The sequence below is a fragment of the Balaenoptera musculus genome, chromosome 8 (assembly GCF_009873245.2).
Source record: "Balaenoptera musculus isolate JJ_BM4_2016_0621 chromosome 8, mBalMus1.pri.v3, whole genome shotgun sequence".
Classification (NCBI taxonomy): domain Eukaryota; kingdom Metazoa; phylum Chordata; class Mammalia; order Artiodactyla; family Balaenopteridae; genus Balaenoptera; species Balaenoptera musculus.
Genome location: NC_045792.1, coordinates 95,989,775 through 96,222,508, shown reverse-complemented (window position 1 = coordinate 96,222,508; position 232,734 = coordinate 95,989,775). Strand labels below are relative to the sequence as shown.

General features: G+C 42.0%; 3 protein-coding genes and 1 pseudogene across 15 annotated transcripts; 3 read left to right on the top strand and 1 right to left on the bottom strand.

The window, feature by feature from the left end:
- The first annotated feature begins 12,183 nt into the window (after positions 1–12,183).
- PACSIN3 (protein kinase C and casein kinase substrate in neurons 3) lies at positions 12,184–20,457 on the top strand. Of its 7 annotated transcripts, none has more exons than XM_036859606.1 (11): positions 12,650–12,736; positions 15,691–15,765; positions 16,014–16,102; positions 16,256–16,412; positions 17,170–17,405; positions 17,519–17,674; positions 18,253–18,428; positions 18,569–18,689; positions 18,863–18,999; positions 19,412–19,533; positions 19,930–20,457. In XM_036859606.1, the coding sequence occupies exons 3-11, from the start codon at positions 16,049–16,051 to the stop codon at positions 20,043–20,045; spliced, it is 1,275 nt and encodes a 424-aa protein (XP_036715501.1). In that variant the 5' UTR covers positions 12,650–12,736; positions 15,691–15,765; positions 16,014–16,048; the 3' UTR covers positions 20,046–20,457. The 7 variants fall into 7 exon arrangements, with proteins under 7 accessions (XP_036715508.1, XP_036715507.1, XP_036715504.1 ...); XM_036859607.1 differs by lacking the exon at positions 12,650–12,736 and adding an exon at positions 14,564–14,670; XM_036859613.1 differs by lacking the exons at positions 12,650–12,736; positions 15,691–15,765 and adding an exon at positions 12,184–12,206.
- Positions 20,458–21,118: 661 nt separating this feature from the next.
- ARFGAP2 (ADP ribosylation factor GTPase activating protein 2) lies at positions 21,119–31,882 on the top strand. Of its 6 annotated transcripts, XM_036859600.1 has the most exons (17): positions 21,119–21,266; positions 21,437–21,555; positions 22,079–22,151; positions 22,673–22,804; positions 22,889–22,969; positions 23,786–23,867; positions 24,158–24,214; positions 24,855–24,896; positions 25,258–25,310; positions 25,762–25,898; positions 25,998–26,129; positions 28,546–28,674; positions 28,754–28,888; positions 29,554–29,680; positions 29,840–29,933; positions 30,034–30,152; positions 30,626–31,882. In XM_036859600.1, exons 1-17 carry the CDS (start codon positions 21,195–21,197, stop codon positions 30,644–30,646), a joined length of 1,605 nt encoding a protein of 534 aa, XP_036715495.1. In that variant the 5' UTR covers positions 21,119–21,194; the 3' UTR covers positions 30,647–31,882. The 6 variants fall into 6 exon arrangements, with proteins under 6 accessions (XP_036715495.1, XP_036715497.1, XP_036715496.1 ...); XM_036859602.1 differs by lacking the exon at positions 22,889–22,969; XM_036859601.1 differs by lacking the exon at positions 24,855–24,896.
- Positions 28,907–228,810, bottom strand: C8H11orf49 (chromosome 8 C11orf49 homolog). Of its 2 annotated transcripts, none has more exons than XM_036859615.1 (9): positions 228,689–228,805; positions 191,271–191,373; positions 147,384–147,514; positions 55,849–55,933; positions 39,819–39,904; positions 37,540–37,735; positions 36,759–36,868; positions 34,336–34,399; positions 28,907–28,995 (listed from the first exon to the last, which is right to left on the bottom strand). In XM_036859615.1, exons 1-9 carry the CDS (start codon positions 228,732–228,734, stop codon positions 28,986–28,988), a joined length of 831 nt encoding a protein of 276 aa, XP_036715510.1. In that variant the 5' UTR covers positions 228,735–228,805; the 3' UTR covers positions 28,907–28,985. The 2 variants fall into 2 exon arrangements, with proteins under 2 accessions (XP_036715510.1, XP_036715509.1); XM_036859614.1 differs by lacking the exon at positions 28,907–28,995 and adding an exon at positions 33,297–34,072 and having other exon boundaries at positions 228,689–228,810.
- Positions 103,721–103,820, top strand: LOC118900338 (annotated as a pseudogene).
- Positions 228,811–232,734: the final 3,924 nt, after the last annotated feature.

Below are 232,734 nucleotides of genomic sequence, written 5' to 3'. Positions count from 1 at the left end.
TCTGCGTCGAGCCAGGCAGGAGATGGGGTTGGTAGGGAACTGCTGGTCTTTCCTTCCACCGGCTAAGTCAGGTGCCAGGTGCTTTGGGAGTGTGACAGGAGACAAAAATGCATTAATGGTAGATCCTGCATTCAAGGAGCTTTCAGACAGGTAGGGACGGAAGAGAGTGCCAAAAAAAATAACTCTTGGAAAGAAATGATTGCTCCAAAAGAAAAATCGGAAAAAGCTTTCTTGATGGGAAGATCAGCTCAGGGTGTAAGAAATGGCAGCCAGCGGGGGAAAGGGCAAGCTAATGGCTTCTCCCCTGCAGGCCTGTAGCTGTGTTTTCAGAGCTGTGATACAGAAGCAAGCTGCCCCCTCCCCCTTACTCAGACCAGCCATTCGTTTCACCTCAGCAGGCGCTCATTTCTGGGGGATCCTGAAGTATGAGAAACGGCCCTGCCCCTAGATGAGGTTTACAATCTACTAAGAAGAAAAATACATGTGAGGGCTTCCCTGGTGGTGCAGTGGTTAAGAATCTGACTGCCAATGCAAAGGACACGGGTTCGAGCCCTGGCCCGGGAGGATCCCACATGCCATGGAGCAACTAAGCCTGTGCGCCACAACTACTGAGCCTGTGCTCAGGAGCCCGTAAGCCACAACTACTGAGCCCACGTGCCACAGCTACTGAAGCCCGTGCACCTACAGCCTGTGCTCCACAACAAGAGAAGCCACTGCAATGAGAAACCCGCGGACTGCAACAAAGAGTAGCCCCCGCTCACCGCAACTAGAGAAAGCCCACGCACAGCAAGGACGACCCAACACAGCCAAAAATAAAAACAAATAAATAAATTTATTAAAAAAAATACATGTGAAACAAGTCAAACAATTCAAGATAGAACACAGTTGAGTACTAAATTGTGGTATGCCAACCAAGACTTTTAGATGCATTCAGAAAAGATAATCTAATGGAGAAAGTAGTATTTAGGAAAGCCTCATGGGGAAGATGGGGTTTTGTGGAGTTTGCTGGGGGACGGAGAATAGCATCCTAAGAGGAGAAACAGATTGATGAAAGTTAGGAATGGGTGGGGGTTATGAGAAAGAGAAAAGCAGCTCCTGGCATCTGGGTGCTGGCCTGCTATTATTAGCTAGACCTTAGTGTTGTGTAGAAATAATTTTGCAAAACATCAGCACAGACAAGGCCATTCTGTGACCATGATAGGTCAACACAAAAACATAATCGCTGATGTTTGAACACAGGCAAAAGTATGAACATTGTCCAAACCACAGAAATGGCCAAACATTCCCCTGTTATTTTGGCTAATATGAATGCCTGCAGATTCTTTGTTAATCACAGCTTTAGCTTTGCTTCATTCTTATTGATACCCAATCATAGAATCACCCCTGTTTCCTGACAGCCTCCAATACAGAGCAAAGCCCCACTTCTCTGATCCGTTATCCAAACCATCCAACACAAGCCAATCCTATTTTGTTTTTTGGGTTGTTTTGTTTTGTTTTTCTGGCTGCAACGCACAGCATGTGGGATCCTAGTTCCCCGACCAGGGAATTCAGGCCCCTGGCAGTGAGACCACGGAGTCCCAACCACTGGACTGCCAGGGAATTCCCTCCTATTTCTTTCTAATATCTTCTTCCAGAGATGTCCCACCCTTCTCCATGGTATGCATCCTCTGTTGCAATGAGCAATAGACCCAGAGTTCAACTACAGGAGTGTCCCTGATAGTATTTGGCTTGGGGGCATTTATAAGTAGGATAGGAGACAGCTTGAAGAGGAGAAAATTGACCACGTTAAGGATCTGGGCAAAATAAGAGAGGACAGATAAAGGGGGAGGTTGAATGGCAAGCAGAAGAATTCATTCTACTGACATTTATCAAAAACCTACACTGTTCCTGGCATTATTCCAGTCAAAAAGAATGCTGACTTTGCTGTACAGTAGAAATTAACACAACATTGTAAATCAACTATACTTCAATAAAATTAAAAAAAAAAAAGAATGCTGATATGAAAAATGTTCTTTTCCCCCATGGAGTGTGCCTTTTAACAGACAAGTAAACCTATAGCTACAGTATTGTGTGACAAGCTGGGTGAGAGAGGAAGCATTGGATTCATGTGGGGTGGGGGGGGTACAGAAAAGAGGACACTTTGAACTCAGCTTGGAGTGGGGTAAAGAAGGGGCAGTGTTGGGACTTCCCTGGCAGTCCAGCGGTTAAGACTCCTCACTCCCAATGTAGGGGACGCGGGTTTGATCCCTGGTTGGGGAACTAAGATTCCACATGCCATACGGGTGCAGCCAAAAAATTAAAAAAAAAAAAAAAACAACAGTCAAGGAAATGTTCCCAGAGAAGGTGACACTTAAGCTGAATCTTGAGAGAAGACTGAGGGAGGGGAGAGTGGAAGAACATTCCAGGCAAAAGGAGTAGAAAATGGAAAGGCAGGAGGGTTATAGCCGTTCATGAGCAAAGGAAATGTCCTGCTTAATGCCAGACTTTCCCACGATCCCTTTTTAGGATTGTGGAGTCTTCCATGGTGGATTAAAAAAAAACAAACAAACCACGTGTGAGCAGTGAAAACCTGCCTTGCACATACGAGTAAAGCGCTTTGCCTCAGGTTGTGTGTTGGGCCATTCTTACCCTGAGTTTTGCTGTTTCACTGCAAAGCAGCTGCTGAGGGACTTGACGTCATCCATTCCCATCTGATGAACCGTCGGGTGCAGGGTGGATAAAAGTACTTAATACATTTTTTTTGACACAGCTAATCTGATAATGAGGTGAATGGTGCAGTATTGCTCTGGTCTCATGCCACGGAGAGGCTGTGCCATGAAACCACGTTTATAGATGTTTTGGTTCTAACTGTGACACTACTTTTGACATAAGGCATCACAAGGCAATTCATTCAAAAGCTGCTGGTGATAACAAATCAAGGTCTCGTGTTTGCACTGGAAGCTGGGCAGACCATGAGCATGACCCTAAATAATGCCAGTTTCTTTGATCTGCAAAACAATATGTGGCTTAGGTGTTTTCTGGAACAAATACTATGGCACGGTGGAAAGAGCATTGTACTTAGACTGTGTATGTGATCTTGGAGTCATCATTTCACTTCTCTATGCCTTCGTTTCCTCATCATAAAATAAAGGGGAGGGAAGATGTGGTCTCTCAGATCCTTTCCAGTTTTAAAATCTGTGGTCCTGTGACTTGCTCTTAAAGCAGCAGAAACCAGTGACTGCTTTCAACTCTGGCCTCCCTGTGGGAAGTTTCCATCTAGTAGGAATTATTTTCCTGTTGCAGGCTGATACATGACTCTGATTCTGATCAAGCTGTCAATGGATCCAAACACTCCGCTGAGTCTGCAAAACCAACCATAATCCACACGGATGGTGTGTGCAGGCTTCCCACACACAGTTACTGCATGAAGTGGTTTGCAAATGACAGCCTCAAGGTTTCTGCAGCATTTGCAGGGAACTGAAGTTTAAATTCCTCCTAAAGGATTGGAAACAGACTGAATACAGCATCCAGAGTCCTTGTTGCTTGGCATCTCCAATACATATTTAACCGCCCCAATATGAATAGATTTGTAATAAAGCGAAATGAAAGCGTGCTTCCCACCCTCTGGGAACAGCATCAGTTTTCAAAAATATAATTTTGGGTAGCTTTGGAAGGGTCAAACAGCTGTGTAAATACCCCAAAACCCCACCTTCTGTCTCTGCTGTGTGGGATGAGGCACCATCCACACACTAAATCAATATCCTGTCATGAAATACCACTGGTGCAGGATGCCAGGAAACTTCTCTAGGAAGCCAGAGTTGCAGGGCAGTTGCCAGAGTGCTGAAATAATATACGAAAGTGCTTTGCAAACTGTAAAGTGTTCTACAAATAGAAGTTGTTATATAATCTCCTGGCAGCATGTTATTTACTGATAAGGTTTGATAAAGGTGGTGAAGAAGCTGTTCTCAAAGAGTTCTCACCAGTCACTAAGCCATCATGGAAAGAGTGGGGACCAGAGAATCAGAAACCAGGGGTTTGAGTTCTGGCAATGCCTTCTACTCACTCTTTTCATGCCAAAGGTCTCAAGGACTGTAAACATCCAAGTGGCAGAAATAAAAATGATTCTCTCTGTGGTACGGCCAAGCCAGTTCTCTATGAGCAGATGAGTCACAGGCTGGTGGGACCGGGAGAACTACATTTACATCACTTTACATTCCGCTCTTCCCACTCCCCTCTCCACTGCCCTGCTTTGGCTTCTGTCCCTAGGAGCCAATGTCCTGTTATTAGATCATTGTAACTTCAGCAGCATGTGACAAGAAGCTCGCCCAAGGAACCTCGGCTAACATTCTCCTTGTGGAGGAAGGTGGTGAGCCGCCCAGGTAGCTGTGGTTCTTATAGGTGAAGCCGATAGCCTCGGGAAGGGGGTGTTTCTTGGTACAGATTCACACTCAGTCTCCCCAACACTCCACACTCTGAGTGGGCATCATTGCCGGCGCGTTTACTGCAATTCCCCTTTGTGCTCAAATATCCCTGTGTCTAAAGGCCCCAGAGTCTGAGCATTTTGTCATAATTACAGGCAGTCGGGAAGAGCAAGGCACATTTGTGTTGGCAGCATTTAGGACGCTGATCCATTCCACAAAGAGGCACATTTGTGAAACCGGATGAAGAAAGACTCTGAAAGGCAGCCTGTTTTTTAAGCTCAAGAAGCATTTTACTAGATTTCCAAGGCCAGCAGCTGTGGCCTCCTCTAGCCTCTTGTGGTGGGTTGAATGATGGCCCCTGAAAAGATATATCCATATCCTAATCTCCAGAACCTGTGAATGATACCTTATTTAGAAAAACAGTCTTTGCAGATGTAGTTAAGGATTTTAAAATAAGGAGATCATCTTGGATTATCCAATTAGACCGTAAATCCAGTGGCAAGTGTCCTTAGAAGAGTGAGGCAGAGGGAGGTAAGTAAGACACAGAGACAGACACACAGAGAAGATGATGTGAAGAAAGAGGCAGAGACTGGAGTAATATGGCTGTCAACCAAGGGATGCCAAAGAAGCTACCAGATTGCCAGCAGCCAACAGCAGTCAGCAGAAGGGCAAGGAAAGATTCTCCCCCAGAGCCTCGGGAGGGAGTGTGGCCCTACCGACACTTTGGTTTTGGATCTTTGACCTCCAGAACCGTAAGAGAAGAAATTTCTGCTGTTTTAAGTCACCAGCTTGCTGTATTTGTTATGGCAGCTCTAGGATGCTAACACACTCAGTCTCTGCCATGGGTGCTCAGTATCACCAAGAGGGAAAAATCGTTGGCGAGCCCTCACATTCCCACTTCCTAGCTGTGTCCTAAAGCAGATCTGCACCTCTCTAAGTCTCTTTCCTCGTTTGTAAACTGGGAAGAATAAGTCCAACTGGACAGGGTTGTTACGAGGCTGAGGTGACCAAGTGCTGAGCAGCATGCCTGTGATTCCACAGATACGCCACAAACTTCCCCCGACCCCCTTTGTCCAGCCTCACCTCCGGCACAGAGCTCCCATTCTGAGGTTGAGCGGCACAGCTTCTACACCTTCTCCCAGGTCTCAGACTCATCAGTGAGATTCAGGATAGTGCCTGGCCCTGCCTTCTTGACACATTCTCAGATCAACATCTCAAACCTAAGCTGTCCAAAGTGAAGTCTGGGGACTTCCCTGTCGGTCCAGTGGTTAGGACTCTGTCCTTTCACTGCTGAGGGCCCAGGTTCAATCCCTGGTCGGGGAACTAAGATCCCACAAGCCCTGTGGTACGGCAAAAAAAAAAAAAAAAAAAAAAAGACAAAGTGAAGTCTGATCCTCCCCTCTTCTCCTGCCTCTTTCCCATTTCCCCCATCCCGGTAAACGACCTGTCTATGTAGGTACTCAAGCTGAAAACCAGGGAGTCATTTTTACTTTGTTTTAATCTATTTTTATTTTTCAACTTCTCATTTTGAAATAGTTTCAGACTTACAAAGAGTTGCAAAAAGGTTACATAGAATTTTTGTTTTAATGTTTATTTATTTATTTTGGCTGCGCTGGGTCTTAGTGGCGGCACGCAGGATCTTTAGTGGCAATATGTGGACTTCTTAGCTGTGGCATGCATACAGGATCTAGTTCCCCGACCAGGGGTTGAACCCCGAGCCCCCTGCATTGGGAACGCGGAGTCTTACCCACTGGACCACCAGGGAAGTCCGAACAAAGAATTTAAACATACTCTTCCCTAATTCCCCAAATGTTACATCATACAGAACCACAATACAATGATCAAGGTGAGGAAATGAACAGGAATGACACTATTACCTAAAGAACAAACTTTATTCAAATTTTGTCAAGTGCCCCACTAATGTCCTACTCTGAGTCCTCCAAACTCATGGGAGGGAGTCTTTTTTTTTTAATATTTATTTTATTTATCTATTTATTTATTTAGGCTGCACCAGGTGTTAGTGGTGGCACACGGGATCTTTGTCACGGCACACAGGATCTTTAGTTGCGGCATGCGGGATCTTTTAGTTGTGGCATGCAGGCTTCTTAGTTGCGGCATGCATGTGGGATCTAGTTCCCCGACCAGGGATCGAACCCCGGCCCCCGGCATTGGGAGCTTGGAGTCTTATCCACTGGACAACCAGCGAAGTCCCTAGAGGGTGTCATTTTGAAATGTCTCTCCCCCCTAACATCCACACTTGAGTAAATTGTACCGATTCTCTCCCCCGGATACTTCAGTCCATGCACTGAGCACCTCCACGGCTACCACCTAGAACAGGTCCCTATCATCTTGCACCTGATGACTACAGCAATCTCCTAATTGGTCTTCCTCTAATCCAGGAGTCGGCATAGTTTTTGTGTAAAGGGCTTGATAGTAGATATTTTAGGCTTTGCAGGCATGCAATCACCATTGCAACTACTCAGCTCTGCCACTGCAGTGCCAAAGCAGCCGTAGACAATTTGTAAGCAAGTGAGCGTGGCTGTGTGCTAATAAAACTTTATTGAAAATTTTAATTTCAATAAATAATTGAAATTATTGACACTGAAATTTGAATTCCTTAAAACCTTCACATAACACGTAGAGTATTCTTCTTCCTTTGATTCTTTTCAACCATTTAATGATGTAAAAACCATTCTTAGGGCTTCCCTGGTGGCACAGTGGTTAAGAATCCGCCTGCCAATGCAGGGGACACGGGTTCGAGCACTGGTCTGGGAAGATCCCACATGCTGTGGAGCAACTAAGCCCGTGCGCCACAACTGCTGAGCCTGCGAACCACAACTACTGAAGCCCGCACATCTAGATCCCGTGCTCCACAGCAAGAGAAGACACAGCAATGAGAAGCCCGTGCACCGCAACAAAGAGTAACCCCCGCTCGCCGCAACTAGAGAAAGCCCGCACGTAGCAACGAAGACCCAATGTGGCCAAAAATAAATAAATAAAGTAAATAAATTAAAAAAAAAAAGGATGACTTGTATCCTTCTTTAAAAAAAAATAAATAAATAAAAACCATTCTTAGCCTGTGGGTCATCCAGGCTACAGTTTGCTGATCCCCTGCTCTAATCCATTCCTCATACAACATCCAGAAAGACATTCAGGTCTCTCTTCTGCTTAAATTCTGCACTGAGAATAAAACAAAGCCTGCAGTGTCTGGGTGCTGCCTGCCCCTCTTTACCTCACCCTGGCCCTCTCACCCTCTCACTCACCACGCCCTATCCACTCTACCCTTCTTTCCCAGGTCAAGTTCCCATTTCAGAGACTTTGCACACATCAGTCCTACTGCCTGGAATCCTGCTTTCTAGGTTCCCTCTTTACTTAGCTAACTTCCATTTGTCTTTTGGGTCTTTTGGGCCCTTACGGGGTAGAGAAGCTTAAACTTCCTGAGAGAGATCTTCTCTGACCCTCTGCCAATTGAAATTATGTTCCCCTTGTTATTATTCTCTCGTAGCACTTATCTTTTTTATTACACTTTAAAACACATATCACAATTTGTAATTATGTACTCAGGCCTTTGACTTTAGTGGGAAACCCCACGGAGTCAGGGACCATGTCTGCTTTGTTTGCACTGGACCAAGCACCCAGCATCGTGTCTTGCATAGTGGGTGTTCCCTGAAAGTCAGCTAAATTAATGGATCCCCCACTAGAACTCCTCTTTCACCAAAAAGGAGGTCCCCAGTGGACTTCAGGGAAGGGCCCCAATGAACCAGGGCAGGCCTCCTGAGCAGAACCCTTGCCTGTGGAGCTGAAACATGGACTATGCAACCGTACCTTCCAAAGAATCTGCCCCGGGCAAATTCCTGACCCTGGAGAAACTTTCTCTACGGTCCCCGCTCTGAAACCTGCTACACATTTTCACTCTAATGCCATCCGTCTGCTGTTCTTCCTGTGTTCCAACCCAGAGACAGCCTCCCCCATTGAGGTTAACCCTTCTCAATAACTCGGACAAGTTTTCCCACCTGGGGTTGCCTGAGATCTGAAAAATATAGCTGTGGAATCAGAGTACTTTACTCAGCTGCCCATCTGGAATGCTGGGGCAATGTCCAGAGGCCACAGAGACAAACAGCAGCCTTCGGAGGAGATAAACCTTGCCTGCCGCCCTCTGCCTGCTCTAATCTACACTCTGAAGGGCTGCCAGAGTTATCTTTTAAAAGGATAAATCTGATCTAGTCACTTCCATTCATACTCCTCACTGTCTATAGGATAAAACCCAAACTCCTTAGCCCATCTTGCAAATCACCATTCAATCCCAACCCATCTTTCCAGCCACACCTTCCATCTGCCTCTACCCCATCCTGAACTCAATGTTCTAGATATTCTAGCCGGGAACTGTCCAATACAGTTGCCACTGGCCACACGTAGCGGATACATTTTTAATTAATTAAAATTAAATTTAATTTAAAATTCAGGGACTTCCCTGGTGGTCCAGTGGGTAAGACTCCACGCTCTCAATGCAGGGGGCCCGGGTTCGATCCCTGGTTGGGGAACTAGATCCCACATGCATGCCGCAGCTAAGAGTCTGCGTGCCACAACTAAGAAGTCCGCATGCTACAACTAAAGATCACGTATGCCGCAACGATGGTTCCGCGTGCCGGAAGTAAGACCTGGTGCAGCCAAAATAAATAAATAAATAAATAAAATAAATAAAAATAAATTAATAAAATTCAGTTCCTCAGTCACACTAGCCACATTTCAAGTGCTCAATAGCCACACGTGGCTAGTGGCTACCATATTGGATAGCACAGCTATAGAACGTTTTCATTAATGCAGAAAATTCTATTTGGACAGCACTGTTTCAGACAATAAGACCCATCACTATCTCCTAAAACAAAACTCTTTATTTTAATGATATATTTTACACAAAAGTACATACTCATTGTTAATTTTCAAACATTACAAAACTCTCCCTCACCAATTCTCTCTAGAGAGAATCACCAAAATCAGTTTGGTGTATAGTCTCTGGATATTTTGAGTGTTCTGCTTTTTCTTCAACAGTGTCTCAGAGGTTTTCATATAAGAGCACATCTCTACCTCCCCTGTGCTTTAGTTATATCCAAGAGCATGAATGGACTTTAGGTTATTCAACCATTGCCTTCCTTTTTAAAAAAATTAATTAATTAATTTTATTTTATTCATTTACTTTTTGGCTGTGTTGGGTCTTCGTTGTTTCACTCGGGCTTTCTCTAGTTGCCGCGAGCGGGGGCTACTCTTCGTTGGGGTGCGTGGGCTTCTCATTGCAGTGGCTTCTCTTGCTGTGGAGCACGGGCTCTAGGTGCACAGGCTTCAGTAGTTGCGGCTCGTGGGCTCTAGAGCACAGGCTCAGTAGTTGTGGTGCACGGGCTTAAGTTGCTCCAAGGCATGTGGGATCTTCCCGGACCAGGGATTGAACCTGTGTCCCCTGCACTGGCAGGCGGATTCTTAACCACTGCGCTACCCAGGAAGTCCCTCAACCATTGCCCTCTTGATGGACATTTGTTTCCAGTTTTTCCCTTATTGCAAACAATACTATATGCAAACATCCTTGTACCCTTTTCTGGACTTGTACATGTTTGTCTACGGTAGATACCGAAAAGTGGAATTGCTGGGTCACCAAGTCATATGCGAACACCTCTGGGGCTTGGCACACCCAGGTGCTCCCGCCTAGAATGCCTCTCCACATGACTAACTCCTGCTTATCAAGACCAGTCAAGTGTCATCACCTGGTGAAGAGTGGTCTCTTCTGCTTCTGTTTTCCCAGAGTACTTCCTGTCCATATTGTATCATTGTCATACCCTTAGGACTCTGCCTTATTTATCTTTGTATTCAACATCCAGCATAGGGCTTAGCATAAAGCAAAAATTTAAATGTTTTCTTAACTGGATGAATGAATGAATAAATAAACACATGAAGGTACAGTGGTTAGGACATTCCAGAAACTCAAGGTGAGCGAGTCTGTGAATGTTGTGAACTTGGGCTTTGGACCAACCTGCCACCTGGTGCCCCGGGCCAAGCTACTTCTGGGTTTCTGTCTATCCAGTTCTCTGACCTTGGGCATCTCATCTTGAACTCTGTTCAAGTTGGGTACCTCACTGATGGAGCCGTGTGAGTGTGTAGGGGCTCTGGCCGCAGAGCACAGAAATCTGAGCACCGGGGCAGCACTAGCATGGGGTTGGCTTTCCAAGGTCAGCTCTGTCTCCTTTCACCCTTGAAACAGCTCAGTATGCTCGGGTTTTTTTTTTTGTTTGTTTGTTTTTTCTCTCTCCCTACAGTACCTTAGGGGCAATTAAGATCAGCGGCAACATTTGTGCTCTCTGCCTCCAGATCTGAACCCAAGGGAAGCCAGATGTTTTCCACTCCACATTCCCTTCTCCTTGTGGTCTGATGAATAGCCCTGTTTTTTGAGTCTCTCTGTGGCCTGGCTTCCCTAGATCCCAGAGCCTGGCTTGCAGTCTTTATTTTTAATAGGGTTTTAATAGGTGGCTCCTGTAATTAATTTCATTCTTGTGTTTTCACACTTTCTCACCAGGTGCCTAAAGCCCCCAGGCACTTGGTGGGATGTTAACTGATTTTGAATAATACAAAACAGTATGGCTGTCATTAGATATTACCTCAGCTCCTCTCATTTGCAGTCGTTTTATAATCATTAATTGGCTGGGGCACATGCCCGTTTGGGAGGTCAGCCCAGTCACCTGTCATGTTTCATAGAGGTAGAAACAGAGATATGGAGAAAAGGGACTTGTCCAAGCCCCAACAGAGAGTGGGTGTTGAAACTTGTTTCAGAAGCTGCACCCTGAGAGCGCCAAGGCCAGGATCCACTACTCTGTTACGATTGGCCAAACGCGGCTTGTCTCGGGTGCCCCACAGGCGGTTTCACCCTCCCACAAGGACTGCGGAGCGAGTCAGCCCTCAGCGGCTAAAATTACCACCTGAAATTACCCGCCATTCTCTTCAGGGCCCCTTTCCATTTTACGAGCGGATTTATCTGCACAAAGAACGCGTCCGTGATTACTCCCGGATTTAGAAACTACATAGTTTTGCTATTTTTAAAGCCGCCGCTTACAAATCCGTGCACACGTACTCGCACTCCTCGGGGAGTGGGGGTGGGATGGGCTTGCGGGGAGTGAGGACGAAGAGTACGTGCTGGAAAGAGAACAGCGTGGCTCTTGGCTTCCCAGAGCGCCGCGCGGTCCCCTGGGGGCGCACTCCTCGGAGCGCGCGGCGGGGTTCGCAACCGCCAGCTATGTGCGCGGTCTAGACCCTCTGAGTGCCCCCGGCGTCGGACCGCGCAGACCTGCGCTCCCTCCCGCCTGCCAGGCGGAGGGCAAGACCGCCTGGTCACCGGGCCCAGGAGGGAGAGGGAGGGGCGGGGAGACCGAGCAGGTGGCGATTAGGTCAGCCTCAGAACATTCTTGGACCGCTCCAGTGGATATAAATAACCGATGGACAGGCTCCGAAAAATCCCGGGGTGGGGGGCAAGGGGGTGAGGAAGAGGGATTTATTAAGGGGCAGGGGAGTGGCATCGTGGCGATCTGCAAAGATCTACTAACAAAGGGGGTGGAGGGGCGAAGGGATTTAAGAATGAATCGTGGTACAAAATCTGGGAATAAGAACACGGAGGGGGAGGAGCTCGTGCCGTTCTGCCCCACCTCCACTACTTGTCTGCCCAGTCCTCAGAATGGGCCCTTGGATTGGAAAGGAGGGCTGTGCAAGGAAAGGGCACGGCTTTGGAGTCCCGACCCTGCCCGACTACAGATCCTGTGCAAGCTACTAAAGGTCACTGAGCCTCAGTTTTTGCATCTATACAATGGGACTCCTAATGCTTACAAGGGGATGGTTGTGAGCCTCGTGGGAGTTAAGAAAGGTGTGCTTAGCAAAAAGAGTAAGGCAGGGTAGCCCCCCAGGCCTCCCTCCAAAGGGATCCAGTGCAGGCCCGATCCCTTCGCGTTTCCACCGGTCTCCCAGGCTCTGCGGAGGCCGCGGAGGGGCAAAGCCGAAATCTGACTCCCTATAGCCACGCGGTGCCACCCTGGGGAGTCGGCCCTGGCGCTTCTCAGGCGGGAGCCGAGACCCCACGGCCCGAGCCCAGGGAAGCGCCGGTCGCTGCTATGCCGGCAGCCCCTGCCCCGGCCGCTGGCCGGTGGGGTTGCGGCCGCAGCAGCGAGGAGAGGGCGGGGCCGGGGGCTGGGCTTCCCGGGGGAGGGCCCGGCGCGCACCGGGAGGCGGCGGACCCGGCCCGGGAGCGGCAGGACTTGGGCCGGAGCGTGGCCGGACCCCCACCCGCCGAGGCTCCCAGGGAGGACGCGGTGAGTGCTGCCCGGGCGGGGCGGGGAGGCGGCGGCGGGAGCCGCGGCTCGAGCACGCCCTCTCCTCCTCCCGCTCCTGAAGTTTGCAATGGCAGTGACTCCCTCCCCGGGAGCCCCCGGCCACCGCGCTCTGCGGGAGGACAGCAAGAGCTGCCGCCGAGCCGAAGGGGTGTATTATCTGCGGCGCCGCGCACCGGGCGGGGACCTGCCGGGGAGAGGGAGGCGTCGGGGCTGGCGGGCCACACCATCTCCTGGGGCCCCTAAAAGGCCCCAATCCGCCCTGGGACCCCAGTAGGGGCCTTACTCCCCAGCGACCCCTCGCCCTTAGCAAAGGGCCCCAATTCCTGGGGCCGCAACCCCGGGCAACCGTCTGGAATTCAAGGCCGCACCGGCCAAGGCTGGGTGCGCCCCCTCCCCTCAGCGATGACCGGCTGGCCCCACCCCCGCCGAGACCAAGTTCAACAAGTTTGCCCAAGAAGTCCTAGCTAGAGCCTCCATGGCTAGGCCTGGCCCGGCCGCTCCGCGTGGGCTCCATGGGCTCCGGGTCGTGCAGCGCCGGGCCCGCAAGAGGGCCAGGTCGAAGGGAGCCGTCCTTAAGTGTTGAGGTTAGAGACGGCAGACCCCGGCCTCCGAGGTTTGGTGTGAGCGCTCCGGCTTTGGAGCGCGTCATCAGGGAGCAGGCACCTCAGGCAGCAGGTCGGGTTTCCAAAAGCGCCCCTTTGTTATGCCCCTCCCTGGCCCTGCCTCCTCTTCTTTCCCCGCGCCACCTCCTCCCCCAGCCTCCCGGGCCTCTCTGGCTGCTGGTTCCAGTCGCTCTTGCCCAAGTACCCCTCTCTGGACCAGTCGACCGGCCCCTTCTGTGCCTTCAAATCCTCGGGCTGCGGACAGATCGGGAGGGGCAGCTGGGAGAAGAGGTCCTGAGGCCAAGCCTGTGCCTCAGGACAGAGGATGGGCAGGGCAGGGCAGCAGTGCTCCCTCCCAGGGGCATGTCCCCGGCTCCTGGAAAGGGTGGGGGCTGGTCTAGTTGGGGGTACATACCAGCCTCAGGTAAGGGAGTGGGTTCTTCCCTGAACTCCAAGACTCCCTACCTTGGCTTAGAAAGCTGTGAGAAGACCCTGCCAAGCCCCAGAAGACTTGTCCCAGCCCAGTAGGTGCTGGCTCCCTGGGCTGGGAAGGTTCATTATCTGCTTTCTGAGCGCTTGCCTGTGGCGGAGCATGTTCTGGGGACCAATCTGGGTCTCTGCTGGGGTCAGGAGGCACAGGGTGCTGGCCCTTCTCCGCAGGGGCCAAGGCACAAGGCCCACCCCTGCTGCTAGGTCCCGTGGGGCAGTGGGGCCTGGCTGTGCCTGGGGCTTGGGCTTGTGTTTGCTCTGGGAGGCCGAAGGGAGCAGTGCCAGCCCTGCACACACAGCTTGCTCTGTTCTGGGGCCAGAGAGAGGGAACGGGTGGGGGGCAGCTCTCCCGGGAGCCAGGAGCACAGAGGCTGGAGCAGGCAGGGGGCCCAGGCCCCTGGATGCCTGACTGGGACAGCTCTGAGGCCCTGGGATTTACAGCTGCAGCTCGGTTTCTCTCCATCTGGTTGGCAAGTCCTTTCTGGGTAAGTGGGACAGCCTCAAGAGAAAGCAAGGGGAAGTGCTGAGGACCCTGGTGGGGCCAGCTGCCCTGCTCCTCTCCTGCTCCAGGCCCAGGCACCTCCACTGTAGGCCTGAGCTCTCCCTCCTGTTAGCTGAGTGGTGGAAGCCCACTCAGGCCATGCTTTCTCAAAGCTGCTCTAGCCAGTGGGTTTCCTGGTCTTCAGGTGGATGTCATTTGTTTTTTCATTCAGCTACTAACTCCAGTGCCTGCAGAAACACAAACTGGACCCTCAGGAAGTCTCTGCCAGTGACTGGGGACAGATCCTGTCCTGTAGTCACGACCCAGTGGGATATAAAGGGGTGAGAGAGGAGTGGGAGCTGGGGATGGAGGAATGGGCAGGGGGCTGGAGAAGGCGCCTCACTCTGAGTTTTGAAGGAAGGGGAGGGATTTATCAGTTTGGGGGGTGCTGTGATAGAGCCCTGCTTTGGGAGCAACAAGCACACCATCCTCCTGGGTCTGGCGGTGTCCCTTGGGCTTGCTCAGAAGAGGAAGTGATTTCCTTCTAGGGGCTTGAATTGATGCTGGGGACAGCTGAGACCCTGCCCAGAGACAGGAGGGGAGTGGCTGCATGCCACTGTGTCCTCTAGCCCCTGGGGGTGGTGGCTCTGGGGTTGGAATCTGCCTTGTCCTCCTCCGCAGTTCTGGAGCGCACTGTCATAAGTGGCTGGTCACCTGTCTGACACCCCGTGCTGCCCCATACTCTGGGCTTTTTGAGGGTGGGGCTGAGTTACTCATTATCCACGGAGCCCTTTGGGACCTCATAGTGGGTGCTGTGGAGCAGGATGAGTGTCCCTTGTGACTGCCGGGCCCCTCACATTTCTTGTTCATTGCCTGGTTTGAGTCTTGTACCAGCCCTGGCACAGAAGCAGACCAGGAGGCGGAATTTCCATCTTAGGAGGGAGCTGAAGCCCCTTAAGAGAGGACAGTATAATGCACTTGCTCAAGCTTCATGGCCAAGATAAGACTCGGGCCTCTTGGCTCCCAGTCTGCTCTTCCCAGCACGGGGAGCTACTGCAGTGTGGCTGGGCACCCTCTGACCTGGCCTGGTCTGGTAAAGGGTCGCCTTGTTCAAGGAGAGGCCACAGAGCCCTGGCTTGGGCAGGCGTCCTCTTGTCTCATCTGCGGTTGGGGCAGTGAGAGGCTCTCTGCCCACTACCCACCCCCGTCGGCCATGTAATCCCCAGCTGGACCATGTGACCCGACTAGCATTCTCCTGGTTGGAATCTGGCGCTTCTGACAGCAGTTGCTATATCGGGGGAGCTGGGCACCGCCCTGGACACTGTCAGCTCCACCCTCACCCCCTGCTTTGCTCTTGTTAGCTCCAAGGCAGAATCACAGTGGCAGCTTTGAGAGTTGGATACACCCAGGTCCCTGAAGTGAGCTCTAGGCCCCAGGTACATGGAGTGAGGTGGTGGGGAGGGCAGACCAGGGTGAGAGGAGAAGCTTTGAAACTTCCATCTTTGCCCCCACCCTGGGCCCTCCTGGGGACTTCCAGACCCCTGCCTGCTAAGTCCTGGCTTTTAACAGTTCCTTGGGTAGTGGGGATGGCAGTGGGGGGCAAAAGCCAGGGATAGGAGAGGGTCTTTTCCTATCCCCAAAAGTGTGTGTCTGGCTTCCCTGCTTACCCCTCTGCCCTCTACAGCTCTAACCGCCACCATTCCGTGCTGCGGGGACACCATGGCTCCAGAGGAAGATGCTGGAGGGGAGGCCCTAGAGGGCAGTTTCTGGGAGGTGAGCAGCTGGGTCCCAGGTTTGGGGGTGGCACGGAAATGCTCACCCCTCTCTGGGCCCAGTCATCTGTCCAAGGGAGGAGCCTAGCTGTCAGCCCCGGCCCTTGACGGGGGCTTCTCCCTGGTGACACCATCCTTCTCGTATCCTCCCCAGGCCGGCAACTACAGGCGGACGGTGCAGCGGGTGGAGGATGGGCATCGGCTGTGTGGGGACCTGGTCAGCTGCTTCCAGGAGCGCGCCCGCATCGAGAAGGCCTATGCCCAGCAGCTGGCCGAATGGGCCCGCAAGTGGAGGGGCTCCGTGGAGAAGGGTGAGCCTGTGCTTGGGCCTCACTGCGAGAAGAGGGCTGCCGAGGGTGGGGTGACCAGGCAAGGCAGCTTCTTTTTGCACCTCTCGTGGAAAAGTTCGAGGCCTCCACGTCTGCCTTCCCTTTAAAGCGAGACGATCCTCCTGGTTATTCTCACAGCTGTGCTGTTAGAGTTCCCAAAGTACCGTCATGAGTCATTTTGATATTTCTAACAACCCTATAATGGAGATGGTCTTCTTCTACCCATTTTTCAGAGGAGAATGTGGCAGTTCAGAGAGGCTAAGTGACTTGCCTGAAGTCACACAGCTAAGAAGAACTAAAGCTTGAGCCCAGGCCTTCTGACTCAGGAGCTTGAGATCTTTCCATCCAAACAAGCTGCCTTCCTTGGGGACGGACACTAGTTCTTCCCTCTGAGGCAATAGAGTATAGTGGATTATACCACAGACCTGGGTTTGAATTTCAGCTCCAATTGCAGCCGTAACGCTTTGGGCAATTAATTTCACTTCTCTGGGCTGCCTTTTTGCTTGTTCCATGTTGTTTGTGACACTGTCTTCACAATGGTGGATGAGACAAGGATCCAGTGAGATCTCGTCTGTCCAGGTACAGATTAGGTATTCAGTGAGCAGCAGCTGACATTATGTGTGGTTCATCTTTGCACTTCTGCTCCATGTCTGGCACCCAGAGCAGCACCCGACGAGAGGGGGTGGGCTCGCTGCAAGGGGCATCCCTGGCCCAGCCCAAGCCCCTTCCCTCCCCGCAGGCCCTCAGTACGGCACGCTGGAGAAGGCCTGGCATGCCTTCTTCACTGCGGCCGAGCGGCTGAGCGCCCTGCACCTGGAGGTGCGGGAGAAGCTGCAGGGCCAGGACAGCGAGCGGGTGCGCGCCTGGCAGCGGGGGGCCTTCCACCGGCCTGTGCTGGGCGGCTTCCGCGAGAGCCGGGCTGCCGAGGACGGCTTCCGCAAGGCCCAGAAGCCCTGGCTGAAGAGGCTGAAGGAGGTGAGCCTGGGCGGATGGGCAGCAGAGGCACACGCCTTCCTGGGTCGGCCTGGGGCTAGAGGGGGCCAGAGCGTGGCATGCAGGGTCCAGAGTGGTCCCTGTGTGTGTGCCAGGTCGAGGCTTCCAAGAAGAGCTACCACGCGGCCCGGAAGGAGGAGAAGACAGCCCAGACTCGGGAGAGCCACGCGAAGGCAGACAGCGCCGTCTCCCAGGAGCAGCTGCGGAAGCTGCAGGAGCGGGTGGAACGCTGCTCCAAGGAGTCCGAGAAGGTACTGGCTGAGGGACTGGGCCGGCCCAGGTCAGGGCTTCCTGAGTGCCTTTTCCCGTCCCCAGCAGTTGTATTGCTCTCATCCTCACCTGCCACCTTCTCTCCAGATTATCAGTTAAGGGAGGAACCTGAGAAAGATGATGCTTTACTCAGGAGAGAAATGGTGTGGTTTTGGGCACTGGGATAATCTTCGCAGTTGCGGAGAACTTCCCAGCTCCTTTCCTTTCACAGTGTCCCACCTGGGACAAGTTCTCACGTTGTCTACCCTGCAGAGCGCCCTTCCTCCAGCTCTGCACATCGACATCCTCCCTGTCCTCTGAGGTGCTGCTCAGTTTCCACCTCTTCCGGGAAGCCTCTTCTGATTTCTCCCACTGCTCCCCATAGGTTGACCTCATCTCACTCTCCACCAGACTCTTAAAGCTGCCGTGCCTGAATGTCACCCCCCTTGTTAGGCTCCTGGGGTTCCTCGAGGGCAGGAGCCAGGTTTTGGGACCCTGGTGCCTAGCCCACAGCAGGTGCTCAGTAAATACTAGCAGTACAAGGTCTTGTCCTCACCAGACCCCCTCCTCTCCCACCCAGATGAAAACCCAGTACGAGCAGACACTGGTGGAGCTGCATCGTTACACCCCACGCTACATGGAGGACATGGAGCAGGCCTTCGAGACCTGCCAGGCTGCCGAGCGCCAGCGGCTTCTCTTCTTCAAGGATATGCTGCTCACCTTACACCAGCACCTTGACCTCTCCAGCAGTGAGAGGTACGGCCTGCAGGGTGGGCATGGAGATCTGGGTGATGCTGGGTCTCCTCCATCTCCCCTGGGCTCTGGCTGGGCCGAATGAGATTGGTGTGTGCAGGGGCCCAGGGCTTCCCAGCCTGAGGGTTGTGCCTGGGGCACAGGTTCCACGAACTCCACCGAGACCTGCATCAGGGCATCGAGGCAGCCAGCGACAGGGAGGATCTGCGGTGGTGGCGCAGCACCCACGGGCCGGGCATGGCCATGAACTGGCCCCAGTTTGAGGTACGTGTTCCAGGCAGGCTGGGGCTGGGAGGTGGGGTGGGCTCCCACTGGGCTCAGCCTGGACCTCAGGAGGGAGGCTGGGGCTTGGGATGAAGGAGGTCAAGGTGGTCTGGGTGGTCCTGGCGGCCACCAGAGCCTGCAGCCCCGCCTGACCCTGAACGCTGTCCCCACAGGAGTGGTCCTTGGACACACAGAGGACAATCAGCCGGAAGGAGAAGGGTGGCCGGAGCCCTGACGAGGTTACTCTGACCAGCATCGTACCCACAAGAGATGGCGCTGCATCCCCACCCCAGTCCCTGGGGTCCCCAGGGTGAGAGCCAGGATTCGGGCTGTGGGAAGGAAGCAGCTCTGCCCCCTGCTCTGCCCTCCTTCCTCTGTCCCTTCCCTTCATTCCCGTCATACCTGAAGTGGGTTGAAAATCGGTTCCAGGTACCTTAGGACATGCTTATGAGTTGTAATGATGCCAGTTTTTATGGTGGTTTAGATTTGCCTGGCGTTTCCCACATTCCCTCTCATCTACTGCTCATGTCAGCTCTGTGTGGCAGGAAGTGTGCCTGAGCTTGCAGGCATTCATGGCAGAGGTCAGGCTAGAATCTTGCAGCTTTTCCCCACCTGCCTCTCCCTGGGTTCCTCCAGGAAGTGAGCCCTTGGCCCTGAGTCCTAGGCTCTCTCGCTCATGTTCCTTGTGCCCTGAGACTGCCCCTTTGTCCTTCCCTCTCTAGCAGCGGGCAGGATGAGGAGTGGTCAGATGAGGAGAACCCCCGGAAGGTTGCTACTGGGGTCCGGGTGCGGGCACTCTATGACTACGCGGGCCAGGAAGCTGATGAGCTGAGCTTCCGAGCAGGTACCCTGGAACTCCTTTCTTGATCCTTTCCAGACTTCAGCCCCTCCACCCCTTTCCCCTGCCCCTTTACTAGCCTGAGCAGGATTGTGGAAAAGGGAAGCCAGACATCCACTTATCAAGGGCCAGTTCTCTGACTCTTAAGGCTGCTCTGGGTCCAGCCCCCAGGAGTCAGAGTGTCCGCTTGGAGTCCTCATCTGCCTCTCAAAGTCATCAGCTGGGGCCTGACTGCTGCACTCAGGGTGGGGGGTGGAGTGGCTGACTTTGACCTCCCTCTGCCTGAGCCAGGTCTCTTCTAGCTGGGTTCTCCGACTACCCCCTCCCCCTCAGTCCTTGACCCAATTGCAGGAATGGGGCTGGGCCAGGACAATTGCCAGTGACCAATCCCCCTTCTCGCAGGGGAGGAGCTGCTGAAGATGAGCGAGGAGGATGAGCAGGGCTGGTGTCAGGGCCAGCTGCAGAGTGGCAGGATTGGCCTGTACCCTGCCAACTACGTGGAGTGTGTGGGGGCCTGACCTGCCCTGGCAGCCCTTCTGCAACGTTTCTCCACCCTGGGTCAGAGGCCAGCTTGTCTGGACAGCCGGACCTGAGGGCCCTGAACCATCCTGCCCCTGCTGCCCCTCTGTCCCTTGAGGAGGGAGGAAGTCCTGGGACCCAGGGAACGGGAGGGGCCTGTGTCTAAGAAGGGACTGGTAGGGAAGGGCCAACTGAGTCTAGGCTGAGGGGAAGATGGGGAGGTCAGGAGGTGACAGAAGGGCCCAGGGGTGCCTGGGCCTCCCCAAGAGTCCTCCAGTCTCCCCAGGAGCTGTGGACGCAGTTCCTGATCTCTGTGTTTTGGGGTTCCTGGGGTTGGCTTGGGGTGAGTGTAGTTCTGGGCTAGCAGCACTCTTTTGTGGCTTGTTCTAGTGTGTATTAAACTTGGAAGAAGAACCAAAACAAAACAGGCTTGTGTGCATCTGTTTCGCTATTCCACCCTTGCCAGGCTGCCGAGGGCATCTGGAGAGAGGCACTGAGGGGAGGTCGTGGGCCTGGACTATATTGGGGGGGCGGGGGTTGGGCGAAGGTCTGCCAGCGTGGTACCTGTTCTGGGACTTCGGGGTGGAAGTCCACCGAAGTAACCTGGGGTGGAAGGGACTCGAGATCAGAGTTGGTGTGAGCCATCCAGGCTTGGTGGAGACTGGGGGCTGAGTTCTGAGCCGGGCGGGAGCCCAGCCCGTTTATCTTCCAGTCCAGGCCGGCGGGACTACGACTGCTTGGTAGGACTGTTAATCATTACTCACCATTCGGGAACTGGCCTGAGCTAGGGCCGTGCGCGGGTCCTCGCAACCCACGCTTCTGTGAGGTGGCTCCACCTTCTGGGGATGGCGGGGCCTGCGGGCGGCTCTGCGGCGAGGTTTGGGTCTGTGGGCCGGCCGTCGCCCCGCCACGGCTGCGGATTGGCCCCGGCGCGGCGCGGCGTGGATTCGGGCGACCTCGTGGGGCCCGGGACGCTGACGTCTCGGCGCCAGCTCCGCCCGCCGCCCATTGGTCCAGATCGGGACAAATCACTCCACCCCTCGGCGGGCCGGCCCCCGCTAAGGCCCACCCACTGTGCCGCCTTCGCGGACGCGGATTGGCCCGTGACGGGACCCGTCGATCGCGCTGGTGTCTGGGAAGGAGAGAAAATGGCGGCCGAGCCGAGCAAGACAGAGATCCAGACCCTTTTTAAGAGGCTTCGCGCAATTCCGACCAACAAGGTGCGTGAGAGGGAGGCGCGCGGCGCCCGGCGTCGGCCGAGAGGGACTCTCCCGGCTCCCCTGGTTTCTGAGGGAGGGAGAGGGCCCGGCGCGGGCTGTTTTCCTGGGGTGTCAGCGCCCGGCCTCGACTCGGGGCCCCTGACCATTCGCTCATCTCCTTCTCCACCCAGGCCTGCTTTGACTGTGGCGCCAAGAATCCGAGTTGGGCCAGCATCACGTACGGTGTGTTCTTGTGCATTGACTGTTCCGGGGTGCATCGCTCCCTGGGCGTCCATCTCAGCTTTATCAGGTGGGGTCTCCTCGCGGTCGGCCGGGACTGGGTGCTCAGCAGGGGAGAGCGGCTGCCTGGACTTGGACCGCCCTGAGTTTGGTGTTCGCCAGCTTCTCACGGGAGGCAGCCGCCGGCGTGGGCCCCTTGTTACACAGGCGGTTCGTCTCCGCGTCTGGGTCAAAACTCCGTTATTTCCTGGTGGTCAAACTCGACACTCCAAGCGTTAGTTTCAGGGAAAAGTTATCTGCGTTGTTCTTGTTGCTGATGCACTGGAGCGAGACTGTGGCTGTCTGTCCTTAAGGGAAAGGCCGAGTCCAAGCTTCGACCTCCTTTCGCATCTGGAAAATAATTAGTACCTTTTGGGTTAGATGAATGAAGAGCAAAGCTTTCCTGGACAGGGTAGAGTGGAGGAAACAGGGAGGTGGCTGATGGCTATTTCCAGGGTGCCTACTGCAGCCCGAGGCCAAATGACAGGTGTGGGTCTGCCAGGGAAGCGTCTCCTGGAACCTGCTGGTAGGTGACACACAGCCCTTGCACACAGGTCCACAGAGTTGGATTCCAACTGGAACTGGTTCCAGCTGAGGTGTATGCAGGTCGGCGGGAATGCCAATGCGGTAAAGCTCCTCCTTACCATCCTCCTGCCCCCGTTCTCCTGCCTGGGTACTGACTTTACAGTGACTTCTTGGAGGCCCTCTCAGTTTCTCTGTTCAGAGGATTCTCTGGTCTATGGCAACACTGTACACTATTCTCTAAACTTGGAGATTGGTCGTTGTTCTTTTCAAAGGAGCTTTGGATTCAAACTAAACTGGACAGACGTTCTTGGGGGGAGAGGCCAAGGGAGTTGGGGCCTCCACAGTTGTCTGGGTCTCGTGGGCCTGGATGAAGGATGGGCAGAGTGGGTACAGCATGCTGTCCTCAGGCAGAGTTGAGTGAGGTCTGGGCTTCAGTCATTCATTGTAGAGGATGGGAGGCTGTGTTTTTTGTAGGAGTTTCTGAGGAACTTTATGAAAAACTGCTGGTGTCAATAGAGCGTATTGTCCTGTATAAGTAATAACCAGACTGTTAGAAGGAAGTGCCTCTTTTGCTCTGGGGAGAATCACCTGTAGCACGTTCTCCTCTCTTCTTTGCTCACCAGACAGCCTTCTTCCGCCAACATGGATGCATAGCCAGTGATGCCAACACCAAATATAATAGCCGAGCTGCCCAGATGTACCGGGAAAAGATCCGGCAGCTGGGGAGTGCGGCCCTGGCTAGACATGGCACTGATGTAAGTGCCTGTTCTCCCGGGCCGGGGTCGTGGGGTAACGGGGAGTATTCAGAGTCCTGTGTTTCAGTTGTGTCTTCTTTCCAGCTTTGGATAGACAGTATGAGTAGTGCTCCCAGTCACTCCCCAGAGAAGAAGGACTCTGATTTCTTCTCGGAACACACTCAAGTGAGTGCCCGCAAGGAACGTTTCCCACAGTTGTTCCTGACAGGTGGTTTACTTACTGAGGCCAAGGCCCACGGTCATGGGCATGGATTCCATTCGCCTTGGTGTGATACCTCATACAGGGAATGTTTGGGGCCCACTGCTGGATAGACTCAGGTGTTTCCTCTTCCCATGAGTAGGGGTGCAATGTGGCCCTCCTTAGGAACACACCCCTGTAAGCTGGGGTGGTAGGGAGTACGAGAAGCTTCTTAAAGGCTTGAGGTATCAGGAACCCCAGATAACTTTTCCTGGATTCTTCCCCTATGAGAAAGGCACTGTGCTTGGGCACAATGAAGGGATTCCCTCTCAAGCAACCTACCCCTGGGAGGAGGTTTCCCCTCTTCCCACCCCCTGGGTGCTGAAGTCAGACTCTGTTTGAATCCCTGCTCCTCTACTTAGTCTTTCTAGTGTGGTGGCTAAGACACCTAACGTCAGTCTCTAAGATGGAGAACGTATCTACCTCATAGGCTTGTTGTGATAATTAAACATATTTACATGTAAAAATCGTTTAGACTTGTACCTGGCACATGGTGAGTGCCCGATGTGATTATTAAATTAGGGGAATGGGTTTTGGCTCTAAGTAAATAGTGAAGGGGTGGAGGTGGCTGCTAGTTTTGTGCTGCTTTCTTCCATAGTGAATAGCAACTATAATTTTGATTGCTGACCTCCAGTATTCTTTCCTCATGGGCTTGGAGTAGGGCCTTGTACCCACAAGGTATTTGGCGCTCTTTGCCAGCAGGAATGGTGGCTCATCAAGGGTTCTGTCATCTGGCTTTTCAGCCCCCTGCCTGGAATGCACCAGCCACGGACCCATCAGAGACCCAGCAGCCAACCCCATCTGCAGAGAGCAGTGGCCTGGCACGTGAGTTTAGCCCAGATTCCAACTATGTGCCTTGGTCCTGGCAAAGGACTTGGGGCTAGGAATGGGACACCTGGCCAAGGTAATGGGAGTGAGGGGTCTCCTACTATCTCTGGGTGGGCTGGGATTCACTTAAGTCCCTCGGAGGAGGTGGTGGGCATTCTTTCTCTATTTTGGTGGCCTCAGAAAGCTGAGGAAAGCCGGTGCTCCTACTTTTACCCCATCACTTCCCTTAAGGGGAGGTCATAGGAAGTTTTGAGTCTCCCACCTGATTCCCATCATTGCGTCCACAGAGCCGGAGCACGGCCCCAACATGGAGCTGCTTGGCACCTCACCCAAAGCTGCTCTGGGTCAGTATGCCAGCTGGCAGGTGTGGGGTGCCTGGGAGAGGGTGGGCCTCGGGGGTTCTTTTCAGATCTGCTGCTGCCTGATCACGTGGACTGAGGTCCCAGGAGACTGAGCATCTGATCTCTCTGGAGTGGGGCTTGGGATTGAAGTTGTGGCTGCAACATCGACCACAAGGACTTGAGGGCAGGCCCTTGGCGGCTGGTGTCCCAGGCCTGGGGTCTGCCTCTGGGGCTGGGGCTGGGGCTGGCCAGCGTGAGGCCGGACACCTAACCCTGGGGGCTGAGGCAGGATTGGCCTGTCTGGTCCACTTCATGAGAAGGGGGACAACTCTGAGCTGTTAATGGCTGGAGGCAACATTGTCCTTTCTCGGCCAGTCCCTGGCCTTTCAGCTCTTTTCTACTCTTTTCTTGATGTCCTTCAGACTTAGTTCAGGGTGAACAGTCCCTTTGCTGCCCTGGTTTGTTTGGTCGGCCTTTGGGGATTGGGGCAGGAAGCCAGCAGCATGAGCGTCAGTCTGGCCCCACGGGAAGGCTGGGCATGGCCTGGTCTGGAGTGAGGCTCTGTAGAGGCCTTCGGGCTTGGGAGCTATATGGAGGCTCTGAGGTGGGACCCCCTGTTAGCCACAAGTCTGTTTTTCTCCAGAGTCCATGTATCTGTCACCTAAAGGGGCTCTTCCTGCCAGAGGTAACCAACAGCTGCTTGGGGAGCCCCTTGCACGCCCGCTCCCTGCTCTAGGAGCCAAGGCTGGTGTTTGGTGCTGCCCCTGCCTGGCAGTCTTCGTGTTGGGTCGGGGACTTTGTCTCTGGTGCTTCAGGTCTAGGTTCTTAGGTCCATCGGCTGGGAATCAGTAACCTCCTCTAACCTCGTCTGTCTTGGCTTGGACGTCCTGACACCATTGGTTGGAGCTGGTGGTGGCAGCTTTGCCTTCCCCTGCCTGAAGCTGTTCTTTGTAGAAGCTCTTGCCAGGAAGCTGCATGATGTGGACTGAGCTGCTGCCTTTGACCCCCTTTGTCTCTGCTCACGCCCCACCCTCTTCCTCACACAGAACTGAAAACCTCCCTCATTGGCAAGAAGAAACCGGCAGCAGCTAAGAAAGGGGTAGGTGGGGATTGGCAGTATGGCAGAGTGGTGAGGAGCTGGAGTCAGGCGCCTGGGTTCCCCCTTTGACCTGACCAGTTACTGGCTGTATGACTGGTAAAGGTGCTTAGCTTCTCTGCACCTGATCTGTGAGGGACTGTCAAGATGCTTGTCTCTAAGGGGCTCCTGGGAGGAGTCAGTGAGATTGTGCACATAAGTGCTTGGCACATCCCGGGCCTGGTAGCGTTAGCCGTTGTCCTCTGGCCCCCAGGCCTCTGCTGGGGTTGTGTGGGCCACCTGAGGCTCAGCTCCAGCAGAACCACTGTTCTCCCTCTCCACCATGCTGACGGGGCTCCTGTTTTTTTTTACAGTAAACTTTAAGAAGGAACCCTTTCCTTGTGGGTGTTTCCATGCCAGGGAGGGGATAGAAGGCACTGTGGTTGGCAAAGCTCTCATCACATAATTCTGCCAGCTGGGTGCCAAGAAAGGCCTAGGGGCCCAGAAGGTGAGCAGCCAGAGTTTCAGCGAGATTGAGCGGCAGGCCCGGGTGGCGGAGAAGCTCCGTGAGCAGCAGGCGGCTGATGCCGAGCAGCAGGCCGAGGAGTCCGTGTGAGTGTTTGCCGCAGGGGCCCAGCGCTTACGGGGCTGGGTGGGCGGGTAGGACAGGTCGGGATGCTGCCGGCCTCTGACACGTTTGTTCCCTCTAAGGGTTGCCTCCATGCGTCTGGCCTACCAGGAGCTTCAGATTGACCGTAAGAAGGAGGAGAAGAAGCTACAGAATCTGGAAGGGACGAAGCGAGAGCAGGCAGAGAGGTTGGGCATGGGACTCGTGTCCCGAAGGTGAGGCTCAGCTTTGGGGTGTGGCAGGGAAATGCCACTGTTCCCCTGGGAACCATTGGAGGTTCTTCCCAGCAATTTGGGGTTCTAGGCTTAGTCTTCCTCCAAGGCTGAATAGATGACTTTGCTTATTGTCTTCAAGCCCCTAGTGTAGTGCTTGGCACATAGTAGGTACATGCTCGCTAAGTATTTGTTGAACGAATGAAACACAGGACCAGGTGCTCTTTTGATATGTCCAAGAAACTAGGGTGGTATTTCTTTTTCTTTTGTTTTAAAAAAAAATATTTATTTATTTATTTATTTATTTGGCCGCACCGGGTCTTAGTTGCGGCATGCGGGATCTTTAGTTGTGGCGTGTGGGCTCTAAGTTGCGGCATGCGGGATCTAGTTTCCTGACCAGGGATTAAACCTGGGCCCCCTGCATTGGGAGCATGGAGTCTTAACCACTGGACCACCAGGGAAGTCTCTAGGGTGGTGTTTCTTAAAAAGGGTGCTAACGGCACTTTGAATGGCAGGACAGTTTTCTCAGGAGCTTCCCAAGAATCGCAGGGCTTTCAGCATTCCTAATACCTGTCCCCTAAATGCCATTAGTGTTACCAGATACCGTAACACCCAGAAATACCCTCAGACATTCAAATGCCCTTTGGTTGGGTGGTACCCTTCCTGTTTTAGGACCACTGGGTTTATGTTGCTGTGGTTTTCTTAAAAAAAAAAAAAAAAAGAACAAGGGCTGCTAACCAGTTCTCTTATGCATTTTGTTTGCCTTACAATAAGAGTTAGCGTCTAGAGATTTCAGTAATACTAGATTTTTTATCTCTCTTAAAAATTGGAATATCTGGCAGCACCAGGGTGAGCAATCCTGGCTACAGTGAGCTTGTGCTAAGCGGTGTCTGCTCCTTTCCAGGGGGCGTGAGCTTCGCCAATGGCCTTATTTACTTAAACACAGCAGTCCTATACAGGACTGTTTTCCCTTTTTACAAATGAGAAAATTGAGACTCAGAGCAGTTAAGCAATTTGCCTAAAGCCCAAAAATCTAGTAATTGATACAACTAGATTTTGAACATAGAACTGTTTGATTTCATATTTAGTATTTGTAGCCATTATGCTCTACTTCTCTGGAAGAAGATACAGCTGGGTATTTCTACTTAATCTTTCAGGACATGGCCAGTTGGATTTAAGTTATTCCCTTTTAGTCTGTGTGCTACTAGTGTAACCCACAGCTAATCAGGGAGACAAAATTTTATCCCAAAAGGACTTTCCTCTTCCCTGTTTGGTCACAGGAATGACTGGATTAAAGGGTATATTTAAAATTTTTTTTTCTTTTTTGTACTGCAGTAGAATCATTTAAACCCAGCCCACCTTATTTAAAACCCTATTGCAAAATATTCACTCCTTGGAGTACCACCAACCAAAAGTGGTAGATATTTTTTAATGAATTTATTTAAATGAAATTAATCATTAAAAGCTTCTGTGGAGCTTAACACAGGAGGAAAGAGAGGCATCACGAGTTGGTACTGGCTGCCAAATTCAATGCCTCTTCTCATTGGGAAACCAAATAGCAGATCCAGGTTTTAGTGCGTAAGGCCAGACTCTCTACTTTGAAATGCTTTCTTCTTTAAAAAAAAAAAAAAAAAAGGATGGGATAATTAAGAACTCATCCTTTGATGCCATTAGACTCATTTCCCTGGTTCTGGGGCATTTTTCATCTTTTTTGTTTTATGCGTCTATCTTGGTGAAGGATGTGGCTTATGGTGCAGCAAGTTGAGGCCAGAAAGCACTATTATTTGGTGCACATTATCATTAAAATTAAAACAGGCCAAACAGTCATTTGTCAGGGAAACCCTACTTTGAGAAAACAAAGCTGATGTATTGACAGGTGAGGAGTGCTCTCCAGTTTAGCACAGTTGCTGGCACTCCCTGCTGGGTCTTGCCCAGCCCTGGGCACAGTCAGGGGAAGAAGGTTCTGGGTGGTGCTCAGTGAAGGAGAACCCAGGTTTCTGCCGGCAGCTGGGCATCTTCTCTTGTCTTTTTTTTTTTTAAATAAATGTATTTATTTTATTTATTTTTGGCTGCGTTGTGTCTTCGTTGCTGCGCTCGGGCTTTCTGTAGTTGCAGCGAGCAGGGGCTGCTCTTCGTTGTGGTGTGGGCTTCTCATCGCGGTGGCTTCTCTTGTTGCGGAGCACGGGCTCTAGTCGCACAGGCTTCGGTAGTTGTGGCTCGTGAGCTCTAGAGCGCAGGCTCAGTAGTTGCGGCGCATGGGCTTAGTCGCTCCACGGCATGTGGGATCTTCCCGGACCAGGGCTTGAACCTGTGTCCCCTGCATTGGCAGGCAGATTCTTAACCACTGCGCCACCAGGGAAGCCCTGGGCATCTTCTCTTGTGCAGTGACACTGATGCTCACTCCTGCTTTTCTCCACAGTTCTGTCTCCCACTCGGTGCTGTCTGAGATGCAGGTGATCGAGCAGGAAACCCCAGTGAGTGCAAAATCCTCCCGCTCACAGCTGGACTTGTTTGACGATGTTGGTACTTTCGCCTCTGGACCCCCAAAGTAAGGCTATTGTTGGGGTGCAGACTTGGCTACCATGTTCCTCATCAAGCTTCTCTGAGCCACTGTACTGTCTCCCCAGGTACAAGGACAACCCCTTTTCCTTGGGGGAGAGTTTTGGTTCCCGCTGGGATACAGATGCTGCCTGGGGTATGGACAGGATGGAGGAGAAGGAGCCGGAAGTGACTGTCTCAAGCATCCGGCCCATTTCAGACAGGTGGAGTGCTCTAGGGCAGCTGTCCAGTAGGATGCTCTGTGACGGTGGCAGTGTCCTGTATCTGCACCGTTTGCTGTGGTAGCCACCAAGTATGTGGCTAGTGAGTCCTGAAAAAGTGTCTAGGGTTAATTGAGGAACTGGGTTTTTGATTTAATTTGAATAAATTTGAATAGCCACATGTGGCTAGTGGCTACCAGATTAGAGAGTGCAGGAATCAGGCTTTGGTTTGAGCTGTGCTCTACCATCGCAGGAAGCCTAGTAGCCTCTTGTGCTTGAGGTCCATTTCTCTGGCAGGAGGAGCCTGATTTTATGCTTCAGTTCTGACCTCCCAAGGATTATGTGTCTCTGGCCTTCATCTAGTAATTTTTTAAAAGCATATTCCATGTTAATCGGGGTAGTCCTTAACTGATAAATTATCTGCAAATAATCCGTTTGTAAAATGGGGACATAACTAATGACTTCAGAGCTGACATAAGGATTAAATGTAATGAAACTTATAAGACACCTAGCTCAGTGTCTGTGTCAGTGCTAGGTGGGAGTGACCGTACACCTTTTCAGCCACACTGGGATGCTTTTGAGAGTAAAAGGGGGGTAATGCTATAGTGAAGCTATTGCCTGGTAGCAATGGGAGGAGTCAGAGCTGTTGTCCCACGTCCACCCCTCAGAGTCACAAACCGGAGGGAAGTGGAAAGCAGGAGCTCAGGCCTTGAGTCGAGTGAAGCACGACAGAAATTTGCAGGAGCCAAAGCCATCTCATCTGACATGTTCTTTGGGCGGGAGGTGGATACTGAGGTAAGTAGAGTTGTCCGCTTACCTGAGCCTGGAGGCAGCAGGTAGAAGCAGAGTTTCTTCCCTACTGTTTTGGGCTTTGGCACCAGGGTGGCTGGGCCTGGATGAGTTCTTGGGTCATTGGCCCAGAGGCCCCGAGGCCCTGCCTTTCCTTCACCGCAGCATGAAGCCAGGTCCCGGCTACAGCGGCTCTCAGGCAGCAGTGCCATCAGCTCTTCGGACCTCTTTGGGGACATGGATGGCGCTCATGGAGCAGGTAGGCGCCAAGCGAAGCCTGCGAGCAGAGATGGAGGGCCCCCTGGACTGGGACGGGCTTCCTGCCGGGCTCTGGGTCACCCTTTCCCTTGCTTTGACAGGTAGTGTGTCTCTGGGGAACGTGCTGCCCACCGCTGACATTGCCCAGTTTAAGCAGGGTGTCAGGTCTGTGGCCGGGAAGATGGCCGTGCTGGCCAATGGTGTGATGAATTCTTTGCAGGTGAGGCTGGGGCTGCTTGACCTGGGGTGGGAGGAGACCGAAGGGTGATGCTTGGAAGTTGGCCTTCTCCACCAGATGCAGACGTAGCTGCACGGTAGCCCTCAGCCCGAGAGAGCATTTTCTTTTCCTGAAGGGCAGCTTCCTTCCTTTGAGCTTGGTACCAGGGCTGGGCCTCTCCCTAAGACGATGCCATGTCTGCAGTGATTTTCCCCCACTCTTGTCATCTGTACTGTTTCTCCTCCCTCTCCAGCTTCTGTGAGATCAGGCAGGGCTTCCCCCTTGGGATCTGGCCACAACCCCTTTCCTGGGTCACAGTAAAATAGAAAACAATCTCTGCCAGGGTGAGATTGGTGCCTGATTCCCCCGCCTGCCAGTACCCCAGTCCTGTGGGGTGTGTTGGGGGAGGGTGTGCATGCTGGAAAGCTGATGCAGGTTAGAGACTCTGACTTTGTTTTTTCTTTCCCCATCCCCAGGATCGCTATGGTTCCTACTGATCCAGGCTCCATGGCTCAGACATATGGTGGTGACAGCAGCAAAAACCTCATGATTCCTAGGCCTGGGATGCTTGCCTTGTGGAAGCTGGGGAGGAATTGTTATTTTATACCTGTGGTGTGTGAGTGGGTGGCCTTTGAGGATCTCGGGTGAGGGATGGGCAGTATCAGCCCCAGACCTCTGCCTGGAGATTGAGCCCTGTATTCTCTTCTTCTCACACTCCCACCCCTGTGTGCTAGATTATTGTTAATCCAGTCCTGCCCCTAAAGCTGCTGCTCACTTGTCCTGCCACACTGGGAGTGAGGGGAGGGAGTTCCCTCAGGATGGCTTATCCTGGGTCCAGGCCTTCCCCGAGTAGGGAAAGTAAAAAGTATAAGGCTTTGTGGCTGGCTCTAGGATCCTTCCAGCTTGTCTGGGGTTTTGGCCCCTGTCCTCTGGAGCCAGCAGGGAGGTCTAGAAAGAGTTCTGCTGTAGATCGGCCCCCAGGGGAGGGAGGCTCTGGACTTGGCTGCTGCTGTTGCTGCTCCAGGGGTCTCTTCCGGGCACCAGGAGAGGGCAGGGGAGGGGAAGGACCTTCGTCTGGGCCTTACTGAGGACTAGAGACTTTACCTGGTACCGAAAGGTTTCATTTGGGATCAGACTGGAGGCCCGAGTGATCTTCTCCTGTCTCACTGCCCCTTTTTACAGTGATCACTTGGAGGATTACTTCTCCTCCTGGGTGTCTTGGAGTCCTCCCATACCATCCATTGTGGACCACAGGACCCTCTGTCCCCTCCTGAGACTCTGTCCCTTCTTCTCTTGCTTGGTGGCCATGGTGGGTCTCATCTGCCCTGTGCTCTGCTCTGGATGCTGTGAGTGTAAAGCTGGCAAAGAAAGCAGAGGACGTGAGGGACAGAAGGCAGGCTCCTGGGGCTCAGCTTTCTTCCTCTGCATCATCTGGGTCTTGGGGCCTGGACAGCACCCCACCACTGAGAGCTTGAGGCACCTACAGAGCTGCAGGTCTCACCCCTCTGGGCCACACACTGTCATCCTTGGTGCCGTCGTCCCCTGCCGTGCCAGCATCCTGGGCCCGCCCCACCCCGTGGTTGAGGGTTGAGGTCCCAAGCAACACAGACCACTGTTCCCACCACCCCCTCACCCAAAGGGATGTGACTTTCTTTCTGGACTGTTTGTATTGAAACTAAGTGGTGTCAAATAAAGCCCCGACGGGGCCCTAGGCCTCTGTTGGTCTGAGTGAAGTAGTGTCCTCTCTGGATCCTGCCTCCCTGCCCAGTGCAAGCCCCTCGCCTCATTCTCTGGGCTCCCACCAACATGGGTAGGGCGTCGGTGCCGAAGCTGAGGGCACTCTCACCGGGGCCTCCAGCTTGTCCCTTCTCTGAAAGCCAAAGGCCCCCAGCTCCTCGGCCCTGTGCTGCTGTGAGGTCCGGTGCAGCCTCGACCTCACCACCCTGTGGCACGTGGAGGACAGAGCTGGTATTAGTTGGCCCTTTAACTCACCCACTGAGCCATGTGGCTGCAGGCAGGCGAGCGACTTCAGCAGCGTACACCTCATCCCAACGGTAGGCTTGGTTGGGGATGTGTGTGTCAGTGGAGTTAAAAAAAAACACAGACCTTAATGGAACCCTTTTCAATCTTTTAAATCTAGGAAGAAAGGATGTGTGTGTGTGTGTAAACCCCTGGCTTGGCAACCGTTTTCCCCTATAAGGGCTTTTGGAACATCTCTGTGTCACCTTAGGGGTCTTCGGGGTACAATTGTAAACCACTGGTCTGGGAGATGGGTGATTTGAAAGGATGGGTGGAGGGAGCCATGGGGGCTCTAAGCCAGTGATTTCCAAAGTGTGGATCTTGGAGCTTTGGAATCATCTGGAGTGTTCATGATGGAGATTTCTGTGCCCCACCCCAAGCTGGAGCGTGGTCATTTGCATTGTAAGCAAGCTCCCCAGGTGACTGATGCATGTCAGGATTTTCTAACTGCTCTCAATCAGCTGGAGGCTGGAGATGACTGGTCCTGAGTCCTCACCACATGGCTTGGAACTCCCAGTCCTGGCCCGGTGCTGCAGAGCTTTGGGAGCCAGTCCCTGTAACTATCCAGGGGTGCTGGTCTGCGCAGGGAGGAGCCCAGGAAAATGTGTGTGCTCAGTGGCTTCAGAGGAAGCGGCCCTGTTTGGGTCCCTAGGTGGGTGTTACTGCCCAATTCAAGGACCCCTGCCCAATTCAGGGAAGTTGAAGACCACCTGCCTTACCTTCCAGCCTTGGCTGGAAGCTGGTACTCCTCGGCCTGTCTTGTTCACAGCTGCATCCCCACTGGCCTAACCCCGAGCAGGTACTTAGAAAATGCTTAATGAAACTCTGGTTGAGAGGCTCTGCAACGCTAACCCTTCGTGGCCAGAGTCTCTAAAATTATGGGAACCTGGTCTTGAACCGTGTGAGCTTGTTCCCTGAAGGTCCATTCCAGCTGTGAGGCACCTTTCCCATGAAAGGCCGAGGTCTTATGCAGGAGGTAAGCCCCTCTTTGCCATTATCTGAGGCAGTTCTCCAGGCTTGAGTGGCCCTCTGGCCCCCACTTCCCAGTCCTGCCAGAAAAAAGCTGGAACTTGGCACCAAAAAAACTTGCCCCTTCCCTTCACCCCTCAGTCTAGTGGCTTTAGACTCACCACTTACCAGACACAAGGGACTTTATTCATTTCACATATTTAACTATTAGACACAGAGGAGACGAAGCAGTGTTTGTTTGAAAGTGAAATTTGTCTTTTCACCCACCCTTCTCCATCTTACGGCTAGTGGCTATTCCTCCAGCAGAAGGCCACCATGGCTATATCCTCCTAATACTTGCATCACTGGGTGTCACCCTTTACCATGAAAGGTCCTGCATGGTTATGCACGGTCTCCCCCTTCCTGGAGTTGCTGTGAGGAGATGGGGACTGTCAGCAAAAGGCTAAAGCCAAGTCACCTTTCTGGTGGCCTCAGCTCAATCTGCTGTCAGCTTGGGGGCCTGATGAAAGGCTGACAGCCAGGAGAGTAGGCTGTTAACTTGCTAGGTTCACTGCTTAGCTTGGCTGATCATTAGAAGCCCTCTGGCGGGTCTCTGGGCTGGGGCCGTTATTTGGCCTTTTCACCAGCAGAGGGCAGCATGGCACGGGTGGGAGAGGAGGTGGCCTGGAGTCCCAAGGGCTGGAGGGGCGGGGGTGAAGGGGGGGCGCTGGGGGCGGGGGAGCTGGGTACTGGGCGTGGTAGACAGGACCCTTCAGACTCCTCAAGTCTCGGACTCATCTGTTTCTTCAGTGGAGCCATCGCTCTCTGCATCCACTTTGCGGGCGTGATGCAGGGGTCTCCAGGGGGAGCCAACCCGGGGAGGGGTCCGGGCAGGCAGGCAGCTGGCCTCTGGACCGGCAGTGACCGAGTTGACCAGGCCTGGGATCTGCGCCAGCCTGAAGAAGGGAAGAAGCCCAGAGGGCAGCGAGGTGCCTCCTGTCCAGAGACCAGGACCTTCACACTCACTCTTGCATGTGGATGAACCCATGGGCTGTATTCCCAAAGGACTCAGAGAGGATCCCTCAGGCCTCTGCTGGCCCCCAAACCCCTCCCCGACCGATGGACAAGTGCTGTGTGTGTGACCCGTGACGGGGCACTACCGTGTCTGACTGAGGTTTTGTCCCCACAAGGGGGCAGCATCTTCCCACCCAACACTTACAGCCGTTCTAGTTCCTCATCCAGAGCTGGGTCGTGCATCAGGTCCCCTTTGTCAGGCAAAGCTCCTAGGAAATAATTGGGGGCACAAAACTTAATCTGAGGATCCTTCACCCGGGCTGCAGTCACACAGCCCCATGCCCAGCAGATGCCTCTGTGCCCCTCACCTTCATGTCTGCCTATTCTGCCAACCCTGGGAGAGCTGATCTAAAAGCTTTGGGGAACAGAAGTTTAAGAGGTCTGCTAGGGGGGCAGTAAGTCCTAGGTACCGCTGGAAAAATTTAGTGAAGCCCACTGCCTACCCTCCCCAGTCATAGCTACAAGACATCCCCAAACCTCAAGGTCATTGCACAAACAGGATGATCTCCTTCCAAGACTAGATGCTGGGTTGTGAGCTGGTACTGAGGGTTTGGTCCTTTCTTGAGGCCCCAGTTACTGAACTGAAAAGGAGCCAGAGACACAGGATATAGCCCAGGCTCCAAAGACCATAAGTTATCTAGTTTTGTGCCTCTAAATCAGGGTGACCCCACTTTGGAGACAGAATGGTCAAAAACGCTGCCTCAGCCTCTCCAGGGAGGGTCCCAGGGTGAGAAGAGAAGGCTGGGTCAGGATCAGACCAAACTCTCCTCTGCGTGTCCAGAAGCCGCCGGGAGGGGAGCCGTCCCTTCTCTGCCACAAATCTCTTTGAGCTGGTTTCCTCAGCTATAAACCAAGGGCAGTAATTTTTGGATACTGGGGAAAGGTGAGAGGAGAGGGTCTAGGATGCTCTTTGGAGCAGTTAACAGTGGGAGGGAATGTAAAGCTGAAGTTTGCAGATGGAAAGATTTTCTTAACAGCAAATGGTTCGAGAAAAGAGCTTTACTGGTGGTCAGAAGCAAGATGCGGCTGCTGACCGCGCTAGTCTCTAGAAAGCCTCAATCTTACAATTATCCATCTGGCTCTAGTTCAGTTCCTGATGTTTTCAGATGATGCCTCCTGGCCCCTTTTGTTCTAAGTGGTGTTTAAACTATGGTCCGATGGAACCCTCTTGTTGTTTTGTGTCTGTGAGTGGGTGGGGTGCCTTGAGGGGGACGAAGGGAACAGGACAACCCCTCCACAACTGGCTGCACCTGGGGTACCTCAGGTCTCTATTTCATACACTGGAGATGCAGGTGAGGGTAGAGACCATACGCTTCTTTCCATCTCCCACTTGCCCAATATTAGTGCTCTGTGAAAGAACTTAAATGAATGACTGTCCTTCGTAAAGGCCCCAGAAAACGTGCAGGCATGACGTTAGTCTACGCTGTGACCCAGATGCTACTTAGCTTTTCCTTTTTCTTCCTAGTGGCTGACTTGTGGACAGGAAGGGAGGGTCAGTTACCTAGGAGTGTAAAAGAAAACCTAAGCCAATTCCCCACTCCCTGCCCCCTTACTCTTGACTCCTATTTGCCACATTTGTATTCCTCCTCCAGTTGGTGACCTTGGCTACCAACCTCATTCAGCTGAGGGGTCCCCAGACCCGTGCACTGTGCCTGAGTGGACCCTCAGTCAGTCCTGTTGAGGTTTGTGCTCCTGTGCACCCAGGCCACCCCTAGCAGGCTCTCTGTCCTGTAAGACCTAAAGCATCTAGCCCAGCACTTGGGCTGCTGTGGCTGGCATTTAACGAATGTTCAGTTTCCTTCTCTCGACCCCATTCCCTCAACTGGCAAAAGTCTTCTTTTGAGACTCAGGAACCTGAGATCTCAAGCACACCTGGATATCTCTTGAAGAGAGAGACTAATAATAAGAACCCCTCTCAAGCTCTGTGGCGATGACAGCCTGGTGGCCCCTCCCCTGGGAGGGCAGCAGGTGTGGGAGGGGGAAGAGGAGGGTGGGTGGGAAGGCCAACCAGTGAGAGTAAAACGATGGACAGGAAAAACTGGGCCAGTGCGGGCCTCTCTCCGCCCCCCGCCCCCCTTTTTTTCCACTCCCTTTCAGACTAATAAGATTTTTTTTCCAGATGGAAAAAAAGGTCTCCCCAGACACACCTTTGCCCTGTTTACAAATGGGATTCAGGTGTCTCTGATACATAAGCTCCAGAGCCACTGATTAAATAGCCCTGTGTCTGCCCAACCTGCAGGCGGCTCCCCAAAGCAGAAATGATGATTCCATGGGAGGGGCTGGGCACGCCTCTGCCACGGAGAGGCTGCTTCATGTTGGGGCAGGGCCTCGGGCGGGGAAGGCTATGCCTTGCCACGGGAGGGTGGGAGGCCTCAGAGGGCACATCTTGTGTTATGCACGTTCTGGCTCCCTAGGCCTCAGAGTCTGGCCCTGAGAAGTCAAGGCAGACATGGTGAAGCTGCCTCCCCCTTGGGAGGGAGGCAACACGGGCCACCAACACGGGCCAGCTCCTATGTGGCTTTACACTGTAGGGGCAGGAGAGGCTGGCCACAGCTAGCTCTGGCTTACCTAGGGCTTGGTTGATCCCATGATGCTTTGAGAGGGCCACAAGGAATCCATAGAAGGTCAGTCTCTGAACGTTGCTTAGGACCTCTTTGACGAGTGCTGGGGGTGGGCAGCTAGAAGGGAGAATACAGATGCCAAATTCAAAGATTAGTGAGTCTGAGTGCCATCTTTTCATCCAAACCTTCAGGCTTAGGGGATGCCCAAAGCCAAGACCGAGGGATCTGCCTACCCTGGGAGCCCTAAGACCCTGGGGAGCATGGCAGATCTCCAGGAGCAAGGCCTTGATTGTGAACAGAAAGGCTGGCATGTTCACTAACTGGTGCTTCACTGGCAGGGGTGGGAGTGGGGGAATGGGGAAATGGCGCTGGGCAAGGCCTCCTCCTGGAGGAGACCAAAACTGGCTGCTCTGTCCCCAAGGGGACTTTGTGCTACACAGGACAGCTTAACCCTCCCTTTCTGTAGGGTGAATTCCTCGCACAGTGAATATCTTTTTCCTTCTCTCTAAAAAGTCAAGACCAATCTATCTCCCGGCAAGGAGAAGGGACCCAAGTTGGTCATCTACAGCTGCTCTTGCCCAGGTGAAAGCAATCCTTCCTGTGAGCCACCTGGGAAGACTTTCAGTCAACATCCTGGACTGGGGGCAAATGGCACTGTTCTAATTTATACTATGACCATCAAGGGCCTAAAAGCCCTGGGCCAGTCAGAACAGCCTGCTGGAGATCTGTTCTGGGCCAGGAGCCTGCAATCCTGGGGCTGAGGTGGGGTCTGCGTGCCCATTTCTCACCTGTACTTGTGCCGGTCACACAAGTTCTCCAGGCACTGGCAGAACAGGGACGCCTCCACGCCCTCCAGCATGCTGGCCTCGCCCAAGGTAGGCCGCGGGCGGTGCTGCCCACTGGACGACGTCGGCACAATCACCGTATTGGGGTTCTTGCCTGACAGCAGGTCCTGATAGATGGCAGCCACGCTCTCCAGGAATTCTGGGTACAGGGGTAGAGGGGCATAGGTCAGGCGGGGACGACACACTTGGTCCCCACACAGTGCCCTCCCTTCTCTGTGTGTTAGCTCAGCTCCACACCAGCCTCAGTCCTCAGCGCACAGTGTCCTGGGAGCAGGGGCCCTCGGCCTCATGTGACCACTACACTCATGAGAGATGACACTAATAGGTGTTTCAGCTCAAATGTCCCCTCCTCTGGCAGTTGTTCCTGGACCAGGTGAGACCCCCTGTTACATACTTTCATGCACCCTGTACTCCTCTGTAGTGCTTATCCAGTGACGGGTTTTCTGTGTAACTACTTGTTCACTCTGTCTCCTTGCTGGAATGGAAGATCTTGCATAAAGGCCTGGATCATGCCTTGTCAGCCTTCCTGTCCCAGCACCTAGCACTGTGCCCAGCACATAGAAAATGCTATAAATATTTTTAAAAAATTTTAAAGGGTGAACGTGTGCACGCTCCTGCTGGTAAGCCCCATCTTGTGAGCCACCTGCCTCTCGGACTCAAGAAAGCAGGCTGGGGCTTCCCTGGTGGCGCAATGGTTGAGAATCTGCCTGCTAATGCAGGGGACACGGGTTCGAGCCCTGGTCTGGGAAGATCCCACATGCCACGGAGCAACTGGGCCCGTGAGCCACAATTACTGAGCCTGCGCGTCTGGAGCCTGTTCTCCGCAACAAGAGAGGCCGCGATAGTGAGAGGCCCGTGCACCGCGATGAAGAGTGGCCCCCGCTTGCCACAACTAGAGAAAGCCCTCGCACAGAAACGAAGACCCAACACAGCCAAAAATAAATAAATAAATAAATAAAAGATAGCTTACACTTATTAAAAAAAAAAAAAAAAGAAAGCAGGTTGGAATACCAGTGTGGGAGAGAAAGCTTGCAAGCTGCTAATTTATTAAACATTTGAATTCGTTTTCAAATGTTAGTAGCTGAGCCCTCGTAGATAAGCAGAGACTTATGGCCCATCTCCCAGCTGCTGCCCCATCCTGGGAGCGCTGTGAGAAGAGAGCCCCGACAGACAGCGAGGGGAAGCGGGTCTCCACACGTGGCTGCTCCTTCTCTAGGGCCCAAGAAACTTCAGAGAAATGGGAAATAGACGCCTGGAGCTGCTAAGAGCAGGTGGCGAGACCCCAGCCTCCAGCCCCTGCCTGACCAGGCCCTTGGGCCGCCATCAGGAAAACAGAATGTGGGGCCTGAGTGAGGCCAGGGCTGGCTGGGGCCACCCGTTGGCAGGAAGGCCATGTCCAGGCTCCAAGGACAGCCTTCTGTTTACTGGAAGGGCCTGTTTTAAACAAGTTTGTTTATGGACATAGCCAGCAATTTCTAAATCCAACATTCCATTTGATGCGGCTGTGTGTGAGCTGGTGTGCACTGGCATTCATTCATCTATTTTTATTCCACCTGAGCCCAGAAGGTATTTAAGGGCACAGCTGGTGAGCACTGGGGAGCAGGGCGGGAGAGTGAGAGAGGACTGGCGTGCGCTTATTAAAAGCTGTGTGGGTGGAAAATGTGTGCTCACACATCTGAGTCAGGGCCCAGGGAGAGACCCCCGATCGCAGTGACACAGCAGAGTGGCTGAGCGCGCTGGCTGTGGCGTGGGCCCTCTGCAGGTCTGGGCTCCACCCCCATAAGCGCTGTGTCTTTGGCAGCTTTGCCTCTGTCAGCTTCTCTCTTAAAGGACCTACCTCTCAGGGCTGTTGTAAGGATTAAGGTGCTCAGTGCTATGCCTGGCACACGGTAAGTTTTCGATAGTGAATTTATCGGGTGTTGATCCAGTGGTGTGTATTGTTGTTACTGTCATTATCACTTAAACCGATTCGTTGCGCTGCTGGCTGGAAGCACTGTAGTTTTCTATGTCTTGAGGAGGCTGAGGGAGTCGGCTCTGCAGACTGAATCTTGTGACCACCAGTGAGAACTAGACATCCTGCTGGTGGGTGACCGGCTGTGAAGCACACGACGGAGGGAGGAGGGGAGAAATGCATGCGCTAGGCACACAGATGGAAAGGGCAACAGGGTAGGAGAGGGCACGTGGTCCTGGCAGGAGCCACAGGGGTCCTGGGAGACTCTCACCTGAGTAGTAAAACTGGATCTGGAAGGCAAAAAGGAAATCTGAAAAAGACATCAAGCAGTCCATGGCGTCGTCCATGAGCACAATCCTGAGGGGGAAAGAGAGAGAAAATATGAGAGAGTGCATGTACATGTGTGTTTGGGGGAGCATTCGAGTGAGCTGCTCCTGCGGATCCAGTCTCCCTTGGGACAGCAAGACACTGGGGATGGGGCTCCCCATACAAGCTCCTCCCGGTCACGTCACTTCTCCATCGTTTGGACTCTGTCACCAAACTGAACTGAAGCGGGAGGCAGGCTCCCACTTCAGCGTCTGTGGCACCAGCTAGAGGATGGGACATGGGTGGGGTGCTGACAAGGACAGGGTGCAGCTACAACGCAGCCAAGACCCCTTTTCATACCCTGAAGCAGTAAACACTTTCATCCTGCAGTGAGGACCATTTAGTTCAGAATAAATACAGCTGATCAGAAAAGGCAAAAAGAAAGCCAAGAGGTTTAAAGGGGTCTTGGCAAGTGGCACTGAGATTTAATAAGCTACCAAGGGCCTTCAGAATGGCTACGGGCACTTCCGTGCTGGGACACAGCTGGCACAGAGAGCAGAGGGTACCGCTTGGGGTCTGCACTTGAGAGGGTCCGAGAACACACCCCATCCCGCGACGCCGCGGTGGCCGGTGCTCCTCCACGCACGCTGTCCGCTCTCACAAGCTGACCGCCTCCTGGTGTCTGCTCTCTCTAACCCCTCCGCCTGCGCACCCACCTCGCAGGAAGGAAACCATGTGACCACTAAAGGACTCAGACCAAGGCCACGTTCGTGCTCTGCTCAGGGCCTCACTGGAGAGGACAGGAAGAGAAGAAAGTTAGCACTCGCTGGACTCCATCCATGTGCCAGGCAGGGTGCCAAACTCATCTACTGATGGGAAGCTGGGCCCCCCCATCTGTTTCTTTTCTTTGTTGTTGTTTTTTTTTCGGCTGTGCTGCGTGGCATGTGGGATCTTAGTTCCCCGACCAGGGATCAAACCTGCACCCCCAGCAGTGGAAGCACTGGGTCCTAACCACTGGACCACCAGGGAAGTAACCCCCCCCACCACCTCCCCATCTGTTTTTGACTGGGCCCTATCTTTCCTTTTAAAAAAAAAAACCTTTTATTTTGCTCTCTCGTGCATTTTTCTAATTCTCTCTCCACCTCCCTGGGTCAGAGAGTCCCCAGACTGGCCACTGGATCAGCTCCAGAGAGAGCAGGCATTGCTCACCTCTGGGGAAGGGGCTTTAGAGAGAATATAATGTGAGCGGTGCCCCTGGAATTGTGCCAGGCAGCTGCCCTGGTTTCAGGTCTCCCCGAAGAGAGAAATGGTTCCTACCTCTAGTCTTCAGTTGTAATAATGGTAACGATAGAAACAGGCAATATTAACTGAGTACTTACTTCATGGCAGGCACTGTATAAGGTATTTAACTTATATTAATTAAAATTTATCCCACAACAATCCTATGACGTAGGTCTTGTTGATTATTCCCATTTTACAGGTGAAGAGATTAAGTCTCAGAGCAGTCAGCTTGCTGAGGTCGCACAGCTGGTGAATTTGCTCTACACGTCATGTACTTACTTTCTACTAGGCCTCACTGCCTCTTTTAAAATAAAGATACAGAATATGAACACTTGCATTTTACTTCTCAGTTTATTAGCTGCCTAACTTATCTTTTTTCTTCTCACCTATATCTTAGGGCCTTAACTGTTTCTCATGTATCTCTTGGGGAAGAAAAAAGCTGCCTCAACTACCAGAATTCAACATTAAAATTCCAGCTGGAAAAAAATTCAAGGCCAGAGAGTGGGAGGAAGCAATGCTGCCAACGGCCACAGGAGGGCGTCCTGGTCTCTCCGGCAGAGGCTCCTGGGCCCAAGCGTTGAGCCGTTGGCCAAGTAGTTACCCCGTTTCTCATAACCTCAGGCAGGCGAAAGGGAAGAGAGAGGGCACAAAGCCCAGATTCTGATATCTGGATGGGAAGAGAGAGGCGAGAGAGGTAGAGAGAGGGCAGGTAGTAGGGACTGGGTGACAGAGACACCCAAACTACAGAGGAAGAGTGAGCTCTCCCAGAGCCCCAGGGAGGAGGAGCCAACAGCACCTCCAAGTCGTGCCTTCCCAGGCTCACAGGGAAGGAAAAGGCCCCAGAGGAGAGAAGGCAGTGACCTCTCCTTCCTGCCCCACTCCCGGGACAGCTAAGAACCCGAATGGCCTGAAGTTAATTGCTAGGGAAGAGTGCTGGGCTGAGAACACCCCCAAGCAGGAAACCACGAAGGGGAACCAAAGCCTTTGAAGATGTTACTTGGCTCCTCTTGGTTTATCATCAACCTGGGACCTGGTGCTCCTGTTTATAGCAGTTACCGCCATTTACTATTTCTCTCTTTACCTATTTATTCATTCATTTCATACAGATGGTCCCCGACTGACGATGGTTCAACTTAGGTTTTTTGACTTTACAGTGGTGTGAAAGCAAGAAATATTTGGTAGAAACCATGTTTTGAAATTTGAATCTTGATCTTTCCCTGGCCTAGCGATGCGCAGCACATGCTCCCTCATGATGCTGGGCAGTGGCAGCTCCCGGTCAGCTACACGGTCACCAGGGTGGACGCAGACAGCCATTCTGTACCAGACTACCGTTCTGTTTCTCACTTTCAGTACAGTGTTCAATCAATTACATAATAGATTCAACACTTTATTATAAAATAGGCTTTGTGTTAGATGATTTTGTTCAACTGTAGGCTGATGTAAGTGTTCTGAGCACATTTCAGGTAGGCTGGGCTAAGCTATGATCTTTGGTAGGTTAGGCATAAAAACGCATTTTTGACTTCTGATATTTTCAACTTACAACAGGTTTATCAGGACGTAACCCCACTGAAAGTCGAGGAAGATCTGTATTGCAATATAATTCAAATACCATAAAATTCACCCTTTAAACGTGTACAGTGTGGGACTTCCCTGGTGGCGCAGTGGTTAAGAATCTGCCTGCCAATGCAGGGGACACGGGTTTGAGCCCTGGTCCGGAAGGATCCCACATGCCACGGAGCAACTAAGCCCGTGCGCCACAACTACTGAGCCCACGTGCCACAACTACTGAAGCCCACGCGCCTAGAGCCTGAGCTCCGCAACAAGAGAAGCCACCGCAATGAGAAGGCCGCGCACTGCAACGAGGAGTAGCCCCCACTCGCCGCAACTAGAGAGAGCCTGTGTGCAGCAACGAAGACCCAATGCAGCCAAAAATAAATAACTAAATTAATAAAAATTTAAAAAAAAGTGTACAGTGTTTTTTAGTATATTCACAAACTTGCACAATCATCACCATTGTTTAATTCCAGAAGTTGTAATTCTTGCTGATCATCATGCTCCTGAGACAGGCCCTGCCACGCCAGGGCTTCCAGCCAACTGCCATAAGCATCTTCCTCTCCCAGCCGCAGCCAGGACTGTCAGCTGCAAGCAGGGCCCGCCCTTCCAGCCCCAGACCCGGCTGCAGCTTTCTGTCCGCAGCCATTCTTGACTATGAATGTTAGCTCCCTCTTTTGAGAGGGTGGCAGCCTCCGTGGGAGCAGGGCGACCCTGCGCGTGCTCTGGTTTTGGCCCCTGCTCCTCGGTGGGCTGAGACTCAGATTGGTCAGGAGGGACCAGCAGGGTAGTTGGGGGAGGCAGACAGGCAGCAGGGGCTTTCTTTCTGCGGGACAGGTGGCTGGATCCCAGCAGCGCCCGTGCCTAGGACTGAGGGGTTTTCTTGATCGCAAGCAGTGAGACTGGCTGCCAGAGAAGCCAGTTGGATCTCAGCTGTCATTAACAGCAACACTCCTCTGTTCAGCCAGAAACCTGGAGTCCTCCTGGCATCCTGGACACTCCCTCCCTTGCCTGCCCCACATCAGTCAATCACCAAGTCCTACCAGTCCTCTTCCGGACATTTCTCTTGCATCTGTCTGCCTCTTTCTACTTCCACAGCCCCCATCCAATGCCCACCTCCACCTCTTCTTCCTGGATAACGGAGCGACCTCCTACCCAGTTTTCTGCAACACTCTTGCCTCCTTCTAATTGAGTATCCATACTGTGGTCAGAAGGATCTTCAAAATGCGAATTTGACCATTTTACAACTCTGTTTGAAACCCTTCATGGGCTTCCCACTGCCCTTAGAGCAAAGTCTCCCATCCTTATCCTGGCTTATGAGCCTGCATGACCTGCCCTCTGCCTCCGCTCACCTTTCTATTCTCATCGGAGGCCCCAGGCAGGGTCCCTCACGATGTTCCAGCCACACAGATCCTTCAGTTCTTCCTTCCTCCTGCCCTCCATGCCCTTCTCCTCACCGACCTGACTGATGCCTCCTCACTCTTCGGGGTGCAGCCACAGAGCACCCCTTTGGGAAGGCGAGGGCAGGCCTCCCTGCTCTGGCTTCCACAGTTCTCTGTGACCCCCTCACACTGTTCGTGTCTGTCTTTGCCCCAGGACTATAAGATCCACCACGTTACACCTCTGTCTCTCTGTTTGCTGCCTGACTCAAGCGCCAGCGTGGTGCAGGGCACACAGTAGGCACTCGGTAAACATTTGTTGAATGAAGGAAAGCATGAACAAATGACTAAGAGAGGCTGCAGTACCCTTTTCTTTTTCCCTGGCAAGGTGACATCTGGATACTACATTCAGCTCTGGACAGTCCATTTAAGAGGAATAAACTAGAGTCACGGAATAGGTAGGTCAGAGTGGTGGAGTCTGCAAACCAGGATATCAGACAAATGACTGCCTTTAGATCCTTTAGCCTGGAAGAGAAGATGAAGGAGGAAGTGAGGCCCCCGACTCTTGAAGGGCTGCCTCTGAGGGAGATGTCACAGGGATCTAGAGTTTGGCTCTAGAAGACTTGAAGATGCCCATCTCTGGGATTATGGCTGCTTTGTGAGGGAGTGAGCTGCTTGTTGCTGGAGATATTCAAGCAGAATACTTCCCAAAAGTATGAAAGAGCTCCTTCTAGCCCTGAGAGAGTGTCATCCCAAGGGTGGACAGAAGTAACAGCTTCTCCTGTTAATGAGGGTTCTGCTGGGGGGAAAGTTTGCTGTTCAGAGGACCGTCGCTGCAGAAAAGTCTGAAAGACTTACAAAAAGGTGCTTTTAGAAACATCATATGCTGCATTGTCCATCTCCAGACTAATGCTCTGACCCATAAAAGTTCTGGGCATCTGGCATTGGAGTCTTGGCAGAACTGTGGGAAAAGGCAGGCAGGAGGCTACAGGTCTGTCTTTGCCTTTGGTGACAGGGACAACCCCAGGCTGTAGGCCCTACAAGCCACCGACAGCTGCTTCACCCTGAACTCAAACTTGTCACCAGCCCCCAGAGGGCTCAAGAGGAGTTTCCTGAAGACAGGTCATCCACGTGTGCTGTTTTCCAGTTGATGGCAGTTGGCTCAAAATCCCTTCCTGCCAGAGGCCTCCTGCTAGCGTGCCAGCTGCGTCTGACACCTGGAGGAGACTGGCCGCCCCTGCTTTGAAGTGGAGCCAGCAGGAAGCTGCTGCCAACGAGAGTCTGTGCAAATCCATTGGATTGTGGAGAGATCCCTGCCGGCCAGGCCTCGAGGCTAGAGGGGGGAACTCTGGGGGAGAAGTAAAGGCACTCCAGTTCAGGCTGGCTCTGAGCAGAACCATGTGAAGGGTGGAGTCCAGGGCAGCGACTGGAATGGAGAAAGAGCACTTGGCAGCGTCTGAGCTACTCCCAAGGGGGCTGGCCGTGCTCTCACTCCCATGCTGACTTCCAACAGCTGGGATGGGCTGGCTGGCTGGGAGTTAAGTGGGTGCCAAGGAAGCAACAGCTTTCAGTCCGAACCTACTGACTTGCCAGCTTCCTATTCCCCCTTAAGGGTCAGTATCCCTGGTCTAGTGGCATGAGCTGTACCTGGTTTTTTGTTTTGTTTTGTTTTGTTTTGTTTTTTGTTTTTGTGCAGTTCTGGGTTAGCAGCCCTGGGATCAAATCCCAGCTCTAGAACTGACTGGCCAAGTTACCTTTTCTTGGGCGAGTTACGTTTTCTCTTGGAGTTTCAGTTTCCTCATCTGTAAAGAGGGGATAATTATAGTTCCTCTTTCATGGGATTCTTGTGAAGACTCAATATGGTGATATACTGTGCCTATTCTATTATTATATACGAGTAATCACTCAAAATAAGTGTTAGCTGCTATCAATAAGTGTTCTAGCTGGTTTCAGGTGATGGAAGAGCTCAAAATAGCAAATAAAAATATAGCTCAGAGGAAGTAAGTGCTGCCAGCACCCGGCCGGGCAGAGGCTCTCAGGCGGAAGCTAGCTATCCTGTTTCAAGTCCACTTTTGGGGGAAGCCAGGCCTAAGCCAGGGCCAGGAAGAACGCTTCCATGACTGAACTTCCTTTGGGAGGTCACATGAGCAGCGTCTTTCATGGGTGCAGCTGAAGCATGTCTCCGAGTCTGTCTGGGATCCTGGGACACCTCTGTGGACTATGTCTTAAAGTCAGGGCCATGAGTGAGGATGAAACTACACCCTGGCCACCTTCTCCAGGTGTTGGCAAGGTTTCCTGTGACACTTCCTCAGGGTTGCCCCTCTTCTGGACTGTGTCGGAGGCACCCTTGTGCCTCACAAGCTGCCTCCAAGTCCAGGCCCTCAAAGCAGCATGGGGTGTCCAGGTCATGGCTCTCCCTGGGCTCTGGCCTGCACCTGCAGGGGGTCCCAATCCCACCTGCCCTGTGGTGCCTGAGAAGCTGGATCCAGAGAGTGTGGGAAGTAGCAACAACTACAGCAACACGGTATTTGTTAAGGGCTTACTTGGTCAGTGCCATACATCTGTCATTGCATTTTCTTCTCACGTTAATCCTATGAGGTGAGATCAGTGGATATCTTTACCGAGAACACGGGGGTTCAGAAACCTGACCAGGGTCTCAAGGAAGAAGCAAAAGAGCTGTAATTCAAACACAGGCCCCTCTGACTCTAACCACAGTTCCCAGGCCACTGCAGCTGCTTCCAGTAAGAAGTGGCAATAACACCTCCTGCTGGTGGCGCTGTCCCTCCTCCCACCCTTGGTGTAGAGCCATGGCCCCCAGGAAGGCTGGAGGCTTAGGCCCGGATACTGCTTCTTCCCTGCAGACACCGTGAAGGCCCCGCTTGGCCACTTCAGCTCCATTATCCTGGTCTCTCCCAAGAAGCTTTACAGCTGGTGGGGGTGGGGGAATGTTCCATGATCTTAGGATAAAAACCCAAATCCAGTGCATGGCCTGTGAGGCCCTCTCTTCTCCCAGTCCCCAAACTCCTCAAACTCCAGGCCCACTGACTCCTCCCAGTTCCCCTAGGTCCTCACTGGAGAAAGAGGGGATTCTTTCCAGGCTGCTTACTTTCCCTAGACGGCCTTCCCCTCTCCCTGCTCCCTCCCTAAATCCTACCCACCCTTTTCACTTTATTTTTTACTTTTTTGGCTGCATTGGGTCTTTGTTGCTGTGCCCGGGCTTTCTCTAGTTGCGGTGAGCGGGGGCTACTCTTCGTTGCAGTGCGCGGGCTTCTCACTGCAGTGGCTTCTCTTGTTGCGGAGCACAGCCTCTAGGCACGTGGGCTCAGTAGCTGTGGTGCACGGGCTTAGTTGCTCCGTGGCATGTGGGATCTTCCTGGACCAGGGCTCGAACCTGTGTCCCCTGCATTGGCAGGAGGATTCTTAACCACTGCGCCACTAGGGAAGTCCCCTTTTCACTTTAAATAAAATATTTAAAACGTCAGAAAAATTACACAGACTAACATAACAAACATTCGTATACCCACTAGCTAACTTCATCAAAACTTCACATTTTGCCATCCTTGCTTCAATGTTTAAAAGCTTTGTAAAATATTACACATATTGATTAAAACACCTGGACACCTGGACACCCTTCCTCATCCCCTTCCTCTACCTTCCTCCTCAGAGATCGTCACTGGGGCTTGAGGGCTTAGCATTCATTCATTTAAACTTGGGCTTGGCATCCCTCCGCATGTTTCCATACTATATTAACTCACACAAATGTCTACATTGTTAAAATATTATGTAACTTTGTTTTGCTTGTTTCCAAACTCTATGCATCATTTGGTAACTTGACATTTTGAGATTCATCAGTGCTGATGCATATATATCTCCCTGCATTCATTTTAGCTGCTGTATAGATTTCCACAGAATGCAGATAACACACTTTGTCCTTTCTACTGCATAGGGACGGGCAGAGGGTTCCACTGGTAGTTATTACAAATAATGCTGCCTGTCTCCTTATAACCAGGCACACTTCTTGAACTTTTAAAGATTTGCCCAAATTGCTTCAAAGTGACTATACCAATTTACACTACCACTAGCAGTTTATGAGCGTTCCCACTGTTCCACATTCTCACCAATACTTGTACTATCTCACTTTAAAATTTTTGCCAATTTGATGACTGTGAAGTGGTATCTCAATTTAATTGGCATTTCCCTGATACTATTGAGCTTGGCCATGAAAATATGCCCAAATGTTTATTAGCTGTTAGGGTTTTCTCTTCTGTATATTATCTGTTTGTATCTTTGGACTGTTTTTCTACTGAGGGTCTTCATCTTTTTCTTATTGATTTGTAGGAGTTCTTCATAAGCAATTCTTTTTTTTTTTTATAGCTTTTAACTCTTTTTTTAAAAAATATTTATTTAATTAATTTACTTATTTGGCTGCACCAGGTCTTGGTTCCTGCACGCAGGATCTTCATTGCCGTGTGCAGGATCTTCGTTGCGGCATGCGGGATCTTTTTAGTTGTGGTGTGCAGGATCTTTAGTTGTGGCATGTGGGATCTAGTTCTCTGACCAGGGATCAAACCCAGGCCCCCTGCATTGGGAGCACGGAGTCTTAGCCACTGGACCACCAGGGAAGTCCCCCATAAACCATTCTTGAGACTAAAAAATTCTGCAGACTAATCTGTTGTTAGTTACATATGTAATAAATATCTTCCAGTCACTGGCTTGTCTTTCAACTTTGTTTACAGCATCTTTTGTTGAATAGAAAAATTTAATCTTAATTCTCCGGTAGTCCTGCAGGTTAGGGTTCAGCACTTGCATCGCTGTGGGGAGGGTTCACTTTGCCATCAGGGAATTCGTACTTCCTAGCAGAGACTTCCCCTTTCTCTAGAATGTCAGCTCCACGAGAGCAGGGGCTTGGTTTTGTTCACTGCTCTGTCCTCAGCACCTGGAAGAGTGCCTGGCACAGAACAGGCACTCTCCATGGACACTGGCTGAATGACTGAATAAGTGAATGCAATTTTGCTTGTGGTCAGTTTATCGACCTTGTCCACTGGGCTTGGGCTTTAAGAATTTTTGTCTTGTTTAAGAATTTTTTAACTACCTGGTGGCCATAAAAATATTTTCTCCTAATCTCTTTTAAGAGTATTACAGTTTTGCATTTTACACTTAGGTCTGTAATCTGTGTGAAATTGACTTCTGAATATGGTCTGAAGTAGGGATCTAATTTTATTTTATCCTATGTGGATAAATTGTCGACTGAAAAAAAAAAGCACAACGTGAGAGTTTTGAGTTAAGCTTTATTTGGGGCAAAATGAGGACTACGGCCCGGGAAATAGCATATCAGATAGATAGCTCTGAGAAACTGCTCTGGAGAGGTAGCGGGGAAGGTCGGTATATACGTGATTTTGGTGAAGGGGATGTACATTCAATCCAGCACACATTTTTGCAGAAGGCTGTCGCTAGTCTTGTGAAGTTTACTGCTAGTCACAAGGAGCAGGTGTCTCCATTAATGACTTTAATGCCTTTTTAGGTATGAGGAGATGCAAGAATTGGGCTCGTAAAATCTTCCCTTGAAAATATCTAACTATTTGGGACTTCCCTGGCGGTCCAGTAGTTAAGACTCTGCGCTTCCACTGCAGGGGGCATGGGTTTGATCCCTGGTTGGGGAAGATCCCGTATGCAGCATGGCCAAAAAAAAAAAAAAAAAAAAAAAAAAAATCTAACTATCTGAAGGCCTGTTCTGCCATTTTTCCCCAGAGCACAGAGTGCTTCATTCCTGATTTCCACTCTGAATCCCACTCAGGGTGTGCTGAAGGTCAGCGGCTGTAGTGGCTTAATCCTTGTAAAGGCAGATGGCAAGTCCCAAATTTTTAGTTGGCATTATGATGGCCTTATAATCAGTCCTAGTAGTTGACAGGGCAAATTCATCTCTTATTAATCCTTCAGGTCTCAGATTCAACATCTCTGTTTTATGGACAAGTTTTTCATGATTCCCCAGGTTAGGCTGGGTATCCTGTTTATATGTTCCTATAGCACTTAGCTCTTCGTTTACTTAATGTCTGCTGCTCTGTCAGTTTGTAAGTTCTTCCAGGGCTGGAGCAACATTGTCATAGCCCCTCCACAAGCACGACCGGCAATATAACAGGCACTCGATAAAAATCTGGTAAATGAAAGAATGGGGAGGGAAAGGATAGTCTGTTTAGGTGAAAGACCTTTGGGGCAACAGTGACACTGTCAGATGGCAGGTCAGATCTGGGGAGGAGATCTATGCAGGATGATACTGCAGGGGAGAGGCATAAAGAAAGAAAGACATCAAGAGAGCATAAAGCTGTACCTTCCGGGCATGGCATGAGGTCTGGCAGAGAGTAGATGCTCAGTAAACATTTGAAAAATGAATATAGGAATGAAGTATCACTCCCCACTTACTAATTATAATTATGTTCTTTAAAAATAGGTAAGGGAGGGATTTTCCTGGTGGTCCACTGGTTAAGAATCCATCTTGTAATGCAGGGCACGCTGGTTTGATCCCTGGTCGGGGAACGAAGATCCCACATGCCATGGGGCAGCTGAGCCCATGGGCCACAACTAGCAAGCCCACGCACCACAACTAGAGAAAAGCCTGAGTACCGCAACGAAGAGCTCGCATGCCAGAACGAAAGATCCTGCGTGCCGCAACTAAGGCCCGATGCAGCCAAAACAAACAAACAAATAAATAAATAAGAGGTAAGGGAATTCCCTGGCGGTCCAGTGGTTAGGACTCTGTGCTCTCACTGCCAAGGGTGCGGGTTCAATCCCTGTTCGGGGAACTAAGATCCCACAAGCCACGCGGTGCAGCCAGAAAAAAAAAAAAAAAGGTTTTGTGACAGGTATTTTACATGCATTATCTCATTAAATCCTAAAAACACTCTATGAGGCAGGTGCTATTATATTTCCATTTTAAAGATGAAGAAATTGAGGCTCAGAGGAGTTGCTCAAGGTCACAAGCCTATGAGTGAAGGAAGTGAGATTTGAACCCAGGGCTGTCTGGCTCCAGCACCTGAGTCCTACACCATTAGGCCATTCAACCTTTGTGATACAGGGACCAGCTGAAAAATGACTCTTAAATGGAGGTGACTTGTTAGGTCTAAAATTAGATTCCTTAGAGGAGTTTATGTGCTTTTGAAGCACTATATGTATTCAGCATATAACCATGATAAAAGAGCTTTTCCTGTTAAACATATATTACTCACTGGGAAATCTGGCTTTAAGGGAGGGAGAAGTGAGTTAAACAGTGTTTCAGATGACAAGAGTGAGAAGGAAAAGCAATTCCTTTTAATGCAATCAATTCTAAAATGCCAGAAAGAGATTGGCGTGCAATGCTCTAAAGTGGTTCTCAAAGTGTAGTCCCAGACCATGAGCATCACATGAGAACCAATAAGGAATATGGATTCTTGAGCCGCACCTCAGACCCACTGAACTCTGAGGATGGGGCTGGGCCATCGCGGTTTAATAAGTCCTGCAGGCGATTCTGATGCACACTCAAGTTGGAGAACCACTGCTTTAAATCTTCACCCTTGGCGGGAAGCTTCCCACCCCTGTGTCATTTGGGCCTTGAATGGGTTACAGGTGTGATGGTCTCCCTGGCCCAGGAGGGAGGAGACGAGAGCCTACAGGCTAATCACAGGCAGTCCTGTCTTTACCCTACTTTTTGTTATATATTATTTTCTGAACTTTGTGAAGGGAAAAAAGGCCAGAAACCACTGCCTTAGGGAACCCAGGAACTTCTCACTTATTTAATTTTTTTAATTGAAGTATAGTTCATTTACAATGTTGTGCTAATTTCTGTTGTACAGCAAAGTGACTGTTATACACATATACACATTCTTTTTAAATATTTTTTTCCACTATGGTTTATCCCAGGAGGTTGGATACAGTTCCCTGAACTATACAGTAGGACCTCGTTGTTCATCCATTCTAAATGTAATAGTTTGGAACTTCCCTGGTGGCTCAGTGGTTAAGAATCTGCCTGCCAATGCAGGGGACACGGGTTCGATCCCTGGTCTGGGAAGATCCCACATGCCACGGAGCGACTAAGCCCATGTGCCGCAACTACTGAGCCCACATGCTGCAACTACTGAAGCCTGTGCACTCTAGGGCCCGCATGCCACAACTACTGAGCCCGTGTGCTGCAACTACTGAAGCCTGTGCGCCTAGAGCCCGTGTTCCACAACAAGAGAAGCCACCGGAATGAGAAGCCCATGCACCACAATGAAGAGTAGCCCTGGCTCACCGCAACTAGAGAAAGCCCAATGCAGAAAGCCCAAAGCCAATGAAGACCCAATGCAGCCAAAAAAAAAAATAAATAAATAAAACCAACCAAACAAATAAATAAATGTGATAGTTTGCATCTACTAACCCCAATCTCCCAGTCCATCCCTCTCCCTCCCCCGCTCCCTCTTGGCAACCACAAGTCTGCTCTCTATGTCTGACTTCTCACTTACTTAAAAAAATCTGGTAATAATAATAATAGTAACATTATTTTAACAGCAGAAATAATTATTTATTGAATGTATATAATGTGCTAAGCAATTTACATATAATTTTTTGTTGAAATCTTACAACCACGCTATGAGTTAGTTATTATTATTAGCCCCATTTTACAGATACAGGAACAGGGCTTGTAGAAGTTGAGATCCTCAAGGTCATCCAGTTAATAGAGCACAGGTGGTGTGTACACCCAGGTCTTTCTAACCCTATGATGCCTGTGCTCTTAAAGGTCAAGGTTAATACCACTGCTTCTAACATTGCTCTGTGCCAGGCATTATTTTCAGCACATTATATGCTTCTTCAATTATTACAACTATGATTACTCCCACTTTACAAATGAGGAAACTGAGGCTCAAAGAAATTAAATAACTTTCCCAAGGGCACAAGCTGGTAAATTGTGGAACCAGGATTTGAACTCAAGAAGTTTGGCTCTAGTTGAATGTTCTTAACCATCAGGAAAGCCTCCCAGTCCTTGGAGGATGGAGACAGAGATGCTATGGTGACCATTTAGGGATAAAATTACTTAGCGACTCCACTGCTGCAGGAGTGTGTGCGGTGGAGGGGATTTCTGGCTGGGCGCTGTCATGGAGTCTGATTGTTCTTTGCTCTCCTGTTTCCGGCTCACACCTGCCGCTCCAGGGCCTGGCCACGGTGCTGGCCGCACACGAGTCAGGCACACGTGGAGCTGCTCTGCCGCTGAACAGGCTCTCGCGTACAGCTGCCTGTGGATTACATGCTTTCACGCACACAGCATCAGAGACTGGAGCCTCCTCCTGCGGCCCATCCCCAGACCTCAGGGCCATGAATACAGTGAGACCAGCAGTGAGACAGGAGAGGGCAGTGCCTCTTCCAGTTAGAGTAACTGCCTTGGAGGCTTAACCACCCCCATCTGCAGTTCTGGTCAGAAGCCTGGGTTTGTGTGTGAGGAAGTTGGGATCCTGACCTTCAGGACAAGATGAGAATAGCTTAAACAATCAGAGGACACTTTCTGGGATGTATGCAATTTTTCCACACACACACCAGCTGGAGTGGAGTGAGGAAAGCAGGGCACTGGGGAGGCGGGGTTGACACAAAAGCCTGAGTCCTGAGTTCATCTCTAACTTTGTAGCCGGTATCCTGAGGCTCACCTGGGGCCCTTCTGTTGTTGATACTGGCATCCCCATCATCCCCTCACATTCCCTGCTATTGACATGGACTGGTTACCTTGCTTCCTCTTCCTCAGATGGAAAGGTCTGAAGTTTCTATTGAACTCTTGAGGAGGAGGAGGTAAGCTTCTGACACAGCTAGGGGAATGCCACTCCAGAAGCCCCTTGGTATCAATAATTGTACGAATCTGTGGATCTTAGAGGGTTCTATTCCTTCTAGTCTAATCTTGCCATGCTTACACACATCAGATTGTTTGGAAGGGTCTGGGAGATGGGTGGGGCAAATGCAAAAACGGGGTTGGTGGGGTTGAAAATCATACAGAAGGCTCACCCTCAGACTCGCCCGCTACCTTTCAGGAGTGGGACAGGAGGACGGAGGCTGCTGTGCAGTGACAGAAACCAAGGTGATGTGACACAAAGTGGTGGCAGGCCGTGATCGGTACCCAAGGGATCCACTTCTAAATCAAATGGCAAGCTCCTTGAGGGGCAGGAACTATATCTTATTCATCACTGTAGCCCTAATATGCAGAATAGATCCTGGCACAAAATTGGCACTCAAGAAATATTTGATGAAAGGAAGTACTGAGACCTGCTACAACGTGGATGGACCTTGAAAACATAAGGCTAAATGAAAAGAAACCAGTCAAAAAGGACCACCATATATCATATGATTCCATTTATTTTAAATGTCTAGAACAGGCAAATTTATAGAGACATAGTGTGGTTGTCCAGGGCTAGGGAGGATGGGGGGATTGGGAAGTAATGGCTAAGGGGTGCTGGATTTCTTGGTGGGCTAGTTAAAATGCTCTAAAATTGATTGTGGTGATGGATGTGAATATACAGTTGACGCTTGAACAACCTGGGTTTCAACTGCACAGGTCCACTTACATGTGGATTTTTTTCAATAGCAAATACGCAATCTGCGGTTGGTTAAACCCGCAGATGCTGAACCCACGGATGCAGAGCCATGTATATGGAGGTGCTTTTTATATGGAGAGCTGACTGTAAGTTATACTTGGGTTTTCCACTGCACAGAGGGTCGGTGCCCCTAAGCCCCTCCCTGTTCACTAGTCAACTCTCCCCTGTAAATATACTTGACTAATTGATTTAGGGAAGCTGGGCATTTAAAAAATTATTATTTAGATTTTACTTTTTTAGAGCAGTTTTAGGTTCACAGTGAAATTGAGGGGAAGGTGCAGGGATTTCCCATATACCTCCTGCCTCCACACGTGCTCAGCCTCCCCCAGATCAACATCCCCCACCAATGGTACCTTTGTTACAATCGTTGAACCTACATTGACACATCATCACCCAAAGTCCACAGTTTAGATTTATGATTCACTCTTGGTGTTGTACATTCTATGGGTCTGGACAAATGTCTAATGACACGTATCTATCATGTATGATATAATACAGAGTATTTTCCTAAAAATCCTCTGTTCTGGCATTTTTCAGAAAACAAGATTTTTGCTATACTTCCATTTGCTGCCTTAGCTCAGGTTTTCAGTTAAATAAGTAAAAGTTAACTGAGGCATAGCCCAACTACCTCATTTGGTTAAAAAATGTGAATGACAGTGAAACCAAACACAGAAATTAGAGGGTTCTAACTATTTCTACCAAGTCTTCCTGGTTCTGGACTAATCGTGAAAACCTTCTTTTAGCATAAGTAATACAATTTATCCCTCCCTCAATTGGGCTTTATCACCTTCATGTTTTCCAGTCTCGAACTTCAACCCCCTTTATCACAAGTTGCTGCCAAACTTGCCCCATATTTTCTCAGAATGTCCTCTAGGGATATTTCTTTGTGTGCGTGCCTGTGTGTGTGTGTGTGTGTGTGTGTGTGTGTGTGTTTGCCTCTTCCTCTCACCACCTCCCAACTCTATCTGCAGACCCTAAAACTCCCCGCAGAAACCACCAAAGATCATTTGGCTTCTTTTTGGAAATGCAGAAAGTATTATGTTTTTGGGCAAATCCCAAATAGAGCCCTCTCCAAATGCCAGTTTCTTCCCTATCAGTTTTATTCTCCCCTAATGGTGTGTTTGTTTGTATACATTTCAGGTTTCTCTCAGAAGCCCGGGCCAAAGAGGGGGCTGAGTTGACTTCAAAAGCCCAGGAGACATACCTGGCTGCTTTCTGAGTGAGCTCCAGCGGGAAATCTGGGCACAGTAATTGCAGCAAGCAGTGATATTCCCTCATGGTCAGCAAATCTGGAGTGGAAATGAATAGGAACACATTAGGTCTCTGCATGTGAAGTCACTGCTGTCTTTTTGGTCATTTCATGGGTTTCAGACCTACTCTCAGTACAGCTGCTCTTTTAAAGGTGAGTCAGTGTTAAGGCTGCATTAGCCACTAACCCTCCAAGGGTGAAATTTTAAGATCAATATTTCTACAAAGTTTTTCCTGGATGGGAGGCACCCAGCTACAATACTTTGGCCTAAGGAGCTTCACTGGTTTGAAAGATGGTCGGGTAAGAAGGGGGAATTAGAGGGGTAACTTTATTAGCCTTCTTATGTATGAAAATCCACAAGAGTGAGTCATTTCAGAGCTGGCTAAGTTTGCTGAAATTCTCTGGCATGGTAACATTCACCACAACATGCCCAAAGACCATCCACAGAATATCTGCAAGCAGTACTAAGGCAAATGCAGTCTTGCAATGTATGGAGGAGAAGAATACAGCATAGCAACCCACAGACCTTCTTACTCTGTCATCCAGTATTGTGCAGGCTGGCTCCTTTTGGATGCCTGCACACAACTCTGGTCATCCTATTATAGGAAGCCAAGACAAAGATCCAAGATATACAATCAAGGCAACCAAATGACTCCTGATATACAGAAGCAGTGCTTTGGGAGAGATGAGCCAGGATGAGGCTCTGTGGCCCAGTAGAAAACCCAGAGAGGTAAATCTCAGGGGGGTTTATAGAATGCCAAGGGAGAGGAAATACACTGATGCTTAAAAGTTGTTTTGTTACTGCATGTCCCAAAGCCAAGAGATTTTAGATCAGTCAGGCAGCTGCGATCCACAAGTATTCCATATAGCAAAGCATTTCAAATATGGAACAACGTGCTGATGGTAAAGCAAGATCAAGCAACCCAGAAGCCCTCCTAACTGGGAGCATGAGTGAGAGAAGGGAATCCAGAGGGCATGGCCACATTTGGGGAATGAACATGATGATCACAGGCACTTGGTTTCTTTGGACCTAAGTTAGCTCAAGCCACAGGAATCCAGATCTCCTGTCCCTGATAGTTTGGTTGATGCTTTTCCAAGATAAAAACCCCAAATCCCCAGGGACAGGCCTGGGTTCCTACTACTTTTTCATCAAGGCTCAATTCAAGGTGGGGGCATAGAGTTAGACTAACCACACTGCCAAAGTCAGGGACACCAAAGCGACAGACTCAGGGTCAATGTAGGTCAAAGGATCAAGATGGCTTTTGCGGCCTTCATCTTAGCCACAGTGGGGTGTGCACTTTCCTCTCCTCACTCGCCTGACCTAGGGCACAGCCTAGTAGGAGGTTTTGTTCTTCAAGGGAAGGAGTAATAGCCACTTGTGGGCTCGCAGACTTGGGGTGAGGGACAGGAAAGACGAAAGGGAGAAAAGCCACTGAATCTAATATGTTCCCACTTTATTCTCACTTCAAAACCCCCTGTATAGACAGAAGTGAGTTCTGGCAGGAACTAAATAAAGGAAAGTTCTATATTTGAATCATTAATGCTTTTTTTCCTTTCTTTCTTAAAATTAATTAATTAATTAATCTATTTATTTTGGCTGCGCCCAGTCTTAGCTGCGGCACGCGGGATCTTCGTTGCGGCATGTGGGATCTTTAGTTGCAGCACGTGGTACCTTTAGTTGCGTCATGAGGGCTTCTTAGTTGCGGCATGCATGCGGGATCTTAGTTCCCTGACCAGGGATTGAACCCAGGCCCCCTGCATTGGGAGCTTGGAGTCTTACCTACTGGACCACCAGGGAGTCCCCATTAACGCTTTTCTAGGCTAAGATTTGGTGGATGGATCTGATACCATTCTTGGGGGGGGTCAATGTATTTCACAGTTATTCATATTTATCCCCCAAATTATCTACAAGATATCCTTGGGAAGATAAACAGGGTAAAGGAAAATGAGAAGCCGAGAGAGAGTTGTATGACCCCCTTGTTCAATCAAGAAAGACAATGCTGGGAATCGATTTCAGCCTCCTGGTTTCCAGACCCTCAGCTCTCTCTAGGTTCTTGATGATATTCTAACCCATGTGCTTCAAATACTTGCTTCCTAAGGGTAGAAGAACGATTTACAAAAATAATTTTGTACTTCTCCAATGCAACAACAGTTCTTGGAAATACTAAATACATCAGAAAAACAGAATACATCCTGTTCACCACTTCTGGAACTTGACTATCCCAAACATAAAGTGAGGAAGATAGTCAGATAAAGAGATGAACGGGAAGTGCAGGCAAATAAACAACTTTGGCCAGTTTAATTGTGGAAGACAGCAGTTCTATTAAAGTAGAAGTGGGATAATATCAAGGCCAGATAATTTCAAGGGAGAGGCACCTGCCACTTGGAGACACTCCTGGGTTGTACAGTGGGTATTTGGGAGAATGGTGAGCAGTAAGTGTTGTTCCAAAATCAGAACACGGATGAACAAATGGGAGCTGTCCTCCTCCTGTCCCCCTGGCTTGGGTTCAAATCTTGGCTCTGCAGTTTCCCAGGTATGGAACCTTGGGCAAATTGCTCAATCTCTCTAAATCTCAGTTTCTCATCCGTAAAATGGGAATGATGACACCTACCTTTAAGGGTTGAAGTCAAGATCAAAAAAGATGATGTCTATAAAGTACTCAGCAGAATGTCTAGAACATAGTAACACCAAACAACAGGAGCTATTTGGTTTTGTTTTTAAATCCTGGGGGCAAAGGCAGGAGAGGAGGAAGGTGCTTCCTGCTGAGTGTAAATGCTTAAACCCCTTTAAAATTTTTCTGCCTTGAAAATTCAGTCGGATTGCTTGAGCCGAACCTGTTTTTGAATACTCTTCTGCAGTCTGCATTCACTTAATGCCTCCTCCGTTCCCAACAAGCCAGCGGTCTCCCCAGCTCCTGAGGCTCACACTCAGGCATTGGTTAACCCTAAATGCTCCTGCCTGTTTTGGGTCCTTTGGCTCTAAGAGCTCTCCAAGATCTCAAAGATCTGCCTTCCAGGCAGCCCTTTGTGCTTCAGGAATAACAGTAGTGAGACTGACTGGTCACTGAGCTCTGTGCTCAGGCTTTGAATTAGCTCACTTAACCTTCACAACAACCTCACAAAGTAGACGCTAGTATTCCCAGCCGCATTTCACAGATAAGGACGTGGAGGCTTAGAGAGATGAAATCATCTGGTAAGTGAGGAGAGAAGGCTCCAGAGCCTGGGGGACAGGAAGGGGACTTGGCTTCCCAGAGCAAGATCCTAGGCTGGGGTCTAAGGGCTGGATGGGCTTAATAATGATAATAATACTAACAGTTAACATTTATTGAGCACTTACTATGGGCCAGACACTGATCTTCCAAGGGTTTTACCTGTGCCATCTCATCTTATCTAATCTTCACTATGGTTATCCCCATTTCACAGACACAAAAACTCAGATCATGCTTAATTGCTGGAACTGGAATTCAAACTCTGGCAGTCTGGCTCCAAAGTTTACCCAACTAACATTTTCAGCACCTTGATCTTATCAACCGTAATGTGTGAAGGCTTAATAGCTTGTTCTCCTCCCCAAACAAACTGCAGGAACTAAATAGCTCCAGGTGAACTGGATCAAGGAGACAATTCAAGTGAATTGGGATTTTTTCATGTAAGAAATCAAGTCTGAAAGGTTCTAATTACTGTCAACAGGAAAGACTGCAGCTCCAGCACCACAGCCTTTGCTGAGCCGGAGGCCATGGGAAGGTGGGGGATGAGTACACCTGTGCTGGTGGCTACACCGCCATTTCTCATCCCCTCCCACCTGCCGGTGCTCTCCATCCTGGCAGGTGCAGGGAAGGTAAGTGGTGTGTACCAACAGATGCCTTCTCTAAAGGAATCCCCCCACAATTAGGAAAGCTTCAGCCAGCAGGTCCTGAAAGTTCAAAGGCAAAGACATAAGAAGACTCTGGTATAAGATCAAAATCAGAACACTCCCCACAAATTGGTGCTTCTCTTTTTGTGGGTGGTCAGAGCTGTTAAATTTTCTTATTCTAAACCTTGTAATAGTTCCATTGACTGTGTGGCTCTGGACCAGAGGTTTCTACACCCTCAATCCTATCATCTCAGGAGGCAGCACAGTACAGCATTGTGGCTCATAGCACGGACTTTAGAGTTAGACTGCCTGAGTCCAAATCCAAGCTTTGCCACTGATTTCAAATTACTGACCTTTAAGTGCTCTATGCCTCAGTTTCCCCATCTATAAAGTGGGTATAATGATGGTACCAACATCATTCAGTTGTTGTGAGCTAATGTTAAGAACTAAGAATAATAGCCCATCATAAGTGCTCTGTTAGTATTTGCTACTATTATTTTAAGAAATAAAGGAACTAGGGTTTCTTTAAGGTTAATTACTTTTTCAAGGAGACAGAACTAGTAAGAGGAGGGAGGACTGAGATTCAGACATACGCCTGTCTAGCTCCAAAGGTCCTGCAAGTTCTACTCTAGCAGGTGTGATCTGGCTGGTTAGTGGGGGACTTGACTTCTGATGATAGGATTGTTTATGCCAGGTGATTGACAAACTTTACATCTAAGTTAAAGACTTATTGGGTTGACCAGAAAGTTCGTTTGGGTTTTTCTGTAACATTTACAGAAAAACCCGAACGAACTTTTGGGCCAACCCAATATCTAAGTTAAACATACAGATACCCTCCAGGTGGGCAGGGCAGTTGTGTTAGTGCAGAGCCCAGACTATGTAATCAGATGACCTGGCTTCAAAACCCGGCCTCCACTCCTTACCACCAGTATGACTTGGACAAGTTAGACAATTTTTCTGAACCTTGGTTTCCTCTTAGAAATGTGACTTATCACAGTACCTACCTAATGTGATTGTTGTAAAAATCAAATGAGGTAATTTGTATATAAGGAACTTTTCTGAAAAATTAGCAAAATGCTCAATAAATGGGAGAATTGTTTAATAATTATTAACTGATTAAAACTTGAAGTCCTGAAATTAAGGCATCTTTGGCCTTAACTAAAGCCCTCAGCACAATGCCTGGCATATAGTAGTAAATATCTGTTGAAGGAATGATTGAATAAAAACATACACCGCACAGTGACCCAGATGACAATTTGGAGGGACGAGTTTCTGGTCACTGTGTGAACACAGAGATGGGGGATCTCCAGGCACAGGAGGCATGACTCTAAGTTTAGGGCAGTGTGAGGAGGTGCCAGGAGCTGTAAAGTGCTGAAAATGGAAAACATCCTGGTTGGTAGGTACTACAGCTCTCAGTGAACTCAATACATTATGGAAGGTGTAACTACATTCCATGGCCTTGCTGACTCCTAGCACTTTATTATCAAGTGCTCAATCCAATCAACTCGAATATTTATTTTCATTGGAATAGATCACCAATTTTACCGTGAAAATCAGAAGCCGCCTAGGGTTTACTTCTTAGTGATTCATTTTACTACTGTTACAACTCTAGCATGAATACTGGAGTTTTCAAGATAACCAACTCCTGACTCAAAATATTCTTTTCTTGGCTAGCCCTACTCTAATCCTAGAGAGTGATGGATGAGGTTATTTTGGCTAAGAAAACTAATCTTGTCACAAATTACTGAGGCCCAATATATTCAAGGGCTAACTCGTTCTCACTTCCTCCTTTCTTGGAAAAGAAGGATTGAAGACCTTCTCTTATCTTTTCTACATCTGGTCTGCCTTCTTGCTGTGGAAATTCTGGTCTCTGAAGCTCTGCGGGGGCAGCTTAGTCATCTCTACATCCTCCTCTCAGACCACCACGTGTGTCCACACGTTTGCTCAGAAGAACTGCGGCAGTGTGTGGTTGAAGATTCAGAGGCGTCCTGCTCTTCCTAGGAAACGGTGCCTTTTCCAGGGTCAGAATGGTGTCACTAAAAGAGACCAGTGGAGGAGTGCCAGATGGAAGGAATGAGGGCCATACCTTTGTTCCTTACTCAGAGAAGCCTTCCCCAAAGCCTGAATCAAGGGTTTTTACCTCCAAAACTCTGGAGGATGAACTGGGGTTTAGTCTGAGTTCATTTGCATGACTGCCTTTATGCTGAGGGCTGAGTGAGCTAGTGCTGAGACTGGAGCCAGAGATAATGAAATGCTACCAAGCCACGGAGAATCCCAGAGGACTCAACAACCTCTAGTTGGTTGGCTGCATGATCTCAATAGGAACTACCACAGAGGCCAGAGAACACCACAGCCCATGAGTGGACTCTCCAATTTTCAGCTGCAATTGTTTTTATATTCTTTTATGCAGGGGTTGTGAAGGCTCATTCCAAATGACACTCACCCCCAGCCAGGCTGCTCTGCCAAGAGATGCTCGGAAGGACATGGGTAATTCAGGGCATGACCATACCACCCCTTCCTTTCCCCAGGGCACTGAGGCTTTGGTACCAGTCCACAGCTGAGTAAATATCTCAGTGTTACTCTGCAAGGAGGGGAAGGGAGACGGGGAGAGTTGGGGGAGGGGAAAGGAAGGGGGCAGACATCTGACAGCTTCACTCCCCATGTGGCACTTGGTACCAAAAGTCACAGGAAGATTGCTCACATCCTAGGGCCATGTTCCTGTCGAGCAAAACCCCAGAAGAAGAGCAGACTGTGTTCTTAAATTTTATCTTCTTTGACAGCACTGTTGTTTTATATTGTAAATGGAGGAAAATGATAATTAGTTTACTGAAAGGGAAATGATTTTACAAAAGGAATGAGAAGCAATGGCTTCCAATGACACCTGTGGGGCCATTATTAACACTATCCTTTGCCAACTCATTACTCCCCAGAGTATGTGTAGTGTGTTCAAACAGGGGCAGAAAGCCAGACTCTTTAGTTTTTATATTTGATTATGACTAAGCCCAACATCAAGTGACTATTACTTTTTGGCCAGTATATATGTTCTAGGCAAAGTACTAAATCAGATATAAGAACAATTTCATGGCAATTTTTAGAATGAATAAAAGAAACTCCCCAGGAACTGTTTATATTATACACAGGTTTAAAGAAATGTGAGCATTTCTGATCAGGGTCTGAAAATTCTTCCCCAGGCATTGTGTGTGGCACATAATGGCAATCTGATCAGGTTTTGGGGCTAACCATGGCCATCTCCAGCCACCGCTGTGGGACTGAACCAGTGGGCTGGGCTGATATGTAAGAACCCTCTGTACTGTGTATACACCTTGGGGTGTTACCCTCTCTTCTGTACATCCTGATAGGCTCCTGAGAGTTGGAGGACCAAGGCAAGGCTTGGTTCTGGGGGGAGGCACTGTCTTAGACAGCTTTGATAACATGAAACACAACAGGCTGCACATGCCCAGGGTGGGAAGCCACGTGGCATTATGGAAGGAGGCCCCAGCCAGCAGGAAAGAAAGTCTCTCTCCAGTAGCGACAGGGCTAGCTACTCTGGCACAGGCACAGTCTCCTGACAGTTTACAGAGGGATGGAGGCAGCTTTGGACACTAAAATGTAGAGCAGGATCTTGGCACCATAAGCTCCCAAAGGGCCCAGCAGCCCATCGAGGAAGTTCTTTCAAGCCTAGCATTGCACTACCATTCGCACTCTAATCCAGAGGCCAACTAGTCCAGCCCTCTCAGGTGTTGCTCCTTCACATTTTTGTTTGGAAATGGGAGGACAGGGTGTGCCCTTGGAAGCAGAGATTTCAGAGCTAAGGTGTAATTTTTATCCAGGAAGAAGCAGGTGCTGCCGTAACCTCCTGTGACCTGCTCCTGTTCTTAACTGAACAGAAACGGTCAAACAGGCACAAGAGCTGGACAATGAACTTAATTCCCCCCTCACGGGAAGTAAAGGTGAGAGGAAAATCCTGCCCCCTCAATGGTGGTGTATCTGGAATACCTCACTCAATTTTTGAAACAGAGGTAGCATTTTAAAAAGAACTTGGTCTGAGTTCTGCAAAGAACTAATTACCTGATACCGGCCACAGGTTTTCTGGACCTCCAGTTTCTCACCTATAAAATAAGGATGTCATGGTATGTGAGGGCTGAACAAAATTTTTGAACATGTATACTTTTTGGAAGGTTTTTTTTTTTTTTTTTTTTTTGCTGTACTGCATGGCATGCAGGATCTTAGTTCCCCGACCGTGGATAGAACCCGGGCCCCCTGCAGTGGAAGCAAGGATTCTTAACCACTGGACCACCAGGGAAGTCCCTAAACAGATATACTTTTTAAAAATGGAAATTTTATGGGCTTCCCTGGTGGCGCAGTGGTTGAGAGTCTGCCTGCCAATGCAGGGGACACGGGTTTGAGCCCTGGTCTGGGAAGATCCCACATGCCGCGGAGCAACTGGGCCTGTGAGCCACAATTACTGAGCCTGCGCGTCTGGAGCCTGTGCTCCGCAACAAGAGAGGCCGCGATAGTGAGAGGCCCGGGCACCGCGATGAGGAGTGGCCCCCGCCTGCCGCAACTAGGGAAAGCCCTCGCACAGAAACGAAGACCCAACACAGTCAAAAATAAATAAATTTAAAAAAAAAATGGAAATTTTATAAGGAACCTTAATGTATAACATAGATAAAAACAAACCTCTTCTTACCCAACTTTGTCCTCAATAGCCTTCACCGAGGCTAGAGGTGTGGGGATGAGGAGGCTGCGGGAGAAGGCCTGAGGCACTGCTTTAAACTCTGGGCTCTAGAGAGGACTGTTTAAAAACCACTGGCCCGGGACTTCCCTGGTGGTGCAGTGGTTAAGAATCCGCCTGCCAATGCAGGGGACATGGGTTCGATCCCTGTTCCGGGAAGATTCCACATGCCGCGGAGCAACTAAGCCCGTGCGCCACAACTACTGAGCCTGCGCTCTAGAGCCGTGAGCCACAACTACTTAAGTCCGCGTGCCTAGAGCCCGTGCTCTGCAACAACAGAAGCCACTGCAATGAGAAGCCTGCGCACCGCAACAAACAGTAGCCCCTGCTTGCCGCAACTAGAGGAAGCCCGTGCACAGCAACGAAGACCCAACGCAGCCAAAAATAAATAAATAACAAATAAATTTATAAAAAAAACAAACAAACAATCCGCCTGCCAATGAAGGGGACACGGGTTTGATCCCTGGTCTGGGAAGATCCCACATGCCGCGGAGCAACTAAGCCCGTGCGCCACAACTACTGAGCCTGTGCTCTAGAGACCGCGAACCACAACTACTGAGTCTGAGCGTGCTGCAACTACTGAAGTCCGCGTGCCTGGAGCCCGTGCACCACAACGAAGGGCAGCCCCCAGTTGCCGCAACTAAAGTCCGCGCACAGCAACGAAGACCCAACGTGGCCAAAAAAAAAAAAAAAGAAAACCCCACTGGCCCTGACCCCTAAGTGGGTCTTATATAGTGCCTCACTAAGAGTGCAGGCTCCTGAATCAGCCGACGAGGATCTAAATCCTGGTTCTTAAACTAGCCATGTGGCATTGAGCAAGCCAATTAGAAATGAAAGTGAATAATAATAATCATCACATGAATATGAATAAAGATGATACTAATACTAATCATGAAGAGTTTTTGAGAGGATTAAAAGAGACGATTAAAAAAACGAGAGAGGTAGTAAACTTAAAGTGCTAGAATATGGCACAGGGCAAGCATTCAATAAAGAGTACCTACTCTTGCTATTACTCTCCTGTGTTTGAGGCACACAGGTGGGATGGCACCTGCATAACAAAAGGCACAGTTCATGGAAGTTCTCCAGCTCCAGCCAGTGGGTGGCTAGAATAATCTTATTCCTTATCTCATAATTATTTTATCTTGCTTCCTTTGTTCTTATTGACAAGTGAATAACAGACTTCCTGCCTGAAGGCAGGTGTACACCACCTTCCTTGATAGTCAGTGCACTGCCAATCCTCTCTCTTCTCACTATTAAAAGTAATGCTGAGTCACATTTATAAAGACACTGTATAATTATGCAAACTGTTTTCATATGCATTGTCACTTTTGATCTCCATAAGAAGTTTGTGGGGCAGAGAGAGGAAAATGCGAATAAAAATATTCCCATTTTTATAGACAAGGAAAATGAACCTCAGTAAGGGATAAAATCACCAAGTAAATGTTAGAGCCAGGATCAGATCAAGCCTTCCCATTCCAGGGCAAGGCCTCTTTCTATTACATAGGCCAGTTCCCTGTGATGTCTTTTTCTTTCTTGCCATATGGTCCCTGGGACCCTGGGAACTCAGCCTGCTTTTATTTCTTCTATGGATGAAAAACACCTAGCATAGCGAATTCCATAGTGAGAATGCAGTAAATGTTAGCTGCAAATGCTATTATTATCATTACTGTCACTATTGAAATCTGCCACCAGCTATTCCACCTCTTTCTATCATCTTTCTCCTAGGCTGACTCCAGGGTCAGATGTAGTCTATCTGGCTCCCAGCTTCCTTGTTGCCCTCCAAACAAACTGACAGAGGCTTTCTATTTTTGGTGACTTGCTGCTAATCTCTATAAGAAAATAGAGAAGGGATAACAAAAACAATAAACATTTAAAGTCATTATTAGCCTGTATCTGCAATGTTAACAGGACCAGACACAGATTAGCAAGAGAAATGTATATTTAATGTACATAAAAAATACTTCCAACTACCTTTTTCCTTTCCAATTTAAAATGAGGCTGATAGTTGGCATGGAGTTTTATAAGCTATCAGCAAAACTGTCTGATGAGGACTTGTCTGAGAAAGCAAGCCACAGAAAACAAAAACCAATAAAAGTTATTATTTCTCTGGGCTTTCCACTGTCCAAAGTAGCCATAGAATAAATAAGAAGTGGAACAGATTATGCATTTGTTTTGCTTCAAATGCATTTTCCTTCTTTTCTAAATAAACATAATAAGAAGCAGTGGCTAACAGAGTTACTCACTGAGGGTGAGCTGAACCAAGACAGACTAAAAATAAAAAACAATCTAAGTTCCCTGGTCCTCAGTGATTGTGCGAGTATGGGAAGGCTGTTGCCAGCATGTAGGCGTATTTATAAAGACCACAGCCTGTTCTCTTGTCAGAATCCACTAACTTCCACCAATGATGATGGATTTATGGCTACCCATCAACTAAAAAAATAGACTTCAGGAACAAAAAACAGCAGGAACCAGATAGAGGGTTGGATGTAGACAACACATACATTTCTTCAGATGAATCCACCTTTGTCTTTCCTGCTGTCTTCTGTCGTTTGTGGGCGTATATAATGTAACATATCTATAATTATATGTATATGTGTGGGTAAGAGAAAGAGGCAGCTAGACACAGAGAGTGTCTGACTTTTTTGGGACTGGATGGGAAAGGAAATTGATGTTAGCAGTTTCTGTTCCTTAAAGCCATCGGCTTTGTTTTTCAAAGTATGGTTTTCCTGGTAAAAGATTCTTTGCCTGTAATGTGAGTGAATCACTCATCTTACTTTAATAAAAATGTGAACCAAATGCTAGCAGCTCTCCATCCTGGGAAATGATACAATGGTTAGGCTTTCTCAACTCGGATGCTTATCTTTCAGTGGGACTGGCAGGTATACAAAAGGAAACGAAAAAGGTGAAAAATACCCCAGTGACATCAAAGGATAAACCTACCCAATTTCTTTTAGGCATAAGTATTCTAGAAGACAAAGTCTGGTCTTACTCACCGGAGTTTGGATCAGGTACTTGGTTTGCCCATTGATGGGTGGCCTTCAACTGGGCACCAGCTCTTTACGCCTCAGTTTCTTCCTCTGTCATGCCTCACATGCAAATGATCGGGGTCGATTAGACTAAGTTAAATATATTTTAAAGTATGTAAGATTTATACCTTTTGAATTTTGTCATGTTCATGTATAACCCATTTAAAAAATTAAGAAGACAAAAGTATGAGCAGTGGGAAGACATCAACAGGTCTTAAAAAAGCAAGACCGTTCAGAACTATAAAAAATTGCAAATTTTTTGTCTCAATAATCCTCAGGGTTCTATTTGGGTCTAATATTCTAGAATTCTTTAATTGTAATTCTCTGTGGTTAAGGCAGTAGCCTAAAGAACAGGTAGGACATAATTTGCATCTAGGGAGCACATAACTTGCTAGAAGAGTGGGGATGCTATGAAACCCATGTTATTGTCTGCTAGTGCAGTACACATAATAACTAAGGACATGAGATTTGGAATTAAGACAGGCCTGGGTTCAAAATGCCTCTGTTGGGACTTCCCTGGTGGTGCAGTGGTTAAGAATCCGCCTGCCAATGCAGGGGACACGGGTTCGAGCCCTGGTCCGGGAAGATCCCACATGCCGTGGAACAACTAAGCCCGTGAGCCACAGCTACTGAGCCTGTGCTCTAGAGCCCGCGAGCCACAACTACTGAAGCCTGCGCGCTCTAGGGCCTGCATGCTGCAACTACTGAAGCCCAAGCACCTAGAGCCCATGCTCCACAACAAGAGAAGCCACCACAATGAGAAGTCCGCATACCGCAACAAAGAGTAGCCCCTGCTCGCCGCAACTAGAGAAAGCCCGCACGAAGCCACGCAACTAGAGAAAAGACTCAATGCAGCCAAAAAAAAAAAAAAAGCAAGCAAGCAGGCCAGCCAACCACCCAGCCAGCAAGCAAGAAGATGCAGCCAGTCAACTCTGCATCTTCCTTCAGAAACCTGTTTCCACGTCCCTCATTCTCAGTGGCTCTATCTGCCCCCTCTAAATCACATTGTTTTGTCCATAATGAAAAGAGTTTGAAAAGCTGATAATCATCTTTTAAAATCCTTTACAGCCTTCTGGATCTTATTATAATGCCCCTTGGCCCTTCCTTATATATCAATACCTGCTCACAGTTCGGGCCCAATGGGGGCACAATAAGATTATACATCCCTTCAAATGAGGGCAGGGGTGGGGGGAAAAACACCTATCAAAGTCAGGGCTAAAACTGATTAGTTACAATGCTAATCAGACTTCATTTTTCTTCAGTCATAGTTATTGATGGTTTTCCTTCCTTTCTACAACCTAAGGTGATTCTCTGTCTCCTCCTGGGAACAGTGTGCCTGAGCAGAAGGGAAGGCTCAGAGACTTGGAACCCTGCCTTGGCTCTGCTGGACTACCTCACTTGAGCAGGCTACTTACTCGTTAGGCCTCAGTTTCTTTATCTGTAAAATGGAGATAACAATCAGTTACCTACTTGACAGCAAAAGGCCAGATCTATGATCCTGTGATTCCCAAGGCTCTTTCAAGTTATGGAGCTACAAAATGGACTAACTTCCAATGCTGAGAACAATGAAAATGGATTTTCCAGGTGTCTGTACCCTACACAATAATACCTAACGTATTTAAAACTTAACTAATAGGCAATCTCAAATATCTAAATGCCAATAAGCCTCTAAGTAGGCAAGACAGGTGTCACCAAGTTCGCACACTAAAGCTTAGGTGGTTAACTTACAGGCTTCTGAGAAATGTCCCGATTATGCTCGCAGTTGTAATAAGCTTGGCCATCTAGTTTCTAAACCCAATACAGACTAGACAAAGTAACCTGGGAGAGGAAAAGGAACTATAACAGGCAGGTGCAAGGACAGCAATGAGAAATTAGGCATTAACAGCATGATAGAAACATGACAGAGAAGCAGGAAAAAATATTTAAAATACAATCAATGCTTTTAGGGTACACTTCAATAAGCTCTGACGGCAGCAGTGTTTTCCAGCATAATTTATAAGTATATACTTAGATGCCAAGATAAGCAGTGTTTTCCAGCACAATTTATAAGTATATACTTAGATGCCAAGATAAGTTCTATTTAAGAATGCAGGGAACAGTATTTTATACCTATATCTATATCTCTATATAGATACATACAAATATATTTTGAAAAGATTTCCATGTACATTACAAACAACAAAAATTTTTGGTACTCTAAGTATAAAACAGTAGGCTGTAAAACTTTAAAACTCTTCTTCTGAGTTTTTCTATATTTACTGTTTCTGAGCCATTTATTTATCCTGGTGTTGGTTATTTGTTTTTAAGCTACCTTCCTGAGTCCTATACACCCATTACCTCATTTAATCCCTCATAACGGTCCTATTAGGTAAATATTGTTGTTTTCATTTTACTTGCAGATGCAGGGAGGTTAAGTCATTTGCCATTCAGGCTTTGAACCATGGGTCTGCCTGAATCTAAAGCATGTGCTTTTAAGTATTCCATGATTTATTAATGATATATGTGTCTGTTTGCCCCATTACCACCAAAAGATTGAATCTTGAGAGTGAGGATTTTATGTGCCACAGGGACTGGTACATAGTGGGCACTTAGAAAATGTTCCATGGACTTTATCTCTATGCCTCCTTACATAGATCCCAAGCCCTTAAAGGTAACATAGTATATCCCAATGTACCTCCAAGGATGGTTCATGGATCATCTATATCCCAGACCTACAGAATCTGAATCAGAATCCTCAGGGTTAGGATGTGTGAATGTGCATTTAAACAAATAGCTCAGGTGAATTTATGTATATCAAAGTTTGATGGGACTTCCCTGGTGGTCCAGTGGTTAGGACTCCACGCTTCCAATGCAGGGAGTGTGGGTTCCATCCCTGTTCTGGGAACTAAGATTCCACATGCTGCTTGGCATGGCCAAAAAATTAAAAGAAAAATTTTTTGAGAACTATTGACCTAGTGCTTGAAAGCACATTCTTTGGAGTTAGTCAATCCTGGCTTCAGATCCCAGCTCCACTACTTAATAGCTGAGTGATGTGGGGGCAAATTAGTTACTTAAATTCTCTGAGCTTCAATTCCATCATCTTTAAAATGGAAATAGGGCTTCCCTGGTGGCGCAGTGGTTGAGAATCTGCCTGCCGATGCAGGGGACACGGGTTCGAGCCCTGGTCTGGGAAGATCCCACATGCCACGGAGCGACTAGGCCCGTGAGCCACAACTGCTGAGCCTGCGCGTCCGGAGCCTGTGCTCCGCAACAAGAGAGGCCGCGACAGTGAGAGGCCCGCGCACCGCGATGAAGAGTGGCCCCCACTCGCCGCAACTGGAGAAAGCCCTCGCACAGAAACGAAGACCCAACGCAGCCATAAATAAATAAAAAAAAAAAAAAAAAAAATGGAAGTAACAGAAACACCTACCTCACATGGTTCTTGAAGGGACGAAGTTCACCAGGAATTATAGAGCATCTATTGTGTGCCAGATACTGCTCTATTAGGTGCTTAGGATATATTAGGGAACAAATAGACAAGTTCTTTGCCCTCCTGAAGCTTACCTTATATTGGAGAAGACAGATAAACAAAATAATTAACTATATAGTAAGTTATTGATAAGTTTAATGGAAAAAATAGAATAGAGCAAGTCGAATAGGGAGTGTGAGGTAGTAGTGGTGGCATCGTTTTATAGAAAGGAGTCTAGTTCAGTTTCATGAAGAAGGTAATGCCTAAGCAAAGACTTGAAGAAAGTTAAAAAGTAACCTAGGCAGACATCTGAGGGAAAAGCAGTCCAGGTAGAGGGAATAGCTAATGCAAAGGCTATATGGAGGGAACATACCTACTGGGTAAGAAGTACAGCATAGAAGCCAGTGTAGCTACGGCCAAGAAAACAAGAGGGAAAGGACTAAGGAATATGGTTGGAGAAATAACTGGGACCAGTTCATGTGTGGCCTTTTAGGCCTACACGTAAGGATTAAATAAGATAGTCATGTTAGGTGCTTAGAACAGTACATGGTACATAGTAAACACTTAATGGACGGTATCTACATCTGTATTTACATTAACATCTTCTGGTCCCTAAGCAGAGCTAGTCTGGAAGGTCAGGCTACAGGGACTATAGCAGGTTTTATGTACTTTGGTGGGGTTACAGAATCCTTCAACATTTCCAAAAGTACAGAAATCAAACAGATCAAAGGCCTGGGTGATCCCCAGCAGCAAGTAGAGATGGTTAATTCTCTGCAGGTGCTCAGAAAACTGAACTAACAGAGACACACAAAGTCAACATAGCTTCAATAAAAGACAGGGAAAGAGTGGGGTGTGGATGGGGTGGGCTTGGCTAAAGGCTGAAATCAACAGAAGAGTCGTTAGTAAGGTAAGAGAAAAAGCAGTGGAGCGTGGAAGCATCACAGCAGATGAAAAACATTCTAATATCAATGAGACCACAAAGTCAGGAGAATAATGACTACAAACGGCTGGGGAGTAAGCCAGGGAGCCCAGCAACATGAATGCACTTGTATGGGGGGAAAAGCAAATTAAGAGATTCAGGCAAAACTATCCCGTTTCCTGGTGGAGGAGGCTCTTTAATCTTTAATATCTCTCTCCTGACACTAGGCACTGATCTTGCCCCAACAAGAAAAAGGATAGCGTCTGAGAAGCTATTACTTCTCGATTCGGCAAAGGACTTCTGAGGAGATGAGTGCCATGTGGCTGCCAGGCTAAAAGGATGTGTTCTCTCAGCCCTCCTGTTTCACAGCTGGGGAGGTCAGCGCTAAGACACACCCACCCACCCTCCAGGGCTCTCCCAGTGGGAAGAGCTGCCTGCAGGGCCCCGGAGCTCTGGAGAGGGGTGTGGTCTTTTTGGAAACTGGAGGCAGGCAAGAGTGTAATAAAGGCCGGATAAAGATACCCAGGCTGGGCTTTAAACTGCTTTACATTTCTGTGCCAGTTTCTTCTGGCACCTGCCCTCGGGAAAGCTAAGCCAGGTACTATCCAGTGGAAATCTGGAAGTGGGCATCCTTTGTGGCCTCAGTTATGCCAGCTTGCCAAGGAAGGGTGAAGTGCTTGGTCTCCATGACCCTGACCTAACCTACTCAATAGGTAACTTAGGTGTTACTTTCAGTTTAGTCTGAGTCAGAAGAAGTGAAGAGCAACTCACTTTATGTGATGTTCAACTCAACACATTCAGTTTGGAATCGAAACCATTATGAAAACCAGTATGAGAAACCTTGTATTTTTATTCCATTCCTCAAACTATTTGTCAGTCTGCTTTCACCATCTCCTGATAGTAACCATATATTTGCTTTGGGGGTTCTTAATTGCTACATTCCTACCTATTTATTCAGTTAATAAATATTCAGTGCCAACTGTGTTCCAGGAGCTATGCTAGGCTCTGCAGAAACAGCAATGCATACGACAAAAATCCCTATTTTCATGGAACTTACATTCCAGTATGTGTGTGTGGGTGAAGAGATAAATAAAATACTTGTAGAAAGTGATAAGGGCGATGACATAAGTAAAACAGGGTGGTGTGATGTGGAGTGACTGAAAGTGAGATACTAGATGGGGTGGTCAAGGATAAGCTCTTTGAGAAGGTGTCATTTGAGCTGGGGCCTAACCGGATGAGAAGAAGCCAGGCATGCAATCTGGGGAAAGAAGAAACAGCACATGCACAGGCCGGGAGATGGGAACCAGCAGCAAGAGTGTTTTGCTTCCCATTTCCCTACTCTGCACACACATACTACTTCTCTGTCTCTGGCACGTTACAATCTGTTAAAGAAATTGCCCTGTGAGGCCTGGGAAAGGAATGATATTGAACGAAACGTAATTCCAAGGCTCACTGATTACTGGAGACACATATTGGCACTGGCGGAGGATTGGGAGCATAAGTAGGTACTCTGATCCCAGAGGAAAGATAAGGCAAGGACTCTAGAAACGGCTCCTTCCCCCTTTGTTGCTGCATTTCCCTACTATGGTTAATTGGCAAAGCAGTCCGTGTGAAATAGTGCAGGATGTCCAAATTGCAGCACTGTTTCACACATCATCATTTCAAGTCACCAACTGACAGGATTTAGCACTCTGTGTCTGGCAGCAACCAGCAGTGAAGCAGAGAGAATTCCACTAGATTATCCAAAGCATCTGACCCGCAATTGAGGAGTGAGGAGAGCATTAAAAAACAACAACAACAACAACTCCTGAATGGTATAGTGAGCCAATTCAACGTCAAACAGACACACACAAATATCCAGCCGCCTCTGAGGCAAAAGGTCAATTTCTTGTGCTTGTCCCTGATCTTCAGAATCCGTTCTTCATCTAAGTTCAGTCCCTCATTTCCAAGCAGAGTCAGGCCAGATGGGCTGCTCTAGGGCAATACTCCCTTGTCTGACTCCAGAGGAGCGTTAGAGCTGAAGTGGATGATAGCAGGGTCAGTGGGAGAGGAAGAGGGTACAGTCAGAAGGCAGGACACGTCCTCTAAAGATAAAGTTTTGATAGATTGGTTTTTCAGCTGAAGAAGCTGATATTTGGAGCCAGATCTTTATCTTCGGCAAGCCCACCACAGATCCCAGGTTTGGGATGAGGGCATAGAATAAAGAAGCAAATTTCCATCTAACAAGAAGTAGACAGTACTGAACTGCCCTGCTTTGTGGATTTCTGAACTTTCTAATTCTCTTAATCAAGTCCGAGATTTCCCATGCCTCATCCTTCTCCCCTCTAAGCCCTTCTCACACAGCTGTTAGGTAAGATTTACCAGATAGAATGTGTTTGCAAAATCTGTTTTGTTCATTGGAACATGTTTATCTAGAAGGAAAGAAAAAAAAAAACCTGTCCCTTCTCACTATTTACTTTTTGGTGACTGTCTTCTGGGATTTGGAACTGGATAAACAGATGGCCTTCACAGAAGGAATCAGGCGGAACGCCAGGGTGTGTATATATATCTTGATCTCAGTGTATATATCACAAATAGTCCTCATCCACACAGCTGTGCTGGTTTTGGAGGGAAGTGAGGGGACAGCACCCTCTGGACGAGAGGACTCCCACTGCCCCAAGGTGGAGTGCTCCAAGGGCTCCCTCCAAGGAGCACCTCCCTGGTGGAATCTTGGGCTACAGGATGCCAGATGGTTTCTAGAGTTCCAGCCCCAGATATATGACCCCAATTTCATTTTCTATGGTAATTAAGGTTGTGCCAGATTCAAAACTGTTGCTTGTGATTTGTACTGGGTTTGTTTGATATATATGGGTGCCCGCAATGTGCTGAGCGTTTGCATCGTCTATAGTGATTAGTGAGCTTCGAGCACCTCTGCAATACACTGGATGCATCTGTGTTAAGGGCATGCCTGTGAGGGTTGTGGTTGTGTGTATGTGTGTGCACGCACAAAAGTCGTGGAAGGCCTGAAATACAATTATTTTCCAGGCCACGGGAAAAGTATAACTGCTAGAGGGAACAGGGTACAGCGATCCCTCACGTGACAGCAGGCTGCTACTGACAAGAGGTTGGGAGGGGGAGTGGAGAAGCAGTTTCCTCCTAATTTTTGGACCTTCTCCGACATAAATGTCTACTGTGCGGGTTGGTGGTGGAGGAAGTAACTCCATAATCGATATGTTTCAATTCCAAGGTTTGAAGAAACCTCATTACATTTCAGGGGACTCTTCTAATAGCCAAAAAAAAAAAAAAAAAAAAATTCTTCATTTACTTCACAGAATAGGGTTCAGGTGTATGTTTTCTTCACCCCTGGCAAAATTCCTTTAAATAACCATGAAAATAAAAGATGACTGTAATGCCCAGACAGAGAACTGGTGCCAAACAGAGCCAACCCAAAACCCCCAGAAATCCCAAACAAAAAAACCTCCCTGAGATAAAGTGGTTGCATTCATCAGGTTCAGGTAGCTCAAAGACAAGAACATGAAATGATTAGACTCTAACAGACCAAGGTGCTGGAGGTAATGGGACCTCATAGAGACCGAACAAAAGATTCTGTTTCTAACAAAGGTTCTGCAGACCTTTATACTACAGCGAGCAGTGAGCGTGAGGGATGCTGCCCAGGAAATGAAAGGACTCAGTCGTTCCTCTTCAGTGAGCGGAGGCCAGGAGGAGTGTTCCAGGGCACTCTCACAAACACTCTTTAATAATACCATCCAGAGCCTTTGATTCACGGAACATGCTGAAGAATAAACAGCCTATTAATCTGAGTTTTCTGGTGCGCCTGAGTATACAAAGCAGCAATGAACTAACCCCTTGGCTCTCGCCAATGTCCCAACGGCGCCCCATCCGTGGCTCCACTGCGCTGCTCCGCTCCCCCTCTCCACTGCTGCATGCAATTTGTCCCTGGAAAAGCTTCAGGTTTGGGGGCGCTGATGGTTTCGACTAAGGACGCCCAGGCCAAACCCAGGGTTCAAAGAACTGGAAACAGCGCATCCTTGTCTGGCCATAAGTGACATAACCATGTGACTTCAGGCTCAAATGAGAACTGTGTGGTAATGTGACTGGGTGAGGAGACAGAGTCATCAGTCTGCCTCTTTCTGAGCCAAGTTGACGGCCACAGGCCTGGGAAAGGAAGGCCCAGTTTCAATTGCTTCCCAGTCTTGGTTACCTTGGTGGCGGGAAGGGCTCCTGCATGGGTGGGCTTTGGGTGCTATTCTGTGGAAACATTCCTGGGCATTTTGCCTAAGTAAAAATTACCAAGTAAGGTCCCTGAGTTTTCAAGGAGGAAAGGAGAAGAAAGATAAGTGGCTGTTTCACTCTCAGACTCTTTCACTGTGAGTTGTTCTTTAAAAACAATCAGGTATAGCTTTTGTGATAACAACCATTTGATGAAGGACCAGGGTCTCCTTTCCGCCCTCGAGGAAATCATAGATAAAGAAGCTGATAGTATGAACATTGAGAAATAAACCAGGGTTCAGTTGTTGAAACAGTGTAATTGAGGCTAGGATCATAGGCTCAAATCAGCCCTGAGAGTCAGGCGGCTCCTTTGTGTCCCATAGTCACCGATCTCACACAAGGTGTGTGCTTAATCATAAAAGGAACTGGCCTGGTGAGCTGGATAAATCAGTATCAGTGCTACCCAACACACACACACACACAAAACCTCAAAGTACACATCCCACTGACCTCAAATTCATATACACAGGAAAACACATCTACTGAAAGTTTCCATTCTAAAAATAATTTCAAAGAGGTGCTCTGATTAAAAAAATTAATTCTAAAGTCCTCTGATTCTACTTTCAGAGAACTACTTTGTGTTTGGTCTGTTGAACTAGAGAAAAAAGGGCACGCATCATAAATTTATTTATTTTTGGCTGCACTGGGTCTTCATTGCTGCGCGCGGGCTTTCTCTAGTTGTGGTGAGCAGGGGCTACTCTTCGTTGCGGTGCGCAGGCTTCTCATTGTGGTGGCTTCTCTTGTTGCAGAGCACGGGCTCTAGGCGCTCAGGCTTCAGTAGTCGTGGCATGCGGGCTCAGTAGTTGTGGCACGCAGGTTCTAGAGCACAGGCTCAGTAGTTGCAGCGCACAGGCTTAGTTGCACCACAGCATGTGGGATCTTCCCGGACCAGCGCTCGAACCCGTGTCCCCTGCATTGGCAGGCGGATTCTTTACCGCTGCGCCACCAGGGAAGCCCAAGGGCACGCATCTTGCAAAAGAGAAGGAACAGCACAGAAGCTCACATACTTTCCGTGATTGACTTTGAGACGCCATAGAATGCAGTGATTAGACTGGCATTTGCAGGAAGCATGGACCTTGCAGTCAGATCTACTGTAGATCTGTCACTTGCTGCGTGTCATCTTAGACATGTCACATAAGATCAGTGAGCTTCAACTTCCTCACCTGTGAAATGGGAATCACCCTCATGGGATTAGTATGTGGATTATATAACATACGAAAAATGTTTAGTGCAGTGCCTGGGTGGGACACAGTAAGTGCTCAATACATTACAGCTGTACTTATTACTCTTTGAATCTTCTAAATACAGGCACAGGAATCAAACATGGCTCTGGGGAGGGACCTAACTGGTAGTCGGCACATGAGCTACATGAAACAGAAGTTTCTTCATCTCTTTATTGGACTGGGCTTAGAAGGTCTCCAGATCTTCCCTCAGTACATTGGAAACAAGAGTTTGAGTTTCATGGGGTTACTGATGAAAGGACCATGAGAGATTAAATCCTAGTATTCTGGGGACCTCCATTTTGGCTTGCAGATGGACCTGGCATTTTCCCATCCCAGAGTCTGGCTGAGCAGATACAGCTTTCTTCCTCTAGGCTTCCACCTGTTGATACAAACAGATGTATTCTGAACACAAGAGGGGCCCTGCAAGCACAGATCTGGTATCAGACAGCCTTTCTCTGCAGCATTCCTGGGGTTGTAAAATGACAAACATTCCAGCAGGCTGAATCTAACCCTTCCTGCCCTGTAGCTGGGGGCGGGGCCTTATGAAGCTGCTTCTTGTGATTAGAGCCATCAGTACCTCACTCCAAGACTGTGAGGTGGACTTCATTAATATTGATGAGTTGCAGCTCGTTAACCTCATTTGATGTTTATTTACAACCATTCTTCTCATATGCTAATGAGTGACACTGGGCTCTTCAGATAGAAAGGAGAGAACTGGACCCTCTCTGCCAGCATCTCCTTGGCAAACTCCTGTCCCTTGAAAGAGAAGTTTGCACAGAGGGAATGATGCCAAATGGAGGGAATGCAGCAGAGAGGACAAAATGATGTGAAAAGAATGTCTGCAATGTGATGCGGGAGAGAGAAGCCCAGCTGCTGGGGCCATGGTGTGACTGAGGTTTGGTTACACCCACCTAGTGGGTAACAAAAAGAAGCTGAAGGGTGGGGATCTGAGGAACTATGAAAGGGACAATATGTTAGGTTTTGGAACTGGGGTGGGAAGTGGAGATGAGTGGGCCCCCTGTGGATCAGGGGGCTTGAAGGCCTCTCTCCAATTCATTTCACTTTCTTCTAAGATCTTAAGGAAATCGACAAACGGGGGATTGGGGTAATTTCTGTAAGACAGTTAAATGCCCACAGCAACTAATGCTTAGCAAATGCTTGGCTTGGAGAAAGAGTACTCATTGTCCAGAACATCACTGTGAAATGGGTAAGCAGGGAGGAAAAAAAAAAAATCACTGTTTCTCTTTCCTCCAAGTTATGGTTATGTTATGTATATCAAAGAATAGTATAATCAAACAAGGAAGAGTCAGAGACTGGGGGAAAATATTTTTGGAAAATATGGCCATTCTATTGTTTCAGGGATGCTGAGCCTACAGAACACAGGGCCTCTTCCAAATTTCATAGTACGGAGCAAGTCAATTTTGAGACGTCCCATCCATTAAAAAGGTATGAAAGACTATATAAGACATATGAGAGGGATGGAAGGATATATAAATGTTTATTAATATCAGCAGCAACATCAAACTTCAAATTTCTTAAACACTTAAACATCAATTCCCACTATATTTCTTGTCTTCACTCCTTTGCACTTTACATTGCTATTTAGACAATTATTCCCTTCCTGCCTGCGGGGTCCATACCCTCCCTTTTCTCTCAATCTGATGTTTTCTGTGCAGCACTTTGAAGATTGTTCCTATCCTTGACGTGCCTTTCTGTGAGGCTAAAGAGGCAGGAGAAAAAAGGAATCTCTTACCTTAAGGATTTAACCACATTTAAGTACAAAGTATTGGTTCTAAAAGGGTAGATTTTATGTTTGAGTTGTTTGTGTGAGATCATTATCCCTTAGGGTACAAATTTAATCTCTTTCAAGTTTCCTATGAACTCAGTTTCTGTTGGAGTGAAGGAATCAATAGCAGTCTGCATTCAGCCTGACAATGTGCAGCTCACCTATACTTAGGGACAGACATGTCCAGAAGAGTAATCGACAGCTGTATGCTTGTTCTAGACTACAGCAGTGTTTCCCAACCTTTTAAAATCCTGCCCCCCCAGCATTTTCATACATTTTTTTCCAAGTGCCCCCCCCCACCGCCGAGAAATTTTAACATCATAGATACACTGTATGTCTATTTTTTTAAGTGGAGGGCCACAAACCACTGTAATATTTAATTTTTTTGCCTCTCAAAGAACCAGTATTTTCCCCCTTCAGAGAAATATTGCTCCCACTGAGAATGCATGTTCCAGAGACTTTTTAAAAAGTATATCATCTGATTTCCAGGGTTGAACCCAACGTTCTCCCAAAGTGAACCACCAGACACAATTACACCACTGTTTTTTTTTTTTTTTTTTTTAAAGGGACTTTGCACATATAGTTAAGGGTGTGGACCTTTATTTTTTTTATTTTTTATTTTTAAACTTTGGGTTTATTTATTTATTTATTTATTTATGGCTGTGTTGGGTCTTCGTTTCTGTGCGAGGGCTTTCTCTAGTTGCGGCAAGTGGGGGCCACTCTTCATCGCGGTGCGCGGGCCTCATTATTGCGGCCTCTCTTGTTGCAGAGCACAGGCTCCAGACGCGCAGGCTCAGTAATTGTGGCTCACGGGCCTAGCCGCTCCGCGGCATGTGGGATCTTCCCAGACTAGGGCGTGAACCCGTGTCCCCTGCATTGGCAGGCAGACTCCCAACCACTGCGCCACCAGGGAAGCCCTACACCACTGTTCTGATTTCAGAAAAAGAAAGAAAGAAAAAAGGATATCTTTGTGCCTATCTGGTGATAGTTCTTCCAAAGAAGAGAGCAAAATACTTTTTTTCACACTGGACCTGATCTATCCACTGAATAATGGCTTACTTTTTGGCTGTGGGTTAACTTTTTACAATACTTCTTTCTGAGTGCTGGAAGAGGTAGTAGATTGTCAAGTCCCTTAGGGACCCCCAAATAGTTCACTCTCCTAAACGTCAACAATATATTCCCTTGTAAGAGTAGAATTAAGTTCATTATGTCATTAAACTTCTCCCAAACTCCAGAGGAAGACAGTGATCGGTATTGCTATTCCCCTTTTACCATCAGAGAAATGATATCATCGAGAGATTAGGTAGCTTAATTTAGGTCACAGGGACTGATATTTCTTCATATAACTGTCTTATCTGTCATATAAGGTCACTCTGAGGTTTCTAGACCTCATGTCTTCTGGTTCCTACTTTAATCTAGGATCATGGTACTCTGCTAGAGAAAAGTTTAAGAAGGTTGTTCTGCCTCTGACAACCCCTTTTCTCCATCTGATGACAGAAAAGCAAAAGAAGGTGCTAACCGATAAGAATTGACCGATGGGGAGAGAGGAAGAGAACTCAGGCTATTGTCCTAAAGGTTTCTATTTCACAAGCAAATGGCTTAGGTAGCATAGTACACTGTATAGGGAGGTTCAAAAGTTTTTTCTTTTCTAAGATGCATACCATCATCTTTGTAGGGTTCAGATGAGACAGAGTAAACCATGATATGTTCCTCAGAAGATACAAAGACTCAAATCAAGAACTCCCACAGAGGACTTCCCTGGCAGTCCGGTGGTTAAGACTCTGCGCCTCCACAGTAGGGGGCGCTGGTTCGATCCCTGGTCTAATCAAGATCCCGCGTGCCATGAGGCGCAGCCAAAAAATAAAAAGAAAAGAAAAAAACAACTCCCACAGGCAGTCTTCAAATAACATGAGAAATTCATATTTTATTTAGTAGTCATGGAAACTGACCACATCGTAGAACTATCCATACTTGAAACTCACCATAAGTGAGTGAGAGTTGGCAAATCAAATAAAAAGTACTATCTAAAAGGGCTCTTCTCTGTAAACTAGGCTTAGGCTCATTTTAATTTTCCCAATTAAATCAGTGTTAAAATTCCCTCAAAATAATATACAACTTATTCGTTCTAAAGAATAAGTGACTTCAAGAGATAAAGTCCATCTCATGCCTTCAAGTAGATCTGTATGTAATTAATTCCTCACTACCAGAGTCTACTCTATTAAAACAAAACAAAGACTTCAGGGAAGGTTATTCTGCAATATTGCTTAGGAACCTAACATGACATTGAATAACATTATCTCTAATAAATTTGCCCTCATATGTGACCTCTGTCCCTCACATTGCAATAGTTTATTCCTTTTTGTCTGAAGAGGTGGAGATGAGCTAATGGTGGGTTAAATGCTTTAACTTTTATTCAGAATGCCCAGAGCCAAAAGATACACCCTAGATCAACGCAAACACATTAAGGAGAATTTCAAAGTAGTATACACATTTAGCTCAACTAGCTTCTGATATAGAAATGTTATGCTAGCCATTTCTTTTGCTATAAACCAGGAACAAATTTGAGAGAGGGCCAAAAAAAACCCAAAAACGAAAACAAAAGAACTTCACACTTTGCCTCAAAAAATGAAACTATAACTATTTTGGACTAAAATAAAAACTAGAGGACACAAGGTATGGAAATCTAAAAAGTGATTCTGGGACTTCCCTGGTGGCACAGTGGTTAAGAATCCTCCTGCCAATGCAGGGGACATGGGTTCGAGCCCTAGTCCGGGAAGATCCCACATGCTGCAGAGCAACTAAGCCCGTGCACCACAACTACTGAGCCTGCGCTCTAGAACCCACGTGCCGCAACTACTGAAGCCCGCGCGCCTAGAGCCCGTGCTCTGCAACAAGAGATGCCACCTAAGTGAGAAGCCCGCGCACCGCAGCGAAGAGTAGCCCCTGCTCACCGCAACTAGAGAAAAGCCCGCGCACAGCAACGAAGACCCAACTCAACACCCCCTGCAAAAAAAAAAAAAAAAAAAAAAAAGTGATTCTTTTGTTACAGAAGAGGGATTTAAGTGAAAAATCAGTTCCTACCGGGTACCATAAAACAGGAATGAAGAGGGGGAGGGGCAGGTCCTTTAAAGTCTTGGACATCAGAACAAAGGAACCAACTGAAAACACTCCGACTTGGAGTAGGTGAGGAGAGAAAGAGAGCCCCACCGAAATCCCGCTCCTGTTGGTTGCAGCAGCTGTCAGTGAGCTGGAAAGGGCAGTGAGCACGAACGAGCACCACTGTGCTCCAGTCTTGATTTGCTAATTTCAGAAGCATTTGTCTATCTTGTTCTACCTACACAACTAGTTAAAGAAATAATCCTAGTTTCAGGAAAAGGCTAATAATTTTCACTGGCAGGTGACCAGAGAAAACACATTCTTCAACGAGCAGTATAATAAGGCAATAAAAACAAGACAGTACTCATCAAACGTTTTTATCTGAAGCGCTCAAAACATATGCCAATGTTATACCCAGTTCCCACTTCCCCTTCACCATCTTCCCACAGCTGTGGGGGAAAAGCAGACCTTCTGTAGGAAGGGTGTCTCCTCTGCCTATCGATGTAAGTCTGAATACAACTTTAGGAAAAGGACCTCCCAAAGAGGTTGTGGATGGGGGCTTGTAGGATTCCTCAGGGCGCCAGATCCTCCAAGCCCTTGGTAAAGACTTTGCTCTACCACTTCATCGGCAGTGCGGGTAAACTCCCTCTTGGTAGCCACAGATGCTGCCAAGAAGAACAATTCTTCATTTGGGCCAGGTACCAAAAGGGAGAATTCAGAAAGAAGAGTAAGAAGGCATTTTCCCATCCAGAGATAAGTAAGGAAACTGACCCACTGACTCACTAATCTCTTTTTCTAGAGGTGGTATTGTTAACCTGGTTTTATGCTCAATGAACAGTGGTGTGGAAAGTTAAGTGTTCAAGAAGTAATTCGCTCAAAGTTGCAAAGTAGGTCTGTAACAAAGAGCATTATAGAATCCAAGGGTCAACTTCAGTGATAGATGTAGGTTATCAGAAGGGCCCTTACAGGTTTGAGAATTAGAAGTTGGAATACTTTTTTTTTTTTTTTTTTTTAATGGAGAACAGGAATGTGTAGGAAGACCTTAGGCCAATGATTTATCACGATACAGTGGTCCAACCCCATGGGGACTGAGATCAAAAGCAATTTTATAATGCAAGGTTTAAGTAATTAACAGGTAGTTCCATAGTTTTGCACAAAACACATAATTAGGTTACTATGGATCAGACTTATACTGTCAGACAGTGAAGGTGGTGAGTATGTCACAGACACTTGGTCTTAAAAGTTTGAGGAATATGGTTAAAATAAACATTCCAAGTAGTGGCTCTTTCCTGGGCCTCTGGCACAGATGTCTGAAGTCCTGCTCTGGACAAGATGAAGAGACTTTCTCCCCAGAGTAGTATGCTGAGCACATAAGATGTTCTTTGCTTCATTGGGATATCTAGAAGAAGCCAGTAGGGCTGCACTCAAGTACTAAATCTTGTGGACCAGATGACTTGAAATTTCAAATTTTTGATGGTTTGAAGTAGATGCCTTTTATAAAAAGAGTTTAAAAAGTCCTAATTCCTCTGTTTTTGAACTTTGGAACAATTTTAATAGTAATATTCTCCTTATTTTTTTCTGCTAGGCCTTGATATTACAGAAAAATCTTAGAACAATGTAATTGAAAGATGCTTATTAATTTTGAGAGAAAATCAGATAAATATCACCAACTAATCAGTAACCATCTTGAATGAATAGATTTTATAATGAACACATAAGTCACGATAAAAATAATTAGGATAAAAGGAATCTACATGATTTCATGAAACCAAAGTTTATAAATATAATTTTCTATTGCTTGAGATAAATCCAATAAATCTGAATGCAACCTTGGCTTGTCATGTCAAGGCACCCACTTAATGTTTGCTTCCCCTCACCCATACTCATGCCTCCAGGCAAGAAAGCAATTAAACTTAGGTTAAAAATCAGTTATCTGTCCACTTTTATGAGGTACCTAGAAGAGGCAAATTTACAGAAAAAGAAAGTAGACTACAGGTTACTAGGGGCTGGGGGTGGGGTAGGGAGAAGCAGGGAGTTACTGGTTGATGGGTACAGAGTCTCAGTTTGGGATGATGAAAAAGTTTTGGAAATGGATATTGGTGATAGTTGCACAATACTGTGAATGTACTTAATGGCACTGAATTGTACACTTATCAATGGTTAAAATGGTGAATTTATTATGTATATTTTACCACAATAAAAAATGATGTCTTTTTTAAAAAAAATATCCAGATAAAGGGTTCTTCAATCATTCTTTTATAATAATGTGGCTTAGGCAGTTCCCCAAATTTGTCTGTTCATCAGAATCATCTGAAGTGCTTGCTAAAGTTACAGGTTCTCTAGCCACACCCCAGAGTGGCTATTTGGGAACTACTGGACCCTAAGGATCATGAAGAGATAATTGGATGCTGTCTGTATTGGGGCACCATGGTGCCAATTCAAGAAGCTTATTGGGCTTCCCTGGTGGCGCAGTGGTTGAGAATCTGCCTGCCAATGCAGGGGACACGGGTTCGAGCCCTGGTCTGGGAAGATCCCACATGCCGCGGAGCAACTAGGCCCGTGAGCCACAATTGCTGAGCCTGCGCGTCTGGAGCCTGTGCTCCGCAACAAGAGAGGCCGTGAGAGTGAGAGGCCCGCGCACCGCGATGAAGAGTGGCCCCCACTTGCCGCAACTAGAGAAAGCCCTCGCACAGAAACGAAGACCCAACACAGCCATAAATAAATAAATAAATAAAATTAATAATAATAATAATAAATTTAATTTAAAAAAAAAAGAAGCTTATTAACACTTAGACCTATTCCTCTGTCCTGTGTTTTCTTTTGTTTTTGCTTTTTACAAATTTTTTTATTGTGGTAAAATACACATAACAAAAAATTCATTGTAACCATTTTTAAGCGTACAGTTCACTGATATTAAGTACATTCACACTGTTATGCAACCATCACCACCATCCAACTCCAGCGCTCTTTTTATCTTGCAAAACTGAAACTCTATACCCATTAAACAATACCCTCCCATTCCTCCAGCCCCTGGCAGCCACTATTCTATTTTCTGTCTTTATGGTTTTGACTACTCTAAGTACGTCACATAAGTGGAATCATACAGTATTTGTGTTTTTGTGACTGGCTTATTTCACTCAGCGTGGTGTCCTCAAGGTTCATCCATGTTGTACCATGTGTCAGAATTTCCTTCCTTTTAAGGCAAGTGATATTCTATTATATGTATATACCACTGTTTGCTTATCCATTGATTCACTGATAGTCATTTTGGTTACTTCCACGTTTTAGCTATTGTAAATAATGCTGCTATGGGCATGGGAGTACAAATATCTCTTTGAGACTCTGCTTTGGATATGTACACAGAGGTGGTAATTCTATTTTTAATTTTCTGAGGAACCACTATACTGTTTTCCATAGCAGCTGTTCCGTTGTACATTCGCACCAACAGTGCATGCACAATGGTTCCAGTTCCAGTTTCTCCACATCCTCGCCAACACCTGTTCTTTTCTTTTTCTAATAGTAGCCCTCCTAATGGGTGTGAGGTAGTATCTCACTGTAGTTTTGATTTTCATTTCCCTAATGATTAGTGATGTTGAGCATCTTTTCATGGCATCTTTTCATTTCATTCATGGCTTATTGATCATTTGCATATCTTCTTTGGAGAAATGTCTATCGAGTCCTTTGCCAATTTTTAAATCAGGTTTTTTTTTTTTTATGGTTGATGTCCTTGTGTTTTAACAGTTGTCAGATTTATTACATAGAGAAGGATATGGTTTGAGCTGCCAATACAGAAGTCATTTTTGAGAGATAGTATGCTGTTGTTTAACTAAGGTTAAACAGTCATTAAGAGCCCTCTCTGTGCCAGGCTAGGCACTAGGATTAAAAAATTCAATAAGTTATGGTCTTTGTGCCCAAAGAACTTAAAGTCTAATGGAGAAGACAAAAACTGATTTCAAAACAATGTTGATGAAGTAATGACAGGGAGGACAGGGTTTAGCCTCCTTGGTGGGTTGAGGTAGAGGGCTGCTGAGGGCAGGTGTTCTAGAGGAGGTGCTACCTGAGATGAGTACTGAAGCGGGAGTTTATCTAGGCGGAAGGACGGGGGTGGCAGGGCTACAGGCAGAGCCTCAACAAAGGCATCCCCATGGCAAGCAACATGTGAGATGAGAGGAACTACCAGTACTTGAGTTCAGTATAATTGGAGAGTAGCTTTTCAGGCACGGAGTTGCTGGAAACGAGGCTGAAGAGGGAGGCAGAGATCAGGTCACAGAAAGTCTTGTGTGCTTCATTCTATAGATGGTGCGGGCACCTTTAAATGGTTTCAAGTAAAAGAATAATAATAGCAGCACAGTCAGATTTTCTTCGTATATAGATAACTTGACTGTAAAGGGAGCAGAATTTCAAAGGTTCAAGCAAGAACCGGAGCAATGATAAGGGGAATCAAGAACTATTTTGAAGGGGAGAACAGTGGGACTTTTTAGCTGACTGAATGTGAGAGGAGTCTAGAATGATAGCGTATAATTTTGGGGAACCCACGAGGAGAGGCAGATTCAAGGGTGAGGGTGAGGAGTTCTGTTTCTGACATACTGAAAATTCGGTGACTGTCAGACATACCAGTAGTGATGTCTGAGGCTGATGGCACACTGCATGTGTGGGTCTGGTGCTCAGGGAGAGTTCAGGGCTAGAAAGTCATTTGCCTAAGGTAGTAGGAAAAGTCAAAGGAGACAAGACTGCTCAGTAACCATGTGTAGTGAGAAAAGTAATGAGCCAAGAATGAAACCCTGGGATAGACCAACATTTAAGACGAATACAGGAGAGTAACTTTTTTTTTTTCTCGCCCACCTCCCCTCCCCCTGCCGAGAGTAACTTTTTAAAAGACACTGAGGGGCTTCCCTGGTGGCGCAGTGGTTGAGAATCTGCCTGCCAATGCAGGGGACACGAGTTCGAGCCCTGGTCTGGGAAGATCCCACATGCCGCGGAGCAACTAAGCCCGTGTGCCACAACTACTGAGCCTGCGCGTCTGGAGCCTGTGCTCCGCAACAAGAGAGGCCGCGATAGTGAGAGGCCCGCGCGCCACGATGAAGAGTGGCCCCCGCTTGACGCAACTAGAGAAAGCCCTTGCACAGAAACGAAGACCCAACACAGCCAAAAAATAAATTAGTTAATTAAAAAAAATAAAAGACACTGAGGAGGACTGGTCAGAGAAGTAGGAAGAAAGAGGTAGTGGAAAGGGCATAACTTTGAAGCCAAACAGACTGTTTCGAATCTTTTCTCCACTACTTATTGTATGGTCTTGAACAAATTAGTTTGTGAGCCTCAGTTTTCTTGTCTATAATATAGAGACAATACCATGTAGATTGTGATGAGGATTAAATGTGATACTGCAGGAATTATAACTTTAAAAAGTGCCTGTCACAATGCCTACCTCATTGTAGGCATTCAACAAATGTTATCTCCTTTTTTTGTTAGTCTGGCCCTTTTATGTTTCTTTCTCTGTAAGTAACAGGAAGTAGGGTATCCTTAGTTTTTATATTTTTTATATAGCTTTTAGGTTAACTAAGGGTCAAATTGGAGACAGCTTGACCTCTGTCCATCTACATTTACTCTAAACTGAAGCCACAAAGATGCAAGAAATTCAGGTTTGCAATGGTACTCTCAATGTTCACATAACTACTGCTAATCTACTATGTTATTTCTATTTTTCCAGGACACTAGTCCTTGGGAGTTACTTTGCAATGAATAGAATGGGTAAATAATAACATATTTGAAAAAGACTAGGAATTCTAACAATTGTTAGAGGTGACACCAGTTTCATTTTTGGCTCAAGGAAGCTATAGGAGTTTTATGTATGGCAGTTAGTGAAAAGGTGCTGGAATGCTCCAAAACATTAACATTAGAAAAGGAAAAATTCTACATGACTAAAGATTAGTTTGATAGAGATTTTTTTCTACTGGAAGCTAAAACACTCTGTCAGGCCTGCTTTTAATAATCTGTAAGCTTCAATGAAGCAAGTGTCATTTAAAGCTTTGAAGGGAGAGAAAAAAGGGTGTTTCAAGTCCCGCAAACAATTTACTGCTCCAGTATTCCTAATAATTACGTGAGTATTTTTCCTTTTGACTGGAGAGCAAAGGAAAATGGAAACCTGTGGAAACTGGAGTTGGACAAGAAACAAAGTTCATAGATGAAATCCTGTCTAATACTGGCAACTGAAACAAGACTCACCTGTTACGTCCTTTGCAAAACTGACCCAGCTCAGTCCCTTTTTTTTCCCCTCAGTGATTTTTAAGTGTCACAAAAGGCTCTTCAGGCCGAATTAAACAATCATGGGAAAGTTCTTTCAGGAAAAAGATGCAATGATTGTTGCACTTTGTCTTGACTATGCCCTCGGTAGGCCATTTCCCGGTCAGGAATTTATTTCTCTAATTAGAGTGATGAGCTCAAAAGAAGCAATTTTAAATCAATCAGTAAAACAAAAATATCTCCAAATAACACAATAGTTTTATTTCTGTGATAATTACCTTCCTTTATTCCAAACTGAAACTGTGACTATCTCTATTTTTTACTGCACGGTTAAAAAAGATGACCTTCAAGAATCTATAAACTAGTTCCTGGGATACAGTAGGCACTCAATAAATACTTGTTGAATGAAAGAATGAATAAATAGAGCAAAACAATCATCTTCTCCTTACAGCCTCTGTTATTTTTGTATTAATCTAAGGCTAATTTAGGTTCATGACAGTCACATCGTCCTGTTGCCCAATACTCAATTTAAGTCTCTTGTAGTCTTACTGTTAAGTTGCTTGTCATTATGCCTCTTTTTTTTTTGGGTGCACCTTGCAGCTTGCGGGATCTTAGTCCCCCCCTCACCGACCAGGGATCAAACCTGCGCCCCCTGCAGTGGAAGCGCAGAGTCCTAACCACTGGACTGCCAGGGAATTCCCATGCCTCTTGTTCTTTTCTTTCTTTTTTAAAATATTTATTTATTTATTTATTTGGTTGTACCAGGTCTTAGTTGCAGCAGGCAGGCTCCTTAGTTGCAGCTCACCAGCTCCTTAGTTGTGGCATGTGAACTCTTAGTTGTGGCATGCATGTGGGATCTAGTTCCCTGACCAGGGATCGAACCTGGGCCCCCTGCATCGGGAGCTCGGGATCCTATCCACTGCGCCACCAGGAAAGTCCCCCATGCCTCTTTTTCCTGACCAGCTTTTTCAATCGGGTATTTTTCAAATTCAATTTTTATTTATATTTATTATACTTATATTTTCCTATTTGATTTGTAAAATGAGCCTGTTGCTGGAACACGTATCCCTGGAACACAGAGGTAACAGTTAACACACAAACAACAACAGATTAGATTCTCAGCCTCTTTGGCATCCTCTAAATCACCTATCATGACACTCATTATACTTGTATTACTTATGCATTCACTCATCTATTTATTCAACAAATATTTACTAAGTCTTAATAAGTGCCAGGCCCCATTCTCAATGCTGAGGATACAGCAATGAACAAAAGGGACTCAAATCCCTGCCCCTATAGAGTTTACATGAGAGTGCAGGCAGGGTCAGGCAAAACACAAGAAAAACACGTCATGAAAAACAAAATAGTACAGTGTTTGTTCCAGATTAAAAGAAACTAAAGAGACATTACCAAGTACAATGTGTAAACCTTGATTTGACCCTGGGTCAGAAAACAAACAGCTATTAAATATATTTGAGAACAACTGGGGAAATTGTAATTTGCACTGGAAGTTAGATTATGTTATGGAATTATTATTCATTTTCTTAAATGTGATAATGAGACTGGGGTTATGCAGGAGAAGAGGGGAATGTTCTTACTTTTAGGAGATTAAGTATGTAGGGGTTAAGTGTCATGATTCTTGTAAGTTAGTTTCAAATTATCTATCCATCCATCCATCCATCCATCCATCCATCCATCCATCCATCCATCCATCCATCTATCCATCTGCCTACCTACCTACCTATTGTGCACAAATGTAACAAATGTTAGCATTTGGTGAATCCAAGTTACTCCCATAACTTTCTTGTAGGTTTGAAAATTTTTTAAATGAAGAGTGGTGGGTGTAGGGGAAATCTATTGTATTTCTAGTCAGAGATGTGGGACGATTAATTGATTTGACTTTTGTTTCTCAATATTTTTCCATAAATGTGTTACTCCCTCATCTTGAAAAGATTTCCTTTCATTATACATATAGCAACACTGGTCCTGTCACTTTCCCTTTTCTATTGCAGCCATAGGAAAAGCTGGGATATGGGATAGCCATAGGATAGGATATTCTCTCAAAATAAAATACCTCTTTGTTATGACTTTGTTAAATCAACATTTCTTAAGTGGAGCATAGGGTACCAGATATTATCTTGTTCGGCAACAGACCACAAGAGAAACTGAAATAGAGATGTTTATTACAGACAGGTCCTGGAGGAAGCACAAAGCATACCTCAAGGGGCCACAGGGGGAGGTCAAGGCAGAGAGAAGACAGAGAGTGACAGGACCTGGGGCAACAAGGCTTTATTAGGGTCTGTGGGTGGAGAACTTTGGGGTTCCTGGGCTAAGGCCGGATTGGTCAATTCAAACCAAAAGAGTGGGCTTTTGGTAAGCTCCCATGGGGGTCTTATCTAAGGGGCAAGGTGAAAGCCCTGGGAGGCAGGGGAGACTGCTAGTGGTAAAGTCACATCAGGAACTTATATTTGTTTGTGACTTTGCAGGCTGTTATCTAAGGCATGCACTTGCTGAGGAAGCTGGTATCATTTTAAGGTCTCTGCAGGCCAAACAAAATGGATTGCAAGGCAGCAAAAGCATGGAGTAGCTTAGCTAAACTCTCAACACTCCTCAAACTTGATCTGAAATAATGCTTTTATAACTGAATTTAGAAAAGTAATATAATAATTGCAAAGTGTAGGAAAAATATAAGGACAAAGTACGAAGGAAATAAACCGTGAAGCCAGTAATATGGGGTGTGTATTAGAATCTTATGGTTGCTTTAACAAATTATCACAAACTTGGTGGCTTGAAATTACTGAAATTTATTCTCCTATAGTTCTGGAGGCCGTAAATCCAAATTGAGTCTTAACAGGGCTAACATCAAGGTGTCAGCGGCTTGATTCCTTCTGCAGATCCGGGGAGAATCTATTTCTTTGGCTTCACCATCGACTAGAGGCTGTCCTCACTACTTGGCTTGTGGCCCCACATCACATCACCTTCCCCTGTTCACTGCTTCCAGCTTTCACATTGTCTTCTTCCTCTTCTGTCATAAAGTCTCCCACAGTCTGCCTCTTATCAGGATACCTGTGATTACATTCAGGTCCACCTGGATAATCCAGGAAAATCTCCCCGATCTCAAGATCCTTAACTTAATCATATCTGCAAAGTTCTTCTTGTCATATAAGATAACATTCACAGGTTCCAGGGATTAGGACCTGGGTATCTTTGGGTGCCATTATTCAGCCTACCACAGAGTGAGAGAAAATAAAGGGTCACATGAATAAGTAAGAAATAAAGGAGGCTGGGACTTAAATGGTGGTGCAGTGGTTAAGAATCCGCCTGCCAATGCAGGGGACACAGGTTCAAGCCCTGGTCCAGGAAGATCCCACATGCCGCGGAGCAACTAAGACCATGCACCACAACTACTGAGCCTGTGCTCTAGAGCCTGTGAACCACAACTACTGAGCCCGAGTGCTACAACTACTGAAGCCCGCGCGCCTAGAGCCCATGCACTGCAACAAGAGAAGCACGGCAATGAGAAGCCCGCGCACCACAATGAAGAGCAGCCCCCGCTCGCCACAACTAGAGAAAGCCCGCGCGCAGCAACGAAGATCCAACGCAGCCAAAAATAAATACATGAATAAAATTTTATTAAAAAAGAAATAAAGGAGGGAATCTTCACTCATTCTTTGAAAATAAATTAGAAGGCACAATGTCATTCCTCCTCAGAAAGGGTATTTCTCATCACCGTAAAACACTTAGACTGAGCTGGGAAACCCGAATGGATGTATTCAGACCTTGGTTTGATTCTGTTGCACTAATTATTTAACTGCTATACCTCAATTTCCTCATCTTTAAAATGGAGATAATAATAATACTTAAATGGTGGTTGAGAAGATTCAATATTATAATGCATGTAAAGATTTAACACAGTTCTTGACACATGGTGAGTGCTCATTAAATGATGGCTACTATTATAATTATTTTATTATTCACAGAACAGGCTGTGCAACCCTCATGATGCTAAATCAGTACACAGTTTTTCCAGAGGCCTCTAGTGACCCCTTCTTCTATGTGCATTCTATATAAGTCAATAAGTAAAGCTTACTCAAGTGTCAAAACTTAAAAAAAAAATTTTTTAAGCGTATCTTATCTCTAACTGTATCACAAACTTCCTTGGCTTACTAAAAAGATGATAATAAACACAAGTAACCTTTTGTTTATCAACTCTGGTTCAACATTATGACTATTGCTTACTGCCCTGGCCATAATAGAAAGATACCCTCGATGAACAAAAAGATTAATAAAGCCTTTACATGTCCCCTATATGGTAAATGACCTTAAAATACTGTTTGCTTGTTTTAAATATGGATTTTCTCTTGTTTGTCTTTAATATGGATTTTCTCTTCACTGGTTCTCTAGTGACTTTCTTTTCTGATAACATTTATCACCACTGTCAGTGTGTGGCTAAGGCAACACTTTAGACCCTCCTCACTACTTTTTTATCTGCTGCTGCTGACCTGATCAGTACTTGAAGGTTATGCATTTATAAGTAAACGGATTCTCTGTCAAACTCTTGGGAGACTTTCTGCCTCTCCTACAAAGACACATATAAACTCTGTAAACACTGGCTCCTCAGGGGCCATTTTTACTTACTTTCAAATCAGTGACCATGTTCTGAACATGTTAGAAGTTTGATTGCTATGTTGGTGAGTTGCTAAGTAGCGTTCTACCACATCAGACATTAGCCTGAGGATCTGTCTAATGATTAATACAAATCAAAACACTAGTAAATGAACCAGTTTAGGGTATGACAATATCTTCAATTTAATGATCTTATCTTACAAAAGTGGCCCAGTGAATTACTCTGTCCACCTGGGGTTCAAGAGTTCTTATGCTTTTGTTTACAAAGAACTTTACACAATCCTTGAGGCTAGTATGGATACTATGTATCCATATGTATATATAAACAGAGGAACTCTAGGTTACCCAGTGATTTAGCCATATTTATTCTTGTTTCTAAATTTTTACTGTCAACATCAACTCTCTGGCTTAATTGAGCCCTTTGTTGATACACTTTTTGTTTGTTGGTTTAATTCCCCCCTAAATTACTCCTTGCCCTCATGGAAGGTGTGTGAACTAACAAGTCTTCTTATCTTTGCTGCAGACTGGGGCCCCTCAGTCTTAGCTTAGTGGCCCATTTCTAGATGGAAAGGAGAGCAGGACTCATACAAGTTGATGTACTACACAGTTAAAATTTTAAGAATTCTCATATCTGTTAAATATAAATATAGATGTTTATATTTTATCTTAACAAAACCAAACAAAATCAATTTTTGGATTAACTGTCATTCAAACTATCTGTGTCACTGGTATTTGCAGGCTGACTATACATTTTAAGTATGCCTATTAAGTGTTAAATATTTTTTTATGTTATGTTCTTTTTTTATTTTTAGTTTTTATTTTTATTTATTTTTGGCTGCATTGGGTCTTCGTTGCTGTGTGTGGGCTTTCTCTAGTTGCGGCGAGCGGGGGCTACTCTTCGTTGCGGAGCACGGGCTCTAGGCACACGGGCTTCAGTAGTTGCAGCACGTGGGCTTCAGTAGTTGTGGCTCGCAGGCTCTAGAGCGCAGGCTCAGTAGTTGTGGCACACGGGCTTAGTTGCTCCACGGCATGTGGGATCTTCCCGGACCAACACGCTTGAACCCGTGTTCCCTGCATTGGCAGGCGGATTCTTAACCACTGCCCCACCAGGGAAGTCCCTATCAGTTATGTTCTTAATGCAATATATGCAGTACAAAAATAGTTCATTCATTTTAGTTTACAAAACAGATATAATGAATATTGTGATATATGGTGCTTCCTTCTCTGTATTTTCCAGGAATCTAAAAAACCATGAGTTTTTCTTGTCCTGCTCACAATAGCTTTATAGTAAGGACCACGTGTATTAGGTGTATATTAGCAACAGTATAAAAGCAACTGCCATCTATGGAGTGCCTGCTGTGTGCTAAGCACTATACGGAGTACTTTTTATAATGTGGTGGTTTTAAGGTCCACAGAATTCTATGATATTCCCCTCCCTTCCCCTTGAGTATGGGTTAAACTTACTGATTCACTTCTAAAGAATAGACTAAAATAAAAGTGACAGTATGTGACTTCAGAGACTCGGTCATAAAAGGTACTGATGCTTCCTGTTTGCTCTCTCTCTGAGATCACTTTTTCTGGGGAAGCCACTACCATATCATGAGGAACTTATGATGAAGAACTGAGGCCTCCTGCCAACAGTGATATGAGTGAGTTTAGGAGCAGACCTCCCAGTCCCATTCAAGCCTTCAGGTGGCTGCAGCCCCAACCCAAATCTTGATTTCTACCTTATGAGGGACCTTGAGCCAGAACCACCTAAGTGAGCCGCTCCTGGATTCCTGACCCTCCGGACCTGTGTGACATACGCATTTATTGTTTTAAGCCTCCACGTTTTGGGGTAATTTATTATATACTGATAGATAACTAATACATATATATTTAACTAGTACACATATATTATCTTTTTTATTCCCACAACCACCATGGAATAGATGGTGTTATCTTCATGCAAATTAGAAAACAAAGGCTCAGGTGGTTAAGTAATTTATTCAAGGTCATAAGCAAGTAATGGTAGACCCATGACACCAAGCCCATATTTTTTGTACTATATTATACTATGACTTTTCAGGTCCTGTTTCTTTCAGGCAGCTTATTAGCTATCTCTCCCACCTTTGATTAGCCTGCTATCAATGCTTTCATGCAAATAATGGATTAAAAAAAAAAAGATAGGCTTAAGAATAGTCCGGAATCATACTTCTGGACTATTCCCCCCTCCAGCATGACATGAACTCATTAATTAGCACAATTTGATACGACTGTTCAACCAGTTATATGTTGTTCAACCAGCCTGTATTCTTTCTGCTTCTTCACAAGGATATCATGGAGATGTTGTCAAGGTCTTGTTGAAACCCAATTAAACTATACAAATACAATAAATATAGCTAAATATTAGAATAATCTTATGATAAGTATAGCTAAAACTAAGTACAGCTTTCTCCCAATTTGTCTGGTAATGCCTTCAAAAACGGAATAAGTTTGCATTAACTATTTCACTTGCTCCTCCTTCAGGATTATTGCCATTACAATCATTCATCTTTTATCACTCCCGTCACAATCATCACTGATTTTGATAAAAAAGTACGTTACACACATTATTTGATTTACAACTCAGGACTACCCTATGAAGTAGGTTCTCTTATTATTTCTGTTTTACCAATAAGGAAATTTGGCTTATAGAGATAAATAATTTGCCTAATGTCATTTTACTAAGAAGTGAAACATGGGGTTGAAATCAGGCCTTCTTTACCCACCAAGCCTGCGCTCTTTTTCTTTTCCTTTTCTTCTCTACTCTACTCATCTCTTCTCTCCTCCCCTTCCTCCTTCCCTCATCCCCTCCCACCCCCTTCTTTTTCAGTAAACTCTGATAGGCTTACAGTGACTACAACTTCCTTTTCTAAATACCTACAATTTATTCTTTTTAATAAATAGTTGAAGAATATCACCCAAGATGGATGGCAAGGTCGTCAGCCTTCAGCCTGCTGAAATGACCTTCTGACTCCAATCTGCTGGAACTTCTCCTCTCCACCTGCCATGCCACCCTCCCCCTGCCCATCCCCCATCCCCTCCACACAACGTGCACACTTTCTGCTTTCTCAAAGACTGCCAGCAGTGGTTCAGCCAGTTTATCTACTGGGCCTCAGCACCTCAGAATGTAAATTAGGCCCAGAAACTTGAGCTCATTTAAAGCAGTTAGGTGATCTCTTATAATCTCAGCTATATTTGATTACATTCTCTGGAACCAGTGTTTATTTTATCTTTTCCAGTCCAAAGAGCATCCTCTTTGACTGAGAAGACTATATCAAAATAAGAGGTTTTGCTTTCTCGCTTTCATTCATTAATATTATACCACCCACCTAGTCTTCATTGCTCTTTTTTGCTCTGGTGTAATTTTTTTAAAAGGAAGACTTTTTATATTGTCTTCAGTATTTTGTCACGATTCTCAGTTTTCCTAGTCTCTTATTTTCCCTTTAATTTAATACAATATAAATATAAACATTCATTTGTATATATAGTTGATCTTTGAACAATGCAGGGGTTAGGGGCACCAGCCCCCCATGCAGTTGAAAATCTGCCTATAACTTCTAACTCCCCCAAAACTTAACTACTAATAGCCTACTATTGACCTGAAGCCTTACTGATAACATAAACAGTCAATTAACACATATTTTGTATGTTATATTATTATATACTGTATTCTTACAATAAAGTAAGCTAGAGAAAAGAAAACATTATTGGGCTTACCTGGTAGTGCAGTGGTTAAGAATCTGCCTGCCAATGCAGGGGACACAGGTTCGAGCCCTGGTCTGGGAAAATCCCATGTGCTGCAGAGCAACTAAGCCCGTGTGCCACAACTACTGAGCCTGCAAGCCACAACTACTGAAGCCCGAGTGCCACAACTACTGAAGCCCACACGCCTGGAGCCTGTGCTCCGCAACAAGAGAAGCCACCACAATGAGAAGCCTGCACACTACAATGAAGGGTAGCCCCCGCTCATCGCAACTAGAGAAAGCCCGTGCACAGCAACGAAGACCCAACGCAGTTAAAAATATATAAATAAAACAAACAAAAAAAGACATTATTAAGAAAATCACAAGGAAGAGAAAACACATTTACAGTACTGTACTGTTTTTATACCGTTAAGTTTACATAGTCTGTTTACAAGTGAATCATCTGTCAGTATCTACAACAATATTGTCTTATACGATATAAAACACTGTAGATGTTACATGTATTACTAACACTAGACATCAAAAATGAAAAGATAATGTGAAAAAGAAATTCATATTTATTTCCAGGTATAATGATTCATGTATTGATAACGAAGCAGCAATACGATTACTGTACAGTAGGCTAGCCTATACACAAGTGAATAAATCATTATAAAATTTGTATGGCATACAGTATTATGGTCATATTCATAATGCAGTACTGGAAATATTGCTACATTTAAAAAAAAACACTTACCTGTGATGACACGATGATACAAAGTTTCTCCAATTACAAGAAAGGGAGGCATACTGTATGGTAATGTAATTCTTTGGAAGCAAAGTTATAAAACAGGAAGAAAACTAACAGATTGTTAACTTTGTATTAAATATCACTCACCTTATGCTTGTGTACGGATAGACTAACTACCTCATTACCAGTCTTGCACACAGTGTTCTACATGATGAATACTTAGGTGATAATGATGGTGATGACACACAAACATCTCATACAGTTCTTGCTGTTCAGTTATTACATTTTCACATGAAGATACCCACACATACATACACAACAGATAAGTTTATGACATGATTATTTACTCTTCATTAAGTGGAAGTCTTCACGTTGAGTAGGCTGAGGAGGAGGAGGAAGAGGAGGGGTCGGTCTTGCTGTCCTAGGGGTGGCCGAGGTGAAAGGGGAGGCAGCAGAGGCAGGCACACTCGGTGTAACTTTACAGAAATATATCATAATTTGTCTGACATTTTTGCCTTTTCATTTCTCTAAAAATATTTCTATATAGTACTGATCCTTCTTTTACTGTTTGCTTTAGTTTCAGAGCCTGTATCATAGAAGAATAACTGGAACCCTTCTGCCAGACTGTCTAATGTCAGTATGTTTTCTGGAGCTACTTCTACGTCTTCTTCCTCATTGCCTGGCACTGGTTCAAAAGCACTCAACTCCACCAGGTTATCTTCTGGTAATTCCTCTGGTGTGGTGTCTATTAGCTCTTTTTTTTTTTTTTTTTTTAAATAAATTTATTTATTTATTTATTTATTTGCTGTGTTGGGTCTTCGTTTCTGTGCGAGGGCTTTCTCTAGTTGCGGCGAGTGGGGGCCACTCTTCATCGCGGTGCGCGGGCCTCTCACTATCGCGGCCTCTCTTGTTGCGGAGCACAGGCTCCAGACGCGCAGGCTCAGTAGTTGTGGCTCACGGGCCCAGTTGCTCCGCGGCATGTGGGATCTTCCCAGCCAGGGCTTGAACCCATGTCCCCTGCATTGGCAGGCAGATTCTCAAGCACTGCGCCACCAGGGAAGCCCTATTAGCTCTTGAATTTCTCCAAGATCCATATCTTGAAACCTCTCAAACCAACCCCCCCAACTTTTTTTTTTTTTTTTGCCATATCCACAATCTCTTTCATGATTTCCTTGATTGGCTCTGTTGTAAATCCTGTGAAGTCATGTACAACATCTGGACACAGTTTTTGCCAGCAGGAATTTATTGTTTTGGGCTTGATGGCTTTCACGGCTTTTTCTATAACAAAAATGTCATCTTCAATGGTGTAATCCTTACAGACTTTCATGATGTTCTCTCTATTGGGGTTCTCTTTCATAGTGCTGACAATCCTTTCCATAGAGTACATGTGTAATGAGCCTTAAAGGTCCTAATTATCCCCTGATCTAGAGGCTGAATTAGAGACATTGTGTCTGGGGGCAAGTAGACCACTTCAGTGCCTTCAGTGTTGAACTCATGGGGTTCTGGGTGGTCAGGGGCATTGTCCAATATCAAAAGAACTTTAAAAGGCATTCCCTTACCGGCAAGGTACTTCCTGACTTCAGGAACAAAGTGTCGATGAAACCAGTCCAGAAAAAGGGCTCTCGTTGTCCAGGCCTTCTTGTTGTACAACCAAAAGACTGGCAGCTGGTGTTTATCTTTTTCCCTCAAGGTTTGAGAATTAGCAGCTTTACAGATGAGGGTAGTCCTGACCATGCACTTGACTGCATTTGCAAAAAACAGTAGAGTTAGTCTGTTTCTTTCTGCCTTAAATTCTGGTGCTCACTTCTCTTCCTTACTAATAAATGTCCTTTATGGCAATTTTTCTAGGATAGGGCACTTTCATCTGCATTAAAAACCTGTCCAGGCAGATATCCTTTCTCCTCAATGATTTTCTCAATGGCTTCTGGGAACTCACCTGTTGCCTCCTGGTCAGCAGAAGCCCCTTCTCCTATTATCTTGACATTTTTTTAAGCCAAACCTCTTTCTAAAATTATCAAACCATCCTTTGCTGACATTAAATTCTCCAGCTTTAGATCTTTTACCTTCCTTTTGCTTTAAGTTGTCATATAACAACTTCACTTTTTCTCAAGTCGTATTAAAGTCTATAAGCATGCCTTTCTTACAGCAATCCTGCACCCAGATAAAAGCTGCATTTTCAATGAGATAAAAAGTGCAATATTCCAGGGAGATCAGCTAGGTGCTTTGTGACCACCTAGAGGGGTGGGGTAGGGAGGGTGGGAGGGAGATGCAAGAGAGAGGAGATATGGGGATATATGTACATGTATAGCTGATTCACTTTGATATAAAGCAGAAACTAACACACCATTGTAAAGCAATTATACTCCAATAAAGATGTTAAAAAAAAATTGCAATATTCAATATTTCTCAAAAAGAGCAAGGTTTTTGCGACTGCTGACCTAGCTGCAACGATGACTTTATGAATTTCCCTTTCTTCTTCTTTTTTCCTTTTTTCGTTTTTCTTTTTTATAATAGTCCTTATATTGGATTCATTTATCTTGCAATGGTGGGCAATCACAGCTGCAGACCTCAATCTATGGTACATATCAAGCAGTTCAACTCTTTCTTGTCATGTCATGACTTTTCTCTGCTTCTGGGGAGCATTTCCAGCATCACTAGTGGCACTTCGTATGGGTCCACTGGTGTTGTTCAAGGTTTACAGTATTGTGCTAAACATGATGAAAAATACGTGTGATCTGCAAGAGGTCACCTTTTACTGTGATAAGCAGTACTGGAGATATGAACTGCCCAGGTGGAGATGATTAGTGTCACATTTTAAGTGGATACTCATGATGCTTGAGCTCACTGCAAGAGCAACAGGCGGTGGCTACAAAATTATTACAGTTGTACAGTATGCACTAGAGTTAATTTTATGCAGTTATGATTTAATACTGCATCTTTATGTTTGTTTTCATTTTTCTAGAAAGTGAATGATGCCATATATGGTCTGTAAGTATGTGCATAAGTTTTTATAAATTTTAGCTTTTTATAATATATTTGACTATTTTTATGGTAGTAAATGATAAAATAGACCACCATCTACATTTATTTTAGGCATTCATAACATACTTAATTTTAAAAGAATTTTTTTTAGATACTTCTAGGATACATGGTTCATCTGTGAGTTTTTTCAAATTGTTGCAAATCTTTGAAAAAATTTCCAATATATTCATTGAAAAAAAATCAGTGTGTAAGTGGATCCATGCAGTTGAAACCCATGTTATTCAAGGGTCAACTGTACTCTGAATGAGGCACTTTGCTAGATGCTAGGAACACAGGGGTAAGCAAGACAGAGAAATGTTCTCATGAAGCTTACAGTCTAATGAAGAAGACAGAATTTAAGCCAACAGTTATATGTACGAAAAGTGTTAGGAAACAGAGCTTATAAGAAGCATATTAAACCTTATTTAAAAGTTCAGAAAAGTCTGCCTAGAAAAAGAGACATTTAAAAAAGATACATTACCAATATTACATAAATGCCTTCAAAAAAGACAGGAGGAAATACTTTCAAACTCATTGTATGAGGCCAGCATCATCCTGACACTCCAGACAGATATTACAAGAAAAGAAAACAGCAGCCTAAAATACATTATGCAGATAGATGCAAAAATCATTAACAAAATATTAGTAAAAGGAATCCAATGATAGATATATAAAAATGATAATAAATCACAACTAAGGTGGATTTATTCACATCATAGCATAAAGGGGAAAATAATATGTTATCTCAATAGATGCAGAAAACCAATTAAAAACTGAATATCAATTCACAATAAAAATTCTCAGCAAACTAAGAATAAAAGTAAACTTCCTCAACCTAATAAAGGACATCCATGAAAAACCTCATATTTAATATGAAAGGTTGAAAACTCTTCTGCCATAATTGGGAACAAAGCAAAGATATCTGCTCTCACCACTTCTATTTAACATTGTAATGAGGTCCTACTCTGTGCAATAAAGAAAGAAAAAGGAAAAGAACCCACAGAGACTGGAAAGGAAGAAGTAAAACTGCCTCTGATTTGCATATGACATGATATTGCATGTAGAAGATTCTCAGGAATCTACAAAAAAACTACGAGGAATAATAAGTGAATTTAGCAAAGTCTCAGGATATAAGAGGAATATACAAAAAGCAATTATATTTCTATGTTCTTGCAATGAAAAGTTGGTAAAGAAAATAAATTTTAAAAATAACGCTATTTAGGGCTTCCCTGGTGGCGCAGTGGTTAGGAACCCGCCTGCCAATGCAGGGGACACAGGTTCAAGCCCTGGTCCGGGAAGATCCCACATGCCACGGAGCAACTAAGCCCACGTGCCACAACTACTGAGCCCGCGTGCCACAACTACTGAAGCCCGTGCTCCTAGAGCCCATGCTCCACAACGAGAGAAGCCACCGCAATGAGAAGCCTGCGCACCACAACGAAGAGTAGCCCCCGCTTGCCGCAACTAGAGAAAGCCCTCGCGCAGCAATGAAGACCCAATGCAGCCAAAAATAAAATAAAATAAAATAAAATAAAATAAAATAAAATAAAATAAAATAAAATTAAATAAAATTAAATTAAATTAAAAAACTTTGAAAAAAACCGCTATTTAAAATAGTAGCACAAAACATGAAATATATAGATAAATTTAATAAAATGTGTAAGATCTGTATATTAAACACTTTATGCTGAGAGACATTAAAGAAGACCTAAGAAAAAATTTACTATGTTCATGGATTGGAAGAGTCAATATTGCAAAGATAATAATTCTCCCCAAAACTGATCTACAGATTCTTCATATCTCAATCAAATTCTTTTTTTTTTTTTTTGTAGTGAATTAATAACTTTTAGGTAGAATTAATTCTTCACAGTTTTGAATCTGAACCTGGAACACAATACAGTATGCCTCTTCTTTCATTCAGGTCTCCTAATACTTCCTTCCTTAGGTTATTTCTAGAGAAAAATCCCCAAACAAAATCTGACCAAACTGAAATTGAAAAAAAAAAATCAATCGTAATATCACAATAAGCCACAGTCGAAAATCAACCACAAACTTAGATATGCTTTTCAATGGATATGTCAATCAAATTCTTGTTAGGCTTTTTTTTGTGTGTAGAAATTGACATTTATTCTAAAAGTTATATGGAAATTCAAGGGACCTCCAATGACCAAAACAATCTTGAAAATGCAAAAGTTGAAGGGCATACACTACCTTTCTATAAAGATAAAGTAATCAAGACTAAAGTTCAACAAATAGATCAATGGAACAAAATAAGAGAATCCAGAAATACACCCACACTTATATAATCAACTGATTTATTTTACAAAGGAACCAAAACAATTAAGTGGGAAAGGTGAAGTCTTTCAAAGAGTGGTGCTGGAACAAACAGCTAGCTATCCATATGGAAAAAAACAAAACAAAACCCTGACCTCAACTTCAAACCACACACAAAAATTAATTCAAGATGGATTATATACCTAAGCATAAAAGCTAAATTTCTAATGCTTTTAGAAGAAAATGTAGAGTAATACTGTTATGAACTTAGTGTAGGCAAAGATTTTTTTAGAGCAGACCCAGAAGGCCTAACCATAAAAGAAAAAGTCGATTTTTAAAACTTCTGCTCAATAAAAGACTCCACTAAGGAAATAAATAAACAAGCCAAAGAATGGGAGAGAGATCTGCAATACACATACCTCACTTGCATCCAGAGTATATAAAGAATTGCTGCTCAATGATTAAAATAAACAACCCACTAAAAATTGGGCAAGGGACATCCCTGGTGGTCCAGTGGTTAGGACTTCACTTTACAATGCAGGGGATACGGGTTCGATCCCTGGTCAGGGAGCTAAGATCCCACATGCCTCGTGGCCAAAAAACCAAAACATAAAACAGAAGTAATATTGTAATAAATTCAATAAAGACTTTAAAAATTGTCCACATCAAAAAATAATTTTAAAAAAATTAAAAATGGGCAAAAGATTTGAAGAGGCATTTCACAGAGGAAATGGTCAATAAGCAATAAAAAAGTGTTCAACATCATTAGTCATCAGGAAAATGCAAATTAAAACCACGAGATACTAGAAAGGTTACTTCATACCCATTAGAAAAGCTAAACTTAAAAAGACTATGCTTGCTTCAGAAGCACATGTATTAAAATTGGCACAATACAGAGATTAGCATGGCCCCTGTGCAAGGATGACACACAAATTTGTGAAGCAGTCCATATTCTAAAAAATAACATTATTGTGGTAATTATTTCACAACATACACATATATCAAATCATCACATAGTACACCTTAAACCTACACAATGTTATATGTCAATTTTATCTCAAAGCTGGAGGAAAAAAGAAGATTGACAACATCAAATGTTAGCAAGGATGTGTAACAACTGGAATTTTCAGATATTGCTGATAGAAGTGTAAAACAGTACAACCAATTTGGAAAACAATTTGTCAGCAATTTCACCGTTAGATATTTATCCAAGAGAAATAAAAACATATATCCACAAAACTCAGCCTCCTTTTTTGTTTTTTAAATTTATTTACTTACTTTACTTATTTTTGGCTGTGTTGGGTCTTCCTTGCTGCTCGCGGGCTTTCTCTACTTGTGGTGAGCGGGGGCTACTCTTCGTTGCGGTGCACGGGCTTATTATGGTGGCTTCTCTTGTTGCAGAGCTCAGGCTCCAGGTGTGTGGGCTTCAGTGGTTGTGGCGGGCAAGCTCAGTAGTTGTGGCTCACGGGCTCAGAGCGCGGGCTCAGTGGTTGTGGCGCACGGGCTTAGTTGCTCAGGGGCATGTGGGATCTTCCCGGACCAGGGCTCGAACCCATGTCCCCTGCACTGGCAGGTGGATTCTTAACCACTGTGCCACCAAGGAAGCCCCAGCCTCCTTTCATGATTAAAAACTCTGAACAATTTGGATACAGAAGGAATGCACCTCAACAAAATAAAAGCTGTATATTACAAGTTCACTGTTAACAAGATATTCAGTGGTGAAAGGGTGAAAGCTCTCCCTCTAAGATCAGGAACAAGACAAGGGTGCCGATTGTCACCACCTCTATTCAACACAGTACTGGAAGTTTTAGCCAGAGCACTTAGCCAAGAAAAAGAAATAAAAAGCATCAAAATCAGAAAGGAAGAAGTAAAACTGTCTCTGTTTGCAGATGATATGATCTTACATATAGAAAATCCTAAAAACTACAATCTAATCCAAAAAACTGTTAGAACTAATAAATTAATCCAGTAAGGTTACAGGACACAAAATCAACATACAAAAATCAGTTGCATTTTTATACACTAACAACAAACTATCTGAAAAAGAAATAAAGAAAATAATCCCATTCACAATAGCATCAAAAACAATAAAGTACTTAGGAATAAACTTATTCAAGAAGGTGAAAGATCTGTACATTGAAAACTGCAAGACTTTGATGAAAGAAATTGAAGACACAAACAAAGGCAAAGATATGTGTTCACCAACTGCAAGAATCAATAATGTTAAAATGTTCATACTACCCAAAGCCAACATAGATTCAATGTAATCCCTTTAAAAATTCCAATGGCATTTTTCACAGAAATAGAAAAAAAAAGATCTTAAAATTCATATGAAACCACAATAGACCCTGAAGAGCTAAGGCAATCCTGAAAAGAAAGAACAAAGCAGGAGGCATCACACGTCCTGATTTCAAACTATATTACAAAGCTAAAGTAATCAAAACAGTATGGTACTGGCATAAAAACAGACAGAGAAATGGTACAAACTTGAGAGCCCAGAAATAACCCCATACATATATGATCAACTAATATTTGACAAGATAGTCAAGAAAGAATAGCCTCTTCAATAAATGATGCTGGGAAAACTGGATACTCACATGCAAAATAATGAAATTGGACCTCTATCTTACACCATGCACAAAAAATAACTTGAAATGGGTTAAAGACTAATGTAAGACTGAAATTATAAAACTCCTAAAAGAAAGCATAAGGGAAAAGCTCCTTGACACTGGTCTTGTCAACAAGTTTTTGTATATATGACACCAAAAGCACAAGCAACAAAAGCAAAAAATAAACAGGAGGGACTACATCAAACTAAAAAGCTTCTCCACAGCAAAGGAAACAATTAATAAAATGAAAAGGCAACCTACAGAATGGGAGAAAATATTTGCAAACCATGTATCTGATAAAGGGTTAATATTCAATATATATGGCGAACTCATACAGCTCAATAGCAGAAACCCAAATAATCCAATTAAAAAACAGGCAAAGGACCCAGATAGACATTTTTCCAAAGAAGACACACAGATGGCCAACAGACAGATGAAAAGATGTGCAACATCACTAATCATTTGAGAAATGCAAGTAAAAACCACAATGAGATATCACCTCACACCTGTCAGAATTGCTGTCATCAAAAAGACAACAAAAATGTGGAGAAAAGGGAAACCTTGTGCACTATTGGTGGTTTTGTATATTGGTGCAGCCACTGTGGAAAACAGTATGGAGGTTCCTCAAAAAAATAAAAATAGAACTACCATATGATTCATCAATTTCACTTCTGGGTATTTACCCAAAGAAAACAAAAACACTATTTCAAAAACATATATGCACACCAATGTTCACTGCAGCATTATTTACAATATCCAAGATATGGAAGCAACCTAAGTGTCTATTGATAGATGAATGCATAAAGAAGATGTGGTATAGATATATAATGGAATATTAGCCACAAAAAAGAAATCTTGCCATTTGCAACAACATTGATAATCTAGGGCGTATTACGCTAAGTGAAATGTCAGACAAAGACAAAGTGAGATCTACATGATCTCACTTATATGTGGAATCTACAAAAAAAACACAAAACAACAAACAAGCAAACAAAACAAAATGAAAACAGTCTCAATAGACACAGAGAACAAATGGGTCATTGCCAGGAAGGTGGGGGCACAAAATAGGTGAAGTGGATTAAGAGGTACAAACCTCCAGTTATAAAATAAACAAGCCACAAGGATGTAACATACAGCATAAGGAATATGGCCAATAATACTGTAACAACTTTGTATGGGATCAGATGGATATTAGACTTATAATGGTGATTACTTCATAATGTATGCAAATGTCAAATCACTATGTAGTACTCCTGAAACTAACATAACATTGTATGTCAACTATATTAAAAAAAAAAAAAAGACAAGTGGTGGCAAGAATCTGGAGAAATGGTAACCCTCATACATTACTGGTGGGAATGTAAAATGGTGCAGCCATTTCGGCAGGCAGGCAGGTAGGCAGGCAGTTCCTCAAAAAGTTGAACATAGAATTACCATATGATCCAGCATCCCACTTCTAGGTATATACCCAAGAGAAGTGAAAGCATATGTTCACACAAAAACTTCTACACAAATGTTTGTATCAGTATTACTCACAATAGCCAAAAAAGTAGAAACAACCCAAATGTCTGTCAATGGATGAGTAGATAAATATCCATTGAATATCCATACAATGAAATATTATTTGGCCATAAAAAAGAAATATGGTATGGAAATGATACATTCTACAACATGGATAAACCTTCAAAACATTATTCTAAGTGAAAGAAACCAGACAAAGAAGCCCACATATTGTATGGCTCCATCTACATGAAATGTCCAGAATAGGCAAATCCATAGAGACAGAAAGTAGACTAGTGGTTGCCTAGGGCTGGAAGTGGGTGGGTGAGTAGTGGAAAGAGTAGGGGTAAGTATTTAGTAATTAGAGTTACTGCTGAGTATTTTGTGTGGGGGGGGGCGGAGAGTGGGTGACAAAAATGTTCTAAAAATGATTGTGGTGGGAATTCCCTGGTGGTCCAGGGGTTAGGGCTCCGCGCTTCCACTGCATGGGGCACGGGTTCGATCCCAGGTGGGGGAACTAAGATCCTGCATGCCACGTGGTGCGGCCATAAATAAACAAATACAAATTATTTTTAAAAATCTAATCCTTTAAAAAAATAAAATAAAGTGAAGTAAGTCAGAAAGAGAAAAACAAATATCGTATATTAATGCATATGTGTGGAACCTAGAAAAATGGTACAGATGAATCAGTTTGCAGGGCAGAAATAGACACACAGACGTAGAGAACAAACATGGACACCAAGGGGGAAAGTGGCGGGGGGTGGGGGTGGTGGTGGGATGAATTGAGCGATTGGGATTGACATATATACACTAATATGTATAAAATGGATAACTAATAAGAACCTGCTGTATAAAAAAATAAATAAAATTAAAAAATTAAAAAAATAAAAAATAAAATAAAATTGATTGTGGTAATAGTTGCACAACTCTGTGAATATACTAAAAACCACTGAATTGCATGCTTTAAGTAAGTGAACTGTATGTCATGTGAATTATATCTCAATCAAGCTACTGTTAAAAAAGTATTTTTAAGAACGGTTTATACAATCTTTTGCTTGAATTTTCTGTTCGTTTCTTTCATTCAATTTTCTACTGAGCTTTTATTATTTTTATTATTGATTTTTAGGAACTCCATATGTAAGGAAATTAGCCCTTCACCTGTGATATATGTTGCAAATATTTCTCCTTGTTTGTTGTTAATCTTTTATCCTTATTTATAGGATTTTTTTTGTCAAGCAGATTTTTCATCCTTTTTATCTAATGAAATATATCAATCTTTTCTTTTATGGCTTTGATGTTCTCAGTCATATTAAGAAAGGCTTTGCTTTCTGTTAAACTATAAAAACACTTTTCTGTGGTTTCTTTGAGTATGTTTATGGTTTCATTTTTTTTACACTGAAATTTTTTTTTTTTTTTTTTTAAATAATTTCCTCCTCCTTTTAGCTACTTTTTTATTTTTTATTTTTTATTTATTTATTTATTTTTGGTTGTGCTGGGTCTTCGGTTCGTGCGAGGGCTTTCTCTAGTTGCGGCAAGTGGGGGCCACTCTTCATCGCGGTGCGGGGACCGCTCTTCATCGCGGTGCGCGGGCCTTTCACTATCGCGGCCCCCCCATTGCGGGGCACAGGCTCCAGATGCGCAGGCTCAGTAGTTGTGGCTCACGGGCCCAGCCGCTCCGTGGCATGTGGGATCTTCCCAGACCAGGGCTCGAACCCGTGTCCCCTGCATTAGCAGGCAGATTCTCAACCACTGCGCCACCAGGGAAGCCCAACACTGAAATTTTTGATCCATCTGGAATTTATTTTCATGTAAGGTGTGAGGAAGGAATCCCTTTATTTTTAAAAGATGGCTACCAGTTATGCTCATTGATTTAAAAGGTCCTCCCTCCCCCAATGCAGGTTAACTCTATTTTCATATTTGGGTCAATTTCTAGGCTTCTCATTCTGGTCCATTGATTTTTACTTATCTATTCATGTTCCAGTAATGAATGTTTGTATAGCATGGTGATGAAGAGCATGTACACTGGAGCCAGAGTATCTGAGTTTAAATCCAACCGCTGCCACTTATTAACTCTGTGAGCTTGAGCAAGTTAATCTCAATGAGCTGTTGTGAGGATTAAATGAATTATTATAGTGAAAGTGCTTAAAACAGTACCTGGCACAGAGTAAGTGTTTGTTTTAGTAATTATTAGTAGAATTATTATAGCCTTATAATAATTTCTAACATCTGGAAGAGCTACTACTCTATTATTTCTTTTCTTTTTTTTTGAATTTTTGAATTTTATTTTATTTATTTTTTTATACAGCAGGTTCTTGTCATCAATTTTATACACATCAGTGTATACGTGTCAATCCCAATCGCCCAATTCATCACACCCCTCCCCCCCACCTAGCCCCCCGCCACTTTCCCCCCTTGGTGCCCATACGTTTGTTCTCTACATCTCTGTCTCAATTTCTGCCCTGCAAACCTGTTCATCTGTACCATTTTTCTAGGTTCCACATATATGCGGTAATATACGATATTTGTTTTTCTCTTTCTGACTTACTTCACTTTGTATGACAGTCTCTAGATCCATCCATGTCTCAACAAATGACCCAATTTCGTTCCTTTTTATGGCTGAGTAATATTCCATTGTATATATGTCCCACATCTTCTTTATCCATTCGTCTGTCGATGGGTATTTAGGATACTTCCATGACCTGGTTATTGTAAACAGTGCTTCAATGAACACTGGGGTGCATGTGTCCTTTTTTTTTTTTTTAACATCTTTATTGGAGCAAAATTGCTTAACAATGGTGTGTTAGTTTCTGCTTTATAACAAAGTGAATCAGTTATATATATACATATGTTCCCATATCTCTTCCCTCTTGCATCTCCCTCCCTCCCACACTCCCTATCCCACCCCTCTAAGTGGTCACATAGCACCGAGCTGATCTCCCTGTGCTATGCGGCTGCTTCCCACTAGCTATCTATTTTATGTTTGGTAGTGTATATATGTCCATGCCACTCTCTCACTTTGTCACAGCTTACCCTTCCCCCTCCCCATATCCTCAAGTCCATTCTCTAGTAGTTCTGTGTCATTCTTCCCATCTTGCCCCTAGGTTCTCCATGACCCTTTTTTTTCCCCCTTAGATTCCATATATATGTGTTAGCATATGGTATTTGTTTTTCTCTTTCTGATTTACTTCACTCTGTATGACAGACTCTAGGTCCATCCATCTCACTACAAATAACTCAATTTCATTTCTTTTTATGGCTGAGTAATATTCCATTGTATATATGTGCCACATCTTCTTTATCCATTCATCTGATGATGGACACTTAGGTTGCTTCCATGTCTTGGCTATTGTAAATAGAGCTGCAATGAACATTGTGGTACATGACTCTTTTTCAATTACGGTTTTCTCAGGGTATATGCCCAGTAGTGGGATTGCCGGGTCATATGGTAGTTCCCTTTTTAGTTTTTTAAGGAACCTCCATACTGTTCTCCATAGTGGCTGTATCAATTTACATTCCCACCAACAGTGCAAGAGGGTTCCCTTTTCTCCACACCCTCTCCAGCATTTATTGTTTCTAGATTTTTTGATGATGGCCATTCTGACCGGTGTGAGATGATATCTCATTGTAGTTGTGATTTGCATTTCTCTAATGATTAATGATGTTGAGCATTCTTTCATGTGTTTGTTGGCAATCTGTATATCTTCTCTGGAGAAATGTCTATTTAGGTCTTCTGCCCATTTTTGGATTGGGTGGTTTGTTTTTTTGATATTGAGCTGCATGAGCTGCTTGTAAATTTTGGAGATTAATCCTTTGTCAGTTGCTTCATTTGCAAATATTTTCTCCCATTCTGAGGGTTGTCTTTTGGTCTTGTTTATGGTTTCCTTTGCTGTGCAAAAGTTTTTAAGTTTCATTAGGTCCCATTTGTTTATTTTTGCTTTTATTTCCATTTCTCTAGGAGGTGAGTCAAAAAGGATCTTGCTGTGATTTATATCATAGAGTGTTCTGCCTATGTTTTCCTCTAAGAGTTTTATAGTGTCTGGCCTTACGTTTAGGTCTTTAATCCATTTTGAGTTTATTTTTGTGTATGGTGTTAGGGAGTGTTCTAATTTCATACTTTTACATGTACCTGTCCAGTTTTCCCAGCACCACTTATTGAAGAGGCTGTCTTTTCTCCACTGTATATTCTTGCCTCCTTTATCAAAGATAAGGTGACAATATGTGCGTGTGTTTATCTCTGGGCTTTCTATCTTGTTCCATTGATCTATGTTTCTGTTTTTGTGCCACTACCATATTGTCTTGATTACTGTAGCTTTGTAGTATAGTCTGAAGTCAGGGAGTCTGATTCCTCCAGCTCCGTTTTTTTCCCTCATGACTACTTTGGCTATTCAGGGTCTTTTGTGTCTCCATACAAATTTTAAGATTTTTTGTTCTAGTTCCATAAAAAATGCCATTGGTAATTTGATAGGGATTGCATTGAATCTGTAGATTGCTTTGGGTAGTATAGTCATTTTTCACAATGTTGATTCTTCCAATCTAAGAACATGGTATATCTCTCCATCTGTTGGTATCATCTTTAATTTCTTTCATCAGTGTCTTATAGTTTTCTGCATACAGGTCTTTTGTCTCCCTAGGTAGGTTTATTCCTAGGTATTTTATTCTTTTTGTTGCAGTGGTAAATGGGAGTGTTTCCTTAATTTCTCTTTCAGATTTTTCATCATTAGTGTATAGGAATGCAAGAGATTTCTGTGCATTAATTTTGTATCTTGCAAATTTACCAAATTCATTGATTAGCTCTAGTAGTTTTCTGGTGGCATCTTTAGGATTCTCTATGTATAGTATCATGTCATCTGCAAACAGTGACAGTTTTACTTCTTTTCTGATTTGTATTCCTTTTATTTCTTTTTCTTCTCTGATTGCCGTGGCTAGGATTTCCAAAAGTATGTTGAATAATAGTGGTGAGAGTGGACATCCTTGTTTGTTCCTGATCTTAGAGGAAATGCTTTCAGTTTTTCAACATTGAGAATGATGTTTGCTGTGGGTTTGTTGTATATGGCCTTTATTATGTTGAGGTAGGTTCCCTCTATGCCCACTTTCTGGAGAGTTTTTTATCATAAATGGGTGTTGAATTTTGTCAAAAGCTTTTACTGCATCTATTGAGATGATCATATGGTTTTTATTCTTCAATTTGTTAATATGGTGTATCACATGGATTGATTTGCGTATATTGAAGAATCTTTGCATCCCTGGGATAAATCCCACTTGATCATGGTGTATGATCCTTTTAATGTGTTGTTGGATTCTGTTTGCTAGTATGTTGTTGAGGATTTTTGCATCTATATTCATCAGTGATATTGGTCTGTAATTTTCTTTTTTTGTAGTATCTTTGCCTGGTTTTGGTATCAGGGTGATGGTGGAGTTTGGGAGTGTTTCTCCCTCTGCAATTTTTTGGAAGAGTTTGAGAAGGATGGGTGTTAGCTCTTCTCTAAATATTTGATAGAACTCACCTGTGAAGCCATCTGGTCCTGGACTTTTGTTTGTTGGAAGATTTTTAATCACAGTTTCAATTTCATTACTTGTGATTGGTCTGTTCATATTTTCTATTTCTTCCTGGTTCACTTTTGGAAGGTCATACCTTTCTAAGAATTTGTCCGTTTCTTCCAGGTTGTCCATTTTATTGGCATAGAGTTGCTTGTAGTAGTCTCTTAGAAGGCTTTGTATTTCTGCAGTGTCTGTTGTAACTTCTCCTTTTTCATTTCTAATTTTATTGATTTGAGTCCTCTCCCTCTTTTTCTTGATGAGTCTGGCTAATGGTTTATTAATTTTGTTTATCTTCTCAAAGAACCAGATCTTAGTTTTATTGATCTTTGCTATTGTTTTCTTTGTTTCTATTTCATTTATTTCTGCTCTGATCTTTAATATTTCTTTCCTTCTGCTAACTTTGGGTTTTGTTTGTTCTTCTTTCTCTAGTTCCTTTAGGTGTAAGGTTAGATAGTTTATTTGAGATTTTTCTTGTTTCTCAAGGTAGGCTTGTATAGCTATAAACTTCCGTCTTAGAACTGCTTTTGCTGCATCCCATAGGTTTTGGATCATCGTGTTTTCATTGCCATTTGTCTCTAGGCATTTTTTGATTTCCTCTCTGATTTCTTCAGTGATCTCTTGGTTATTTAGTAACATATTGTTTAGCCTGCATGTGTTTGTGTTTTTTACGTTTTTTCCCCTGTAATTCTTTTCTAATCTCATAGTGTTGTGGTCAGAAAAGATGCTTGATATTATTTCATTTTCTTACATTTACTGAGGCTTGATTTGTGACCCAAGATGTGATCTATCCTGGAGAATGTTCCGTGAGCACTTGAGAAGAAAGTGTAATCTGTTTTTGGTTGGAATATCCTATAAATATCAATTAAATCTATCTGGTCTATTGTGTCATTTAAAGCTTCTGTTTCCTTATTTATTTTCATTTTGGATGATCTGTCCATTGGTGTAAGTGAGGTGTTAAAGTTACTCACTATTATTGTGTTACTGTCGATTTCCTCTTTTACAGCTGTTAGCAGTTGCCTCATGTATTGAGGTGCTCCTATGTTGGGTGAATATATATTTATAATTGTTATATCTTCTTCTTGGATTGATCCCTTGATCATTACGTAGTATCCTTCCTTGTCTCTTGTAACATTCTTTATTTTAAAGTCTATTTTATCTGATATGAGTATTGCTACTCCAGCCTTCTTTTGATTTCCATTTGCATGGAATATTTTTTTCCATTCCCTCACTTTCAGTCTGTATGTGTCCCTAGGTCTGAAGTGGGTCTCTTGTAGACAGCATATATATGGGTCTTGTTTTTGTATCCATTCAGCAGCCTGTGTCTTTTGGTTGGAGCATTTAATCCATTCACGTTTAAGGTAATTTTTTTTTTTTTTTTTTTTTTAAGGTAATTATTGATATGTGTGTTCCTATGACCATTTTCTGAATTGTTTTGTGTTTGTTTTTGTAGGTCCTTTTCTTCTCCTGTGTTTCCCACTTACAGAAGTTCCTTTAGCATTTGTTGTAGAGCTGGTTTGGTGGTGCTGAATTCTCTTAGCTTTTGCTTGTCTGTAAAACTTTTGATTTGTCCATCGAATCTGAATGAGATCCTTGCCGGGTAGAGTAATCTTGGTTGTAGGTTCTTCCCTTTCAGTACTTTAAGTATATTATGCCACTCCATTCTGGCTTGTAGAGTTTCTGCTGAGAAATCAGCTGTTAACCTTATGGGAGTTCCCTTGTATGTTATTTGTTGTTTTTCCCTTGCTGCTTTCAATAATTTTTCTTTGTCTTTAATTTTTGCCAATTTGATTACTATGTGTCTTGGTGTGTTTCTCCTTGGGTTTATCCTGTATGGGACTCTCTGCGCTTCCTGGACTTGGGTGGCTATTTCCTTTCCCATGTTAGGGATGTTTTTGACTATAATCTCTTCAAATATTTTCTCGGGTCCTTTCTCTCTCTCTTCTCCTTCTGGGACCCCTATAATGCGAACGTTATTGTGTTTAATGTTGTCCCAGAGGTCTCTTAGGCTGTCTTCATTTCTTTTCATTCTTTTTTCTTTATTCTGTTCCACAGCAGTGAATTCCACCATTCTGTCTTCCAGGTCACTTATCCATTCTTCTACCTTAGTTATTCTGCTATTGATTCCTTCTAGTGTAGTTTTCATTTCCGTTATTGTAGTGTTCATGTCTGTTTGTTTGTTCTTTAATTCTTCTAGGTCTTTGTTAAACATTTCTTGCATCTTCTCGATCTTTGCCTCCATTCTTTTTCTGAGGTCCTGGATCGTCTTCACTATCATTATTCTGAATTCTTTTTCTGGAAGGTTGCCTATCTCCACTTCATTTAGTTGTTTTTCTGGGGTTTTATCTTGTTCCTTCATCTGGTACATAGCCCTCTGCCTTTTCATCTTGTCTATCTTTCTGTGAATGTGTTTTTTGTTCCATAGGCTGCAGGATTGTCATTCTTCTTTCTTCTGCTGTCTGCCCTCTGGTGCATGAGTCTATCAAAGAGGCTTGTGCAAGTTTCCTGATGGGAGGAACTGGTAGTGGGTAGAGCTGGCTGTTGTTCTGGTGGGCAGAGCTCAGTAAAACTTTAATCTGCTTGTCTGCTGATAGGTGGGGCTGGGTTCCCTCCCTGTTGGTTGTTTGGCCTGAGGCAACCCAGCATTGGAGCCTACCTGGGCTCTTTGGTGTGGCTAATGGCAGACTCTGGGAGGGCTCACACCAAGGAGTACTTCCCAAAACTTCTGCTGCCAGTGTCCTTGTCCCCACGGTGAGCCACAGCCACCCCCAGCCTCTGCAGGAGACCCTACAACACTAGCAGGTACGTCTGGTTCAGTCTCTAGTGGGGTCACTGCTCCTTCCCCTGGGTCCCGATGTGCACACTACTTTGTGTGTGCCCTCCAAGAGTGGAGTCTCTGTTTCTCCCAGTCCTGTCAGAGTCCTGTAATCAAATCCTGCTACCCTTCAAAGTCTGCTTCTCTAGGAATTCCTCCTTCCATTGCCGGACCCCCAGGTTTGGAAGCCTGACGTGGGGCTCAGAACCTTCACTCCAGTGGGTGGACTTCTGTGGTATAAGTGTTCTCCAGTTTGTGAGTCACTCACCCAGCAGTTATGGGATTTGATTTTATTGTGATTGTGCCCCTCCTACCATCTCACTGTGGGTCTCCTTTGTCTTTGGATTTGGGGTATCTTTTTTGGTGAGTTCCAGTGTCTTCCTGTCGATGACTGTTCAGCAGTTAGTTGTGATTCTGGTGTTCTCGCAAGAGGGAGTGAGAGCACGTCCTTCTACTCTGCCATCTTGGTTCAGGGCCTCCCTATTATTTCTTTTCTTTCTCAGAATATTCCTGCTTATTCTAGTCTATTTAGTTTTTCTGCATAAGCTTTAGAATCAGCATGTCTCACAAAACATAAGCAAGCAGGGCTTCCCTGGTGGTGCAGTGGTTGAGAATCTGCCTGCCAATGCAGGGGACACGGGTTCGAGCCCTGGCCTGGGAAGACCCCACATGCCGCGGAACAACTAGGCCCATGAGCCACAACTACTGAGCCTGCCCGTCTGGAGCCTGTGCCCTGCAACAAGAGAGGCCGCAACAGTGAAAGGCCCGTGCACCGCGATGAAGAGTGGCCCCCGCTTGCCGCAACTAGAGAAAGCCCTCGCACAGAAATGAAGACTCAACACAGCCAAAAATAAAAAGAAATAAAGAAATAAAATTTAAAAAAAAACATAAGCAAACAAAATTAAATCCTCTTGGTATTTTTTCTGAGAGCGTGGTAATTATAAATTAAATTAGGGAGCACTGACAGCTTTATGATTTTTAAGTCTTCCTTTCTAAGAACAGACTATGCTTTTCCACATGTCCAAGCCTTCTTTTGAGTTCTTCAGTAGTGTTTTAAGGCTTTCTGCATACATTTCTTACATATTCTTGTTAGGTTTATTCCTACGTATTTTATCTTCTTTTGCTATAAAAAGGGACTTTTCTTTTTGTTTGAATAAATAAAGGCTATTATTTTTTTTAAGATTTTTTTTTGATGTGGACCATTTTAAAAATACATAAATTTATTTATTTATTTATTTATTTATTTATTTATTTATTTATTTATTTATTTATTTATTGGCTGTGTTGGGTCTTTGTTGTGGCATGCGGGATCTTTAGTTGTGGTTTAGTTGCTGGCTTGTGGGACCTAGTTCCCTGACCAGGGATCGAACCCAGGCCCCCTGCATCGGGGGCATGGAGTCTTAGCCACTGGACCACCAGGGAAGTTCCAGCAAATGTTTCTTTAATGATTAGAAAATCATAAGCAGGAAAAAAAAAGAACTAATCAAGTATACTGCTTTTTGGCTGAATGTGACTTGGAACTTATATCCTGACGTTTGAAATCCCTGTTGCCGTGCTGTCCTGACTCAGGCGAGTTTTATGATCTACATCAAGAATGCTTTATCTATTTCTTCCATCTGGCTAGGTAGCCTACAGTGTAATCCCACAATGATGTCACTTCTCTTCTGCTCTTCTTTTATCTGAATCCAGATGTTCTCGAACATGCTCCCACCCTCAGATTTGTGTCTAGATATCCGTGCAGCTATAGATCTTTTTGATACCAAACTGCTTTGCTTCTCTTAAGTCTCTTAAGTATATTTCTGTTTTTTTGCCCATGATTCTCCCCACAAGACTTCTGAATGACCCATAGAAGGAAGTATCCCACAAGCAAACATGCTCTTTGGTATTCCTAAGCATTAACTCTCCTTGAGCAAGCATTTTTCCAAAGTTTTTGAACCCTGGGATGTCTCCTAAGACACTCCAAGGAAACCCTTCTCTAGCCAAGATGATGACTTACACAACTTTTGGAGTCATAGCGCTCTTGGAGGAAGTCCAGAAACCATACTGATTGGCTTTATTACAAATTCATACAATCTAACCTCAACTGGATGCTCTTGGCTACCGGGTAATCCTTTCAGTCATCTCCTCTTAACTTTGTATTGCATTCCTTACAGCAGCTGCCCCAGACATTTTCCATTCTCAAATTTTCAAACTAACCCTTTGCCCCAACCCCCAACTCTAAGCAGATAACTTATTTTATTAAGAAGATCAAAGCCATCTGATTTTTTAATCCTTCAAATTTCCTTCCTCTATACCTTAATATTTCTCAGTGTCTTCACTTATCCTCACCTCTTCCATCCCTCTCTTAAAGAAAGAAATCTTTCCCTTCTCTTACTAAGATTAATCTCTCCATCTGTGCTCTTGAGTCCATGTTCTCTCAGTTTCTCTGGGATCTTGCTCTGTCAATTATCCCCCTTACACTTGCATCTTTCATCTTACCTTCTCCATTAACTTCTTGCTATCTACTCACATATGTTTAAGTGGTCCCTTAATCTAAAAAAACTTTCATAGTCTACTTACCAAAGCCAAATTTCTCAGAAGAGTGTGCTATATTCACTATCTCCTCTTTCTTACCACTCATTCATTCACTCAGTAGCCCCTTCAGTGTTGCTTCCATCACATCAAAACTGTTCTCTTGAAAGTTACAATCTCCAATCACCATAGATTCAAAGGACATTTTCTTAGTTCTCCACCTGTGACAACTGATACTGTTGCCCATCCTATCCTTGAAACTCTCCTCCTTTGGCTTATGTAATGGTATATTATTCTATTTCTCTTCCTACATTCTGTTTCTTCCCTGACTCTTTTTCCTTCTCTCACTCTTTAAATATAAGCATTCCCCAAAGTTCTGCCCTTATCTCTCTCTCTCACTAAACTTTCATTCCTCGGTGATCTCATCCATTCGCATGATTTAAATTCTGACTATATCTCCACTTCCAATCTCTTTATCAGACTTGAATCCCTGCTGGACAAGTTCATTTGAAAGGTTCACTGGTTTTTCAAACTCAGTTGGTTCCAACCAAACTATGGTAGCAACTTTCTTAACCAACTCCACTTGTCTTCTGTTTTTCATTTTTTAATAATATGCTTATGCTGCTATTTCTTGATTTTAAAATTTTACATTATCTTTGGACTCAGTTGAAAATGACAGATTATCTTTTTCACCACCTACACACATTTCCCATCCCTCCATCTTTCTAATATACATATAGTAACAATTTTAGCTTAAAATATTCAGTATTTATATTTTTATACCACATAAATATTATTCACAGCCAAGTCACAAGGTATATTATTATTACATTTTCTTTCTTATACAACATTTTGTTTCTCTTGGAATTACCTCTTTCTTGGTTTGCTTGGAGTTTCTAAGTATTAATCACTATTTCTTCAACTGAAGTATTAATCTCTAATTCTCCAACTGAATGTAATCTAACACAACACTTTTATCAGTTCTATTTTAAAAATTTTCTTGCAGACATTCCTCCGGATGTTTCTGCTGCTGCAATCTGAACTGCTTGCTATCTAACTCTCCTGCATAAATGACTGTCCTGGGACTATCCTTCACTATCATCCTAAGAATTCCTTTTACTTCTCTCCTGTGTTGGATCCCTTTTTCTAGATCCCATAATTTCATCTTTTTAGACTTATTCCCATTTTTGGGTGAAACACATCCTCCAGTAGTTTCATGAGAAAAGTTGCATGGGAATTAAAATTTATAAGCTCTTGCCTATCTAAAAATCTATATTCTATTCTCATCGTTGATTATTAATTTGGTTTGGTACAGAATTCTAGGTTGGAAATAATTTTACTTTTGTATTCTGAAAGCATTGCTCTATTGCTCTACTGATTTTTAGCTTCCAGCATTGCTGTTGAGAAGCCCAGTGGCATTCTAATTCCTTTCTCTCTTTCTGGAAGTCCAATTTTTTAGACGTTATACTTCTGGACTAGGCCTCTAATTTTTTTGTATTTTTCTCTTATTTTCTATTTCTTTGCCTCTTCTGGGCAATTTCCTCAACTTTACCTTTAGCCCTTCTATTGAATTTTTAATTTATGCTATTATATTTTTAAATTCCAAGAACTCTTTCTTGTTCTTTAAAAAAATACACACACACACACACACACACACACACACACACACACACACGGCCATATATGGCAGGCTAGTCTTTTTTTTTTTCTTTTTAATTTTTGGCTGCATTGGGTCTTCGTTGCTGCACGCGGGCTTTCTCTAGTTGTGGCAAGCAGGGGCTACTCTTCGTTGCAGTGTGCGGGCTTCTCATTGGGGTGGCTTGTCTTGTTACAGAGCACAGGCTCTAGGCGTGTGGGCTTCAGTAGTTGTGGCACGTGGGCTCAGTAATTGTGGCTCGTGGGCTTTAGAGGGCAGCCTCAGTAGTTGTGGCGTACGGGTTTAGTTGCTCGAACCCATGTCCCCTGCATTGGCAGGAGGATTCTTAACCACTGTGCCACCAGGGAAGCCTGGCAGGCTAGTCTTATTTAATGGATCCAATACCTTCTCTGTTTTCCCTGAGGCTATTAATGACAGCTTTCTTGAAGTTTTCTTCTGCTCCTTGTATTGTTACTGCTTCTTCCGAGTTCCCCCCTCCTCTACCTTGTTTATTTGGTCTTCGTTTCTGGCTATCATGTTAGAGACTTCTCCAAATGCCTGGTGATCCTTGAATATGTCCATTCATATTTAGAGTGAGATATAAAAAAGCTGGTTTTCGGGCTTCCCTGGTGGCGCAGTGGTTGAGAATCCGCCTGCCAATGCAGGGGACACAGGTTCGAGCCCTGGTCTGGGAAGATCCCACATGCCGTGGAGCGACTGGGCCCATGAGCCACAACTACTGAGCCTGCGCGTCTGGAGCCTGTGCTCCGCAACAAGAGAGGCCGCGATAGTGAGAGGCCCATGCACCGCGATGAAGAGTGGCCCCCACTTGCCACAACTAGAGAAAGCCCTCGCACAGAAGCGAAGACCCAACACAGCCAAAAATAAATTAAAAAAAAAAAAAAAAAAAAAGCTGGTTTTCTAAATGGATGGACCTTGCTGACATTGAGCTCCACTGCAGAATGGAGACCTGGTCATTTTACTGTGGAACTCCTAAATGTCAGATCTGTAGGGACTTTTCCTGGGGCTATTTCAGTTTCTCCAGGAAATATTCTAGACTTGTGCTTGGGGAGTATCCATTTGGCAGCCAGCATTCTGAGAGCTAAGCAAGGGAAGGGGGGAATGAGGTATCAACATACAGCATGTAGACGTTGGCTTATTTCCTTGTCTTCATGAGGCCATCTCACCTCTGCTCTGAACCTGGTATTCTTGAGTTGAGACTTCCTTCAGTTTAGTTGCTCCAACCTTCTACTGGATGGAGAAGGGAGTGACCTTGATGCTTAATGTGGGGAAGAGGATCTGGGGATCTAACCATTCCTTATAAGGACTTGCAGCAAATCCTGTTTTCAGCTCTCCTCACACTCCCAATTTCAGAGTACCCGACAGTTCCAATTCTTGAACCCTTCTAGACCTCTGTGGCATAAAGAGATACCTTTCTCTTTTGTAAGTTAGTCATCAGCTTTCTTTGCTAAATCACTTCCTACTTATCCATCTGCAGTCCACCTTGTAAAATTTAGTTGATACCTACTACTTACTGTCATCTCTTGTTCTCTTTTGGCTTTATACCTTTTTCCCCCCTTTATTATAAATTTAGTGTGTTTTATAGAGAGCGTGCAAATAAATATGTGTATTTGACCTTACACTGTCTACCAGTGGTCTATAACTTTATTTACATGTCAATTTTCTCTCCAACTAGACTATGAGTTCCTTAAGAATAGAACTATTTCCTCCTTATCCTTTTAGTTCCAGCACCTAGAATAATACCTGGCACAGAGGACACACTCAACAAATACTGTTGAATGAATGAATAGATGAATGAATGAGTTCTCTGCTTACTTTTCATCACCTAGCAGCACAGTGCTTTGAACACTGAAAGTACTTTAAAATACATGAATTCAAAAAGGAAAGCTTTATAGTTCACATTTTGTATTTAAAATTTCAAACATATGGTTCTCTGAAAGACTTGTTTGCATGGTAAGTATAGTTTACTTGGCCACAGTATTTAGAGTGTATAGCACACATTTCATGTAGTCATATTAACCAAGTAACTAGTAAAAGCAAATCCTGACTCCATTGTTTGAAAAGCCTCAATCTTAATGTCTTTTTTAAAAATAAACTTCCGTTTATTTTTAAATAAACTTTTGGCCTACATCCTTCATACCCTACTTTTTGACTTTTAATACAAGAAAGTGTAGGAATATATTAATCACAAATTAAAAGCCTATAGAAAAAGCCACTGACTGAATTGAGACATGGATAGAAATGACAGGATTATAGAGCACATGGACTGAAGTCTTCCATTCTCAATACACTAAAATAATGAAATGTTGACGGCAGTCATAGTTTTTACGTCACTTTAGAGTCAGTATTCAGAATAATTATATTTATTTTTCTAAGATCTGATTTTTAAAATCCTCAAGTATACCAAAATACAATTTGCAATGTATCAAAATAAAGATATGGAATAAACTTGGCAATAAAGCAAACTTCTCTATCACAAATCATATTTGCTTATTACTCTATATAAGTTGGTTTCCTCACTGTCTTTTCAAACACCATTATTATTGCTTCAGTGCTCAAGCTGCCTAAAATGTCCTCCTTCCCTCCTCCTAGTCAAATTCTGTCCATCTTTCAAGGTCCAACTCGAGCTTCCTCTTTCCAATGAAAACTTCCACATGACCTCTCCTCTTCCTGGTAGCCTCCAGCAGTTCTTTGAACCATGTATCCTGACACCTGATTACACTCTACACTCTACCACACTTTAGATACCTTCCCAACTAGAATGTAAACATACTGGTGGCCAGGTCGCAGCCTTCTTTTCTAATCCTTGTAACTCCTAGTACCATTTTGGGCCCATAGAAGATGGTCAAACAAAATTTTCTTTTTTCAAAATAAAAATAGCTTTATTTTTATTGTGATTATAAAAATATTACACAGTCATTATAAAAAACTCAAACCATATAAAAAAGTGCAAAAAAAAAGTAAAATCCTAGCACTGAAAGAAAACCACTAATAACATTTTGGTAAACCTCTTTCCAAACATTTTTGTATGCACATAAATACATACAGACATAAAAATTTATAATTTTACATAAATGGTATTATACCATCCTGCTGTTCTGCCACTTGACACAATAAATGCAGATTTTCAGTGTCTTCCTAAAATTGTATTACTTCCTTGTTCATCATTGCTTCCTGAAGTTAACTTTATTTTAAAAGTAGAAATGCAGGACTTCCCTGGTGGTCCAAAGGCTAAGACTCCGCACTCCCAATGCAGGGGCCCAGGTTCAATCCCTGGTCAGGGAACTAGATCCCACATGCTGCAGCTAAAGATCCCGCATGCCTCAACTAAGACCAGGCACAGCCAAATAAATAAATATTTTAAAAAATAATAAATAAAAGAAATGTGCTTCCAAGGAATTATTGGCCAATTTGCATGACAAATAAGGTTTCGAACACTGGAATTATATATTTTTCAGACTACTAATTCTTTTGTCATCAGACCCATTTTGATTATAACATGGTTAAATTCATTTATTTGCTCATGTTTTAAAAGATATTAGTTACCTGGTAAACATTTTCGTGGACTACCCATTAATCTTCATATATTTTGTTACATACCTTTAATAAGGTTTCAATTAGCTAAATATATTCTTATATTCCTCCTGCAAGTGACATAGGTGGTGATAAATACTCTCTGGTATCAGTTTTATCTCACTTGTACAGCCTCTTAGCACTAAAATACCTTTAAATGACAGTGGTGATGGCAGAGCCTACTTTGTATAATTTGTTCATGTACAATCAATCAATACTGGGTTTTTGAGAAATGATAATCTAAAGCTCTAAAGGTCCTTCTTGGTCCTATGTATCTAGAAAAACAGCATCTCCATGCCAGATGAGAACTTCTCGAACTGTTTTTAAAATCAGGGCAAGGGGAAAAGAACAGGGCAGGGAATCCTTGGCGGCAACAGCCGGATTCAAAGAATTCAGTGTGCTGGGAACAACAGCCAACTGGGTGCGACTGCCTGCACCCTTGCACCAAAGCCAGAGAACAAAGATGAAGGGTGAGGAAATTAAGGAGATTCTTAAAGTGACTTCCCAGGAGGAATCTCAGACCAGCCACACCCAGTCCCTTCATCTTAGTAAATAACTCAGCAAAGCTGCAAATGGGTTTAGCTGAGTCCCTGCAGGAACCTCTCCCACAGAGTGGGGGATTTCTTCTTCATTGCTCCTACTTGCAACTTCCCAGACCCAAGCTTGCCTGCGGGGGAAGTGTGTGCTCTCCCCAAGTCATGGCATGTTTACCTGAAGATGAACAAACAAACAGCAAATAGCTCTTGGAGAGTTTTCCCTATTTCCTGGCAGCAGAAGGAGAGCAGCTGTTGTATGGTTAAACTGGGGATTTGGGCTTTTTAATGTAGTTTTTAAAGTTTTTAGTAGAAACCCTACTTTCTGTCTATCTCTGATGGTTAAACTGAAATTTGACTGCTCCTTCCAAGATAGGCCAAACTTACTGGCAATGGAATATGAATAAGCCTGGCCCATCCAATCATCCAGCAGACATTCATTAATTTATTCTTCCAGCATTTACTGAGCACCCACAACAAGCAAAGGTACTGAATGGGGCTTCAGAGATAAACTATGCTATCTCCCCCCTCAAGGGAACTAACAATGATACCTATCACAAGACACAAACAACTGGCATTGATGAAGCAGTTATTATGTGCCAAGATTAATAGGTGCTTTAGTCCATTATCTCATTTAGTTTTCACAATGCTGAAGTAGTATACTCTCCATTTTACAGATGAGAAAACTAAGGTCCGGAAAAAGTAACTTAACCATGGTTACACAGCTATACCCAGTTTAAAGTCTTCTCTTTAGTGCTTCACATGGAGCTTGATATTACACATTTACAAGCTGAATGGAGAGGTAGGAAAGACAAAATCGATTTATTCTTAACCCCGTGTGATATCTTAGGAAAGAGATTATATGTTTGCCAATAACTAATATAAATATGATAGAATAAGTGCCATAAGACAGATCACTTATGGAGGTAAGGGAGGGCAAGGAGGGGAGGAAGTGGGAATTACGAGGACTTTTAGAACTGGGTTTACTTGAAGATGGGCAGGAATGTGACAGACATGCAAGAAAGTGCTACACAAATAGAAAAGCAAAAACAAAGGTGTGCTAGGGGAAAAGCATAAGGAGTGTTTGGGGGAAAGTGAATGTCTGTGTGTGGTGAGAGTGTAGGCTGTGAGTACGAAAGTAGTGGTTGGAAGGGCTGAGGTTAGATCATGAGTGGCCTAAATGTAAGGTAATGGAACTCATATTTCTAAGCAGACAATACCAATAAAACCTTTGATGTTCTAAGCAGGGGCGACAAGCCCAGGGCTATGCTTTAGAGAATTATATTTATAGAAGGTCTTGCAGTAGTTCTCAAGCTTCAATGTGCATCACAATCACCTGCAGAGCTTTTAAAATGCATGGGCCCCACAAAAAGTTCTAGAGCAACAGGAACTCTCATAAACTGCAGTTAAATGTGGAAAATGGTACAATCATTTTGGGAACATATGCTAAAGCTGAACGTACGCATTCCCAACAATTCCACTCCTAAGTACATACCTAACAGAAATCTATCCACCAAGAGACATATAAAAGTATGTTTATAGTAACATTGTTTGTACTAGCTTGAAACTGAAAACAACCCAAACACCACCTACTGTAGAATGGATAAACTGTGGTTTATACATAAAATGGAATTCTGTACAACAATAAAAAAGAACAAACTGTAGCTAAACCCAACAACAAATCAGAAATATAATGTTAAGCAAAAGAAGCCAGCCCCTGAAGAGTGCATGCTCTATGATTCTAGCTACATAAAGTTCAAGATCAGGCACATCTAGTTTATGGTGATAAAAGTTAGACTAGTGGTGACCCTAGAGGGGATTCATGACTGGAAGGGGACCTGGGAGAGGCATCTGGGGCGCTGGTAATGTTCTCTATCTGGATGGACATTACATGAGTATGTTTATTTTGTAGAAATCCATTAAGCTGTACATTTATTATTTTGCACTTTTCTCTAAATGTTGTACTGCAATAAAACCTTTTTACTTAAAACACTAAAAAAAAAAAAAGCATAGGTCCCAACCCATAAGATTCTGATTAAATTGATCTGAGATGGGGCATGGGCATCGGTAGTTTTTAAAAGCTCCCTAAATGAACTTGACATGCAACCAGGGTTGAAAACTGCTGATGTAGAGTAAGGACTGGAGCAAAAGAAAAAATTTAAGAAGTTATTCAATACTTCCCACACGAGTGATTTTAAGCATCACCTGAAATGCTTGTTAAAAAATAAATTTCGGGCTTCCCTGGTGGTGCAGTGGTTGAGAGTCTGCCTGCCGATGCAGGGGACACGGGTTCGAGCCCTGGTCTGGGAGGATCCCACATGCCGCGGAGCAACTGGGCCTGTGAGCCACAATTACTGAGCCTCCGCGTCTGGAGCCTATGCTCCGCAACAAGAGAGGCCGCGATAGTGAGAGGCCCGTGCACCGCGATGAAGAGTGGCCCCCGCTTGCCGCAACTAGAGAAAGCCCTCGCACAGAAACAAAGACCCAACACAGCCATAAATAAATAAATTTTTTTAAAAAAGTTCAGCTTTAAAAAAAAAATAAATAAATTTCCGGGGGGTGGAGTCAAGATGGCGTACTAGGAGGACGCGGAATTCGCGGCTTCTCACAACCAGGGCACCTCCCAGGTACCGGTGGGGGACCACGGACACCTAAGGGGACGGGAGGAACCCCCAGAAACCAGGGACATGGGGAGTGGGGGGAGTGAGGGGGGAGGAGAAGTGGAGGCAGGATGGGACTGGCGCCCCTGAGGGGTGGCTGGGGGAGGGGAAGGGATTCCATGCCTGAAGGGGGAAATTGGGGGACCATTGGGAGGGCAGAGGATCAGAAGGGAGTGTGGCCAGGTTTCCCTGCCCACTTGGGCCCCCAGGAACCTGTTGAGATCCGGGCCTGATCCTCTGCCCACCGAGGCCCCCTCCATCCGTGGGGTCCTGAGGGAGTGGGAGGGAGGGAAGGGGTAGCAAAAGTAAAGGCTGGACCTATGGGACCAGCCTCCCTGAGGGGCGGCTGGGGGAGTGGAGGAGTTCTACACCCAGCAGAACCCACCCATGGTTAGGGGTCTGGCAGTGACGGGGGAGACCCTGGGGGGAGATGGTGGGGGAGGGACATGAAGGAACAGAAGGGAACAGGACCGGGGCTTTCCCTGTCCACTTAGGCACTGAGAAGCCTTTTGGGCTCCCTGGCCTAATCCTCTGCCCTCAGAGCCTCCCTCCTGCCATACAGAGCCCAAGCCCCACCCCACACCCTCACTCAGGGCCCTACTTCCAGACTCCACAACCCCACACTCCAGAGGCCCTCCTTTCCACATGCTGCCGCTCCCCTTCTGCACAGGTCCTAAGCAGAGGCTCCGCCCCACGCTCGAACGTCGCCCTGCCTAGGCCCCACTCCACGCTCAAACGTCACCTCCCCACCAGCCTAGGTCCCGCCCCACTGTAAACACCCCGCCCCTGCTTAAGTTCCACTCTGCCCCCATAGCCAAGACTTTTTTTTTTCTTTTCTTTTTTCCTCTTTTAGATTGCGGTTCTGTTTTACCTTGTTGATTCATTGTTGTTTCTTTTATATTTTTATTTCTCCTAATAAATCTTCTATTTTTCTAATTTTATTTTATTCTTTATACTTTGTTAGTGATCTCTCCTTTTGGCTTTTCCCCCCGCCTTTTTTTTTCTTTTTTCTGTTGTTGTTTTATTGTACCTTGTTGCAGTTATTTCAATTATAGTTTTAGTTTTCCTAACATTTTTTCTCTTTCTAATTTTATTTTGTTTTTTATTATTTGATATTGTACTGCTCCGTTTTTTCTTTCTTCCTTTTTTTTTTTTAACCGCGCCACAAAGCTTGCAGGATCTTGCTTCCCAGGCCAGAGGTTGGGCCTGAGCTCCTGTGGTGGGAGCTCCGAGTCCAAACTGCTGGACTAACAGAGAACCTCAGACCCCAGGGAATATCAACTGGAGAGAGGCCTCCTGGAGGTCCTCATCTCAGCACCAAGACCCAGCTCTATCCAACTGCCTGCAAACTCCAGTGCTGGACGTCTCAGGCCAAACAACCAGTAAGACAGGAATACAGCACCACCCATCAAAAAAAAAAAAGAAACGACAAAAAAAATTGTTACAGACGAAGGAGCAAGGTAAAAACCTACAAGACCAAATAAATGAAGACAAAATAGGCAACCTACCTGAAAAAGAATTCGGAGTAATGATAGTAAAGATGAATCAAAATCTCAGAAACAAAATGGGGAAAATACAAGAAACATTTAACAAGGATCTAGAAGAACTAAAGAGCATACAAACAGTGATGAACAACACAATTACTGAAATTAAAAATACTCTAGAAGGAATCAATAGCAGAATAACTGAGGCAGAAGAACGGATAAGTGAGCTGGAAGATAAAATGATGGAATTAACTGTCAGGGAGTAGAACAAAGAAAAAAAAATGAAAATAATTGAGGAAAGTCTCAGAGACCTCTGGGACAACATTAAACGCACCAACATTCGAATTACAGGGGTCCCAGAAGAAGAAGAGAAAAACAAAGGGTCTGAGAAAATATTTGAAGAGATTATAGTCGAAAACTTTCCTAACATGGGAAAGGAAATAGTCAATCAAGTCCAGGAAGCACAAAGAGTACGATACAGGATAAACCCAAAGAGAAACACACCGAGACACATGTTAATCAAACTATCAAAAATTAAAAACAAAGAAAAAGTATTGAAAGCAGCAAGGGAAAAGCAACAAATAACATACAAGGGAATCCACATAAGGTTAACAGCTGATCTCTCAGCAGAAACTCTGCAAGCCAGAAGGGAGTGGCAGGACATATTTAAAGTGATGAAAGGGAAAAACCTACAACCAAGATTACTCTACCAAGCAAGGATCTCATTCAGATTCGATGGAGAAATTAAAACCTTTACAGATAAGCAAAAGTTAAGAGAATTCAGCACCACCAAATCAGCTTTACAACAAATGCTAAAGGAACTTCTCTAGGCAGGAAACACAAGAGAACTAAAAGACCTAGAATAACAAACCCAAAACAATTAAGAAAACGGTAATAGGAACATTACATATTGATTATTACCTTGAGTGTAAATGGATTAAATGCTTCAACCAAAAGACATAGACTGGCTGAATGGATACAAAAACAAGACCCATACATATGCTGTCTATAAGAGACCCACTTCAGACCTAGGGACACATACAGACTGAAAGTGAGGGGATGGAAAAAGATATTCCATGCAAATGGAAATTAAAAGAAAGCTGGAGTAGCAATTCTCATATCAGACAAAGTAGACTTTAGAATAAAGACTATTACAACAGACAAAGAAGGACACTACATAATGATCAAGGGATCAATCCAAGAAGAAGATATAACAATTGTAAATATTTATGCACCTGACATAGGAGCACCTCAATACATAAGGCAAATGCTAACAGCCATAAAAGGGGAAATCGACAGTAACACAATAATAGTAGGGGACTTTAACACCCCACTTTCACCAATGGACAGATCATCCAAACTGAAAATAAATAAAGAAACACAAGCTTTAAATGACACATTAAACAAGATGGACTTAATTGATATATATAGGAGATTCATCCCAAAACAACAGAATACACTTTCTTCTCAAGTGCTCATGGAACATTCTTCAGGACAGACCATATCTTGGGTCACAAATCAAGCCTTGGTAAGTTTAAGAAAATTGAAATTGTAACAAGTATCTTTTCTGACCACAACACTATGAGACAAGATATCAATTACAGGAAAAAAACTGTAAAAAAATACAAATGCATGGAGGCTAAACAATATGCTACTAAATAACCAAGAGATCACTGAAGAAATCAAAGAGGAAATCAAAAAATACCTAGAAATAAATGACAATGAAAACATGATGACCCAAAACCTATGGGATGCAGCAAAAGCAGTTCTAAGAGGGAAGATTATAGCAATACAATCCTACCTCAAGAAACAAGAAAATCTCAAATAAACAACCTAACCATAAACCTAAAGCAATTAGAGAAAGAAGAACAAAAAAGCCCCGAAGTTAGCAGAAGGAAAGAAATTATAAAGATCAGATCAGAAATAAATGAAAAAGAAATGAAAGAAACGGTAGCAAAGATCAATAAAACTAAAAGCTGGTTCTTTGAGAAGATAAACAAAAGTGATAAACCCTTAGCCAGACTCATCAAGAAAAAAAGAGAGAAGACTCACATCAACAGAATTAGCAATGAAAAAGGAGAAGGAACAACTGACACTGCAGAAATGCAAAGGATCATGAGAGATTACTACAAGCAACTATATGCCAATAAAATGGACAACCTGGAAGAAATGGACAGATTCTTAGAAAAACACAGCCTTCCGAGACTGAATCAGGAAGATAGAAAACATCAACAGACCAATCACAGCACTGAAATTGAAACTGTGATTAAAAATCTTGTAACAAACAAAGCCCAGGACCAGATGGCTTCACAGGCGAATTCTATCAAACATTTAGAGAAGAACTAACCCTATCCTTCTCAAACTCTTCCAAAATATAGCAGAGGGAGGAACATTCCCAAACTCATTGTATGAGGCCACCATCACCGTGATACCGAAACCAGACAAAGATGTCACAGAAAAAAGAAAACGATAGGCCAATATCTCTGATGAACATAGATGCAAAAATCCTCAACAAAATACCAGCAAACAGAATCCAACAGCACATTAAAAAGATCATACCCCACGATCAAGTGGGGTTTATCTCAGGAAATCAAGGATTCTTCAATATACACAAATCAATCAATGTGATACACCATATTAACAAATTGAAGGATAAAAACCATATGATAATCTCAATAGATGCAGGAAAAGCTTTTGACAAAATTCAACACCCATTTATGATAAAAACTCTCCAGGAAACAGGCATAGAGGGAACCTACCTCAACATAATAAAGGCCATATATGACAAACCCACAGCCAACATCATTCTCAATGGTGAGAAACTGAAACCATTTCCAGTAAGATCAGGAACAAGAAAAGGTTGCCCACTCTCACCACTATTATTCAACATAGTTTTGGAAGTTTTAGCCACAGCAATCAGAGAAGAAAAAGAAATAAAAGAAATCCAAATCAGAAAAGAAGAAGTAAAACTGTCACTGTTTGCAGATGATGTGATACTATACATAGAGAATCCTAAAGATGTTACCAGAAAACTACTAGAGCTAATCAATGAACTTGGTAGAGTAGCAGGATATAAAATTAATGCACAGAAATCTCTTGCAATCCTATACACTAATGATGAAAAATCTGAAAGAGAAATTAAGGAAACACTCCCATTTACCATTGCAACAAAAAGAATAAAATACCTAGGAATAAACCTACCTAAGGAGACAAAAGACCTGTATGCAGAAAACTATAAGACACTGATGAAAGAAATTAAAGATGATACCAACAGATGGAGGATATACTATGTTCTTGGACTGGAAGAATCAACATTGTGAAAATAACTATACTACCCAAAGCAATGTACAGATTCAGTGCAATCCCTATCAAACTACCAATGGCATTTTTCACAGAACTAGAACAAAAAATTGCACAATTTGTATGGAAACACAAAAGACCCTAAATAGCCAAAACAATCTTGAGAAAGAAAAATAGAGCTGGAGGAATCAGGCTCCCGGACTTCAGACTATACTATAAAGCTACAGTAATCAAGACAGTATGGTACTGGCACAAAAACAGAAATATAGATCAATGGAACAGGATAGAAAGCCCAGAGATAAACCTCCTTTGATAAAGGAGGCAAGAGTATACCATGGAGAAAAGACAGCCTCTTCAATAAGTGGCGCTGGGAAAACTGGACAGCTACATGTAAAAGAATGAAATTAGAACACTTCCTAATACAATACACAAAAATAAACTCAGAATGGATTAAAGACCTAAATGTAAGGCCAGACACTATAAAACTCTCAGAGGAAAACATAGGCAGAACACTCTATGACATAAATCACAGCAAGATCCTTTTTGACTCACCTCCTAGAGTGAAAACAAAAATAAACAAATGGGACCTAATGAAACTTAAAAGCTTTTGCACAGCAAAGGAAACCATAAACAAGACGAAAAGACAACCCTCAGAATGGGAGAAAATATTTGCCAATGAAGCAACTGACAAAGGAAGAATCTCCAAAATATACAAGCAGCTTATGCAGCTCAATATCAAAAAAACAAAAAACCCAATCCAAAAATGGGCAGAAGACCTAAATAGACATTTCTCCAGAGAAGATATACAGATTGCCAACAAACACATGAAAGAATGCTCAACATCACCACTCATTAGAGAAATGCAAATCAAAACTACAATGAGGAAAACAAAAAACAAAAAAAAAACTACAATGAGGTATCACGTCACACCAGTCAGAATGGCCATCACCAAAAAATCTACAAACAATAAATGCTGGAGAGGGTGTGGAGAAAAGGGAACCCTCTTGCACTGTTGGTGGGGAATGTAAATTAATACAGCCACTATGGAGAACAGTATGGAGGTTTCTTAAAAAACTAGAATTACCATATGATCTAGCAATCCCACTACTGGGCATATACCCTGAGAAAATCATAATTCAAAAAGAGTCATGCACCACAATGTTCATTGCAGCACTATTTACAATAGCCAGGACATGGAAGCAACCTAAGTGTCCATAGACAGATGAATGGATAAAGAAGATGTGGCACATATATACAATGGAATATTACTCAGCCATAAAAAGAAATGAAATTGAGTTATTTGCAGTGAGGTGGATGGACCTAGAGACTGTCATACAGAGTGAAGTAAGTCAGAAAGAGAAAAACAAATACCATATGCTAACACATATATATGGAATTAAAAAAAAAATGGTTCTGAAGAACCTAGGGGCAGGACAGGAATAAAGACACAGACATAGAGAATGGACTTGAGGACACAGGGAGGGGGAAGGGTAAGCTGGGAGGAAGTAAGAGAGTAGCCCTGACATATATACACTACCAAATGTAAAATAGATAGCTAGTGGGAAGCAGCTGCACAGCACAGGGAGATCAGCTCAGTGCTTTGTGACCACCTAGAGGGGTGGGATAAGGAGGGTGGGAGGGAGACGCAAGAGGTAGGGGATATGGGGATATACGTATGCATATAGCTGATTCACTTTGTTATACAGCAGAAACTAACACAACACTGTAAAGCAATTATACTCCAATAAAGATGTTAAAATAAATAAATTCATTCATTCCCAGGTCCCTCCCCTGCTGACTCTGATTCAGTTGGTTGGAGATGGGATCAAGGAATCTGTCTTTTTGACAACCTCTCCGATGTGGTTAGTTAGGGTTCTAAATTAGGGTCCAGTGGCAGCAGTGGGAACAAAGAGCAGGTTATGCCAAGCAAAATAAAACTGGAAAAGATTAAATTTTCAACACTACTTATACTTGCTTTTATACACTTCCAGCTTAAAACCCACCAAAACAACCAAATTTGAGTATGGTTTATTAAACTGACATTTTTAACCTAAGGTGGCTTTATTGTGACTCACAGTGTATACACTTTAATTTAGTCTTTTACTTTTGTTTCTAACTGAATCATGAGAGCAAGAGATTTCAGAAGCCTAAGAGGTACCATTCTGTTTTTGGGTACATCTGCTTTAGAGAATGGGTTTAATAACATCTCATGGTAAAGTCTCACTTTAGCCTAATTTTTTAAAAACCCTTGGTTGTATTTTCAAAGAACTTCCAAATTCTGCTTGTTATGTCCTTCAAAGCATGAAATATGCAGTAAAGCAAGTACTATACTTCCCTCAGTAATAAGAATCATGATTTTTTATTTTAAATAAAAGATGGAATAACATAAGTTTTTCTCTTGAAGACAGGTAGAGTGGAACTTAAACTTTCCTCCATCTGTTAAGGCAATCAAAGAAGATAGAAAATCACACACAATTGCAATACATTCTTAAACCTTAACTAATCTGATCACATTCTGGGCTAGAAAATTATACATTGATCTCAGAGGCTGAATGACACAAAACATATTGATGTGCATTAAGCACCAGGGCAAGAGCACTTGATGCTAATAGCAAGAGCACTTGGTGAGAGTCAGAAGACTCTCTGGGAGACCTCAGGCTTTAATTTTATACCTGTGTGATGGGAAATGGGTAGAGAAACAGCAGTAGTTTTCAAACCAGAAGGCTTGAGTTTTTCAGAGGCATTGGTAAGTTTCCACAAATGTTTAATATTAACAGTTTTCTTATTAAAAATATACCTTTGTTTAAAATTTATAAGAAAAACAAAATGCACGCTAAATAGGTTACATAGTAAATTTGAATATATAGACACTACCAACCTGTGCTCTCAAGTTAACTCATCATGGAGCTTCTCCTGCTCACAAATATATGTATTTGAACTTGTAAATGTGTCACTGACTAGGAAGCTTTTTATCTGCTCTAGTCTTTTTCTTTTCTTTTTAATCCAGGACTATATTGGCATAAAGGCTGTGATTACATAAAATCTTTAAATTCTACTGGATGAGAGTACAGATGTTATCAACCCCTCCTTGTACTTGTTCCTATACGATGTGGTTATGGAACAAAACAAAGTAGATTTATTACCCTATAAAATAGCTTGATAATTACAAAATAGAAGTATTTAAGTGTTAAGATACTAACAAATAAAGTGGTAAAAATGTAATCATTTTTGTACTGGGACTGGAAAAGCAATGGCAGAAAAAATTGATGGAATAGTGGATCACAGAAAACACAGGCCTTAAAATGTCATTAGACGTTGTGTAGATAAACACTAGCAGTTAAAATTATGTAAGCATTTTTCAAAACACTATTGGATAATGTTATACAAATTGATACATACTGCTAATTTTATTAGGATGAGGCTTTTAAATTGTAGACCTTCCAGAGTCATTTGCAGACGTATCAGTAGTGATACCAGAATTTATTCTTTTACACTAAAGTTTTCTGACTGATATAAGGCAGTTGTCAAAACAATAGTTAAATAAAATAAGAAATTACTACTATTTCTACCTTAAGTACATCCATTAAATGTAAGTTTATCAACTTGGAAATCTTACTGATATTTAAATAAACTGAATAGCTCAATTTAGGCTTATAACACTGCCATACTTACCACCTCAGATAAAATATTAGTGATGAGTCAAAACAGGATTTGGATTCAAAATGCAAAATAAAATTAATTTTTCTGTGCGAAAATTATGAGTAAAAATCTGGCCTCTGTATTAGTCTGCTCAGGCTGCCATAACAAAATACCATAGACTGGGTGGCTTAAACAACAGAAATTTTTTTTCTCACAGTTTGGGAGACTAGAAGTCCAAGATGGAGGAGCCAGCAGGGTCAGTGTCTGGTGAGGAATCTTTCCTTTGGTAAAAGGCTGCCTTCTCACTGTGCTGTGTCTTTACATGGCGGACAGAGGGAGAAGGCTCTCTGATGTCTCCTCTTTTTTTTTTTTTAATTTATTTATTTATTTTTGGCTGCGCTGGGTCTTTGTTGCTGTGCGTGGGCTTTCTCTAGTTGCGGCGAGCAGGGACTACACTTCGTTGCAGTTCACGGGCTTCTCATTGCGGTGGCTTCTCTTGTTGCAGAGCACAGGCTCTAGGCACGTGGGCTTCAGTAGTTGTGGCATGTGGGCTTCAGTAGTTGTGGCATGTGGGCTCAGTAGTTGTGGCACACGGGCTTACCTGCTCCGTGGCATGTGGGATCTTCCTGGACCAGGGCTCAAACCTGTGTCCCCTGCATTGGCAGGCGGATTGTTAACCACTGCACCACCAGGGAAGTCCTTGATATCTCTTCTTATAAGCACACTAATCCTATTGGAGAAGAGCCCTACCCTAATGTCCTCATTGAATCTTAATTACATCCTTATAGGCCCTACCTCCAAACGCAGTCACATTGGGGGTTAGGGCTTCAATATATGAATGTAGGGGGGACACAATTCAATCCATAGCAGCCCCTGAGGTACCTGATCTTTTAAGAAATAACACTACTGGGGCTTCCCTGGTGGCGCAGTGGTTGGGAGTCTGCCTGCCAATGCAGGGGACACGAGTTCGAGCCCTGGTCTGGGAAGATCCCACATGCCGCGGAGCAACTAGGCCCGTGAGCCACACTTACTGAGCCTGCGTGTCTGGAGCCTGTGCTCCGCAACAAGAGAGGCCGCGATAGTGAGAGGCCCACACACCGCGATGAAGAGTGGCCCCCACTTGCCGCAACTAGAGAAAGCCCTTGCACAGAAACGAAGACCCAACACAGCCATAAATAAATGAATAAATAAATAAATAAACCCAAAAGAAAAAAAAAAAAGAAATAACATTATTGAACAACTCATATGAGATATTATAAGATACATTTATTTTTCTCCAAACAATACAGTTTTTAAACTAGCTGAGAAAACTGTTCATTGATTTCTCCAAAGTGATTACACATCAATTAGGAAAGTAACTCAGCTGTGGCACAAAAATTTACTATCACTACTTTTTTTTTTTTTTGGCCTCACTGTGTGGCTTGTAGGATCTTAGTTCCCAGACCAGGGATCAAACCCGGGGCCCTGGCAGTGAGATTGCTGAGTCCTAACCACTGGACTGCCAGGGAATTCCCTATCACTACTTTTTTGAATATGTGGATCAGTATAACTAAAAAACTTTTTTTGACCAAATGTCAAGATGTTAAAAATAAATCTATTAGTATTTGCAGCTACTTATCCATGTGAATCACAATTTTCCTGACATACTTTTATCTTAAAACCTAATACTAGAAAACTTTCCCCCCAAATCAGGAACAAGACAAGGATACCTGCTTTTGCCACTTCTCAACATAGCACAGGAAGTTCTAACCAAAGCAATTAGGCAAGAAAAAGATATAAAAGGTATCCAAATTGGAAAGGAAAAGGTAAAACTATCTCTATTTAAAGATGACATGATCTTCTATGCAGAAAACCATAAAGATTATACACATACACAAATATACAAACTATTACAGCTAATACATGAATTCTGCAAAGATGCAGGATACAAAACCAACATACAAAAACCAATTATATTTCTATAAACTAGCAATGAAAAATGTAAAAAGGAAACTAAGAAAAACAGTTCCATTTACAATAGCATGAAAAGAATAAAATACTTAGGGATAAATCTAACCAAGGAGGTGAAAGACTTGCACACTGAAAGCTATAAAACACTGCTGAATGAAATTAAAGAAGACCTAAATAAATGGAAAGACTTCCCATGTTCATAGATAGGAAGACTTATCATTGTTAAGATGTCAATACTACCCAAAGCAATCTACAGATACAACACAATTCCTACCAGAATTCCAACAGTTTTTTTTCCACAGAAATAGAGAGTTGATCCTCGAATTCATATGGAATTGCAAGGGGGCCCAAATGGCCAGGACAATCTTGGAAAAGAATAAAGTTGGAGGGCTCAAACTTCCCAACTTTGAAACTCAATACAAAACCACAGTAATTAGAACAGTATGGAACTGGCATAAGGACAGACATATAGACCACTGGAACAGAAGAGAGGGCCCAGAAGTAAACCCTCACAGTAAGATCAATTGATTTTCAAGAAGAGCCCAAGGGTACCATTCATTGGGGAAAGGACTGCTCAAAAAGTCTTTCAGTAGTGGTACTGGGAAAACTAGATATCCTTCTGCAAACAAAAGAAGTTCGGGGACTTCCCTGGTGGTCCAGTGGCTAGGACTCCATGCTTCCACTGCACTTCCACTGCGCATGCCATGCAGTGGGGAAAAAAAGAAAAGAAAAGAAAGAAGTTGGATCCTTACCTCACACCTTATCTAAAAATTAACTCGAAATGGATCAAAGACCTAAACTTAAAAGCTAAAACTATAAAACTCTTAGAAGAAAACAATCCAATGTCTTCTTATTTATTTATTTATTTATTTATTTATTTATTTATTTATTTATTTATGGCTGTGTTGGGTCTTCGTTTCTGTGCGAGGTCTTTCTCTAGTTGCGGCGAGCGGCGGCCACTGTTCATCGCGGTGCGCGGGCCTCTCACTATCGCGGCCTCTCCTGCGGGGAGAGCACAGGCTCCAGATGCGCAGGCTCAGCAATTGTGGCTCACGGGCCTAGTTGCTTCGCGGCATGTGGGATCCTCCCAGACCAGGGCTCGAACCCGTGTCTCCTGCATTGGCAGGCAGACTCTCAACCACTGCACCACCAGGGAAGCCCCTCCAATGTCTTCTTGACATTGGATTTGGCAATGATTTCATGGATATGACACCAAAAGCACAGGGAACAAAAGAAAAAATAGATAAATTGGACTTCATCAAAACTAAGAACTTTGGTGTATCAAAGGATACTATCAAGAAAGTGAGTAGACAACCTACAGAATAAGAGAACATATTTGCAAATCACATATCTAACAAGGGATTCATATCCAGATTATGTAAAGATCTCCTACAACTCAGCAACAACAACAACAATAAACAACACAATTCAAAAAAGTGCAAAGGGCTTAAATAGACATTTCTCCAAAGAAGATATACAAATGGCCAATAAGCACATGAAAAGATATTCAACATCATTAGTCATTAGGGAGATGCAAATCAAAACCACAATGAGAATCCACGTCACACCAATTTGAATGCTTATTATCAAAACAACAAGAAATATCACGTGTCGGTGAGGATTGGGAGAAATTGTGCATTGCTGGTGAGAATGTAAAATGGTGTAGCCACTGTGGAAAACAGTATGGCAATTCCTTAAAAAGTTATACATAGAATTATCATATGATCCAGCAATTTCACTCCTAAGTACATATCCAAGAATCAAAGACAGGGACTCAAACAGATAGTTGTACACCCACGCTTATAGCTGCATTATTCACAACAGCCAAAAGGTGGAAACAACCCACGTGTCCATTGACAGATGAATGGATAAACTAAATATGATATACACACAGTGGCATATTATTCAACTATAGAAAGGAATGAAATTCTGATACACACTACAACATGGATGAACTATGAAAACATCATGCTTAGTGGAATAAGTCAGACACAAAAAGACAAATATTGTATGATTCCACTTATATGTGGTACCTAGAATAGTCAAACGCATAGAGACAGAAAGTAAAACAGTGGTTATTAGGGGCTGGAAGAGGGGGGAATGGGGAGTTGTTTTTTTAGTGGGTAAAATGCTTAAATGTGGGAAGATGAAAAAAGGGAGATAGATACTGGTAATGGTTTTAAAACAATGTGCATATAGTTAATACCACTAAACTGTACATTTAAAATGGTAAATTTTATGTTATTTATATTTTACCACCAAAAAAAGATTTCTCAATTTAAAAAGTGGTTAGAATAGCAAATTTTATGTAATGTATATTTTACTGTAAAAAAGAGAATATTAAACAAAAACCTAGATTTAGTTTCAAGATGAGAGGACTTTAAGGTCCCTTCTAATTATAAAAAATTTTGAGACATCACGATAACAAGGAGAAGAGAGAAAGAGCATCTAGTTGAGGAATAAGATCCTGATTCCTTGTTCTGAATTATGAGTGTAACCTTACCTTTCAAGTGGTTATAAATGGACCAAGAAGTTCTAGCAATGATAGCAAACTCAAATGCCTATAGAGGCCAGGCAGGAAACGTAAGCAGGTGAAGCAAGGCAGCTGGGGATGGTGGTAAATCTGAGTCTACATGCCCTGTCTAAGGAGAGCAGCTGTACCTCTGTCCTGGCAGTAAATCTGAGTCTACATACCCTGTCTAAAGAGAGCAGCTGTACCTCCGTCCTGGCAAACTGTCTTCTTGTTAGAACATGGTCATGGTATTGGGAGGACTTTCCATTTTTAAGTGAAATTGAATTGAGATTTTTATGTTAAATGTTGGCATCTAATTAAAAATATGTATTTTTAACACCGCAAACCAAGAAAACATATCTGCAGGCCAAGGCACGTGCAGTCAGCTGACCACTAGTTTGTGACCTCTTTCATAGCATAAAGGCTGGACCGGAATACAAAAGAAGGAAAGGAAGTACTACTAATCAGATCCTCACCAATGTTTAAAGTTTGCGGGACTTCCCCGGTGGTCCAGTGGTTAAGAATCCGCCTTCCAACACAAGGGACGCAGGTTTGATCCCTGGTCAGGGAACTAAGATCCCACATGCCGTGGGGCAACTAAGCCCGCGTGCCACAACTACTGAGCCCGCACCTCAAAGAAGGACCCCGCATGCCTCAACAAAGATCTCATGTGCTGCAACTAAGACCCAACGAAGCCAAATAAATAAATATTTTAAAAAATTAAGTTTGCATACAGATCATGATCTAAATCTTTCTAATCCTTGTTTAGAAGCACCAGTGGGTATTGAATATTGTTTTAATTAGGTGTTATTTAAAATAGTATAGCTTCGAATGGGTCAGTTTTTAGTTGGGCACTTAGAACATGAAGTTTAGTGCCTTGCATATAGTAGGTGGTCAGTAAGTGGTAGCTACTATTATTTTAAAAGAAGGCGCCTACACAATATTGAAAAGTTAGTGTAAAACAGATTTTCAAAACCAACCCTACACCCAATAAAAGAAATGATAATATAACCCATTCAAAAATCTATCCTCTATGTAGTGATTGGGAAATGGTGAGCCTTCATATTAAATAACAAATAATTTACATATGTTGGGTGCTAGGAATAGTTATTGGCAAAACAAGGTTCTTGCCCTCATAAAGGCTACAATTTAATAAGGGAGATGGACATTACGTAAAGAGTCATCCCAAAAATATTTAGTCAGAAACTGTAATAAATGATGACTGAAAATTACAGCATGCTTTGAAAAGAGTAATGAAAGGATTTAATTCAGATGAGGAAGGGTCATAGGGAAGCCCCCTTTAAGGAGCTGACCTTTAAACTAAGACCTAAAAGGATAAAGAGAGGTCAGCAGCCTAAGGGTATTATGTATGGAGGGTGAGGAGGGTTGGGTGGGAGAGGAGGTTGTGACAAAAGCATTCCAGGAATGCTTGTGTGACATGTGTGACACCTCCAAATAACCAAAATAGAAAAAAGGAAAAATTAAATAGACGGGGGACTTCCCTTGTGGCGCAGTGGTTAAGAATCCACCTGCCAATGAAGGGGACATCAGTTTGAGCCCTGGTCCGGGAAGATCCCAAACATGCCGCGGAGCAACTAAGCCCATGCGCCACAACTACTGAGCCTGCGCTCTAGAGCCTGCGAGCCACAACTACTGAGGCTGAGAGCCGCAACTACTGAAGTCCACGTGCCTAGAGCCCGTGCTCCACAACAAGAGAAGCCACCACAATGAGAAGCCCGCGCACCACAACAAAAGAGTAGCCCCTGCTCACGGCAACTAGAGAAAGCCCGCGTGCAGCAACGAAGACCCAACACAGCCACACACACACAAAAAGATTAAATAGAGGGAAAGATTAAAGTTATTGGAGGTAGAGAGGGGACAGATTTGAGGGGACATCAATTGTCAATGTTCTCCCTGGAGAAAAGATTCTGAAGAAAGAAGTAAAAATGAAAAAATAAGAGAAAATTAGGAATAGAGAAGAAATAAGTAAAATGGGAGCTAGGAAACAGGAACTTGAGGTTGAAGAAAGTATTTGTTTCTTTATTTAACCTGACCACATCAGGTTTCTGGGGAAAATGATGACAGGTGAAGCACTGGTGGGAACAAGTGGAGAGAACCAGCTGCTAGGGGAGACCTCAGGAGTGACGAGATCACACCGAAGGATTTTTGTTTGTTTGTTTAAAAAATTACAAAGGAAACAAATGCTCTTTAATATTTCGGACAAGACAGCCACCCCACTCCTGCAGTAAGCACCGTTAATCCTCACAGAATGGCTTTTAGTGGTGAGGATGAGGATTAGTGACAAGCAAAATCAAGCGGAAGTTTGAGGCAATTACATAGAGAAGTCAGACCAGAAGCTTTATTTCAGCCTAAAATGTCTGCATTTTCCTTTGAGATCACTTCACCCACTATAACGTTCGATATTTTAAGTAATGGGTTTTTATTCTATGGCCATAAAGACCCACTGCAATTCCCTGATTCCCGGAATGTGAACTCCTTTTATAAAAGCAGGGATTTTTTTCCCCCAATCTCTGATTATCAGACCACACACTCCATGAGAGCAAGAATTTCTGTCTAACCCACTCACTGCTTTATCACTAACAACGAATACATAACTGTTTATTGAATGAATAAATACACCTAGACTATGAAGACAAAACCACAGCAAATTCAGAGTAAAACATCAAAGGTGAAAGGGAAAAACAAAAAAAGGAAAGGAAAAAAGGAGGGGAGGGATGAAATTGGAAATATTTTAGCTTCTGGCATTCATTTTTTATTCTTTCTCTCCCACACCCTATACCCAATAAATCTGTAAGTCCTGTAAAACCATCTCCTTAAATAACTTTTCATCTCCATGGCCACTACCTGTGTGATTACAATTGTCTCCTACCTGGTCTCTGGCTTCAGTCTTACTACCTACCTTCCATTCTGGTTTCCATGCTTGTGCCAACGTCATATGTGAAAACACCACACAAATTGATAGGGTTCTACTGTCTTTGGGAGAAAGCATAAACTTTAGAGCACACAAAGCCTTTCGTTACCTGGGGTAGCATGTGTTCAGTCAGTCTAACAGAGTTGTTAAGACTGTGGCCTTTGTGAATGAAATAATGCCATTTGCAGCAATATGGATGGACCTAGAGATTATCATATTAAGAGAAGTAAGTCAGGGTTTCCCTGGTGGCGCAGTGGTTGAGAATCTGCCTGCCAATGCAGGGGACACGGGTTTGAGCCCTGGTCTGGGAAGATCCCACATGCCGCGGAGCCACTAGGCCCGTGAGCCACAATTACTGAGCCTGCGCGTCTGGAGCCTGTGCTCCGCAACAAGAGAGGCCGCGATAGTGAGAGGCCCGCGCACCGCAATGAAGAGTGGCCCCCACTTGCCACAACTAGAGAAAGCCCTCGCACAGAAACAAAGACCCAACACAGCCATAAATAAATAAATAAATAAATAAATAATTTAAAAAAAAAAAAGAGAGAAGTAAGTCAGAAAGAGAAAGACAAATGCCACATGATAGCACTTATATGTGGAATCTAAAATCTGACACAAATGAACTTATTTACGAAACAGACTCATAGACACAGAAAACAAACTTATGGTTACCAAAGGGGAAAGGGGGTTGGGGAGGGATAAATTAGAAGTTTGGGATTAGCAGATACACTACTACATATAAAATAAACAACAAGGTCCTACTGTATAGCACAGGGAACTATATTCAATACCCTGTAATAAACGTAACAGAAAAGAATATGTATATATGTATAACTGAATCACTTTGCTGTACACCAGAAACTAACACAACATCGTAAATCAACTATACTTCAGTTAATAAAAAATGTGGCCTTTGTGAAGACAAGTTTGAATATGAGCTATGCTACTTATAAACTATACAACCTGTGCAAGTCACTTAACTTCTCTCTCAGTTTCTTTATATATAAAACAGGATAATAGTCACACCAACTCATGTTTGTTGTGTGAATGAAATGAATGAATACATGTATAGCATTTTGCTCAGTGGCTGGCACAATAAGCATTCAGCATCATTTTCTGTTGCCACATTGTTCTTCTTACCATTTTCCAAAGGAACTGTGATGTTTCATGTCATCATACTTTCAAAAATATTTTTTCTTTTTAGAATGTACTCCTTCTTTGCTTAACAGCTTTCTGCTACTCCAAGATCCATCCTAATTGTCTTTACTTCTTTAGAGCCTTCCCCAACTTCTGCAGGAAGAACTATTTCTTTCCTTGTGCTATCACTGACTCATACAGGCTTTACTAATCACTTATACCCTAAGGAAACTACTTCTAGGCTACTCTGTTTCTTCTCCCGCAATGTGAGCTCTCTGAGGGCAAGCATTGTCATTTACTTATCTTTATTTCCAGCATTTCATACACTCTCTGATGGAGAACACATTACACATGAAAAACATAATACTGTCTCGAGTCAGCTCTCTGGCTTCTTTGTCATTCATTGGTCACACACTTATAGGTGTGTGACCTAGACCAGTTATTTAACTTTCAAAATCTCAGTTTTATTTTCTGTGCAAAGGAGATAATAAAAGTATCTACCTAATACACAGGATTAGAAAAATGAGATAATCTACATAGGAAGCACTTAATAAATATTAACTGCTATTATTTTCATTATTTTCATTTCTGATGCTGTATTTTATAACTAGAAATTCCATTTAGATCTTTCTAATATCTTCCATTTATCTCCTAATCATATTCATATTTTGCTTTACATACTTGAGCACATCTATATGACTTTAAATAACTGTCTAAAGGTCCTTGCTAGCTAATTCCCCCATCTCTGTCTTTTCTGAGTCTGTGTTTCTATTGATTTATTTTTCTCCTGGTTATGGGTCATATCTTCCTGCTTCCTGTAATTTTTAGTTGGATGCCAGACTTTGTGAATTTTATGTTGTTGAGTGCTGGATTTTGTTGAATTCCTTTAAGGAGTATTGAATTTTGTTCTGGTATATGCAGTTACTTGCAGATCAGTTTAATGCTTAAGCTGCTGAGGACTCTATCCAATGCCCAGTGTATTTTGAGGTTTCTCTACTCTAGATGGTAGAAGTGTGAACTAGCCTTGTGAGTACTCCAAGAATTGTCTGGCCTACTGTTTTCTAGTGGTTCTTTTTCCAACCCACACATGTGCAGAGTTTGTAGTCAAAGACTCAAATACCTCCTTGCAGCTCTCCGGAGCTAAGTGAGCAATGCCCTTCTCTCTGGTACTTGGCCTTGCAAATACTAGCCACCTTGGCCTCCCTAAACCCCAGCCTCTGCCTCTTCAACTCAGTTAAACCACCAACTCTTTGATGATCTCCCTGTACTGCCACTTGGTAACTGCCTCTCAGGGACCATAGTTCCACACTGACTGTTGGTCCAATGTCTGAAACAGTTGTTTCAGATACTTTGTCTGACTTTCTAGTTGCTTATAGCAGGAGGACAATTCCCTTAGTATCATTATTTTATTAAATGAAATATATATATTCATTGGTAAAAGCACAAAGCTCAAAACTAAATTCTCATAAACTGAAAATAAACTGTGGACAAAAGCTCTTTTGAGCCAATATCCCTAAATAGAAGTAAAGATTTACTTCAAGGGAATTTCAATCTTTGCCAACTTGGAAAATTTAGATTAATATTTCTGTATTGAAAAAAATACCAAAGTGAGAAGTTGAATTTTAAAGGCTTATTACATTTGAGCAGATCTTTTTGCTTCCAAGAGTCTGAAGTTGTCTAGATAGCAAGAGACTCACTACAGTTTTCATGAGGTTACTTGAAATTCAGACACAGGGAAATTAGCATCATTCAATACTCAGTCATACAGGAATGACATTGCATCTCTGTACTTGCTAAAAACTGGGATAAAATATTTCTTGCCAGAAGGAATCAAGGTCCTTAGTTTTCTACAGGTGGCTTCACTTTAAGATATGTTACGCTGGAACCCAGCTCATCTTTTGCTACCTCCCAGAAGAGTTTGTTTCCTCTTGATAATGCTACAATATGTACATAATGTTCTAAGGAAGTTATCTGCAGGAGAACAATATAATAGTAGCTCCACTGAGTAGGTGTCTGGTACTTGGCATTCTAATTGAAAAAATGGGACTTAATAAATACTTTCCTTTGGAATCTTGCCTCTGAGTGTTTTTGCTCATTCTGGATTAAAACTGGAGACTGACACATTCTGGGACTGAAAGATTTTCTGAAGTTTCCTCGAGGAAACTGAGAATATATTAAAACTATTTAACCAAAGATCTTAGGATCACCTAGACCCAAATGTTGCATTTGGTGTTTAAGAAATCAAGGACTTCCCTGGTGGCGCAGTGGTTGAGAATCTGCCTGCCAATGCAGGGGACATGGGTTCGAGCCCTGGTCTGGGAAGATCCCACATGCCACGGAGCAACTAGACCCGTGAGCCACAACTACTGAGCCTGCGCGTCTGTAGCCTGTGCTCCGCAACAAGAAAGGCCGTGATAGTGAGAGGCCCGCGCAATGTGATGAAGAGTGGCCCCGGCTTGCTGCAACTGGAGAAAGCCCTCGCACAGAAACGAAGACCCAACACAGCCAAAAATAAATAAATAAATAAAATTTAAAAAAAAAAGATCAGAGACTGTCTGATTAAGAAGCATGACAATAAATATCCAGTATAAAATCTAGGTCCTACTGGTGGCACAGGAGAAATAGGGAGAACTTGGAGCTGCTTCCTCTCAGCAGCTGGATGAATCACTGGCAGCTGCTATAAGAAAGATAAAGAAAACCACATCTGCTTAGAGTCCACCACTATATGGATCCCTTGTGATAATAAATAAATTACTGAAGAGGCCCCACTTGTAAGTCATGAAAAGAATTAAGGATATCTGAAGATTATTTTCCATAGTTATCTCCATGTGCTATTTCACAGAAACCAGCTCTATCTATATGCACCATTCTTTGATATAATGAGTATTTAATATATATTTGCTGACTGGTTAAGGGACAGAGAAAGGATTAGGAAAGACAGGTTCTGATGAAATAGTACAAAATTCATCTATACACTCACAGCTCCCAGTTTTGTTTATGTGGAGACCAACAAGATAGTTTTTCTGAGCTAGTTCACTTAAAATTGAGTTCACATTGATTTTCGACTACTAGTCATATATTTTGTAAAGAAGATGATGCTATTATCAATACACTTGCACAATAGTGTAATTGAGATGGATGATCTCTAGAGTTACTTGTCAATAGTAGAAATAGCATATTAGTAAATCTGGGTTCTATTTCCAACTTTGCTACTGTGCAATCCTTCTGCAAGTTACACAATTTTGTTATTTATAAAATGGGCACAATAATATCTACCATACCTATTTCTTAGGATAGTGAAATGATCTAATCAGAAACTAGGTAGAAGGAGTTTTAGCAAAAAAGTTTCAGTAGCTATATATAAAGTCGCAGTAGCATCAGTTAGAGCAGCGTAGGGGATCCTGCAAATTCAATGAAAGCAGGGAGCATACCTATTTTCTTACTATAACCCCAGCACCAGGCACATGGTAAGTCTACCAGATGTATTTGTTGAATGAATGAGGAAATAGTTTAGGCCTTCCTCTACTTTAAGTTAGGTTTACTATAGAAACTGTCAAAGATATTCGATACTTATTTGGAAAAACATAATATGAAGATGGGAATAAGAACAGGCCTTTGAAAACAGACGTGAACACAGGTTTTGATGTAGAGAGTCTATATCTGAAAATTTTGGAGCAATTTAATCTATTTTAATATTCTGAATGTAAGAATTTAGTGCCATTTGTTAAAAAGAAGCTCTCAATAAGGGTCTTTCACCTTTCACATCACCAAAATAAAGTCTCAGTAAACACATTTTTGATCGGTGTTTTTCTTAATATTTTCCTTGGGTTATAATCATAAGATGCTGAACCAACAATATGCAAATTGATTCTAAGTTTCATTTGTTATTAAATGGGAATTACAGTAGCTACCACAGAGAGACGTTGTGAAGATTAAATGAATTACTGCACATAGATCTCAGAGTTACACTTGGATCTTAATAAGTGCTTCAGTGACGGTGATGGTGATGGTGATAATAATATTGATGGCAGTATCTCTGACACAAGACAGATAGCTCCTTAAAAGGTGTTCCTAGAGCCTTGAAGAGTATGCACTAAAACAGTATTTATACTGAGCAAAAGAAAGAAGTTTGGAGGGAATAAAGGAAGGCAAGAAAAGAATTTGGGAAGACTTACCGCCATTTTTGCCTACAGTTCGGAAGCATCTCCAGAAGGCCCGTAAGAATGATGCCCTATTGTGAGGGGTGGCTTGGATGAAGCTGAATTCCCGAAAAAGAATGTGAGTTCCCTGACATACACTGTTAAAACTGCAAAGAGAAAAATCAAGAAATCATCATTAGATGGATAGTTACAGAAGGCTAGAATTAGAATGAAAAGTCAAGAATATATAGAACAACTGTCCAAAAGGAGAAAAAAAGATTTTTTTTCAAAAAAAAACTTTTTTAGTTCAAAAAAACTCTGAACTATAGATTAGACCAAGTCCTTCTATGAGGAATTCTCTTCACATAACTATATCTCTTTGAAAACTCTTGGAGTCCAATTCCTCTGAGTGCTTCCCACCTCATACACACACACATGCACAGACACACACACACACACACACACACTGAGGAAGTTTTTTTTTTTTTTTTTTTTTTTTCACTGAGGAAGTTTTAATCAGTCATTAGAGCATCTCAAATAGAGGGAAATCTTTGTCTTTAGCTGGATGACACTGGCACTCGTATCTTTTGGGAGAATACTTCTCCCTCTACCCCACTTGAAATTTATGTTTCCTTAAAGATATTCTTTTTGTATTCTCTCTGACCTATATCAGCTGTCTTAAGAACAACATGGCTTATGGGAACATAATTGGATTGTCTGTTCCAGTTTGGGGGTGGTGTTGTATACCTCTCTGACAATAACGTTAGAGGAAAATCCATGTGCCAAAGGATATAAAAGGTTCCAGACAGACACTAAAGGCAAATAAGAAAAACAAGGGTAGAAAGCGGCCCCTGAATGAGAGTATGAAGTAAAGCCCTAGGGCCCAAGTGAGTCATTGTTTAAGCTGGGCTGGGGAAGGGGAAAAAATATACTCCATTGCCTTTGGGTGCTTCTGCCAAAGAAATAAAGGCTGTAGAGCCTGGTGTAATCTAAAAATGGAAAATCCACCAAAGAATAGGCAATTATCCAGTAATCATCACTACCAAAGGCAGACTTCTGGTTCCAGAAAACTCCTAAAGTCCCTGACAAGTAAATCATGAGTGGAAAATATGTTAATCTTTGTAGAGAAGCAGACATTAAACTGAAGATGGCAAGCAACAGAGGGATAGTGGTAATTCCAAGTGTCACTTTTCATTTGTTTAGCATTTAAAGGGGGAAAAAATTCTAAATCTCTGAATTGAACAGGAAAAAATTTCAGGAGCCATATAATCCATTTTCCTTTTCCCTGAACAAGTTCAGAGGGAAGTGTTTAACCTGTCTTTAACATAGAGTATATTATCACTTAGGATAAAATTAGCCTCCTTCTGTCAATATTAACAACACTGTATGAAAAAGCAAATTACATACCCTTCTTCCCCCATGGAAAGCCAGCATAGAAATCTAAGGTACTATGAGGAAGTATGAGGCCAAGAATTAGGAGAGAGATTTTTAAAAAGCAACGAAAGTGTTAACCTAATTACGCAGTTTGCAGTGCTGTTGTCTTGAGTAAAGGAAAATGAGAAATAAAGCAAATGAGCTGTTACAGGTAAATGGAGTAGGCCACATTTCTAGCAAATGAAGTCTAGCAAATGATAACATTCTAGCCTAAATTTATGAAGCTACCCAGTAAAGAATTAGTCCCAAAGTGTGCTACACAACCCCCAGGGGAAAAATGCTGGTGTCTAGGTCATGGTCTAGGCTGTAAAGGAACTAATACTCGTGAAATTATATCCTTAGTGTAGCTTTTAAAAAATATCTTTTTTTAAGCTAGGGAGTAATTTATGCATTGAAGAATCTAGCTGAGCCTCATTATATAAATGAATAGAATATACATAAGAATTTATAAAATAGGAATTTTATACAACAAACTGATAGGGCAAAGTCTTACAATACTGAATATAAAAAGACGTAAATTGTATTTACACTACTGCCTTTAGATAATTCATACCAATAAAACTCACATTTAATTAAAAATAAAAATAATTAGAAATGTTTGATTAGTATGGAGCTAATCAGATGATCAGTTGATCATGTAGCTGATCAGTATGGAGATCAGAATCATTACCTAAAGAGTTAATAGACAATCTTAGTATAACCAGTGAAATTCTTTTAGATAAGATGGCTGTAAAGAAAAAGCAGAAAACACGATTGCTCAAAGCTTTAGTGTTTCTCTTCAACCTGAAATATCTTTTTCCTACCTCCATCTCTTAAAATTCTATCCATCTCAAATACCATGTTTTGCATGAAATCTTTTCCTGATTCCACCCACCACAGCCAATTCCCATCATATCTCACTTATAACTCTCTAATGGTACTCACAATTTGCTGCCTTGTTTTAAAGTTACTGGACATATTTCCTCTATTAGACTCTATACAGTAATCAATTAGGCTGCACTCATCTTTGTCTCCATTGCATTACCTAACACATAGTAGATACTGCTCCATAAATGTCTGTGGTAGTTGATTTAGAAAGAAAAGAAAAAAACAGATGAATAACACCAGGCAGAAAGTATCAGGATTTATGTTTGTAACTAGCCATACTAGTGATACTGAAAGTCAAATTTCTACCATCTTTTTAAAAGTCCAGGACTTTGGTCTGATATTAGTATTGTAATTAGTATTGTAATACTGCAATACCAGCTTTTTTTTTTTTTAGTAGTATTTGCCTGGCATATCTTTTTCTATGCTTTTAATTTCAATCTTTTTGGGTAATTTTTAAAAGATACTTCTCTTGTGAGTGCTATACAGCTGGATTTGGTTTTTTACCCAATCTTACATTCTCTGTATTTTAGTAAGTTTTTAATATATTTGATTAATTTCTGCCATCTTATTTTGTCTTTTTTTTTTAAAATAAATTTATTCATTTATTTATTTTTGGCTGCATTGGGTCTTCGTTGCTGCATGCGGACTTTCTCTAGTTGCGGCGAGCAGGGGCTACTCTTTGTTGTGGTGCATGGGCTTCTCATTGCAGTGGCTTCTCTTGTTGCGGAGCATGGGCTCTAGGTGCGCAGGCTTCAGTAGTTGTGGCTCGCAGGCTCAGCAGTTATGGCTCGGGGGCTCTAGAGCGCAGGCTCAGTAGCTGTGGCGCATGGGCTTAGTTGCTCCACGGCATGTGGGATCTTTCCAGACTGGGGCTCGAACCCGCATCCCCTGCATTGGCAGGCAGATTCTTAACCACTGCGCCACCAGGGAAGCCCTTATTCTGTCTTTTTAAAAAAAATATTTATTTATTTGGCTGTTCTGGGTCTTAGCTGCAGCACACGGGATCTTCGTTGTCGCATGTGGGATCTTTGTTGCGGCATGCAGGATCTTTAGTTGTGGCATGCAGGATCCAGTTCCCCGGGATCGCACTGGACCACCAGGGAAGTCCCTTATTTTGTCTTTTCTGTGAACTGTTATTCTTTGACTTTTTTTCTCTTTTCCTACTTTTTAGTGTGTTAGTAAAGTTTTTAAAAAATATCACCCCCCCATTAGTTTGGAAGCTATGACAGAATCTGTAATCTTTTAGTATTTCTCTTAAATTTAACATACATATTTAGCTATACATTTTTTAAATGTCAAATTAATCATCTTTATCACTCTCCAAAACAAGGAACAAAGTACACTTAAATAACTTATTAGCACTCTTCTCATCTTCTGATACTATTTTCTAGAATTTGAATTCTACCTTTTTTTTAATTGAAAAACTTTTTTTATTGTGGTAAGATATATATAATATTTATCATTTTAACCATTCATAATATTTATCATTTTAACCACTGTAAATGTCCAATTCAGTGGCATTAAACATATTCACAATCCTATGTAACCATCATCACTATCTATATCCAAAACTTTGTCATCATCCCCAACAAAAACTCTGTATCCATTTAAAAAATGACTCCCCCTTCTAGCCTCCTCCCAGACTCTGGTAACCTCTATTCTACTTTCTGTCTCAATGAATTTGCCTATTCTAGGTACCTCATTTAAATGGAATCATACAATGTTTGTCCTTCTATTTCTGGATAATTCACTAAGCATAATGTCTTCAAGGTCCACCCATGTTGTGGAATACGTCAAATTTCACTCCATTTTAAGACTGAATAGCATTCCATTGCATGTATATACCACATTTTGTTTATCCATTCATTTGTCAGTGGACACTTGGGTTGTTTCTACCTTTTGACTGCTGTGAAAAATGCTATGAACTTGGGTGTACAAATATCTGTTCATGTCCCTCTTTTCAATTCCTTTTTGATACATGCCAAGGAGTAGAATTGCTGCATCAAAGAGTAGTTCTAGGGCTTCCCTGGTGGTGCAGTGGTTAAGAATCTGCCTGCCAATGCAGGGGACACAGGTTCGAGCCCTGGTCTGGGAGGATCCCACATGCTGCGGAGCAACTAAGCCCGTGAGCCACAACTACTGAGCCTGCGCGTCTGGAGCCTGTGCTCCGCAACGGGAGAGGCCGCGACAGTGAGAGGCCCGCGCACCGCGATGAGGAGTGGCCCCCGCTCTCCACAGCTGGAGAAAGCCCTCGCACAGAAACGAAGACCCAACACAGCCAAAAATAAATATAAATAAATAAATAAATAAATAAATAAATAAATAAATAAAATTAAAAAAAAAAAAAAGAAGAGTAGTTCTAAGTTTAATGTTTTGAGAAACCACCAAACTGTTTTCCACGGTGTCTGTACCATTTTATATTCTCACCAGCAATGCAGAAGGGTTCCAATTTCTTCATGTTCTTGTCAACATCTGTGATTCCACCACCTCTTTTTTATTTTTGGCTGTGCTGTGCAGCATGCGGGATCTTAGTTCCCTGACCAGGGATTGAACCCGTGTCCCCTGCTATGGAAGCATGGAGTCTTTTTTAAAAAAATAAATTTATTTATTTATTTATTTTTGGCTGTGTTGGGTCTTTGTTGCTGCGCGTGGGCTTTCTCTAGTTGTGGCGAGCGGGCGCTACTCTTCATTGTGGTGCGTGGGCTTCTCATTGCAGTGGCTTCTCTTGTTGAGGAGCACGGGCTCTAGGTGCGCGGGCTTCAGTAGTTGTGGCTCGCAGGCACTAGAGCACAGGCTCAGTAGTTGTGGCGCATTGGCTTAGTCGCTCCACAGCATGTGGGATCTTCCCGGACCAGGACTCGAACCCATGTCCCCTGCATTAGCAGGCAGATTCTTAACCACTGCTCCACCAAGGAAGCCCCAGAAGCATGGAGCTTTAACCACTGGACCTCCAAGGAAGTCCCAACCACCATCTACTTTTTTAATAGCTCTCTTAGCAGGTGTGAAGAGGTATCTCATTGTGGTATTGATTTGCATTTCCCTGATGACTAATGATGTTGAATATCTTTTCATGGGCTCATTAGCCATTTGGATATCTTCTTTAGAAAAATGCCTAGTTAAGCCCTTTGTCCTTTTTTGAATTGTGTTGTTCATTTTTTGTTGCTGCTGAGTTGTAAGAGATCTTTACATAATCTGGATATGAATCCCTTATTAGATATGTGATTTGCAAATATGTACTCTCATTCTGTAGGTTGTCTTCTCACTTTCTTGATAGTATCCTTTGATGTACAAAAGTTCTTAATTTTGATGAAGTCCAATTTATCTATTTTTTCTTTTGTTCCCTGTGCTTTTGGTGTCATATCCATGAAATCATGGCCAAATCCAATGTCAAGAAGACACTGGATTGTTTTCTTCTAAGAGTTTTATAGTTTTAGCTCTAAGTTTAGGTCCTTGATGCATTTTGGGTTAATTTTTATATAAGATGTGAGGTAAGTGTTCTTTCCTTTGCAGATAGGTATCCAGTTTTCCCAGCACCACTTGTTGAAAGGCTTTTTGAGCAGTCCTTTCCCCAGTGAATGGTACCCTTGGCCCCCTTCTTAAAATCAATTGATCTTACATATGAGGGTTTACTTCTGGGGTCTCTCTTCTATTCCAGTGGTCTATATGTCTGTCCTTAAGCCAGTTCCACACTGTTCCAATTACTGTGGCTTTGTATTGAGTTTCAAAGTTGGGAAGTTTGAGCCCTCCAACTTTATTCTTCTTTTTCAAGATTGTTCTGGCTATTTGAGGCCCTTGCAATTCCACATGAATCTGAGGATTGGTTGTTCTATTTCTGTGAAAAAAAGCTGTTGTAATTCTGGTAGGGATTGTGTTGTATTTGTAGACTGCTTTGGGAAGTACTGACATCTTAACAATGTTAAGTCCTCCTTTCCAAGAACATGGGATGTCTTTCCAGTTAGTTAGCTCTTCTTTAATTTCATTCAGCAGTGTTTTACAGTTTTCACTGTGCAAGTCTTTCATCTCTTTGGTTAGATTTATTTCTAAGTACTTAATTCTTTTAGATGCTGTTGTAAGTAGAATTACTTTCTTAATGTCTTTTTTGGATTGTTGATTGCTGGAATAAAAACACAACTGATCCTGCCTCTGTGTATCCTGCATCTTTACTGAATTCATTTATTAGCTCTAGTAGCTTTTTTGTGGATTCTTTGGGATTTTCTGTACGTAGGATCATGTCATCTGCAAACAGATAATTTTACCTCTTCCCTTCCAATTTGGATGTCTTTTATTTCTTTTGACTCTACTTTTTTTTTAATGTAAAAAATAGTTATTAATTTTTAGTCAATAGTTAATTAAGTTTACCAACATTTCATACCAATTTTTATCCTCATTACTATTTTTTGCTCCTTCTCTCTTGGTTCAATTATTTTCTTGCTGAAGTTCATCCTCTAAGAAATGTCCATTTTAATTTTTTGGATTTGACACCAAAAGCAAAGGCAACAAAAGAAAAAATAAACAAGTGGGACTACATCAAATTAAAGTTTCTGCACAGTAAAGGAAACCAGCAACAAAATGAAAAGGCAGCCTACTGAATGGGAGAAAATATTTCAAATCATATTCTGATAAGGGGTTAATATCAAACTATATAAAAAACTCATACAACTCAATAGTAAACAAAAAAACAAAAAACCAATCTGATTAAAAAATAGGCAGAAGATTGGAATAGACATTTTCCCAAAGAAGTCAAACAGATGGCTAACAGGTACATGAAAAGGTGCTCAACAGCACTAATCATCAGGAAAATGCAAATCAAAACCACAATGAGACATCACCTCACACCTGTTAGAATGGATATTTTTAAAAAGGCAAGAAATCACGAGTGTTGGCAAGGATGTGGAGAAAAGAAAACACTTGTGCACTGTTGATGGAAATGTAAATTGGTGCAGCCACTATGGAAAGCAGTATGGAGGTTCCTCAAAAAATTAAAAATAGAACTACCATATGATCCAGCAATTCCACTTCTGAGTATTTATCTAAAGAACTGCTCAAAAAGATATCTGCACCCCCATGTTCATTGCAGGATTATTTATAGAAACCAAGATATAGATGTAAGCTAAGTGTCCACTGATGGATGAAGTGATGATAGAGAAAATGTGATATATATACACAGTGGAATATTATTTGGCCATAAAAAAGAAGGAAATCTTGCCATTTGTGACAACAAGAATGGACAATGGGGGCATTCTGCTAAGTGAAATAAGACAGAGAAAGACAAATACTGTATGATCTCACTTATATGAAGAATCTGAAAAACAAAACAAAACAACAAAAAAACAAGCTCATAGATACAGAGAACAGACTGATGGTTGCCAGAGGCAACCGTTTTGGGGGATGGGCAAAATGGGTGAGGGGGGTCAAAAGGTACAAACTTCCAGTTATAAATAAGTCATGGGGATGTGATGTACACCATGTGACTATAGTTAATAATACTGGCACATTTAAAAGCTGCTAAGAGAGTAAATCTAAAAAGTTCTCATCACAAGAAAAAAATTCTGTAACTATGTGTGGTGATGAATAATAACTAGGCTTACTGTGGTGATCATTTCACAATATATACAAATACCAAATCATTATGTTGTACACCTGAAACTAATATAACATTGTATGTCAATTATACCTCAAGATAAAAAAAAAAAAAGAAAAAAATTGAAAGAAAAAAAAGGTCCATTTCACAACATATATGTATGTCAAGTCATTATGCTGTACACCTTAAATTTATATAGTGTTGTATGTCAATTATATCTCAGTAAAACTGGGGGAAAAAGTTGGAAATTATTCAAGAAAAAAAGTAAAGAAAGAATGGTCCACAATCACTTATCTGAAATCCTTGGGACCTCTCTGTTTTGGAACGGACAAATTTTTGGATTTTATAAAGGCAACACGTTGGACAAACTAGCTGTGATATAACACATCCACTGGGGCCGGGGAAGCAGCCCACAGTCAAGCATATTAAAATTTCCACAGTGAAACATATAGTCACACTAGGTAGGATAAATAAAGACCAAAGACAGCCTCATAAACTAGTTCAGGTCAAGTGTGCCCACAAATGAGTTTGCTGAAAACTTACCAAAAAAACCTTGTTTTTTAAGCTTTTTTGATTTCTGAATTGTTAATTTCTGAATACTCATAGACCTGTCATTTACACAAAAGTCTGTGGGCAGTAAATACTCCTGCTTTTCATCTTCCTGAAAATATCTTTATTTTACCCTCTGGAGTTATGATTTAACCAGGTGGAGAATTCTGGATTGCCATTTATCTTCCCTCAGCACTTTAAAGACACTACTTCATTGTCATCTGGCACCTATCATTGTTGTCAAGACGCCAGCAGTCAAACTCCTGACATTCTTGATGGAGTTAATCATTCTTATCATTCATATAAGCTATTTTCTTTATCGTTAATGTTCTGCAGATTCTACAATGTGTCTACCATGTAGGTTTATTTTTGTTTATCTTGCTCAGGACTTTCACCTGACTTATGTATTTTGTCAAATCTGTAAAGTTCTCAGCCAGTATCTTTTAAGATATTGCTTCTTTGCCATTTTCTCTATCCTTTTCTTCTAAATCTCCTGTTAGATATACATTGTTGCCTCTCAGTGTCTCTCACTGGTCCTTTTATAGTTTTTATCTCTTGATCTTTGTGTTACACTTAGTATTATCTTCTAAATTATGAATTCTCTATTCTATTATGTCTGGTCTAGAGTTCATTCTCTCTCAGTTTTTAAAAAATTCAATTAACTTTTTTACTTCTAGAACTTTCAATTCGTCTTTTAAGGCTTATACATGGCTTTGTTTCAGTTTGCCTGTTCTTGTTTCCCAATTTTTGTTCTCTCTTTATTTATTTATTTTTTTATTGAAGTATAATTGATTTACAATGTTGTGTTAGTTTCTCATATACAGCAAAGTGATTCAGATATATATATGTATGTATTCTTTTCTATTATAGGTTATTACAAGATATTGAATACAGTTCCCTGAGTTATACAGTACAACCCTTGTTGTTTATCTATATTTTGTTCTCTTTTTATATTACTACTGTTCCTTCTTTTTTCTCCCTGAGGATCCTAAACTTCATTTCAAAATCAATTTAAAATAATTAATTAACTTTATTTTCTCTGGAGTAAATTTATATTTCAATTGCTGGGTTTATTGGCTCTTTTTCTTAGCATCAGTTTTCCTTATATGTTTTGGAATTGCAGTGTGCAAACTCATCTTAAGTGGCAGGCTTTATTCTCTCTACTTGTTTATTCTCTCACTGTCTCCTGGAGACAGATCCTAGTTCAGAACTAGGTCTTATATTGGATGACTTAAGACTCCATTCCTGATGATACTGGGGATATCACAGAGACCACAGAGACTATCACTGAATCTCTGAGTAGCTTAGACCTGAGTAGCAAGACTAAGTCCTGACTACAAGGGTGTCTGCTTCCTCTTGTACTCCCAGGTTTTATATAAGCCATTTCCCAGATAGCAATAATAAGTTTTTTTGAATCCCCTTTAAAGGGGTGGAGGAAGAAAAGTCTGGCTTTAGTCTCTTGCCCTGTGTGTGACACTTTTAGTCTTTACTATTCCATGAGAAATGAGCACTTAGTTACCTATGCTTGCTTCTGAACCCAGAGCAGAGGAGGCCTAAGGTTTTAGTCCCATTAACACTGTGGTTTTGTTTAGTTCCTGGTCTATAGGTGAATTTATATTGATTTTACACATGGCTATATCCTTTAAATTTTCTCTCAGAAAATTTTATCATTACCGTGTGTTTGGAATGGATAGGAGGACCAAATCACAAACACTGCAAGCCACTATGACCAGAAATCCAAAACAAACTTTCTACCTGCATAAAAATGTACCTTCTTGTTAATTTTTCATTGTATTTAACTAAACTGTAATGTTCTTTAATAGTCATGAATCTTGAGAACAAATTAGTGGTTACCAGAGGGGAGAGGGGTAGACAGAGGGGCAAAATAAGTGGAGGGGATTCAGAGGTACAAACAACTAGGTATAAAATAAATAAGTTATAAGGATGTAACATACAACACAGGGAATATAGTCAATGTTTTATAATAACTTTGTATGAAGTGTAATCTATAAAATATCGAATTACTATGCTGTACATCTGAAACTAATATAATATTGTAAATCAACTATACTTCAATAAATAAATAAAACTGGATCACAAATTTTGAAAAAAAAAAGTTATCAATCTTACTTGTAAAATCAAACAAAAAAGTTCCTAAAAATATCTTAAAGGCCATACAAAAGTATATCAGATGCCTGCCTCAAACAGAGTTCTCCAAAAACCAGTATTTAAACGTCATTGAGCAAATTCTTTCATTTTCCTTAAGTTGTTGGTTTTATTCCCTTGAGATGTCAATTTTTTTTTAAGTTTGAAATAATTTCAAATTTACAGAAAAGTTACAAGAATAGCACAAAGGATTCCTGCATATCCCTTGCCTAGATTACCTGAATGTGAATATTTTACATTTGCTCTCAGTACAACATTCTTTCTCTCTCATTCTCTCTCTACTCTCTGTCACACCCATACATATATGTATAAATATAGATATTTATATATATTATATTTCAGAACTGTTTAAGAGTAAGTTGTAGACATGATGCTCCTTCACCCCTAAACACAGTATGTATTTCCTAAAAAATAAGTAATTCTCTTATGTAACAATAGTACAATGAACAATATCAGAAATTAAAATCGATATAATACTTTAATCTACAGACCTTATTAAGATTTCACCAATTGTTCCAATAATGTCTCCTTTATAGGAAAAGAAAATTCAAGATGATACATTGCATTCAGTTGTCATGACTTTTTAGTCTCCTTTAATCTGAAACAGTTCCTGGGTCTTTCTTTGTATTTCATGATATTGACATTTTTAAAGAGTACAGATTGTACTCCAGTTTGGGTTTGTCTGATGTTTCCTCATGATTAGATTCAGGTTATACTCTTTTGGCAGGATTATCACAGAAGTGATGCTGAGGTTTCCCAGTGCATCATATCAAGAGGCACTTGCTGTGGATTAGTCTAATTACTGGTGATATCAACTTTGGTCATTTAGGTAAAGCTGTGTCTGCTAGGTTCACCCACTGTAGAGCTATCCTTTGTAATTAGTAAGTATCTTGTGGAGAGATACTTTGAGGCTGTGGAAATATACTGTTACTCTTCAAACTTTCATTTGCTACTTTCAGCATCTACTGATAATTCTTGCCAGAAACAATAAAAATTATGATGGTTTTGCCAAATGCTTATTTTTCCCCTAATTACATCATTTCATCTACCTTTATAAGTAGATTTTCTACAATAAAGAGAAGATACATGTAAATATTTTTATTTCTTGTTCTTTCTTACACTATAGGTAGCATAATACAGATATTCTTTTGTCCAATTCATAGGGATCTGATGATTTCTTTTTAAGCTGTCATGAATAAAAAGTTCAAGAACTCTCTGTTTGGATCCTCTGGCCACAAGAGAACCAGAGATATCAAAATTAAAATGTCTCTGTGAAGTATATAATTTTTATCTTAAAAGGTATAAATAAATTTATTAAAATGAAATTGAGAACAAATGTCTCAAATTGATTTTAACAAGAAAATAAATTATTTAAATTTCATAGTTTTTGCATTTTATTTGCTTAATAGTTAATTAACTCTAGAGTAACAGATCAAGAAAATACAGCAGAAGCTGTGTTTAAAATTAATGACTTTATAACCAGACATTTGTAAACTTGTTAAGTAGTCTGAGTTCTTGATAAAATGTCATTTTCTCACTTAATAACAAAGGCTGTTTATACAGAAAAAAGTCAACAGACTTCTATTAAGTGGTATCTGTTTTCTCCTAAAAAAACTAAAGAAGTTCTAAGAATTCGTTTATGGTATCAATTCCACATAAACACCTTAATTTTGGATATTAAAAAGCAAAAAGTCAGAATTGATTTAAATTACTTTGGTGAAGTGGCCAGTAACTCAAGGACTACCAAGGAAAGAATTAAATATAAATGTCATCATAGTAGATTTACATACATAGCCATTCACATTCTAGATAAAGAAATAACAAAGAGGGCTTCCCTGGTGGCGCAGTGGTTGAGAATCTGCCTGCCAATGCAGGGGACACAGGTTCGAGCCCTGGTCTGGGAAGATTCCACATGCCACGGAGCAACTAGGCCCATGAGCCACAATTACTGAGCCTGTGCGTCTGGAGCCTGTGCTCCGCAACAAGAGAGGCGGTGATAGTGAGAGGCCCGCGCACCGCAATGAAGAGTGGCCCCCACTTGCCACAACTAGAGAAAGTCCTCGCACAGAAACAAAGACCCAACACAGCCAAAAATAAATAAATAAATAAATAAACAAAGTAAACAATGCGTTTAAAAAAAAAAGAAAGAAATAACAAAGAGCAAAAGGACCAAATTAAAATATTCCAGTTCATTTTCAATGTGCCAAGAGGCAAAAGTTCAAAGTTCCCATAATACTTCATATCTTCCAGATACTCCTTGCTCTTACTCAAAATGAAAACAGCCAATGAGCACTGACCTACACAGTTAAATTGGATTGCAGCAGTTTGGTCTTCTTAGGCCAGTCTCTTATCTCCTTTATTCTTTCTAAAATCAGGCAAGCTCATTAGAATATACTATCTTCTGTTAGAATTGAGACTGTTTTTTGCTGTTTTGAGATGAGCTTTATTTGCAAGAAATCCTAAACAGATCTACCAAAAAAGTAAAATATGAGAACAGATCACACCCAATTATGCAGCACAAACTGGCCACACCAAGGTGATAAATACACAGGGTAGAGATCAACCTCTGAAAAATAAATAAGATCAAAGATCCAAAACATTTTAGAAAGAATCATGATTTAAAGTAACACTTTATTGCTTCTGGAAGCAGAAGGAAAAAAGATATTCCATATAGAGGGAATAGAAAAGAAAACTTTTATGGCATATTTCCCATTAATGGATTGGAAAAATTAGCAGACTGGCGTTTTGTGCTGCAAAAAGTCACCAAACCCTAAAGATATATTCCTGGGGCGTGACTTGGTCCCCAGAACTAACTAAGCCTGGGTTTGTTCTTTCCTTCCTTGTGAAGTTCAGATGAAGCCTAAGCCCTTAAATGTTTTCTTTCCATTGCCTATCTGCTATAGAATTTTGCAATGTTAACTTGATGAGAGAAATCAGTGAAGCATGTCAGCTTGGTCTATGTTGCAGAACCCCAAAGTATTATAGTTTCGGCAACACACTTGAATAGAAGTTACCTCACACCAATTTCTTTATTATAGTGCTACAAAGAAATTTCTGCAGAAAAGTTTAATGCAGAATTTCTAAAACCATCTAACTCTCTACTGGGCTGTTATAATCTATTGTTCAAACATACAATACACCTATAACAGGAAAAAAATAAATGAACATCATGACCCTGTATCCAAGGAGAAATTTGACCAAGTGTGTGTGTTTTTTTAAATTAATTAATTAATTGATTGATTGATTGATTGATTTTTGGCTGCTTTTGGTTCTTTGCTGCTGTGCGTGGCTTTCTCTAGTTGCGGTGAGCAGGGGCTACTCTTCGTTGCGGTGCGCAGGCTTCTCATTGCGGTGGCTTCTCTTGTTGTGGAGCACAGGTTCTAGGCATGCAGGCTTCAGTAGTTGTGGCTCGCGGGCTCTAGAGCGCAGGCTAAGTAGTTGTGGTGCACAGGCTTAGTTGCTCCGCAGCATGTGGGATCTTCCCAGACCGGGGCTCGAACCCGTGTCCCCTGCATTGGCAGGCGGATTCTTAACCACTGTGCCACCAGGGAAGCCCACCAAGTGTGGTTTTAACATATGGTACATTTGGAATATAGTTCTGCTCATAGATATGCATCAGGTGAATCGACTGCAGGTTATCTTCTCTGTTGGCCAGGAAGATATAAGTGTAAGCAGTATAGAAAATAGAAAGCTGCCATGCTGCAGGTGGACGCTCACAATCCTCTTCATCTTCTCATTCTCAGCACTGGCTAAATCAGAACTAGAATATCTGAGATCACTGGCTTCTAAAAAAAAATCTCCAATTTAGGAAGAAATCCAACAGGGACTAATCAATCTTCAGTCACTGTCTAGGGATAGGTGAACCAATTTGTGAGAACTGAGCTGCCCTTGTGGTGGATGAGATAGGTAATTTCTGCAACAGTAAAACAACTAAATCAGAAGCTTATCAGTTCACTCTAATGCCTTAGCATTGGCATTTCATACCAAGGTTTTTTTCTGCCTGACTGAGTAATCCTCAGTAGCAGAGCTAGTTTTCAGACCATGACATCAGTGAGATCATATTCTACTGCATTATGAAGTGAAAAACTCATGAGACAGCCTCAGGCCCTGAGAGCTATGAAAAGCTTCTGCAATGGGAAGCATAAGCAGCGCCGAGTTTTCTTTCCTTGGTTACTTCACCAAGTACTCTTCTGTCACCAAACCCCAGAAAGAATCTTCTTAAAGCAGCGGAAGAGAGCACTTGTCCCATCCTGGGCTGATGCCAAGGGGAAAGGAGAGTGTTTCCGGATAGGGTGATCACCAAGCAAATTCCCCCCAGAAGACTAAGCAAAGGACTTCGTTCTCATATCCTGCTTCTCTGAAAGTAAACTGCTCTCCTCTGGATCTTTATTCATAATTCAGTTAGGCCCCCTGCCAGAGTTAAAAAATGTTTCAAACTCCCTTTTCAAGCCTTCCAACTTCAAAACTTATTGCCGAAGGCCTGGCATGCTAAGGTAAACTCTCAATTGCATATCAATTCCTTACCCACTTGTATCAGTAGAAAAGCAAGATGATTCATTAACATCTGTTTACCCCTTGCAGTTTTAAGTGTTAAGGAACATCTCTTTTATATTGCTCTTTACTCCATGCCAACAGAAACAGGCAAATACATGTACTTCAGGATGGGAAATCGATGCACAGAGCGCACTGGGAGAAAATTACTGCATACATACTCTTTACAGCATGTTAGAAATTTAAATTACAAAAAGACAATGTAGCAAGTTAGAAAATGCTTTTCATATACTATAAAAACAACAGGAAATAAAACTGTATGTACATTATAATTTTAACTACAATAAAGTAGGTCTACAATAAGGAAAATGATTAAGAAAATTTAAAAGAATTGTATTTACTCCTTGTATTAGGATTGTTAGCTTCTAATTGATTTCTTTGTCTTCCATACATTCTGCAATATTATTATATGTTACATTTTTGTAAGAAAAATATTTTTTAACAACAGTTACCATAAGTCTCTAGTTTTTCTCATTCCTACAAGGCCTTTAAACACAGGTCTTGATAACAGAACTTCCAGGAGCTTGCCTAATTTCACTTGAAATCAAGAGTAATTGTGTTTCCATGATTGCTCTGGGGAAACATCTCCTAGCCTTACAGGAAAAATTTCTGGACAAAGAATGTTCCTCCTTAGAATGCTGCGGTATTTCTGTTATGTCCTACCTCCTGCTCCATGTTACGTCTCACATATTTTCTCATGTGGTCTCTAAACCTGTTATCTGTTACTTCTTTCTCTTCGGCTCTACCTCTCAACCTCTGGACCTCTTTTGTCAACAGGCTCATCCCACCGGTGCTATTTTTTTCTGCTCCTGAAGTTAAATTTAGTGCTGCAGGTAAGGCTCTCCTTAGTCATCCTCAGACACATCCTGCCATTCCTTCCCTACAGTGTGATTACTCTCTACCTCCAGACCTCAAAACAGCTTTTGTCTGTTTTACTGCCAGATCACATATCATATTCTTATCTAATTTCTTGTCAGTTTTCTTCCTTAGCTTTTTCAGCTCAATACTAGTTTCCTTCCAGGTTTTTCCCACCCCTTGCATATCTGAGCTTTGTACAACAGTAGATGACATTTTAAGGAACATTCTATTTTCTGCCTATAGCTATAGCTTCTCGGATTTTTTGTATCATCCTTTTGCTCTCACTAGGATCCCCAAAATGGTCCCATTAGCATCACCTGCAGATCTCATTGAAGACCCAACCCTATTTTTAGGGTCCCTTAAATGTTAAAAACACTTTCCCTGCTACCCCCGCCCCTCCCCATTCAGGAGCTGGAGGCGTTACATTTATCAGCTCTCTCCGTTCAAAGCCAGCAAGTAATTCTCAAACCACCATCCTTTGTTCTCGTTCAAGATGATATGAATTAGGCTGAGAAAAAAAATGCTTCATACAAATGCTTTAGTCATAGGCCAAAGTCTTGGATTTGATTATAATTCAAAATGATAATAAAATTGAAGGGGTGTTGGGAACAAACCAAACAGGGTTTGTTCTGTTAGAGCCACACACATCAGTCTTGCGGCTGCTGATTCCATTCTCTTCTAGGTTATTATCTCATCTTATCATGTCTTGTGTTACACTATTACCATTATCTCCAGAGTTACCTTCTTTGTGTTGTTTTTTGTTTTATCTCCAAAGTTGGTCTCACTTTTTAGAAAATAAATGGTTTCTTTTGGTAGCCATGTATACTTATTTTTTTAAAGCTACTGGTAAATCCATTTATATTTTTAAAATACTCATTTTCCTGACTTTAGGTGAAAGCTATTTTGTTTTCTCTTACCTTTCCAAGTTCAAGTCCATTCTTTTCTATTTTTTGCATTAGCTAGGAACTCCTAAAATGAGAGAGCTCCAGGCATACATGATTAAAATAGCCTTAATGATTCAGTAGTCTATGATGGAAAGAAGTCAGTTTCTTCCTGATACCTTTATAAAAATCTCTTCAAATTTTCTTAACTCATCAGATTTCAATGTCACTTTGATTTGTTTTCTTATTTCCAACAAAGAATTTTATTTCTAAAGATATATGAGGGAAGCACATGCCGTGGAGCAACTAAGCCCGTGCGCCACAACTACTGAGTCTGCGTTCTAGAGCCCCCGAGCCACAACTACTGAAGCCCGTGAGCCTAAAGCCCATGCTCCACAACAAGAGAAGCCACTACAATGAGAAGCCCACGCACCACAACAAAGAGTAGCCCCGGCTCACTGCAACTAGAGAAAAGCCCGCACACAGCAACAAAGACCCAATATAGCCAAAAATAAATAAGTAAATAAATTTATTTAAAAAAAAAAGATATATGAGGGAAGAACTCTAGATAGTAGGCAGGTTCTTACACAAAACTTTTGTAAACACTGAGAATCTAATGTGTTATTTGGTTAAAGACCTCAGAGAAAGAGGTGTCACAAAGTTTCTGAAGATCCTAGGATAGTTACTCCAGGAAATCTTAAAGAAAGAACATAAAAATTTAACAAGGGCCTCCCCGTTCCCCAAACACCTGTTTGTCAGGTGAAGTCTTGAATTCATTCACATAAAACTTTCTCTGTGACATAAAACTTCTTAGTATTGATTTATTTTAGAACATTACCACTCTCTAATTCTTTACTTGGTGCCATTTAACCAACTACCAGTCTTCTAAAAAACAAAGGACATTTTTCAATATTCTTTTGTGATTGATTGAAAATCACAAAGCAGCTATAGATGACAGAACCTAATGAAATTCTATACTGAAAACTCACTTTTCCCACCAATCCTTTAAAGATTCACTTTTAGTATGAAATATTTTTTCTTTTTTCTTTTTTTTTTTAAAAAAGAGGGACATAAACAATAACTTGGACATAAACTTGTACCTTAGAAAGTAAGATATTGGTAGAATTACCATATAATCCAGCAATTTCACTTCCAGGTTTATTGTCAAAAGAAATGAAAGTAGGGACTCAGATATCTGTACACCCATGTTCATGGTAGTATTATTCACAATAGCCAAAAAGTGGAAGCAACCTAAGTGTCCATCGACAGGTGAATGAATAAACAAAATGTGATACACGCATACAATGAAATATTATTTAGCCTCAAAAAAGGAAGGAGATTCTGATACATGCTACGACATGGATGAACCTGGAGGACATTAAGCTAAATGAAATAAGCCAGTCACAAAAAGACAACTATTATATGATTCCACTTATATGTGGTATCCAGAGTAGTCAAACTCGTAGAGATAGAAACTAGAATGGTGGTTATCAGGGCATAGGAGGAGGAGGAAATGGGGAGTTAGTGCTTAATGGGTACAGAGTCCCGGTTTGGGAAGATGAAAAAATTCTGAAGATGGATGGTGGTGATGGCTGTAAAACAATGTGACTGTACTTAATGTCACAGAAATGTAGACTTAAAAATGGTTAAAATGGTAAATTGTATGTTATGTATATTCTACCACAATAAAAATAAAGAAATGAAGATACTGGTTAAGATAATAGTAGTAATGAAACACAAAAACCCAGTATGTATATTTATAGAATTGCCTGATGGAATGAGAAATTGGAAGTTATAACCAAAACATTTTTTAGAGTGGTTCCGAAGTAAGAATATCTACAGCTTTGTTACTGAAAGTGTGGACCAACGACGGCAGCATCGGTGTCCCTTAGAAGCCTCTTAGAGATCAGAATCTAGGTCCCATCCCAGACCTAATAAACCCCATTCTGCATTTTAACAAGATCTCCAGGTGATTCATATACACATTAAAGTCTGAGAAGCACTAGTCTGGGGCAAATCTTACCACTTTTTAGCTGTGTGACTTTGGGCCAGGTACTTAACCACTTTGTGCCTCAATTATGTTTTATCTGTAAAATGGTGATAATAGGAATGCTTACTATATAAGGTTGCCAAAGATTAAATGTGATAATAAGGCCTGTTGTATAATGCTTGGCACATTCAGGGACTATTAGCTATTATTATTACTTTGCTGTACATAAAATCTGTGAAAGTTGATTTCAGGGACTTTTCTAAAAGTAGTAAATTTAGGAAGTCAATATTTTCCAGAGGATATGAATGGTGCCTGGCTTTTAAGAGATAATTGTGAAAAAGGATATATGGGAGGTAATAGTTTTGACAAAGTATGAAGGGGTGGAAATGACTTTCTTCAGAAGACCCAATATAGTAGAGAAAAGGTGTCAAATTCATTCACAGTGGGGGAATTTTTTTCTTGTTAAAGTATGTGAGGACCAGACAAACATTATTTACAAAATATAAATGGAAGGCTTCCCTGGTGGCGCAGTGGTTGAGAATCTGCCTGCCAATGCAGGGGACACGGGTTCGAGCCCTGGTCTGGGAAGATCCCACATGCCGCGGAGCAACTTAGCCCGTGTGCCACAACTACTGAGCCTGTGCGTCTGGAGCCTGTGCTCCGCACCAAGAGAGGCCGCGATAGTGAGAGGCCTGCGCACCGCGATGAAGAGTGGCCCCCACTTGCCGCAACTAGAGAAAGCCCTCGCACAGAAACGAAGACCCAACACAGCCAAAAATAAATAAATTAATTAATTAATTTTAGGGCTTCCCTGGTGGCGCAGTGGTTAAGAATCTGCCTGCTAATGCAGGGGACACGGGTTCGAGCCCTGGTCTGGGAAGATCCCACATGCCGCGGAGCAACTGGGCCCGTGAGCCACAACTACTGAGCCTGCGCGTCTGGAGCCTGTGCTCCGCAACATGAGAGGCCGCGACAGTTAGAGGCCCGCGCGCCGCGATGAAGAGTGGCCCCCGCTTGCCACAACTAGAGAAAGCCCTCGCACAGAAATGAAGACCCAACACAGCCAAAAATAAAATAAATAAATAAATAATAAAGAAATGTTCTAGGACTAAAAAAAAAAAAAAAAAAATTAATTAATTTTAAAAAAACTTAAAAAAAAATATATAAATGGAATAGAAGTAGCTTTTGATGACAGTGTCATATTTGAAAAATATTTTAGGGGCTAAATGGTATGTTTTTCACATGTCTGAAATCCCCATGTGGGAGATAATCTTTCAGCGGAAATATCACAAATATATTTGACTTATGTGATAAAGGACCAATATTTGGCTAAGGAGCAAGCTGGAAGAGAGTGAAATAGTAACAAGGTGGGGAGACAAAAAGGACAGCTACATAGGCATCCATGAACTTCTAGGACCTGGCCCACAATTCTCAGAAGATGTCGTTGAGTTCCTAACCTAATTTCTCTAACTGGAGATCTTTCCTTGTCCCAGAAAAGACTTTTGAAGACAGAGAGGATTAAAAATAATAATATTGTTAAGAAGCGAGGTTGCTGGGCTTGCACTTACTAGCCGGAATCCCTTTATCTTTCCTGAGAGTCCCCCAGATCTCTTTTATTCTAGGTCAGTAATTTAACACTCTCAGCTCTCAATTCAAAGCCAGTAATGACCTTGCTGTGCTGAATTATTAGCTTAGGATACAGAAAGAGAGAGAGAGGGAGGGGAAAAAAAAAAAAACCCTAAAAACAACAGAGGCCTTTTGATCAGAGCACCAAACTGCAGTTCGCTGTAACTCAAGCTGCCCATTCTTATATGGCAGGTATTAAGGACTCCCCCTGCCAGGCAGGACCCTATTAAAAGACAATAGCTGTTTGAAAAGGGTAAGCAAGTTGATATGGATATAATAGGCCACATATGGGGGCCCTTTTCTACTCTGAAATAAAGCTCCTTCTTAAGAGTTGTGAGCTGGGAAATCCAGTATTCAGTAAGGCAGGAGGAGGAGATGTAATAGAGAGAGTGGGTAGCCATGCAGAAATGCTTGAAGGTGCTTCAGGAAAAAGGGACGAGGGCTTTGGGGAGCCTGCAGAGATGAGCATCAATCACTGAGCGTAGAGGCTTTCAGAATGGCCAGGTGCTCTTAGGTCCCCAAGAGGTGTTTAGGACCAGTGATGACAAAGATTTGGCTGGAACTAATATATTGGTTACTTTCTCTAATGGGTTAACAACAACAACAAAAAACCAAGCAGCAAACTAGTAAGCTCTTGCCAGGAATGATGCAGCTGGCAAAAAGTAATCCCTTCTGCCTTGTTTTAAACAACCTAACATGCAAACATCCTAAACTCCTGATGAGTACCATCTAGTGCCACTAAATGTTCTTGTTATGTCTAGGATGATATTTTTTTTTAAAAAAAGAAAGAAAGAAAGAAAGAAAAAAGCCCTGCAGAACAGAGACAGTGAACTCCAAAGAAATTGCCTCTTGCCTACAAACTACACACTTCCTCTGATGCAGAGAGGTAACCGCGGGACCTGGGACTTCTCACTTTATTAGCTAACCGATACTTGCTTATCTATCACCAAAACATGCTTTTCGAGGATCTTAAATCGACAACAGAATTTCCCAACCACCGTTTTAGCTCCACAACAGAATTTCCCAACCACTGTTTTAGCTATCTCTAAGATCTTGTATGTTACAAAACAAGGAAGGATTTGAGTGATTCAAGTGGATTTAAGTGAATTAACAATTCAAAACAATTGTTTGAACTGAATTCAAACAATTCAAGTCGTTTATGACTAAATTCTGAATCCCTAAATTCCTAAGCAAAAATATCAGAAAGGTATTTTTCTTTCATCCACCACCCTTTGCTAATTGCCAAATGAACAGCTCTCCAATTCCCAACCACTGTAATTAATGGGCTAGCTTGATGGAATTTACAACCAAAGAAAAAACACAAGGGATCTCTTAACACTTGCTTGTTCCACTGAGCGGTCAACAGGGCACAAAACAGATCTTTAGCAAATTAAAGGGTTTTGCTGATTAAAGAGAAAATCTGGATTCCTAAGGAAAAAATTCTGTCTTACCACTAGGCTTAAAACTCCAAAATAAACATACGATTTTTACAAAAAGTTATTACAGATAATTGTTTCCATAAAATATCACAATTCTAAACTACTCTCCATTATGTAGACTCATCTCAGATAGGGTCATCATGTAAGAAAGGAGGGACGAGCAATGGAGAGCAATGAAAAGAGTAATGGGGAACATCAAACACCATGCTCATTCCCTAATTCATGCCTTAGCATATGGTGACCATATTTTCAGAAGTTCAAATCGGGACACCTAGTCTAAAAAAGTTTTTATTTGGTGTGTGGGCCACTTCCAGGTGTGAGAAACAGCCTATAGATTTTTTATATATAGATATAGGTATAATGATTATGTTTAAATGCCATGCTAATTGATAAATATTAAATGTCGTATCATTTGATAAATCTTAAAAGATATATAGCCTATATAATCTGAAAAATAATATTCATTATACAGAACAGCATGAATAGTATGATACCACTGATATAAAACTACATGGGTGCATATGCAAGTAGACAAGATGTTTGAAAGAACAGAGAAAACGAAGGCAAGAAAAAAAATTGAAGAAAATTTCTCAGAACTGAAAGACATGAGTTCCAAGACCAAAAGGATCCTTAAAAGCCCAGCACAGTGAATGAATATAGATGCACACCAAGGCACATCACTGTAAAAAATTAGACTCCACCATTTTTTTCTTTAAATGAACAAGCCAGTTTTTCTTTGTTTTTTTGGTTTTTTTACTTATTTTTTGGCCGTGTTGGGTTTTCGTTGCTGCTCGCAGGCCTTCTCTAGTTGCAGCTAGTGGGGACTACTCTTCATTACAGGGCATGGGCTTCTCACTGCAGTGGCTTCTCTTGTTGAGGAGCACAGGCTCTAGGTGTGTGGGCTTCAGTAGTTGCAGCATGCAGGCGCAGTAGTTGTGGCATGCAGGCCCTAGAGCGCGCAGGCTTCAGTAGTTGCAGCACGTGGGCTCTAGGGCACGCGGGCTTCAGTAGTTGTGGCACGCGGGCTCAGTAGTTGTGGCTTGTGGGCTCTAGAGCGCAGGCTCAGTAGTTGTGGTGCGTGGGCTTAGTTGCTCCGCGGCACGTGGGATCTTCCCGGACTAGGGATCGAACCCGTGTCTCCTGCATCGGCAGGCAGCTTCTTAACAACTGCACCACCAGGGAAGTCCTAGACTCCACCTTTTATTGGGGGTGTGGCAAGATTACTTTGTAGAAGAACATGTAGGACAGGAGACATTGGTGCAGCTATCTTTGGAAAATATAATCTGCCACAGTTTCCCTCTGGCCACAACAATTTACATTCCTCCCAAATGCAAAATACACCCTGCTCTCCTAAATCCCTAAAGTCTAACTCCATTTCAGCATCAACCCAAACTCCAGGATCTTGTCATATAAATCGAAACCAGGTGCAGATGAAGTTCCTCAAGTACAACTTTTGGGGTACACCTCCACAGTCTGATTACTCATCTAAACACCTGTAAACTGAGGAGATAAGTTATATGCTCCCATATGTACAATGATGATACAGGCATAGGATATCCACAATAGACTTCCATTCAAAAAGAGGGAGAAGAGGAGGCAATATGTAATCACTGGTCCATTGCAATTCTGAAATCCACACAGGCACATGTCTTATTTCCTTGATTTGGGCCCAATACCTCTTCCTGGTAATGATTTTCCATGACCTTTGACTCTATACTCTGAGTTTTTGGTTCCATCTTCTGAATCATACTTTCATTTCCATGAAACATTGCTTCAGTTTGTAGTGGAGGAGCTTTCTTGGCTTGCTTCCTGTCCACAGAAGTCTAGGGGTCCTAAGGTAACTTTTTGTTTTGTATTATCTCTATCCTCTTTAGTCCAAACTGGTGGTACTTCCCCCAATACCATTCTCTTAAAAACATGGGTTTTTCTGCATCAGACAAAAGCTGTACACCCAAATCTCCCTGAGACAGGCCCTATTTGGGTTTTCTTAGGCTGCAATGAGACAACACCCTTAAGATCTTCAGGTCTTTTGTCTATCTCAAAGAGTCTAAGAGGCTCCACCTTGAAATCTTTCTGAGGTTTTAACAAACGGTACATCTTTACTCTAAGACCACATTTTTCTGACAGCACTCTGTATTTGATCTTTGCCTTGAGGCACCTTCTTACTTTGAGTATTTTTTGCTGGTTAGAAAGACTGTCCCAAGCTCTCTATATTTCCTCTAAATCCTACCTGAAAACCAAATAGTTCATTTACATTTCCTATTTTTTCACATTACCAAAGGTAACAGTATTGACAAACTTCCTGTCACTGTATAACAGGGGTCCTCTTACCTCCAGCTTCCAATAACATTTTCCTCACTCTTTATTAAGGCTTCATTGATAGCCTCCTTGAGGCCCATCAGACTTCCACTAACAGTCTCCTCAAGGTCTTTCTGATTTCTGCCTGCTGCCTGGTCTCAAAGCCAATGATGCATGTTTTAGGTTTTTGTTACTGCAGCACCTCACTCCCAGGAACAAATTTTGTTCAGACCTCTACTGCTGCGTAACAAACCACACCAAACTTGCTGGCATAAAAAATAAAAATTTTACTATGCTTGTGCATTCAGTAGGTTCAGGAATTATAGAGAGTGCAGCAGAGACGCCCTGTCTTTACTCCATGATGTCTGGGACCTAAACTGGAAAGGCTTCAATGGCTGGGGTCGACGCAAAGGGTTGGGGATAGAATCATCTGGAGGCGTCTTCACTCGCACGTTGGGTGCCTAGACTGGGATGACTTGAAGACCAGGCTTGTGGCTGGGCTTCTTACACATGGCAGCTGGTTAGTAAGAGGGGTCCTGAGAGGGAATTTCTGAAAACCGAGGTCCCAGAGACAGAATCTACATGGCCTTTTGTGACCTAGCCTTGGGAAGTCACAAAGTGTTACTTTATTATATTCATATTCAAGGGGAGGGCACATAGACCCCACTTCTCCACGGCAGGAATATCAAAGAATGTGGGGTCCTTTTTTAAAACTACTACACCGAAAACAAGGAAGAAAGAAGACAGGGAATCTGAAGGGTAATGGTGAAAGTCCAGAGATCCCTGATAACTGCTGTATAGCATACAGAGAGATAAAATAATAAAGATAAAGCAGATCAGAAGATTCTGGAGGAGACTTCTTTAAGGAGATAAAACAGAGAGAATAAATACATACAAATATTAATGTACTTGCTTCTGTCAGTCCCGGCAGTTAACAGATAATGCATTTAAAAAGGATAGCTGAGGAAAGTTTTTTAGAAAAAATATTTACAAAGGTGTGGACAGGGCTAAGGGAAAGTGGATTACCTAAGGGCCAGCAACAGTTACGATCTGTTTTTACCCCTAGGCCTGAAGAGACAAGCAGAGGGAATGCTTCCTTGAATCCAGAAAGAGTAGGGACCATTCGACTTGAGCTGTGACCTTCAGTAGAGGAACAGAGCCAACGCAGCCCACAGCAAACTGGTAGAAAGAGAAACAAGTGAATAGATATCCCAATCTCACCCTCTTTCCTCCTATCCTTCAATCTCCTGCCAGTACCTCCCACTGGCTTTAGCCCAAATGGAAGCCACAGGGCAAGGGAACCTATGGATTAAAATCCATACAGATCAGCCCTCCAGAGCAGAGAAATGTAGAGAGTGGATCTGGAGGGGCAAGTGGAAAATAAATAGCACGGTACTAAAGGGAAATTTACTCAAGTGGGTAGAATTTGGTTCAATTGGTGATAAGTCTACAGGAAATTAACCAAACAAGAAAAAAGAGGAAGGGGGGTAATCGTAGGGGCAAGAAGACTGCACAACATAGTTCAGGGGTCGACAGTGTTTGTATAGTTATAAAATATAAACACTGAATAATGATACAACAAAAACCTTGGTATGAGTATACTGGGAGTTGTGGCGGGTGAGCAAAGGCGCACATGTGCAGTAAAGGGTGTTAAAGGGCATTAGGGTTATATCTTACACAGCGGGAAGTCAATAGATAGCGCCTGGATTTGAAAAAATTCAAGAAGTAGCAACATAAGCTAGTCATTTAGAGGTCTAGAAATAAATGCCAAATAAATCATTCTGAGTTGAAAGTGGTTATCTCCGAGGAAAGGGAAACTAAATTGAGAGTTGGAGGAATGCTTTTTTTTTTTTTTTTTTTTACAATTCTTATAGAACTATTTCACTCTTTAAACTGTATGCATGTATAACTTTGATTTTAAAAAATAAATTAGGAAAAGAATACTCAGCTTATAGGGCTACCTGTTCTGTGACACCTTCCCTGACCCTTCAAGCTTAATTAAGATATCTGTCCTCTGGACAGTCTTATTCTTAGCACCTTAAACCTCTAGTTAGCTCAAATCACAAGTAATTTAATCACTGGCTTATTTGACTGTGAGTACCCTCAAGGTAGGGACCATGCCTTATTAGTCATTGTTTCTCCAGCACCTGTCATAAACCAAGGCATAACAGGTATGTAAGAAATATTTCCTGAATTGAATGATCTCAGTCAATGGCACCAACACCCTACCAGTCACATAGGATAGAAAACTATCTTTCTAACCCCTCACTTAAATATCTTCCTGAGCTCTATTACCTCACTGCAATAGGCTGAATATTTGTGTCCCTTTCAAAATTCATATGTTGAAACCTAATCCCCAATGTGATTGTATTTGGAGATGGGGCCTTTGGGAGGTAGGTCATGAGGGTGGAGCTCTCATGAATGGGATTTGTGCCCTTTTTATAAGAGGCTCATGGGAGCTTCCTCGCCCCTTCCACCATGGGAGTATACAGCAAAGAGATGGTCATCTATGAACCAGGATGCAGGGCTCAGCAGACATGGAATCTGTCAGCCTTGACCTTGCACTTCAAGCCTCCAGAGCCGCAAGGAATAAATTTCTGTTGTTTATAAGCCACATAGTCTATGACAGTTTGTTATAGCAGCTCGAACAGACTAACCCACTGACCACAGACCTTCTGTCATTCTCTAAATACACCAAACCTCTGTGCCCTTGCTCATGCTGTCCCCTTGGCTAGAGATGCACTCCTTGCTCAGCTCCCATTCTCCATTATTCATCTTCTAAGGACCATCTGAAGTTCAAAATTCATAGTCAGAATGAATCTCTTCTTCCACTTATCCCAAAACACGAAATTCTACTTGGTACTTATTTAATAGCATCTTAATAATTATGCTTACATCTGAATTTTCTCCTTGAGTTCATAAGCTCCTCAAGTTCAATTGGCTTATTCATATTATATCCTTCAATAGCAATGGTGTCTAGAATATAGTGGGTCCACAAACATTGTAGAATAATAGCGTTTTTCTGGTATGTAAACTGCCATTATTTCTGCTTCCCATAAGAATGACAGTGAATTCCTTGAGGACCATGTCTGACACAGTGACTGGCATTTAGTAGGGCTTAATAAATAGTTACTGAACTTTAAAAATTAAAAGAAGACCAAAGGCTTCCCTGGTGGCGCAGTGGTTAAGAATCCGCCTGCCAATGCAGGGGACATGGGTTCAAGCCCTGGTCCGGGAAGATCCCACATGCTGCAGAGCAACTAAGCCCTTGTGCCACAACTACCGAGCCTGCACTCTAGAGCCCATGAGCCACAACTACTGAGCCCACGTGCCACAACTACTGAAGCCCTTGTGCCTAGAGCGCATGTTCCGCAACAAGAGAAGCCACTGCAATGAGAAGCCCTCACACCACAATGAAAAGTAGCTCCCGCTCACCACAATTAGAGAAAGCCCATGCACAGCAATGAAGACCCAATGCAGCCAAAAATAAATTAAAAAAAAAAAAAGACCAAGCAGTGAGTTTACTTCTCAGCCTTTATAAGGTATTTTTACTTTGCCTTTCTTCTTATCTCAATATAATTGAGGCTTCCACAGACTGACCCTATCCTAATTATATATTTCCTGTTTGTTGCTTTTCAACGTGTACTGGTCCTCCACAAGTCAAGTTAGACTCCTTTATGACCCCTCGCAGTGTATGATATTTTCTACTTCTGCTAATATAATTATATTCCCCTAGAATGAAAGTTCCAAATACTTCCTCTTACAATGAAGGTAGACTAAGTAATTTAGACCAACCCTCCTGGTTGAGAAAAACTGGATGAACTATTAAAAGCATCTATCTGAAGTCATCAGAGAGCCACCAAGTCAAATGAAGAATGACAAGGCCAGGTATAAGAGGAGAATAAAATCCAAAGAGGTGAACCCAGTGTTTGGTGCCACTCTTCCCAGTGGGCAGGAATTCTAAACAGAAGGGTCCATGGATTGAATTCAAGGAATCTACAAACTTGGATAAGAAAAAAATTGCATCTTTATTTTTACTAACCTTTAACTGGAATTTAGTATTTCCTTCAACTATGAATGTAAACATAGTAGAATTAGCAGTTCCTGTGATTTTTTCAACAATAGAAATCTCAGATATTTTCATATATTAAAGTTGTTCTAGATATCTCACAGTATCATTTATAGTCATCACCACTTCAAAAATAAGGTAATATTATACCCACTAGTAGTTCCAAGGGCCTCTGCTAGTCATGAAAGAGGCAGCTGATAGACTGAGCAAGTAATAGTTTTGAATTAATGTTAAGTTCTTGAGTTTTCAAATGATTTTTAAGACTTGGCAGCCAAAAAACTGGAGTTCAGGACCCACCAAGGCTGGGGAGAGGTACTCTGGTAAATCCTTCAGGCTCTGGTTGGCACCATGAAAAGCTATATCTGGAAATATTGATAGATCAGCCCTCCCTGATACTTAAGCCCAGCTTCAAATGATTTTAACCCCTGATTGAACTGAGGTAATCCAGGATTGTGAGTGCTCAAGCCATCTGCCAAAAGCAAATGTAAATCCTCTCTGAAGAAAGATAACATCATTCTAGGCCTCATATTATCTCTATAGTTTTTCATATATTGATACAATATACAACACTCAACTAAAGGGAGGAAAAGTATACTACAAGATAAGACAATGGAGTAAAAAACCAAGAGACAGAGTAGATAATAGACAAAGACCCACAGAGAATCCAAATAATGAATGACGGACTGTTTATAACCATGCTTTACTATGGTCAAGCAAACGAAAGATACGATCTAGTAAAGAAACCATTAAAAAAGAAATGAATGGCAATTCTTTTAAAAAAAATTTTATTGAAGTATAGTAGATTTACAATGTTGTGTTAATTTCTGCTATACAGCAAAGTGATTCAGTTATACATATATATTCTTTTATATATTCTTTTCTGTTATGGTTTAGCACAGGATATTGAATATAGTCCCCTGTGCTATACAGTAGGACCTTGTTGTTTATCCACCCTTTATATAATAGTTTGCATCTGTTAACCCCAAACTCCCAATCCTTCCCTCCAACTCCCCTCCCCCTTGGCAACCACAAATCTGTTCTCTATATCTGTGAGTCTGTTTCTGTTTCATAGATATGTTCATTTGTGTCATATTTTAGATTCCACATATAAGTGATATCATATGGTATTTGTCTTTCTCTGACTTACTTCACTTAGTATGATAATCTCTAGGTCCATCCATGTTGCTGCAAATGGCATTATTTCATTCTTTTTGATGGCTGACTATATTCCATTGTATATATGTACCACATCTTCCTTTTATTCGTTCATCTGTCGATGGACATTTAGGTTGTTTCCATGTCTTGGCTATTGTAAATAGTGCTGCTATGAACATAGGGGTGCATGTACCTTTTTGAATTATAGTTTTGTCTGGATATATGCCCAGGAGTGGGATTGCTGAATCATATGGCAACTCTATTTTTAGTTTTTTGAGGAACCTCCATACTGTTTTTCATCGTGGCTGCACCAATTTACATTCCCACCAACAGTGTAGGAGGGTTCCCTTTTCTCCACACACCCTCCAGCATTTGTTATTTGTAGACTTTTTAATGATGGCTGAATGGCAATTCTAGAACTAAAAAAATACAATGATCATAAAAGGCTACATATTGTATGATTCCAACTATATGGTGTTCTGGAAAAGGAAAAACTATGAAGACAGTAAAAATATCAGAAGTTGGGGTGGGAAAAAGGGATAAACAGGCAGAGAATTTTTAGAGCAATAAAAATACTCTGTATGATACTATAATGATGGATATATCATTATTCATCTGTCCAAACCCAGAGAATGTACAACACCAAGAGTGAACCCTAAGGTAGACTATGGACTTTGGGGGATAATGATGTGTCAGTGTAGGTTCATCAATTGTAACAAGTGTACCACTGTGGTGGGATGTTGGTATGAGAGAAGCATGCATTTTTAGGGGGCAGAGGGTATATAAAAAATCTCTACCTTCCTCTGAAATTTGCTGTGAACCTAAAACTGCTCTAAAAATAAGTCTTTAAAAAACAAACAAGAAAAGCGTATTTGAACTACTATTTTAAAACGAAGGTTTTCACAATAAACTAGAGGAATAAACTATAGAAAGTAAGCTAATTAAAATCCTCTTTGCTGCTGGAAATAAAAATAAGAAAGAATGAAGATGCACTGTAGGGGAGGCAAGACTAAGAAAAGTATGAGAAATACTAGTAAACAAATCCTAAGGTTTCTTCAAACTAACTTGCAACCATTTACAGTTTCCCCAACTTGCAATTTCTTTTTTTTTTTTAACATCTTCATTGGAGTATAACTGCTTTAAAATGGTGTGTCAGTTTCTGCTTTATAACAAAGTGAATCAGCTATACATATACATATTTTCCCATATCCCTTCCCTCTTGCATCTCCCTCCCACCCTCCCTATCCCACCCCTCTAGGTGGTCACAAAGCACTGAGCTGATCTCCCTGTGCTATGCGGCTGCTTCCCACTAGCTATCTATTTTACATTTGGTAGTATATATAAATCCATGCCACTCTCTCACTTCATCCCAGCTTACCCTTCCCCCTCCCCATGTCCTCAAGTCCATTCTCTATGTCTGCGTCTTTATTTCTGTCCTGCCCCTAGGTTCTTCACCATTTTTTTTTTTTTTTAGATTCCATATATATGTGTTAGCATACGGTATTTGTTTTTCTGTTTCTGACTTACTTCACTCTGTATGACAGACTCTAGGTCCAACCACCTCACTACAAATAACTCAATTTCGTTTCTTTATATGGCTGAGTAATATTCCATTGTATATATGTGTCACATCTTTTATCCATTCATCTGTCGATGGACACTTAGGTTGCTTCTGTGTCCTGGCTATTGTAAATAGAGCTGCAATGAACATTGTGGTACATGACTCTTTTTGAATTATGGTTTTCTCAGGGTATATGCCAGTAGTGGGATTGCTGGGTCGTCCAACTTGCAATTTCTTTCTTCTTTCCTTTGCATTTAAAAGACTGATTAAAAGTGCCACAGTAAGACACACACACACAAAAAAACAAAAACAAAACAATAATTGGAGTTAAGAACTCAATAGATGGGTTTAACAGCAAATTAGACATAAATAAAAGGAGAATTAATGAACTGTAAAATAGTCAGAAAAAAATATTCACAATGAAGCATGAAAGACAAAATGATGAAAAAATGCAGAAAAGTGCGTAAGAGTGGATACCATGAAAAAGTCTGTTTGTGTAATTAGAATCCCAGAAGGAGTGAAGATAGTGGAACAGAAGTAATTTGAAAAGCTAAAAATTGAGAACTTTCCAAAATTGATAAAAGATGTAAGTTACATGTTCAAGAAACACTGAGAACCCCAAATAGTTTATAAATATAAAGAAAAGCAAACCTAGGCACATCATAGAAAAACTACCAAAAACCAAAGACCAATATCCAAAAGTAGACAGAGATTATTGTAAAAGGACAGATTATTTTCAAAGGTGTAAGAAAAAGACTGATAGCTGACTTCTCAACAGAAACAGTGTAAACAAGAAGATAAAGGAATGGTAAATGCAAAGTGCTAAAGGAAAATAACTGCCAACCTAGAATTTATATAAGAGAAAACTGGCCTTCTAAAATGAAGGTGAAAATTCAAACAAGGTCTACAGATAGTTAATAGTTTTCAAGTAATAAGTCTCTGATTTTTGTAATTTTACTATGGTTATAGAAAACGTTAACATTGATGGAAGCTGGGTGAAAGGGTTATAGGAACTCAATAATATTTTTGCAACTTTTTTGTAAGTCTAAAATAATTAAAAGAGAAAAAAAGTGAAATAAAGATAGTTTGAATGATAGCTAACTTCAGAATGGAAGCTCCATGAAGGCTGAGATTTCTTGTCTGTTTTGTTCACTTCTGTATCCCCTAGTGTCTAGAAAACTAACAAAATGCACTCAGTAAATATTTTTGAATGAATGAACAGTTAGCAGTAGCTATCATTTATTCAACACTTAGTATATCTTAGGTAGAATGCCAAGCACTTTACATTCATTATCTCATTTAAACCTTCTATCAGTCATGTAACATGGAATTTTATTTTATTATATGAGTCTCCCTATTTTATAGGTGAGGCTAAGCAACCTGCCCAAGGTCACATACTATTAAGTTAAATGGCCGGCTCTCGAACATAGATCTGATTCCAAAGTCTGTGTTGTTAACCACTACGCTACAGTGCTTTCATGTCACATAAAAATACTTCTTTCTTTTTCACTTATCCCTATTCTACTCACCTTTCCAGGTTATATTAGTCAGTGTTATTCAGAGAAACAGAACCAATAGTATATATATAAATATATATAAGAGGAGATATAGCTTATCTAATTATGGAATTGACTCAAGTGATTACAGAGGCCAAGAAGTCCCATGATCTACCATTTGCAATCTTGAGAACAAAGAAAGTTGGTTAATTCAACCAAATCTGAAGGTCTAAGAGCCAGGGAAGCCAATAGTATAAGTCTCAGTCTGAGTCCAAAGACGCAAGAATCAGGGGGCCAATGGTGTTAAGTTCTCATTCAGGTTTGGAGGCTTGAGAACCAGGAGTGCCGATGTGCAAGGGCAGAAGAAAATGGAAATCCCAGCTCAAGCAAAGAGAGCAAATTTACCCTTCTTTACCTTTTTGTTCTAATCAGGCCCTCAGTGGATTAGATGATGCCGATATGCATTGGTGAGGACAATCTTCTTTATTCAGTTTACTGATTCAAATGCTAATCTTTTCTGAAAACACCTTCATAGACACATCCAGAAATAGTGTTTTACCAGCTACTGGGGCACCCCTTAGCTTGGTCAGGTTGACACATAAAATTAACCATCACAGAGGTCAAAACAAACTCCTCTATGATGTAACTACTGTAGTACCCATTATTTCACCTTACTCTCAGATCTCGGAGCACAATTTAATGCCATTATATAAGGTCTTGAATTGTTCTCCAGCTGTTAATCAATAAGCATTATCTCCTCAACCAGATTACACTCCCTTAGGCATGTGACCATATCTTATACTCCTATTGATATAGGTCACATTTGACCATATCTTATATTCCTATTGATATAGGCCACATTTGAAGCTCTATAACAATACTTGCTATTTTGGTAAAGGCATGAAGAAAAATATTTAGTTGGAAAAACCATGCAAGGAACAGTGTTTTGGGATGCTTTAGAGATAGGGCCTGTATGGTTTAAGATTCTAAACAACAAATTTGACTCAGAAAAACACTACCTTAAAAAGGTGGTTTTGGGACTTCCCTGGCGGTCCAGTGGTTAAGACTTCACCTTCCAATGCAGAGGTTGTGGGTTCAATCCCTGGTCAGGGAGCTAAGATCCCACATGCCTCAACCCAAAAAAGCAAAACGTAAAACAGAAGCAATATTGTAACAAAGTCAATAAAGACTTTAAAAATGGTACACGTTAAAAAAAAAAAAAGTGGTTTTTACATCAAGTTTTCTATAATACCTTTTTTTCCTTACAGCAAGTTAGCGGATGTTCAGGGCAATTTGGACAGAGCTGCACAGTTCTCTAGGTTAAACCCCCTTGAGAGGGCACATATATTACATAGAAGGTGAAGTCTGAGAAGGTGCAGATGAGCAATTACCCCCACACATGTAAACTGCAGCTTGTGTGGTGTAAATATACTGTCCCTGCCTGGACCTGCCTGTGTAACATTCTCTCTCTGGGCTCTGTGGTTTCTCAGTACATCCAACTGTTTGGAGGCTGGAGCTTGGCTCAGCAAGCACAGATAAACAGCTTCCTGGAGCAAGCTGCCAGTGTGACGAGCAATGACCTCAGCAGAAAACGTCTGCTTTTCATTACCCTGAGCACATCACTGTACTGCTAGAGCTAAGAGCAGGAACAATAGAAGCTGGAGAGCCCTGACTAGCTCAGGTCTCCCATCACACCTTGAAGTTTTAAAATCTTGGCAGCCAGAGGAAAAAGGGTATAGACAGGAAGTGAGGAAATGGCTTTTTTGTGAAAAAAAAAAGAAAAGAAAAAAGAAAAGCTTTCTTAGGCTATTCTCTGAATAAACTAAATAATGAGTGAAGTGGCTAACACTAAATGGCTAATAGTCGTGCAGAAAATCATCAAACGTCTTTAATCTCCAAACAGTGCAGGGTAAGCAAAAAGTGTTACAGAAAACAAGACAGACTAAAAGTCCTCAAGATCTTCAACTTTGATACCATTTAAAGAGAAAGAAGAAGAAGACTATCACTTTCCAAAAAAGCCATGAAGTAGGAGGGAAGCAAAAATCCCAGAAAACTGGAGCTAAAGGGGAATGAGACTTGATGAAAATGAATTACATATAGTCAGATATTTTATACCTGTCATTTCACTAGATTTGCATAACAACCCTATGAGACAGGTATTTTCATCCCTAGCAATTGTTTTGACTTGGAAAATATAACACAAGGACCTTAACAAAGGCATTTGTTATTAATGCTATTTAATGACAAAGGGATAAATTCAAGGCTGCTTCTATGGCCACCCCAGAAATGGCATTACCTACTGTGGCAGCCCCAGAACTCACTAATCCTGGAATGATGAGTCTTCAAATAAATTTACATGCTCATAACATATTCTGATAAGGTAGTTTCTACCGTGCTGCTCAGAGCTGCATTTGTTAGTTGAAGAAAGAAATCACAGTTGTAGCCTCAGACAAGAACCTGGTTGGATATGACCCCTCTTGAAGGATCCTGAGAATTTGTTTTGTGGGGAAGTCGGAATGCAAAGATGCACCTGCCATGGGGCCGGAGGCTATGGACAGACAAACATCTTAGTAAATCATAATAACAGAGAGAAGCTTCATTTGACTTTCATTTCACTTTTCTCAGGAAAGAAGGACCTTTGTGTGGCTGCCAAAAATCTAACTGTCCATCCTCCTTCCCCTTTCTCCCCTCTGCCCCCATCCCAGTTCATTAACAACCCTCTGGTTAAAGGTGCCAGATTGTGTCATTCTTTCCTGCTCTCATGCCAGGCCTGTGCCGCCAGCACCACAGATCTTCGAGAGTTCTGAGCAAATTATGGAAGAAATTAAAAGCACTGATGAATTTAAATTGCTCTACTGTTGATGAGGTAAAGTTTCTTAACTTCTGATTAGCTATTTTACATTGCTAATAGCACTATTGTCATGTTACTTCAGATTTGTGTGTGTCTACCTGATTGCCAGAGGAGTACTCAGGGAATTATCAGAGTGGCAAGGAATATCAGGGCTTGGATTGGACCAAGTAAAGGTTCTTTATATTATTTATAGATTAAAATAAATCAAGTAATTTCTCTAAGGGGAAATATTTTAGTGTGGAGAATTATACCTAAAATTTATACTAGCTAGCTGTAAAAGCAGCTCCCATGAAAACAGAAATAATATCGCTGGGTCTTGAGAATACTTCAGCCAAGGATGGAGTTCCTTCATTTCCTCTTATTGAACAGTTTCACAACAGCTAAATTTCTCTTAAATTGTAGCAGGGAGGGGGTGGGGAAGTAAGGTCTTTCCTGACAGGAAGAATCTGGGCCCAATTATTACTTCCATAACCTTTGACTGCAACTTCTAAATGAGTCAGGGGACCAGTGGGCTGTGAAATGGCTTCCTCAGTTACCAGGTCAAGTGCTGCTGGATGGTTTCCTGTAATCAAAACATGAAGGGACTGAAGAAGAGAGATGAATTCTAAGCAAATAAGCGGCTTCTTATGTCCTCAATGAACCTGGATTTTTAAGTTTCAAAATAGATTTGGTGACTCTCAACTCACCACTATGTTTCCCTGGTGTCCTTTTGCTATAAGATACCTCTGGTAATATGGAAAAGAACCAGAATCCTCTATAGATTTCACAAATGATGGCTTAACAGAAATGCCTGGGCCAATAACAGTGAGGATAGGATTGCTTCAGCTATGGCAAAATCTATTCCTGGCAATTATCTGAGTCTGAGAATCCAGATGTTGACAATGAAAAATGGATAATTTTCTGTTACAATGTGTCAACTCCAGCTAAGAACTGAACTATGGAAAAAAGATGGGGGTGAGGGGTAGGCCGGGAGAAGCATTATACCTTTTGAAGAAGCCAATGATAGGATTAGTCACCATTCCTTCACCATACCACATTTTGACTCAATTTAACAACAATAAATTGGGAAAACATGGAGCAGAAATGGCCCAGAGAAGTCTTAAGTCCACCCCTCATTCAAAGCCATGAGCCTGGAAATCAGTGAGTTCCTAGTTTGTTCTGATGTGTTTCTTGTTGCTCCAAATCCACTCCTCCGTTACCATGGGCACAAGAAGAACCCAAAACATTACTTAAATGCTGGGTGGTGGATAATCCTAAAAAATTTGCCAATTTTAGAACTGAAAGTTTACACCCTGACCATTCTAGATTACTGAGGAGAGAAGTGGGTCAAGTTTCATAGGGCTTAGAGCACCTGTTTTAAAAAAGAAGAAATAATACATATTTTATAATCATGCATTGTTTTCATTAAGTTACATTTTAAGTGATTTAAGAATATGCACTATTGGAATCTCCTTTTTTTCTCCAAGAGTGAATTAATGAAGTTCGCATTTCATGGACTTATTCTAATTAAAACAATAAAACAAGGAATTTGAGGCTGGTACCTTTTACTACAATAGTATATAAAAAAGCATGCAAGTTCCCAACTGAATTCTGATAATTAATATGTATCACAATGGAATTATTAATGTTCTTTTTCCAAAGATTGATAAATACTTCCATCTCCATATTTATACTATATATTAGATAATGCAAATAATGTTATGACTAATTATTTTATTATTTTTACTTATTATATATGAGCAGTGCATGAGGGAGGCCAATTACCTGTAAGATAGCTTTCTATGACTACTGCCTGTTAACGGTATTCCACTCTGAGAAGCAGCACATAAAATCAATCAAATTATCTTTTTTGGACACAGAAAGCCTAGGTAATAAAGGTGGACAAAAAGAAGGTAGGTCACCTGAGCTGAGATAACGTATCGGCTCTCAAATGGGATGAGCCAGTCATTCCATGGGATAAGCCCTCAAATGCCATCTCCTCCAAGGGGCCTTCCTGGCCATCCTATATATCACATTATCCTAGTTACTTCCTTGTTGTTTATCTTGTTACATTTATCAGCTGTGTAACCTAGGGAATGTTACTTTTGTGTGCCTGAATTTCCAAATGTATAAAATGAAGATAATACTAATACTCCATCTCATAGTATTTTGAGAATTAAATGAGATAATACATGTTATATGCTTAGAACCACGCCCGGCATATAGCAAGTATTTATTAACTATTAGCTATCGTCGTCATCGTCAGTTTACTTGTTTATTGACTATCTCCCTCACTAAACATCTAGGTTCATGAGGGTAATTACCTTATTTGTCTTGTTCACCACTATATCTTCTTCATTGCCAAATACACATTGGCACACAGTAGGTGCTCAAAAATAATTACTAAATGAATGAATTCATGAAGGAATGCTGTCTTATATTCTCACATATCCTTAAAAAAAACTTCCATCAATGAAGGATATCTGTATATGTACTTGCAACCAAAACAGTCATCATGAAAACTTCCCTAGGAAGCTAAAATCATCATTTAAAAAAAAACAAAAACAAGACACTTGATTATAAAAGAAGAGCCCTCCTGGGCCCACCAACCAAGACCACAGAGTATCATTCTTTTCTATATTAGTATGTGGAGGTCAGGCTCTCTGATGCCACAGTGTTGTAACTATCAATTTAGCCTGTGAAGAATGGTTCCCAATTGTGATAGGAATTCTCAGATTTCAGCCTGTTTTTCTCTCATCATTATTTTCCAATGTCCTAAAAAAACACATTTCTCATTTTATCTTTACCACAAGAACCTGGTCACACTCTGCTGTGGTTTCTAAGTTACAGCTACTCTAGCCTCATTTTCTTGTCTGTACTTCTTCAGAGGTCCTGACCCCGTGCCGACACTTGGTCTATTCTTAGAGCGGCACCTCTAAATATTAATTCCTTTTACCTTTCATTGGTTGAAAGATGACATTCAGAGGTAGAGGTTGCATACAACATGAAAGAAAATCCTATGGGATTTCGTATCCTTCTTTCAAGAGTGTCCAGAAGAATATGATCTGAAGAGCTCACAGTCTTGCAGACACACACACACACACACACAGTACAGCTTAGCTACTCATGTTTTACAGCTTATCCAGATTTGCTGGAACAATCATGGATTTGTTGGAAAACACCAAGCACCAAGGAGTGACAGCACAGGTGAGAGGGCAAGCCGATCCATAGAAGAAAATCAGCAGAAAAACCTTCCAAAAACAATTTTGAAGCGTATTTTTATCATTGTTTAAAGGTAAATTATCCACCATTAAATGTATGAAAATCTCAATGTCTGAACTTGAAACTGAGAGATGGAAGTGCACACTTAACACATTTTTAAAAAAATTATGTTTCTTATTGTTTAGAGACAGCTCCAATTGTATCCCCTCCAAAAGGACAATATAAAACATTTAAATGGCAATGAATTGAGGTCACCAGACAAAGCTATGTGATAAACTGTGTGAAGTACAGTTCATAAGGGAAATTTCAAAGAGTCCAGAAACCATAGCTAGAAGAGACCTCATATTATCATCTGGTTAGGGCTCCAGCAACATTAGGCATTATAGCGACTTGGAGACAGTACAGAATAGTGGCCTTTGTAATACTGCAGATGAGGCTTGGTTCCTAATTCTGTCATTTATTAGCTTGTGAACTTAAAGAAGCTATTTTAACTTTTCTGAGCCTCAGTTTCCTCATCTATAAAATAGAGATAATAATATTACCTACTTCAAAGAATTATAGTTGCTGAAACATAGTATGAGTTTAATAAAACATTTTTATTATAATATATAATTATTATGTTATTTTTATTAGCACATTAGACTTTATTATACCCATTTCACAGATGAGACAACTGAAGCCCAGAAAATTTCAGAGGGACTTCTCTGGTGGTGCAGTGGTTAAGAATCCACCTGCCAATGCAGGGGACATGGGTTCGATCCCTGGTCCGAGAAGATCCCACATGCCACAGAGCAACTAAGCCAGTGTGCCACAACCACCGAGCTGGCGCTCTAGAGCCCGCAAGCCACAACTACTGAAGCCCGCGTGCTCTAGGGCCCACGTGCCACAACTACTGAGCCCGCGTGCTGCAACTACTGAAGCCTGTGCACCTAGAGCCCAAGCTCCGCAACAAGAGAAGCCACCGCAATGAGAAGCCCGCGCACCTCAACGAAAAGTAGCCCCCGCTCACTGCAACTAGAGAAAGCCTGTGTGCAGCAACGAAGACCCAACACAGCCAAAAAAAAAAAAAAAGAAAGAAAGAAAATTTCAGAAATTTGCCCAAGATTATGGAGTGAGGACTTATAAGGATAGGAGCTCTTTTTCTTCCCAGGGCAGAGCTCTTTTCACTTCATTATGCTTCTATAAATCAATAAAAAACTGAAGTCTGCGAAAGAAGGATTTTCAGTAGATAAATTCACAATCAAAGGAAAATCAGGAACTTCTACCATTCAGGTATCCTTGTCTACCAAATACTACTTCCTATTCAATCATATATGCACACCTTTCAAGTTGAGTTTTGTTTTTTTTGTTTTTTTTTTTAAGGATTTTGGAGCTTTGATGTTGGCTCACCTCTTAAAATAACTTGCCTCAGGCCTATATGGTGTTTTAGAGTTATAGAAATGTCAGGTAGAATGGCCATTACCAAAAAATCTAGAAACAGCAAATGCTGGAAAGGGTGTGGTGAAAAGGGAACCCTCCTGCACTGTTGGTGTGAATGTAAATTGATACAACCACTACAGAGAACAGCATGGAGGTTCCTTAAAAAACTAAAAATAGAACTACCATATGACATAGCAATCCCACTTCTGGGCATATACCCTGAGAAAACCATAATTCAAAAAGAGACATGTACCACAATGTTCATTGCAGCAGTATTTATAATAGCCAGGACATGGAAGCAACCTAAGTGTCCATCAACAGATGAATGGATAAAGAAGATGAGGCACATATATACAATGGAATATTACTCAGCCATAAAAAGAAACGAAATTGAGTTATTTGCGGTGATGTGGATGGACCTAGAGTCTGTCATACAGAGTGAAGTAAGTCAGAAAGAGAAAAACAAATACAGTATGCTAACACATATATATGGAATCTAAGGAAAAAAAAAAAAAAAAGGTCATGAAGAACCTAGTGGCAAGACGGGAATAAAGACACAGACCTACTAGAGAATGGACTTGAGGATAGGGGGAGGGGGAGGGGTAAGATGTGACAGGGTGAGAGAGTGGCATGGACATATATACACTACCAAATGTAAAATAGATAGCTAGTGGGAAGCAGCCGCATAGCACAGGGAGATCAGCTCCGTGCTTTGTGACCACCTAGAGGGGTGGGATAGGGAGGGTAGGAGGGAGGGAGACGCAAGAGGGAAGAGATGGGAATATATGTATATGTATAACTGATTCACTTTGTTATAAAGCAGAAACTAACACACCATTGTAAAGCAATTATACTCCAATAAAGATGTTAAAATAAATAAATAAATAAGGAAAAAAAAGAAAAACAAATACTGTATGCTAATGCATATATATGGAATCTAAAAAAAATAAATGGTACTGATGCGGCAGGGCAGGAATAAAGACATAGACATAGGGAATGGACTTGAGGACACGGTGGGGGGGCTTGGGAGGGGGAAGCTGAGGCGAAGTGAGAGTAACATCGACATATATACACTACCAAATGTTCAGTAGCTAGAGGGAAGCAGCAGCATAGCACAGGGAGATGAGCTCAGTGCTTTGCGATGACCTAGAGGGGTGGGATAAGGAGGGTGGGAGGGAGGCTCAAGAGGGAGGGGATATGGAGACATACGTATGCATATGGCTGATTCACTTTGTTGTACAACAGAAACTAACACAGTATTGTGAAGCAATTATACTCCAATAAAGATCTATTTTTTAAAAAGTCAGGTATGTGCCATTCACATAGATTATGTAATTTTTAGTTTTCTAAGGACAAGAAACTGCTCACTTGGCAACTAGATTTCTATCAGCACTGTGGAAAACAGTCTTAAGATTTTTTTTCCAACAGTGTACTGCTAGATAAAAGCTATTGTCAATAGCATTTGGAAACAGTTATAAGCCTTACTAGAGTTCAGTATTAGTTACATAGACCAGTGGGTTCACTTTTGGAGTGCTATATACATGGTATACAGCTTCTTTTTTTTTTTTTTTGGCCATGCCGCGCGGCATGTGGGATCTTAGTTCCTGATCAGGGACCTAACCCGTGCCCCCCTATAGTGTAAGTGCGGAGTCCTAACCACTGGACCGCCAGAGAATTCCAGTATACAGCTTCTTAAATGGCAGGACATAGAACTTTATCAAAAAGAATCAAAAAAAAAGAGAGAAAGAACAAGAGATGGTCCTTATTCATAATAAGACCAAGAATAAGAGTGGATAGTATGCAATAACCTAAAATACAGATACAGCTGTAGATTCAACATTTACCTAACACCTATCATATAATAAGCATCATGCCGGGTATTGGGAATACAGGGATGAAGAAGAAATGATGCCTACCCTCCAGGAACCAGCACAGTAGGGAAAAGACTTATAAAGGAGATGGGGGAGGGGGAATAGAGTAAAATGAAAAAAGCCAGGAAGAAGCATTGTCCCCAGAAGAATCATATTTCATTTGGCAAGGAGCCTCAAGGGTGCTCGTACAGATTAAATAGCCTAGAAACTTGACCCCTAGGCTTGTCAGTTCTGTAAAAGCAAGCAAGGCTATTCAATCTCAGTCTTTATTCCCAGCCCACCTCATTTGCTTCAGCCCATACCTCGAGAACAAGTGAGATTCCCTGCTCTACTTCACCCTCCTTTAGAAGACTGGGAGAAGAGAAGGGACCAGCTCTGATCCTGGAAAGCCTGTTTTTCCCAGGAACTTGAAATTCCAATCCATAAGAAATCTAGATTTTGTTTGCAAGACTTATAGCTCAGCAAAAGAGCTAGGGGGAGTCAAGAATTCCCCTAACAGCAACCCAAGTTAAGGCCATTAGAAGAGATGTCTGATCTTCAAGGAACCTCTGGAGAACAGAAAGGAAAAAAAAATTGTTTTCAAGGAGGATGGACTTGAGCTCATGATGCACCATAAGTAGAAGCCTATAAGAGGCTATTCTTCCTTTTTTAGAATGCTTACAATAAACCAGAAAAAAAGGAAAAAGAAGACAAATGATTATATAAATATGTTGGCATTTTGGTAATAAAAATAATTTTTTGTATTTCTTTAGCATATCCTTTCATGAAGACCAAGGTATTTTAAACTGATTATTTCATTCAGCCTAAAAATAGTTCTGTGATACCAAAAAGAAAGAAATAGGTAAGAGAGATTAAGAGGTACAAACTTTCAGCTGCAAAATAAATGACTTATGGGTATGAAATGTACAGTGTGGGGAATATGGTCAATAACTATGTAATACCTAAAAAAGAAACAAAAACAAAAAACTATGTAATATCTTTGTATGGTGAACTATCATAACTAGACTTATTGCAGTGATCAGTTTCAAATGTATAGAAGTATCCAATCACTATGTTGTGTAACAGGAGCTAACAGTGTTATAGGTCAATAATTCAAAAACAAACTCATAGAAAAAGAGATCAGATTTCGGGTCATCAGAGGTGGGTGGGGGATAGGAGGAATTGGATAAAGGCAGTCAAAACTTCCAGTTATAAGATAAAGTTATAAGATAAACAAGTACTAGGGATGTAGTAATGTACAAGATGATAAATATAATTAACACTGCTGCATGTTACAAATGAAAATTTTTAAGAGAGTAAATCCTAAGAGTTCTCATCAAAAGAAAAAAGTTTTTTCTATTTCTTTAATTATCTACCTATATAAGATGATGGATGTTCACTAAACTTATTATGATAATCATTTCATGATGCATATAAATCAAATCATTATGTCGTGCACCTTAAACTTAGACAGTACTATACGTCAATTATATCTCAATAAAACTTGAAGAAAACAATTTTTTAATAAATTAAAAAATAATCATCTTGACTTTTACACACTCCAAGCATACTTTATAAAGAAACACTACTCCTCAAAGATATAATCTGTGAAAGATGTCCTGCCTCTAGAAATAATCGTAAATCATTAAGTGATTGACACAGCATCCTGTAGAAAGAAAACTGCAGAGGAATATCATCCTAAGCATTTCCATAAAAAAAGCCAGCCAAGAAAACACAGGCTAAAGGAACACTGACTAAAGGAAATCAGAGTGAATATTCTGAATAACAGGGAAAGTTAAAAATTATAAGAGGAACCTAAAAAAACAGATCTAATAGATCAAAAAAGCAGTAGTTGAACTTTTATAGTTATCACCACTCATGAGACTTATCATTGGACAAAACTAGCTGCACCAAAGGCATGTTCCAAAACCTGTTTGGGCAGCCCTCAATCAGTCTACCAAAACTAAGCATTCACTACCACTACATAATCAGCATTGCCCTGCTCTACTTTTCATGCATCTTGCCTGCTTCCAAAAGCCTCCTCTGGGCCCACGCTATAGGCAAAGCACTCATGTACTTACTATTCAGTGAAGAACCTGGCAATGCCATATTGGCTAATATCTTCCTTGTTCTCTAGCAGCTGGCATACTGCATCCTCCATATATGTGAGGACATGGCGCTGGGCTACAAAAAAACAAACAAACAAACAAAGAGAAAGTGAGAGGGATACAAAAAAAATGTCCTTCCAATCCCAGTAGGCCATGAAAGTCAATCAAGGTGTTGGTTCTGTTCTAGGAAGTGGACTGGAATAGGCAAATCAAACTTGCTGGCCCTAACTGAGCTAGTCTCAATGGGTAGAATGGGAGATGCTGTAGAACATAACCTATTGCCATGTGATTGGCTGTTAGTATTCATACCAACCCTTCACTCATTTCAGTGATTAGGGTGAGGAGCTTTAGCACCATTTAGCAGATACACCTGGGAATTCTTTCTTCCTACCTCCTTCCACCCTCTTCCACTTCTGCATGTCCCAGAAATTTATCCCAGGGAGTAATGATTCTATGCCTGAAACATGGATGATCTGACTGCAAGGAAAACTCAATTCTTTAATTAAAAAAAAAGTCACTGAAAAAGTTTAAGGACCATGAAAATTTCAATAAAGTTGTCATAAGTTATTAACCTTGGTAAATAATAAGACCATGAAATCTGTGTGGCCCAATTTATCAGAAATCATGTTTTCTACATTTGTTGTGACGAGTAAATGTGTGACTTAATCGTGGGCTTGTAATACAGGGTGTGATGAGTATTAGAATTAGACAGACCTGGGTTGGAATCATGGCTCTGTCTGATAGCTTAATCTTGGATAGTTATTTAATCTGCACCTGTTTTCTTCTTTATCAAGTGTGGAAAGAAACATTATTTAATTTAATTAATTTATTTATAAATTGAAGTATAGTTGATTTACAATGTTGTATTACATTCTGGTGTACAACAAAGTGATTCAGTTATATATATATGTTCTTTTTCATATTCTTTTCCATTATAGGTTATTACAAGAGATCGAACATAGTTTCCTGTGCTATACAGTAGAACCTTGTTGTTTATCTATTTTATATACAGTAGTTTGTATTTGCTAATTCCAAACTCCTAGTTTATCCCTTCCCCCTTCCTCTTTGGTAACTGTAAGTTTGTCATCTATGTCTGTGGGTCTGTTTCTGTTTTGTAAATAAGTTCATTTGTATCATAATTTATTTTATTTTTATTTTTTATAAATTTATTTATTTATTTTTTGGCCGCATTGGGTCTTCGCTGTTGCATGCGGGCTTTCTCTAGTTGCCGCGAGCGGGGGCTACTCTTCGTTGCGGTGTGCAAGCTTCTCACTGCGGTGGCTTCTCTTGTTGTGGAGCACGGGTTCTAGGTGCACGGGCTTCAGTAGTTGTGGCACGTGGGCTCAATAGTTGTGGCTCGTGAGCTCTAGAGCGCAGGCTCAGTAGTTGTGGCGCACGGGCTTAGCTGCTCCATGGCATGTGGGACCTTCCCGGACCAGGGCTTGAACCCATGTCCCCTGCATTGGCAGGCGATTCTTTTTTTTTTTTTTTAATTTTCTATTTTTTAAATGCTATTCTTGTCTGCTTACATTCTTTTTATGTATGTATGTATGTATGGCTTTGTTGGGTCTTCGTTTCTGTGCGAGGGCTCTCTCCAGTTGTGGCAAGCGGGGGCCACTCCTCATCGCGGTGCGGGGGCCACTCTTCATCGCGGCGCGGGGGCCACTCTTCATCGCGGCGCGCGGGCCTCTCACCATCGCGGCCTCTCGCTGCCGAGCACAGGCTCCAGACGCGCAGGCTCAGTTATTGTGGCTCACGGGCCGAGTCGCTCTGCGGCATGTGGGATCCTCCCAGACCAGGGCTCGAACCCGCGTCCCCTGCATTGGCAGGCAGACTCTCAACTACCGCGCCACCAGGGAAGCCCTGGCAGGTGATTCTTAACCACTGCACCACCAGGGAAGTCCCTGTATCATATTTTAGATTCCACATATAAGTGATGAAAGAAACATAATTTAATTCTTTCTCAAAACGTGGTCAATCAACTTCTTGATCTGAATCACTTGAGACACCCTGCTAAAATACAGATTGATCATCTGACAATATCTCAGTCTTGGTGACCTTAAAATTCTAACTTGAGCCCAGTAATTTTTCACAGGTACCCTTGATGTTTCTGATGTAGTTTAAGAATCACTGGTTAAGAACTTGGGCTTTGGAGTTCCAAGACACTTGAGTTCCATTCTCAGCCCCACCAAATCCTAGCTGTGTGACCTTGAGCAAATTATTCTGCAAGCCTATTTCCTGTGGATAATAATACCGTTACTATTCATAAACCACAATACCTGGTTTTCTTGATAATATATTTTATTAAAAGCCTATGTCAAAGGGCTATTGGAGGTTTACTTCAGTCATACAGCAGAGCTTCTAATATAGCAGGTGCTCACCAAATGCTTGTTCCCCTTCCCTGAGTTTTGTCTTTAGGTATAACAGTGGTATCCTGACACACTTCATATAGAAACTTCCAATTCAGCATTTCCATTTACCAACCTATTTTTTTAAAAAAAGCAAAACAAACAAAACAACTTTCGTCTGGAACAGTAAGAACAAAAAACCCAAAAGTAATAAATATCCTGCCAAAAAGCAGTTCCACAAAGTTGCTACTGAGATGGGCATTTGCCTCTTTCACATTTTCATCCTTCAGGAAAATATGAAAGAATTACCTAAAATTTGTAAAAATAGGTACTTCAGAAAAACATTCCTGAAGTCCTGGTAGTTTAGTGAGACTTATAAAGCAAATAAGTTTATCTACCCAAGCTGTACTCAAGTGAGTCTTTATTTGACAGTGGTTACCTAAAGTTTCACCATGTTTACACCAGCCTAAAGTCCAGATGAATGACATGTTTACATTCCATGACTTATTCTATCAATATGAGTGCTTCCCAAAGCTAACAACTATCAGCTACCACAAACATTCTCTAACCCTGACCCCAGAAAAAGATGTGAAAACAAAACCAGTGCTTCATCAACAGTTCATCCAACTGGAAAACTATTTCGCTAAGAAATGGCCAAAACTGACAGTGAAGTCGTGAGATAATACATGACAATCTCTTGGGACTTCCCTGGCAGTCCAGTGGTTAGGACTCGGTGCTTCCACTGCTGTTGGCCCTGGGTTCAATCCCTGGTCGGGGAACTAAGATCCTGCAAGCCACGTGGCATGGCCAAAAAAAAAAGACGATTTCTGGCATTAATTGTTTTATAATTATGCATATATGAAATTGGGAAGAAAAAATGGCCAAACCAACATTAAAATCAGGTATACTTTCACCTCTGAGTTTCCTTCCCTTATTCCACTCACTTATCCTGGTCTTACAAAAAGATTTCTTCCTTGGGCTATACAGGCTTTTAGGACTTAGATCTACCTAAGGCTACTACAAGACTAGGGGTTTTTTTTGTTGTTGTTGTTTTGTTTTGTTTTTTGGTTTGGTTGTTTGTTTTTTGATGGTAGAAATGAAAGAGCTCTACTTAGAAGCAAATCCTGCTGCTTCTCCTCCCTAGCTCCAGGGACTAAAAGTCAATGTGAAAGCTCTTTAAGGGAGAAATGTTTTCAGAGCAGTTAAAATCCAAGTACTTTCGTCCTCCTCAAAAAAAGGAGGACTTTTCTGGAAAACAGACTTTGCATGAGAAAAAAAAAAAAAAAGCAGGGGGGGAGAGGGGAAAGGAAAAAAGAAAACAAATATAAATAAAGGACTATACCTATTTAACATTCAGCTACCAATCAGACATTTAGAGTTTAATATTACATATAATAATGATAATAACAGCTCTACCAATTTTGAGCACCTGTGCTACTTACTGAACAACAATGGGCCAGAGACTATGCTAATTGTTTTACATGCATGATTTTATTTAGTCTTCACAACAATCCTATGATAGATATTTTGATCATGTTTCTGTTTTACAAATGGGAGAACTGAGATTTATAGAATTAAAGTAACTTGCTCAAGATCACACAGCTAGTGAGAAGAGAAGCCAAGATTCAAACCAAGGTGTGTCCTACCAAGAACCCATGCTCTTAACACTATATACCACACTGCCTCATCACTGACACTTTATAATCAGTTTTAGAAATAAATATGATCTTCATTTTACACAGAGCACAAAAGCAGGGGTGTATGTTGATAGTAAAATCATCTGAGAGATGTGGTTCACTTGTGTCCACGTGAATTCATATGTGTGTATGTGAGTGTGTATGTGTATATCCTGTCCCCACCTGCATAGGTATGCATGCTAATCAGCATTTGTGTGAAGTTAAAACTTGTCCCCAAATTTCAAAGTTTCTTACAAAGAACCACCCCACCACAAAGTATTCACCCCACCCATTCCTAGTTCGGAAAGTAGAAACAGAAAGCCCTAGTGCTCTTTTCATCTGTGGGTGAAGCGAAGGAGCTAAGAAGAGCCAGCAGAGGTAGGAAGAAGTTCCTCCCTGAGAATTTCACAAAAGCCAAGTGCAAAGAGCTCTCTCTAAATTGCTGCTCCCTAGTGGTTTCCTTCATGTGCAGCTCTTATCACTCCAATGTTCCTTCTGTGGTTAAGGGTACCACCCAGCCATGGAAAATCCTTGTACTTTACCAAACTTCAGCGAGACAGAAGTTCAAAGCTCTTGTCTGGCAATAAAACATGGAGGGTGTCATTTCATGTTATTTTTTAAATGCAAAAGAATAAGCTTTAATTTATGTGAATGATTAAAGAATAAAAACTGCACACCTGCACCCCTGGAGGGCAAAGATATCTGGGCGCCTTAGCTGCCCTCTTGGAAAAGGAAAAACATTTCAGATTGGCTTTTCCTCTTCTGCTTTGCTGTGATTTCCACAAGACCAGGATTAAGTTTTCTGACATGAACCAATATGCTCTACTGTTCTGAAATCCACACTAAGGCCCAAGAGTCCATGTCTTGCTCAGATAGCATCACTCACAAGGTTCATATAAAGATCATACAGTGTTCACTTATCTTTTACTTAGATATTTCAGTGCAGTGTACTGAAGCTATAAGTGCTTATCTCAGACTGCACTGCACTGAAATATCTAAGTAAAAGATAAGTAAATACTGTATGATCTTTATATGAGCCTTACGAGTGAAAGCAATTGTGGATCAGAAACTTCTTGGTTCTCCGTTGAATCACCTCCTGCTGATCACTCAATCTCTATATACCACAGTCACTCTTGCTGTAAAATGGGTATGACACTAAGAATATGTCTAATAGTAAACTGCTTCTTTAGAATACATTTGATATACACAGAAGGTAACATATTAATGATTATGTTATTATTGCTACATACTAATTTTACAGATTAAAACAACATAGCAATTTATTGCAATGGTTAAGAACATGGGCTCTGGAGTCAGGCTGACCTGGATTTGATTTCTAGCTCTGGTACTTATTAGCTGTGTGACTTGAAGCAAATTACCTAATCTCTCTGCCCTTTTCTGTAAAATTGGGAAATAATACCTACCACCTAAGGTTGTAGTGAGGAGTAAATAAAATAACTTATGTAATAATCTTAGCATAGTGCTTGGCATATAGTAAATATGCAATAAACATTAGCTATTATGTTTATTATTGTTGTTTTATTACAGTTGTTACTACATATCCCTCCCAGACATCGCAACTCACAAGACATTGGGTTTCAACATTAATGAACACCAAGAGGCCAACCTACTATAGCCCCCTACTCACTTATTTAAAGTTCTGCTCATCTAACCAAGGATGTTTACAGATTATCTTCAAGGATTCCTGGGCTATATAAAACCCTACACATATGATAATACACATAATCTATACCCATTTCAGCTATAGCCTTTAAACTTGTGGGGAGCATTCACTTATTAATTGTTAATGACTCAGGAGGCTCTAATTTATACGGGTAAAGTCCAAAACTATTTCTTTTTACTCTCTTCCCAAGCATAAATACCATCAAAGCATTAGCTATTTATTTTGCAATTAAATGATAAGGGGTCCCATTTGAAAATTTTTGCTTGACAGGTTATCTACATCATTTAGACCATGCATTTTATTATATTATTATTTTATACAGAGCCCCTGTATTAGAATAAACAAGTTTCCCTAGAAAATATTCCCATAAATTACAATATGTGATATTAATAGATACACGAGCAAGAGCAGTATAAGTGAAAAGCGGAGTATACACATATATTCAACTTTAAATCTGACTTTCTTCTCCCTTACCAGAGGCCTTTTGAGACACATTTTTGTCTTTGAAGCCTCTTGTGATTTAGGTGCTGGCTGGCACAAATAAGTGCTGAATTAAATTAAGACTGTTCTCTGAGATTAGAAAAGTAACCCTGTTAACCAACGACCTGTCATGTAAACTGTTTAGAAGCTTCAAGTTTAATATCATATATAAATCACTAACATGATATAGCATTTGATCTTGTGAAGTACATATAGATAGCTTAATGGTTTAAAAAGTTAATAAACCTCTAAAACTAATTATTTACATCCTCCATCTTTATTGGTATGTCCTGATCCAGGGACACAGTATGTTCTGGTAAAATATTTTATCACACATACAAGACCATCTTTGATCTTAGACCACACTAGACCAATTTCCTTTGACCAAAGGAGATGGGGAAATGAGGAAAACCAGCACATGCAATACTTATACAACCCAGTGAGGTAGGAAATAGACTTTTTTGAAGCTCAGAGAGGTTAAGGAACCTGCTCAGTCTTAAAAAATGGCTGAGCTAGAATTCAAACTTAAGATTTAACTCCAAAGCCCATGCCCTTCCACTTCAACCCTAGCTCTCAAAAACAAAAACAAAACAAAATAAGAAAAAGCCAAGAACCTACAATGTGTCCCATTTTACACTGTATTATCTAGAAAACACTGGCTTTCCATTGTTAATACTAGAAAAGAAACTTCAATTGGTAAATCGGATAAAGTATTGGCATGATCTTTAAACTTAAAAAAATGTTTATTTATAATTACATATTTAATTATTTTTAAAGATTCAAACAATATAGAAAAGTTAAAACCAATCCCAGTTCCCAATCAGTTTGGTACTCATACTTTAAAAAATATATAAACACAGTTTGTGAGCTTGGTTTTGTTTTTAAGTAAATGACATATACTTTTCTGTACCTTACTATTTTCACTCAACCATGTTTGGAAATCTTTTATGAAACAACATGGAATCAACTTATTTACCAATGGTAAATACTTCTCTGTTGATAAATACTCAGGTTGTTCCCACATTTTCACTATAGCAAACTGTGCTGGGTTGAACATTCTTGTACTTGTTTTCCTGTGCATACGTGCAAGAGTTTTTCTAAGGCAGATATCTCAGAATGGAATTGACATGTCACAGAATGCACATATCCTCATAGTTTTTTTTTTTTTAGTTTTATTGAGAAACAATTGACATACATTACTGTGTAAGTTTAAAGAATACAGCATAATTGCTTGATTTACATATACTATGAAATGATTATCGCAATAGGTTAAGCTAACATCCATCTTCTGATATAGATACAATAAAAAGAAAAGAAAGAAGAAAAGAAAAAAAGAAAAATTTCTCTTTGGATAAGAGCTCTTGGGATCTACTCTCTTAACAACTTTCCCATGCATCATACAGCAGTGTTAACAACAGTCATCATGCTGTACTTAACATCCCCAGGACTCATTTACCTTATTCCTGGAAATCTGCACCCTGTCCTACCATCACCACCACCATCCTCCTATTCTCCCTCCCCCAACCCTCTGCCTCTGGCAACCACATGTCTGATCTCTTTTTTCAGAGTTTGGTGGGTTTTTTTAGATTCCACATATAAGTGAGATCATAGAGTATCTGTCTATCTCTTTCTGACTTATTTCATTCAGCATAATGCCTTCAAGGGCCATCCATGTTGTTGCAAATGGTAGGATTTCCTCATTTTTTATGGCTGAATAATATTCCAGTGTGTGTGTGTGTGCGTGTGTGTGTATTTTTTCCACAACTTCTTTATCCATTCATCCATCAATGGAGACTTAGGTTGTTTCCCTATCTTGGCTATTGTTAAGTATGTTGCCATGAACATGGGGATGTAGGTACCTTTTCCATTTTGTGCTTTTGTTTCCTTTGGATATATTCCCAGAAGTGGAATTGCTGGATCACATGGTAGTAGTTCTATTTTTAATTTTTTGAGGATTCTCTGTACTGTTTTCCATAGTTGCTGTACCAACTTACAATCATAACAACAGTACACAAGAATTCCCTTTTTTCCACATCTTCATGTTTACTAGATATACACAGTTGCTTTACAAAGGGTTATTCCAATTTATACTCCTCCCCACCATAAGAAAATCTGTTTTCACTATGACTGTTTTCACTAAGGCTTTGTGATTTTTGCCAATTTAACAGTTATAAAATAGTTTCTCACTGTTGTTTTAATAGTTTAGTCTTCTTAATTACTTAATTAAATAAAGTTAAGCATATTTTCATGGTTACTTGTATTTCTCTTCTGTGAATAATCTGCTAATATCCTTTGCCCATTTTCCTCTCTGGTTGTCTTTTTTCTTTCTTGATTTTGGGTTTGGTGGGTTTTCTACCTTATGGGTTTTCTACCTTATGGGTTTTCTTTTCATTTGTTTATGGTACCTTTCATTGCACAGAAGTTTAAAATGTTGATATAATCAAAAGTATTTATCTGTGCCCTTTGTGTTTTGCGTCTTGTTCAAACAGGCCTTCTGTACTCCAAGTGTATAAACCTATTACCCTATATTTTGTTCTGGTATGATATTTAATTTAAGCTAATTACGTCCCTTACCAAAATTGTGAGTTCACAATTAACATAGTCAGTATAATACAAAAAGAAATTTAAAACTTGTGGTGGAGAAAAATAAAGTAAAAGTGTTAACCCAAAATCAAGCTTCTCTAAACACTAACTAGCTCTGAATATAAAACAGCTGCATGTCAAGTTTAACTTTGGGCCCCCAGAAAAGAACTGTAAATGAATCACAAATTGCAGATCAATATCTTGAGAAATATCCTTTATATAAATGCAGGAGGCCTCCCTCTTTTAATAGCTCTTGATCATTACAGAGTTTGTTTAATGGTAGCTAAACCTATAAATATAATAAAATGACAGCCAACGTTTATTAAGCTCTCTATGCAAGACAGCATTCTAAGCATTTTATAGGTAATAATTCATTTACTGCTCACAACAATCCTATGAGATGGGTACTTTTATTATATTGCCATTTTACAGGTGAAAAAAGGAAGACTCTGACATGTAATTTACCTAAAAGTTAAAGGGCTGGTAAGCAGCAGAGACAGGATTTGGATCCAGGCCTTTGGTCTGCACTACACTATACTGCAGTCCTTAAAGAGCTATGGAGCATATGTATCAAATGGAATTTTCTAAGAACAAATGTACAAATTAAGGAAAGATCTTTTACATTAACAGTTATAAAACAGACAAAACTAATACATTGCATTTGGACACCCAAACCACCACAGTGCTGCTATACAGCTAGTCAAACTCAAATACTAAAAGATAAGCCAGGAGCAAAGAAAGCATTACACATATGTTAACATCACCTGTGACAACCAGAAAACAAGAGGTGACTAAAGGTCTTTATGTAAAGTAGAAGACAAAAAACTAAAGTCTACTTCCTTCAACCAACGGTGGTATTGTAAGTTAACAGCTGAGTCCCTTGACATTCAAACAGTTTCTAGTCAACCATTAATCCTCCCCTCTCCCTTCTCCTTCCTAAAACTGGTGGGGTTTTTTTGCGGGGGTGGGGGGAGAGGGGCAGATGTCAATTAAGGCTAAGTACTTAAATCTTATTGCTTCAGTATTTCCAGCCTAAATCTCATAATACAGAATTAGTACGTTTGAGTCTTGCAATTTCAAGTGCCAGAAACTACAGAAATCTTTTTTCTTTTTTTTTAAGGAAGCTATTACAGAGATCCAAACTTAAAGCACTCAGATAGCTGACCATAACAAAATGCACTGCCTAAATGCAGAGAAATCTAAAGTAGCACTTAAGTTTCCCACAGTTATGATCTATGGGACACATGAAGAATCCAAGTATTGTCATGACAAAAGCTTTGCAAAAATAGTTACTCGTAGAGCAGTATAGTTATCAAATCAACTCCATAAACATTCACAATACCATTTTCCAGAAAGCACCATGAGTTAAAAAAAAAAACCCTATAAATTGACAAACATGGAGCAAATCATAATGTCATAATGTGCTACTCATAATGTCACGTCAGGCAGGGAAGTATTAATGTTATAGGGTGAAAATTAATTGTGCTACATCGTCATTAAAGGTTGTAGCCTTTGTGGCAAACCATGCATTTACAGATTATCAGCAATTATGTTTGGTAATATGCAATTTAACTATGAATATACAGATTAGTGATATTAATGCAGCAAGGTACTAATGCAACAACTTATCAATTACTTGACATTTTACATTCAAACTATTTCATAAAAATTAGTTGGCACTCACAATAACTCATAAAACAGCAACAGGGTCTCATTTAATCTAGTGGCAGAAAGATACAGAAGAGTTCTAATTAAAGGCAGCTGAAAACTCATGGGCTTAGAATTCCCAGTCTTCTCTCTTCTGATTGATACTGCTTCTGTATGAAGGTGGAGATTCTTTTTCAAATGAGAGTCTCACATGTCAAATCCCCACTCAGAACTATGTCTACACCCTGCTTATGGGATATGGCTATAATAATGCTCAATAATCCCTTTGAGTTTCTATTTTTGTTATGAAAGTAAAGGATGCTAACACAGATATTTGTAGATGCCTAGAGGCCTAGGGCCAAAGTGCACAAAAGTCATATGCGGTGAATGACTGGAACAGCATAGGCTAGACAGAGAGGCCCTAGTTTAGTTTACACAGAAAATTCATGCCATCATTTAACATATCATCTAAATTAATGGTGTGGGGACTTCCCTGGTGGTCCAGTGGTTAAGGGTCCATGCTTCCGCTGCAGGGGGGGCAGGTTCGATCCCTAGTCAGGGAACTAAGATCCCACATGCCACATGGCATGGCCAAAACTAAATTAATTAATTAATTAAACTTTTTTTTAAATAAAAAAAAATAAATGGTGTAAAACACCAAAGTGCCCTATAAAAATATGCTTTGGATCTATTTTACCAGAGCCACATAATTTTTGACTTATTACTCAAATGAGTAATGGAATGTTGGAATGTTGCAATGTCCAAGCCTACCTTTCCTGCCAGGCTCAACTCAAATGCCACCTGGTCAGGAAGCTTTCCCTGATTATCTCCCAGCCAGAAACAACCTTCCTTTTCCTGAACTTCCTAAATACCTATTTTAAATATTTCCAATGGCACTTTCTACTTTGATATAGAGTTATTTCTGTTACACGTGTTACCTCCTTTGTTAGACTTCCTGCTCCTTAAAGACAGATAGGTACCATAACTCATTTGTCTTTTATCCCCTATAACACTCAGGATCATTCAGTGTCTTCCACATACCAGTCATTCAAATATTTACTGAATGAGTACATAAAATGTATCACTATTTATAAACTGTGGTGTTATTCTTTATTCAACTCAACCATTTCAGGACTGTGCCTTCCAGGTGGGAAACACTAAGTGCCAAAACACATTCTGTTACAATATTAGGGTTCTTACAGGAAGCCATTTTTGTCCTGTTCTCAACCCTTCTTTCTGTTGCCTTTGTACTGGTCTGTCTCTCTATTCCAGTGAGAAAGTACTTGTCTCTTCTATTGTTACCAAGAGCCTCATTATGTTCAAGGTAAAGTGAAAAAATGCATTCGATGCAATTACCAGTTCCTCACAAATTTGGGGGCTACTTGTCATTTCAACATTCAACACTTGAATAAAAGAAAGTCCAAATTCTTTTCACTCCTAAGAACTATTTTCTTTTTTTCTTTTAGACAAAATGGAAGCACACAGCACAGGAAGCAGTTCTCAGTAAGCCACCGTTCATAAACAGCTTTGCTCAAAGCGTAACAAAGGTTCTGTTGTGCTCTTGCATGGCAGGGCCAGTAAGCAGCAGGAGCAGATGAACTCTTTAAGAAACAAAGGTCCTGTCTTCATGCAAATGTTTGCATTAATAAAAAATGAAGGAAAAGATATAGAAAATGCAGGCTAGCTGGACATAATGGGTCTCTAAACGGGAGGTTTTTCACATTTTTCAGGCGGAGTCAGCAGGTCTTTTAAAAACTTTGTCATTCTGAACATTTCACAGACATCACAAGAAAGACATGCAAATAACAGAAGCAAATCAAAGGACATCCCGCTGCTCTACTGGCGCCTCCCTCATCCATGCCTGGTTTGTCATTTTCTGTTAACCCTAGTGCCGGCTGCTGTTTCGTTGAGGAATGAAGTCCCTAGACTATGTGGCAGTACATGTCCAGCCAGCTGGCCCCTGCACTGATGACATTACAATGCAAGCCATGTACTACCACTCAGGGACACGTGCTGCCAGGCAACAAGTCCAGTGTCTGACTTTTATACACCCAGCTTGCAAATCTACATTGGAAAGAGCCTCTAGACTAACCACTTAATATGATCTTGAGTGTAAGCATCACTGAGTAGTTCTCTGAAGATGGACTACTAAGGACCAGCCCTCCCCAGTGAAATCTACAATAAGGGCCTTAAAATAAACATAGAAAATTTAAAACCTTGTGAGGGGAAAGGTTTACCAAATACTTACTATGTGCCAAGCACTATACTATGTGCTTACCATGCGTTATCTCACTTAATCTTCATATCCACCATTTAAGGTAGATACTTATTATACCCATTTTACAGCTGAGGAAATTGAGGTTTTTGAAGGTTATTCACTTGCCCAAGGTCACACAGCTAATAATGGCAAGCCAAGACTCAAAGCTGTCTAATGACAAATTTCTCTCCATTCTTTGTATTTTTCTCACCCCTTACTTCTGTGTCTTTTGTGATTGAAATCCAGCTTACTCTGAAAATATCACAATGACTATATTCATCTACTGCATGACCACTGAAGTGTATTAATCTTTCTCCATTTTAATCACTTGGAGTCTTTACCATTCATATTTTAAGAGTGAGCGGCTTTTTGTTAGGTCATGATAAGAATCTAATTAAAGCTGCAAATGCTTCCTCAAAGAAAAATGGATATAATTTAATATGTTGTGTATAATTTTAGAACATTCAAGAACCTCCTAAGGCTCATCTATAGCTCCCCTGAGGGTTCATGGCCTACACGTTAAAAAAAAAAAATCCAGCACCCAAATCTCTCTTCCTAGATGCACATGGTCAGTTTTCTTTCACAATGATGATCTATCAAATTCCAACCCGAAAATTCCGTGTCCTCCTCAACTTCTACTGAACACACTATTCCTCTTCACCAGGACATGAAATCACTTATGTCCTTCCACAGATTGTTCCATTGGCCTCTTCTTTTTGTACTTACTTGGAATCAGTAGCCAGTCACTTTGTCACTATTCTCACCACTGCTCCTGAATTATAAAAGCTTAAGGAGTAGGAGGACTTTACGATCGTATCATTCAACTCCAGTCATTTTAGAGATACAGAAATTGAAGTCATTCTTCATTCTTTTTACCCTTGATTCAGTGATAGAAAGTCCTTGGGCTTGCTCAAATGCATCCCTTAAGTTCTCCATATTTCCACCTATAACCACATGGCCAAAGTTTTTCTTTGTACAAACAAACAAAAGGAGGGGCTTCCCTGGTGGCGCAGTGGTTAAGAATCCGCCTGCCAATGCAGGGGACACGGGTTCGAACCCTGGTCCGGGAAGATCCCACATGCCGCGGAGCAACTAAGCCCGTGCGCCACAACTACTGAGCCTGTGCTCTAGAGCCCGTGAGCCACAACTACTGAGCCCTCACGCCACAACTACTGAAGCCCACGCGCCTAGAGCCCTCACTCCTCAACAAGAGAAGCCACCGCAATGAGAAGCCCGCGCACCACAACGAAGAGTAGCCTCCGCTCACCACAACTAGAGAAAGCCCGCGTGCAGCAATGAAAACCCAATGCAGCCAAAAATAAATTAATTAATTAAAAAACAAACAAACAAACAAAATGAATCATGGTAGCAAATGAATTATTTTCAAATATTTTTTTCATACTACCTGAATGGACCTAGCTTTTTAAAAGTAATAGTCAAATGATATTATCCAGGCTTCTTTTATCCTACTGATAGTCCATTCAGGCCTCTGGTACCAATCATAATTCAGAAACAATTATAAAAAAACTGTCCTATAATAAGTGATAATAAGTATAATAAAGAAGGTATTAACTTTAATATAACGCTGGGCTGAAAGATAATCTAAGTACCGATAATCAGATTACTGAACTATACTGAACTCTTAACTTGAAGACAACCAGCTGAGGCAAATTATTACATGCCTTTATGATAAAAGGCAGAAAAAGAGGGTATTCTAGAAAAAGTAAAGAAGGAGGCTATTTCAGGGGGAAAAAATGGCAAACCTCAACAGTACTGGAAACTTGGAGAACCAAAATATAATCATATCAAATGGATTTAAAAGAGCTGGTTGAATAAAATAAAAGCAGTTGTCTACAGAACATATGAGAGGGGGAAAAGGGTAAAATGTGACAGGGTGAGAACAATTCCTCTCAAGGTATGCCTTATTACATATGTTTTGAACTATTACCTAGTCTATACATATATATATATAAAACATATATATAATAAACACATATTAATACTGTGTATGTATACACACATTCTAAAAAGATTGCAGGTTGAGACAATGTTGAATCTTATAACTGATATAGTATTATTAATAAAGCATTTATACAATAGGACTTTGATTTCCTCAGAGATGAGAAAAGGCTAAAGTAAAAGGAACTAAAGACATTTATAGATAAGAGGGTTCAAAATTAAACCAATATACCCCTTGTATTTCCTAGGGTTTTTCCTTTCTCATTTTTCTTTCCTTTTTTTTTTTTTTAAAGCATATTGTTTATACTTTATTATTAATTATTTGTACATGTAGAAACATGAGGTTCTGTAAGGGCTTATCACCTTCCTGGATGTTAGACCCATGATGGGATTTTGTTTAGTTAGAGTTTTATTGCCCACAGCAGTTGTTTTCTTTATAACCATTTAAGAAATCATATAATTTAAACTTGCTTACTAGGTGACTAAGTTATACATTGAATGGAGTGCTATATTAGGAGATTCTAATATTTATAGATTAGGAATCATTGTTTGAACTGTAGGCTATGCATGCAAATATTATGGATAAAAAGAATCATTTAAGCATTTGAAAAATCAGGTGTGACCAGATGAATTCTTTCCTTTTTTATTTACTTATTATATTTTTCAAAATTTAATGCTTTGACATTAGAAATATTGCTTTATACAAACATTGCCAATTATAAAAATATATCCCTAGAATTTTCAGTTTTCCCTGCCCAAAGAACTTTGCTATCTCCCTAAGGAGATATACTCTCTTTGATTCCTTGACTAATTCCTCCAATCCCCAGTGATCTCCTTTTTCTCCTGAACTCCTATTACTTCTTACATAGCACTTGATTTCATACTGACTTAAAGGGTTCCACTTATTTCATCTGTGAGTATCCTCAACTAAATTACAATACAATTGAAGACATTCCTTTGTTTAATAATTATTTAATACCTAAGCATGGTCCTTGTCCTTGAGGAGTTTATCTACCATCTACTGGAGAAGCAGACATACAAATTAACAATGACAATATAGTATGATAACTGTTATAAAGGACATATGTAAAAAATGTAAAGAGAAAGAGTGCCTGTATCTGTCTGGGAGAAAGAGTGTTTCAAAGGATCTGAAAAAATTTTCCAGGTGAACAAGTGGAGGGAGGAGGGACTTCCCTGGTGGTCCAGTGGTTAAGAATCCACCTTTCAATGCAGGGGACCTGGGTTCAATCCCTGGTCGGGAAACTAAGATCCCACATGCCACGGGGCAACTAAGCCTATGCACTGCAACTACTGAGCCCCGCGTGCCACAACCAGAGAGAAGCCCGCGCGCCACAACTAAAGAAGCCTGCACGCTGCAATGAAAGATCTTGTGTGCCGCAACGAAGAACCCGACTGACGCAACTAAGACCTGATAGAGCCAAATAAATTAATTAATAAAAAAAAAGTGGAGGGGAGATATTTAACACAGACATATCAGCACATGCAGAAGCATCAAGATGTGAAAAAAATGGTAGATCTGGAAAGCTAAGAATAGTTGAGTATTGCTAAGAGATAAGGCCGGACAGCATCATCACCATAAAGGGTCTTACAAAAGAGCGCAGATTTCAGGAAACCACTGAAGGATTTTGAGCAAGAGAGTGACAATCAGATTACTATTTCTGAAAGATCACTCTGGCAGCAGTGTGGAAGAATTGGAGGGAGAAAGATTAGAGGTACAGATAAGAAGTAGGGCAGTTGTTGAAATAGTCCAGGTCAGAGATAGTAAAGGCCTGAATTAGGGAAGTAGCAATGGGAATGACAGATAAAAGCAAAAGAGGAAAAAAATCAATGGAAGTTGGTAATTGATTGGATATGAGAGGTAAAGGATGGGAGGGAATTTAGGATTATTTCTGGGTTCCTTTCTTGGGCATTTGGGAATATGATGGTTCCATTCACTAAGACCAAAATACAAGAAGAAAAGTCTATATTATACCCACTATGCGTGTTTTGCAGTATCAAGCATAGTGCTGAGCATACACATAATCAATTCATTCCACTGGCCAACTGGCTGTCCTGAAAAAAGGCCACAGAACCTTTTACTTAATGACCTCAACTGGTTACTCTTCTAAAGCTGGCATCAATCACCATGCATTGACATGATTCCTGGGCACAGGATAACTGAAATGGACTAATTTACCCAGGAAACAAGGAAAATGAAATAGGCAGCACTTACATGAATGTGAGGTACGTGCGAGTGTGTGTGTATGTGTGTGTGTTGGGGACGGGGTCGGGGGGGCAGTTCATAACAGAAAACATCCATATATTTATATAATGCTGTGACAGAGACTGCTAGTTGCTGACTCTAGTGACCTTTTTCTCTAGAAACGTACTCCAATTTTTACCTGGGTACATGGCCACTGGCATAAAGATCACATTTCTCAGCTCCTCTTGCAGCTAGGCTTTAGTCATGTGGTTAAGCCATAAAATATAAGCACAATATGGTGTGGGTCTTGTAGAAAGTCCTTAAATGGAACTAATTCAGCTGAAAGATGTCCCTTATTTACCTCAGAAGATAACAGAGTTACTTCAGTCCTCATGGATCATAAGGCAAAAGACGGAATCTATGGGTAGGATGTTGGAGTAAAAAGACCGAAACCTGAGTTCCTGATTACACCTTGGAGCATACCATATCAGCCGTGGACTGCCCATCTTCAGAATTCTTTTCCACAAAAGAGAAATAATCTTCTAACTCGATTAAACCACGTTATTTTAGGTTTTTCTATTGTATTCAGACAAACCTAATATAAACATAAAACATCCATGTATGTGCCTAAAAGTATAAATGAAGGGATCAAACTAACATACCAATCAGAAGGCTCATTGGCCTATCCATTGATTTAGGTTAGTGCATGGTAGGCTAGCATAAAGTGTTTCCAGACATTATGCTAGCATCTGAAGAGATGTACTGTTCTCTTCAATGCTGGACCATTGTTGTAAACACGGTAAGGTCTTACTGACTTTTGTAACTTGAACAGTAACATCTGTAATGCCCCTGAAAGTTTACTAAATACTTTCACATACATTATCTCATTGAACCTTGCAACCAACCTAGGAGTCAGATAAGGCTGGGATTATTCTCTCCATTTTACAAATGATGAAATTGCCCAAGGTCATTCAGTTTATAAATGATAGAGCAGAAACTTGAACTTTAATCTCATAAGTGTAAACATAACCCACTGAATCACAGTGGATAATTCTTACAGAAATTCTTAGAAATGTTCAGAAAGTTTAAAATGACCATGATTAATAATAATTAATATGAACATAAATACCTTGATTGCAAAATAGATCGCAAATCAATATCTTAGTATTTCACAGAACTTACATAAAGACATTTTAAAATTAATTTTTCCATTTACTAACCAAGGAAGCATTCTGTTCAATTTTAGAACTGATGACAGCACCATATCCTTTGATCCTGCATTTTGCACTAGAGAGGAAAATGAACAAATGAGGGGCGGCACATGAAGTAAGTAAGTAGCAAAGGGGAAGCAGAACTTCTCTCTAATGGCCCCTTCTCTTTGGACAGCCTAGGTCAGATTCCATCTAGTTCCACCTGTTGGTGGTATAAGCCACTTCTACAATTGCTTCCAGAAATCTCTTACCAGGAAGTTTATACTGCTCAAATAATTCAACCCTTCAAGGAAAGGTGAACTGACCTTTAGTCCAGCTCTTAAACAGTGAATTGATCCCAGCCCTGCACTGCCATCCCACAGAGAGGCCCCCAGGCTAACAGCCTGAGCAAGAGGGTCTTGTTACATGAGCCCTGGTTTCTAATCCTTGTCTTATGGATGGCTCCATGGGGCATTATGCAAGGTATTTAACCCCCCTCCAAACTGAATTTTCCTCATTAGATTATGGGGGAGAAGGATACTCTCTAGAACTATTTGGAAGCCTGATTAAGCATAAGTGAACATTTTGCTTTTGTAACAGTTAATATAAATAGATATGGAGAATGAAATTACTGCATTCTCTTCTACTTCTCTGAATTTATACTTTGTCTTCCCAAAACAAAATGACTCAGTGCAGAGACTCATTAATGGACCTAGTTTAAGGAAAATGTTAAACTAAGGAGAAAGATATGAATGGTGCTAGAGGGAGAAGGAAAAGATCAAAGAAACATGACTTTCAATTTCACTTTCTTAAGATTATAAAAGCATAGAGCTGACAGCAACCTTATTAGGCCATCTAGTTTAATACTTTTTAAAAATTAGAAATCAATATTGTTATTGCATGTTAAAACATTACTTAAACACAGAATTCCTTTATCTTAAAATAGCAAGAATTTACATATCTGTATGGTCCCTTCTCATTTTCACCAAAATCCATAGGTTTATATTTGAGTTCTACTTTTTAAAAAAAATTTGTACATGCTTTTTCACACACACACACACACACACACACACACACACATAAAGTCTTCTTAGGAATTACTTAGTGATATAATAATATAATATTCCACTGTATTAATCTACCTCAGTTTGCTTCTGGATTATTTCCAGTTTTTTATTAAAAATAATGTAGCTATAAACATTTTTATACAATTTATTTTCTCTTTTGAATTACTTCCTTAAGATATCTCACAGAAGTAGGGCTTTAGGATCAAAAGATATACTGATTTTTATGGCTCTTGTTATGCGTTGCCAAACTGCTCTCCAGAGAGACTATGCCACCTTCAAAAAAAGAAGACCAATATCTTTGCAGACATCCCAGTATAAAGCTTTTTGTTTTAACTAACTCAAAAATATCTTAATTTGCAAAGCTTAAATTATTGTTAATCTGAATATGTAGTTAGGTTATCTTTCCTCTTATATGGACTTTAAAATTTAATTGTAAAAGCAACACATGAATGTAACAGACCAATACAGAAGGGTATAAAGTAAAAAGTGAGGTTTCCTCATTTGTAAGCACTTCCTTAATTCAATTTCTCGGAGTACTCACTGTCAACAGATTGTTCTACATCCTTCCAGAACTTTTTCTATGTGTGATCATACATATATGTACAAACGTTAACTTGTTTTTTTACAAAATGTAACCACTTTGTACACATTCTGTAACTTATTTTGTCACTTAATACTTAACGTACATCTTTCCATATTAGTCTAACGCATTCTTTTCAACGGCTGCATGGTAATACCTATTATAAAAATATCATAATTTATTAACCATTCTCTTACTGATGGGCATGCAGATTGACTGTAATTTTTCACTTTAAAATTTTTAAAAGTATTTTAACACTTTAATTCAACTAGAATTCATTGCAGCACATGGTATGAAGTGTGAATCTAAATTTATTTCTTCCATATTCCTTCCAATCATCTCAACTAATGAATTTTTCACATTATTTTGTTACACTTAGTTTGTCACAAATTAAATGGATATGTACTTTGGCATCTATTTCTGGGACCTCAGTTCTATTTTACTTGCGTATCTTTAGGTTAAAAACTAAGTAACATAATTTTTTAAAACTTTCTATGAAAGTATCATAGTATGCAGAAAAATATGAATTTTCACTTATAATCAGCACCCTAGAAAACCTCCTAGAGTCTCCTTCCAGCTGTAAGCCCCCCAAGGGTAAATACATAGACTAATTTTTCCTGTTTTGGAAATATGAAATCATGCAGTATGCAATCTTTTGTGTCTGGCTTCTTTCATTCAACATCATATTTGTGAGGTTCGTCCATACAGCTGTGAGTTCATTAATTCTCATTGCAGCATAATATTCCATTATTGAATATACCACAATTTATTTATCAATTCCCTGTTGACAGCATGTTTTCAGTTTCTAGTTTGGGCCTATTATGAATGGTGTCACTATGAGCACTCTAGCATAAGTCTTTTAGTAAACTTATGTCTGCATTTCAGTTGGTTCTGTGCCTTGAAGTACATGACTGGGTCATAGCGTATGAGTATGTCCACCTTTAGTATATACTACCAAAGAGCTTTCCTGGTTTGCAGATGACCACCTTCTTCCTCAGGTGGTGAAAAGAGCGATTATCTCTCTTGTGTCTCTTCATATAATCCCATGATGAAGGCTCCACCCTCATGACCTAATCACCTCCCAAAGGCCTCACCTCCAAATACCATCACACTGGGGATTAGGGCTTCAACATAGGAGCAGGGCATAAGGACACTTTCAGGTGATGAAAATGTTATATATCATAACTGAGGTGATAATTACATGGCTATATACATATATCAAAGCTTATTAAATCTTACCCTTATAATTGGTGATTTATGGATGGTAAATTACACATCCATAAAACTGACAGAAAAAAGAAAGATGACAGTCTTTTCTGAGTTAATGACAAACTTTGTAATTTATGAACTATTTGTTTCTGAAAGCTCAAAAAAATCACCAACTTGTTCGTGTACTTTTAGTTTATTATTTAATTCTATTTATTTTCTTTTCTTTGGTTTGCGACTTTGCTCCTTTTCTAAATTCTTTAAGTATAAGCTTAATTACCTTTTTATTTCTTATTAATTTATAACAATAATTTTTCCTCAAAGTATTGCTTTTTGCCCATAGATTTTAATCGTGCTGGGATCAAAAAATAGTTTATTGTTATTTCTCAAATTTATTATCTAACACAGTTGTAAAGGAAAGTAATTTTTAAACTAACCTTGTGGTTAGGTAACTTTTAAATTATACTTTCATTATCTCTAATTTTATTTTATTGTAGCTTGAGGATGCAATATATATAATTTCTACCTTTTATTAACCAAAAACTTCTTTGTATATGATAAATGTTTACAAAAGATCCATATATTTTTTATTTCCAAATTTTCCCCTTTAGTCTTTTCCTAAATGTTCTAATTTTACCTTATTGTTTGTACATGTTGTTTGTACATACCACATGACTAATGTATACATACCATTTCCTTAGTGATGATAAACACTGAATATTAACTTAAGCAAAAATCATAGTTTTATTGGAAGGCTAGGAGGAAGGAAAGTTAGAGGATATAAAAGCACTAAATCCATCATAAGAAGTCATTAGATAACATCTATAACTGAAAAATCAAGGAGAGTAGTTTAAGCATGTTACTTTAAAATATGTAGCAAAATATCAAAAGACATGGTGAAAAAATCTGTAAGTAGTCTTCTCTGAGGAGTGGGATTTAGAGGCGAGAAGTTTGAGTGGTATGGTACTATTGTGTTTTGTTAAAACTTTCATAAATCCATTTGACTGACAAAATTCTGTAGCTAATAAAAATATACATTAAATTAATCAATTTTTGTTCTATTTGGATTTTCCCTCTTTACCCATTATTTGTAACATGTTGTTTTCCTAAAAGTTTTTCAATCATTTCATCTAATTATTACTTTGCAATATTTTTGTATTTTTTTCTTTTAGAATTTACATAGTCAACTTTGTTCCTATTTGTGTTCTTTGTTGCTTCTTTTTTCAAAGGATTTATTTATACATCCTTACTTCAAATGTCTTAATGCTGCTCAGAATTCTTATACTTGTCCCTAGTCAAGCTATCTTTCTTCCTTCCTACAGCAACTTGTTTCTTCTTTTCCTCAGCAATACAAATTTTCTTTGCTCTCTTTTATGCCTTTTACTTTTGTTTCCCTAACTCTAAGGAGATAACCTTGAATCTTACTTCAACGACAAAGACGAGGTTAAGTGGTCAGGTAAAGAACATCAACTTTCAGCTCCATTTCTAAGCTTAACTCTGTCCTTCACCATTTTTACTTTCTGTCTGTTGTTCAAATACAATTATTCCTTGTAGAGTCAGGGTTTCTTTCTTTTTCTTTTTTATTGATATATAATTGACATATTATATTAATTTTAGGTGTACGATGTGACGATTCAATATTTGTATATATTGTGAAATGATTACCACAGTAAGTCTAGTTAACATCCATCACCACACACAGTTACAATTTTTTTTCTTGTGATGAGAACTTTTAAGATCTACTCTCTTAGCGACTTTCAAATATACAATACAGGATTATTAACTACAGTCACCATGTTGTACATTACATCCCCAGGATTTATTTATTGTATGACTGGAAGTTTGTACCTTTTCCCCACCTTTACCCATTTCACTCACCCTCCACCCTCCACCTCTCTGGCAATCACCAACCTTTTCTCTGTATCTATGAGTCCAGGTTTTTTAAAGATATTAAATATTACATACATATTAGTGAGATCATATGGTATTTGTCTTTCTCTAACTTATTTCATTTAAAATAATGCCCTCAAGGTCCATCCATGTTGTTGTAAGTGGCAGGACTTCCTTCTTCTCTATTGCTGAATAATATCCTTGTAGAGTTGTTTTAAAGCCATCTTAGGACCTGATTTCTCACTTGGGAATTCCTGCTAACTGCGAAAAATCTTACCTATAAGCTGCTTTCAAATAAAATAAAATGTTTGTCCACACTAAATATAACAATAAAAGTGACATTATGCTATGTTTTATAAATGTATAATTAAACATTTACCTATAGTTTAGGGTCAATAAATATTTTATAGGTATCAAATATTTTCAAAGATCTCAAAACAGTTTATAGATTAGGCACAATGCCTACAATGCCCAATGGATAAACATAGCCCTGAGTCCCACCTCCAAAAACAAGCTTGCTCCTCTGCCCTTGATCCTGGAATTCCCTCCCACCTCTTCTGAAAAAGCATTCCATCATTTAATCATCTTGTTCTTCTCTTGGATCCTCCCCCTCTCCTCCGCTACGGCTCCCTTTCCTTCAGCCTATAAACATACTCAAGTCTCTCTGCCATCTAAAAACTTAAAAACAACAATAAACTCTCCCAACTCTTGCTATCACCCCCCCTCCTCCTTCCCCAATCCACTGAACTTCTGGAAACAAATCCAGCCTACCTATTGTCTCAGATCCCTCACCCTTCCCATTTACTCTTCAATCCAGGAAAATCTGGCATCCTGCCACACTACTCCACTGAAACTTCACACCTAATGCCACTAACAATCTCTTCTGCAGCTCTTATCTTATTTGACCTCTCTGAGACAAGTGATATTACTGAACACTCCCTCCATCTTGAAACTCACTCCTCCCCCAGTTTCTGTGGCACATTTTCCTTGTTCTTCTAAAACTCACACTCTCAGTATAGGAAGATAAATATCTTTATTTATTGTAAAACTAGCTCTCTGGAAACAAGATTTAAGTTCCTACAATGGGTCCAATTCCCACTCAGAGAAGTTGTATTTGGCAGCAAAGTAAGCCCCAACACCCAGCAGCCAACACAACAGTAGAGAACTAAAACGCTAACATTCCATGTGCTCACTAAAGTGTAGAAAGGGACTATTCTGATCAGTTGGAAATGTTTACAAAGGACAGAGAAGTGTTCCAAGAGAAATGACAGGAGACATAGAGTTAAGAAAGAAAAAAATAATAAAAAGGGAGCAACCATGGGCTTCCCTGGTAGCGCAGTGGTTGGGAATCCGCCTGCCAATGCAGGGGACACGGGTTTGAGCCCTGGTCCGGGAAGATCCCACATGCCGCGGAGCAACTAGGCCCGTGGGCCACAACTACTGAGCCTGTGCCCTAGAGCTGGAGTGCTACAACTACTGAAGCCTGCGCACCTAGACCCTGTGCCCTGCAACAAGAGAAGCCACCGCAATGAGAAGCCCATGCACCGCAACGAAGAGTAGCCCCTGTTCACCGCAACTGGAGAAAGCCTGCACACAGCAATGAAGACCCAACGCAGCCAAAAGTAAATAAAATAAATAAATTTATTTAAAAAAAAAAAGGGAGCAATCAAGCTCAGTAGTAGCATAAGGCAGAAGAGTGGAGAACATGGACAAGGGATAAAATACTCTGTACTTAACAGAGGTAGAGGTAGGGGAGGAAAAGTCAAACACCCACTGATACATCTGTGCTTCTCTTCTGAATAAGGGTAAGCACCTACTAACAATACACATACCAGGTATGGCAGGTTATTGTTTGCACACCCCAAAATATGTGCTCCTATTCTTCTTACACACAATTGTCTGGTTGGACTTCAATTCCCAAGCTCCTCTGCAATTAGCAGGGGCCTTATATTAAGTCCTCACCTATGAAATGTGAGCACAAGTGATGTTTGCAACTTCTGCCTTACTTGCTTAAAAGGTGTTTGCCCTGGACTTGTTCCTTCCCCTTTTCCTTTCTATAACTGGAAATGGCTACAATGGAGGCATCCTCAGAAACCATGGGTTTCAAATGGCATGGCTGCCCTGCTAACCTGAAATCCTATGATGGCTTCCTAGAGCAGATCCTGCCTTCCGCATCCTGGACTCAGTTTAAGTTAGAGAGAAATAAAGTTCTCTCTTGTATGAGCCATTGCACTGGAGGGGGCAGTTGTGGTGGTGGATCTTTTTATAACAGCTGCTCAACCATCACCCTGAGATCAGTGGCACAAAATCACTTAAAGTACAAAACCTCAGTATACCTCAACATCTTACTGACCAAGTAGGAAACATTAGTCTGGAGAGAGGGGAGTTTTGAGCATAGGGGGAAGTTCTTATCATTAATTAATAACTATGAAGACAGATTTAACTAACATTGATTGAATGGCACCCAAACCACTAAATTTGGAACCAGAAGTACTAGAGTCAAATCTTAGCTCCACCTACTGCTATCTATTATATATAAACGTTGGAAATTTTACCTAAGTTCTCTGAGTCCCCGTTTCCTAGCATCCACCCTCATGAGTAAATGTCATAACACATCTACAGGACAATATAATAAATGATGTCTCAAATAATGACACCACAACATAAAGAAATGTTAAATTTTGTTCTATTATACCAGAGAATCCGGGGAATATATCATATATTCTGTAGACATTTCTGTTAAAATATTAAGTTCTAATCCTTCAATCCTTGTGAACTGAATAGGAGAGAGGGTCTTGAGAAATCAGACCTAAAAGCAAAGTAGCTAACAACACAGGCTCTAGGGTCAGATAAACTTCATTCAAGCTTCACCTCCACATTTACTAGCTTGGTGACCTTGGGCAAGTTACATAACCTAAATTTCAGTTTCCTCATGGAAAAGTGAGGATCAGGCTGGTACCTACCTCACAAATATCTTGTAAGGACTGAATGAGATTGCTATCTATCTCCAGTCCTCCTGTATATGAGAACGACTCCAGCTGCCATACCAAGAACATCTATTTGAATATATTTCCCACTTAAGACAGTATTTGGGGGGCTGGACTTATTTAGAAGTTGGAATATTATCTCTGTATTTAAAAAAATGTAAGAGAAATAATCTCTGCTAAGGATTTAGAATTTAAATGAAATAGTGTTTCCCATTTAGTGTCATCTAATAGAAAATTAAATCTGGGAAGTGAGGTTACCGAAGTGTTACTAAGAAACAACAGATGAAATTTTAAACTTGAAAATTACATGAGGGGGTCTTCTCAGGTTTTGTTGCCTAAAACCTTATGAAAATACCAACAAAAATGGAAGCAGAGATGTTAGTGATAATTTTGTCAATTAAAAAATATAAATTCTCTTCTGGTGTCCCTTCTCCTCTAAAGATAATAACCAAAGCTGGTTTTATTACTTGGCTGAGTTTAAGAACTTTCCAGTTAGGGAACTCGATGTCAGGTCCTTCAACAATAATTATTTTCTCTTAACTACTAAGAAATATGATAAGAAAAGTTCACAATGTGAGACAAAACAATCACTTCTTTTCCTTATGAGTTTGTTTCTTTAGAAACATGAGATCAAAACCAAATATTTACTGGAAGAACAAAGGTCAAAACAGTTTCTACCTATGTCCAGACATGGCAACAAAAATTAGCAAGACTCAGACTTCCCTGGTGGTGCAGTGGTTAAGAATCTGCCTGCCAATGCAGGGGACACGCGTTCGAGCCCTGGTCCAGGAAGATCCCACATGCCGCGGAGCAACTAAGCCCGTGTGCCACAACTACTGAGCCTGCACTCTAGAGCCCACGAGCCACAATTACTGAGCCCTCGTGCCACAGCTACTGAAGCCCGCACGCCTAGAGCCCATGCTCCGCAACAAGAGAAGCCACCGCAATGAAAAGCCCGTGCCCCACAACGAAGAGGAGTCCCCCGATCACCGCAACTAAGAGAAGCCTCCACGTGCAGCAACGAAGACCCAATGCAGCCAAAATTAAATTAATTAATTAATTTTAAAAAAATTAGCAAGACTCCAAAGACTATTCATAGGCATAACCTTGAAAAGAAAAAAGGCAGGGCCATTCTTCCTGAAGACCTAACCTATTTTCTTCTACTTGTATATTCACTATCCTCTACCATGCCAATCCTTGAAGACAAGGCAAAAGATTGATGGCACATATAAGACTTTATAAGTTAATCATGTGTTTAAATATCAGGTTTGGTGGTCTAGAGACTATCAAGAAAGACAATCAATTTTAGGTCTCATTAAATAGTTTACTTTAAGATACTTGACATATATTAATTAATTCATCCTCTCAACCACCTATGAGGTAGCTTTTATCAACTCCATGTGTTGGGGAAATTTGATGAAGGAGAATAATAATGCTATTTTCTATTTACAAAATACCTTTCTTATAAAGAGCTCCACATGTTTTATCTTCTCAGTCTTCTAACATTCCTGTGAAGTAGGTGGTAATATTACCTTTTCCTTTCTTATAGGTAAAATGCTAGGGCTCAAGGGGCTTAATGACTTACTCACAATGGTAGCTTGTATTTTATCCACTAACTAGAACATACTGCTTGGGATTAACACTAGACCATGGACTCAAGTCTGAACTGCACATAATTCAAAAGTGTCAAGCTTCTAGTTTTCTCTACAGCCATCTTTCAACACATCACATTCCAAAAAAGAGTGGGGTCATGCTTGCTGTTTAAGCTCATGTGCTCACTGTTTATAAAGCTTATTATCATTTCTCTAAATTGTACTATTTAAGTTTTGTCTAAATGCCTGAAAGCTAAATTATTTTTTGTTTACTCTCTGTGCACTAGCATTATAAATGATGTCATCAGGAATGTACAAAACTGTTAGACAAAGCTGCAGGGCCAATAAAAGCAACTCACTTGGGCAAGAGTGTGCTTCTTCTCCCCCCACACCCCGCCCTCCTCCTTTTTTGAAGTAGGCATCACACAAAAAGATGACTCATTAAGCCCAAAAGAGTTGACTATGCCATGTAAGGGCTTCTTATGCAGCCCTCCACAAAGAGACCTGAGTGGCAGCATAAGGCCTCCTCTTCTGTGCATTTTCCTCCAGGCAGAATGTGCATTTGTGTGGCTACATACACAATTATAATCTCCCCTGAAAAGCAATTCCTTCCATATGACAGGCTGAACAGTGGCCTGAGTGCTAGCCTCATGTTGCCTGTGCAGTTAACATGCTGAAATAGCAGACACATTTAATCTCTCCTTTCTGAAAAACTAAGATAGGACAGAAGAAGCGAAGCTGGAAAGAAATCCACACAGAGAGAAAGGAAGCCAGCCCAAGCGCTCAAACTCACTTTCTCATGGGCTGAGCTTCTTTGTGTGTTGCCTACTTACGTGTCAATTTGCAGGACTTTAGGGCATGAGAACCATGGAGCCGAGTGGTTCTGGCAGCCTCTCCATTTGACAAGCAAAGCCAGAGACATGCGGCCTTTTGGTACATTTCACATTCAAAAGTGTTATTGTTTCAAGCATGCCTATTTTAAAATATATAATTTTCCCATTTAGTGCACATGTTGTATGTAAGTTGGCCACAGGAGGAGTTCTGCCACATGATCTTTAAAAAAAAAAAAAAAGGCAATGGCTCTAATGTAGCCCCATCCCTGCCAGATACCTCTGTTTACTGTGGGGGGCAGTGGGCTATCCCAGGTGAGAGAAGTCTGAATTTAACAAACACCTGATATGAAGGCCAGGGCACAAACAGATTTCTGTCTTAGATTACAGAAACTGAAGCTTGTGTTTTACCACAATTACCTGTAATCTCAGGGCCAGATAACAGTATTAACAAGACCTTGAGCTACACAATAGGACAGCTGGAAAAAGGCTCTTACTCTCTCCAAAGAACAGTGCTTTTAAAAAGCTAATTCAATGAAGAAAAAGAAAGGGCTCTGAAAGTGCCTTCTCAAACAATATTTACTTTTACTGCGTTCCTGCTAATCAAACAAAACTTAGTCAAAAGCTTTTATGAAAAATACATTGGATGATTTCAGCAGTAATTACTTTGTTTAAAGAAAGGTGCTTAAGAGAAAACGTAGCTAATGGGATTGGTAATTTGGTAAGTTCAGATGTGTTTGGGAAAATCCCTCCTCTCTTTGATAAATCATTAAAATTCTGCTCAGATAAATGTATTTTGACTTGAAATTCCAATCATAGAATGAGCAATTTCGTAAGGCCCGTAGGGAAGTAGCGCAAGGGCAGCCCAACACAGTGGACCCAGGGATTAGTTGACAAGGGTAATTCCAGTCTTAAAGCATATTACTCTGCCCAACTGAAGACAGAATCTCAAGGAGATGCCCCCAAATTGTATAAAATTTCCTTCCTTCATAAAATATCATTTTAAAAAATGAATTAAATCTTACTGTTGTATAACCGAAACAAAGAAAATATGGTGTCAATCATGAAATTAAATTTACTCATTTAGCAAACATGGTATTTATGCAAATAATAGTGATCCCCAACTTTGGGACAGTATTCAGAGGAAAGATTTTAATCAGTCATCCTTTTTTTTTTTGTCAATGGAAGAAGGAGAAAAAAAGCTTAGTGTCTCTCACACAGTAGGAATTCAATAACTATTTGTTGAACTGGAGTCCTTTCTCTCATTTGAAAAAAAAAATTATTTTGCTACTTAAAGCAGACTATTCACTTAACAATTGCGCACTTAACTTGGGCCAAGCACTGTGCTAGATTTTGGAGATACTGAGAGAATAAGCCTGCCCTTATGGCTTACTTTCTAGTAAGAAACAGACAGTAACAAAATATACAAATAGATAAATTAAATAATTGTGATAAGTGCTAAGAAGGCTATAAACAGGATAATGAACTAGAGATAAGCTAATGGCTCATTTTGTCTCTTCTGATCTACTATTATCAGTTTTTAAAACTTTAATTACCTACTCAGCTTCCTAAATTTACTCAGTTAGCAAATGTGGTATTTATAACAAATAAAAGAGATCCCCAACTTTTGGACAGCATTTGGAGGAAAGATTTTAAGATTACTTGAACATATAAATGATAAGCAAAGTAAGCAATTTACAGAACCCTAGAATTTAAACCCTAGAGTAACACTGACATCACCTGCAATCAGTTACCTTGGAGAAATGGGGATGGGTAAGGGTCAACAAACAATGTGCCTTAGAACTCACTTGCTCTTTTTTCTCCCCAGCAAAAATATTATTAGGGCTTCCCTGGTGGCACAGTGGTTAAGAATCTGCCTGCCAGTGCAGGGGACACGGGTTCGAGCTGTGGTCCGGGAGGATCCCACATGCCGTGGAGAAACTAAGCCCATGCACTACAACTACTAAGCCTGTGCTCTGGAGCCGCGAGCCACAACTACTGAGCCCACGGGCCACAGCTACTGAAGCCCGTGCACCTAGAGCCTGTGCTCCGCAACAAGAGAAGCCACTGCAATTAGAAGCCCGTGCACCGCAACAAAGGGTAGCTCCCGCTCGCCACAACTAGAGAAAGCCCACGTGCAGCAATGAAGACCCAACACAGCCATAAATAAATAAATAAATAAATAAAAATTTAAGAAAAAAATTGATTACATTTATTAAGTAGTTTACAGAATTCTTAGAAAGGTGAAAGAAACAGAGTCTAGGCTAAATTTCCAGGAACAAATCCCAAAGTCACATCCCAGAACTGGGCCACCTAGGGAACTGCTGCCCCTGTCATGACAATTTGTTTTTTTGTTTTTGGATGAATCCTGATAAGCAAACTTATTTTTGTTTGAATATAATTAGTGAATCTTCCAAACCCAACCCTATGCTAGGAAACATTGCTATTCACAATAAGTCAACAGAAATACTGTTAGGACTTTAGAGTGCTTGGGTTGTTGCAGAAAGAAAAAGAAATATTACAGATGTTACGCTGACTTCCTAAATCTTTGGAAACTAGGTTTATAATATATAAAGCTGGTCACTTAAAAACAGTCATGAACGTGTTCACAAAACCATCTCTTTCCTTTCTTCTTCCCCCCTTCCCCTTCCTTTCTTTTCTTCCTAATTGTTCCTTTCTTTCTTTCTTCCTGAATACCTTCTCTATGTAAAGCAAAGCATGAATATAAAGTGTTCCTCCCTACAGGAAACTTATGCCAAAGATGGGAGATGGGAAATAAGTGTCGTTATAGAGCGAGTGAACTGTATGTATGCAGGTGTCTTGGCCATTTCCCAGTTTGGTTGGCACTTATTAACACTGTCACTTTGTGTTACAGTCATTTATGAATATGTCCCATCTCCCATCTTTGGCATAAGTTTCCTGTAGGGAGGAACACTTTATATTCATGCTTTGCTTTACATAGAGAAGGTATTCAGGAAGAAAGAAAGAAAGGAACAATTAGGAAGAAAAGAAAGGAAGGGGAAGGGGGGAAGAAGAAAGGAAAGAGATGGCTTTGTGAACACGTTCATGACTGTTTTTAAGTGACCAGCTTTATATATTATAAACCTAGTTTCCAAAGATTTAGGAAGTCAGCGTAACATCTGTAATATTTCTTCTTCTTTCTGCAACAACCCAAGCACTCTAAAGTCCTAACAGTATTTCTGTTGACTTATTGTGAATAGCAATGTTTCCTAGCATAGGGTTGGGTTTGGAAGATTCACTAATTATATTCAAACAAAAATAAGTTTGCTTATCAGGATTCATCCAAAAGCAAAAAAAGAAATTGTGTCTGGCAGTAAGACAAGTAAATATCATGTGCTATGATATCAGCAAATGCAAAAAAATAAGATTAGTAACACTTAATAATCTTCAACATAGAAAGAATCATATGTCAGAACCTTTGTCGAGGCTTGAAAAAACTGTATCAACCTCATGACTGGAAGGGACTATATCAGTGACTGTTGGATGTTGTCTTAGTCCAGGTACTCTGAGAAGCAGACAACAAGACAGGATCAGACATGCAAGAGATATACTGAAAAGCCCATGAGGGAAAATGGGGAGGGAGCTGGAAGAAGCTGGGAGAGCTGACAGACCACAATGCAGGGTTGACCCTTGTAAAGAAGAGCGAGGGAGTTGAGAGTATTAGACTGCAGTGCAGTGGGAGTCCTCAAGCCAAAGTCACCATCAGAGGAGTCACACTTCTCATAAAAGTGGGTCTTCCCCACCCAGTCATCCGCTGGGAGCAGCCTGCGGGAAGGGTGACCTCAATGTGAACAAGGTGTCGGATTGAGAGCTGGGGTTCAGAGTTAATTACCCTCCCCTCCACATAATAGGGGATCTGAGAGGCACAATTTCATGGCTGCCACAGATGTATTACACATTTTTATTAAAATGTAGGAGTAATAATAGCAGCTAATATTTATTGAGCACCTACCCAGGTGCTCTAGAAGGAAAGGTATCTTACTCATCTTTGTGTATCCTCTTTTCACAATGTAGATACAATGTAGCAGCCAGGCATTGCTCTAAAAGCTTACATGTATGAGGTAAGTACATTTTGCATATCAGGAAACTAAGGCACAGAGAGGCTGAGTAACTTCTTCAAGGTCACACAGCTACACAAAGTACATAGATTATTGCCATTAAAACTCTCCTAAATGGTTTATTTTTAGAAGTTATCTTCTTTATTGCCTGCCTCTGAGAGGTGAGTCCAGTGGCAAGAGGGAACTGGAATTTTACTATTCCCTGATCCATCCTGGTTCCTAGGATGCCCCCTCCTGGCAGAAATGTTAAATTAAGCCCTTGGAGTCACCTGAACTTACTCCAGAATCCATGCAACCATTATAAGCAGGTCTATGCAATAGTTGGAGCCTCATTGTTGGAGTTGCTCAAGGTATTCATAGCATGGAGTTTAACAATGTGGACTCCGGAGTCAGACTGCTAGATTAGAATTCTGCCTCTAGGACTCACTAACTAGTTATTTAATACCTTTGTGCTGCAGTTTCCTCACATGTGAAATGGAGATAAAAACTGAAACTATCTTCATGTGCATTAATGTTTATAAAGCACATAAAATGTTACCTGGTACATAGTAAGTACTTAGTAAGTCTTAGTTATTATTGTTAGCTTGCTCACATTTGGGGGACCCTAAGGTCAGATTATTCATATTCAATTTAACACATATGTATGTATAAAGTGTCTATATTGTGAAAGGTGGGTATACAATGATGAGAAAGATACAATTCCTGTTTTCAGGAAACTGATTTGCAACTAATGAACTGTTTAAGAACTCCATTCTTAAAAGGGAAGCAAGGATCACTGCCCTTTACAGGCAATAGATATTTTGGTTTGTTTATTTTTATCTTCTTGGTAGAGAGGAAAACACAGGCATGGAATCCGATAAACCTGGATTTGAATCCCTGCTTTTATGTATCATCACCTATGTGACTTTGTACCAATCAATTAGCCTTTCTAAGCCTCAGTTTCCTTAGTTGTAAAATGAGGAGACGATATTAATAACTACTAAATAGGACTAATAATAATACCGACCTGTATGGTGGTTGTGAAGATTAAATGAGTTAAGGCACAGTGCTAAGCATAAATGAAGTGCTCAAAAACTATAGCTTAAAAGTAACTATCCAGTTTATTGTGATTCCTCTAAAACTATAGCCTCCAAAGGAGAAAGACCATCTCTGATTTCCTGGAGTTATCTATTATGCCAGTCCACTGCCAGTCTTAGTGAGAATAAGCAGTATCCATAGAAACAGAAGAGGCAAATTAAGCATGAGTGAAAGCAAGCACCTCACCAATTTAGGTGGGGTAAAATAATAAACCTCACACCCTCATGCTTACACTCAGGTCAGCACGTAGGTAGTGTGTTTTGCAAACCTGGGACCAGAACAGGCTGCCCTTCAGCTCTAGAGAACTCTCCACACCCAACCAGATACACAGACACACCTCAGCCTCTGGCAGAAGCTTCCAATAAGTAGCTTTCATAAAGTGGAAACCTTTCAAGGGCTCTATATTTATTTCATCTCCTTACCAGACTCTCCTCTCTCTATTCACGCCTGGGCATTAACATAGTTCCTATCACTCCATTCTGATGACTGAAGGCATGAACATCATGGAGTCAATTCTGTAATGATGATCTTAAGATCCTAAGCCATTCCAGGCCACGATTACAGGTTCCTAATCCACAAAGTCAGCAGGGAATGGATCAGTTTACCCAACAGGATGAAAGACTGTTTTCTTCACTAGTACTCAAAAAGGCAAATATAAGCCTTGGCTAGCAGGTAGAAAGGAAAATCTATGGATATTCACTGAATATGTATCCCTGTCATTTATACCATAATACTAAAAAGAGGTCTCCAGACACACTTACCAAGGGATATTGAGCTTTCACTTTTCTGATGCACTGAATACCTAGAGCTTTCCTATCTGTGCAATTTTCTTTTTTCTATGTGTATTTTCTTCTCTAGGCCTACACATGTGACTTTATAATTTGTTTTAAAAAAAAAAGAAGAAGAAGAAGAAGGAGAAGGAGGAGGAGGAGGAGAGGAGAAGGAAGAAGAAGAAAAGCCAAGCCAAGCCAAATATAACCTCCGTAGGTATTTAAATTTTCAAATCAGAAAATATTTTATTAAATTAATCTATAAGGGGTGATTTTCAGTGGTCATTATATTGAGGGTGAATGCTTCAAAACAGCAATAGCATGCCTCTAAAAGAGACCAAACTGTAATGGGCAGGGTTGTTCTCAACTAAAGACAAATGCATTTCAGCAGAGTTGTATGGTCTGAGGAAACATGAGGAAGCCAATGAGTAGTATGACCCTGCTTAGGGCAGTATGAATGTCCAGATGGTGAATGGGACAGGGAGTTAAGGCACTTAAATATGCAACAGAACCTGAAGGAGGTTCAATAATCCAGGGTTCAATAATTAGATAAGAGGTTGGACATTGAAGCTTTTACAACCAACCTGAAACTTTGATTCTGTTTATAGATTCATTATCAACATTGCCACTGAATTAGTGGCTGAAAAAAGCCACTTATGGAGGGACCACCAACTTCTACTCACCAAAGCACCAGTATATTAAATATGTCAAGCCTTTGAGGCATATAATTTAAATATGTTAAGACTTTGACGCAAACATCCAGGGAACTGAACAATAGACTAGGCTTTTCAAATATTTCATAGATTCATTAGTACTGAGTAAATAAGATAAAATACATAAAATCCTTAGCAAAAGTCTAGGCATTGCTAGACACTGATATTATTATTCATTGGATGCAAAATTATCTGTGATATAACAATGCTCTCTCTCTCTCTCTCTCTCTCTCTCTCTCTCTCTCTCTCTATATATATATATATATATATATATACCTTTCAAAAACCACACAGCCCTTAAACCTGGTGAAAAGATGCTCAACTTCAGAAAAGAAATGTACATTAAATCTACCCTGGGACTATCTGTCACTTAACAGGTTGAAAAAATCTGATGGTTTGAGTTTGATATACTTTGTTGGAAAGACTATGGGGAAACAGGCATACTCTTACATTGCTAGTGCAGTGTAAAATGGTACAACCCCTGTGAAAGACGATTTGGCAATATCCATCAATATTTAAAATGCATATGTCCCTGACCCACCAATTTCACTTTGTGGAATTTATCCTTGCAGATATACTAGCAATGGCACAAAATTACAGGTTATTCAGTGGGGTATTTTCAGTAATAGCAAAAGGCTAAAAACAACATGTGTACCAATAGAGAATTGGTCAAATAAATTATTTAAAATACTATGTAGCTAAACATTTTTTTTAAAAGAATGAGAAAGCTCTCACTGACACAGAAATCACTCTGAGATATATTGAATGAAAAAAGTATATTCTCCCTTATATACATAATAAACTAAACTCTGGAAGGATACACAGGAAACCAGTAATAGTGGTTACTAGTGGGGGCTGAGGATGGATGGAAACTGGCAGATGGGGGAAAAGGGTTGGAAGAGACTTTTCATTATAAACTTCTTTATGTTTTTTAACCTAGTTTCCATATTACTAATTCAAAAATTTAAACTAGAATTGTTTTTCATTAAAAAATGTGTATAGTACATCCATACAATTGAATATTATTCAGTGATAAAAAGAAATGAACTATCAAGCCAGGAAAAGACATGGAGGGACCTTAAACGCATATTGCTCAGTGAAAAAAGCCAGTCTGAAAAGGTTACTTACTCTATGACTCCAACTACATGACATTCTGGAAACGTAAAACTTTAGAGACAGTAAAAAGATCAATGGTTGTCAGTGGTTGGGGGACAGAGGAAAGGATGAAGAGATAGAGCACAGAGGATTTTCAGGGCAGTGAAACTATTCTGCATAATACTATAATGGTTGATACATGACATCGTGCATTTGTCAAAACCCATAAAACTGTACAACACAAAGAGTGAACCCTAATGTAAACTGTAGATTTTGGTTAATAATAATGTATCAATCAATATTGGTTCATCAATTGTAATGAATGTACTATATTAATGTCACATGTTAATAATGGGAAGCTCTGAGTGAGACAGAGAGGGAGTATATGGGAACACTCTATAATATCTGCTCAATTTTCTGTAAACTTAAAATTGCTCTAAAAAAGTCTATTAATTTTTTAAAACATGTGTGCATACATGTATGTATATACACACACAACATACATATATCCTTTTTTCATCCAGTAAATGCCTTACACACTGAAGGTGTTACAGTGTGTGTAAAGTATTACAGCCACAGCCTTAATGGTCAAGAGCTCAAGCTCAGGAGTGGGCAAATTAGGTTCTGATCCTAGGCCTACCATTTTTTAGCTGTGTGGCCTTATTTGTGCAAGTCACCTCTTCAGCCTCAGTTTCTCCGTCTGCAAAATGGAAGAAAACCAGTCTCCTCCTGGTGCTGTTACGAAGATTCAATAAAGTATGCACACAAGGGCTTCTCCGGTGGCGCAGTGGTTGAGAATCTGCCTGCTAGTGCAGGGGACACGGGTTCGAGCCCTGGTCTGGGAGGATCCCACATGCCGCGGAGCAACTAGGCCCGTGAGCTACAACTACTGAGCCTTCGCGTCTGGAGCCCATGCTCCGCAACAAGAGAGGCCGAGATAGTGAGAGGCCCGCGCACCGCAATGAAGAGTGGCCCCCGCTTGCCGCAACTAGAGAAAGCCTTCGCACATTAACGAAGACCCAACACAGCCAAAAAAAAAAAAAAAAAAGAATGCACGTAAAATGCTTGGCATAGTACCTAATGTAAAAGAAATGCTCAAAAATGTTAGTTGCCGCTATAACGGTTAAATGACTGTTCACAGAATGACTGATTTGTCACTTCAGGGTTCCAAGGTTACTCCACTGGCAGCATATCAGTAATACCCCCAAAGGCCCCTCAATTCTCAACTCCAACCTAGCCTTAGGGCACAATCCACACTGTCTGAGCTCCAGCGGGTACACTTCAGCATTCTTTACTCCCCAGATGCTGTTCTCCTCCTCGCTGGGCCTTCCAAGTTCAGGCCCTGGACCGCCCCCACCCCGCCCCTCCCTAGCCCACCCTACCCGTTCCCACTCAGACCTCGCCCCGGCCTCCTCCCCAGACCCTGGCCTAATTCGTCTGCACTTCTTTCCTTCCCCGAAGCTGAAGGAACCGCCTACCCAGATACTCGTAGTCCGGTAGGGCTAGGCGTTCCGGACTCAGCATCCTTTGACCACGGTAGCTTCAGAGCTCCAGCTCTCCCGCTTCCGGCACCCAGGTCTAAGGCTCTCTCTGTTGCCATGGCACCCACGCGGCGGGAGGAGAGGCTAGAGGCGGAGGGGGTGCCACGCAAACAGTCTCCGTATCGCAACGCCAAGCTGGCCACACTAGTTCCGGGAGCTGTCTCTTCGCGGCGGTCATAGTTTCTTTGGACTCCCTTTCTTGAGACGTTGGTTTTAGAGGAATTTGAGGTGGAGAGTTCCTTTGAAACCATCATATTTCCCGGTGTCGAAAAATTATTGCCAGCCCTCCATATACCCGCAATTTCTGAATTTCATAACTACTCCTGCTTTATACAACTGTTATCCTAAATCACAATAATAGCTCCCACCCCTAAATTCCCATAAACATTTACTATCCCATTACCTATTTTTATCTCATTATTTATCATCTTAAATTACTACAAAGTGCTTTCACGTGCGTATACCTTGGCTGCTTCTTGAGATGAGGTCAGGGCTGTGTCTTTTCTGCCTGTGACAAGGCTGGGCATCCAGAAAGTGCTCATTAAATCCTCTATGACTTCATTGACATTTCCTCTCAAATTCCTCTTTATCTTTATAGCCCCTCCTTCTACTTCTATCCCTTACTATTTGGTACCCTTCCCAAGTGTCTTTTCTTTTTTTCTTACGAAGACACTTCACTTCTGGGGGGATGGGATGCACAAACAAGGACACCTATTGGATTTTTTCCCTTATATCCCTAATTGTTCACTTTTCCTTTAAGAGGGGAGAGCGTTCATTGGTTTTCAAGTTCCCAGATACCTGGATATTTCTCTTTTTGCACCTCTCCATGCCCAACAACGGGTTAGTGGTGTGTACCACTTGTCACAGTTCAAACATAGTAAAAAAAGTCACTCTGTCCTCACTTTTTTAGTTAGCTCTCCCCCCACATGAGGTGAGGTTTTGTGGAAAGAAAGAAGACAAAAATCATTCTATCAAAGGAATGATTGGGAAACCAGTGGACCACCTACACTGGGAGAAAAAGGAAAGAGGAGGTTCTTCTCTTTGTGTTCTGAGTGGTCTATTCTTAGCCTTCTCCAGCAGAAGCTTCAAACCTCCTAATTCTCCCTTTCCCTTAAAATTGTATGTGTCTCATTTCTAGGCTCCTGTGAGTCACTCTGAGTTTGGATGTGGTAAGGATAAAGGGACAGAGCCGAACTCAGAGCAGCATTTATTATCTTGAGGTAATAAGTTAACTAATTTGGTATTTGATGTGAAGTCCTGCACATAATAAAAAAAATATTTGCCTTCTACCTCCACCCTTGCCTCCCACCCCCACCCCTACCCCATGCACCTTGAGAGTTATGGGAGTTCCATAACTTTCACACCTGTGGCTTTTTATTATATTATTAATAAAGTAATAGGATGGTAATTATTAAGGGTTACAATTTCATTTTATTTCCAAGCAACCTGAAGCTATTCTCAGATCATTTCATTTGTCCTCATAAAACTTCCTAATGCACTTCTCCCTTTTCTAAGTAGGGAAACCGAGGAACATGTCAGGAAAATGACTTGTCTAGCATCATCCAGCCAGTCAGTGGGAGAGCTGGAACTGGATCTCAGCGATCTCAACCTCCAGGCTAGTGGTCTGACCGCTAAACCACACAGCCTCTTTTTTTAGGGTTTGTTGGCTTGCGTTTTATTTATTTATTTTTCTTTTTGCTCTGCCCTGCCAGCAACTGGAAGCTCCCAGATAAAAGAAGAGAATTTTGAGTCCAGGCTGAACATTTGACATCCCCTTATTTGTGGGGCATTATCCTGGGACTCAGAGGGTGCTGCTGTTGGGGTCTGTGTGGTGGAGCTGGGAACCAGCCCCAAGAATACAGCTTTGTTTGGGCATTAACCCATTTGCGGTTATAATAATGATAAGTTTCAGCACCAGTGGCGCCCGACTGTTAATGACTCAAAGAAAGCTAAATAAGAACAAGATGTCATCTCTGGAGCAATTTGTAGGTTTTTCCTACAGCTCCATCCCTTCCATAAAAATCCCAAGGGCCCTTATATTTAAAGTCAGTCTTCCACTCAATGTCCTAAACAGTCTATTGAGGAGGAAGACTTAGAAAAGGGCAGGTGGTCGCTAAGCTAAGGCTTCAAGAAAATTTGGGGTTGCACAGAAATAGCAGGTAGCCTTTTTAATGGTGGTGGAATTACTGCTTACATTTTTCTTCTTTATACTTTTACATACTGTTAAATTTTTTCTATAATAGGCATGCATTATAACCTGAAGACAAACAAACAATAAATGAGTGGCTTAAAAATCTTAAAAAAATTTTTTAGCAGAAGTGATGACATTCCATACAGTGTTTGTTTTTCCCAAGAAGGAGCCATTACTTTTAGATTTCTCTTCTGCCGTACATTACACAAATAGGTTTTGGCAACCGGTCAGTAGTGAAGGAAGTTTTTCAGTGAAACATACACAACATCAGGTCTTAAGAAAAGGGGAAATACACAAGAATTGTTAAAGTCAAGTGTATTTCTGTGACCCTGTGGAATGTTACGAAAAGAAAAACATGTCAGCCTTCAATTTAGATGTGCTTTTCAGGTTCTTAAATTATCATTACATATGTCTGAAATTTTTACCTAAACAAATAATCATCCAGATAGACCAGTAAATCAGAAATCAACTCCACAATCCTGAAAATAAGCAAGTATTATGAAATTGGTCAAAACAGAGAGTGCTTGAGATGTGACAGTACTATTGCATAAGGAATGGAAACATCAAACTCAAAACAAGAGGAAAAATACCCACAAAAGAGGATATGCTGAGACACCAATTTATCAGATTATAATTTCTAATTATATAGAGAAAATTAATAGACCTCTCTGGCTCTGCAGAGGACCTATGAAGAGATTGATAGGGAAGAAAATCCTCCCTGGAATTGAAAACCACAGAAGAGCAAATATAAATGTACCAAATAGTTTTAAACTTCAAGGAAACAATAGAAAGAAAAAATGCAGTCTGACTTATTCTTACAAAGCAGGCTCAAGAAACTAGGACAAGCTTTTATCAACTCATCAAGCAGAAAGATGCTAAAGGCGAAGTAGCTACTAAGAAATGCAGGTCATGAAATCCATGCTGAGCTACTAGGCTCTTCTTCAAAGACTTATCTTCCATAAAAGCAAAGCAGAAACTACGTGCGATGCCACTGTATGAGATTTACATGTTTAGTTTAAAATGCTATTTACAGACAAATCATTTTGGACTGCCACAGGTCAACAGACCAGAGCTTTGGGAGAATTTGCAAGGAAAAATAAATGTTCCCATTTCTTGGGCAGTTAAAGAAAACTAATGCATTTCGAGAAAGTGGTTAAGAGGACATGGCTTAAATTGAACTGGAGCTCAAAGACAATTACAGACTTGTACCTTCTTGTTATTTTATATTTTCAGAGCTGCAAAAAGAGTTGGGAATTACACGTTCATGTAGTGTAAAACGGAGGAAGATTTTCTGATCCTTCTTGGTAGCCCACAAAAATTAGCTGTGCCTTCCTCTGTCCTGGAGTATGCACAGCGATAACTATTTGTGTCATTTTCACTAAGGGAATAGTAGGACAACACTACTCATTTAACATATTAGGTAAAATAGAAAAATTCCTTGAAACTCAAACTAACAAGTTTCACTCAAGAATAAACAGATGAGGGGCTTCCTGGGGCTTCCCTGGTGGCGCAGTGGTTAAGAATCCGGCTGCCAATGCAGGGGACACGAGTTCAAGCCCTGGCCCGGGAAGATCCCACATGCCGTGGAGCAACTAAGCCCGTGCGCCACAACTACTGAGCCTGTGCTTTAGAGCTCCGCAACAAGAGAATCCACCACAATGAGAAGCCCACGTACCGCAACAAAGAGTAGCCCCCGCTCGCCGCAACTAGAGAAAGCCTGCACTCAGCAACAAAGATCGACCTAAAGGCTGTATATTTATAAAGAAATGGAATTTTTAGTTAAAAATCTTCC

Excerpts from the sequence above, each read along its gene's own strand:
- C8H11orf49 (XM_036859614.1), bottom strand. The coding sequence starts at position 228,734 with ATGCTGAGTCCGGAACGCCTAGCCCTACCGGACTACGAGTATCTGG. Across the intron at positions 55,934-147,383 it reads AACTGTAGGCAAAAATGGCG|ATTTGCTGACCATGAGGGAA; the intron begins GTAAGTCTTCCC and ends TTTCCACTCCAG. Across the intron at positions 34,073-34,335 it reads GATGAGGAACTAGAACGGCT|GCTGGCGCAGATCCCAGGCC; the intron begins GTAAGTGTTGGG and ends TCCCTTCTTCAG.
- ARFGAP2 (XM_036859600.1), top strand. The coding sequence starts at position 21,195 with ATGGCGGCCGAGCCGAGCAAGACAGAGATCCAGACCCTTTTTAAGAGG. Across the intron at positions 22,805-22,888 it reads TGGCTAGACATGGCACTGAT|CTTTGGATAGACAGTATGAG; the intron begins GTAAGTGCCTGT and ends TCTTCTTTCCAG. Across the intron at positions 25,899-25,997 it reads CAGCAGGCCGAGGAGTCCGT|GGTTGCCTCCATGCGTCTGG; the intron begins GTGAGTGTTTGC and ends GTTCCCTCTAAG.
- PACSIN3 (XM_036859613.1), top strand. The coding sequence starts at position 16,049 with ATGGCTCCAGAGGAAGATGCTGGAGGGGAGGCCCTAGAGGGCAGTTTC. Across the intron at positions 16,413-17,169 it reads GAGGGGCTCCGTGGAGAAGG|GCCCTCAGTACGGCACGCTG; the intron begins GTGAGCCTGTGC and ends CCCTCCCCGCAG. Across the intron at positions 18,429-18,568 it reads GACCTCTCCAGCAGTGAGAG|GTTCCACGAACTCCACCGAG; the intron begins GTACGGCCTGCA and ends CCTGGGGCACAG.